The 249,714-nt window shown below is 51.8% G+C and overlaps 2 long non-coding RNA genes across 3 annotated transcripts; both read left to right on the top strand.

The window, feature by feature from the left end:
• The first annotated feature begins 10,134 nt into the window (after positions 1-10,134).
• Positions 10,135-172,162, top strand: LOC138992054 (uncharacterized). 2 transcript variants are annotated; one of them, XR_011467858.1, is made up of 4 exons: positions 10,135-10,648; positions 144,513-144,617; positions 145,476-145,574; positions 166,650-172,162. It is a non-coding gene; the product is annotated as an uncharacterized lncRNA (long non-coding RNA). The 2 variants fall into 2 exon arrangements; XR_011467857.1 differs by lacking the exon at positions 144,513-144,617.
• Positions 172,163-179,439: 7,277 nt separating this feature from the next.
• On the top strand, positions 179,440-190,647 carry LOC138983967 (uncharacterized). Its single transcript, XR_011461328.1, has 3 exons — positions 179,440-179,658; positions 187,438-187,545; positions 188,551-190,647. It is a non-coding gene; the product is annotated as an uncharacterized lncRNA (long non-coding RNA).
• The last annotated feature ends 59,067 nt before the right edge of the window (positions 190,648-249,714 follow it).

Genomic DNA, 249,714 nt, shown 5'->3' with positions numbered 1-249,714 from the left:
TGTGCCCGTGGCTGTTTATGACACAGTTGTGCTAATAACTGATTACTACGGGGGGATCCAAATGCAGGAAAGACTCACTTTCTAAAAGTCCATTCACCATCTGAAGCCCATTCTTCTTCTTCTTCTTCTTCTTTTTTTTTTTTTTTACTGATTTGTTGCTTACTTTTTGGCTGTTCTGGGTCCTTGTTTGCAGCGAGGGCTTTTCTCAATTGTGGCGAGTGGGGTCTACTCTTGGTTGCAAGGCCCAGCTTCTCACTGCGATGGCTGCTCTTGTTTCGAGCATGGGCTCTGGGCCGAGTGGGCTTCAGCAGTTACGGCTTCTGGGCTCTAGAGCGCAGGCTCGGTAGTTGTGGTGCCTGGGCTTAGCTGCTCTGTGGTGTGAGGGATCTTCCCAGATCAGGGATCGAACTCGTGTCTCCTGCATTGGCAGGTGAATTCCTTACCACTGAGCCACCAGGGGAGCCCCCAAGGCCCATCCTTAACCATCTTGTCTTGGACTGTTGTCCTGCAGGCCATGAAACATCCAAGAAATATTGACCTGGGTGCCCAAGGCCATTCCCTGGGTGCCCAGAAGTGCCCAGAGACCCTTTGTCCAACCTGGGTCCCATCTTATGATCCTTGTTGTAGAGAGCCTTCCACCTTACTGGAAGAAGAGAAGAACATAAAATAGCATGGACGATGCTCAGGAATGTTGAAGTGGAGAGAAACATAAACGGTGGAGAGAAAATACAAGAAAATAGGCTTGTCCCTTCTGGGTAGAGGGACTTGCCAGTGACATGGAACATGATACCATCTTTTTTTTAAATATCACTTTTTTTTTTTTTTTTGACTGTGTTGGGTCTTAGTTGCATCATGCAGGATCTTTAGTTGTGGCACAAGGACTCTAGTCATGGTTGCGGCTCAGTAGGTGTGGTACTCAGGCTTAGCTGCCCCTCAGCATGCGGGATCTGAATTCCTCAGCCTGGGGTGGAACCCACTTTCCCTGCATTGGAAGGCGGATTCTTAACCACTGGGCCACCAACAAAGTCCCAATACCATCTTGATGAGATTCAAAGGCAAAGCTAAGCAACGTATCTTTAGAGATCCATACACACGTAGTCAGATTGCGCTGAAAGGGAATAAGAAACAGAAGTCAGGCGTTTTCGTCCTTCTGGGGGGAGAGAGGGCAAAGAATGTCAGTGGTACCTGCCGCATTCCAGACCTTGAGGTGGGTGGTGGCCTCCAGGTCTCCTGTTCCCTGTAGGTAAGGGTGATGTTTACACAAGAAGCAGTGTACTGTAATGTGTAGGCGTGTGGACTCTGTCTGGGTCTGAATCCTGGTTGGCTACTCATTTAGGTCTTGGACAGGTGACTTCACCTCCTCGTCCCTTCGTATCTGGGCTGTAATCTCGAGACCAATGACGACAGTGTCAGCCTCAGAGACCTTCGGAAGAAGGGTTTCAGATAGTGCCTGTCCCCTAAGTGCAGTGAAGTGAAATGAAGTGAAGTCGCTCAGTTGTGTCCGACTCTTTGCGACCCCATGGACTGCAGCATCCCAGGCTCCTCCGTCCATGGGATTTTCCAGGCAAGAGTACTGGAGTGGGGTGCCATTGCCTTCTCCAGGGAATCTTCCTGACTCAGGCATTGAACCCGGGTCTCCTGCGTTGCAGGTGGATGCTTTACCCTCTAAGCCACCAGGGAAGCCCTAAGTGCAGTGAGTGATGGTTAAGTCGGTGAGTTAGAGATGCTGTTTTGTGCCTTTTGGTGATTACTCAGTATCCTGGGTTGAGTTGGAGAGGCTCCTCGTGTATCCCTTCATCAGTGCAACCCCAAGTAAGCATCTGCTCTCAGCCAAGCAAGCAGCTTATACAGCTCAGCAGAAATAAGCTGGTGAGTTATGCGGCCCAACACCATTTACTGATTTACAAAGAGTTTGCTTCAGCCTGTGTTATAAAGATGCTGCTGTTTCATGCAGGTATCAGGGGTGCTTCCCTGGTGGCTCAGACCTGGGTTCACTCCCTGAGTCAGGAAGATCCCCTGGAGGAGGGCATGGCTGCCCACTTCAGTGTCCTTGCCTGGAGAATCCCATGGACAGAGGAGCCTGGCGGGCTACAGTCCACAGGGTCACAAAAGAGCGACTCACACTCACTTTTTATCAGGGTTGCAAGTGTTGGGGCAGGCTTCCAGCAGGAAGAGAGTTTCTCTCGGCTACCCCGAATCCCTCTCTGGCAGTGGAACTAACCCGTGGTGACCGAGGATCCCGCCTCGCAGCCAGTGGGGGTGATTGTCAGGTGTTTGGGGAAGAGCTGTCTGTGAAGTTCAATAATTAATTTGCCACAGTTAAACCAGAGACTTGTGTCTCCAGCAGCAGATAAGCTAACATCAAGGCAGGGAGGGGCAGCTCTGACAAACCGGTTGTGAAGGGCAGGCGAGGCCGACTGAGTGTTGATAGTGGCCGTCATTGCTTTATTGTGGCAATAATGTTGCCGTCAGCATCTGGGGGACCGAGGGAGACAGGCGCCTGCTGCGGGCCTCGGTCGGGCGCCCCCCAGCTAGTCTTCCTTTGAGGTCTGCTGGGCCACCCGGGCGGACCTCAGGGTCCCCGAGGTGGAAGCTTGGTGACCCTATCACCGTGTCCCTTCCTGAGTGAGCTGGGTGGACTCGGAACAGCGGCAGTGGGCAGGTCTGACGTCTCCACCGAGAGGCAACAGAAGTCAACAGAGGATTCGTGGGCAGAGATGGCTTTCCGGGAAGCAGGGGTGGGAGTTGGCAGTGTGAGGTTAGACTCCAATAAGAACTTTCTCACGCAGGAGCATTAATCAGAGCTGCCAGCATCTGCTGAGTGCTTGCTGTGCGCCCAGCACTGGGTATTTGACGTGAATGTGCTCATTCCTAGAACCACGGGGTAGGCACTTTTATTATTCCGTTATATTGCTATTGTTCAGTCATGTCCCACTCTTTGTGACCCCATGGACTGCAGCCCTCCAGGCTCCTCTGTCCATGGAATTCTCCAGGCAAGAATACTGAAGTGGGTAGCCATTCTCTCTTTCGGGAGATCTTCCCGACCCAGGGATAGAACCTGGGTCTCCCACATTATGGGCAGATTCTTTACAGTCTGAGCCACCAGGGAAGCCCTTATCTCTTCAAAGAGCTCATTAAACTTTGCAGTGATCATGACATGGTGACTGGGGACCATCCCTGCCCACCCTGACTTTATTAAGTTGAGGTCCAGGGAGGGTGAAGGTTTAGCGTAGGACCATTCTGCTAGTGAGCCACAAACAGAGTGAGGAGAAAACAAAACCCAGAAACAACCTCCCAAACCCTCAACGTGTCAAGGCTGGCAGAGACCCTAAGACAAAGTGAAGGGTGCCCGCAACCTTGTTATGGAAATTACTTTGCCAGTCTGCTAACTGGGCTTCCCTGGTAGCTCAGCTGGTAAAGAATCAGCCTGCAATGCAGGAGACCCCTATTCAATTCCTGGGTTGGAAAGATCTCCTGGAGAAGGGATAAGCTACCCACTCCAGCATTCTGGCCTGGAGAATTCCATGGACAGAGGAGCCTGGTGGGCTACAGTCCATGGGGTCACAAAGAGTTGGACACCACTGAGAGACTTTCAACAAGGGCTATGGTTTTTCCAGTGGTCAGGTATGGATGTGAGAGTTGGACTATAAAGAAAGCTGAGCACTGAAGAATTGATGCTTTTGAACTGTGGCTTTGGAGAAGACTCTTGAGAATCCCTTGGACTGCAAGGAGATCTAACCAGTCCATCCTAAAGGAGATCAGTTCTGGGTGTTCACTGGAAGGACTGATGTTGAAGCTGAAACTCTAGTACTTTGGCCACCTGATGCGAAGAGCTGACTCATTTGAAAAACCCTGATGCTGGAAAAGATTGAGGGCAGGAGGGGAAGGGGATGACAGAGGATGAGATGGTTGGATGGCATCGGTGACTCCATGGACGTGAGTTTGAATGAACTCCGGGAGTTGGTGATGGACAGGGAGGCCTGGCGTGCTGCGGTTCATGGGGTCGCAAAGAGTCGGACACGACTGAGCGACTGAACTAAACTGAGCGACTTTTACTTTCAGTCTGCTGACTGGTCAGGCAGTGACTCAGAAACGCTGGTTTGACTGATACACGTCCTCTGTGGTTTCTGTCTCCAGAGTTAGTCAAAAGGAGACGGGTTACTGTCGCGCACGTGTGGGTGTGGGTCTAGGATTTCCCTCCCTCCCTCATCCTGGAAGGATGGGTGGGTTTCTGGAACTGTCACGGGTTAAGGGACTGATGGATGCCCTCTGCAGAAGGAGAGGGGACCTGGGCTGCGGATTCGGTTCTGAGACAGAGATCCAGGGCAGGATTTCCCAAGCTCCATGACCTCGGGGCTGGAGCATTCTGTGTCCTGGGGGCTGTCTTGGGCGTTGGAGTGTGTTTAGACAAATCCTGGCTTCTCACCACTAAATGCCGGTACCAGCCCCACCCTCCACTGTGACAATCAGAACTGTCTCTAGACATTGCCTGGTGTCCCCAGTGGGAGGGGACGGAGGTCACCTCTGGAAAGGAACCACTGGTATGGATATTTTTAAATCAGGGGTTAGGCCAGCTATCGCCCCGCCTCTAATCCCTCAGGCTTCTCTATCTGTCCACATACTCCCTACCTGTTCAGGGGGAGCTGTGACGACTGTGGACCAGACCATTTGCTGTAGGAGCCAGGAGGCAGGTAAAGCTCACACCTGGTCTCACCGCATCTGTCCTCCACCAGCAAATGGAGCGGCAGATGATCATTTCCAGAAGCAGGCCACGCCTGGGCGGGTGGGGGCCTGGGCGCTGGAGAGACGGGGCATTCCTGCCTGGCCTCTCAAAGTCCTCTTTCTCTGCGAATGGCCAGCTGAGACCCGAGTCCACTCTGCAGGCAGGGACGCGCCAGCAGCACAAACACCCCTCTGTGCTTCCTCCAAGGGGAGCGCGCCCTCCTCCGCCCCTCCCGCTCTGCTTCCCGAGGCGTTTTGTTTCCTCCTCCTCCTCCTCCTCCCTGAGTCCCCTTGCCCGGCCATCGCCCGCCCCTCCCGCCCTCCCCCGGGCCGGTACACCTGACTTATTTATTTATTTACGGCTCGAGTGTTTGAGCTGAGGGTTAGTTCGGGTCTATTAAGCTAGCTGCTTTTCCTGCCTGGGAGCCCGGGTAATGAGTAACCATAGCGTGCTACAGGCAGCTGTCTGGGACAAACCCAGAGCCTCCTCGGGAGCCGCATAAGGCCGCGTTTGTTCTGCCCCTTCTCAATAGCTCCTTGTGCAGGAGGCAGGGTGATGGGCGGGCGGGCGGGAGCCAGGGAGAGCGGCAGAAAGAGACGGGCACTGAATTCATGGCACTTTTGACAGTTCCTCTCCTCTTGGCTGCCTCCCGCCACCCCCCACCTATACCCACTTCAGACCCTCGGGCTCTTCTCCCTGACCCCATGCACCTGGGCACAGGCTCCCCCAAACCTCGTGGGATGCTTTTGGGTGGGCTGTGGACGACACGGGGCCCAAGGACGGCTGTTTCGCACGGGGGTGGCTCAGTTGTGCTCTGGGTCTCCCTGACTGTGCAGATGAACACAGCACCTCTTGTCTCGACTTCGCTTCATGATCCAATAACTCTCCAGCTATCTCTTCCCGATCTTGTGTGCCTGGCTGCGCTATAAAGCTGTGTGGAGAGTGCTTTCATAAAGCAGCCCCAAGTCTGTTATGGGCCTAGTCATCGGCTCCACCAGTAGCATGGGGCTCGTTAGGGCTACAGCTGATTTGCCTCATTAAGTAGAAAGAGAGACAGGCCCGGAAATGGATTGCCCACTTGCCCTTTGGAAAATCTCCCAAGCAATAGGCACATCCGTTCATTCTGTACACGGGTATTAAACACCTACATCAAACCGGCTGCTCAGCTAGTCCCGAGGGGCAACCACAGACTTGAACACGGTGTGATCTTCTGCCTCAAGTGTACAATGTAGAAGGGAAGAGGAAAGAGCCCCTTTCCTGGGTTTATGATTATATGAGGCAGATTGGGACAGACGCCCCAAGAGCGGTGGTGGTTCTTTAGCCGCTAAGTCGTGCCTGACTCCTTTGTGACCCCACGGGCTGTAGCCCACCAGGCTCCTCTGTCCATGGGATTCTTCAGGCAAGCACACTGGAGTGGGTGGCCATGCCCTTCTCCAGGGGATCTTCCCAACCCAGGGATTGAACCCAAGTCTCCCGCATTGGCAGGCGGATTCTTTACCACTGAGCCACCAGGCAAGCCCCTCCTAAGAGAGGTACAAGCAAAATATCTCGGAGGGTGAAGGGAAAGGTCAGAATCTTTGGGGAACATGAGGAAAGGCTGGACTTCAGGAAGTAAGGGTGGAGGGTGGTCCGTCCTCCAGGCAAAGGAAGAGTTTTAACAGAGAAATCGAGGTGGGCTAGCACAGAGCGCATGAGGGGATCAGGGAGGGGCTGGGTTGCTTAAGTCGTGGGCAGATGAATCAAGAGCTGAGGTATGTTTTAGATGAATCAGGCTATGCGGTGTCAGACGCATTTGAAGGTGAAGATGTTAGCCGTGTTGAAACCAGTTAGAGGAAGAGGCCAGTGGTCCAAGAGAGGAAAATGAGAAAAGGCCGGACAGGTGGGACGCTGAAGCCTAGGATACTGTAGGGCTTAGCAGCCGATGGAGAGAGCGGAGGGAAGTGGCCCCGCAGCGACCAGGAGGATGGAACTGGGGAGATGGACCGAGTCAGAGGGTCTAGGGAAGGACCACAGCTGAGGAGCAGGATAGGAGTGTGGTTCGGATGCTCTGAGTTGGAGTCTGTAACGGAAAGTGAGGTTCAACTGCTCACCACTCAAAGCCATTAAAGAGGCCAGGTGGGTAGAAAGGAAAGTTTGCTTTATTGTGGATGCTGGCTTCTGGGGAGAGCAGGTGGAAGCCTGTCCAAAGGCCGGTCCTCCCCACTGATGATCAGAGGACAGGAGCTTTTATGGTGGTAGGGAGCGATGGGGAGGGTGGCTACAGGCAGAAACAGCACAATCAGCTCAGACAGTCATCTTGAAATTGACCATCCATGGTCTGACAAGCTCCCTGACCAAGGATTGAACCCGCAGCCCCTGCAGTGGAAGGCGAAGTCTTAACCACTGGCCTACCAGGGAAGTCAGACCACTGGTTTTCAAAGTCACCTTGCAAAATAAGGAGGGACAGGAAAAATTTTCCCCATGTTTGAGATGGACTGAACAGGTCCAGGAAGGTTGAGTCACTTCTCCAAGATCACACAGCAGAATCGGTACTAGGCATTCAGACTTCAGCCTGGAGCAGTGAACATGACTGTTTAGTCAGAGGCACCTTCTGGGTGAGTGACGCAAACCCTCCCTGACACAACTCAGGAGTTTAAACGGTAAAGACACGGACTTCTTCACCTAGCAAGATATCTAGTGGTAAGACAGGCTCTGGGACCAGTGGGTTCAGTGGAGGATCAGTGATGTCACTGGGGACCTCTGTTCTTTCACTTCAGCTCTGCCGGCACCAGGGATGCCTTCATCCTGAGGCTGGTCACTGGCTTGGGTGCAAATGACTGCTACTGGCAGTCAAGGCTGCATGCTTCCTGGTGCACAAAGCGAAAGAGAAAAAACTCATCCCAGTGTGGTACATGTCTGTACCCCTCATGGCTCAGTGGCAAAGAATCCACCTGCCAGTGCAGGAGACATAGGTTCTATCCCTGGGTTGGGAAGATCCCCTGGAGAAGGAGATGGCAACCCACTTCCGTATTCTTGCCTGGAGAATCCCATGGACAGAGGAGCCTGGTGGGCTATAGTCTGTGGGGTCACAAAGAGTCAGACACAGTGTGCGCCTCCTGCTTCCTGGGGGGTGTGTAGGAGGAGTGGGTGAGGCCGAGACATTTTCCCAGCACAGTTTAATCAATCTCCCACTCATCTAACTTGCTCCCTGGAGTAGAAGATAGGACCGAAGGGAGGGCATCTCAGGTGAAGATCTGGACCAGGGCTTTGAAATGGTTTGCATCACAAAACTTCTTGCGAAATCAGGGTAGGGCTTCCTGCTAATCCTCGGAGTAGCCCAGGGCCAGTCCCAAGCTCTGATTTCCCCACCGCTCGCACGCTGGGATCCCTTTGAGCAATGCCGAATTTGATTTTGTGAGTTCTTTGAAAAAGAGAAAGGCATGTTCTTAGATGGGTCCCAAGCCTTGGGCTGTCGCACCTGGGTGTCTGGGGCTTTCTGAGGGCACTGCATTCTCAGGGAAAGATGTGGGCTCTGGGTCAAGCAGCTTCTTGCCCTCACAGGAGCTGAGCCGGCAGCTGCATCTTACCTGGAGATGCTGTCTCGCACCTGTGCTGATGTCCTCAAGCAGAAGAGTGTAGCTACGCTGCTTCCCTTCCTGGCCATCTCCCTTGCATGTGCCTATTTCCCACATCTTAGCCTTTGCCTTAGTCACTTCTATATCAGCCTCTATTTTTTATTTCCTTTTTTCTTAAAAAAAAAAATTCTTTTGGCTGTGCCCCCAGGGCATGTGGGATTTCATTTCCCAAACCAGGGATCGAACCCCTGGCCCCTGCATTGGAAGAACAGAGTCTTAACCACTAGACCACCAAGAAGTGTCTTTTTGTTTAGCTATTTCCTAACCATTCATTCCAGAATCAGCCCAGACACAGCCCTCTGGACCCCTTGGCTCCTCTATCCATGGGATTTTCCAGGCAGGAATACTGGGGTGGGTTGCCATTTCCTGCTCTAGGGGATCTTCCTGACCTAGGGATCCAGCCCGAGTCTCCTGCATCTCCTGCACTGGCATGAGGATTCTTTACCACTGTGCCACCTAGGAAGCCCTGCCATGGTCCATGCAGTCTCTTTAGCGTCCCTGCAGTTATCGGGATAGCTCTGGCCTCCTCTGCCTGACTCTTGCTTTCCTCCCCCCAGTATATGCAAGTGTTGAATGAAGGAGAGGCTACTGCAGAAATCGAAGCCTGAATAACGGGCAGTGGCAGCTCCAGAAGTTTATTCTAGGAGGGCCTCAGGGTGGCAAATGGTTTATCACTTAAGGTTACGGATGGGGAGATAAGCCTACCCCGTAGGGTCACCTCCCTCTGCAGCCCTATGAAAGGGAAAGTCGCTCAGTCGTCTCCGACTCTTTGCAAGCCCATGGACTGTAGCCTGCCAGGCTCCTCTGTCCTTGGAATTCTCCAGGCCAGAATACTGGAGTGGGTAGTCATTTTTTTCTCCAGGGACTCTTCCCAACCCAGGGATCGAACCCAGAAAGCAGATGTTAATATCCTCTGTCTGTGCCAGATGAGAAAGCTGAGGCAAACATACTAACTGCAGCCTGACAGTCACACAGCACCTTGCTGACGGCAAGCAGGGTGGCAACCAGCTAGGTTTGTCTGACTCCAGGGTTACCGGGGGGTGGAGGGTGGGGCTGGACGGGTTCACCCTGGGCAGAATTTAGCTTGGCATGTCCCACCTTATGGGCTTACTAGGAGGCTCAGTGGGAAAGAATCCGCCTTCCAATGTAGAAGACTCGGATTCAATCCCTGAGTCAACAAGATCCCCTGGAGGAGGAAATGGCAACCCGCTCCAGTATTCTTCCCTGGAGAATCTCATGGACAGAGGAGCCTGGCATGCTACAGCCCATAGCGTGGGAGGGAGTCACACATGACTAGGGGACTAAGCTTGCACACGGGTCCCACTTTATGCACATAGGCCGGCCTAGACCAGAGGGAGCTGACAATGGGGCTGGAATCTCAGCCTGGTCTTGGAAGTTAAGGCCCAGGGGAGGACTCCCATCATTCCTAAGGTACTCTGCGTTTGTTGGCTGGAAGTTCAGTTCAGTTCAGTCGCTCAGTCGTGTCTGACTCTTTGCGACCCCATGGACTGCAGCATGCCAGGCCTCCCTGTCCATCACCAACTCCCGGAGCTCGTTCAAACTCATGTCCATTGAGTCGGTGATGCCATCCAACCATTTTATCCTCTGTCGTCCCCTTCTCCTCCCGCCTGCAATCTTTCCCAGCATCTGGGGCTTTTAGACAGAACTCCATCTCCCGAGAAGCAGTTCGGCCCCGCCCCGCCCCCTTCGCGCGCTCCGCCCGCCCTGCCCCGGCCCCCGCCGCTATATAAGGGCCGGATGGTCTGGCCACTGGTAGAGCGCGCGGTGGCGCGGGCGCGGAACTGCGACTCTGAGAACCTGTACCCTGCAGCGGCGCTGCCTCGGCGCTTCTCACCTGCGTCTCTCTTGCCGGCCTGGCGCCCGCCCCACGCCGCCCGGCCCCGCGCACCTGTAGACCCGAGGCCCAGACTGCCTCTGACCCTGGTGCTTTTCCGGGCTTGGCGGAGGGGTTCCCGGCGGGGATTCCTGGGGTCGCGCTGGTGATAAGCAGGGAAGAAAGACTAGCTGCTGCGTCCAAGCTGGGTGCTCTCCGAGCGCAGGGAGGCAGGCTGCGATCGGCGGGGCGCAGCTGGGGAAGCCCGGGCCGGCGACCTGCGCGCGATCTCCGCGGGTCCTCGGCGCCGAGGCCAGGACGGCCGGCGCTTTGGCCTTGGATGGAAATGGGGACTGGTCCTCCGGGCCCTCTACCGTGGATTACTTGGTGCATCTCTGCCGGACTTGATGAACCACGACCTCGTCTCCATCCGTGGATTGGTGCGTGCTACCCAACAGTCGGGTCTTTTCCCTGGAGGTAAGTCTCCCCGCGATTCGGGGAGGAGGGGATAGGATATGACCCCCTGCGTCTTTTTATGAAGGTCTTGTGGTTCTGGGTTGAGATTTTTGTTCTTGTAATTGACATCTTCTCAGAGGCCGTTTTAGCCATCGTTTGCCTCCAGGCGGAGCGGATTCCCGGTGGTCATCGCCTATCTTGGGCGCCCTGGCTATCGCCCTTCCAATGCCGCCTAGCCACCGGCCGCCCCGCGGGACAGGGCCCCGGCCTGGGGTGAAGTCCGCGTCCTCCGGGTCCCCGCCCGACTCCCTGGCGCTTACTATCTTCTAAGCACGTCGCGCTGCGGGGCCCGTTACCTCGGTGAGCTCGCGACGTCTGCTTGCCTGCGACCCAGAGTGCGATCTAGGGGCAGCGCTTGGCTCCCCTCTCCCCGTGGGGGGTGGGGAATGTCTCCGGTCCCCGTCCTGGTCGCCGAAGAGCGGCTTTACTGCAAGGACCGCGCCACCCATCAGGGGGTTCACTGAACGGGTGAGAGGTGTCAGGAATTCCCTCCAATGCTACTAACCACCGCCTCCCCCATCAGTGCAGACTGTTAGTGGAAGAGGTCCCCCCCCACCCCACCGCCCCCTCCCCTCTCCGCGCCAGCCTCAGGAGGGGGGCTTCGTCTTGAGTCCTGAACTGAAAGCAAACTGCTTCTGCATCCACAGCTCCCCTCTCTCCTCCTCCTTTTGTGCGGGCGCCTGGGAGCAGCACCCTGCCTTGTCACCAAGTAGGCTCTGAGTACTTGTTTGTTGAGTGAATGACTGAGCCAGGCCACCTTGATGTACGGATTAACACAGGGCCTCCTTTCCCTTGTCCTTTGGCACTTGCCCTCAACTCTGGTGACTTGCCTCCTGAAGACTGTTTCCTGGGGATGCTTTCCCAGGTGGGAGATTCCTTCCCCTCCCTCCTCCAGCCCTGTCTGCAGTGTGTTTGTGATGGTCCACTTCCTGTCCAGTGGTCCCCCCTGCATAGAACACGTCTGGAAGCTGTCCAGGTCTCCCCTGGGCGCCAGGGCCTCCCGTGAGCATGTGCTTGGGAAGGTGGTAGAACCAGGCGCCACTGCAAGAAAAAAGATGATGTGTTGGTTCTGCTCCTCTCCCGGAGCCAGTGTTCTGGCCACACCCAGGTCCCTGGTACTGCCTGCGTGGTGCAGGGTGTACCCTATGGTCCTGCCCACCCTCTCAGGGAGAGGAGCTGTTGAAATTGTCCCACTGATGGCCTGGAAGCCCACCTTTGCATCCCTATCTGATTTTTAAAAGTAATCCGCTGTCCTTTCTGTGTCTTTTATAGAAAACTACAAAAAAAAAAAATTGCAAAATTCAGGAAACACCCAGTTCCCACAGTAATGCTGGCAATTTGACATGTTTTCTCACTGCTGAAACCCCTGCAATGTATACAACGTTGGTTCCTGCTCTATCCCCCGCCTCGCTTTTTTTTTGAACATTTCCCCACATAATGACTGTATTCGCTGCAGACACTGAATCATAGTTTGCGTGACAATTCTCCCATTGTTGGACACCGAGGTATTTCCAAATTTTTACCCTTTGAAGTCATGCATTGGTGAATGTCTTTTGTACATAAGGATTTGTCCACATTTTGAATTATTTCCTTTGGAAAATTCCCAGAAGTCACTCTTTGCTCTAAATCAGTCATGCCTAAAGTAAAAGGAGTGCCCTTCTTGGTGGACTTTCACCAGGTGGGCTTGGAGGAAGACTACAGCGCTTAGCCTGCGCATAATACTGCAACTGGGAGCCAGGATACAGTAGGAGCCCAGACAGTGCTCACTGGGTGAATGCCGTGTTTCGTTGCCTTTTGTTTTTCCTGAAGCAAAGAATTGATCAGCACTGGCTGTGAGAGTAATTTAAAATTTGCCTTCAGGGTTGGGATTGAAATTATTTTAGCAATGCCGGAGATTGAGATTTACGAGGAAGCTGGATTCAAAATGCTGTCCTTTTACAAATTATTACTGTTTAGAAAACCGGCTTATTTATATTTATCTGTGGCTGTGCTGGGTCTTCGTTGCTGGGCAGGCTTTTCTCTAGTTGCTGTGAGTGGGGGCTACCCTCTAGGTACGGTGCCTGGGGTTCTCACTGTGGAGCACAGGCTCTGGGCGTGTGGGCTCAGTGGTTGTGGCTCCTGAGCTCTAGGCACAGGCTCAGTAGTTGTGGCGCGTGGATTTAGTTTTGCCGACGAGTGTGGGATCCTCTTGGGATCAGGGATCGAACCCGTGTCCCCTGCATTGGCAGGCGGATTCATCATTGAGCCGCCAGGGAAGGTCTATTATCAACTTTCGATTTTGATAGAAGTCTAGATTTTTGGGAAAGTTGCAAAACTAATACATGGAGTTCCCTTATACCCTTCACCCAGCTTCCTTGTGTGTTAACATCTTATAGATCTACAGTGAGATGATCAGCGTGGGGATTAATAGTAATAGGATACTTTGAACCCATCTTTAGGCCTCATTCACATTTTCCCAATTGTCCCACTAATGTCTTTTTTTCTGGCCCATGATCCATTTCAGGATCCTGAGTGGCAGAAAGTGCTGTCATGTAAAAACGTGAATGTTGAGAGTGATTCAGCAGGCTGTCTTCTTTAAAAACGACTTACTTGAGGCATGATTGACATACAAAAACCCGTACGTGTTTCATGTCTGAAACTCGGTGAGTTTGGTCATATAAATACACTGTGAAACTGACACCACAATCCATGCCATAAACATACTCATCACCTCCAAAAGTTTCTTCCCCCCTCTTATTTACTATTTTATCATTTCTTGACAGCAAAAGCAGTTAACAGAAGAGCTACCCTCTTAGCAAATTTTCAAATGTCCAATGCCCACAAACTCAGTCACTCAGTTGTGTCTGCCTCTTTGCGACCCCATGGACTGTAGCCCGGCAGGCTCCTCAGTCCTCGGGATTTTTCAGGCAGGAATACTGGAGTGGGTTGCCATTTCCATCTCCAGGGGATCTTCCTGGCCCAGGGGTTGAACCTGCGGCTCCTGTGGCTCCTGCATTGCAGGTGGATTCTTTACCACTGAGCAGGGAGGCCCTCAAGTATCCAATACAGGATCATTGACCATAAGTGCTGTGCTTCATGGGCTAAAGCTGTGCATCTCGTCAGACCGTCTTTATTCTGGAGGTTTAAAATTGAGAAGTCTGTTCCATCTTCTCCCGCAGGTCAACTCACCCTCTCCTCCCTATTTATGGCCGGCAGGGCAGATGAGCCCCTTCAGGGTGTGGAGGGAAGAGGACTCTTGATCACGAGTGGTTGGTGCGTCCCCGTATACCCTCTCTTTCCTCTGTGGACCTTCCCTGGGAGAGAGAGGTTTCAGTAGAAATTGGGTTACAGCCTGATCTGTCCTGACCTGCCTTGCGGGGTTGGGAGGAGGTGGAGGATGTCATCTGGGTTGCGTGAGAGCCCGCCGCCAAGCCCAGAACCCCCCACCGTCGGGCAGTCCAGCGTGCACTGCCTGGGGGTGACTCACGCTGCCTGAGCAGCAGGTGTGTCTGCTGCTAAGTGTGCAAACCAACCCAGTGAGGCAGAGTCTCCCGGTGATCCGAGCAGGTTAAAGGAACACGGACTTCTGCTTGTTCCTCGGGGTGGACTGAGTGTTTCGTCTAGCTGTCTTGGGCTGCAGAGGGGTCCCCCTCTTCTTTCGGGGTGAGCAGAGCCAGCCTGGAGGGGTGTTTGGAAGCGACTGCTGTGAATGGAAGCTGGCCCAGCGTCTTTGCATAAGAGAGCCCTTGTGTGGAGTTGAGGAGCCCCATGAAAGAGTTCCTTCTCCCTGCATCAGAGACTGCCGCAGCCCAGAGCTTCCTCCAACAATACACACGCAAACCCGGGCTGTCCTCTCCAGCCCGGCTGGTTGCCTGCACGTAGAGTGGAGGTGATGTTTGCTTGGGATGAGGAAGTTCTGAGGTTACTTAACTCTCAACTAGACACGTTTCTGTCGTCCAGATGGAGTTTCTCGGTTACTGTCAGGGTCACCTAGACTTGATTTTTCTTATGCTCCCAGCCTTCCTATTATAGTTTGTAAACGGAAAGACGGTCATCCCCTCTCCCCCACCCCACCCCAGTGCCCTGGCGCAGACGTTTTCTCTCACCAGCCAGCTGCAGTGAAGATCATAACAGGAAGTCTCAGTGGGAGAGGGCTTCGGGATGCTGGAGCCGAACAGTCCTGGAATAGCCCTCTGTCTACACCCGCTTTCTTCCCCTGCTCCGTGACTCCTCGAGGGCCCTCCCTGCCAGCTCTTCCCAGACCAGCTGCTCCAAGGGATTGTCCCCTTGGCCTGCACCCTGTGGTTTGCATAAAAAATGAATTGCTTGGCGAATTTGGTTAAAAAAAAAAAAAGATTATTCTTAGCAACCATCCCACCCTCCCCCACCTTTAGAGGTTGTTTTGGTGTGTGGGGGGCGGGGACGGTGCTCCAGAGATGTGCGTTTTTAACAAGCTCCCTGGCCCTAGATGGACACTTGAAGAAACATGGAGTTGGTTGACTTCTTGGCCAGCTACAGCCAGAACTGAGCCTTTTCCCTCTCAAGGGTACCCAGCTGCAAAGCTTCTCTTCCTCCTCTTCCAAGAAGTCTCCCTGGCTTACCTCCACCTGGTGTGGTGCCCACATGTACTTAATTGGTTTTGCTGGGACAGGTTGTGACCTGGAAGTCTTGAAATCGGGTGCCCTTCATTCGTGGTTAAGGCAGAAGGGGCTGCGTTTGCGTGAAGGGTAAAGAACTGCAGTTCTGGGCTTCAGGAGTAAGACCTTCAGCCTCTCCTCTGCGGTTCGCGAGTTTCCCCAGGAGCCAGGAAGATGCCCTTGAAAAGGCAGCCCCCTCGGGGTATTTGTGAGCCTAGGTAGGCTACTCCTCTTCCTGAGCAGCATCGTCCTAGGCAGTGTCGGCCCTCGACACGGAACTGGTTGGGTCCCCACGCCGTCACGGGAGAGCTGCACTCGCCTCCTTTGACGGGAGGGGGTGGTCCTGGGTGAATTTCTTGTTCTTTGAACTGTGCCATTGGCGAAAGACGGTCTGTTGCAAACCCCCCGTACTCTACGGACTCGGTTTGAGCCTGGAAAAACGTCTATACACAACGAATCTCGGGTGATCACATGCTGTGCGAAGGGCCTGGAGGAAGTTTGTAAGCTCCAGGAATGCTGAAGTGGCAAGTTCCTGTCAAAGAACCCTTTCTGTGACGTGAATCATCACCTCCTCCCGTATTTGGTGTGTTCGTACAGGTTTCTGCACAGAAGGCCCGAAACCAGGTGCCTTCTGGAGTCGGTAAAAGCAGACGCGCCGCGTCCGGGCGAGTGACTAAGGGACTGCAGTCTGGGTCTCCTCAGGTCCGGGAGGCCCCCAGGTGCTTGGAAAGTGCTTCTTATAGGCTCTAATTCTAGTGGCTTTCAGACCCACTATATGTGTTCATATATCGATGGGCTCAGTTGTGTCCAATTCTTTGCCACCCTTTGGACTGTAGCCTGCCAGGCTCCTCTGTCCATGGGGTCTTTTGGGAATACTGGAGTGGGTGGCCATTTCCTCTTCCAGGGGATCTCCCTGACCCAGGGACGGACCCCGCGTCTCCTGCATCTCCTGCGTTGGAGGAGGGTTCTTTACTTGCTGAGCCCTTGGGGGCTTTTAGGGTCTGATTTTAATGGCTCTCGGACCCGCTGCCGTTGCCTGAGACATGGGCTGTCACTTGCACTGGAGTTTTTCAACTGCTTTTGTGCCACTGCCCTGTTGGGTACCGTCTTCAGCGTGGTGGCGTGTCACCCCCCTTTTCCAGAAGAAGGTATTAAAGCACAAATGAGGTGGATGCCCACCCGGGAGGACCAGCCCCTAACTCCCGTGACAAGGGAATATTCTGGAAGCGCTGGTGGCGGGGGATGGAGAGAGGATTCATGATTTGAGGGGACTTTGGGGTGAATCCTCTCTGTCCACGTGTCTCGCAGGATCAGATTTTATATATGAAGTTTGCCGTACGTAGGCTTTTTTGAAAATAGCAATGACTTTCGTGGACCCCTTTTCTGTATGGTCATGTGGCCTAGAAGTGCCCTTTCGCGGCCGGCGGTCAGACGCCAGGTCTCTGACCGCTGGCGACTCCAGTGGGGCTGGGGTCAGCACCCGGGTCCAGATGACCCCCTCTGGTCTGGAGTTTTCTCCCCGGAGCTGTGAGCGGGCCCTGAAAGCTCTGTCTGATCCTGTTTGTCATCAGACGTCCCAAACCACGTGTGTCCGGCCTCAAGGTAGGGTTGGGGGGGGGCACCGGTGCTGAGAGGCTTTATTGACCCCTGGGGTCCCCGCGTGTGTGACCCCCGGGTTTGGGCTCCTTTGTCTCTCCTGACCTCTGCACTTTCCCCTGTGTGCTGGGTGGAAAGCGACCTTATGTCTCTGGAGCCATCATGAACGTGGTTCTTTTTCATTTTTCTTTTTTTCATTGCAATTTAAAAATATTTTTTTTTCTTTAAATTAAACAGCAAGAAACAAAGCTGTTATTACTGTGGCTGGGGTGACAGAGCAGGGTTGTCCCCAGCCCGGGAGGAGGCTTTCTTTTCTTTGAGGGGAGGTGCCTTCCTGTGTGTGAGCTCAGTCGCTCAGTCGTGTCCGACTCTTTGCGACCCAATGGACTGCGGCCCACCAGACTCCTCTGTCCATGGGATTCTCCAGGCCAGGCCAGAATACTGGAGTGGATTGCCATGCCCTCCTCCAGGGGAACTTACCAACCCAGGGATCCAGCCCAGGTCTCCTGCATTGCAGGTGGACTGTTTCCCATCTGAGACCCCAGGGAAGCCCCTTTGGGTGACCCCCGCCCATGACCCTTGCCTGTGACCTTGCCTCCTCTGGCTTCTCATTAGATATCTGCCCACGGTCAGGCAGAGGGAGTTTCTCTGAGTTGAAGGGAGCCCGTGGCCACTGGCAAGCCAGTTGGGAAACGTAGAGGTTTGGGCATTTTAATTGAATTTCCTAAGTGGGCCCCAGGAGTGCGGTTAACCAGGGAGCTGAGCCGGCCCCGGCTTCGCGTTCCGCCCTGGCCACTGGGCTTTTCCGCCTTTCCTGGAACCGCTTTACTCATCGCTTCCCGCCGCTCTCTTTCATCCTGGCCCCTGCCCCGACCCCCTGCCCTGTGTATGAACCTGGATCCTTTCCTCTTTTCCAGATGTCTGTCTCTGCCCAGTCGCCCTGGGCATCTGTCTGTAGGATGCTGACTTGGGGACGCTGCTGGTGTGGCTGGGCTCACTGGCCAAACTGGTGTTGGATGTTGCCTGTTCCCTCTTCCCTCCACAGCCCCGTGTAAGGATGCAAAAAGTTCGAGCCACTGGCCAGCGCCGGCTGCTAGGGCCGTGGTGTTATGTTGGGAAGAGAGAGAAGCCAGCCTCAGGCAGGCAGGAGCAGGTGGTCTACAGCCCGTCTCCCTCGGTCCTGACAGCCCTGGATATGGGCACTCCCATCTCTGACATCTGGGCCTTAGAGAGTTGAAGGAGCGTCCTTACATCCCCAGAGCTTTACAGGATGAAGCCCTGGTTCCGAGACAGCTCGTGGCACGTGCCCAGTGCTGGGTTCCCGTCTCGCCCCCTCACCAGTGCCCGTGTGACCTTGTACACGTTGCTGAGACTCTCTGCATTCAGTTCCTCGCCTGTGGTTGTTGTTCAGTAAGCCCTGTCCAACTAAGCCCTGTCCAACTGGACTAAGCACTGTCCAACTCTTTGTGACCCCGTGGACTGCAGCACACCAGGCTCCCTGTCCTTCACTGTCTCCAGAGTTTGCTCGCATCATGTCTACTGAGTCGATGATGCGATCCAACCATTTCATCCTCTGTCACCCCCTCTCCTCTTGCCGTCAGTCTTTCGATCTTTCCCAGCATCAGGGTCGTTTGCAATGAATCAGCTCTTCACATTAGGTGGACAAAGTATTAGAGCTTCAGCTTCAGCATCAGTCCTTCCAGTGAATATTCAGGGTTGATTTCCTTTAGGATTGACTGTTTTGATCTCCTTGCAATCCAAGGGACTCTCAAGAGTCTTCTCCAGCACCACAGTTCGAAAGCCAATTCTTCAGAGTTCAGCCTTCTTTATGGTCCAACTCTCAGGTCACTACATGACTACTAGAAAGGAGCAGGTATCTTTTAATTTCCTCATCCATCAAAGAAGGGTATTTTTAGGTGGCTCGATTTTGGTTGCCAGCTGTAGAGAAACCAGCTCTAATTGGCTGAGACCATGGAGCTCGAGGGTGTCCACCTAACTGAGAAGTCTGGGTGTTGTGATTTTGGGGATCTCCTTGGCTGTGTGTTTTTCTCTAGTTCTTTTCATCTGTCGTGGAAGCGGGAAGAGCAGAAGCCTGGGCAGGCCCCCTGCCTCTGCGGACCCAGAGGAAGAAGGAAGATGCCCGAGGGACAGCCCCGGAAGTGCGCTCAGCCCTGGACCCGTCCCGTGGCCGGGAGGGGGAGCGCACCGATTGCCTCCTGTGCTCACCGCCCCGCACCTGCGTCTGTGGGTGGAGGCCCTTCCCTCCCCAGAGCCGCAGGGACTCTGCAAGGTGGGAGGATGCAGAGACACGGCCTCGGATGTTTACTGTGGACGGCTGGGCTCCTGGATGACGCAGCAGAGCGGTTTGTGGCGGGAGCAAGGAATTGGTCCTCTTCACCTTGGGCTACATAGGAGCTGCGAGAGTCCATGCCTGACCATTCATGGAGACTGATATAGGAATGAACCTCCGCAGTTCTCTCCTCTGAATTGCTGAACCCGAGAGTCTATTTTTTCATGGGAGATCATCTCCATCAGGGAGCCAGGAAGTCCAGCCTCACAGTGTCCACCGCTTGTTCCTGGAACAGCAGCCCGGTGCATGGAATGGCATCTCTCCCTGAGATTTCTTCAGAGCGAAGACAAGCTCCTTTCTTAACTCTGAGCATCTCCTGAGCAGTGGTGGCAGAGCGGTCCCTTGCTTGATATGAGAAGCCCTGCAATGGGAGCTGCAGACTTCTTGCCGGGCTCTTGTGTATGGCAACTCAGGCAGGAGATGGAGCTTTCTGTTTTAACCAAGTGAGGGGCTCACCCTAGGGCAGCTGCCCAAGTGAGTCAACTTAGACGGTTCCACTGTGTTTGCACATCCCTGGTCCGACTTGTATCCCAGCTTCTGGGGGCTGCTTGTAAGAGACACAGCTGTGCTTTTCAGGCTGTTGGGCTCAAGGTGTGTGTGTGTGTGTGTGTGTGTGTGTGCCCACGTACTCAGTCATGTCTGACTCTTTGCAGTCCCCTGGACTGTAACCCACCAGGCTTTTCTGTCTGTGGGATTATCCCAGGTGAGAATACTGGAGTGGACTGCCATCTCCTTCTCTGGGGATCTTGCCAACCCAAGGATCTAACCCATGTCTCTTGTGTCTCCTGCACTGGCCGGCGGATTCTTTACTGCTGAGCCACCAGGGAAGCCTGAGCTAAAGGTAGGGGACCCCGTTTTCCTTATACAGGTAGCCATTGTTTGAGGAGCTGTGACTCATGCTCACCAGTTGTAGAGCTCTTAAAGGAAACCCTCCCGCCCTGACAGCTGCTCCTAGCTGTCCTCATTCACTGTCGGTAGAAAAGCTCATTGTCACGGTGATAGATGGTTTCCTCTCAGCTGGGATATGGCCGGGCCTTTTCAGGGAGCGTGGAGAAGTGCAGGGCCGAGGGTGTGGGGAAGGCGATCCATGTCCCAGGAAGCTGCTAGCTATCGCCTCATTTAATAGACGAGGAAATGGAGGCTTCCAGGACTTAAGTTACTTGTCCGAAGTCACTTTGCTGGCCAGCGGCAGAGCTAGAAGCAATCTGCTTCCAGGCTGGCACGTGACTGTCCAGCTCGGAGTTGCAAGCTTGGCTTCCTGCTGCTTCTGGGAAATGCTTTGACATTGTCGTTCAGCCACTGAGTTGTGTCTGACTCTTTGACTGCAGCACGCCAGGCTCCCCTGTCTTTCACTGTTGCCTGGAGTTTGCTCAAATTCATGTCCATTGAATCAGCGATGCCATCCAGCTGTCTCATCCTCTGCCGTCCCCTTCTCCTTTTGCCCTCAGTCTTTCCCAGCATCAGGATCTTTTCCAATGAGACAGCTCTTTGCATCAGGTGGTCAGTGTTGGAGCTTCAGCTTCAGCGTCAGTCCTTCCAATGAATGTTGAGGAAACATTCGGGAAGGTGCTAGAAGTCACGAATCATAGTGTTTTGATAGCTTTTCTAGCGCTCTCATCACCCTTCATGTCTTCCTCCCCAGTAACCCACCAGTAAGTCTAAAACAGTGCTTCCTCCTCCTTCTCCTGTTGGAGGTGAGGCCAGAATCCTTTCAGGAGCAGAGGTGGAAATAGACTTTGCTGTCCTCTGCAGAGACGACAGTGAACTCCACGAAGAAGGTTAACACCAACAATTCACTGAGATGCATCTCATCTCCTGGAGTTTCCCTGATGAAGAATTCTCAGGAGCTGCTCCCCACGTTCTGGGTCGTTCCCCTAGTTCTAATTCATCTGCTTTGCCGTCCTCAAGTTCCTCTCTACAGATGTAATATCAGGTTTGGAGAGCTACAAGTCACCGCACACCCCAGTGGCCAGCACGGATCAGGATTCAGATGCTGGTCCGCTTGATTTTCAGACCAGCACGTTTTCGCATCGGATGGTCCTGACTCTGTTCGCTTAGGAGGTGTGCCTGTCCGGAGCAGGCATGGGCATCGTGCCCTTTGTTGCTGAAATCCCACGGAGGATGCCCAGGGCTTACTGAGTTGGGTTACCGCCATGTCTTCCATCTCCCACAATCGTAAGCACGTAGAATGGGGATTGTGCGGAGGGCCTGGCTCCTTGATGAAGAAGGCTTGGAAGGGTAGGTGCATGTGTTTGAGTGGGACTGGAGCGTCGTCAAGGCATTCGATGGAAACGTTGTGTTGAGGATGCTAGCTTTTATTTACTGGGACAGAGCTGTGTGCGCTTTACTCCGTGAGTGCAAAGCCTCGATGAGTTTTCAGAGCAGACTCACGGCCAGGCATGCCCTTCTGATGTTATACTTGGAAATGAGGTGAGCTCCCCAGTGTGATGGAAGCCCAGGTGGCCTCAGTGGTAAAGAATCTGCCTACCAACATAGGAGAAGTAAGAGACTCAGATTCAATCCTGGGTCGGGAAGATCCCCTGGAAAAGGGCATGGCAACCCACTCCAGTATTCTTGCCCGGAGAATCCTATGGACAGAGGAGCCTGGCGGGCTACAGTCCACGGGGTCGCAGAGTTGGGCACAACTGAACGACTGAGCGTGCACGCGCGATGCTGTGCCATCGTCACCATCAAATGTGATGAGGACCAGGCGGAACACTGCCCCGTCTAAGCTGCGCTCCGTCAGCCACCGTGTACTCTGTCCGTCGCACAAAGAACCTTTTAACCGGTGTGATTGGGAGGGTACAGGAATCCAATATTCTTGTCCAGTAATTGCCAGATTAGACTTCACACTCCCCCAGGCGCTGCTAACTCTGCTTTCGCAGTGTGGTCTTTTTCCTCCGATCCTTCCCTTCCCTGAACTTCTGTGGCTCCGACAGCCTGTAACATTACACGTTGATGCTGTTTAGCTGCTGAGTCGTGTTCGACTCTTTCATGACCCCGTGGCCTGTAGCCCACCAGACTCCTTTGTCCATGGGATGTTCCAGACGAGAATGTTGGAGGTTGCCGTTTCCTTCTCCAGGGGATCCTCCCAACCCAGGGATTGAACCTGGGTCTCCTGCATTGGCAGGCAGCTTCTTTACTGCTGAGCCACCAGGGTAGCCCCATGACACTGTATCCTGCCTGCTAGCAGTGTTTATTGTTTCGCATGCATGGATCTTTCTTCTTCAGTGACGTCAGATGTGTGTGCCGTCTGATCTCAGAGCACCTGGCCTGATGCCAACTCCGGTACAGACCACGTGTGCTCAGCAATCCAACTGGGCCGAGGCTCACGCAGCTCTCTCAGCTCGCTGCTCTGGGTGTGTGGGTGCTGGGTCCATGGACCCTGCCTAGGGGACCCCAACACTGTGTCTGTGGGTGCTGGGTCCTTGGACCCCATCTAGGGGACCCCATCACCATGTGTGTGGGTGGTAGGTCCTTGGACCCCGCATAGGGGACCCCAACACTGTGTCTGTGGGTGCTGGGTCCTTGGACCCCATCTAGGGGACCCCAACACCGTGTGTGTGGGTGTTGGGTCCATGGACCCCGTCTAGGTGACCCCAACACCGTGACTGTGGGTGCTGGGTCCTTGGACCCCGTCTAGGAGACCCCAACACCGTGACTGTGGGTGCTGGGTCCTTGGACCCCATCTAGGGGACCCCAACACCATGTGTGTGGGTGTTGGGTCCATGGACCCTGTCTAGGGGACCCCAACACCGTGACTGTGGGTGTTGGGTCCATGGACCCTGTCTAGGGGACCCCAACACCGTGTGTGTGGGTGCTGGGTCCTTGGACGCCGTCTAGAGGACCCTAGCACATTCTGTTGGAGAAACAGCTGCAGGCGTCTCGCTTTCAGACGGTATGCCTGGTCTTTGCTTGGTGTGGTCCTGAGCACTTTACTCCCTCTTTGTGCCACATAACAGTTGCTCGGCCGAGAGCCTTGGGCTCTGCCCGTCTCAGTCTCTTACTTGCCTATAGTTTGGGGACAACTTGTGTCACATCTGGGTCCTCAGTTTCCTCCCTTCGGACTTTAGACGTGGACTGAGCGGCTCCTTGATTACTTTCAGCCCAGAGGATGTTTGCCCTTGTTTCCCTCACTGTTGTGGGCGGATGACCTGAGCAAGGCAGGCAAGAAGAGACCCCCGGTCCTTGCCAGCCGTCACACCACCCCAGCTCGTGTGCAGCTTCGCTTGTTGGAGAAACCCTCAGTTCAGCTTAAACGAAATCAAAACACACAACAGGCTCATGGGGCCATCTTCTGAAACATCCTCGGTGACAGTTTGGGATGTCCTTGGAAGTCTGTTAGGGTGACCTTGTACCAAAATCAACAACTCGAAGAGTAAACGGGGGCATTCCCTGACAGTGCAGTGGTTTAGGCTCTGCGCTTCCACCGCAGGGGGTGAGGGTTCCGGCCCTGGTTGGGGATTTTAGACCCTGCATGCGACGCGGCCAAAAAAAAAAACCAGTAAAATATTATTTTCAAAAAACAAATGGCCCTCCTTACCCTGTGGATGGAGAGATTTTTGTTTCTCTAAGGGCCTTCGGGCACCCTTGCCTCCCCCTTTCCGGAGTGAATGTTTGGACTCAGTCTGCCTTCCAAGGACTGATGATGGAACAGACGCCCTTCACGTAGGGAAAAACAAGACGAGCTTTTTTTCTGCCGGCTGGTGGCTTCACATCCTGGGTTTGGGAGGCTCCCAGATGGGGAACCGGCAAAGCAAACAGGTTCGAGTAGAAGTCTGCTCGTGGGGCCCATGCTCTGCTGGCCTGTGCCCCGTTCTCAGGCTGAGATGTCTTCCTACAACCTGGATTGTTCTGGGGAGTGAGACGTCCACCCCACGCCCCCTCCCCTTCCCACCCTGACCTCCCTCCCTTCCTCTTAAGAAAAAAAAAAATCCTTCCCTCTTACAGCATCCGTGTCTTTAAGAATTCTGTCTATTGTCGCCCGGGACAGAGACCCTTCTGTGAGAGTCTGTTGGAGGCCTGTCCTCGGTGACACCCCGCCCCCCGTATTAAAAGACCATTGGAACAAGTTCCCCATTCTCCTCTGGAGAGGGTCCCCCTGTCCCGGGCCAAGCCACTCTTAAGGGAGCGTTTATCCTGGGACACTCGGTTTACAAAGCCCGCTGGAGTGTCAGATAAGCTCACTCAGACCCGCGAGGGGAGGAAGACAAAACTCCTTTTATTTCCAGCCCCCGGGGGAAGACTGGCAGAGACCTCGTGCTGGAGATGGGGGGTTGCTACTGAGGAGCCTGGGAGGGGGCTTGGGCAGGGCTGGTGCTGGAGGGTTAAGAATTGGCATCTTATCATTTTAATTTTGGGGGGAATCTCCGCGTGGGGCTCTAACTCCGCTGAAATCACCTCGTGTCTCCTCTCTAAATTGCTGAGATGCTCTTCGGCAAGTCTGTCTTGATCTGCCAGGGAGAAATTGCTGGTTTCTTTCGCTTACCTACTTGGATTAAAAATAAAAACACCTCACCCACGCGGGGGGCCAGGCCCCATCTGCGTGTGTTTGTTTAGAAGATGCCCGATACCAGGGACTCTGGGTGGCAGACGTCTGGGGTACATTTAGCCACCTGGCTGTGTGCGTGTGCACGCTCGCCCCATCTAGGAGTGTGTTTGTGTGTGTGTGGGTGTGGGTGTTTGCACTCGGTTGGCATGAATCCCGTCTGGGGGTGTGTCGGGGGTCGGCACCCACTGCCTCCTCAGGTGGCCATAGCTGCAACTCTCCGGTGCATAACTGCTCGGTGGCTCAGTATTGTCCGACTCTTTGCGACCCCGTGGACTGTAGCCCGCCAGGCCCCTCTGTCCTGGGGATTCTCCAGGCCAGAATCCTAGAGCGGGTTGTCATTTGCTTCTCCAGGGGATCTTCCCGATTGAACTCCGGTCTCCTGTGTTGCAGGCGGATTCTTTAGCGCGGAGCCACCAGGGAAGCCTTACTCTCTGGGGTAGCCTTTTTGCAGTACATGGTTTCGAGCTTTGCACTCGGTCCTGTGACCGAGACGTTTCCTCGGCGGGCTGTCCACACTGGACTGGCCTTTGTGCACCCGCACGCGTGTGGATGTCTTGGTCCTCACCGTATCCTCCAGACCCGGCACGCTCAGCTCAGAGAAGGAAAGCACCTCCCCCCCGCGTCGCCCAGCAGGGGCCTCCGGGCGCCTCTGGCCCTGCTGTGTCTGCTTCTGAAGTCTCTGTCTGCCCAAAGCTGGAGGCCGGGCGGAGGGTCCCGGGCGGGAGGAGGGCAGCTAGGGGAACCGAGGCCACTCCCGGCCCTTGCCTCCCTGCCCAGACTGTGCTTGTGGTCTTGTCCGCTCCCTCCCCGGCGGTGCTGGGACCCGCCGCAGGTGCCGGGGAGTGAAGCCGAGTGTCACCGCCTACCCTGTGTCCCTGGCACTGTGTGCCTAGGGGGGCGGTGCTCAGCACCCACGGGCACCAGCTCCAGGGGTCAAGCGGCAGACAGGCCAGAGCTGGTGCCCTTGGTCGGAGTTGGGAGGGAGGTGCCCGGGTGCGGTGGCAAACAAGTGGACTGGGGAGCCTCGTGGGAGCTGTGGCCGAGGAAGAGCCTTGGAGAGGGGAGCCCTGACCCAGCTCTCGGCCCCGGATCTGGGACCCCCCTCCTCTCGGGGCAGAGTGGCGGGCCCTGGGGTTGGACTTGCGTGTATGAGTCGGGAGCCCGAGGGCCTGTGTTCCACCCTGCAGTCCCCCCTTCTTCCCATCCGGGAGCGCACGGCCGGGAGGAGGTGGGCAGGGGTCTGGGGGCGGCAGGAATGCCCCCTCAGCCGAGCCTGAGGGTGCCCAGTGGCAGGAGGCACCTGGGTCCCTGTGCAGAGCCCTCTGGCTCATCCACCCTGCTGAGGGCGGACAGAGTCAGTGAAGCTCGGGAGTCAAGGTCCCCATGTCCTGGGTGGTAGATTTCTCCCGATGGGTGGTTGGTGAACCGGCTCACCGAGCATGGCGTCAGGGCTCCAGGAGGTTGGCTGCAGAGGTCTGAGGGGGGCTGTTGTCTCCTTTTTGCTTTCTTTTGCCCCCAATGAAAGCTGGGGGCTTCTCAGGCAGCTCAGTGGTAAAAATCCGCCTGCAACGAAGAGGATGCAGGAGGTCACTGGTTCCACCCCTGGGTTGGGAAGATGCCCTGAAGGACATGACAACCCACGCCAGGATTCTTGCCTGGAGGATCCCCAGGACAGAGGAGCCTGGTGGGCTGCAGTCCATGGGATTGCAAAGAGTCGGACACGGCTGAAGTGACTGAGCACGCATGCACAAAGGCTGGAGGCTCAGGGGACGGTTCTGTAGCCTCTGAAGCAGTCTGTTTGTAGGTCTGTGTGTGGACGGGGGGACGCGTGTCTTAGCCGTGTCCTCGGGCAAACCCCGCCTTCAAACAGCCAAGTCCTCCAGGCTGATGCTCACCTGTCTTTGGACCCCAGCAGCCCCTCTGATGGCACCTGACTGACCCCATCCCCTGGACCAGCGGGGAGGAAAATCTGTACTGGTTAATCCTTCCTGCCCCGTTCATCTTCGACTATGCCTTCCCGTGGATGAAAGGCGTGTTTTGGGGAAACCCACCGAGTAGCCTTCCGCCCCTCTGTCCGCTGCCTTCCCTTCGATTCCAGGCCTGAGCGGGAGGAAGGGAGGAAGGGCCTGGTTCACGGATGCTGCTGCGTCTGTCTGGACCGAATCCTCACCTGGTACCGCGCAGAGGGGGTGGCCCCACTAGACAGGCCTGTCTCTCTCTCCGCCTGACATAAGCCTCCTGTTCCCTGGCTGGGGGAGGGCGGCCCTTAGCACAAGGGAGACTTCAGACAGCACGGGGGGAGCCGGGCAGGCGAGCAGGGTTCGTGGCGGGAGGTGGGCAGCGTTGTCATTTATTAGGTCTGCTGAGACAACGCAGGGCTTGTCTCCAGGGTACGGAGATGCCTGCAGAGGGCGGCCAGGATGGGAGCCGGCAGAAGGAAAACAAGCACAGGTCTGCTGAAAGTGTGGGGACCCCGGGGCATGGAAGAAAGCATCTTTGTTTGGGGAGGTCAGGGCCCGCGAGGGCGGGGGCGCAGGGAGAGGGTGTGTCGGGGGGACTCGGGCACAGAGAGGAGCGAGGCTTCGTTCCCCGGAGCCTGACGGGGCTCGACGAGAAGGGGACCCTCGCTCGATTCAGGTGTCCGGGTGGCTGGTCCTGATGCCCCACCTTCGGGGGCGGATCTGGGGGGACTGCTTCCTTATCAGCCCTGCCCCCTGAGAAGAGACCTGGGCTTCAGGAGGGAGGGTAGAGAGAGGGGTCTGCCTTGATGCAGGGGTGCCCGGGACGCTGCAGTTTTACCTGCTACTCAGGCTGGCTGGAGAAGCCCCCAGGAGATGGGCGAGGCCCTGCGGGATGTGTGTGTGTGGGGTCCTCTGACCTCACGGTGCAGATGGAGACCTCGGTCTCGGGAGGCAGTGGGGAGACCCCCCCCCAAGCCCTCTGCTCTGAGCACCTCCCTGCTCCCCACGACTTCATCTCTCCACTGACACCTCTGCCGCCCCCGTGGACGTGTGTCCCCAAACCCGGTGGCTTGTCTTGGCTCCTAACCAGCGGTCATTTGGTTTTTAGCCCAACGGGCTTGCGGATCCGCGGGTGGTTTCCCACTGCCCTTTCTCTTTGGCAGAAGGGAGGTCCCTGCGGTCCGGGGAGAATTAATTTGCCCGTTTCATGTGATGAGTGCGTGGGGGGCCCCACAGGGCGTGGCTGGCCCAGGAGAAGGACAGAGGACCCTGTCCCTCTTCCCCCGGCTGCAGCCTGACCCACCGCGAGAAGTCCGTTCTCGTGAGCCTGGGCTGCCGGCCGCCGGCCTGTGGAGCTGGTGGGGACCCTGCGGCTGGTTCTGGACTCAGCTCTGGGCCTCCCAGGGGCCTGCTGCAGCCGCCGTCATGCTGCCGCTGCTGGGGGAGACGCGTGGTCAGAGATGGGAATCCTGCAGCGTTGAGTCTGACCTTGGCTGCCGCCGAGAGTTAGTGACAAGCACTCACGGTGTTAGCTAATGAGAGCTGCTATTCTGTGTTCCTCACATTCTACACACACGCCCATGCACAGACACAGACACGCAGGCATGTTTGCACACACACACACACACACACGTAGGCATGTTTGACACATGCATACATGCAGGTGTATTTGGATACATACACACAGGCATGTTTACACACGTGTAGGTGTGTTGGGACACACATGTAGCCATGTTCTCACACATGTAGATGTGTTCATGCAGACACACGCACACACATCTAGGCATGTTTGGACACATACATGTAGGCAGGTTCGGACACACATACATGCAGACATGTTCACACATGCAGACATGTTCACACACATGTAGGCATGCCCATACACGTAGGCATGTTTGGACACACACATGTAGGCATGTTCGGACACACACATGTGTAGACATGTTCAGACATGCAGACTTGTTCACACATGTGTAGGCATGCTCACAATACATGTAGGCATGTTTGGACACGTGCGTATAGACATGTTCACACATGCAGGTATGTTCACACACATGTAGGCATGCCCACACACATAGGCATGTTTGGACACACACCTGTAGGCATGTTCGGACACACATATGTGTAGACGTGTTCACACACGCAGGCATGTTCACACATGTGTAGGCATGCTCACACATACATGTAGGCATGTTTGGACACATACGTGTAGATGTGTTCACACATGCAGGCATGTTCACACGTGTGTAGGCATGCCCGCACACATGTAGGCATGTTTGGACACACACACACAGATAACACGTACACACTCATTTCTGCAGTGGCCTCGTGAAGCAGGCATACTGTCCCTGTTTTGCAGATGAGGACCCTGAGGCACAGAGAGGACACGTGACTTATGAAACTCATGCGGCTGGGAAGGGGCGCAGCTGAGACAGGTGCCGGGAGGGACCAGTCTCTCCCCGAAGGGAACGGCTGTGAGCTGTTCAGGGTCAGGGCCTCTTTCATGGTGCGTCAGGAGCCCAGGGCCAAAGAGGTGCTGCCCAGCCTGGCTTTGCATCTGAGCTGAGGGGTCGGGGGTTTCTGGGGAGGAAGGGAGGCTCTCGGAGGCCAGGTTCTGCCAGGCGGGTCCTTCACAGCTCGTCCACGGCCCGGCTTCACTCGCTGTGACTCGAGGGTTCTCCTGATGCTCACTGAGCCCCTGCTGTGTGCCCAGCCCCACAGCCTTCTTCACACGAGCTGCCTCGTTCCCCCTGCCATGAGCCTCGGAAGGGACTGCTGATGGGCTTGAGTGTCCGCCGGGCATCGCAGCTGGGAGGAGGCACAGCTGGATTGAATGCGACCTTAGGGCAGGAGGGACAGCCCTTCCTCTGCCCTCCTGCTTCAGGGTGTTCCTGCCAGCCCCCAGCTCCTCTGAGCATCCCCCCTCCAGACCACCCACCCCTCTACCCTTGGGCTCTTCAGCACTGACTTCTAGGATCCTGGTTATGAGGTTTTGTCCTCAGCTATCTTGAGTTGCTCTGTAAACGTCTCAAAAGGCGGTAAACAGGAAAATAGCCTTTCCCATTGCTTTTGTTTCCCTGAAGCTCCTGCCTCAGCGCCAGGCGTGCTGCATAGGTCTCTCTGTTGCTATTTAGTCGCTGAGTTCTGACTCTTTGGGACCGCATGGAGTGTAGCCCGCCAGGCTCCTCTGTCCATAGGTTTTCCCAGGCAAGAATTCTGGAGAGGGTTGCCATTCTTGTCTCCAGATCTGCCCAACCCAGGGATCGAACCCCTGTCTCTCCTGTCTCCTGCATTGGCTACTACCAGGGAGAACCTGTTAAATTAAAAGAAAAAAAATGCCAGAAGTGGCACTGCAGGGCCTGTGAGCTGTGCCTTCTGGTGACATTACACATAGGAGTGAATATTATAGCATCATTTTACAAGTGAACAAACCTTTCAGGGCTTGGAGAAGTTGGGGAGCGTGCCTGGGACCAAAGAGCTGGGAATGGGCTCAGCCTTTTAGACCTCGAAGCAGGAGTCCACCCGGCTGACCATCAGCTGGGACTGTGTCCCTGAGGTTAGGGGACAAGGGCCATCCTTGGTAAGGGCCACTCATGCCAGGTGGCAGCTTGGAGACTGATGGCCAGTTCTGTTCCCTCCAGCCTGCCTGCCTCTGTGAAGTGAAGTGTTAGTTGCTCAGTCATGCCTGACTGTTTGTGACCCCACGGACTGCAGCCCACTGGGCTCCTCTGTCCATGGGATTTTCCAGGTAAGGATACTGGAGTGGGTTGCCATTTCCTTCTCCAGGGGATCTTTCCAACCCAGGGATTGAACTGGGTTTCCTGCAGGCAAGATTCTTTACCGACTGAGCTACGAGGGAAGCCTGCCTCACCACCAGCTTTTCATTTGTAAGCTAGCTTTATCGAGATTTGCTTTACATACCTTAAAATCCATCTGTTGTAAATGTACAACGCAGTGACTTTGAGTAAACGCGCAGAGTTACGCAATCATCGCCACAATCCAGTTTAGAACACTTCCGTCAGCCTCCAGAGGTTTCCTCGATGCCTGTTTCCTGCCTTGGCAGGCGAGTTGTTTACCACTGGCGGCACCTAGGGAGCCCTGCTTCTTCTCGAACCCCCTAATCAAAGTGCTGAAGCAGTACTCCGCGGGCCCTGGATATGTGACGGAAGAGTGGACGTTAGGGCAGAAGCCAGAGAGAACGGGTGTTCGTGTGGTTTGCACGTGTCTCTGATTTTGCACATCCTGAGGCTTAGAAATGCCATTGCCCACTTCTCCACTATGCCCCCACTTCAGGGCAAACAGATGGGGAAACAGTGGAAACAGTGACAGGCTTTATTTTCTTGGGCTCCAAAATCACTGCAGATGGTGACTGCAGCCATGAAACTGAAAGACGCTTGCTCCTTGGAAGGAAAGCTGTGACCAACCTAGACAGCATATTTAAAAGCAGAGATGTTACTTTGCCAACAAAGATATGTCTAGTCAAAGCTATGGTTTTTCCAGCAGTCATGTATGGATGTGAGAGGTGGACTACATGAAAGCTGAGTGCCAAAAATTGATGCTTTTGAGCTGTGGTGTTGGAGAAGGCTCTTGAGAGTCCCTTGGACTGCAAGGAGATCCAACCAGTCCATCCTAAAGGAGATCAGTCCTGAATATTCATTGGAGGAACTGATGCTGAGGCTGAAGCTCCAATATTTGGTCACCTGATGTGAAGAACTGACTCATTGGAAAAGACCCTGATGCTGGGAAAGATTGAAGGCAGGAGGAGAAGGGGATGAAGAGGATGGGATGGCTGGATGGCATCACCGACTTGATGGACATGGGGTATGAGTAAGCTCCGGGAGTTGGTGATGGACAGGGAGGCCTGGCATGCTGTAGTCCATGGTGTTGCAAAGAGCTGGACACGACTGAGGGACTCACTGAACAACAACCTCTGTTTTTAAGACCCACACCTCTTACTGAGATGCGCGCTTGTCACTGAGCTTTGATAACATCTTAGAGGTTTCTGCTTTGCCTTCTGAGTGCTCTCCTGCCTATAAAGAGGAGGAGAAAAATGAGTTAGCATACAATGGAATGTTGTGCGGCCGTAGAAAGAATGAAGTACTTACTGGGAGAGGCTCCACCGATGGGTGGGCCCTGAAAACGTCTCAGTGAAGCCTGGAGACAGAAGGACGACACGCTGTGACCCCACTTCCGTGAAGCTGCAGGACGGGCCGGTGGACGCAGGCAGAGGGGAGATGAATGGTTGCCTGGGCTGGGGAGGCAGGCGCCAGGGCAGTGACTGCTTGGCGGGCGGGGGTTTCTTTTCGGATGGAAACGCTCTGGAAACCGAGGAGGCAAGATGTGATGCTCAGAGTGTGTCCGGCGCCTCTGAGTGGGACACTTGGAAATGCTTCACGTGGTGCAGTTTTCTGTCAGGTGAATATTCAAATAAAGAGGGCAGGGCAGCAAGTGGCCTGGCGTGGGGCTTGTCTCGGGGGAGGACGGCTCCGAGCTTCACCCCCTTGGCTTCCAGTGCCCGAGTCCGGCAGTGTCTCCTCGCACCTGGCATTCGTTCGTCCCCCGGCCCTGGGGTTGGATGGCGACCTTAGCCAAGTGGATCTCACTTGTGAAGAGCCTCCTGGAGACAGGCCGCTGTGGGGAGCAACATGGAGCCCGCAGTTCTGATGCGGGGGTTGCCTCCTGTCCTGCCCTCCGCCCTCAGGGCCGAGCGGGCGGCGTTCCTGGGCAGGACGGGGGCTTCCTTCCGTCCCCTTCCAAGGGGGCCGACGTTGGCCTGCTCGGGACCCCGCCCTCCCCAGGAGGCTTCACCCACCTTGCATGAGTCCCAAGCACTTTCCCTATGTGATTTTCCTCTTCTTAAAAAAAAATGAAATTTTACAACCCTGATGCTGGGAAAGATGGACAGCAAAAGGGGAAGGGGGCGGCAGAGGATGAGAGGGTTGGATGGCATCACCGACTCAATGGACATGAGTTTGAGTAAACTCCGGGAGTTGGTGATGGACAGGGAGGCCCCGTGTGCTGCAGTCCATGGGGTCGCAGAGTCAGGCATGACTGAGTGAATGAACAACAGCCATAGATGTTGGTATAAATACGAATGTATTAATATTACATATTAAAACATCTTCTCCAGCCTAAGTGTCTGTTCCTTTTTCTTCTGTGTTTAAAAGAAATGAGAGCACTTTGAGGGGCCTGCAAGAATACCGTGGACCCTGGCACTGCTTACCAGAGGTGAGCCCCTCACTCTGAGATGAAGGTCCCAGAAAGGGGCTCCAGGTCCCCCAGAAGCTCAGCACTGAGACCCCCCTCCATTCATCCTCTGTGTGGATGCCAATGTGCGTGGTAGCTGGGAAAAGGGCTCGCTCCCCTCTTCTCCCATCTCCAGCCCAGCTGAGTATATTTCAGAAATCAGATGGGGCTTCCCTTGTGGCTCAGCTGGTAAAGAATCCTCCCATAGTGCAGGAGACCTGGATTTGATCCCTGGGTTGGGAAGATCCCCTGGAGAAGGGAAAGGCTACCCATTCCAGTGTTCTGGCCTGGAGAATTCCACAGACTGTATAGTCCATGGGGTCGCAAAGACTCGGACATGACTGAGCGACTTTCACTCACTTACTCTCTGCCCAAAGCAACATTTATTGATAGATCCCTGGTGCCCAGCATTTTGATTCATGCATGGTGGGGACACAGGGCTGAGAGGGGCTTGCTGCTTCCCAGGAGTGACTGTCAGTGCGGACTGGCTTAGGCTGTGGACGTAGCCAAGAATTTCCAGGCAGCGTATACCCTGAGGACCACTGGTGTGGCCCAGTCAGGAATGCACAGTCACTCCCAGCTACAATAAGGAGGCATTCACAAAGGGGAGATGCGTCGTTTGGGGCTTAAGTGGGTTTCAGCAGATCCATCTTCTTGATGGGAAGACATGTTGTCATTCTTTGCCAGTAAACCATTTTAGGAGATTTTTTTTTAATTGAAGGATAATTGCTTTACAGAATTTTGTTATTGTCTGTCAAGCCTCAGCATGAATCAGCCATAGGTATACACATATATCCCCTCCCTTTCGAATTGTTTTTGACATGAAATATTTATTGTTATTTAGTCTCCAAGTCTTGCCCGACTCTTTGCAACCCCTCAGGCTGCAGCATGCCCAGCTTCTGTGTCCTCCACTGTCTCCTGGGGTTTGCTCAAACTCACGTACATTGAGGGGTGATGCCATCTAACCGTCTCATCCTCTGCCACCCCCTTCTGCTTTTGCCTTCAATCTTCCCCAGCATCAGGGTCTTTTCTGATGAAATTTTATTAGTGGATGATAAAGGGGAACAAGTCTAGAAAAATGGAGCCAGAGTATTAAAATTTAATCCACTTTTTGGATTCCTATGTGAAATAACTACAAGAAAGTGGGTGGCTGCCCCCGCAGTGCCCTTTTGCAAGGCAGTCCTGCCTGTTGGTCTGGCCATCAGAGGTGTCTGGGGAGTCGGGCCGGGTGGGAGGGCGGCCATCTGAGAAGCCACCGTGATCCCCGTTGGGCTGGAGCGCTGTCGGGGTGTCTTCTGGGCTCCGTGGAGGGTCCTCGTCTCTCTCTTGTGTTTTCCGAGTCTCTCTGGGGCCGGACATTGCTGGCTGGTGAATGAGAGAGGGCTGGGGTGGGGGTGGTAACAGGCAGGTCTGCCTTGCCCCGTGTGTCTCTGGGGGCCTGCCTTACTGTTAAGAGCGATGATGTGGCGGAAGATGTAATGTAATAACAGAGCAGGAGCTACGAGGGTTGCTGAGAGCTGAGGGGAGGCACGGGGCAGATAAAGGGGCTGCAGACTCCTGAGCAGCGACTTCTCCCCCGGCGTGGGTGGCGTTGCGCGAAGCTCCTGGGGACCCACCCTGAGCTTTGTCTGCAGCCATCACCCGGGTTTACTGAGGGCAGGACTCCTGAGAACAGGCTCATGTTTGCCTTTGGGGCGGTGCTGTGGGTAAGTGCAAACCGCCCGGGCTGAGTTAGACTTCCCCGAGCTGGGCCACCAGCCAGCCCAGACACCAGGTCTCCGAAAGTCGCTTTGAACGTTTGGAGCTCGCTTTGCTCATCTGCAGGGTGGGTCGCCGGAGCTGCTGTGCAGGGTATGACTTTGTGACGGGGTGGTGTGCAGGCGGGCGTCCGTGGGGAGGACATGGTCTGTACAGCAAGTGACGTGCTGTGCGTCACATCACTCAGGGGTCGGAGGCGTCACCTTTTTTTAAATCCTCATAGCACACAGAGAAGCTTACCCCAAATGCAGACCCAGTGGCCCGGGTTTGCAGCTCTCTTTTCCCCAAGGCTTCCCTGGTGGCGCTGGTGGTAAAGAACCCGTCTGCCAAAGTAGGAGATCTAAGAGACCCAGGTTCGACTCCTGGGTCAGGAAGATTCCCTGGAGGAGGAAATGGCAATCCACTCCTGTATTCTTGCCTGGAGAATTGCATGGACAGAGGAGCCTGGTGGGCTACAGTCCGTGGGGTCGCAGGAGTCAGACATGACTGAACGACTAACATTTCACACTTTCTCATGCCCCGACACCTACTTCCTGACTGCCCCGGGGGTTTGGAGGTGCGAGGCCGAAGAGGGTTAGCATCCGGCAGCTCAGACTGTTTTGGGGTCTGAAGAGGGTCTTTCTCTTCTCTCTTTGCGCCCTTGGAGCCTGCCCCGGGCCAGTGCTGGGCCAGCCAGACTTGTGGGCTGTGGTGCCCTCTGGTGTTCAGGTAACATTATTGCAGGGGCTTCTTCAAATTCACCGATTTCCAGATGAGGCTAAACCACCCCGCCCCAAAAAAATCCAGCCTACCTTTCCACCGCATTTGGACAGTGCTTTAAAAAAAGTCACTTGCCTTTGCAAAACGCTAAACATATTTAAACCTGGCTTTGTCGCCAAGAGGATTTAAAGCAGCTTATTTAAAATTTTGTTTTTATAAATTAAAAAAAGATAGGTAATAAAGGTAGAAAAAAAGATGAAGCCAGGATAAAAATATATTTTAAGATAAAATGTGTGGTCCCAACAGGGATATGGTCTGGAGGTTTCTAGATCGGTCTCATTAGACCCCCTTGTCTGTCTACCGTCACCAGGAGAGATTCCGGGGGGACTCTGGAACCCCCAGGGGCTTCCCTGGGTGGCTCAGACGGTAAAGAGACTGCCTGTGGTGCAGGAGACATGGGTTCAATCCCTGCCTTGAGAAGATCCCCTGAAGAAGGGAATGGCAACCCACCCCAGTATTCTTGGCTGGAAAATCCCACGGACAGGGGAGACTAGCAGGCTACAGTCCAGGGGCCGTATGGAGTCAGACACGGCTAAGCATGTCTGCACGCAATCGACATACATACTGACATTGTCTTGAGGGCTGGAGGGTTGAGGGGTGGGGCAGACATACTCCCTCAAGGGGGAGAAGCGACAAGAAAAACGGCAGACGTTTATTAAGCACTGATTTCAGCGACTTTCACCTGTTAATTTGTGTCGTTGTCACAGTGAATCTCGTGGGCTTGGTCGTGAGCCCATCGCCAGGGTTAGACCAGGAGGGTGAGGCTCAGCGCTAACCCGGGTGCCTGAGGTCACACATACAGTGAGCGGTGGAGCTGGTTGGCGCGATGGTGTGATTCAAGTCCAGGCAGTTGGGTTCTGGCGCTCTCGAGGTTTCAAAGACATGGACCAGCACCTAGGTCTGTGCTCCATGGTGGTGACTGTTACTGTGGTTGTCAAGAGTCCTGCTAACCTTGACTCTGAAGAGTGACTCTAAAAGTGCACTCTGGCTGTGTGTGTGTGTGTGTGTGTGTGCCACTATATAAGTAGCTCAGGGCTCCCCTGGTGGCTCAGACGGTAAAGAATCTGCCTGCAATGCAGGAGACCTGTGTTCTATCTCTGAGTCAGGAAGATCCCCTGCAGAAGGGAATGGTAACCCACTCCAATATCTTTGCCTGAGAAATCCCACGGACAGAAGAGCCTGGTGGCTACAGCCCACGGGGTCACAGAGTCAGACATGATGAGCAGCTAACACGCGCACACAGCTGTCTACCAGCTTCTTCCAAGGAAGAAATAAATCAGTCTTTGGTTATTTTTGCAGCTGGACCTCCAAAATTATACCAGTGGGTGAGGGCACCACTCCTTTCTACGCTTGTGCAAATCTTGGCAAGACAAAAATCCCTGAATGGCTTTCAACAAACGCTGGTGCTGGGAATCTTAGGCAGAGAGAGGTCTGAGCCGGGGGTGGTCCTTGGCGGGCATCGCTCCTTGACATCGCTGGGATCTGTCGCCACCTAGCGGTTCCTCTCTGTATCAGCTCTGAAAAGAGCATCTCATTCCAGCATCCTGGACTGAAAGGCATCTGATGGAGGACCCCCATGGCGGAGACCCAGGGCTCTGATCGGATGAGGTGGTGGTCTTCCGTGGGCCCAGTCTTGGAAGGGCCAGTGGGACTCGTGGAAGAAAACCCGTGCTTTGGGTTAGAATCAGTTGCATACCTGGATGCTGTGTGACTTTGTCAGGTTGCTTAAACTTCCCCCATCGCCAGTTACCCACGTGAAGGGAGGCGGTTGCTCCGGGTGGTTTGGGAATTAGAAGTAATCCAGCCCTGGTCCCCAGGGGCTTCCCTTGTGGCTCAGCTGGAAAAGAATCTGCCTGCAATGCGGGAGACCTGGCTTTGATCTCTGGGCTGGGAAGATCCCCTGGAGAAGGGAGAGGCTACCCACTCCAGTATTCTGGCCTGGAGAATTCCGTGGACTACACAGTCTGTGGGGTCGCAGAGAGTCGGACATGACTGAGTGACATTCACTTGACTCTCACTTTAAGCCCTGGCATACAGGGCTCCCTTCCGTGAGGGCTTGTGGACTGAAACTGCACACAGCTTTCTGACGTCATCCTGTTGTGTTGTTCCTGGGGGTGGGTGATGGTCTGGACCAGTTATCCACCTGCTATGTCAAGTACACTTTCCAAAACAAGCTCTTTATTTTGGGATCGTTCTGGATTTACCAATCAGTTTCAGAGTCAGTACAGAGGGTTCCTGCCCACCCTTGCCTGGTTTCTCCCACTGTTAACCCTCTGTAGACCTGTTGTCAAAACTCAGATGTTACCATGTTGCAATGCTGTGTATTGAACCACACGCTTTACTTGAGCATCACCAGGTTTTTCACTAATGACTGCTTCCTGTTGGGGGTCCAATTGGAAGCCCACATTCCATTTAGTCCTGTCTGGTCTTGACGATCTTGGAGAGTACTGGTTCTGTGTTTTGAAGAATGCCCTTCACTTTGGCTTTTTGTCTGATGTTTTCTCATAATAGCCTGGGGTTTGGGGAAGAACACCACAGAGGTGAAGCGGTCTCGTGGTGTCCTGTCAGGGGCCTGTGATATCAGCATGACGCTGACCTCGATCGCTTGGATGATGCGGTGGCTGCCAGGTTTCTCCACTGTAAATTTCTGCTCTTCTCGTTCCTCTGTTCCTTGGAAGAGTCACCAGGTACAGCCCGCGCTCAGCAGGAGGGGATCAGCTCATTTCCGAGTTTGTTGTTACAGTTTGGCCGATAAGTTGTGTCCGATTCTTTGCGACCCCATGGATGGCAGCACGCCAGGCTGTCTCCCAGAGTTTGCTCAAGTTCATGTCCATTGAGTTGGTGATGCCATCCCACCATCTCATCCTCTGCCGCCCCCTTCTCCGGTCCTCAATCTTTCCCAGCTTCGAGGTCTTTTCCAGTGAGTCGGCTCTTCGTATCAGGTGGCCAGTTTCCCAGGGGCGAAGTCCCTACATACAGTGTCTGGAGTTCTTCTGTAAGGAACTTTTGTTTCTTCTCTCCCATGGATTTATCTGTTCAACCCTGTATTTATATCAGCATGGGCTCACAGGTGCCTGTGAAAACCCATTTTCTTTGTCTTGATCATGGAATCGTTCCTTTCAAGCTTAGAGGGATTGTCTAGGTGTGGTTTGGGGTCTGAGTGCATAGTCCTCGATCATTTCTTTTAGCTTTAGGTTTTTTAAATTTTTTTTTTTCTTTATTATGGTGAGAGTCACACAATATAAACTTACTGTTGTAACCATATTTAACTGTACACTTCGTCCAGTTCCACCAAGTACATCCCCATCGTGTGCGACGCTCACCATCACCCGTCTCCCAGATTTTTCACCTTCCTGCACTGCAGCCGAAGAATTGATGCTTTTGAACTGTGGTGTTGGAGAGGACTCTTGAGAGTCCCTTGGACTGCAAGGAGATCCAACCAGTCCATTCTAAAGGAGATCAGCCCTGGGTGTTCTTTGGAAGGAATGATGCTAAAGCTGAAACTCCACTACTTTGGCCACCTCATGAGAAGAGTTGACTCATTGGAAAAGACTCTGATGCTGGGAGGGACTGGGGGCAAGAGGAGAAGGGGACGACAGAGGATGAGATGGCTGGATGGCATCACTGACTCGATGGACGTGAGTTTGAGTGAACTCCGGGAGTTGGTGATGGACAGGGAGGCCTGGCGTACTGCGATTCATGGGGTCGCAAAGAGTCGGACACGACTGAGCGACTGACCTGAACTGAACTGAACACTGCAGCTGGGTCCCCTTTACACACTCAGTCCCCATCGCCCTGCCCTCTCCTGCCCCTGGCAGCCACCAGTGTCCCCTCTGACTCACGAATCTGACTGTTCAGTTCTAGGTGTTTTTTTTAAGCCCACGATAACACGCAGGTCCAATTACTTGCTTGGATTAGGATTTGGGGGCTCTGTCAGTGGCAGGCCCTGGCGATGCCCCTTTGTGGTGGCTGGGGACTTCGGTGCCTCTTTGGGACAAGTAGCGGGCTCAGCGGCCTCCCCACCATCCTGCCTGGAAATCCTGGCCCTGCTCTTACTGCAATGCCTTTGGGAAGGTCAGGGCCCCCGTCCTGCCCGCATCCTGCACAAAGACAGAGGCGGGGATGGGAGAACGTGTCTGTCTCTGCAGCTACCAAAGCTCCTGCTGTTACTTAACGCTGAGGAAGACATCCATCCCAGCTTCCTATGGGACACCGATTTAACTTGTTTGACCTTCACGGGAAATCATTTTTCTTATTTGTTTCAACTTTTTGAGGAGCTGCTTCCTGGGACCCTTTATGGACCACTTGCACGGAGGTGTAACCCTCCCCTGCACACACACACACCCTTTTGTGTTTCTGTGGCTAAGATTTCACTGTACTGTGCTCGGTCGCTGAGTCGTGTCTGACTCTTTGCTAACCCCATGGACTGTAGCCCGCCAGGCTCCTCTGTCCATGGGATTCTCCAGGCAAGAATCCTGGAAGTGGGTTGCCATGCCCTCCTCCAGGGCATCTTCCCAACACAGGGATCGAACCCACATCTCCCAAGTCTCCTGCTTTGCTGGCGGGTGGATTCCTTACCCTGAACCACATGGGGAGCCCACGCCAGTCTTGACCAACAGGGTATTCTGGGTGCCTGCGTTCACGGAATGCTGCACAGCCAGCCCGGACATTGCATGCTCACCTTCTGTTTGTTTTAAAATAAGAACAATTCTCGCCTGCCACATGATAAAATGTGTTTGGGGCAGGATGTCCTCACTGAGTGACCTTGGGCAAAATATATGAGTCGTCGGTGAAATGGAAAGAATAACACCTGTGTCTTCAGGAGGAATTAATGAAAGCTCGGGCTTATGACGCTGCAGGGCTAAAACAATTTATGGTAGCTTATCACAGCCTCACCTATAAAGGCAATTAGAATAAACAGTACATAGGGTTAACCTTCAGGAACCATTTAACTCCCCTCCAGAGGGCTGTGCTCGGCCTTGGGAGGCAGAGATGAATAAAAACGGACTCCTCTGTCTCAGGTCAGCTCAAAAAGTTCAATGGATTCTTGGGTCCGACGGGTGCGGGTTGAGATTTGGCTCTGTTAGGAAAGCAGAGGGCAGAGAGCTGGGCAGGAGGGACCGTCCAGCCTCGCAGACCAGGGTGAACGTGCTGTTCTGAGAAGTCCCCATCCAGGGAGCTCTTGGGGTTCAGGGGTTTGTGCGATCAGAGCACCCCCCTCACCCCCAGGACTCAGCGTGGGGTTAGACTCACTGATACAGGACTGATTCCAGTGGAGGGAGAAAAAGCAAAATCAGGAAAGGGAAAAGGCAATGGGGTCTGGAGGATACTGGGCACACGCTTCCAGGAGTCCTTGTCTCTGGGGGGGGGAAGGGTCACCAGAACATGCTACCCCCCCATAGCGGCCAGGAGCCGCACGTGGCCTGGGGCAGGTCCGCTGCGGCTCATGTGAACCCACTTAGAGGTGCTCCCAGTGGGGCACGTGGGGCTTCCCTGGCGGCTCAGATGGTAAAGAGTCTTCTTGCAGTGTGGGAGACCCGGGTTTGATCCCTGGGTCGGGAAGACACCCCGGAGAAGGGCATGCATGGCAACCCACTCCAGTAGTCTTGCCTGGGAAACCCCATGGACAGAGGAGCCTGGTGGGCTACAGTCAATGGGGTCGTGAAGAGTTGGACACGACTGAGCGACTGATGCTTCTCCCACTTTTCAAGCAGAGCGTGCACACTGGGTGTCAAAGGCTTAGTGTGGAGAAAGCCACGGAGAAGTTGACGAGTAATTTTCTTCTTTTTTGGCTGCCCTGGGTCTTCGTTGCCATGCAGGGCTCTGTCTGTCTGTGGGGACGGGGCTGCTCTCGTCGCGGGGGCTTCCCTTGTTGCCGAGCTCGGGCTGCAGTAGCTGGGCTGCACGGGCTTCCTTGCTGCTCAGCTTGTGGCATCTTCCCAGACCAGGGATTGAACGCCCGTCCCCTGCATTGGCAGGCAGCTTCTTAACCACTGGATGACCAGGGAAGTCCGCTCATGAATAAGATTTTAAAATATTAATTTTATGTTGAAACAATGATATTTGAGATATGTTGGATTAAATAAACATGATTAAAATGAATTTCAGCTGTTTCTTTTTAGTTTTTCAACGCGATTTGAATGTGCTCACTCAGTTGTATCCAACTCTTTGGGACCCCATGGACTGTACCCTGCCAGGCTCCTCTGTCCATGGGATTTCTCAGGCAAGAATACTGGAGTGAGTTGCCATTTCTTTCTCCAGGGGATCTTCCCTACCCAAGGATCTTCCCTACCTGTGTCTCCTGCATCTCCTGCATTGCAGGCAGAGTCTTTACTGCTGAGCCACCGGGGAAGCCTCACCAGAATATTTAAGATTACATAGGAGCTGATGCTTTACTTCTCTTGGTCAGCATTTTCTTGTGTCGGGCACTGTTCTAAGCCTTTTCACCCCCTCCCCACCCCTCTAAGGGACATCCCATCCTTATCCCATGATCGAGACAAGAAAACGGAAACCTGAAGAAATGATGTAAGATCACTCAGCTGTGGTGACGGGATAAATAGAGCTAGATATGTGCCCAGGGTGTCGGTGTCCAGTTCCAAAACCCACCCTCTTGCCCAGTGCCCTCTGTTGTCTTTTAAGATGTTGGTGCTCTTAAAGAACTCACCACATAGCCTCTGAAACAGAAATAAATACTACTATTGTAGGGTTTGAATAGTGCCGTGATCCAGGTATATACAGGAGGCACAGATAATTGGTTCTGATCTTTGAAGGAGTCCTGGCAAGCTTCTAAAAGGAGGTGACATTTGAATGGGGTCTGAAGGTGGTTGGCAGAAAAAGGGATGGGCATTCGAGTAGTGGGCTCCTGTGTGCACAAGCACAGAGGGGAGAGGAAAAGCAGATGCTTTGGGATGTCTGAGAACATCCTTTAGGGGAGAAGCCTTCAGGGAGTTCAGGGGGAGACATGCGAACACGTGCCCGACAGGAGCCTGAGGATCCTGGGCTTAGTGGTTGGGTTGAACTTGATACTGATGGAAAAGGATTTTAAGTAGAGAAACAGCACCACCAGTGGGAGATGGTTTGAGGGTGCTCAGCCTTCTGGGAGGATGGCTTGCGGGCAGTGGGGAAGCCCCTCATTTAGGAGACTGGTCAGGGACCCAAGGGCGAGACCACGAGGACCTGGGCATGAGCGGGAGAGGAGGGTGTGGACTGAGTGGGTGCTGGGTGTGGATCCACAGAGATCGTTGGTGCGGCAGAGGGTGGATTCAAGACGGATCCTGGTGTCTTATCCATGCCGAATAGTCAATGGTGCCACCCAGAAACTGGCAGGAAGAAAGGGAGGGGGCGGGCTTGTGGGTGGTGGGGCGAGCGCTTTTAAACTTTTTAGTTTGTGTTGGGGTATAGGGGATGGACAACGCTGTGATAGTTTCAGGCACACGGCGAAGGGACTCAGCCGTACACACGCACGCATCCACTCTCCCCCAAACTCCCCTCCCATCCAGGCTGCCACACAACACTGAGCAGAGTTCCCTGTGCCGTACGGGAGGTCCTTGTTGGTTATCCGTTTAAAATCTGGCAGTGTGTCCATGTCGACCCCAAACTCCCTAACCATCCCTCCCCTGCCCAATCCTTTCCCTACCCTCAGTCACCATGAGCTTGCTCTGAAGTCTGGGAGTCTGTTTGCGTTTTGTAAATAAGTTCATTTGTATCATTTCTTTCTAGATTCTGCATATAAGAGATGTCAAATGCTATTTCTCCTTCTCTGTCTGACTTTCTGTCTGAGTTACTTCACTCAGCGTGACAACCTCCGGGTCCATCCCATGTTGCTGCACACGGCATTATTTTATTCTTTTTAACAGCTGAGTAATATTCCACTGCATACGTGTACCACATCTCCTTTATCCATTCCTCTGTTGTTGAACATTTTCGCTAGGGAGGAGTGCTTTTAGACAAGATGAGTTTCTGGGAGGGCCCCCTGGGTGAGCTGATTCTGTTAAGTGCTGGAAATAGTCACCTAGGGCTCAGGCCACAGAGGTGGTCAGCTCAGGGCTGACCATGGCTCTCAGTGATTAGGGAGCCCAAGGACGTAGCCTCCTAGTCAGCACACTGCGTATATTATCTCATTTAACCTTCTGAGTCACTTGTGGTGCAGAATCCTAACCATGCAGAAGAGTGAGCAAGAACTGATGCTTTTGAACTGTGGTGTTGGAGAAAGCTTTTGAGACTCCCTTGGACTGCAAGGAGATCCAACCAGTCCATCCTAAAGGAAATCAACCCTGAATATTCACTGGAAGGAATGATGCCGAAGGTGAAACTCCAGTATTTTGGTCATCTGATGCGAACAGCTGACTCATTGGAAAAGTCCCGGATACTGGGAAGGATTGAAGGCAAGAGGGGAAGGGGGCAACAGAGGACGAGATGGTTGGATGGCATCATCGACTCAATGGACGTGAGTTTGAGCAAACTCCGGGAGATAGCGAAGGACAGGGGAGCCTGGTGTGCTGTGGTCCATGGAACGCAAAGTGTCGGACATGACTGAGCGACTGAGCAATAACCGCGATGCAGAAGAGACCGTGAGCTCAGGGAGGGCCACTAGATGGCCGGTGGCCACACAGCTCTTAACCAGGGCCAGGGCTGGAACCTCAGGTTTCCCTCGTCTCTGGGTTTACCCTCGTTCCTCTGCCCATGCTCACCAGGACGTTTTGGAAACAGGACACAGAAGTTTCAGCAATGAGGGACAGAGAGAGTGTGGCTGGATGGCAGGAGAGACGCCGGGAGGCTGTAGCGAGCTCCAGGTTCCCGGGACGAGGAACGTCAGGGCTACAGAGGACTCTTTGTACTTAGCGCTTGGAGTGTCATAGGGTGATGTTTTTACTCGCTAGGTCGTGTCTGACTCTGCGACCCCATGGACTGTAGCCCACCAGGCTCCTCTGTCCATGGAATTTCCCAATCAAGAATACTGGAGTGGGTTGCCATTTCCTCCTCCGGGGGATCTGTCTGACCCAGGGAGTGAACCCCAGTCTCCTGCATTGGCAGGTGGTTCCCTACCACTGAGCCACCCGGGAAGCCCCCTGTCATTGGGTGACCTTGAGCCAAAGCAGTTTTGAGGATGCTGGGCATGGATGGCAGATGCAGAGGCTGGAGCAGTGGCCCGGAGGAGCGGATGCAGCGATTCAGGAAACGCAGCTGCTGGGGAGGTGGGGGAGCAGAGCTGGATCTACCCCGGAGGTAATGAAGCACCAGCCCCTCACTTCCACAGACCCTCCACGCCCTGCACCGGACTGTGTATTTAAACCCTCACGTGTATTTATAACCTCATTGTTTTTCTTAAAGAAGCTGTCCCTCCCTTCAGAAAAATGTCCAAGCTTCAGGCCCAGCAAAACCTGGATCCGTCCTTAGGAGGGGGAGCCGAGTTGAAAGATGGAATTGAGGAGGCAGTCAGCCCAGGAGACAGCTCCTGGCTCTGAGATCCAGGCCTGGCTTTGCCACTTGCCAGCTGCAGACCTGGGCAAGTTATTTAACCTCTGGGCACTTCCCTTTCCTTTTCTGTAAAACAGAAATCATAAAAGTGCCCATCTTCTAAGGTGGTTGAAAAGATTCAGGGGGATGATGTGTACGCAGTGATTTGCTCAGTGCCTTTGCTATGGTTTCCTGTTATATAATATTCTTATTAATATGTATATTCCTGCTGGTGTTCTAAGGATTTGTTTTGTTTTGTTTTCCTGTGGAATTCTCCAGGCAAGAATACTGGAGTGGGTAGCTATTCCCTTCTCCAGGGGGTTTTCCTGACCCAGGGATTGAACCCCCATCTCCTGCATTGGCAGGTGGATTCTTTACCCCTGAGCCACCAGGGAGGCTCATGTAATACTCTTATTAATATGTATATTCCCGCTGGTGTTCTGAGGACTTTTTTTCTCCTGTGTCAGTTTCCTTCAGTGGTCTACGATGGAGACCACGTGTTCTTCAGTTAGTGACCCCATAATCCCAACATTTGTCTCTTTTTATTATTGCCAATTCTAATTTTTATTGTGGGCAACAATAAAAAGGCAAAAGCAAAAAACCAAACCCCTAAAATCTACTGATTGGAGAACTCGGTGATGGACTAGGAGCGAGAGGTTCATGGAAGGACCACAGGCGGGTTTAGCTCTCAGTAAGAGAGTTCTCAGCTAGATGTCTCAGTCGAGTCGTAAAAGGACCCAACAACCCCTTTACTTTGCCTTCCCTGGGGGCTCAGATGGTAAAGAATCTGCCTATAGTGTGGGAGACCCGGGTTCAGTCCCTGGGTCGGGAAGATCCCCTGGCGAAGAGAATGGCTACCCACTCCAGTATGCTTGCCTGGAGAATCCCATGGACAGAGGAGCCTGGTGGGCTACAGCCCGTGGGGTCGCAAAGGGTCAGACACGACTGAGCCACTAACACTTCAATCCTACTATTGGGCGTATTCTCTGAAAAAACCATAATTCAAGAAGACACACGCCCACCCACGCTCACTGCAGCACTGTTTACCATAGCCAGGACATGGGAACAACCTAGATGCCCATCGACAGATAAAGGGATAAAGAAGACATCCTCCCCCACCCCCCCAACCCCCCCAACACAGTGGAACACCACCAGCACCTACAAGGAAGGAAATCGGGTCATCCCACCGTTTGTTTCTGAGGATGGGATCCTGTCCCGGAAGGCGCCTGGAGTCGAGGGCTGTGTTTCAGAAGTTCTAGGTCTGTAGACCATGCAGGGCTGAGGGCCGCGCCCCAAGCCCGGGATGACACGTGCCAGAGCCTGGCTCGCAGGTCTGAGGCTGAGTTCCTGACGCAAAAACCCGGAACGGCCGGAAGTCCGTCCATCTGATGGGCAGTCCTGCCCTTCCCTCGGGCCCCTCTCCTTTTGGAGAGCAGACCTTTCTCACGTGGAGTGAGACCCGAAGGAGGAGAAGGTGGGTCTGGTCCCCGATGGCAAGGGCAGCGCCGAGCATCCCTGGGCAGCCGGTTCCAGGCTGGACCGGGTTGTACTCGCAGGGACAGCTGGTCCGTCTGCGGGCTCCTGCCCCGGGCCCGGGAGCGACAGCTTGGCGGGCTCAGGCCAGGCTCTAGACCCTCCCGGGACCGCTGGAGGCGCGGAGCCCTGGACCGCTTCCCGGAGCGCGGCGCGGCTGTCCTCCGAGCGGCCGCGCGATGGAGCTGTGGCTCCGCCGGCGGCCGCGGCCCCCCGCCGCCCTGCCCGGGAACCGGCGCCCGGCGGCCCGCGCGGCCTAGGGCGGGGGCCCAGCGCCGCTCCCTCCGCGGCGGCCAGCTTCCCGGGCGCACAAAGCCGCCGCTCGGGGCCCAGGGCCTCCCCACGGACAGCCCCCGGCGGAAGAGGCTTGCGTCTTGGGCTCTGTTTTCCCCTCTTTGGCCTGGCCTTACAGAGCACCCTTGCTGCTCCTGATTTGATTCTTCTTAAAACATGTCTTTTTTTCAGCTGTTTATTTGCCTGCGCCGTGTTTGTGCGGCCTCATCAATAGCTGTTTACCAGGTCGGTTACCCCCGAGCCCCGGGGGCATCCTGAAGCCACGCAGTCTCATTCCATCTTTACTCTGATTTGCGTTTGGGAATTGAAGGGAGAAATGGGAGGGCTGGTCTGTTTCCTTTTTTCAAGCTTCTAACCTCTCTCCAAAAAAATCCCTCTTGGGGCTTGTGCTCCGGGAGAAAGGTGTTTGAACACCGAGTTCAAGCGAGCTGGCGGCGATGGAATGTAGGAGAAGAAAAAGAAAAAAGGAGGCTTTTCAAAGATGAACTTTTTTATCCGACTCCAAACCTGCCGCGGTGCGCTTTTATAAAATGCTGAGAAGCACAAAGAAGGAAATAAAAAGCAGTCATGATTTTTCACTTAGAAATGACTTGTATATTTTTGATATTTGGTTTCAAGATTTACTGTTGTTCACTGCACAGGTCTGACCCCACCCCAGCCCCACTCCCCACATAGGATCTGTTTATTCACTTGAGTGGATGTAGCTGAGCTTTTTAATTTAATATGCCGTGTACGTTTTTGCTTGGCCAGCCGGCTTCTGAACCAGTCGCACTGAAGTGGGTCCACTTCTGAAGTTCTGCATGCAGACGGCTGTCAGCTAGGCTTCTGTGTGCACACTTCTTGTGGAGGCCGTGATTCAGACCTCTGGAGGAGGGTGAAGGGCTTGGAGTTTCCAGGGAGGGCAGGATTGCGCAGACGAGACTCCTTGCAAAGACCAGGGTGGCCTGGTTTCCGTTTGCAAAGGGAGCACCCCTTTTCAGATCAACGGGGGACACACAGAGTGGGGTGTCCAAGCCTCTGAGCGCTGAGCTCCCTTCTGGCGCCTCCGGGCCTCTGAACGTAGGCAGGAGGTTTCCCAGGCTGCCTGGGGGCTGGGGGCTGAGAGGCGGGGCTCAGGGGTCACAGAATCAGGCCCCTGTGCCCTTGGAGGACCCCGGGATGAATGCGGAGGGAGTGGTGGGGGTCAGGCGGCTCCTCCCAGGCCCACTCCCCTCCCCTCCGGGGCGGACACGGGGGCGCAGCCGGAGCTGAGGTCTTCTGGCAGCTCCGGGGAGGCCAGGTCCCAGCGCAGGACTCGGCAAGCATGTGCCCACCTGGAGTGGCAGGGGGCAGGGGCAGAAAGAGGAGGGGGTGCTGCCCTCCCTTCTCCTTGGGGGCAGCGGGGTACCTCCCTGAGAGAAGGCAAGCGGTCTTTTCTTTTTCTTTTCTCTTTAAAAGTTTCCCTGCGTCTGCGGTCTCCTGCCACACTCCCTGGCGGCCTCCTAGAGGCACGAGGGGTCATGTGGTTTCTCAGGACTCTGGAAAGAAGCCGCAGGGGGATAGGGACAAAGGGAACAGAGCCCTGATGGGGCAGGGAAGGTGGCCCTTGGACAGGGCGGTGGGGACGGCCCTCCACGGGCACGCTGAGCAGCTCCCAGGCCGCTCTGTGCCCCTGGGCGAATCACAGTGGCTCTCAGCTTCGGTTTGCTCAGCCCTGGATGGAGCGAACGCCCAGCCATCCATCGGAGGGTGGAGGCAAAGCAAGTTGAGAGAGCGGATGGTCATGTCTTCAAAGCTGGTGATTATTCCCTGCTCCCTGTGAGCCAGACGTGGTGCTGAGTGCTCTGTGGAGATGGCGATGGTCCCCTGTTCATTCGCTGCAGACCCCAGAGCTGGCGTTGTCGTGGTCCCCTTGGTGGGGGATGAGGCCGAGAGAGGCCGTGGTCCCTGCCCGAGGTCATCCGGATGTCAGGCACTGCAGCAGAAGCCGGGACCTGGAGCGGGGCTCTGACCTGCTTGGCTGGGTGGTCGGTGCCCGCCTGCCCCCAGAGCACCCTTTCCCCCCGGCGACCCCGCCCGTGTGCCGGTCAGACGGCAGCTCCTCCTGCTTCTGGCCTAGAGCTTTGGGGATCTCTTCCTCTGTAAGTCATGGGACCCATTCTCTGCTTTAGAGACTGCACAGTAAACAACCCTGCCATTTAGAACAAAGGGGCAGCATGTCTGTGATGGCCGTGCTCAGCGTGGTCATGAGACACGGTAACCGTCTCGTCGTGTCTCGTTGCCACTAACAGAGAGGCGCCTCCAAGGATGTGTGTGTCGTGTGCATGAGTGTGTCATGTACACGAACGCGTGTGTGCATCACGTACACGTGTGCACGTGCATGTCACGTGCACGGGTGTCGTGTACCACCTGCATGCACGTGTCATGCAGTCTGTCACATGCATGTGTCATGTATGTGCGTGCACTGCATGTTGTGCACTGCATGTTACATGCATGTGTGTCGTGCGCACACATGTGCCACGTCCATGTGTGTATCGTGTCCACACATGTGTGCACTTGCATGTGTGTGGAGAATCTCACCCCTGGAGGTGGAAGGCACGCTGGTGTTAGAAGCTGTGGCACAGGCAGAGTGAAAGGTCCGCGTGACTTCCGGGACTCCCCAGGCCAGGGAACTCCTGCCCATCTCCTTGCTCCGCGCCTCCGAAGATTCCTTTAAAGAAGATCAAGTCCTTTCATCGGACACTCGGGGCGAGGCCGACAAGGCTATGCAAGGGGTGGCCCTTGGGTGTGGACGAGCTTCGGTTAGAGCAGGACCAGTCAGCAAGGGCTCAGCCATCCTCTTCAGACCATTTCCCCTGTGAGGCTGAGGGTGCCGTCTGATGGGTGATGAGGGGAAGGTGGACTCAGTGGACGAGGGGACCAGGCTCTGCCTTTTGTCTGCAGGTCCCAGAGGCCTTGCGCATCACTGGGGTGTGTTGTCAAGGGGTCATCCTGCTGACAGGAAGGGCATCATATTCCAAACAGCCCTATTTGCATCAGGCCTGTGCTGAGAACGCAGCTTCTTAGGAAACAGAGAAAGACTGCCCTCGGGGAGCTTGTAGTCAAACACTCAAGGGCATGACTATAATGTAAATAGTAGAAAGCTCGTGTTTGTTGACCACATTCTATGCCCAGATGGAGGCGTTCTGCAGAGGTTGTGTTGATACCTTCCACAGTTCCGGAAGGTAGGTATTACACGTTTTATGAGCGAAGAAGCATATTTAGAGAAAGGAAGCAACTTGCCTTAGGTCACACAGCTCACTGGGGGCAGAGTGGAGAATCTGACCCTCGCTGTCTCCCTAGCTACCCGCCGAGTGAGGTTGGCTGGGGCCCTGGGGTGTCCCGCACACACATAGGACTCAGAGGAGCCGGATTACTGCCTTGCTCTCTCCTCTGGAGGTCCTGCTCCAGGTCAGGCTCCCCAGTGGTTGACCCAGCTGGCTGTGGCCGCCTGAGTGGATGGGCCGGGGGCGGGGGTGGTGGATCGCCCTAGGGGCAGAGAGGACAGAGGTGCCTGTGCTTGGCTTCCGAGATTCAATCTCCTGTCTGGCGGTTGTCCAAGAACCAGCTGGACCATTGCGTGCTGCGGTTGGACCCCTCTGGGGTCCCCGCCTCCCCAGGAGGGTCTCCAGGAAACGTCTCCAACAAAGACCTCGCAGACACAAGCTGCTGACTGCATGGGGACAGCTGTGGCACACACCCGAAGGCCTCCGTCTCTGGACACAGCGGGCGCGGAGCACTCCCTATCCTGGCTTTGAACGTCCGCTGCGCTCCTACCAGCCCCGTGACTCGGTTCCAGGGGTGGTTTCCTGCGGGCAGTAGGTGGTTCTCCCACTCGAGATGCAGTTGAAGAAGTTCTTCTCCTTGGATTGATGGCGGAGAAGCAGGCTGACCTGCTGGGCTTACAACCTAAACCTTAGTTGAAAAAAAGTGAGGCCAGACCCTCCCACTGCTTCCTGAAATCCTTCAAGACACGTTCTGGGACTTCCCTGATGGTCCCGTGGTTAAGACGCCGAGCTCCCAATGCAGGGGGAGGCCTGGGTTCAATCCGTGGTCAGGGAACTAAACCCCGCATGCCGCAGCTGATACCAGGCGCAGCCAAGAAAACGTATAAGAAAATACTTGCTGAAAATTCTTAGTGAGAGAGAGCACAAAGCAAAGTAGTTGTTTGCTTGGACCAAATGGACGGTGGAGACATTTGCTTAAGTCAACTGCAGGCTGGACACGCTCTGCACAGACTGTCCTCGAGTGGAGGTGTGTCTTCCACCGGTAACCTGTACCTGGAAGGAGTCTTGATACATGCTTTTTTTTTTTTTTAATGAAATCGTCTTATCGGTCGATCTTCATGGGAGAAATGTATTCGTGTATTGCTCTATTCTACAAATATTTGTTAAGCTTGTACTGTTGGCCTGGCTCTGTGTGACCTACTGAGGAGACAAAGGTCCATTTAGATCAGTGCCCTTGAGGATGGTGCTCAGGTAATGAATAGACAAGGCTTGGGGACAAGTGATTACAGTGACCATGTGGTCAGTGGCTGGACAGGAGTCTGGACTTCTAGGAAAACGATGCTCGGGATAGAGGGAAGACTTCCCCAGGGACAGTCAGTGTCTCGTGACGGTTAAGAGGTGTTCACAGGATGTCTCAGGGAGGAGATGAGACTGGAAGGGCTTCTCAGGCAGAGGGAACAGCGTGTATGGAAGCACAGAGGCTTGATGGAGTTTCTCTAAGGAATGGTAATGTTGTTTAGTCGCTAACTCATGTCCGACTGTCTGTGACCCCATAGACTGTAGCCCGCCAGGCTCCTCCATCCATGAAATTCTCCAGGCAAGAATACTGGAGTGAGTTGCTGTTGCCTTCTCCAAGGAAGGAATGATAATTCTGGGAGGCAAAGGTTTTGAGAAAGAGAATGTGAGACAGTGCATGTAAAATGCATAGCTCTAGGGCCTTCTCTGAGCTTCCCTGGTGGCTCAGATGGTAAAGCATCTGCCTACAATGCGGAGACCCAGGTTCAATCCCTGGGTCCAGAAGATCTCCTGGAGAAGGAAATGGCAACCCACTCCAGTATTCTTGCCTGGAAAATCCCATGGACGGAGGAGCCTGGCGGGCTACAGTCCATGGGGTCGCAAAGAGTCAGACATGACCGAGCGACTTCACACACAAAGAGGCTTCCCTGGTGGTCCAGTGGTTAAGACTCTAGTCTTCCAATGCAGGGGACACAGGTTCAATCCCTGGTCAGGGAACTAAGATCCCACATGCCGCCTGGTGTGGCCAAAACACACAAAATGTTTTTTAAATTATTAATAAAGTATACATAGCTCCATGCCAGGAAATAGCCCTCGAAAAAACATTAGCTCTTATTATCTTTCTAATAAGTTAACTAAGGTCATTCCCCTTCCCCTCTTTGTCAGCGTTTTCTCTTCTTCTCTTGCATGCTTAGTGTATTTCTTGATAATGGGATGAGAAACCTTGGGATGGATAAGTTGCCAAAGGAAAATTTGACATAACTATTTCTCTTTGTGGAACTTTGGGTATTATTTTCAATGTATCCTTATCATATGTTGCTTTGAACTGGGCTGATATGTTTCCTTTCTAGAGTGATTAGAATTTAGCACAGATTGAATCGATGGCTGGAATTTGAGTTTTGGAGATGTGGAATTATGATGAAAAACCAATGTGACTGATGGTAGAAGTGAGTGTGTTTTTCAAATTGCTTTTTCACACCTCTGTTTTTATGTACTCTGTGTGTGTGTGTGTGTGCGCGCGTGCGAACACGTGTGCGTGCTCAGTTGCTCAGTTATGTCCAACTCTTTGAACCTAACTATAGTAACCCATGGATTATAGCCCAGCAGGCTCCTCTGTCCATGGAATTTTCCATGCAAGAATACTGGAGTGTGCCGTTTCCTACTCCAGGGGATATTCCTGACCCAGGGATCGAACCCGCACCTCTTGTGTCTCCTGCATTGGTGGATTCTTTAGCACTTTGCCACCTGGGAAGCCCTATGTACTTCTGAGTTTAGGCTGAAAACCCCTCGGAGGGTATCAGCCATGTATCTTGGCGTTGTGGGGGGGCTTTATTGGGAGGGTGCTGAGGGTTGGGGGAAGCCCAGAGTGGCAGATACAAGGAAGAGACTGAGGAGAGCGTATACAGCCAAGACGCAGAAGACATCCTCTTCCGTGAAATGCTTTTCAAGCTTTCATGTCCAAGCTCTTCTGGGAGATTATAGACACAGGCATGAACTGATACTTGTAGGAGGTCTAGGGTTTGGTCTTGGCAGCCCAGAAGTCTCTTAGAAGTCACCTTCATTGACCCCATCCCACCATGAGATGACACATTGCAGACGATAGTCAGTTTGGGTTTCCCACCGACTCTCATCCCAAACTCAGGCACAAGCTACTAAAGATGTTTGTCTCTGGCTCCTCCTCCCTGTTAAACTGTGGGTCCAGCACAAGTCATTCCAGCCAGAGGATATTATCCATTTCTTCCAGTTGGCTTCTGTGTGCTCAGCACAAATTTTCTCCCCATTTGGGGTAACCCGTGGGCTGCAACCTGCAACATTATTGCAGGCTGTGTTCCTGTATCGTGGGCTCACAGATAGCTCCAGCGGGAAGCTTTTTCATCAAGTGCCTTTACGAGTAGATAGGAGAGGACTTCTGATTCTTTTGTCAGATATGCATGGGAGTGGGCACGAAGGGACAGCCCAGGGAGCTGACGCGCTGGATGAGCATCAAAATGAAGAAAGAAACAAATGTGCAGAGAAAGAGAGAGTTACAGAAAGCCTCACGTCAGCGGCTGGATTCTTTCCTTTTTTTCTGTAAAGTTTCAGCGATTGGGGTGCTTATATTTTAAAGTTACAAGAAATAGGGACTTCCCTGGGGGTCCGGTGCTTAGGACACCACGCTTCCAACGCAGGGGGCGTGGATTCGATCCCTGGTTGGGGAACTAAGATTCCCACGTGGCATTTGGCACGGCCAAAGGATAAAAAAATAACTAATTAAAAAAATAAAGTGCCTTCTTTAAAAAAAAATAAATAAATAAAGTGCAAGGAATAATCTAGCCTGGGTCCTCTCCTGGCCCGTCCGTCCAGCTATCTGCTGGTTCACCGCAGTTGATGGGTCGCGTCGTTAGGACTATCTCCTCGGTCCTTAATGCCCACCCCAGTGAGATTATCTAAACGCGTTTCAGGACCTCTAAGTGGGTAAAGGGTCTCTGAGTGGATTGCTGCACTCTGTGGATTGCAGCAAAACTGCAAGCAGCTGGTTCCCGAGTCGCAGATGGAGGAGAGACGAAGGGAGATGGTTTCATGCTGTCTGAGACAGACCGCACTGGGGACCAGTTTTGGAGACCAGACAGTGTCCCTCCATTTTCCAAATTCTTAAATTAATGAAGAGCAACGGGACTTCCCTGGCGGTCCAGGGGTTAAGACTGTGCCTCCCAAGGCACAGGGTACAGGTTCCATCCCCAGTCGGGGAGCTAGGATCCCAGGTACCCATGGCCAAAAACCCACAGCATGAAGCAGAAGCAACATTGTGACAAATTCAATAGACTTTAAAAAATGGTCCACAAAAAAAAAAAAAAAGAACAAAGGGAGAGAACTTGCTGAAATTCCTACTCTGCTCTCTTCGGGGTGGTTGCGAGAGTTGATTAAAATGACAATGTTTAAAATGACAATGTTTATTTTTGCGGTTGTTTCTGGCATCTAAAGTGTGACGATTAATAGGTTCTCGGCTTCTAGAAGCAGCGAGCAGACTTATCTTTAACTGCGCTGTGCATATGTACAAATAAGTGTTGCTTTTTCTGGTGTGTGTGCGTGTGTGTGTGTGTACCTGGGCCCATGCTTCCTGGCTGGCATATGTATTTATGCACAAATATGTGCAGGACTATAAATAAAAACCACAAATGAATGCCTTAGAGGGAAGCATGAGGGCTGCCCTTTCTGCTTGCTGCTGTCAGCGAGGCAGGCGCCTCTGCTTAGGCAGTGGAATCAGGAAGAGCAGATGCGGGAGGGGCTGGCGGAGGCTGCTGGGGCTCTGGGGGCTTCTGTTGGCCCAGTGGGTGAGTCTTCCTGGTGCTGACTTTAAAGATGAACCCTGATTTTGAGGCTCCAAAGCCATACAGTATGGCCTCAAAGACAGACTCTGGTAATCCTCCACAGGTCTTCCTACGGACAGCGTTTGTCTGGGTCTAAGACCATGTGAAGACTTCCGGGAAGGTAGACTGGGAGGGACCCCTTGTGAGCAGAAACAGTAAGGAATGGAGGGGTCTAGGCCTTCGCGGTCCAGTGGTTACGACTCTGTGCTTCCAACGCAGGGGGCACGGGTTCGACCCCTGATCTGGGAACTAACATCACACATGCTGTGGGGTGCCGCTTGGAGAATTCCATGGACAGAGGAGCCCGGCGGGCTGCAGTCCACTGGGTTGGCAAAAAGTCAGACACGACTGATCGACTAACTAACACTTTCACTTTTCCTTTTGTGTGTGTGTGTGTGTGTGTGTATAACTGACTCGCTTTGCTGTACACCTGAAATTAACACAACATTGTAAATCAGCTATACTACAATTAAAGTTAATTAAAAACAAAAATAGTAAATCAACTCTACTCCAATAAATTTTTTTTAATTTAGCATAGAAAAAATAAAATAAGCAAATCTTAAATGTACACCTCAGTGAATTTTTCTGTATACCTCCATGGAACCACCATTCGAGTCAAGAAATGGAATATTTCCAGCCTTCTGGAAGGTACCGTCTTGTCACCTCTCAGTCAGTAATGCTCCCTCCCTCCTTCTCTTAGCCATTCTATGGTTAATCGTACTGTTAAGGTGGCAAAAGGCAAGGTTTACAGTCTCCCAGCTGAACGGCCCGCAGACAAACCAACAAAGAAAGAAAGGAATATTTTCTTGTGGAGATGTGGCTAGATTTGGTTGGAGTTAAAAATGAAGCTCGGTGGATCCTAAAACCTTTTTGTGGCTGAAATATTTAGACACTGTATTTTAAGAAAACTTTTTACTCATTTGTAGACTTTTATCTGGCCAGGTTTCCATCCTGAGGGTTTTCCTTTCTACTTATCTGACAAACCATAAATTTTCTTTCCTTTAAGGGCAAAACCAACCCTCGAGCACATTTATGGCCCAAGTTTTAAGAGCCGGCGGCCCTTTCTAGCTTGTATCTCTGGTTAAACATGTCTTCTTTTTCTTGGAGCGGTTTTTGCAGAAAGGAGGTGAAGATAATGAATTCCTCTAGGGAGAGCTCCTGCCCGCCCAGCGCGAGAGAGGATGGGGGGAAAGCCCCCTTCGTCAGCTGTGGCCGGCTAGTCACGCTCTGGAAGTCTTCCTCCTGGTTCCACAGAGGTCTTTCTTTATCTACCCTCAGTTGCTTTTTCCTTCTTGGCTTTTGATTCATTCTCCTCTGCATCCTTGAAAGAGTGTCAGATTTTTGGACTTCGAACAATTCGTGTGTAGCAATCCACGTTGATTTTTGTGAGTCTGTTTGTTTCCAGAACTGAAACCTGCTTTCTGATGAGCTGCCCAGCGATTGGTTAATTAGTTGACTTTAGCTTTCCCCCGAGACAAGGTCACAGAGTGTCGGGGGTTGGGGGAGACTTTATGCCCTTCGTGTTGCCTCATGTCTTGTGTTGGGGGTGTTAGCGGTGGGGGATTGGGCTCTGTGACTTGGAAAAGAAATCTACTGAAGTGATCTCCTTCCTGCTTCTTGTCCTGGTGGGGAGAAGATGGGTGAAAACTGTGGTTACCCCTGGAACACAGAGCTGTTTTTCCCATTATGAAGAGCTGACTTGTCGGAAAAGACCCTGATGCTGGGAAAGATTGATGGCAAGAGGAGAAGGGAATGACTGAGGATGAGATGGTTGGATGGCATCATCAATTCAATGGACATGAGTGAACAAACTCTGGGAGACAGTGAAGGACAGGGAAGCCTGGCGTGCTGTGGTCCATGAGGTCACAAAGAGTCAGACACGACTGAGCAACTGAACAACAATAGAATAATCTCATTTGGAGCGTAGAATTTTTTTTTTTTTAATTGAAGTATAGTTGATTTACAATAGTATGGGTTTCAGGTACATAGTAAAATGAGTCAGTCACATACACACACATGCACACACACATATTCTTTGTTTTCAGTTCTTTTCCATTATAGTTTATTACAAAATATTGCATATAGTTTCATGTGCTGTACAGTAAACCTTTTTGTTTACCTATTTGATATGTGTGGTTTTGTGCATCGGTTAATCCCATAATCCCAGTTTAATTCTTTCCCAACCCCTGAGCATAGAGCTTTAAATGCAGGTGATTGTGGACCCAGAGTCCTCCTAATTTCGCATATATTGCGCACCTACCGTGTTCCGGGTCAGACAGCGGGTGTACTGCCAGGGCATTTCTCGGTGTGGTTTTGGTGTTTTCTGGTTTCCAGCACTGCCTGCACAGGGAGCTTTGAGGTGTGGTCTGGTCCTTCCCTCTTTTGGCAAGCCACTTCTCGTTGATTTCCAGAAATGTGATTACAAGTGTTTTCCTGGGTGTAAAGGCCACACACGGTGATGTGGTTTAGGGACCAGCTGCTGGCAAGGCTGATGGGACGTGGGATCACTTCCCGGTCCCTTCGGTTAGGATCGTCTGCAGGCTTTGGATGGGACATGGGAGATGTATTTTTGGAGAGATATAAAGCTCTAAGTCACTTTGCTGACAAAATCTAGTCAAAGCTATGGTTTTTCCAATAGTCATGTACAGATGTGAGAGTTGGACCATAAAGAAAACTGAGTGCTGAAGAATTGGTGCTTTCGAACTGTGGTGCTGGAGAAGACTCTTGAGAGTCCCTTGGACTACAAGGAGAGCAAACCAGTCAGTCCTAAAGGAAATCAACCCTGAATGTTCATTGGAAGGACTGCTGCTGAAGCTCTAATACCTTGGCCACCTGATGCGAAGAGCCAACTCGTTGGAAAAGACTCTCATGCTGGGAAGGATTGAAGGCAGGAGGAGAAGGGGACGGCACAGAATAAGATGGTTGGATAGCATTATGGATACTCAGGGGACATGAATTTGAGGATCTCCAGGAGATGGTGAAGGACAGAGGAGCCTGCCTATGGGGTCACAAAGAGTCAGACACGACTGAGTGACTGAACAACAGTCATGTCCGACTCTCTGGCTCCAAAACACTATTTCAAGAAATCGAGTATACCAGGGCGGGTGGGTGAGCTGGGTGCTGGCCCCAGCTTTTCTGTTACTCGTGTTGAGACTCCGGTCAGGGGCGGGGGCGGGTCTTCATCATCTCTTTGCTTAGTTTTCTTTTCGGTCACATATGGAGAATAATCCTACCCTTCTTATATCACAGAGGTCTTTAGGAAAAAAGACGGTTCAAAGCCCAGAAACGTGTAAAACGTATTTCCCAGTGGTTTGAATGAAACTCCTGACCCCTCCTGAGTCCCGTGATCTTTGTAACAGAGTGTGTGCTCCTCTCTGTACACCCATTTATCCGTCTCATCGTCCTTGTTGTTCAGTCGCTAAGTCATGTCCGACTCTTCGCAACCCCATGGACTGCAGCTCACCAGGCTCCCCTCTACTCCACTATCTCCCTCGCGCCTGTTCCTAGGTCTCCAGGACACGCCTTGGGATCTGTTTCAAGAGAGTGTTTAATACACAACCCTGAAGCCTCTTACAAGCCTCTCTGGGTAACACTTACCTCATTGCACTTTTCAGAAATGAAAAAAAAAAAAGAGAAGAAAATGCCATTTAGCAGACTCATGGTCACCGGGGCTGACAGATGTCACTCAGAATTTTATTATTTAAAGGCACAATGATTTTCCAAATAACCTAAAAATATATAATCCAACCTCTAAATAGTGTCCTGTAACAGAGGCCAGGGAGCCCTGAAGGAAATGAAGTCAGCATCTTGGCAGCCCTTATGTGCTGGTTCAGTGACTTGGAGAACTTGTACTTTCTCTGAGAAACTCGGGCACATGGAACTGTATCAGCTTGCTGAGTGTGTCTGCCAAGGTCTCAGAGAGCGGGGCTGGCTTGGGTGTCTTCCTCTAGTACCTAAGCCAGGGTGACACCTCTTTTATTCACCATAAGGAACTTTGTCCCCATTCTTTTTAAAATTTTGTTGTTCAGTCGCTCCGTCATGTCTGACTCTGCGACCCCATGGACTGCAGCACGCCAGGCTTTCCTTCCTTCACTATCTCCCGGAGTTTGCTGAAACTCATGTCCATTGAGATGTCATCTGACCGTCTCATCCTCTGTCGCCCCCTTCTCCGTTTGCCCTCGATCTTTCCCAGCATCAGAGTCTTTCCCCATAACTCTATTTATTTTTGACCGTGCTGGGTCTTCATTGCTGAAGGGCTCTTCTCTGGCTGCAGTGAACAGGCTCTTCTCCAGCTGTGGTGCACGGGCGTCTCGTCATGGTGGGGTCTCTTGTTGCAGAGTCCGGGCTATAGGGCCCATGGGCTTCAGTAGCTGCAGCTCCCTGGCTCTGGAGCACAGGCTCAGGGGTTGTGGGGCACACGGGCTTAGCTGCTTCGAGGCATGAGGGATCTTCTTGGACCAGTGTCTCCTGCGGCAGCAGGCGGACTCTTCACCACTAAGCCACCGGGGACGCCTGTCTTCTCCCCGTTCTTTGGGAGCGTGGGTGGGGATAGAACGGCCTTCGTACCTTTTGAAAAATCAAGCACCTTCCAGTCTGTCACTTGTTCGGCTGTATTCGGAAGATCCCATCCCGAATCTGGGCAGGTGGGTGGGAGAGACAGTTGTCAAAGGAAAATGAAATGTCTTGAGCACCTACCATCACCCCGGCAGTGTGCTCCCCTCAACCCTCGTGTTATTTATTTATTCCCACTCATTATTTAAGTAGATATTCAACAGTATTGATTTAAACGTTTTAAAAAACATTTATTGATGTGCAGTTGATTTACAATTTTTTTTTTCCCCTCACTGCACCACACAGCTTGTGGGATCTTAGTTCCTCAACCAGGGATCGAATCTGCACCCCCTTGGAAGCATAGAATGAATCTTAACCACAGGACTGCTGCGGAAATCTCAATAGCGTTGATATTTATACCAATTACATGAACACATAATTAATCATAAGTAATCCATTTGTTGGGCTTCCCTGGGGACTTAGACAGTAAAGAATCTGCCTGCGAAGGCAGGAGACATGGGTTCAATCCCCTAGTGGGGAAGATCCCGTGGAGAAGAAAATAACTACCCACTCCAGTATTCTTGCCTGGGAAATCCCATGGGCAGAGGAGCCTGGGGTCTACAGTCCACAGAGTCGCAAAGAGCTACACATGACTTATAGACTAAAACCACCACCACCACCACCCATGGGTTAAACCACCTTGTGAGGATTATGGTCCCATTTTACAGATGAGGAAGTGGAGGCCTGGACATGTTCAGGAACCCACCCTGAGTGTTACAGAGATGGCAGAACCCGTGTTTGAGTCTAGGTGGATCGATTCAGATTTTGGCAATGGCACGAATCTCTTTGCTGTCTCTATATCCTGAACCAGGAGCCCTGGGGCCGCGGGTGGAACCGACAAGGCCGTCTTTCTAGGACTAGGATTTGCAGAACTGGCGTGCCTTGACATGGGGGGGGGGGTGGTATGTGTGGCATTTTCCCCTTGTCCGTGCCCCAGCCTTTCCAAGAAGCCGTCCCCAGGTGTCAGCTCCCGCACCACGTCCGTCCTGCTGGAGGCTCTCTCTCCGGGTCAGTCTCCAGGAAGCATCTCGGGGCGGCTTCCGAGCTGGGGGAGAGGCTGGCCCGGCGGCCAGCCTCTGACTGGCTGTTGTTTGGTTTTCTCTGACTGGATCTTTGTTTCCGTGAAGCCCTCAGCTGCCCAGGCTCTTGCGCCCGGCTTGATCGGGGCCACATGCAGCGCTAGCCTGGTTAAGTCAACACCGTTGGAATATTACCTGTCTGTTAACCTGTCAAGATTGCTTTACGGTCCCCTTTTATCTGCCCCCCCACGGAATTTCCCCTGGAGTTTTCTGCCTGCCTTCCTGCATCCTGCAAAGCTGCCCCTACCCCCGAGTCATTAAATATTGTCAGAGTTCCGCCACTTGCTGCCGCCCTGTTTGCCCACTGCAGATAAACTGGTGTTGGGTCTGTGATCTGGACCAAGGACACTGGGCTCCCGGCCCCAAGAAAGTCGCGGCGACGCCTGCCAGGTGGAGGCGGTGGGGGGCGGGCTGCGGGGTCTTGGGGCTGCCTGAGCCTGCAGTGGGCTGGGGAGGGGCTCCCCGGGCTGCAGCTCAGCCGGTCAGCTCTCTGGCTCTGGGGCCTGGCTGCCTTCCCTGCCTCTTCCTTCCCTCCCTGCCCACTCCACCCTCTCTCTAAACAGCAACTTCATAAACTGGAGGGTCTTTAGGGGAACGTCCAGTTCTAAACCTCGGAGAGCCTCAGACCTGGCTCCGTGCTTTTGGCCTCACACTTGATTGAGTTCAGCGGTTCTTTAGAGATTCACCCTTTTTCCCCCATAACGATGACAGAAGGCTTATAACATCAGATGCACCCTTGTGATCATTTTAAAGTGTACGGGTCAGTGGCCTTAAGGACGTTCACGATGTCGTGCGGCCGTCACCACCGTCTGTTCCAGAAGCTTCCGGAAGGACCGTGGAAGGAAGCCCCGCACCCGTTAGCAGTCACGACCCTCCCTCCCTGCGTCCTTCCTCGTGGACCCTGGCAACCTTGAATCTACTTCCCATCTCTCTGGATTCGCCAGGTCTGGATATTGTGTGCCAACGGTCGCGTGCTCCGTGGCCTTTTGCGTCCGGCTTCTTGTACTTAGCATGGTGGACGTGAGATTCCAGAATTCACTCTTGTTCTCTGCTCAGGGTGAGGACTCCTGCAAAGGACAATGGGGCAGCTGCTGGGGACATCTGGGCTAGGCTTAACCTGGTCCTCAAGTCTTGACCTGAGCTGATCTCCCCGTCACTGGCCTGCTGCTACGGAGACTTCCCGCTGCCTCCTAGGGGAGCTCGTTTGGATGTTCATGGACACCATCGGGCCTCCCTCCCTGCTGGGCTGGGCAGGAGCCACGGGAGCTTCAGGGTCTGGAGCTGCTGGGGTCTGGGGTGGCTGTGTGGGGAAGGGGCCCTCCTGGGCAGCCCTCCACCCCTCCGTGATCCTGCCAAGTGCTGTGGCCCTTCCATCCTTTGGGTCAGAAATGGAACAAGTCCTGGAGCCGATTCCTCGTCGGCCACCCGGGCTCCGCACACTGTGCAGCAGAGCCTCTCTGGATCAGAGAGTCCGTGTAATGTTAGGGCTGTGCGCTTCGAGTTAGCTGGCCCTCTAAATCTTCTCTCTGCCCTCACCTCGCTGCAAGCTCTCGGTTTTTCCTCCTGCAGAACAGGGATGACAGGAGTCCTTAGGTGAGGACTGTAAGAGCATTGGGTGTGCTGGTAACTGTAAAGCACCGTGTTGGGTCTGGCATTTAGCATGTGGACAGTAATGGGTCATTGTTAATAAGATCTGGGATTAAAAAAAATCAGTGCATTCTCCCTTCCACATCAACTTGGGCACCCTTCTAGAATTCTGGCAACTTCTAGAAAGTGCACAGGGCTTTACTGTATCATTTAATTAGATGCGTTTGCTGGCTTTCAATTTGAAAAGCTCCGAACTCAGATCACGGTTTGTTCTGCGACAAGGAGAAAACCTCGCTCCTCTCCGAGTCAGCTACCAGACAGAATGACTCCCGTTTCTGCTTTTTGTTTGTGTGTTTCGCCGTCATTTTGGGGATTTCTGACCTTCTGAGGCTGTTCCTCGCTCATTCCTGTTTCCATTCCAGTAGGCTGACCCTGGGAACGTTGGGGACACGGTGCTCATTAATCTCGAGTGACACGTGTGGGGTCTGGAGAGCATGAAAGAGTTAACATGCATCCTGAGGGCCCAGGCCTTTCGGCTTAGGGCGGACGTGGCTTTGTTTTATTTGCAGCAGGTTTAGTGAAATTCGGTGAAGTTTCCCGAATACCTACTATGTGAGTGTGTGAAGTAGGCTGTGAGAGGCTGGTGGGCCTCTGATGTTGGGTTCCGTTTAGGGCTGGTTTGGGTGGTGCGTGAGGTGTGAGGGACCGTTGCAGAGGGCAACAACAAGGTCCCGCTGCGTAGCGGAGGGGATGACATTCAGTATTCTGGGTAAAAGGGAATGGAGGAGAGAACGGCGAAAAGAACGTCTCTGTGCACACCTGAGCCCCTTGGCTGTGCGGCAGGGGTTGGTGGCGGTGGTGTGTGCTGTGTTTGTCACTCAGTCATGTCCATCTCTTTGTGACCCCAAGGACTGTAGCCCACCAGGCTCCTCTGTCCATGGACTACTCCAGGCAAGAAAATTGGAGTGGATATCCATTCCCTTCTCCAGGGGATCTTCCCAACCCAGGGACTGAACCCAGGTCTCTCACATTGCAGGTGGATTCTTTACTCTCTGAGCCACCAGAATTGGTACCACATTGTAAGTCAACTATACTTCAATATAAAAATAAATGGAAAGAGAAAGAGAATGTGTACAGATAGGTACAACTGAGTCATTTTGCTGTAGAGCAGAGATTAACACAACATTGTAAATCAACTAGCCCTGAGTGAAATGTGCTTTTTCACAAGGGAGGTGTGGGCGGCTCCCCACGCAGAGCCGGGTTCCCCACCTTGGCCAGTGTTCCATAAGCCTCTCAGGGCAGCTGGGCAGACCCAGGTCACGCCTTCCACATACAGGCTCCTTGGACGGTTGCGTCCATTGCTTTGCTTGGCCCTTGGAACTCAACTCACTTTTGTTTCTTACATGATGGAGCTTTTACTTTGAAGTAAAAAAAAAGACCCCACTTCAGTGGGGCAAAAGAGATGCTAGTTTCCTTCTGTTTCTCCCCTCTAACAGTGTGTGTGTGTGTGTGTGTGTGTGCGTGTGTGTGTGTTCTTTCTTTAGGGAGGATGAACCTGTAGATATTTTTCTAAAGTCAGGTTTGAAAATGAAAGTGGGCTTCCCTGGTGGCTCAGACGGTAGAAAATCCACCCGCTGATGCAGGAGACCCAGCTTTGGTCACCGGGTTGGGAAGATCACGGAAACGGCAACCCGTGGTAGTATTCTTACTAAGTCCTGGTTGACATACAGGAAAACCCACCCTTTTCTTGTGTTGAGTGGATCTTCATCTTCAGTGCAAGTCCCCCTTCCTGAACTCGCCCCGAGATTTCAGACTCTATCTGCCTGCAGACTTGAGCGCCCGGGGAGGTACATCTCATGGACTTAGCCCTTGAGGTGCCATCATTTCAAACATGGTCCTGGAGGGGATGGATAAAACAAGGGAAGGAATTTTTTTTTCTTTTTTTCTTTCACGGGAATCAAGTAACAGTTGCTAAGTCTTTGCCCAAATCTCTTAAGGAGGATGCTAAGGAGAGGAGTTCTGAACTGGAGGAGGTGGGTTGTCTGTTGGCAGGAAGGGCTCAGGCAGCCTTGTCCTGGCTCTCTGAGGCTGGCCAGGCTGGAAGTGGGTACACGGAAGACCCCAAGCGACGTGCAGTCAGGATCCAGACGGGGAGGGCGGGCCTGTGGAGCATCGCAGCGAGCTGGGTGACCTTGTCTTTCGCCTGCAAGAGACTGAACCTCCTTTCCTTCTCCAGCCCTGAAAGGAGTCCCCAGGGCCCTGGGCTCTGAGCAGAACTCCGCATCTGCTCGCCACTTATGCCCGAGCCCCCACTCGCTGTGATGCGGAGGGTGTGAGCGAGAGTGGTCCCGGCGCCTCCCAGTTTGCTGGCTCGGGGATCCCGTTCCAGGGGATTTTGTGTCATGTTGCTTGGAAACGAGTGGAAATAGGCCAGTTGCGAACCACGCGGGGCTCCCGGGGCTTCCTGGTTCCCTGACTGTGCCCGTGTTCCCATCAAGGAGGGACAGAGCAGAGTTCTCTACACTCAGATAAGCTGCCTTCAAGGAAGGAGAGGAGAGAGGAGGAGGCAGGAAGCCCCTCTGTCTTCTCCACCCCGGGGCTTGATTCCCCCTGGGGGGCAGGCAGGCGATGCTCTTGCCCTTCATGCCCTTCGGGGGATGCAGCCTCATTTCTGCGTGCACCTTGGTGAGGATGGTGGTATAGCTGGGCCGACGTGCACCTCGGTGGCGGCTGCTGGTGGGGGAACCAACAGGCTGGTCAGACAAAAGGGAGGGAGCTTCAGGAGGCCCCAGGGAACAGCTTTCTCTCCTCCCAGCAGCTCACAGGCTCAGAGCCACATCCTGGCTGAGCCATAGAGCCTCCAGCTTCTCTGGGGCCAAGGCTGAGTCACCACGAATCCCCCACAGTGCTGGCAGCGGCTGCTTAAAGAGACCCCGGACTGAAATCAAAGGTGGGGTTCTCCCCCTTCATGGATCACAGCCTTGTCGTGAAGCCAGAGCAGTCGACCCACTCCGATGGAGGAGGACAGAGGAGCCTGTTGGGCTGCAGTTCGTGGGGTCGCAGAGAGTCGGATACGACTGGGCCACCAGAGGAGGCTTTCCCTGGAATCGAGCTAGATCAGGGTGTGCGAAGGGTCAGAGTCTATGGGAAGAGCCCAGGCCTGTCTGCCGGGGAAGAGAGGAGGCTGGCCTCTGCCTGTGGCTTTGCTATGGGAGGGAGTGCTCAGAGAGAACTCTGTGGACTTAAGCCCTATCCCTTTATTTTAAGCAGTCCTCCTGATGAAACAGGTTATCACTTAGAGCTGTCATTCAATGAAGTCCCTAAAAATGCAGTTTCATACTTAAGCGTCCGAGGAGTCACAGGGAAATGGACCCATTGTACAGATGAGGAAGGGACGCGTTGGGTGGGGCTTCCCAGGTGGCTCAGTGGTAAAGTATCCGCCTGCCAATGCAGGAGACACAGGCAATGTGGGTTCCATCCCTGGGTTGGGCCGATCCTCTGGAGGAGAGCATGACAACCCACTCCAGTATCTTGCCTGGAGAATCCCATGGACAGAGGAGCCTGGCAGGCTGCAGTCCATGGGGTCACAAAGAGTCGGACACGACTGAGGGACTGAGCACAGCACACGAGCTTAGAAGGATGAACTCAACGCAAGTCAAGAGCCGATCAACAGTTGCGTCTTCGGGTTTCATCTCTACCCTTGCAGGACAAGTTCGTGTGTTAGCGAGGCTGGTCCACCTGGGTTCTCAACCCTCCCAGGGGCTCTTTTCAATTTGTAGCAGCAGATTCATTCCTCTGTCTGTCAGGTGAATGCTGGTCTCATCCACTGGCCTGGGGAGGTGGGTGGTTTCTGACCACATTCTGTCTCCAAAACCTGGCACAGAACAGGCTCTTTAATTGTTAAATGTGTGAATGGACAGATGATCCCAGGACTCCTGTGTCCACCTTTCAGCCATCTGGTAGACCCCAGCCTCCTGCCCCGGTTGGGTGCATGTGGAATAAGGCCCTCTGAACATGGGTGGCTGAGTCCAGCTCCATCCTGGAGATTGGCAGAGAGCTCAGCTGTGCCCTGCACAGCCCCCAGCCAGCCTATGCCATCTGTTTGCTGCAGCCTGAAGCCTTGGGTGGCGTCCAGTGATATTGTGGTTTCCCTTCCCCTTCCCTACCTCTTGCTGCCCATCTCTAGGTGGGCACAGTAAGGAGCACTGGTAAGAGGAACCCAGGGGTTAAACCAGTCCTATTCTGGGAGCCTGGAGTGGGTAGCGACAAACTAGTCCCAAACCAAAGGGACTGAAGCGCTCTCGAGTCCTTACCGGTGTTTGCTTACAGTACACGTAACGATGCTGCAGCATCCGCCCTGCGTCTCTGTTGCCGTTCAGTCGCTAGGTCCTGTCCGACTCTTTGCGACCCCATGGACTGCAGCACACCACACTTCCCTGTCCTCCACTGTCTCCCGGAGTTTGCCCAAACTCATGTCCACTGAGTCAGTGATGCTCTCCAACCATCTCATCCTCTGCTGCCCCCTTCTCCTCCTGCCTTCAATCTTGTCCAGCATCAGGGTCTTTTCCAGTAAATCATCTCTTCACCTCAGGTGGCCAAAGTATTAGAGCTTCAGCATCAGTCCTTCCAATGAATATTCAGGGTTGATTTCCTTTAGGACGGACTGGTTTGAAGTCCACCTGGCCTTGGCTGGAATCAGAACCCCTGAGAAAAGAGTCACATGGTTTGTTTATCCTGTGACACGGCCCGGGGTGGTGTCTGGATCCAGGCTCCCCGAGTTTGCGTCCTGGCTAAGGCGTGGGTGACCCAGCCTCTAGAGGGTCTTAAAGGAAGCTCTCTGCTTTCCTGGTCCCCTTCTCCCTCAGAGGTGGAGTCTGGGTCCCCCCTGTAAGAGCGTGCCTTTTGCGCATGCTGGAACACCGTGGTTATTCCTACATGTCAGGCTTCATTTGCTGCAAGTTTTATTTGAGCCCAGCAGCCTGTTTTATTTGGGCTTCCCTGGTGGCTCAGATGTTAAAGAACCCGACTGCCAATGCAGGAAGACCTGGGTTCAATTCCTGAGTCGGGAATATCCCCTGGAGAAGAGAATGGCAACTCACTCCAGTATTCTTGCCTGGGAAATCCATGGGGTCGCAAAGAATCAGATACAGCTGAGCGACTTACACACACACACACACAGCCTGTTTTGCTTACAGGATGAAGGTCTGTCCGTAGTTCTTCTCTCTGTTGAAGTGTGTGCTGCCCGAATACACATAAGTGTTCATGATGGAAACAGACACGACACTGAGGGAATACGGCTGAAAGCTCAGGGCTTTGGTCGAGCTTCATGGAAGTGTGGTCACTTTTACAGATTCCACGTCACAATCTAACACACGCTGACACCCTCACAAGATTCGAATCCTAAGGTCTGCTCTTATAATGGCTCAAGTTGTAATTTAAGCTTGATAGGTCGAATTGGCTACATGTCAGAGATCTCTCGGGTTTCCCTACTGGCTCAGAGGATAAAGAATCTGCTTGCAACGCAGGAGACCTGGGTTCGATTCCTGGGGCAGGAAGATTCCATGGAGAAGGAAATGGCAACCCATTCCAGTATTCTTGCCCGGAAAATTGCATGGACAGAGGAGCCTGGCAAGCTACAGGGGATCGCAAAGAGTTGGATACAACTGAGCGGCTAATACTTTGACTTTCAGAGATCTCTGATTTGGTTTACAAAGACTCTATTAGCAGAAATGGGCTGCTTCACCCTGGAAGATGCAGGCTGGAACAATGGTGCTTTGCATTTTAAAATTTCCTTAATTAAAAAAAAAATTTTGGCGGCACCTTGCAGCATGTGAGATCTAAGTTCCTTGACCGGGGACTGAACTTGCGCCCCCTGAATTTGAAGGCAGTGTCTTAACCACTGGACCGCCAGGGAAGTCCCAGTGCTTTGCTTTCTAAGGCTTTGTTCTCTGTGCAGTAACTCCTTCTTGAGTGACTACAGTACTTCATCAATAAACAGGAGAAAGTGTCTCCTTTGTTTTAAAGTCTGTTTTTTTGTTTGTTTGTTTTCCTTCCTTGGACTCATATTCTCTATGCTGTCCCCTGGCTGAAGTCTTCTCCTCCATAACGGCCAGGGGACCACCTGGCAGGAGGGGGACGGGAATGTCCTCTGGGCAGACCTTGTATCCTGTAACCAGTTAGACTTTTCTCTTCCCTGAGCAGAACCTCCTGAGGTTTCTGGGTGGAATTCAGAAGTGAAGTAGGTTCTCCCAGCCACTGGAGCAAACCACAGAGTCCCCAGGGAGATAAAAAAGTCCAAGTTCCTGGGCATTGTCCTCCTGGGAATGGACCTGGCACCCGTGGCCTCAGAGACTTGATCACTCCTGACCTGAAGCCGTGGCCTTCACCAGAATGACAATATCGAAAATATCAGGGCAAAGGAAACTTCTCACGGGGCAGCCCTTTCTCCTCCTCTTCTCAACTTCCTGTTGTTTTTTAATCAGCTGCCTTTAGAGAAGAGACTCTTACTTTAAAGCCGCGTTTCCCCCTCTAAGAGGTGGTGGTGTGTATTAATTCAAGCTGAGTTTGGCATGGAGGAGTGTTCCCTCTGACCAGTAGCTTGTTTTTTCTTTTGCTTTGCTTTTCTCTTTGCAACCCAGGATGGCACTTAAGAATTCCCCAGCATGGGGTAGGTCTCATTTTTCTAAATCTACCCTGCCTCCCTTTTTTTTTCCCTCCAGTCATCTCAAATATAGAGCATTTTCCTGCACACAGGAACAGGGTATTTTGCACTGAAGAACGGCGTCTCCAAATAAAATACAGACGTCTTTTGGAAGAGTGACCATGCCGTGGTTGTCATGCTGGGCAGGTTCCTGGTTCAAGCTCACTCTGAACCATTTCTAGACAGGCAAGCAGTTTTGTAGTCTCTCCCCCTCCCCCCGTTCCTTTCAGCACCAGAATTGAAAAAAAAAAAAAAAGAGGCATATAACTTTGCTGACTATTAAATCCTTTTGTCCTGCCTGGTACACGCGTTACTGCACAAGCCTGCTTGGAGCTTGCCCTTCCGGGAGTCTCAGGAGAGACTACAGAGAGACGAGAAGGAAACTGAACTCGGTGGGAGGAGTTGCCCCTGAACCCTGAAAGTCGTTCCTGAAACGCTGAAGCCTGAAGCTCTCACTGTGTGTCAGACCCAAAGAGTAGGGCCAGCGGGAATGGGAGAGAATGAAGGTCTGATCTGGGGGTGCCTCTTGAAGAGGATCAGTCTGGTTTTGAGATTGGGGGTGATTGTCTTGGAAGTCCAGTGACTTTTTTCCGCTGTCTCTCTAGAGTAGTAGTCCCCCACTTTTTGGCACAGGGACCACTTTCGTGGAAGACAGTTTTTCCACGGACTGTGTGGGGGATGGTTTGAGGATTCAAGTGCATTGCATTTGTTGGGCACTTTATGTCTTATTAGGTTATTATTACATCATAATACATTATATTTGTTATTATTACATCAGCTCCACCTCAGATCATCAGGCATTAGATCCCAGAGGTTGAGGACCCCTGCTCTAGAGTATGAAAGAGTTGGTTTACTGAGTCAGTCTTTTCTGGTCCCAAGTGAATCTAAGGTAAAATTATTCCTCTGTTGGGAGGAGGCTGGTGGGCTCAGGCTTTCAGGAGAGTATGGCCCAATGAATGGAGACTCTTCACCTGCTCGTGGTGCACTTCCAGAATTTATCCTGATGCTGTCTCAGACAGGTGCACACAACAATGACGTTTGTCCATCTGACACTTATGGAAATGCCCTTTGAATGGAGGGTCTCACTCACTGATCCCACCCAGCGCTAGGGAGCTGTTGAAAATGCTGTCGGAGACTTCTGTTGATAAAGAAATATTGTATGTCCATGATGTAGGGTTGAGTAAAAAGGATCTGTTTAAAAATTATACTGGTGTGCTACACGGTGGTACCCCAGACTGGGTCCTGGAACCGAAACAAAGACGTGGGCCAAAAAGCTAGGGTGATCCAGATAAAATCTGTGTTTAACAGAAAGGTACTGATGTTAATTTCTTAATTTTGACAAATAGCCATGGTTATGTAAAATGTTCATACCATTTTATCCTTCATGGGTCAAGGATAGACAGGAACTCTGTATGACCTCGGCAACTTTTCTGTTTATCTAAAAATATTCCAAAATAAAAAAGTTTTTTTTTTTTTTAAAGCATATGAAAACACTTAAAATTTTTGGAAGGATTTTTAGCGAAAGATTAACAGATTACCTCTGAGTGCTGTGATTATAAGTGATCTTAGTTTTCCAGTTTACAATGAGAGTTATTTTGGGTTAAAAAAAAATCGATAAAGTTCATTCCCTCTGGTGAAGGAGATTAGCATACAAATATAATTTGTTGTTATCATTGTTCTTATCCCCCGGCCTATCTCCCTCGCCATTATATTTCTTTTTTATTGGATTGAGTTTTATTTTTGGCTGTGCTGTCTTTGTTGCCATTCTGGCTTTTCTCTAGTTGCAGCGAGCAGGGGCTTCAGTGGCCTGGCGCCCGGGTGTAGTTGCTCTGTGCAAGTGGGATCTTCCTGGACTAGGGATCGAACCCGTGTTTCCTGCATTGGCAGGCGGATCCTTTATCCCTGAGCCACTGGGGAAGCCCTCTCCTTTAGATTTCCTGTAGATCCTTTAGGGTTTAAGTTCTCCCTTCTGGGCGCAGCCAGACAGGGAAGATCACCTATGATGACAAAGCATAGGATGAAGTCCCTCTGGAATCAGAGAGGCCTGTGTTTGAATTCATCTCTTACCAGCTGTGTGGTCTTGCTGAATTACTTGCTTTGTCTGTGGATCATTTTTTAAAACACCTGTACAATGGGTTTAATGACCCAGGTCTCACCAGTCCACTTTTAAGAGCTAATTGAAATGATACTGCGTGGCTCACAGTGGGTGCCTTGGTGGTCTCGGTCCCTAAGAGAATCTTCTGTTTGATGTTTCTTACCCCGAACACACCTTTTCTGAAAACTTGCACACTAAGCATTACTACTTCTGTGATAGAGGAGAGGGTGAATTATATTTATTTGTTAGTTCACTTAATAAGAATTTATGGGCTGTTACTCAAACATCGGGTGTTTGAGAATCATGATTTTGCTGTTCCCGTCTCATTCCCACTGTCCCGTGTTCCGTGCCTGGATAATCTTTGCGGGTTGCGTTTGTATATGTTGTGTCTAAATTAGGCTGGTTGGAAAAAATCCTTAATAGGTGTGATTTTTTTTTTTTCCCTCTCCCTCTCAGCCCAGATTCCCTCATAAAGGTGCATTGACTTCCAATGTCCTTGTCCCACCTTATTTCCAAGTGCTAATCTCTGCGGCTCCCTGGGGAGGGAGGCGTGGCCATTGTCCCTGGTGGTGACTGATTAAAGGTACTTCTGTAAACTTGCCTGTCCAGGCAGAGTGACCCCAGGATTCTCAACTTAAGAGTTGGAGCCTGTGGCTCTCCTGCAAAGAATCGAATGGTCTGCCCTTCTGGAAACCAGACCACTTACAGTCTGAGCCCAGCTGGGCCACCGCTGCCCTCTCTGGAAAGGTCACTAGAGCCTGTCCGAACTCCCCCTCCTTCGTAATAGCATAGGGGCTGCTGAATTTCCTGGGTCTGATGTTCTCTGATTCTGGAACATTTGGCAAGAAAAGATACCATCCTCGCTCACCTTCCAGAACACAAAACAAAAAATGCCAACATAAGAGGCTCAGAGGCTTTGAACATCCATTCAAGAAGATGTTTATTTAACATTGGCTAAAAATGTACTACTTTACCTTTGAAAAAAAAAATTAAATGACTTGGAGAACTTCAAAGCCTTTCCTCTCCCCTCTGCTTTCCAGGAGGAGAAATATTTTTCAAAGTCATTTGAATTTTAAAGAGGAGGGCCCCAGAAGCCCTTGGGATGGAGATCTGTGAGTCAGTCAATTATTTTTCAGAAAGTGGTTTTATGCACAGCTTGAAACGGAGACCCTTCCCCTGTCCCGTGTCGTTCCCCACTTCCTTTCCTATTTTTAATTTCTCACTTCAACCCTGTACATGTGCTGAGAAACTTAATCCATTTGTTTCTGATTCATTTACACTTAACTCATCAAAATGCTATTTAGGGAGAGTATTTCGAGTCCGGGAGGTGCCAAATCCTAGGAGCAGGAAATTGTGTCTTGTGCAGAGGAACTGACTGCAGACCCAGGCTGCTCTGACTCTGCTCCTGAGCCAGACCCCAGAGCGAATCTCTGTGTCCGGTGCCTCTGAACGCAGCCCAAGGGCCTCTTGTGCTTTGCCTTCTTCTTGACTCTCTCCAGCCTCCTAACTCTGCACACCGTGGGTTTGTGTGAATAGCTCTGAAAACTCACCACATCAATGTTCTTTTCATATGAAGCTGTTTGAGATGCACTTCATCCCCCTCCCAAATTTTATTATGGAACATTACAAATATGTGTAAAAATTGAAAGAATTATGCACCGAGCACCCACAGATACCCACTGCATCGATTCCATTACTGACTTGCTGGACTTGTGTTATTATATATCCGGCTTAATTTCCAGGCGTCTCTCTGTCTCATTTTTTTGGTGCTTTCAAAGTAAGTGACATGCATGGGTACACTTTCCTCCAAATACTACAGCATTCATCATTATTACTGTTCAGTTGCTAAATTGTGTCTGACTCCCACTGTCTGCAGCACACCAGGCTTCCCTGTCCTTCACTGTCTCCCAGAATTTGCTCAAACTCATGTCCATTGAGTCAATGATGCCATCCAACCATCTCACCCTCTGTCACCCCCTTCTCCTTTTGCCCTCAATCTTTCCCAGCATCAGGGTCTTTTCCAGTGATTTGGCTCTTCATATCAGGTGGCCAAATTATTGGAGTTTCAGCTTCAGCATCAGTCCATCCAATGAATATTTAGGACTAACTTCCTTTAGGATGGACTGGTTGAATCTCCTTGCAGTCCAAGGGACTCTCAAGAATCTTCTCCAGCACCACGGTTCAAAAGCATCAGTTCTTTGGCTCTCAGCCTTCTTTATGGTCCAACTCTCACAGAGTTGCCTTTTCCCCTCTTGGAAGTTTTTTAATCCATTTATTCAGAAACAGTGTCTTAAGGATCTGCTTTTCCCACAGTGCTAAGTGGGAGGCTGCGGGCAGTTTGGAAGTAGAAAAGACGTGGTTCCTGCCTTGGGGTACTCTGTCTGTTCGCGAAAGATGAATGAAAGCAGCTAAACTTGCAGGCAGGAGGTCAGGCTGGGAGAGATTTGAGGGAAGGAGTGCACACTGTCGCTTGTCACCTGCGTGACCCGGCCTTGACCCAGAGCCTCCACGTGTTCGTCTGTGCAGTGGGGTTGTGATGGGTCCACCTCACAAGGTGGTTGGTTGTGGGGATTCGAAAGCCTGCCCAGAAGGTCCTGAGCCTCATGCCTGTGCAGAGCGCTCACTCAAGAAGGGACAGCCTGCAGAATCATTGCGTTTGCAGGTCTGTTCAGTCTGGGACTCCAAAGCCATTAAACTCCATTGGGTAAGTTGGGTCTCTCCCAGAAAGGTATACATTCCTTAAAAGCTGGGATCATCTCGTCTGATTTTTCTGGGCCCCACCCTGAGGGTACTGCAGACCCAGTGGATGCTCCTTAATTGTGGAATTCAGGTGTAAGGGCTTAAAAAAAAAAAAACGAAAAGGAAACATAAACCCCACCATGGGTGTGGCATTGGCCCTGCCTGCAGACCTGGATAATCTCAGACAGGCTCTTCAGACCAGCGTTTTAAAATCTCAGCGGATGCTGAGATTTGATGATCCTCTTGGACTGTGCTTCCTGCCCAGCCCCAGGCGGCTGGGTCTCCCGCTCTGAGTCTGGCCTCTTCTTGGTAACGGCGACTGTAAATAATCAGCGCGAGATGCCTACAGGCAAGGAGCCTCGGTGAAGGATGGAGTCCCTGACCCCTTCTAAGAATGTGCGGAGGGAGATGGTGCGTGGGCGCAGTCGTCTTCGGCGCTCAGTTCACCACGGCGCAGCCTCGCAGGGCTCCGGACCTCAGGCCTCTGCCGCTGCTTCACCGCCTCCACGCCTGTCCCGCTGCCTCCTGTCTCCACCGCGCCTAAATTCTAACAGCTGGGCCGGGTGTCAGAGGCAGAGAACCGTCTGGACTCCCCTCCCGGCCTCCCGCTCCATCACTCCCTTTTGCTCCAAGATTGAGTAAGAGACCTTGGCGCGGAGCTGGGCAAGACAACTCAATTGTTTGAACTTGCAGAGAGGGGGTGGGGGGGGAGGTGGGTTCTCGTCTGCCAGTGACTCACGGACCCATTCCCCTTCCCGCCCACCCCCCCGCCCCACCCTGCCCTCCGAAAGTTCAAAAACCCCAATACACAACCAGCAACAAAACCACAAGAAAGTGGCCCCCTCGTCTGCTCACACGTGTGCCTGGAGTTCAGAAACCCCTGGAGAGAGCTTGCTTGGAGCGAGTCCCTCCTGCTCTCTGTTGGGCCCTGTTCTGTGGCCCCCGCACCCCGCCTTAGGGGCTTGCTGCTTGGAGACAGGGCGTGACTCCGCGGGCCAGGGGACCGGGTCCCCGCCCACCGGCCGTGCCCCCTGCCCACCCGGCCCCCCCAACCCCTCCACCGCGTCCGTCCTCTGGGGTCCCTTCTCGACGGAGCTTTGAGAACAGCTTCTCCTCTGTTTCCTGGCCTCCGCGGGCGGGAGCTGGAGCTGGGGCAGATCGTGTAACCCGTCCAGGCTTCATTCCTATGCAAGACAGGTAGGCTGCAGGCTCTAACAGGCCGCCAGCCAGGCTCCACCGGGCCTCGGCACCAGTGGAAATTTAAAAAAAAAAGAGTGAGCAGGAGGAGTGAGCAAGAGAGAGGGATTATTTTGTTTCAACGTGTTTGAAAGCGGGATCTGTGGCCAGTTGGTTTTTTTTTTTCTCCCCCCTCCTCCTTATTTACACAGTCTGTTCAGAGACACACCAAGGCGTGTTCGCATTGGGTGTTTGTTTCGGAGGCCAGCCAAGGATTCCAGCTCTGCGTGTTGGCACTGCCACCTCGGCGGCACCAGGAGGCCCGGCCGGTCACAAGACCTCACGGGGCCTCCTTGCTCTAGGCTTATCCTCTGTTCACCTCCCCTGCCCCCACTTCGTGGGTGCCCGGCAACCTCGGGGCCACAGAAAGTGGGGGTGCCCCTTGGGGGGACTTCATCTTCACAACGAGGGCTTTCGGAGGAGGCCTGGGCAGGGGTGCCGTGGGCGGGAGAGATGGAGAGAAAGGCCGGGGGTACAGACACGGGGGTCAGTGCTTTTCTAGAAGGGTCTGGATTCCCCGAGGGCCTCTGATGAAACTTGCAAGGGGTGGACTAGCTCCAGGTCTGGGGAGGTAAGCGGTGGCCCGAGCCCCCTGGAAATCTGTGTAAGGGATGTTCTCCTGGGGACGATGAGCTGGAATCAGACTTGTCTGGGGAGGTAGGAGCGAACGCAGAGCCTGCCAGCGCTGCAGTCCAGGCCCTGGCCAAGCCAAGTGGGATGCCGCGTCAGCACCCTCTGGGAGCTGGAAGTGCAGACTCGTGCCCCACCCAGACCTGCTGGATGGGAACCTGCATTTGAACCAGATGCCCAGGGTGTTCAGGGGTACCCAAAAGCAGAGCTCTGGGCCCACAGTTCCCCAGGGGAGTTCCCTGGCAGCTTCTTCATGTCTCAGGATGCCCGTCTCTCTGTCTTTCCTGGACACAGGGGTCCTTTGGAGAATGTCACAGAATGTACATTCTGCTCTCACGGTCCCCTAGCTTTGGAGATGCATAGATTTGCTGGGGGAAGTCTCAGAAGTTTTGGAGGAAATGAAAGTGTTGGTCGCTCAGTCGTGTCTGACTTGTTGCGGCCCCATGGACTGTAGCCCGTCAGGCGCCTCTGTCTGTGGAACTCTCCAGGCCAGAATACTGGAGTGGGTAGCCATTCCTTTCTCCAGGGGATCTTCCCGACTGAGAGATCAAAGCCGCATCTCCTGCATTGCAGGCAGATCCTTTACCGTTTGAGCCACCAGGGAAGCCTTACCTTTGTTGTAGGTAGGAGGAGAAACAGTTGTTACAACGTGAACTCAGGCTAAACACCTGGGTTTTGCTTGGGGCTCAGCGGCTTACTAGGGGTGTGACCTTTGCTGCTCTACAGCTGCTCTGTGCCTTGGTTTTGCTTTCTTTAAAATGGGAAGAGTGATAATTGCCAGATAGATTCGGGGTGAAGTTTGTATCATTTAATACTGATTTATGTGAGAACAGTGCCTGGAATGCAGAAACCCCTTAAGAAATATTGGCCAGCTAATAATTTTGAGTCTTATTTCCTTGGGGTCACTGTTTCCCCAGTCTTCTAGATGAATAATCCCAAACCCAGAGGTGCATCAAAATCACCCAAGTAGCCCTTTTAAAAACACAGTTTCCAGAGCCCCACACTGGACCTACTCAGTCAGTCTGTAGCAGAAAAGCCCGGTAATTTGCATTTTGTAAGTTCCTGGGGTTGATTCCAAGGCAGCAAGCCTTTTCTTAAGTGGCCGGGGAGCAGCCACTCTAGAGCTGGTTTTCTGTAGCCGAGTAAGGCCACCCCCAGGGGCCCACACTGGTGTAAGCCTACCACTTCTGTAGGGTGCGTGCAGTCCGCTCCAGGGCCTGCAGTTAGTGGAAGGACCTTTCCTCTGCCCCTCAGCTTCCTCACCTATCAAATGAGGGAACCAGGCTGTGTGGTCCTTGGATCAGCCATGTCAGCATCACTTGGGACTTGCTGGAAATGCAGACTCTCAGGCCCCACCCCAGACCTGCTGAATCAGAATCTGCATGTTAACAAGATCCTTGGGAGATTCTTGTTAAAACAACAAAAGCAGCACCTCTCCAGAAAAAGTTGAAAAAAAATCAAATTTGCTGGAGTCAAATGCCTTCTTTCTTTCAGTCTTTCTTTTTTTTGCAAATTGAAATCTTTTTATTTTTGCTATTAAATCTAATGGCAATTCATAATTTAAAAGATTTCTGTTTCTATTTGTTTTAATGAATTAGCAGTAAATGAGCTTTTAATAACTAGCATGAACCACTCATATTTTTTTTTAATTAACGAGAATATAATAAAAATGGTAGAAGAAAATAATTGGGGGAACTTACTATTTTCAAATGAATACATTCTACACCATTTTGTAGTCACATGGGATTCAAAAGCAATCTTTGAACCATCTCCCTCTCCTACCAAAATGGAACCTGTGCTCTAAATAAATGTCCCTCTTGTTGAAAGGAGAGCTGAGTGAAGCTGAGGAAGGTGGTATGTTGGTGAACACTGACTGAGTGACCGTCTGTTATCCATCCATCCTGGAAAGAAGAAATGGGCTTCAGGAGCCTTGGGAATTATGGTCGGATTCATGGGACCGTTGCCTGATGTTGAAGCTTGTGAGTTCCTGGGAAGGTTTGCAGGGATAAGTACCCTTTGGACAGGCTTTTCTGGAGTCTGTTAAGATCAGACTGATTGCTCTGCATTCATTTTGTAAATGCATATCTAGGTGCCAGCTCTGTGCTAAGTTCGGGTACCAGTAAGCTGAGCATCACTTGTAGGAGGCAGTGGTTCGGTACTGCTGCTGTGTGTATTCAGGTTTCTCATCACTAAGGAGAGGCATCCGTGCCTGCCTGCACACAGAGCTTTGCATGGACAGGAGGGGCACTCTGGCAAGCTGATGGCCTTGCAAAGGTGAATCAGTTACCAACAGCTATATAACAAACCACCTTTAAACGTAGTGGCTTAAAACAGCCACTGTTTTATTGTTTGTGTTTCTGGAATCTGGGCTGGGCTTGGCTGGGTGGTTCATCTGTTGGTCTGGATGGTAATTGCTTGGGGAGTTTCATTCAGCTGGAAGCTGGCCTCAGCGGGGTCCCAGGACACTGGGTCTCTCGCTTTTTTTTTTTTTTTTCCTGATCATTTCAAGGCTTCTTTTTCTCCACATGGTCTCTCTACATCATCCCTCTGATAGGGTAGTTCAGTTCAGGTGCTCAGCTGTGTCCGAAGCTTTGAGACCCTATGGACTGCAGAATGCCAGGCCTCCCTGTTCTTCACTATCCCCCAGAATTTGCTCAAATCCATGTCCATTGGGTCGGTGATGGCATCCAGCCATCTCATCCCCTGTCACCCCCTTCTCCTCCTGCCCTCAATCTTTCCCAGCATCAGAGTCTTTTCCAATGAGTCAGCTCTTCGCATCAGGTGGCCAAAGTATTGGAGCCTCAGCTTCAGCATCAGTCCTTCCAGTGGATATTCTGAGAGGTTAGCATGACTGCGTACACAGCTGCCCAATCTTCAGACTGAAGCCTGGAACTAGCACAGCATTGCTTCTGCTCCATTCTGTTGGCTAAAGCAAGTCCCTGGGCCGGCCTACATTCGCAGGCGGACTAAACAAGGGTGTGGGATCAGAAGCTGCGTTCTGTCAGGGGGTCACCGACCTGACATTAGCACAAGAGGCTGGGGCTGCTGGCCCTAGTGCTAGCCGATGGGAGAGTCTCGTCCAGTATGTGGCAAAGACCAGATTGTCTCTGAATGACACCCCTGACTCCCCCTTAGCTTTTCCCATCTCTTCTGTATTTCTAGCTTTGTGACTGAACTCCTCTTCCTCAGTATTTTTAGAAGCAGTTCTGCCATCATTTTTCTGGTCATCAGACTCTAAAAGATGAAGTGAAGTTCAACCCTTCCCCTTCTTTCATGTCCTTGACATGGTTTCCTATCCAGTTGAACACTAAAAAGCGTACTTAGGAAGAATTGACAGGGTTCGATAGCTATTTCTGTTTCTACTACCTCCTAGAGTAGGTTCCTGGAGGCACTTAGCCATGCCAGATTTATTGAGAGGACTTCTAACTGACCCCTGACCCCCTCCCATGCCTGTCCAGTCGTTGTTTCTGAAATGACCACTTTAATCATTCCTTCAGACAACGTGTGGTGGACTCCCACGTCCTATAAGATAGGTCAGAATCCCTTGGATATCGGTGGAGTCCATCCTCAATCCTGTGTAGGGTGACCCCTTTCTGCTCTGAAATAGAGTCTGTGATTCATCTGGTATGGTCTTCCCGCTGACCCTCAGCCCCAAAGCTGGTTCTCATGTCTGCTCACTGAATTGGCCTTCTTTCCTCCTCTCTCCTGGCTGGAATCAGTCCCATCTTCTGAAGCCCCACTGAAGTCCTGCTTTCTTCATGAAGGCTTGTCCGAACACCTCAGTCACAAAGAGTCCCCCATAGCACACAAATCTTGGGGCATGTATCATCTTTGAGGGAGAGGGTGGGATGATGTGGGAGAATGGCATTGAAACATGTATAATATCATATATGAAACGAGTCGCCAGTCCAGGTTCGATGCACGATACTGGATGCTTGGGGCTGGTGCACTGGGACGACCCAGAGGGATGGTATGGGGAGGGAGGAGGGAGGAGGGTTCAGGATGGGGAACACGTGTATACCTGTGGCGGATTCATGTTGATATATGGCAAAACCAATACAATATTGTAAATTTAAAAAATAAAATAAAAACCCCCAAAACTTTTTGGCTGCATCACCTGGCATGTGGGATCTTAGTTCCCTGACCAGGGGTCAAACCCCGCAGTCCCTGCGTTGGAAGTGCAGAGTCTCAGCCACTGGACCACGGGGAAGTTCATTTATCATCTTACTAGTCACTGGGGGGCTACTCATGGCCTGCTTTATTCTATTAATTCTCTCTCTTTTTGTGACATCGCGGCTGTTGAAGCAATGCATCTATCATTTAGTTCAGTCACTCAGTTGTGTTCGACTCTTTGTGACCCCAGGGACTGCAGCAGGCCAGGCCTCCTGGTCCATCACCAACTCCTGAAGCTTGCTCAGACTCTTCATGTCCATCCAGTCGGTGATGCCATCCACCCATCTCATCTTCTGTTGTCCCCTGCTCCTCCTGCCTTCCATCTGTCTTTACCAAGATAATAATAATAGTAATAATAAAGCATGTCCCCTGTTCTCTCCATGCTGAAGTTACTCTAAGATGTTGCCCAAAGGGTGCTCAGGAGTTCCACAAGGAAGCTGTCCACATGGCATTTAGAACATCTCTGAAATTGCAGGATGGGGAGTTAGGAAGAGAAAGTCTGGAGGCAACGTTGACTCAGTCCAGCTCCTGGCTCTACCACTGCTAAAAATAAGTAAATAAGTAAATTGTATCTCAGCTGAGATTCTGCCGGTGTTTAAGCAGGGGAATTCCTACAGGATGCAGATATTCAGCAGGGATGACGTCTGCCTCCCCATGCACTGACAAACCCGACGTCCTCACATCATGATTTCGCAAACCCCGACCTGAGAACCTCTGAGACTGGATGATGTCCTTGGGCAGTCTATTTATCCTCCAAAGACTCTCCAGTCAAACCTTGGAGGGTTGTTGCGAGGGTTGCATTAGTTCATGACGTGTAGCATCCGGTACGGAGCTAATATTCATTGAACACTCAGGTTGTTAATTTATTGACTAACCGTCATGGTTGCTGGATGACACGTGGCCACTCTGGGACAGGCACTTCCTCTCGCCTCTCTGGTTGCTCTTTGCCCAGGAGGCTGCAGCAGCCCCTCTGCCCTTCTCTTTTCTTGTCTGGGGGTCACACCTGCCCTCACCTGCCCACGGGGTGTAGCAGGATTACATATCCTTGGTAAGCCCGCCTGTCCGTCCGGAGCAGCCGTTGGCTTCTTTGCTCACTGCTCATATGAGACTTTGCAAATTTGCTTTGGGAGCTAAAGGACATTGGACAGGTGTTTATTGAGTGTCCACTAGGTGCTGGCTTAACGAGGGACTAGAAGGTGGGTGGTGAAGCCAGGAAAAAGCAAGTGCCGATTTATTTCTATCCATGTCTGTTGCTAGGTTGTTCCCACCTGTTCACTCTTAGAATTGCTGAATGCGTGTGTGTGTGTGTGTGTGTGTGTGTGTGCGCAAGCTGTGTTTTCTGAGGGCAGAGACAGGGAGATGGTTGTTGTTTAGTCACCAAGTCGTGTCTGACTCTTTGCGACCCCATAGACTGTAGCCCCAGAGAAGGCAATGGCACCCCACTCCAGTACTCTTGCTTGGAAAATCCCATGGATGGAGGAGCCTGGTGGGCTGCAGTCCACAGGGTCGCTAAGAGTCGGACACGACTGATCGACTTCACTTTCACTTTTCACTTTCCTGCATTGGAGAAGGAAATGGCAACCCACTCCAGTGTTCTTGCCTGGAGAATCCCAGGGATGGCGGAGCCTGGCGGGCTGCCGTCTATGGGGTCGCACAGAGTCGGACACAACTGAAGCGACTTAGCAGCAGCAGCAGCAGCAGACGGTAGCCCACCAGGCTACATGGGACTCTCCGTGCATGGGATTCTTCAGGCAAGAGTACTGGAGTGGGTTGCCATTTCCTTCTCCAGGGGATCTTCCTGACCCAGGGATAGAACCTGGGTCTTCTGCATCGGCAGGTGGATTCTTTACCACTGACCCAGGGGAGGTGGTAGTTGTGCTTAATAGTTGGAGAACCAGCAGAGCAAGAATGGTCACATGGCCCACTTGCTTCGTTGCAGTGGCAGCCAGCCTGGCTGGGCCAGGCCATGAAAGCACCTGGAAGGGGCTGAGTGGGAACTGGGTCTGGTTTGGTGAGGGGGGCTGTCCTCTCCTTCATGCGCTCATTCGTGGATGCCTTGCTTTTCAAGCTGTGCTTCATCTTATCCAGTGTGGTTGATGCGAAAGAATTCTTCCATATGAAACGAGGGCTGGGGGTGGAGGTAGCAACCCCCAATAATTACACGACACGTCGTCGCCAGATGTCGAGGAAAGAGCAGGAAGCACTGTTCGCCTTCAGCTGTGAGGCACCTTGTCCGCACTGTTCACGATGTTTAGGGCTTTAAGTGTAACACAGACTCGATCAGGGTGACGGCGAGGGTCACGTGTAAGGAGGGAGTCCGTCCATGTGATGGGAAGGAATTTACTTTCGTCTCTGCTCCCCTGACCTCACGGTCAGTCCGTTCTTTTCATTCAGGTCAGAGAAGGTCTCTTCTTGGGAGTGTACAGTCCTGAGTCCATCTGAATTGGAGATGGTCCACCCATGGGCCTTGGGCCCGGTCTGATATGTAGGTGTGTTTTGTTGGCGGACAGTGTTCATGTCTTTTTGCTTAATTTACTTTTATTGAAGTGTGGTTGATTTACAGTGTTTCCTGTTTACAGAAATGTGGTTCAGTTATACCTAGGTGTTTGTATATCTGTTCTGTCTTATTTTCTTTTCCGTGATAGGCTATTACACGTTATTGAATATAGTTCCCTGTGCTATACAGTAGGTCCTTGTGGTTTATCTATTTTATATATAGTGATGTGCATCTGTTAATTCCAAACTCTTTTATTTATCCCTCCATCTAACTTTCCCAGGTGGTACTGGTGGTAAAGAATCCACCTGCCATTGCAGGAGACGCAAGAGATGGTGGTTCTCTCCCTGGGCCGGGAAGATCCCCTGGAGTAGGAAGTGGCAACCCACTCCAGTATTCTTGCCTGGAAAATCCAATGGACAGAAGATCCTGGTGGGCTACAGTCCATGGGGTCGCCAAGAGTTGGACAGGACTGAGCACAGGCCTGAGCCAAGCTGCCTTTCCCCTCTGGCAACCCTAGGCTTGTCTTCTACATCTGTGAGTCTTCTGCTTTACAGATTTATATCGGATTTTAGATTCCACCTATAAGTGATATCCTACAGTACTTGTCTTTCTCTGTCTGACTTCCTGTGCTTTTGTGACCACCTCTAGGTCCCTCCGAGTTGCTGCGAGTAGCATTATTTCATTTTTTATGGGTTTCTTAAAGTTAGTCGCCGGTATTATCAGTTGCAATATCTCATTTAGAAATCCAGTTTTCCAGGTTCGCTGGATAAGTCAGGAAGTCTGCCAGCAGTGGCGTTTCTTCCTAGATGGCAAAAATCACTGAGCCAAGTAATCAGGTTCCCTTAAGACTGGACAGTGGCTCTCAGTGTATTCGACCCTCCACACATCCTGACCTGGTCCCTGTCACGCCTGGCCCTCCTGGCCTGCTTTAAATACCGCTGGCCCCATAGACTCTCATGCCCAGGATCCCAGTGCACACCCAGCCTTCTCTCAGATGCTGGCACAGTGGTGACGCTGTGAAGGCATGGGGGCTGGGCTGCCAGTGTTCTGGGACCCGTGGTGAGAGGAGGAATGTGTGATTCTCTGCTTCTGGGTCAAAAGGCTGCGAGTTCGTCGTCTTTATCCGTTCATCGATGGGCATTTAGGTTACGTCCATGTCTCGGCTGTCGTAAGTAGTGCATAGCAGCCCTTTTGGAAATAGCCCCAGATTAGAAAGCACCCAGATGCCTGTCCACAGTAGGATGAGTAAATAGCCTGTGGTCGATTCATGCGCTGGAGTACTATACAGCACTCAAGATGAGCGAGCTGCCGTCACACACTGCAACGTGGATGCATCTCCCCAGCATGGTGTTTGGTGAAAGATAAGCGGGAGCGATGCATCGGCCAGAGAAAGACCCTTCACTGTGTACTGTAGCTACACAAAGTTCAAAAGCGGGCAGAGCTAGTCTGTGCTCTTAGAAGTCAGGACAGCGGTTGCCCTCCATTGGTGGTGATGCCCAGAAAGCTCTGGGAGAAGTAATGATCTGTGTCCTGGGGTGAAGTACTGGTTACACGGATGTGTTTACTTCGTGAAAATTCAGTGAGCTGTGTGCTCTCATGACGTGTGTTTTTCTGTTGTATATTTTATCGCCATACAAAGTTAAAATTCATAAAGGCAAAAAACACAGTACCTCAGACTAAGAGATACAGTGTTATAACTCCCCAGTGCCCATGCCAGGATTTTTGCGCAGAATCCTGTATCTCTCAGAGTTCTTGTTTGCAAGTGACAGAAGTCTCCCCTGGCTAATTTAAGCTGAGAAGAGATTTATTAAAAAGCAGATTGCATTAGCTCAGCATCTCCATGAGGGTGTGGGAGCCAGATTTGGAGGCTCTGCAACCAGGAATGTGTTCCATTTGCTGCCAGATTGGTCCATTCTAACCACTGAGCACATCCGTCATAGCCGACACCCCTGATGCTGGATGCAGGAGGCTGCCCAGAGCCGCTGACCATCCTTCTTGCCACTGCTGCTGCCCCACCTCTCCGGAGTGGGTTTCTCAGGACATAGGCTGTTTTGTATTACTGCTTCAGGCTCCAAGTCAGGCTGGGTGGAACTGATTAGGGGTGCTTGTGTGCTCAGTCGTGTAACCCCATGGACTGGGGCCCACCAGACTCCTCTGTCCATGGGATTTCCCAGGCAAGAGTACTGGAGTGGATTGCCATTTCCTTCCCCAGGGGACCTTCCTGACGGAGGGATCGAACCCGCATCTCCTGTGCCTCCAGCACTGCAGGCAGATTCTTTACCGTCTGAGCCACCTGGGAAGCACAGATGACTGTTACATGAGTGGAATGATAAATGGGTTAATGAGCCATACCCTGGAGAGTCTGGAGATAGTAAAGCACAGGGCACTGCAGACAGTCAATAAATTGTAATAACAATAGCTGTTGTTGTTTACAGACCAAGAAGACATGCTCTGATCTTGGACACAGGGTGGGAGTGAAAGTCGCTCAGTCGTGTCCGACACTGTGTGACCCCATGGACTATACAGTCCATGGAATTCTCCAGGCCAGAACACTGGAGTGGGTAGCCTATCCCTTCTCCAGAGGATCTTCCTGACTCAGGAATTGAACCAGGGTCTCCTGCATCGCAGGCGAATTCTTTACCAACTGAGCTCTCAGGGAAGCCACAAGGTAGTTGGGTACTAGATGGGAAAGGCAGTCTTGACAGACTCAGCCCTCCCCGACTCTGAGGGCCTCCCTCTCCTGCCTTGATTCTCCTCTGAAGATTCATTGTACCAGTGAGGAAGCCCAGGTCTTAAACTCTATGGTCCTAGCACAGCACCTCAAATACGCGTTGCAGGATAAATGCATCCGCTGAGCCACGCTGGATGGGCCAGACAAGTGCCACCCACACCTCTGATCCCTGCAGAGCACGCCTTTGCAGGAGCGGCCTCTGCAAGCCTCACTGACCAGGGGAGCAGGAGACGGCCACTTCTGCCATTCAGTCTCAGTACACGCCTTTGCTTGAAGCTGATTTGAACCTCCATCATTTACGGTCCCACAGATGGCAACTTCCCGATACCCCTTTGGCTCTCTAGTAACTGTCCTGATGCTCACGCTTTGGGCAGAGTTGGGAGAGACATCTGGCCGGGTCCGCCATCTGCAGAACCAGCTCTGCCGGCTGGAAGGGTTATCCTGGCAGCTCGCTGATGGGCCCGCGGAGCTCAGGGCCGCAGCATAAACAGGATGGAAGGAAGGCAGGGTGCTCGGGGAAGTACCGCGTGTGGCCCTTCTTCCTCTCTTGGTCCCCTCCCTCGGTCATCTCCTGTCCCCTGCCTCACGCCACACCCTGGGCAGCCCGGTGGGAGAGGAGCCCCCCTGTTTGCAGGGAGAAAACAAATTCCAGGACAGGAAGACGCACCCTGGAAGACAAGGCTTTCCCAGCAGTCATGTCCACCTGAGCCCAGTGGGGAAAGCGCTGGGACTGCAAGAGGTTAAAACTTGCCCCTGTGTTTACTTTTGTTGGCTGCCACGCTGCATAATAACCTGTCAGCACATCAGGTGCGGATTTATTTGTGTATTAAAAATTGCCTCGGGCGGACGGGTGCAGACGCTCTACAGCACGCTGGAAAATATGCCTCCAGCGCAAAAACAGCCTCTCCAAATATTTCACTCTTTTAATAAGTGCATTTAATTAAAGTCATATAACTTTTTTATTATATTAAAAAAAAAAAAAAAAGCTCCCTTCGCTCGCTGAAGCTGAACATAAACTCCAGGGCACAAAGAGAAGGTGTGCTCCCCGGTCCCAGTGGTGGAAAACGGAAGACTCAGCAAGTGGTGCGTTCTCGTGCGCCTTTTCCAGGCTGCTTGGAGGAGGGCATGGCGATGACTTGGGTGCGGAGTTGGGTGACCGTGTGTCCCCTGGGGAGGGAACCGGTTGGCCCCAGGGCAGTTTCCAATCATGTTCTGATGTGTGTTTAATGTTACCGGTTAAATGTGTGACCATGGCCCTGCACTCACAGCCCCTGTACATCTGGAAAGAGGGTGGCCGTGGAATTGCCCTTTAGAGAGAGACGTTTCCCATTTATTTTGACGGTAGGACTCAGTGACCTCTTAAGACCTTACCTTCCGACAGTGGAAGCTGGGGTGCTGTGGGGGAAGAGGATGGGGTGGGGTGGGGAGCACCGGATCTCGGGCAGACACTCGTGTCCTTTCTGTTCTCTGTACTTTTCCCACGCCCATCAGAGCTTCGTCGCCAAATGGATTGAGACAGAGCTTGGCTCCCAGGTGGGGACCATGGTATGATGTCAAGCAGCTTTGCGTGTGCTCCCGGATGGGGGAGTGTTCTGGAGGGTGGCAGCCCTGGAGCTGCCCTGTGGGGACCCACCAAGGGCAAAGGGGAGGAAGGGCAGGGTTGTGTTGGGGGCGGCAGCAGGGAGGGGCTGGGGGCTGATCTTGGGCTGGGAACCACAGCATCCCGGCTTGGCGGCCTGAAGCCCGTGAGTTATGTGGCTCAAGGGAGCGGTGTGGGCCTGCCGGGGCCGCTGGAGAGGGGGCATGGGAAGCCCCAAAAGGGGTCTGTGCGCCTTGGGACAGATCGGGAAGTGGCCCCAGGGGCCGCGATGCTGGCGCTGCAGGAAGCAGCTCTGGATGCCCCGGCTGCTTACATGTCAACAGGGGTGGGTTTATACCTAGTCCCCTGGTGGGTCTCTGAGCAGGAGAGAAGGAGTCTGGGAGGACCTCCTCCTCTGAGCCAGGCCCAGACTCTGGAGCTCCTGAAATCCAGGGTGCCCATTTCAGTCTGCGAAACCAACCACCTTGGTCTTGTGAGCTCTGGTTCTCCTTGCTCCGTAGATGCCCATGGCCTTCTTTTCATGGCTGCAGAATCAAAAATCTCAGAGTTGGTTGCTCAGGGCCACTTAGGAAGAGCCAAGTGACCGATGACCAGGCAGGTTTGGTTTTTTTTTTCCCCAGTGATTCTTTTCTTAGCATCTTCCAGTGATATGGGAGCATCGCTATTTATGCTTATTTTCTCTGTTCGTGGAAGAAAACAAATCTGAGCTTCAATTCTCAACCTTCTTTTTGAAGTTGAAACTAAACCACACCTGGGTTTACTTTTATGACATTCCCACACACTCATAACTTTTTGCTTGCTTGCTTTCTTTTTTTTTATCCACGCCATGCGGCCTATGGGATCTTAATTCCCTCACCAGGGATCGAACCCATGCCCCCTGCATTGGGCGTGTAGAGTCTTAACCACTGGACCGCCAAGGAAGTCCCTCTCCCTTGGCATTTTTTTATAAAGTTTTAATTGAAAGGATCAACAACCACTGTTGTTTTGAGAATTTGATCATTCTGCAGTTTCCCAGAAGAAAATACATTTTGTTTTAGGAATTGTTGCTGCTGCTAAGTCACTTCAGTCATGTCCGACTCTGTGCGACCCCATAGACGGCAGCCCACGAGGCTCCCCCATACTTGGGATCTCCAGGCAAGAACACTGGAGTGGGTTGCCATTTCCTTCTCCAATGCATGAAAGTGAAAGTGAAGTCGCTCAGTCGGGTCTGACTCTTAGCGACCCCATGGACTGCAGCCCACCAGGCTCCTCCAATCCATGGGATTTACCTAAACCAGAGAGACTCTAACTAAGTATTGTTCTTTGCCTTGAAGAAAATAGTGTTAAATAGAGGAGTCAGTTAAATGCTACACTGGTGTATGAGGTATGCATATATGTATTTTTTATTTGTTTTTATTCAAAGTAAACAAACCTCCCTAAGACATGATAATTCTAAGCCAACTAATCATTGGCCTTGTGTGAAAAGCTCTTCCAGACCATTTGGAAGAACTACTAAGTGCCTACTGTGTACTAGACGCTGTCTAGAGCTTTACTAGTGAAAGCCAGAAGGGAAAAGACCTGAAATAATTTTTAAAACATTTGTCTACCGATTTACCTGTTGCTGAATCTGTAAGAATGTTAAATACAATATGCCCTGTGTATTCATAGAAAATTGGAAATAGGGAAAAACCCAAAGAAGAAAATAAAATCATAGATATTTACCACAATCTTTTACAACCTGTTTTTCTTCTATTTAGCAAAATTGTCAAGTGTTCTTACGTAGCGGTGTTTCTTAGTCGCAAGACTCTTTCATAGTCTTGGATTGTTCAGCAGTTTTTCACTTTGGTCTTGATTATGGTATTGACTGCGATAGCAATGGAAACTGAGAAATTCTTAGAAGTTATTTATTCAGAAATAATAATAAACCCACTGCATTTTAACCTTTAGTATATTTTATGAAATACAGTTGTGTTTTCCAAAACAAAAAGAATTGAGAAGAGTGGTGTTTTCCCCATTTTTGCTAAGCTCTACTTTGTCTGGCTTCATTGCAAGTGGCTGGATTCTCAGATCTGCTTCTGCATTCAGTCTATAGAGGAATGTATGTTTCTGTAAAGGGTATGAAGAAGATCCAGCTTCATCTGAATAGTCTTCTTTCGTATTTTACCAAAACTTGACGCGCAGTAGTTTTTAAAAGTTGTTGATAAGTGTCCATCAGCGGAGGAATGGATGAAGAAGACGTGGTCTATATATCACGTGCTTGCTCAGTCACTAAGTCAGGTTCGACTCTTTGTGACCCCACAGACTGTAGCCCGCCTCTGTCCGTGGGATTCTCCAGGCAAGAATACCGGAGTGGGTTGCCATTTCCTTCTCCAGGGGATCTTCCCAACCCAGGGATTGAATCCGAGTCTCCTGCTTGGCAGACAGATTATCACTGAGTCACCCCGGAAGCCCACAGTGGATATTACTCAGCCATAAAGAAGCATGAAGTAGTGGCATTTGCAGCAACATGGATGGATCTAGAGATGATCACACCAAGTGAAGTAAGTCAGATAAAGACAAATATCATATGATATCATTTATATGTGCAATCTAAAAGAAAGTGGTACAAGTGAAGTGACTTAACAGAAACAGACTCATAGACTCAGAAATAACATGTATGGTAACCAAAGGGGAAAGGTGGGGTAGGGTTAAATTAGGGGGTGGAGGGAACACATACACACGGCTATATATAAAACAGATGATCAACAAGGACCTACTGCATAGCCTGGGGAACTCTACTCAGTATTCTGTAGTAACCCACATGGGAGAAGAATCTGAAAAAGAATAGGTGCATGTGTCTGTATAACTGAATCACTTTGCTATCCACCTGAAACTTAACACAGTACTGTCAATCAACTATACTCCAGCATAAAATAAAAAAGAGAAACTGAAGAAGAAGTTGGTTGTGGTATAAATTTGAAGCCGTGTTCGTGAACTTTCAAATTCTGTTATGTTAGGATCGTTCTGTTCTTTTCTCTGCCTCTTGAGGTAGAGCTCCTTTCCCAACATGGTCCTTGGGCCAGGGACGCAATATGGTGAAGGACTGCTCTCAGTGGAGACTTATTAGGAGAAAGAGCCTCCGTCCTGACTAGTTTTGTAAGCATTCCAACTGAATGCAGACGAAGTGCAAATAATATTTTTGGCTTTCTCTGGAAGGTCAAAGGTTTTTAAAGCTTTAAAATTCTCCTTTACTCCAAGTTTTACTCGTATTAATGCCACCACCCCCCCAACACGCATCAAAACTCTGAAGACTTCTATTTACTTATTATCCTGCCTTTCAAAAAAAGCTCTGTGATGTTAGTAGCAGATCTAAAGCCTAGAAAGAGTGAATTTATGCCTTCCAGAGAGACTGGAGCTTTCTGCCTGCCGGTTACCTGGGTCTTGTTGCTCTCATCTGAGCTGAGCTCGAAATGCAGCTACCTACTGACCAAAGGGGCTTCTCTGCTGGCTCAGATGGTAAAGAATCCGCCTGCAGTGCAGGAGATGTGGGTTTGATCTCTGGGTGGAGAAGATCCCCTAGAGAAGGAAATGGCAACCCACTCTAGTATTCTTGCCTGGAAAATCCCATGGACGGAGGAGCCTGCGGGCTACAGTCCACGGGGTTGCAGAGTCAGACATGACTTAGTGACTAAACTGCAACAAATTGACCGAAGAGTTTAATTCTTTACGTGGAGGGTTCTTGGGTTCAGAGTCCTAAAGAGCAGGTCCAGGTGGATCTTCATTTTGTAACAACAGCATCGTGATGTCCTCAGATGTACGGGAACATTACAAGCAACCATCCACTCTGAGCCCTTGGCTGCCCAGGGGAGCTTCAGTCTGCTGATTGGAGTGACCTCCGTGTTTTGAGTCACCATCTCTTCCTTAATCATCACTCACTGTGCATCCCAACGCCTGTTTCTTAAAAGAAGTGTAGAAATGGGAGATGCAAAAAGCCGGTCATTTGCTAAAAATTTAGGGGCATTTTAGGCAATGTACTTCAGCCATCAGGAGCCCAGGAATTTCCCTTCAGAGAAAATTCCCATTTTTTCCAAAGACAAATCTTGATGTACTTGAAGCTACTGTTATATGTGCAAAAGACCTTGGGAACCCAAAGGGAGAGTGTAGGAATACATTTTTATTTGTAAAAATGCTCTATTAGAATTAGAAGATAGAATGTTCTGGACTCTCTACTTTTGAAGATAAGGATTATGACTCTATACATCCAGCCAAATATTTCTGAGAATGTCCTATGTGCTAAATATTCTCTTAATTGGACATTTAGCAGTAAATAAGCAGAACCTGCCCCTGCCCTTAAGGAGCATATATTCAAATGGTAGAGCCAGATGATATTCAAGCACACAAATAACTGTATAATGTTGAGAAGCAAAAAGGGGTAGGAAGAAAATGGAAGCAGATCTAGAGGCTACAGAGGTATTTGTGAAGCTGGAGTAAGGACCGTTTTTGATGGGGTTGTTATGGAAACACTCTAGGAGGTGACATTTGGGCAGAGTAGATGTCTAACAAAGGTGAATTAGGGAATTCCCTGGTGGTCCAGTTGTTAGGACACTGGGCTTTCACTGTAGGGGCACGGGTTTGATCCCTGGTTGGGGAACTAAGATCCTACAAACCAGGTGACATGGCCAAAAAAAAAAAAAAAAGTGACTTAATGAGTCTACAACTCAAGTCCGGAGTTCTGTAGTTTATGCTCATGCTACTTGCTCAGTCGTGCCTGATTATTTGCAACCCCGTGGACTGTAGCCCACCAGGATGCTCTGTGCATGGAATTCTCCAGGCAGGAATACTGGAATGGGTTGTCATTTCCTTCTCCAGGGGGTCTTCCTGACCTAGGGATTGAACCTGCATCTCCTGCATTGGCAGGTGGATTCTTTACCATCTGAGCCACCAGGGAAGCCCGGTTTGTACTAAAGGAGCTGTATACACGGGCAGTGTTGTTGCTGAGAGTGGGATTGAATGTGTGCGTATTAGTTTCCCTAGGGCTGCTGGAACTGGCCAAGTTGCCACCAAGTGGCCAAAAAAAGCAGGAGTTTATTCTCCCCCAGCTCTGGAGACCAGACGTCCAAAATCAAGGTGTCAGCAGGCTCTGGAGGCTCTGGAGAAGTGTCCTCCTTTGCCGCTTCCAGCCTCTGGTGGCTGTGAGCTGTCCTTGGCTTGGACAGAGCTGTCCCAGCCTCTGTCTCCATCTTCGTGTGGCCAGTTCCTCTGTGTGTTTCTCTTCTCTTCTGTCTCTTGTAAGGAAACCTGTGATTGGATTTGGTACCTTCCAGGGTAATCAGGAGGATGTCATCTTGAGATTCTTAATTTTATCGGCAGAGACCCTTTTGCCAAATAAGGACGTATTCAAAGATTCTGAGGGTTAGGTTGTGGACGTATCTTTGGGGGGCCACCATTCAACCCAGTGGGTTCCCAGGTGGTGCTGTGAGATGCGGGTTTGATCCCTGGGTGGGGAAGATCCCCTGGAGGAGGGCACGGCAACCCACTCCAGTATTCTTGCCTGGAGAGTCCCATGGACAGAGGAGCCTGGCGGGCTACAGTCCATGGGGTCGCAAAGAGTCGGACACAACTGAATCGACTTAGTACGCTGGCATTCAACCCAGTAAAGTGCGATCTGGGAGAATCACTTCGACAGCAGGTTTTATTTTTACTTATTTATTATGTATTTTATCTTATCTCAGTTTTTGGTTGTGCCACACTGTGTGTGGGATCTTAGTTCCTCTACCAGGGATTGAGCCCACACCTCCCTGAATTGGAAGAGCGGCATCTTAACCACTGGACCACCAGGGAAGCCCCTGACAGCAGGTTTTCAATCAAAATGGAATGTGGGCCCTGAGCGGAGTCCAGGGGCTCTTTGCCTGCATCCCCATGGTTATGACGCAGCTGCATTTCAATGGAGACAGGGGGAGCAGCTGTGGGCATTGTGCCAATGCGTGATGCAGGAGTGGCAGGGGCGTCTGGTGCTGAGTTGCTATACATCAGAGCCGCTGTGTGGCCTGAAGTTGTGTACTCAGCTCACCAATTTCTAGTTAGACCACGTTCCCCGGGCGGGACATCACAGCTGTAAGGCTGCCGGTCTTTGTGGGGGCGCCTCATAGAATATATAGCAGGTCTTCCAGATTGAGAAATTGAGAATACACAATTTGGCCCAGAGGAGCAGAGTCGGGAAGAGGTTCATCAGGCCAAGAGGTGGGCAGTCATATTCTATTTGGACACTTCCCAGGCAAGAGCCCAGCAGGAGTCATGGTGGCAGACTGGGTAAGTTGCAAAAGTCAGCAGCTTGGGAAGCTGGGACCTCAGCCCGTGAGGCGCGTTGACTGCGTTGAGTAATCTTCTGGGAACATCTTTGGTGGGGCTGCAGGTGCATCTGGGGTGGCGTGGCATGAAACCCTCCTCCAGAGGGCGGGCACTCTGCTGCTAAGACTTTACTGCCTAGTCTTTTCTCAGTTGGATCTTTTGCCAGAGGGAGGCAGGGAGGAGCAAGTCCATGTGCCCGGAGCCTGCCCAAGTTGGGGATGGTGTTTGCTCAACTCAGTGCAACACCAGCTGTTGCTCCAGGTGCTAAGTTAGACACTCGGTAATTAGCGGGGCTAATTTATTTAATCGTGTTTGTACTGTTTCTCTTCTCCCAGTTGTTCTTCTTGCCCTGATCCTTCAGGTTTTCCTGGACCCACGCCCAGGAGTGTTTGTTGGAAGGTGGTGTTGGGGGAAGATGGATGTTCGTTGATGCCAGAGATTAGAGCAAGCTGTGGCTTGGTGGCGGTGGTACGGGAGGCTGGTCTTGTCCATATTCCAGGTCAGAGTTTCTCAGCCTCAGTGCTTTGACTTTGGGGGGCCTTTTTTGTGGGGCACCGTCCTATGCGTTGTAAGATGTTTAGCGGTGTCTGTTGACCTCTACCCACTAGGTCCCAGTAATGTTCTCCAACCCCAGTTCTGAAAACCAAAAATGTCTTCAAATGTTACTGACTGCCACCTGGTAGAGTCCGTGGCTCAGTGGCAAAGAATCCGCCTGCCAAGCAGGAGACAGTAAAATCCCTGAGTCGGGGAGAGCTCTTGGAAAAGGAAATGGCAACCCACTCCAGTATTTGTGGCTGAGAAATCCCATGACAGCTGAGCCTGGTGGACTCCAGTCCATGGGGTTGCAAGGAGTCAGGCATGACTTAGCAGCTGAACACAAGCAGGGTCAAAGTTGCTTCCTCTTGAGAACTCCCGGTCTGGTGCTCTGATCACTGCTGCTCTTAGACCTTCTGGAGGAAAATGATCCTTTCAAGGCCATGCCGTCTGTTGGGATGATGAATGGCCTGTCTTAACTGTGTCCCTTTGCTCTCTTTTTGAACGTGCCCTGACAGGGAGGCCTGGCGTGCTGCGGTTCATGGGGTCGCAAAGAGTCGGACACGACTGAGCGACTGAACTGAACTGACCTGACCAACTGATGCCCTCGACAGGAGGATGGGAGAAGGGGCTGCCTTGGAGGACCAAACCTATCTCCCCAAACACAGGTTCCTCTATGGAAAGATGTACAACCCTTGTGTTATCCAGGGCAGGGGAAAAAGCAAGCTGTGATGTAAAGAGTGACAACAGGTGGCAGGATGAGTGTCACCAGGAAGCTAAGCAGAACCAGAAAAGCCACTTCTGTGTTGGAGGGGAAAGGCAAGCCTCACCAGCTGCTTGCATGGAATTGACCCAGCATGGCGGCTGGGCCGGGGAGGGGCACTCGTTCCTCGTTTCTGCGTTGGCAGAGCCCCTGGGGCCAGCTCAGGCCACCTCTAAAGCAAGGGCTGCGGGCTATGTCAGACTATCTCTGAATCATGCTGGGGTCCCCTTACATATGCGAACTTTGTTCTTTTAGGTGCAGAAGACCCCCTGACTGCTTTTGGCAAGTGAATGGAGAGGGATACACTGTTTATTTTTTAAGGCCATTTATTTATGGCTGCACTGGGTCTTCTTTGCTGTGCATGGGCTTTCTTAAGTTGCGGCGAGCGGGGGCTACTCTGCAGTTGCCGTGTGAGGGCTGCTCGGTGCAGTGGTGTCTCTTGTTGCGGTTCCTGGGCTGTAAAGCCTGGGCTTAATATCTGTGGCAGACAGACCTAGTTGCTCCACAGCATGTGGAATCTTCCCAGACCAGAGACTGAACCTGTGTCCTCTGCATTGGCAGGTGGACTCTTAACCACTAGACCACCAGGGGAGTCCTGATACACTCTTTAAGAGGATCCAGATAATCTGAGATAGATCTGCAAAGAAGAGCGGAGGGTAGGAGCAGAAGAAGAGACCAGCAACCCAGAATCATTAACCTGGAGCAGCACTATCCCATAGAAATAAAATCCAAGCTGCAGATGCCATTTTTTTGGAGTGTGTTCCAATAAAACTTTATTTATAAAAACAGGCAGCAGACTCGCTGGTCGGTAGAAGACTCTGGGCAGTGATTCAGATCCCCTGACTTCCAGACTAATGACCTTTCCCCTTTGCCATGCTGAGTTTATTTCCTAGGCACTGGCAAGTTTCTAAGTACATAGTAGAAGGGGTTTTTATTATTATTATTATTTTAAGTCCATTTAGGAAAATAAAAAACTTTAAAAACTGCTCCACAGCCCACATGTAATTTTATTTTATTTTTTAATTTACATGTATTTATTTTAATTGGAGGTTAATTACTTTACAGTATTGTACTGGTTTTGCCATACATCAACATAAATCCACCACAGGTATACACGTACTCCCCATCCTGAACCCCCCTCCCACCTCACTCCCTGCACCATCCCTCTGGGTCACCCCAGTGCACCAGCCCCAAGCATCCTGTATCCTGCATCGAACCTGGACTGGCGATTCGTTTCATATATGATAGTATACTTGTTTCAATGCCATTCTCCCAAATCATCTCCCCCTCTCCCTCTCTCATAGAGTCCAAAAGACTGTTCTATACATCTGTGTCTCTTTTGCTGTCTTGCATACAGGATTGTCATTACCATCTTTCTAAATTCCATATATATGCGTTAGTATACTGTATTGGTGTTTTTCTTTCTGGTTTACTTCACTCTGTATAATAGGCTCCAGTTTCATCCACCTCATTAGAACTGATTCAAATGTATTCTTTTTAATGGCTGAGTAACACTCCATTGTGTATATGTACCACAGCTTTCTTATCCATTCGTCTGCTGATGGACATCTAGGTGTCCACATGTAATTTTAAACTTTCTAGTAATTACATTAAAAAAAAAAGAGGAAGCAGATACAATCGGTTTTTACAATATATTTTATATAACTCAGTGTATCCCCAATCTTATTTCAACATGCAATTGATATAAGAAAATCTATTAGTGAGATAGTGAAAAGTGAAAGCGTTACTTGCTCAGTTATGTCCGACTCTTTGTGACCCGATGGACTGTAGCCCGCCAGGCTCCTCTCTCTGCCCATGGGATTCTCCAGGCAAGAGTACTGGAATGGGTAGGCATTCCCTTCTCCAGGAGATCTTCCTGACCCAGGGATTGAACTTGGATGTCCCTGCGTTGCAGGCGGATTCTTTACCATCTGAGCCACCAGGGAAGCCTCATTAGTGAGACTGCCTACTCTTTTTTTTATGTGAAATCTAGGAAACCCAGCGTTTATTTTCCTCTTGCAGCACACTTCAATTCGCTTGTCACATTTCCAGTGCTTCTGTGCTGGACAGTGTTGCCCTAGAGAGGAAGTTTAAGTGATTAAATTTGGGGGGAGGGAACTATTCATCGTAGACAGAAATAAAAAAAATGAGCTTAAGGACTTAGGTGGACAGATTTCATCAGCAAATGCCCTTGACTGGCTGTCAGCGCAGTGCTTCCATCTCCCCAGACAGGGCCTGTTCGCAGGAATCCATTGGCTGCTGGGCTCCCCTCCCCTGACCCCTTTGTCGTCCACTCTATTCGCTTTTGTTTCAACCGAATGAGCACACAAAAAAGCCTGCATTCCGCCGGGCAGTCTTATTCAAACGTGGCATGGCTGCGTTTTCTCAATTAATCAGGAGCCTGCCCCCCCACCCCCCTGCCCCTTTCTCCTCCACGTTTTTCTCTTCTCGGCATCTTAATCAGGGTCCAGCTGGACTCCAGCTTCCAGGAGAATTTCGAGGGCCCGACAGACACTTGCCCAGGTAAATAAAAACCAGCTTGGGTCCCTCTTTCCTCCTGCATGAATAAGATGTATCAGAAGACTTTTCCTTAGAAGAGACGAAGGGAGAGAGAAGCAGTCATGCTGGTGAACGACGTAGGGCTGAAAGCAGAACTTTGGAGAGACAGGCTGTGTCCTTTGGGTGAGACGGGGCAGGGAGAGGGAGTCCAGGAGGGAGGGGATATGTGCGTACACCTGGCTGATCCACTTGGTGATACAGTGGAAACAACGCAGCGTTGTAAAGCAGCTGTACTCCAGAAAACAAACCCAAAAGAGCAAAGCAAAATTTTAAACATGGTAAGGGCTTCCCAGGTGGTGCTGGTGGTAGAGAACCCGCCTGCCAGCGCAGGAGACATAAGAGACGCAGGTTCGATCCCTGGGTCTGGAAGATCCCCTGGAGGAGGGCATGGCAAGCCACTCCCAATATTCTTGCCTGGAGAAGCCCATAGACAGAGACCTGAACAGCTACAGACCATGGGTCACGAAGAGTCAGACACGACGTAGCCACCGAGCATGCTCGCGCGCGCACCCAACATCCTACAAGGCACAGGGCAGCGTCCTTCCGTAAAGAGTTATCCAGCCTAACAGGTCAGGACACCAAGGTTGAGAAACCCTGTGTTGGAGCATCTTTCCTTTGAATTTTAGAGACTTTTCACCTAAAAAGAACCTTCTTTTGACTTACAGAAGGCACTGGGAGGGGTTGGCTACACCTGTGCATATATATGACTGAATTACTACCGTGTTGATCCGTTCACACCTGCTGGGGCTTTGTGGGCAGCTAGTTGAGAATAAGACCTGGATCCAGGAGGTGTCTGGGCCGGGGACAAGCCAGGTGGGGATGAGAGCTGAGCGGCCACACAAACTAAATGTCACAACTTTTCTAGTTTTCTAAGAGAGTGGGTGCTTCCCTGGGCAAGGTCCCAGTTCTTTCTCACCAAAGCCTTCTGCTCTATGAGCAAAACCCCAGTCAAGTCCAGCTGGGGATCCATTAGCTGCATCTCTGAAGGTAGAATAATGGATCGGCTTTTCCTGACACTGTAAGTAGGATGCTTTGCATAGATTAGGCAAAGGTGAGCCCTCCACCTTCCCATTGCTCTTAGAAGGGCCAGAGGCAGCCAGAAACATTTGCATGGCAGTCCCTGTAGGGAAAGAGAACAAGGGAAAAAAGAGAAGAATGATCAACCTACTGGTCTGTCAAACCCATGGTATGACTTGACCTTCAGGTCTACTCATGTTGGCTGGACTCTTTTTGCCTGACCACCTGGTCTCAATTCTACCTTCCCATCCACCATCAGTGGAACTGTGAGAGTCTCACAGCTCACGTGGGGCTAGAGTCTTCAAAAATATGCATTTCGCTTCCAGCCAACTCTGTCAAGTGGCTCCAGGTGTCCGTCTGTCTACCAGGGTGGATATATCCTAAGTCCAGGTGTGGAAACACAAGGACTCTGTCCCCAGGGACCCTTCTTTCTGAGCATCTGGGGGAGTCTGGGGCCTAAAGACCACAGCCTAACCTTGACTTTGCTCTGGCCCCACCCAGAGAAAGCCCCTCGCAGAGGAGCCATCTGGGTTCCTGGGCCTCTCGGGAGCTTGCGCAGGTTTCCGACGGAGTTATGGGTGATCTGGAGTCCGTCAGGCCTGACAGTTCCTGCCCCGTGTTTCTCCTTGCAGAGCTGTGGTGAAGATTAAAAGGCGTTTGGGGCCTGAAGGGAAGAGAGAACACAGAATTCTGGGATGCCGAGGGGAGCAAAATCCTCTCCTGTTGTTGGAAAGAAAAAGGTGACTTTGCAGGAGACGTGCTTGGCTGTTCCTATCCCGGGGTCATCTGAGATGGCCCTCAGAGATCTGTTCTTTCAGCTGTTGATATTTGCACTGTTATATATGCGTGTGTTGCTGTTGCTCAGCCGCTCAGTAATGTCCGATGCTTCGCGACCCCAGGACGGCAGCACGCTGGGTTTCCCTCACCATCTCCCAGAGTTTTCTCAGATTCATGTCCGTTGAGTCAGTAGTGCTATCGAATCATCTCATCCTCTGCCGCTCCCTTCTCCTTTTTTTGCCCTCAGTTTTTCCCAGCATCAGAGTCTTTTCCAACGAGTCCGCTCTTTGCATCAGGTGGCCAAAGTATTGGAGCTTCAGCATCAGTCCTTCCCATGAGTATTCGGGTTAATTTCCTTTAGGATTGACTGGTGTGTGCATGTGTGTGTGTGTGTCTATATATACATATATGTTATATTGTCATTATATATATTGTATATTACAATATATAATATGTATTGTATGTATGTCTGCTCATTCAGATCAGTCGTTTCTGACTCTGCGACCCCATAGACCATAGCCTGCCAGGCTTCTCTGTCCATGGGATTCTCCAGGCAAGAATACTGGAGTGGGTTGCCATTTCCTCCAGGGGATCTTCCTGACCCAGGATGTGAACCTGTGTCTTCACAAATGGTTTCTTTATTACTAAGCCATTGGGGAAGCCCTGTAATATATATCATATTATGTATGTTTTTTGTGTACTTCCAAACAACTTTGGTCGGTGTATTTAAGTAGAAATAATTCTCAACCTGGACTAAGAAGGTCTGTCACCAGCCGGCTGTGTGACCTGGACAAGTCACCTAACCTCCCTGAGCCTCGGTTCCTCATTCACTGACCAAGGAGAGCAGCAGGAATCTAAGGAGCTAATGTCAAAGAAGGAACTTTGTGAAGTATGACAGTCAGGAGTCTCATTACTTGCACCAAGGGATTTTCTTCAGCTCTCCCCCAGAGCACATCTTCTCATAGCTCAAGGTAGGAATCTTCAGCAGGTATGTAATTTCTAAGACCTTCCTTCACTTCTTAACCTCTGGTCTCCAGGGTTCAGAGCCGCTGCTTCTTGGAAAAGACCAGTGGGTGGGAGCATGAGAGGGTAGGGATTTGGAGTAATTGTAGAGCTTGTATAATTACCGATTCTGGTCCCCATTAGTCCTGGAGCCGTGTTCAGGGACCGTAAATCATTCCTGTGCCGCTTCGGGGATTGACTCCCATCCCCTGCACCAAGGCCAGCTCTGCTACATTCCGATTTTCCACCTAAGGCTGGATTATTCACTTTAATAAGCTTCTTTCCCCAATAAAAGCCAGGTGGAGCCTCGGGGAGCCCACGTCTGCCAGGCCAGCGCCTGGAGCCTGAGGCCACTTTGTCTGCTTCTGCTGGTTCCTCGAGCCATTGTGTTTGGCCAGTGGCATGTTGCCACCTTGACCTTGACTGTCCCTTGGAAGAGGAGAGGGTGCGAAGGCAGGCCGGAGAGACAGCCGACCAGGAGAGGAAGAGACTAGAGGGAGCGGGGAGCCTGGCAGCCCATTAAAGGGAAATAAATTCTGCAGAGGGGAAGTGAGCGATCCCTCCCCGAGCCCCTGTAAATCATCGTGTTTTATGGGCGGGATGCGGAGGGAAGTGGGAGATGGGCTGGCCCTGATAACTGGGGTCGTTTCTCCTACTTAGGTCTGTCTGAATCTTCGGATCTTCCGTCAGGGAGCAGCCTCCAGCTGGAAACCGCCGGGGCTCCTTGCTTTAATTTATTGGCGTCGTTATTACTCTCAAATCAGAACCGCGGTTACTTAAGGAGAGCGTTTTCAGAGTTTTATTAGAAAGGGATGGCTGGTTTGTTTCTGCTGTCTGTTCTCCCCAGAACGCCTGAGCTGCCGTGCAGGCATGGCGGATACAAGGGTGGGATATTTGCTGCTGTTGTTCAGTTGCCAAGTTGCGTCGGACTCTTTGTGATCCCATGGACTGTAGCGCGCCAGGCTTCCTTGTCTTTCACTGTCTCTTGGGGTTTGCCCAAGTTCATGTTCACTAAATCAGTGATGCCATCCAACCATCTCATCCTCTGACGTCCCCTTCTCCTCCCACCCTCAATCTTTCCCAGCATCAGGGTCTTTTCTGATGAGTCGGCTCCTCACATCAGGTTGCCCAAGTATGGGATAGTTGTAGGTGGTTTGAAATGCCTCATTTTTAGAAGTTATATTTTATACCAGAAGGCTTCTTTCAGACCCAAACGTTCATTATAAACTCTGGATCCCAGACCTTGCTTCTCTTTGCCTTGTTAACTGATCTTTCAACCAGAAAGGCATTTTTCAGTGGTGGAGTTCACTAACGAAGGGCCCCAGAGACCTGCATATGGGTGTTTATTTTGTGCATAGACCTTTCGCGACAGTGGTTTAATTGCCAGTATTTAAATTGTGGGTCTTTCATATGATTCTGGGCTTCCCAATGGTTCAAGTGGCAAAGAATCCTCCTGCAATACAGGAGACCCGAGTTTGATTCCTCCTTTGGGAAGATCCCCTGGAGAAGGGAATGGCAACCCACTCCAGTATTCTTGCCTAGAGAATCCCATGGACAGAGGAGCCTGGAGGGCTTATAGTCCGTGGGGTCTCAAAGAGTCGGACACGACTGAGCGACTAACACTTTTTGCTGTTCACGTCACTGCCTCCTGATAGCTGTGTGATTCTGAGTAAGTGACCTCCCCTCTCTGGGCCTTACTCTACGATTGTTTAAGGTGAACTGGTTGGAGTACATTCAGTTCAGTTCATTTCAGTCGCTCAGTTGTGTCTGACTATTAGTGACCCCGTGGACTGCAGTGCGCCAGGCCTCCTTGTCCGTCACCAACTCCCAGAGTTTACTCAAACTCATGGAGTACATTAGTAATTTAAAAAGTTGTAGTCACTTATCCCTTGGTGTAAATAAAATCTTACATGAAGATCAAATACATGGAATGGGGGAATGCAGCAGCTGAAGGGGGTTGGAAAGCCTGGAAGGTGCGCCTCGGTTTCCTCCTGTTTCAAAAGGCCTCCACGGGCAGCCCTCTGGAAATTGAGTCTTCCCTGGTGGGAGCAGATGCGAACCTTGATGCCCCCTGGGTGTTCAGTCATCTAGGGCTCATCCCAGCCATCACTGCCTAAAAAGAAGGAAAAGGACGTCTATACATCCTCAAATGGCCTATGCTCTCCTGATGTATAAGCAGCTGCCTCGTGGGAAGTGTTTCTTCTGGGCCCAGAAGTGTACGACCCGGTGTCTGTCTTCGAGGGGAGGGAGATGGCGAAACACAAGGCAGAGTGTGCGAGCGCAGGCCCAGCACCCGGGCACTTTGGTGGAAGAATGTGCCAGGCAGCATGTCTGAGGAAGCTGGAGAAAGTTGTCGCTCAGGAGGCCTCGAAGGTCTTTCTTGGCAGAGCTGGGGTGAGGGAGGGAAGGTGGTCCTTTCCGGTGGAAGCATGCAGCGAGCCCTAGGGGGCCAGAGGCGGACCTGGGCAGGACCTCCCAGGACGGGGTGGGGCTGGAGGACTAGCGGAAGGGATGGTGGTGGTGGTTTAGTCGCTAAGTTGTGTCCAACTCTTGCAACCCCATGGACTGTAGCCCACTAGGCTCCTCTGTCCATGGAATTCTCCAGGCAAGAATACTGGAGTGGGTTGCCATTCCCTTCTCCAGGGGATCTTCCCGATCCAGGAATCAAACCTGGATCTCCTGCATTGCAGGCAGGTTCTTTACTAACTGAGCTATAAGGGGAAGTCCAAGGGATGATGGGTGGGGTCAAAACGAGGGCAGACCTGGGGGTCTGCAGAACTAGGACGGCTTTTGAGCTAGGGCTTGACTTGACCTTACTCCCCTGCCCCCTGGCAGCAGGTCAGGGAGGGAGAGATGGCAGGTGAGCAAGGAGTGGAAAGTGCGTGGGAGGTTCACCAGCAAGGTTGGCACAGGGCCTCGGCGGTGGCGGAGGGGAGGGGCGATGAAGCAGGCTACATTGGTGGGGTGGTGGGGGCGGGCGAAGTTGACAATGTGAGTACCCACAGTGCTTGTGGGATTAAGAGTGGGATGCAGCCAAGCTGATGTTACAAATATAAGCCCAAGCCTGAGCTAATAGGCGAGTCCCTACTTCCCTAATCATTTAATTTGCATCTCTTGGGAGTCTCCCTCATCCTAAGACCTGGGTGTATGTATAAGCCAAGATGGATAACAACAGGAGGAGTTACCTGAGTTTCTGGAATTGCTTGGGTGTTGTTCCTGGGAAGATGTCTACTTGACTCCTGGAGAGGGGAATTTGAAATTAGGAAGAGAGGCCAGAGGCTTTATTTACTTAAACATTGATTGGCTTCCTTCTCTGCATCGGATATCAGATCCTAGGGATAAATGTACGCATGGCCTCTAGTTTCCTTTGGAGTTGAGTGGATGCCTGATGGTGGGAAATAAGCACGTGAACCCAGAAAGCAGAGGGGTGGAGCAGAGCGTAGAGCGGGGCCTGGGAACCGTCAACTTCCCTGTGCTGGGGGGAGACTGGGGAATGTGCACCCACACCCAGGAAAGGTGTAGCCCTGGGAGATGCAAAGGAGAGGGGGTGAGGTGGGGACCCTGCAAACTATGCTGAGTAGAGGCAGATGAGTTGGGCCATAAAGGAGGCTGAGCACTGAAGATTGATACTTTTGAGTGTGGTGTTGGAGAAGGCTCTTGAGAGTCCCTTGGACTGCAAGGAGATCCAGTCAGTCAATCCTAAAGGAAATCAGTCCTGAATATTCATTGGAAGGACTGATGCTGATGCTGAAGCTCCAATACTTTGGCTACCTGATGCAAAGAGCTGACTCATTAGAAAAGACCCTGATGCGGGGAAAGATTGAAGGCGGGAGGAGAAGGGGATGACAGAGGATGAGATGGCTGGATGGCATCAATGACTCACTGGACATGAGTTTGAGCAAGCTCTGAGAAATAGTGGAGGACAGAAGAGCCCTATAGTTCATGAGGTCACAGAGAGTTGAACATGACTTAGTGACTGAACAACAGCAACAGAAAGGCAGGTGAGCTGGGGGACAAAGAGGAAGCCGAGAGCGTGCGGGTGGGAAGTGAAGGACTGGGTTTAGAATGGGGATGTTGTTATTTAGTCAAGAAGTCATGTCTAACTCTTTTGCGACCCCATGGACTGTAGCCCGCCAGATTCCTCTGTCCATGGGATTCTCCAGGCAAGAATACTGGGTGGGTTGCCATGCCCTCCTCCAGGGGATCTTCCCGACCCAGGAAGTGAACCCACATCTCTTTACGTCTCCTGCATAAAGAGACATATGGTTGGTGGGTTCTTTACCAGCTGACTCCAGGGACGACTGTTTCTTGCATTTTGGGCGCTCCAGTCTAAAACATCCCAGCCTGATCTGATCAGAGGCCATCAGCAGTGCTTCATATAGAATCAACACAAGCCACTGGTGCTTCTGGGGTTCTTGAACTCAGCTGCACCTCGCCTGCTCCCACCCGGCCTCCCCTGACCTGGCCACTCAAACGCTAATACAGGAAAGGAGACGCCGGGCGAGCGCAGTCCTGATGAGGTGCCGTCTGTTTGGTTAGAGGACCTCGGCCGCTGAGACAGGCCCCCTGTGATCCTGATCCTCCCTGCTGGAAAGCGCCTTGGTCTCCATGCCTTCGCTGGGAGCGGGATGAGGCAGAGAGGTGGAATTCTGCAGGTGTGGCCACCGGCCGGGGGTTTCGTGTGTTTCGCCGCTGGTTCACTGCTAAAGACAGGACAGCGGCAGGTATGAACACGATCCTGCCCTGGGGCTCACACATGTGTGGTTGGGCAAGAGACAATGGCAGATGTTCCTGGAATTCCCAAACCGGATGCAGAATTGCTAGCAAGATGCAGAGAAAGAGGAGGGAGCCAAGTGCTTTACATAACGAGACGTGCGCCTCCTGCCTGCTTGGCCTCTTGGAGCTCCAGGGCGGGTGGCTCTGGGCCTCCTTCTCCAGAAGCCCCAAAGAGATCAGGGAACCTGTGTGCATGTCTGCTGGGCAGAGCGCGGCTCCAGCAGAGGCTTTCTCTCGCCCTGGTCGGTTTGACATTCGGGATCCTTGGCTTTCCACCGGGTGTGGCGGGACCAGAGGCAGCCAAGGGATGTTCTTCTACCCAGCTGTGTCTTGGTGCCCGGAATGGAAAAGAAATCGGGCAGTGAGCCTAGAAGGAATGGAGAGCAGCCACCCCGCTCTCTTCCCTGCCCCTCTTCCGTCTGGGGGGCGGGTGGCAGAAACACCAGGGCCGTTTTTGCATCCAGTCTGGAAGGAGGAGGCCGGCCGTGGGAAGGGCTGGGGCTGGGAGAAATGTAGAAACAGGAGATTTGGGAGACCCGAGTGGCTGGAGGTAGAGGCTTCTCATGGGGAGAAGAGATTGTGAGTGGGCGGAACTCTGCTTCTTGGGAGCCCAGGGAGGAACCTCAGGGACCAGTGACTGGTTCACCCAGCAGAGCTGAAACTAAGGAGCTGAAGTTCAGTCTCTGCAAATTGCCCATCCATGTCCACGCCTCTTCTTTCTGTGACCCACAGTAGGAGGTGACACTTAACAGGCTGTAAAACGTACATCCTCCCGCCTCCAAGCTGGGCTCTTCTTGGAGTCCCTTCACGCTCTGTTTGACTTGAGAGAATGCTTGAGAAGGAGAGTGCAGGAAGGAGATGGTGGCCCCTCCTCAGTGGGGGCTGGGATGCATGGTTTTCCTGAACTGGTCACATGAAGCTGGATCAGGATGGTGACTGCTTCGCATCACCTCCTTCTCAATACACAGTGTGGTCCGAGGATGCTGAGCATGTGTGTCCTCTGTCTGTGTCTGCAGTCCCAGCTCTTGGGTTCGGATCCTTGCTGGGTGAATTTGATGTGTCTGGTTTCCTCATAACCCACAGTCTCCCCATCTATAAAAACAGGGATATCAGGGCTTCCCTGGTGGCTCAGTCAGTAAAGAATCCGCCTGCAATGCAGGAGACCCCGGTTCGATTCCTGGGTCAGGAAGATCTGCTGAAGAAAGGATAGGCTACCCACTCCAATATTCTTGGGCTTCCCTTGTGGCTCAGCTGGTAAAGAATCCACCTGCAATGTGGGAAACCTGGGCACGATCCCTGGGTTGGGATGATCCCCTGGAGAAGGGAAAGGCTACCCACTCCAGTATTCTGGCCTGGAGAATTCCAGACTATATAGGCCATGGGGTCGCAAAGAGTCGGACACGACTGAGCGACTTTCACTTTGACTTTGACTGACCTCATGTGTTATGATGAGAAGAAGAAGTTTTCCATGTTCAGTTCGTCCGTTTAGTAAGTGCTCCATAAATGTTGGCCTTCAGTTCAGTTCAGTTCAGTCACTCAGTTGTGTCCGACTCTTTGCGACCCCATGAATTGCAGCACGCCAGGCCTCCCTGTCCATCGCCAACTCCCGGAGTTTACCCAAACTCGTGTGCATCAAGTCGGTGATGCCATCCAGCCATCTCATCCTCTGTCGTCCCCTTCTCCTCCTGCCTGCAATCCCTCCCAGCATCAGTCTTTTCCAATGAGTCAACTCTTTGTATGAGGTGGCCAAAGTATTGGAGTTTCAGCCTCAACATCAGTCCTTCCAATGAACACCCAGGACTGATCTCCTTTAGGATGGATTGGTTGGATCTCCTTCAGTCCAAGGGACTCTCAAGAGTCTTCTCCAACACCACAGTTCAAAAGCATCAGTTCCTCGGCACTCAGCTTTCTTCACAGTCCAACTCTCACGTCCATACATGACTACTGGAAAAACCATAACCTTGACTAGACGGACCTTTGTTGGCAAAGTAATGTCTGTGCTTTTGAATATGCTGTCTAGGGTGGTCATAACTTCCCTTCCAAGGAATAAGCGTCTTTTAATTTCATGGCTGCAGTCACCATCTGCAGTGATTTTTGGGCACGACTGAGAGACTTCACTTTCACTTTTCACTTTCATGCATTGGAGAAGGAAATGGCAACCCACTCCAGTATTCTTACCTAGAGAGTCCCAGGGACAGAGGAGCCTAGTGGGCTGCCGTCTGTGGGGTCACACAGAGTCGGACACGACTGAAGCGACTTAGCAGCAGTAGCAGCAGCAGCAGTGATTTTGGAGCCCCCAAAAATAAAGTCTGACACTGTTTCCACTGTTTCCCCATCTATTTGCCATGAAGTGATGGGACCAGATGCCATGATCTTAGTTTTCTGAATGTTGAGCTTGAAGCCAACTTTTTCACTCTCCTCTTTCACTTTCATCAAGAGGCTTTTTAGTTCCTCTTCACTTTCTGCCATAAGGGTGGTGTCATCTGCATATCTGAGGTTATAGATATTTCTCCCAGCAATCTTGATTCCAGCTTGTGCTTCTTCCAGCCCAGCGTCTCTCATGATGTACTCTGCATATAATGTTATATATATGTTACTCTGCATATAATGTTAACCTTACTGTTCTTCTATTTCTTTTCAAAAGAAATAACTCACAGAGGGTTTCCCTTTAAATATTTGATTTTAGACCAGGGGTTAGCAAACTGCAGCCTTGGCCAAGACTGTTGGCCAACCTGCCACCTGTTCTGGTATAGCTCATGAGCTAAGAATTATTTTCACACTAAAAGTTGTTTGTTTTTTGTTTTTTGTTTTTTTTTTAAGTAACATTTTCTGACATGTGAAAACAACATGAATTTAAATTTCAGTGTTCATAAATAAAATTCTATTGCAACTTAGCTATGCCCGTTTGTCTGCAAATCACCGAAGGCTGACTTCACACTGCCAAGAGACAGTTAAGTCCTTGAGACAAAAGCCACACGGCCCACAGAGCTGAACATATTTACTATCTGGCCCTTCACGGACAATCTGCCAGTCCCTGCTCTAGATGACTAATTCTGAAGCAGGGAGGGCGAGTGTAGGCACCCAGAACCAAAATTATAGGCTTAAATGCTGATTAGAATAAAGCCCGCTCACAGTCAGAAAAGGCGATAGAGCAGTGATATTCTAAAATAAGAGAACAGGAAACAGGGTCTGAGTTTTGGAAATCCTCCACGTGATGTCCATGCCATTTTTTTCAGAAACAAATGCTGAGTTTCAAGACCCCAGGCTCCAAGTGTTTGCAGAGATGGTGTGTGCTGAAATCCCTTCAGGAGAGAACCCCCTGGGTTGGTGAATGGGTCGGTACCAGCTGGGGTGGGGTGGGGCAGGGGAGGCCCAGCAGAGCTGTCTGGAGGCCCAGCACCCCTCCGTCCCCTGTCCCTCCCCCTTTCTCCAAGTGGACCCCACTTGTGAAAACAGAGCCTTGCTTGGGGAGCTCATTTCATTTCACCTGTCACGTGTATTTGTTTGTTTACATTCTGCCTGGTTCCACCTTGTTATAGAAAGGATTTACGGTGGCCAGGACCCTTGAATGTGCAGAATCACAAACCCTAGAAAAAGCAAAACTTAGAGGCTGTGGTGAGCAGAGTAAGCTGAGTGAAGTGTCATTGGTGATTTAAACCGCAACAGAGCAGACGTAGAAACACACTTAGGTTTACCAGAGATGAAATGGGAGGGAGGGATAAATTAGGGATATAGGATTAAGAAATGCACACCGGTGGTGCTAGTGGTAAAGAACCCGCCTGCCGATGCAGGAGACACAAGAGACTTGGGTTTGATCCCTGGGTCGGGAAAATCCCCTGGAGTAGGGTATGGCAACCCACTCCAGTATTCTTGCCTGGAGAATCCCATGGACAGAGGAACCTGGTGGGCTACAGTCCATGGGGGTTGCAAAGAGTCAGACAGGACTGAAGTGACTTTGAACGCGTGTACCACTATATATAAAATAAACAGCAAGGATTTACTGTATAGCACAGGACAACTATATTCAGTATCTTTTAGGAAGAGAAGTGGAAAATATATTTGTATAACTGAATCAGTTTGCTATACACCTGAAACTAACACCATATTGTGAATCAACTATACTTAAGTAACACAAAAGCCCAGTGAAGTAAATCTTTATGTGCTGACCTGGAAGCTTCTTCAAGACATTCTGTTAAGTAATGAGGTCCAAAGCAGTATGATAACTTCAGTAATGATCATAACGATCAGACTGGGTATTAGGAATAAACGTGGGGAAACTTGTAAAAATTTAAAAAATAAAAGAGGTGATGGTGGAACTGAGCTTCGAATTTTTCAACTAAGGGAGCTTTTTCCCTCGCCTCGTTTGCTCTGCCTGCTGGGCCCTCCACCCCAGCTCCCAGCCCCTGCTGGTCACAGGCTGTGCTGTGCGGTTTGAGGATCCCGGGGTTTGGGGGCGGTGGGGGCTGGGAGTGAAGGCAGCCTGGGAGCAGCAGCCTCGGCTCCAGAGTCAGCCCCCCGGGATGGGCTCGGAGATGAGCCTGAGGAATGGACGGAAGCCGCGGGCCCACGGGTGACCTGGCTGGGACCATGGATTATGAATCACCCCAGCCTTTGCTCCTGGCTCTGGAGGAGTGGCTCACACATTCCCAAGGGAGCCAGTGTCTGGGAGACGTGACGTCGTCCCTGGGAGAGGAGTTTCAACCACATTGGCCTCACAGGGACTGGTTCCCATGGGTAACACCCAGCTCCTCAGCCTGAAAAATCCCAGGCTAAGGAGATGGGGCTCTGACTTTCTTGTGTGTGCGTATGTGTGGTGTGTGCGTGCGTGTGTGTGTTTGCATTTTAAAATACCTGTCTCACCTATTATGGGACCTCATCATTAGCTACTGACGACCCGAGTTCAATCCCTGGCTTGGGAAGATCCCCTGAAGGAGAGCATGACAGCCCACTCCAGTGTTCTTGCCTGGAGAACCCCATGGACTGCAGCCCACCAGGCTCCTCTGTCCACGGGGTTGCAAAGAGTCAGACACGACTGAGTGAACAGCCGCTGTGTCCGTGGAGGCTGGTGAGGACCCCCATCTTCAGGATCACAAGGAGGACTCGGCTCTGACAGAGAGCCCGCCTGTCTGTAGCCGTCCCAACATTTTTCTCAAAGACTCTCCCTCCGCAAAATCCTGCTCCAAACCCATGATTTGCAAGAAACATTCCCGATTTGACCATGGTGTCTCCTCATTGGCCCACATGCTCGAATCGTGTGGTTAGAGGGAACTGGCAAACTTTAATTGATTTCAGAAAGGACCGACCAGCCCTAGACAGCTGCTTATTTCTCCCAGCAACAGCCTTAGAGCCCTGGCACCTTCTAGATAAGTCAGTCCCTCAGGCCTTCTTCTGCATGGATGCTTCGTAAGAGAAGAAGCAGACATCACAGCAGCTTCTCTTTCCACCACCTTCTGTCTCTCTCTTCTGAAAAAACATTTATTTGGCTGAGCCAGGTCTTAGTTGCAGCATGTGGGATCTAGTTCCCTGACCAGGAACCGAACCCTGGTCCTCAGCATTGGGAGCACGGACCACCAGGGAAGTCCCATCCACTGCCTTTTCTCTTACAAACCTGACTCCCAAACAGTCAGACAGGAGATAGCCCTTCTCTTCACACTGGTACCGGTCATTGCTGAATTAACACTGTTTTATACTTTCATAAAATCTTTATTTCTGCTCACCTGTGATACCTTCCTGTTGAAAAGCCTGTAGCTTTCCCCAACCTTCCAGGGTAACAAGAACTGGAAACCTTTAAGGTAGAGCATCTCTTGAGGATATGTACATACTAAGTTGCTCTAGTCGTGTCCAACTCTGCAACGCCATGGACTGTAGCCCACCAGGCTCCTCTGTCCATGGGACTTTCTAGGCAAGAATACTGGAATGGGTGACCATGCCCTTCTCCAGGGGATCTTCCTGACCCAGGGATTAAATCCACATCTTTTATATCCCCTGCTTGACAAGCTGGTTCTTTACCGCTAGTGCCACCTGGAAAGGGAACCAAGAAGAGGGGGAATTCAGTGCATGCCTCCTTACGAATCCAGTGAAGACACAGCCCACAGTGCTGGGGTTTGCGTGGGGGTCAACCACGTGGCGTGTGAACTGGGGGCAAGACTTGGCTGGGGAAGCCAACTCATCCATGATGCTTGCGGGCTCACTGGTTTGCAGGCCTCACTAGTACACACTACGTATTTAAACCAAAGCAAAGCTTCCAGAAAGCAATAACTTGACCTTACAACTTCGTATTTAGAAACTCCTTGAGTCCAGCCGTTTCCTGTGTTATGTGCTGGTAGCCCACATGGGCGCCTATGGTGGTGCACCCCAGCCTGTGTGCATGTGTGTGTGTGTGTCTCTCAGTCGTGTCTGACTCTTTGCTATCTTGTGGACTGTAGCCCACCAGACTCCTCTGTCCATGGAATTCTCTAGCAAGAATACTGAAGTGGGGAACCATTCCCTTCTCCTGGGGATCTTCCTCACCCAGGGATTGAACCTGGGTCTCCTGCAGTGCAGGCAGATTCTTTACTGTCTGAGCCACCAGGGAAGCCCCCATCCCAGCCGAGTTGGTAGGAATTTCCAGGCAACACCCCTAACCCCCCACCATCTCCTCTTGTTCTTGATGAGCAGGTGTGCCTTGGGGGCCTGCAGTTCCTCAGAAGCAGCGAGAGGGTGTTTGTCCCTGGGATGCTGAGCTCACACCTAGGGGCAGGGTTGTGAGTTGTTTGTCTCGCCCCCTGGAGGGCAGAGGGGCAGAGAAGGGGGCACCCGGTGGGCACAGCCATCACGGAAACGACCAGCGCCCACACGCCGTGGCTATCCTTGGCTCGTGGAACATTCCCTGAAGCACTGGATTTCTTCCCCCTCGTCTCAGACTTTGTTTTCTGTTTCCTTTCTGCCACGCTCCTTCTGAAAACGAGAGTGTCGTGGAGCCAGGCTCCCCGTGGGGGGCAGTTTGCAGAGCGTCTGGAGTGTGGGAAGCAGAGGGCCGGGTTTCCTTTCAGGCCGTGGCTCAGCTGTTTTCTAGTTTATCCTGTCTTGGGTACCAAACCCTGGCCAAGTCTCTCATTTTCCAAGCTTGCTGCTTTCTGAACTGCTGTCAGGGATTAAGGCTTGAATACAGGTGGGTTTCTTCCCCCTCCGGTCCCTGTCACCTGGACATTACCATGGCGATAATCCTCCCCTGAAACAAAAATAAAAGGCAGAACCGGTTGGACAGAAAGTGCGGCCACAAACCTCCATTGAGACTGAGCCATCCGGAGCCTGGGGGCTGCCAGGAGCTCCTTCAGGACGGGTCCTGAGGAGCAGGAGGCAGAGGCTGGCTGGCACAGGGGAAGGGTCAGCCGGCCATCAGACTGCCCTGGAGGGAAGAGCTTCAGCTCGGTTCCTTCGTGGGTTTGGTGGGGTTACGTTGCTCTGCAGCCGGCAGTCCTGTCTGGCCTCCTCGCCGCCCCAGGGAGAAGCAGAGCCTCCCATCCTCAATGTGTCAGTGGAGATTAGCTGGGGTTTGAATCACGAGGGCTGGGGGAGGGCTGGGATTGTGATCCACTCTGCAGAGCCTTGTGGGCTTTGCCACGGTGGAGGTGTGGGGCTTCTTGAGAACCCCGGGGGTTTAGGAAGGCAGGTTTCACTATGTCAGCACTGAGAAACCGGTTTGGAGTCAGGAAGCAAGGACCCACAGTAACTAGATGGGTCGAGGCTGATTTAATTTTCTACAGAAAAAAGTGTATTTGCTCAGCCTCCCAAAGAGGACTTGGGGTTAGGGTTAGGCTTGGGGGCTGTAGGGTGGGCTCTGGGAGTTGCTTTTCCCCTTTTCTCGCTCTTAACATCCTCTGTGGAATGCTCTGAAGGTTTGGCAGATTCTAACAGAACATGCTGTAGGCTCTTGGGGCCTTCTCTGCAGTGGTTCAAAGCAGTGACCTGGGATTGGTACCAAGAAGCTTTTCGCTATCTGGTTTCTCTGGAGATTCTGGAAGAAGGAGGAGGGGTGGAAGAGATCTGGGTAGGGTGGTTTTGCACGCAGCCTCCCTGGGGTGCGGTGGTTGTCTGATAACCTGGCTGACCTTTTAGTCTTCTTCTGCCCTGAAGTATGAGCCACATGCATTGTTGGGTGACATGCAGAGATGGATGAGCCAGCGGCCAGTCATTCACCCCACAGATATTCAGTGGGCGCCTACTAAATGCCACGGGCTAGTTGTGAACACAGTGGAAAAGAATCTTTGCTCTCCGTCACTGGAGGGAAAGCAGATTATACGCAGAGATACAAATAGACCCAGGAGTGATAAATTCGAGGAGAAAAAAGAGAGAGAGAACAAGGGATGGAGTGATTGGGTGGCCAGGAGAGGTTTTCTTTGGAAGAATGTTTGAATAGAAACCAGGCAGGTAGCACTAGCGGTAAAGAATCCACCTCTCAACGCAGGAGACAGGGAGACGCGGGTTCCATCCCCAGGTCAGGAAGATCCCCTGGAGGAGGAAATGGCAACCCACTCCAGTATTCTTGCCTGGAGAATCCCATGGACAGAGGAGCCTGGCAGGCTACAGTCCATGGGTCACAGAGTCAGATAGGACTGAAGCGACTTAGCAGCAGCAGCAGCAGGAGGTATCTGGGGGAAGAATGTTCTAGGCTAGTGGTCAGCAGACAGTGGCTCTTGGGCCAAAGCTGGCTGCGTCTTGTTTTGTGAATAGAGTTTTATTGGGACTCAGCCCCGCCCATTCATTGTGTGGTCTATGGCTGCTTCCAACTTCGTTGAGTGGTTGTGACCGAGACCCCCTGGCCCTCTGAGACTGCACACTGTCTGGTCTTCAACAGAAAAAGTTTGGGAGCTCCTGGTCTAGGCAGGAGCAGAGGACCTGTGCTACCCTTTTTATTATTATTAATTTGTATTGGAGTATGGTTGCTTTTGGAGAAGGCAATGGCACCACACTCCAGTACTCTTGCCTGGAAAATCTCATGGACAGAGGAGCCTGGTAGGCTGCAGTCCATGGGGTCGCTAAGAGTTGGACATGACTGAGCGACTTCCCTTTCACTTTTCACTTCATGCATTGGAGAAGGAAATGGCAACCCACTCCAGTGTTCTTGCCTGGAGAATCCCAGGGACGGGGGAGCCTGGTGGGCTTTTGTCTATGGGGTCGCACAGAGTTGGACACGACTGAAGCGACTTAGCAGCAGCATGGTTGCTTTACAATGTTAAGTTTTAAGTGTTAAGTTTCTGCTGTACAGCAAAGTGAATCTGCCATGCATATACAAGATCCCCTCTTTTTAGGATTTCCTTCCCATTTAGGTGGGGGCTTCCCTGGTAGTTCAGACAGTAAAGAATCTGGCTGCAATCCAGGAGACCCAGAAAGATCCCCTGCAGAAGGGAATGGCTACTCACTCCAGTATTCTTGCCTGGAGAATTACATGGACAGAGAAGCCTGATGGGCTACAGTCCGTGGGGTCACAGAGAGTCAGACACAGCTCAGTAACTAGAGAGAAGGCACCTGGGTCCCATTTAGGTCACCACAGAGCACGGAGTAGAACTCCCTATGCTATACAGTGGGTTTTCATTAGTTACCTATTTTATATATAGCAGAGAAGACAGTGGCACCCCACTCCAGTGCTCTTGCCTGGAAAATCCCATAGATGGAGGAGCCTGGAAGGCTGCAGTCCATGGGGTCGCTGAGGGTCGGACACGACTGAGCGACTTCACTTTCACTTTTCACTTTCATACATTGGAGAAGGAAATGGCAACCCACTCCAGCGTTCTTGCCTGGAGAATCCCAGGGACGGGGGAGCCTGGTGGGCTGCCGTCTATGGGGTCGCACAGAGTCGGACACGACTGAAGCGACTTAGCAGCAGCAGTGTATATATGTCAAACCCAACCTCCCAATTCATGCTTTTTACCCTTGGTGTTCATATCTCAGTGTCTGAACCATTTTTCTGGATCCCACATGTATGTCACACAGTGCTCCTTCTCAGTCCATTCTTCTGGTGATGGACACCTGCGTTGTCCCCAGCCCTGGTGGCTCAGTGGTAAAGAACCTGCCTGCAAGGCAGGAGACTCGGGTTTGATCCCTGGGTCAGGAAGATCTGCTGGAGAAGGAAATGACAACCCACTCCAGGAGTCTTGCCTGGAGCATCCCATGGACAGAGGAGCCTGGTGGGCTACAGTCCATGGGGTCACAAAGAGTCAGACACAACTGAGGAACCAAATAACAACAACATCTGGCACAAAGGACAGCTCTTCAGTTAGCATCTTTCTCGCGTCACTGGGCTTAGCCGTGTGAGCCTCCAGGAAAGAAGTTATCTTTTATATTAGGATACGCAGGGGAGCGTAAAACTGCCGACAGGCAATCTTGATCAGATTACAGAACCTGCTTCGTCCCATCCTGCTGTGAACCTGCCACCAGGGCCGTTGATTCTCTTGGGGACATGTGTGGCTTATTTGGGCTTTGTTCGGAATCTATAATTGGACTTCCCTGGTGGCTCCCACAGTTAAGAAACTGCCTGCAACGCAGGAGACCCAGGTTCAATCCCTGGGTTGGGAAGATCCCCTGGAGAAGGGAATGGCTGAGCACTCCAGTACTCTTCCCTGGGAAATCCCATGGACAGAGGAGCCTGGTGGCTATAGTCCATGGGGTTGCAAAGAGTCGGATGGGACAGCATTCACGCACAATCCTACTTTGGTTTATTATCTCAGAAGACAGGGCTCGAGTGCTTTGAGAACATTCCGTCCTTGTGTCTCTTACCTCCTTTCTGCCGATGGTCCACAGTAGCCCCTTTTGTAATTTGGACTTTGTTTGAGATGCCCGGTGCTGGGCTTGTGAGATGGAGAAGTTTTTCTGGCAGAGCTGACAGCAAGTCTTCGACAGGAAGACTTTTTTTTTGGTCTGGTGTCTATTTAATTGACAGTTTCAACTCTGGATGAACCAGGAAGTTTGGCCACTTAGCTTCCTTGTGATCTCGGGAGAAGGAGGTGAGGAATGAACACGCTTGATAGGAGAGAGAGACGGAAGGAAGAGATCTCTTGGAAAGCCAGTGGTGGTGCTGAGGGGACGTGATCATGGCTCACTGCCGGCGCGTGGTGGGCGCTGGGCTGGAGGTGGTGATGGAGCGAGCTTTCTTCCTGCCCGTTGGGCGGCTGCCAGCACAGGTTTTCGTGATTTCATTTACATTGCACCGTAGCTGCTGAGTTTTGAACACTGAAAGCAGCCCATTAATAAGCCTTTGCCTCATACTTTGGGTGTGTGGGCAGTGACATTTTCTTTAACCTGCAAATTGCCCTGCCCAGTGCCATGTGGGAGCAAGTTAGTGCTGAAAGGGGTCCCTTTCTGTGGCAGAGGGACTCTGCCCTGGGAGGCATCACAGGGTCCTGCTCCCTGGAGCTCAGCTGCTGCGTTGGAAAAAAGACCTGAGGGGCCTCGTGAAGTCTTTCTGGGTCCTCACAACGTTTCTGAGTGGCTCGGCCCACGGTTCCCACTGACTGCCCCCGTCTCCTCCTGGCTCTGGCTTCTGGGTGGTCTTGACAGACGGGTGTGTGTGGAGTCTGGAGATCTGATAAGCGGGGCGTGACCCCCCCACCCCAACCCCTGGGGAAAGCCTGGAATGGACATGGTTTCTAAGCACTCCTGCCTGTGACTTTCAGAAATGGGTGGAACTTGCGTCCGTCTGTCAGCACGAATGAGGCCCCTGCCGTATCGGAGCCTTTGGGAATGACGCTCTTGGGTCCACGGCCTGCCTGCCCTCCGGCCTTAGACTGTGGTTCTGTTGCTGAAGCAGATGTGGCCCAGATGGACTGCTGCTCTGTTACCAGTTTTCCCAACCTGGAGCCATTTTAGTCCAACCCTTACTATTTAATTCTATTATTATTTTTTTAACTGACCATGTAAAAGCAACGGTTCTCTTTTTTTATGTCTTAAGTTATGAAAGTATGATGACACATTTATAGGAGACTTGGAAAATGCAGAACAAAGTTATATATAGTTCTCCCATGTATTAAAATAATTTTTAAGTAAATAAATTGAGATTTCTTTAGTTGGTGTTTTGATATCGTATTCTCAAGAATTAATTGAACATACAGAAAAGTAGAAGCATATAGTAGACCTGAAAAGCACTATGAACCAACTCAACATAATTAAGATTTATACAATTTTCACCCAGTTAAGACACAAATTTAAATAATTTATACAATTTTCACACCAGTAGGATACAAATTCAATTCAAGTTCCCATAGACTATAAACCAGAAGACACTGGAACATATCCAGGGACATAAAACAAGGTTAAAAGCAGTGGTTCTCTTTTTTAAAAAAATTTATGTAAGTATAGTTGATTTACAATATCATGTAAGTTTTAGGTATACAGCACAGCAATTCAGCTATATATGTGTGTGTGCGCGTGTATACATATATAAGGCTATGGTTTTCCAGTGGTCATGTATGGATGCGAGAGTTGGACTGTGAAGAAGAATTGATGCTTTTGAACTGTGGTGTTGGAGAAGACTCTTGAGAGTCCCTTGGACTGCAAGGAGATCCAACCAGTCCATTCTAAAGATCAGCCCTGGGTGTTCTTTGGAAGGAATGATGCTAATATTAAGCTGAAACTCCAGTACTTTGGCCACCTCATGCGAAGAGTGGACTCATCGCAAAGAGTCGGACACGACTGAGTGACTGAACTGAACTGATATGATGCATTTTCAGATTCTTTTCCTTTGTAGTTTATTACATAATACTGAGTATGGCTCCTTGTACACTACGGTAGATCCTTGCTGGTTATCTATTCTGTACATTGTAGTGTGCGTTTAAGGAGGGCATGGCAGCCCACTCCAGTATTCTCACCTGGAGAATCCCCATGGACAGAGGAGCCTGACCGCTGCAGTCCACGGGGTCGCAAGACAGACACCACGGAGCACAGCACAGCGCTGCACCGCGTATGCGCACTGATCCCAAGCTCCTGATTTATCCCTCTTCCCACCGCCCTTTCCCCTTTGACAGTCACTTATAAAATCATTTATAACTTAATAAATAAAAGCAGTAGGTCTCAGTGGAGGAGGGAGTTGTCCTCCGGGGACACTGAGCCCTGTCTGGAGGCATTTCTGTCTGTCCCACTTGCTGGGGGAGGTGCGGGGCTGGGCGGGGCCAGGCGCTCCCAACCTTGAACGGGCGGATGAGGCCAGAGGTGCTGCTCAGCATCCTGGCGGGCACAGAGCAGGCCCCACCGCAAAGAGCGATCCTGCCTGAGATGCCAGGAGGGCTGAGGTTGAGAGAATCTGGCTTAAGGAAACATTATTTTTAAGTGAAATTGAGTGAACCAGGATCCCTTCCCATACATCCAAAGTAAATATAAAAATAATGAGCACATTGAAATCAAAACCATGTTTATAGATTCCAGGTAGATGCTCTCGTCTGCCAGCCTCTGGTTCAGAGGTTATCGCTCTATTTATCACAAAGGGAAGTGTCACAGACATCTGAAGCAGAATGGGACGGAGCTCTTCTCCTCTCAGGTAATTGGTACGGTTAAAAGGAGACACAGGGACCTCCCCCATGCTCCCATGGTTAAGAATCCCCTTTGCAGGTTCGATCCCCGGTCGGGAAGCTGAGATCCCACATGCCCCAAGGCAGCTAAGCCGGGGAGCCATAGCTAGAGAGTCCACGTGCTGCAAGAAAACACCCCGTGTGGCCGTAACTCAGATCTGACCCAGCCGAATGAGTAAATACATATTTTTTAAAACCAGGAAAAAAAAGAGAAGGTAAAAGACTTCCCTGGGGGTCCAGTGATTTAAAACTCTGTGCTCGCCACCGAGGAAGCCAGAATCGAAAGAGACACGTGCATCCCAGTGCTCATCGCAGCACTGTTTACAGTAGCCAGGGCATGGAAGCAACCTAGATGCCCATCGGCAGACGAGTGGGTAAAAAGCTGTGGTACCTATACACAATGGAATATTACTCAGCCATTAAAAAGAATGCATTTGAATCAGTTCTAATGAGGTGGATGAAACTGGAGCCTATTATACAGAGTGAAGTAAGTCAGAAAAAAAACACCAATACAGTATATTAACATACATATATGGAATTTAGAAAGATGGCAATGATGACCCTGTATGCGAGAGAGCAAAAGAGACACAGAGATAAAGAACAGACTTTTGGACTCTGTGGGAGAAGGCAAGGGTGGGATGGTTTGAGAGAATAGCATTGAAACATGTATATTACCATATGTGAAATAGATGACCAGTCCAAATTTGATGCATGAGACAGGGCACTCAAAGCCGGTGCACTGGTACAACCCAGAGGGATGGGATGGGGAGGGAGTTGGGAGGGGGGTTCAGGATGGGGACACATGTACACCTGTGGCTGATTCATGTCAATGTATGGCCAAAACCACCACACTATTGTAAAGTAATTAGCCTCCAATTAAAATGAATAATTTTTAAAAAACCATGCTTGCAATGCAGGGGGCATGGGTTCCATCTGTGGTTGGGGAACTAAGATCCCACATACCCCACAGTGTGGCAAAAAATAATAATAATAATAATATTTTTTAATTACCAGAAATAGACATAAGAAGGTAAAGAGAGTGTCCCCCTCCTGCTGTGAGTTTATATTCTTTTGTGATGTCTGCCCATCACCTAAAACAAACCTGGGTACCCTCTTGTTCCTCATCTCAAGCTTAGGAGAACACTGTCTCCATGCCCTGCATATAAATAGAAGCAGCTGAGAGTTACTGTCTATGAGGATGGGTTTCCTGTAACTCGGGCGCTGCAGATGCCGGGAGCTGGTTGTTAGACCCCAAATCTTTTTCTCTTTTTTCACAGGTAGTTAAACTAATAGCAGCCTCCTTTAGGCATGGGCCCTTTTCATCTTCAAAGCCCTTTATGCATGTGAGCTAACCTCCCTGCTCCCCAGTGGAGTCAGGAGTCCTGAGTCTCACTGGACGGGCCACCAGCCCCAGCGAGATGAAGTGGGTCACAGCGTTCCGATTTAGGTGAGGTTCGGGTTGGGATTCAAGTTGGCGGCTGCCGGACTCCTGGACATGGCCTTGCCTGCACCACACCTTTCTCTTGGCCGGCCCCGCCTGCGTGTTGGAGCCAAACCTCAAATTCAGGCGGGTCTGGAGAGAGAGAGAGAGAGAGAGAGGAGGGTGACATTTCTTTTCCCTTCTCTCCGAGGGCTGCTCTTCCAGGGGCACTCAATGCTTTTCTTAAAAAAAAAAAGAAAAAATTAGTAATTCCCCTATGGCAGGTAATCCCTCCAAAACCAGGGAGTCACTTTAAGAAAATATTTTCCTTGCGGACCGTGTCTCCCAGGATGTCGGTAGGAGGGGGCCTGGAGCTGAAGTGCCCTTTCACGGGCCCCGTTTGAAGGCGTCTGTGGTTGGCAGGACCCACGTGTAAGGGCCGCGGGCGTCTGGCCGTGAGCCGTGACCGCACCGGCGAGGACCACCGGGGCGCGAGCAGGCTGTGGGTGCCTGTGGCCGCCGCGGCATTTCCTCCGCGCTCATCCCAGACATTTCTGGACCTGGCCGGGAGGGGAGCCGGGGAGGGGTCGGGGCAAAGGACCAGCAGGATGCGTTTGGGCGCAGAAGCACCAGGGTGGCACCAGCCATCTCATACCATTTCCCAAGGGTTAAAAAAAATAAAGGAGCAAAATCCTCAGGATTCCAGAGACGTGGAATCCTGCCGGTGGGTCCCCGTGGGTCTCTAGGTCCCTTCACTTCGGGGAGATGCTCCACTGGGCCCCACGTGGGGTCCTGTGATGCTGGCCCTCAAACCCTGCCCACCGCAGGCTCCAATAAATCAAGGCAGAAAATATCCTTCAGGTCGGAGCTGGAGGAAGGGGGTGAGAGTGTGTTTTTGTTTGTGTTGGTAATGCCACCAGGTGTGGGTTGGACCAACGTTTCGTGGCATGGAGATCTGCATGTGTACCCAGCGTAGGGCAGGGGGTATTCTGGGCTGCTTTAAGTCTTGTCTGTGGCAGAGTAGACGTCCCCAGCTCCATCCTGTGTTCATCTGAAGCCTTTGCCTTTTGTCTTTGTCCATTCTGGCTGCTCTAACAAAAGTTTATCACAGACCAGGGGCTTTGATGACAAACATCTATTTCTCAGGGTTCTGGAGGCTGAGAAGTCCAAGAGCAGAGTGCCAGCGCGATCAGGGTCTTGGTTTATAGACAGATGTCTTCTCGTTGCAGACTTGGGGGAGAGGAGGGACAGAGCGGGAGAGCAAGGGGGAGGGAGAAGCGAATTCCTGTCCGGAAGGTAGGAAGGCCTTTATTTTATCCTGGATTTATAGACTAGTTTTTGGTGAGTAATTCTTGTCTCTTTATAAGGGCCCCAGTCCCTTATGGTGCTTCCCAGGTGGCACAGTGTTAATGAACCCGCCTGCCAGTGTAGGAGATGCCAGAGGCACGGGCTCCATCCCGGGGTCAGGAAGATGCCCTGGAGGAGGAAACGGCAGCCCACTCCCGTGTCCTTGCCTGGAAGCGTCCATGGACAGGGGAGCCTAGTGGGCTACAGTCCATGGGGTCACAAAGAATTGGACATGACTTAACCCACATGTGTGCATGCGCACACACAGACACACACACACACACACACACACACTGCCATCATTAGGGCTCCACCCTCATGGAATAACTACCTTCCAAAGGACCCCACCTCCAAACACCATCAGATTGGGGATTGGAATTTCCGCATGTGAATTTGTGGGGAGGATACCGTGTTCAGTCCCTAGCACCGTTCTGGGTAATCTCAGAGTTACAGAGCCACAGGTGTGGATGGGGCAAAGGATGCAGAGCAAGGACCCAAGAGCAGCGTGAACTTGGGTCCCTTGCCGTTTGCCGGATGTGAAGGGGACCGTGAGAACAGGCTGGGGTTGCGGGGGAAGAGCTGGCGGGGGGAGAGGATGATCCCGGCACGGGGCTCAGCGTTGCCGGAGCTCCAGAGGAGGACACTGGGAACCCAGGCGCAGTTGATCCCCATCTGCTGCCTGGCCACAGCCAGCTGGGTTGTCCCACAAAGGTCGTATCCGGTTGTTGGAACCGTCAGCAGAGGCCCCCTTGTCACCTCGCCCTTTGCTGCTGAAGGATCCGGTTTCCCCGAAAACAGAAGTGTGGCCCCGTGTGGCATGGTGTCCTCCTCGCATTTCAGTCGTTTCTTCGGGCTTCCTGTTACCATGGTTTCTCCCCAAGCCAGGTGAATGCTCCTCGCGGAGAGAATGGGATGGAGACAGGAGAGAGGGCTCCCATCAGGATGCAGATGCCTGTCTCGGGGCCGTCTCCTGGCCTCCGCCTCGTCCTTCTCCACTGTCCAGCGGGTCTTCCTGCCTCCCCCCACCCCCAGGTCTGTGCTCATCCTCCCGCGTCCCCTGTAACCCCTTCCTTCCCCAGATCACAAATGTTGGGGAGCGTGCTCAGAAGCACAGCCTGTCAGATTTGTTCACGGATCATCCTTAACTTGCCCCATTCAGTTCTTTCTCTTTTAAGGCTGGTTTTGTTTCTTTTACTTGGTTGTATTTTCGGCCCTCCCGGGTCTTTGTTGCTGCGAGCTGGCTTTCTCTGGCTGTGAGAGGGGCTCTCCTTGTTGCTCTGGGACGCAGGCCCAGTAGTTGTGGCCCATGGGACCAGCTGTCCTGGACCCGAGATTGAGCCCGTGTCCCCTGCGTTGGCAGGTGAACTCTTAACCGCTGGACCGCCGAGGAAGTCCTCGGTTCCTTCTTGACACTGAAGCTGCAGCCTTCTCCCCGTCTGTTCCTCCCAAGGCTTTCTTCTCGCCCTAGATTATTGTTTTCTCCAGAGCTGAGAGCCCAAAGGATCATTACTGCAATGGAGAAAATGGACATAAATGATCACTCCCTCTTTTCTCTCTGATTGTGTCTCTGACCCACTCTACGGCCACGGAGAAAGCCCTTTCTGAGCCTAATGCTTTTCTCAGGCGTGCCCGCTGCATCGCCTCTTTGTTTGCACAGAGCGTTCGGGGTTGCTATGAGTTCTGCGTTTGATTTTAACCGCGTACCCATCCTTCCCGCTTGGAATCCCAGCTCCAGCTTTCGTACGTCTTCTGTGTGGGCACCTCCAGACCACTTCAGATCTGCTTGTCTCTTCGTAGTTTTGACCCCCTGTGTTCACTCCTGACTGCTGCACGCTGACCACCCACAGACGCCCTCTCATCCTGCCTTCTGTTCATGGATGAACTTCAGCCCTTGGTCTCTATAAATTCCAACCCACTGCCGTGGTTTTCGACACACCCTTTGTGTTAATAAAAGTGACTCCCAAACTTGCATTCTTGGCCCTGAGATTTCTCCCCATGTCAGCTCTTGGTGTCCTTTTTAGTGTCCACCTCCTCAAGTTCATTCCTGTGAAGGCCAGTGGCCTCTTGGCCCTAGATGTTGCTCTGCAGTGGGTATCCTCATTTTCATCAGGGTAAAATCATCTGTAAATTTGGGAGTAAAGTTTTAGGGTAAAATCATTATCTCTTTACCTGTTGACATTCATTTAGCTGCTTACTATGACTTAATGTCTACCTGTAATGCAGGCTTTTCAAAACCAAACACCCTGTTTTATTCCTTGGCACTTCTGGGGTGTACACCGCACTCTGCAGTCTTTAAGGGAATGTGTTATGATTGACATGGACACTTCTAAAGGATGCCATTCCCTCCTCCTCCACTGTTGAATGGAGAAGTCCTCATGTTGTGTTTGAGGTTTCCTTGTGATTGGATGGAGGTCACGTTCTCCGGGCTGGAATCCTGGCTTGGTGCTGCGGTATCTTTCTCATTGTGTCACCTCTGGAGGTACCCAGCGTCCACCCGGTCCCGACTGGTGATGCAAATGTCAATGGTTCATGTAAGGAATAGTCTGAGTTCTCCCGTGTGTGATGACTGTGTTCTTTCTCCCTCGTGACAAGTGAACAGTCTACTAGGGAGACTTTCAGGTCATGCAAAGATCCTCAATGACATTCCTGCTAGAATTAGCATCCGGTGGTGATTCTTGCCTGAACCGGCCTTTACCATGATGGTTGCCAGCGACCTTGCCACTCTGGTGCTTGCTCAGCATTTATCATTTGGTTCCTGGTGCTCTACTGCTGGCGAGAGACCTCCCTCCTCTCCATTTATATACCTGTCCATTCGCTGCAAATAGATGGGGAAATAGTGGCTGACTATTTTTCTGGGCTCCAAAATCACTGCAGACGGTGATTGCAGCCATGAAATTAAAAGACACTTACTCCTTGGAAGGAAAGTTATGACCAACCTAAACAGCATATTAAAAAGCAGAGACATTACTTTGCCAACAAAGGTCCATCTAGTCAAGGCCGTGGTTTTTCCAGTGGTCATGTATGGATGTGAGAGTTGGACTATTAAGAAAGCTGAGCACTGAAAAATTGATGCTTTTGAACTGTGGTGTTGGAAAAGACTCTTGAGAGCCCCTTGGACTGCAAGGAGATCCAACCAGTCCATCCTAAAGGAGATCAGTACTGAATGTTCATTGGAAGGACTGATGTTGAAGCTGAAACTCCAGTACTGTGGCCACCTGATGTGAAGAACTGACTCATTTGAAAAGACCCTGATGCTGGGAAAGATTGAGGGCAGGAGGAGAAGGGGACCACAGAGGATGAGATGGCTGGATGGCATCACCAACTCGATGGACTTGAGTCTGAGTAAACTCCGGGAGTTCAGATGGACAGTGAAGCCTGGTGTGCTGCAGTCCATGGGAGTCACAAAGAGTCAGACACGACTGAGCGACTGACCTGAACTGAACTGAATTCACTGAACTCACCAATTCCTGAATTCCTTAATAATTCAATGGTTTACTACTTTCTTTAATTATTTTGGTACCAAAATGTCCCTGATTTGCCAGTGGGAGCTCCTTCAAACTGGCTCCTCTGTCCTTACACAAATGCACACTTACTGGGTTTTAGGTCCCTCCAGAATACATTAATGCTATGATCTGTATGTGACAGTAACTTAAATGTGCAAGAAGAGAGAGATGCCTTATCTCTGTTGGATGCTTTCTTGGGTCCTTTCATGCTGCTGTCAAGTAAGTAGCAGCTTCCTGATTGGGCTTCCCTGATAATTCAGCTGGTAAAGAATCCGCCTGTGATACAGGAGACCCTGGTTTGATTCCTGGATCTGGAAGATCTGCTGGAGAAGGGATAGGCTACCCACTCCAGTATTCTTGGGCTTCCCTGTTGGCTCAGATGATAAAGAATCCATGTACAATGCGGGAGACCTGAGTTTGATCCCTGGGTTGGGAAGATCCCCTGGAGAAGGGAAAGGCTACCCACTCCAGTATTCTGGTCTGGAAAATTCCATGGACTGTATAGTCCATGGGATCACAAAGAGTCAGACGTGACTGAGCAACTTTCATTTTCACTATGAATATCTAACACATTTGCTCAAGTCATTTCGTGGTTAAGAACTTTGGAGTGTCACAGCACTGAAAGTTCTGCTGGCTCAAGCTGGGGAATCTATAAGTGACATTTAGCTGGTATTAAGTCCTCCCTTATTTTTGAATGTCTTTTTACCAAGCCATGTGACTCACATGTATGTAGAAGGGCTTCATGGATCAACATCCGTTGTTGACATTCACACGAGAAAGATTAAATAAAAACTGTATAGTGGAGATGATTTTTTACCAGGAATTATGAATTCAGATGCCTACAGGGTCCAGGAAGTTAACTCAAATGATTATGGCTTGTGCTTTGGCGTGGTGTGGATTGCAGTACACTGGGGAGCCCATGCCCTACCTTAAAGAGACAGCTTTTCAACTCTGACTACCTGTTCCTGTGTAGGAATATAGGTGTGAGGAAGACAGATCTTCTCACTTTTCAAGACCATCCAGAAATCTAGATATTTACGCATAACCTAAAAAAACTCCCATCATTACATCTTATCACCTATTTTTTTTTTAAGGTTAAAGCACGCATCAGGCTAAATAAAGCATCCTTCAGGTCTCTAAGGTCCTCCCCGGTGGCTCAGCAGTAAAGAATTGCCTGCAGTGCATGAGACACAGGAGATGCAGGTTTGATCCCTGGGTCTGGAAGATGCCCTGGAGGAGGAAATGGCAACCCACTCTTGTATTCTTGCCTGGAGAATCCAAGGGACTGAGGAGCCTGGTGGGCCACAGTCCATGGGGTCAGAAAGAGTCGGACATGGGTGAAGCGACTGAGCATGCACACACAGGTCTGTAAGCTGAGCCAACTAGCTCCATGCCTTTGGCCCCTGATTACCTTGAAGTATGGCCACAGAGAATTGATAATAAAGCCTTCATGAGTCTTCCCGAGGATATAATTTGATGGTCCTGTGATTTCTTATCCAGAGAAAACATTCTTTAAGGTTCATCTTCAGTACAGTTCAGTTGTTCAGTCATGTCTGACTCTTTGGGACCCCAAGGACTGTGGCACGCCACACCTGTCCATCACTAACTCCCGGAGTCTACTCAAACTCATGTCCATTGAGTCAGTGATGCCATCCAACCATCTCATCCTGTCATCCCTTTCTCCTCCCGCCTTCAATCTTTCCCAACATAATGGTCTTTTCCAATGAGTCAGTTCTTTGCATCACATGGCCAAAGTATTGGGGCTTCGGCTTCAGCAGCAGTCCTTCCAATGAATATTCAGGGCTGATTTCCTTTACGATGGGCTGGTTGGATCTCCTTGCAGGCCAAGGGATTCTCAAGTCATCTCCAACACCACAGTTCAAAAGCATCACTTCTTCGGTGCTCAGCTTTCTTTATAGTCCAACTCTCACATCCATACATGACTACTGGAAAAAACCATAGTTTTGACTAGTTGGGTCTTTGTTGGCAAAAAAAAAAAGGTTCATCTTAGAGTCCCAGTTAAATAAGAAAACAAGATATAAAATCCATTGCTGGAAAACCTGAATGAATTTCTTTTAGTGTATTGCTAATGACCTCTCCCTGAAGATTCAATTCCCAGTGGCTTCCTGGATCCAGTTTTCAGGCACATGTAATTCTGGTACTTGATGTTTGGAGGTCAGTTACTGGCCTTTACTCTGGAACAAAGAGGGGTTGTAACAACCATTGCCCACCCTGTTAATACATGCTGCAGCCTATCGTTCCCACCTTGCCAAGCTATTTCCAGAGGGGAGCATCTTTAGTAAAGTGCAGTTGGTCATGACTTCACAAATATTTCTACTGAATTGTTACCAAGAAAACTTTTGCCTTATGAATTTTTTTGTTTTATTACTCTGCTAAAACAAACACACTCCAAAAAGACATGTGGTCTTCCACTTCACTCAGATGCTATGCCTCAGGCCCCATCTCTCTGTCTCTTTTCTTCTAAAGAGAAAACATAAGAAATGCCAAGTTATAACACACGGCCTTTTCCAGGGGTGTATGGTATTTTCAGTCCTTCGTCTTACTCTGGTTAGGTTAGCTGGATTTCTGATTTGAAAAGCCTTCAAGTGCCCTCCCCTACCCCTTTTAAATTGGAGTGTAATTGCTTTATGATGTTGGGTTAGTTTCTGCTGCACAACACAGTGAATCAGCTGTAAAGATACATGGATCCCCCTCTCTTGGGTCTCCCCACCCCGTTCCCCTCATCTAGGTCATCACAGAGCACCGAGCTGAGCTCCCCCTGCTTGAAGCAGGTTCCCACTGGCTATCTGTTTTACACACCCTAGTGTGTGTGTGTACTTTGGCCACCTGATGCGAAGAACTGACTCATTTGAAAAGACCCTGATGCTGGGAAAGACCGAGGGCAGGAGGAGAAGGGGACGACAGAGGATGAGATGGTTGGAGGGCATCACTGACTCAGTGGACATGAGTTTGGGTAAACTCTGGGAGTTGGTGATGGACAGGGGGGCCTGAAGTACTGTGGTCCATGGGGTCGCAAAGAGTCGGACACGACTGAGCGACTGAACTGAACTGAACTGAATGTATACATGTCGGCCCTAATCTCCCAATTCGTCTCACCCTCCCCTTCCTCCCACCACCCCTCCAAGTTCTCATGTCCATTCCCCACATCTGTGTCTCTGTTCCTGCCCTGGGAATAGGTTCATCTGTACTGTTTTTCTAGATTCCCCGTGTATGTGTTAATACATGGTACTTGTTTTTCTCTTTCTGACTTAACGTCAGTCTGTATCAATCTGGTAGAAACTACTGGTTCCTGGTTGGAACGGACAGACTCGTCAGGTTGCACTCGACCCTTTGCGTCTTCTCTGAACACTCCCCTGTCTTCTGTTCTTCCTGGATAAATGGTGCTAGGAAGGAAGATCTCATGAAAGGCGTTATTTTCCAGTTCTTTCTCATCTGAAGACTTTCTTCCGACAGGTTTGTGTCCTGGCCCCAGGGAGGAATTCAGTTCTGAATGACTCTGAGTGGGCTTCCCTGGTGGCTCAGACAGTAGAGTCCGGCTGCAACGCAGGAGACCTGGGTTCAGTCCTTGGGTTGGGAAGATCCCCTGGACAAGGGAATGGCAACCCACTCCAGTACTCTTGCCTGGAGAATCCCATGGACAGAGGAGCCTGGCGGGCTACAGTCCATGGGGTCGCACAGACTTGAACACCACTGATCGACTAACACTTTGACTTTCACTGAATAGGGGTGCAAATCTCTGCACTCTAATCCTCACCCTAAAATTTTCCAATTTTCTAAAACTGATGTCTCTTTCCTGCTCTGAATAGCGTCCCTACCTTTCAGATATCCTGGTGTCTCGTTGAAAAGGGCAAACGAGTCTCTTTCAGGCCTGGTATTTTTTTGCAGACTCAGCTTCACCAGGCACAAACCTGAAACACAGCCGCTCACTCCCTGTGTTTACTTTTATTTCCAGCCACATCTGGAGGCCAAAATTCATAAATTTATCGCCAAGCCTGACAACAGTTTACTGAGTTAGTATGTTAAGGGAAGAGAGAGAGGAAAAAAAAACAAAAAAACACAACGATCTCCTGACTTGTCGGGTGTAAAATGGATGGAGAACCCGATGGGCGGACCGTAAACCCCAGCCGTGTTTATTAACATCTGCGGCCTGCCTGCAGACGGTGGAGGCGTGGGTCGGCCCTGTTTGGCTTGGAGATGGAGTCCAGAGCGTTCCACGGTGTACCCTCCATATATATATACGGCCAGGCGTCGTGTTAGCCCCGCGGAGGCCAAGGCGAGGGAACAAGGGCTGTTCAGAGGAGGGACCACAGATTCGATAGGGCGAGGGCGGGAAGGGGCCCCGGCCGTGTTTACAGTGGGGGCAGGACGGTGGGTGGGCCGATTCTCGTGACGTACTTGAGGCTTTAAAAAACGGTCATAAATCTGATGCCTGTCAAACAGGGCTGGCATTTTCTTTTCCTTTCACAACCAGGTTCTGTATGACCTCCCCCCAAAAAAAAAATTTTTTTTTAATAACAAAAATCCTCTAAACTCCCGTGAAGAATGTCTTTTTCTCCCACTAGGCGGGTAGAATGTTTCCAAGAGCACACTGGAGTGTTTCAAGGGGAGGCTGGAGTCTCCCCACCCCACCCCACTCCCCACTCCCTGTCCCTCTCAATCCCTGGGGAAGGGTGTTGCCATTGTTTTTTTTTTTGCAGTTTTACTGAAATGTTGGAGTGGGTACAGCGGCGCTGACGTGCAGCCCCGTTGGACAGCTTGGCTCTGCCCGGAGACCTGCCCGGCTCGCTCTGGGTCGGCCAGGAGCCCCCTACCTGAGCCAGCAGCATCTTTAGCTTTCTGCTCTCGGGGCGTAGAGGGAGCAGGGACTCAGGGAGCCATTCTGGAGGCCCCAGGATGCAGGGGTGGGGGGTGGAGGAGAAGGATGTGTTGTTGGTGGCTGCAGCCACAGACCCTCTGACTCGAAAGAAGCGTTCTGGGGATGTCCTTTTAGTAGGCGGTTTGGCTCTGGGGTACCTCACGTCTGAGGTGAGAGCCTGCCAAAGAAAAGGGCACTTTTTGTGGTCAGAGCCCAGGGGCTTGGACGAAACTCTTGGCTGGAGGGAATCTGTGCCTGGGGAGGGCGTGGCCCCCCAAGGAGGAGAAAGCCTCCCTGCTGCTGGCGAAGAGCTCGGGGCTGCCAGGTCGGGGAACACTGAGCAACTGTTGGGGAGCTCGGCCTGCCCGCCGAGCCCGGGCGCGACCCGGCCAGCCAGCTGTGTCGCCTTCCGAAGACAAGCCCGAGGGCCCTGGCGTCCCCCTCTGCCTGCCTGGTCAGAGCTTTCTGTCTCCCTGGGAAGCGCCTCTGTCAGGGTCGCCGTGCGTTCCTGGGGCACTTGACCATCTGCTGTTATTTTACGGGGCGTGGGAGCTTTTCCTCCCCTCCTCCACCCCCCCACTTCCCGCACCCCCGGGTCACCGTGTTCCTTGTCAGCGCTGGGCAGCGTCCCAGCCACGCTGCCAACGGTCGGAGCTGAAGTGCTCGCTGCTTTTCAAGGCATATTTCCTGGCTCCTGGCCCCGCTTGACTGCTTGGTTATTCGGGCAGGGTTGTTCGAGGGTGTGAAACCAGTTGGGCCAGAGAGGAAAGTTAGTGCTCAGTCCTGTGGGCTGGGGCTTCCCCACGGAGGAGGGCTGTTATAGGGGGCACAGACCTGGCCCCAGCAGGGACCCTGAAGAAACTCAGCCACGGACATGCCAGTACTTTTCCACTGATGGGTGGGGTGGAGGAGGGGAGAACTTTGAGCCCCGGTGAAGGAGCAGCACAGGGACTTCCCAGTCTTGCCTTGGATAGGTTAGCCCCACAGGAGGCAAGCCATCAGGAAGCCTGTATTTATTGATCTGTTAGTTTTAAGCACCTTTCGCTCCTGGTGAAAAGTTGAGTGGTCATGCCGGAGGCCCTCATCAATGCCTTCCCAGAACCCGGCGAACCAGAGACGGAGAGGCTCATCCTGCTGCCTCGGGCCTTCCCAGCCCATTGTGAACTCGGCTCAGCGGCAAGTGCTGCAAGGAGGCACTGCTTTTTCAAGGGCTCTCTGACTTTCTGCCCTCGCCTTGAGGTTGCGTCTGCAGTTCTGTGAAAACGAGGGCTCCCCTGACTTCTGTCCTCAGGGGCGTTGTGTTCTCGCAAGCCTAGCTGTTCTTTGTTTTCACCGCTCTCCCCAGCGCGGTCTTGGAGCTGGGGCCCACCCCGGGCAAGCCCAGTAGGCAGGCAGAGGTGACCGTGGCCTGCCTTCGCCCACGGGGTGAACTCAAGTCCTCCCCTCCAGGTGAACGGCTGGAGATCATTACCTGCGAGGGGCCTTCATGTCACTGTCTCCTGCATCCCACTCCCAGAGCATCCTTCCCTTTTTCTTCCTAGAAGCTTTATGATTTATCCATTTATCCAGTGTTTGTGTTTACTTGTGTTCATGTCCTGTGAACCTGCCTGGAATACAAGCCCGTGGGACAAGCAGAGGCTGGATTGATCTATCACGGACGAAACCCCAGCTCCCAGCAGGTCATCTGACGCCCTTTATGGACCATAATGAAGGCTGAGCGCCAAAGAACTGATGCTTTTGAACTGTAGTGTGGGAGAAGACTCTTGAGAGTCCCTTGGACTGCAAGGAGATCCAACGAGCCCATCCTAAAGGAGATCAGTCCTGAATGTTCATTGGAAGGACTGATGCTGAAGCTGAAACTCCAATATTTTGGCCATTTGATGTGAAGAACTGACTCATTGGAAAAGACCCTGATGCTGGTTAAGATTGAGGGCAGGAGGAGAAGGGGATGACAGAGGATAAGATGGTTGCAGTCCATGGGGTCACAAAGAGTCGGACACAACTGAGCAACTGAACAGCGACAGCAAGGTGCCCACGAGTATCTGAATTAACACCCCCACGATGGGCGCTGAGGACGGGTGCAAACGGCTGAGCACGTAGGGCTGCCGCCCAGCGCTGGTCCTCTCTGGCTTCCCGCATCTCTCTTGGCTCTTGTTTATACTTAGCTGCCTGCAGAGAAGAGGGGGGAAAAGGATTTTCTTTTAACATTCAAACCTGATTGTTGGTCTCTCAAACTTGCAGTTGTGATCAGAGATGGGGAATTATGGTATATTTATTTTAGATGGGGGAAAAAATGCCAGCAAGATCATGAGTTTCTTTGCCATTTTTAGCAGAGATGAATCATCACAGGGGCATTTTTTTCTTAACCAAAAAGATGGAATTGCAATGTCCTGGCTTCTTGGGAGGTTTCTAAAAGTCTGGGTTCTGAAGTGATGTTAGCATAAGGTCCATCTCTAGTTCCTTATACTCATGGCGGTGTGGGAGGTGGTCCTGGTCACCAGCAAAGCTGCTCATCTTGTGACCATGTCAGGTTGGCGCTTTCTGCAGAGGGGCTCAAAAGGGTGAAGGGTTTCATCAACCACCACAGCATGCGTTTGGATTGAGAGTCTGCATCTGGTCATGAATTCTCAGATGCCCACAAGTTGGGAATTTTGGAGACGTCTCCAGGCATCTTTGAATAACCAGAGCCTTCTGGTTGAAAGCCCCAGTTGATGTCAACGTCTGTGTGAGAGGCTCACGGCATTTTCTCCAGGAAGGGGAGTGAATCCTACAGGCTCTGAGGTCTAGCTGATGACACCTGCGCTGGGCCACCCACGTTCTAAGCCCGACTTTGCCTCCACCCAGGTCCTCCTTTTTATTCCAAGGCCGAGCCTCCATATTTCACCCTGGAGACTGGCTGAGGGTGGATAACCAGGGAAGAGAAAGCAGTGAGCAGACACCTAACTGTATGCAATTTGCAAAGATGCAACCATGGCAAACATATAAAAATGTGTATAAACACAGATGGTGTGGAGGGTTTTGTTTGTTTTTTGGGTATTTTTTTGTCATCTGTTCCCGTCTCTAGATGAACACAAATTCTTCTGCAAGTAAGCCTGTATTTCCTGCCCCATAAGGAGATTCAGGAATTCAAAACACAGTTGACAGACTAGCAAACTAACTTAAGAGGAGGTATGAGTTTGTGTATTAAAAAGCAGAGACTTTGCTGACAAAGGTCCATCTAGTCAAAGCTATGGTCTTTCCAGTAGTCATGTATGGATGTGAGAGCTGGATCATAGAGAAAGCTGAGCACTGAGGAACTGATGCTTTTGAACTGTGGTGTCAGAGAAGACTCTTGAGAGTCATGTACTGCAAGATCCAACCAGTCCATCCTAAAGGAGGTCAACCCTGAATAGTCATTGGAAGGACTGATGCTAAAGCTGAAGCTCCAATACTTTGGCCACCTGATGCAAAGAGTTGACTCATTGGAAAAGACCCTGATGCTGGGAAAGATTGAAGGCAGGAGGAAAAGGGGACGACAGAGGATGAGATGGTTGGATGGCATCACCGACTTAATGGACATGAATTTGAGCAAACTCTGGGACAGAGTGAAGGACAAGGAAGCCTGGTGTGCTTCAGTCCATGGCGTGGCAAGGAGTTGAACACAAGTTCATGACCGAACAGCAACAACAGCATCTGCAGCAACCTTACATCCAAGTGAGATCCTCTGTAAAACAGGCTCTAGTTTCATCCCCTTCATTAGAACTGACTCAAATGCTTTCCTTTTTATGGCTGAGTAACTGTGTACAAGTAGTACAGTTTCTTTATCCATCTGCTGGTGGACATTTAGCCTGTTCCCATGCCCTGGGTATTGTAAATAGTGCCGCGATGGACATTGGGGTTCACGTGTCTTTTTTAATTCTGATTCCCTTGGGTATATGCCTAGTACTGAGGTTGCCAGATTCCTATTTTTTTTTTTCGACAGTCCCTTGACCTTATGGTGCAAAATTTTGCCCGTTACTCATTGGAAATAACATGGAACGTGATGGTGGCAGAATCGTTCAGCCACAGATCTTCCTACCCATAAGGCAGTGGGAGTATCTTCGTCCCCATCCTCAGAGGAGGAGGTTTGGGGAAGCGGGATTTCTTAAGGTGGAACCGGAAGGTTTTACGTTAATCCCACAATGTGAAAAGATGAGTGGGGTGGACCAGGCCTTCAAGGGGCATCCACCCTCCTAGGGACAAGCTAATAGTACAGACGTAACTGGGAATTTACAAGAGCGTGAGAGAGCTGTGGGGTCTCTGAACAGGCAGGCGGAAGGACTGCAGTGTTTACCGAGTGTTTCTGGAAACCAGAGGTGCTGCAGTTTGTACTGACGCCTGTGCCGACGTAAATAGAAACTCCACCCACCTCTTCAGAAACGTCTAAGGCGATAGGCGCACCTAATCTCTGCCCCAGTTCTGGGCTTGACCCTTCAGCTCCGTAAGTTGATAAAACTTTGCTCACTCGTGTTCCGGTGTAAGGCATGGCTTGACAGCCTGTGTGTGTGTGTGTGCTTGCGTGCACACGTGCAAGCCTTGTGTGCAATGTGCAGTTGGGCTGGGTCTAGTTTCTGCATCAGACTGCAAGCCCCCGGGCAGTCAGTGCGTGCATGTTTGTGTGATAAGTCGCTTCAGTCGTGTCCGACTCTTTGCGACCCTAGAGGCTTTGGCCCACCAGGCTCCTCTATCCGTGGGATTCTCCAGGCAAGAATACTGGAGTGGATTGCCATTGCCTTCTCCAGGGATCTTCCCGACCCAGGGATCGAACCTGCGTCTCTTACGCTGCCTCCTGCACGGGCAGGCGGGTTCTTTACCACTGGTGCCACCTGGGAAGCCCCCCAGGTGTCAGACGTGTCTGCTCCGTGCTCCGTTACACACGTGCCCTTGGATGTGAATGTCTGCCCTCTCAGAGGACTGTTTAGCCCTTGTCTGGGGCTTTCTGAGTCCTACGGCAGGAGGCCTGGTCTTCTCTCGTTTTGTGCTCCGTCCCCCGCAGCTTTCCTCCTGGATCATCACATCCGTCCACAGCCGCCGGGTGTGGGGCCCAGGTCCCAACAAGTCCCTGGTCTCCTCGGAAGCCTGGAGAGTGAGACGGAGGTTCATCATCGTCTTACCTCTGACCTCCAGGTTTAAGAAACTGTCTAAAATCACACCTCAAACCCAGCCCAGGAGCCGGTGGTGTCAGACCACACACGGGGCCAGGCTGGGGGCCCACACCTCCAGGTCCCGAGAGGGGCCTGTCGCCCTGGGACCCGGAAAGCCAAGTTAATCAACCATCTGATCTGTCCGGCCCCGAGTCCGAGCTTGCAGCTTTGCCATCAGCCAAGCCTGGCAAAGGAGGTGTCATATTATGGGGCTTCAGGAATTCCGTTTGATATTTTAAAATATCTGCACATTCTTCTGCTGGTCTCGGTTAAGTAACCTCTCTTCTGTTAGGATTTTGTGATAAACCCCAAGAAACCCGCCCCTGTTGCCCACACATGCCTTCCACAAGGAAAATAATCATCTCTCCTGCTCACAACTTGCCTTTCTTCTGAAATGGCCCATCTCCAGCCCGCCCGCCCCAGCTCCCAGCTGGGTTCTCCTGTGTCCCCAGACATCCCGGAGAGACAGGAAGAGGATGCAGATTATCCTGATTTTGCTGATGGAAATAATACAGTGGCAGAAGCGCAGGGTCGGGGCTGGGCTGCCCCGGGCTCCCACGAGGGCCTCTGGCTTGCTCTTCTGGTTCTGGGCTCAGCCAAGCACCTCCCAGCGGCCTCATTCGAACGTTGCCTCTGCCACGCATTCTCGCCTTCTCTCCTTGGTGATTAATCGATCACCTTTTGCCTGCCTGCTTTGCAGGTGGCTCTGAACTACGCTCTCTTCACTGATGCTCAGAAAAGTGTTAAAGACCTCTTATGCCCCAGATGGTACAGCTAAAAAGTGGCAAAGTTGTAATTCACACCTGGAGAGGCCGAATGTCTTCGTTTCCACTAAGCCAGGTAAACTCTCTGGCAAGTGACACCGCAGCTGTTCTCTGCTCACCTGCCGGGTGACCTGCTTGCCACCAGGGAGGTGGAGCCGTGCTCTCACCTTGCACACGCTGGGCATATCATGTGCGTGCACAGACACCGGTATGTAACATTTGTTGTTGCTGTTCTTCGGTCACTAAATCGTGTCCTCCTCTTTGTGACCCCATGCCTGCACCGGACTTCCCTGGTGGCTCAGATGGTAAAGAGTCTTCCTGCAGTGTGGGAGACCTGGGTTTGATCCCTGGGTCGGGAAGATCCCCTGGAGAAGGAAATGGCAACCCACTCCAGTATTGTTGTCTGGGCAGAGGAGCCTGGCAGGCTACAGTCCACGGGGTCACAAAGAGTCGGACACGACCGAATTTTGAACTTTTTTTGGACTGTGGCGCTCCAGGTCTCCCTGTTTTTCAGTATCTCCCAGAGTTTGCTCAAACTCATGTCCATTGAGTTAGTGATGCTATCTAATCATCCCATCCTCTGTTGCTCCCTTCTCCTTTTGCCTTCAATCTTTCCTAGCCTCAGGGTCTTTTCTGAAGCCGACTTTTCCAGAGTCAGCTCTTTGCATCAGGTGGCAAAGTACTGGAACTTCAGCTTCAGCATCAGTCCTTCCAATGAATATTCAAGACTGATTTCCTTTAGGATTGGCTCATTTGATCTCCTTGTCGTCCAAGGGATGCTCATATGTTACATGTTACATATGTTATATGTAACATATAACACATATAATCTATAATATACACATAGAATATGTAACATATCCATGTATATAATGAGGGATTCCTTCATAGCTCACTTGGTAAAGAATCTGCCTGCAGTACAGGAGACCAGAGTTCGTTTGCTGGGTTGGGAAGATCCCCTGGAAAAGGAAACAGCAACCCTTTCCAGTATTCTTTTCTGGGAAATCCCATGGACAGAGGAGCCTGGTAGGCTACAGTCCATAGAATCGCAAAAGTCGGACACGACTTAGTAACTAAAACCACGTAATATGTATCACAAAATGCGAGCATCATCTGTTTCCAGTGTCTTATTTCTCCCTAGGCTTTCTGCTCTGGGAGCGGGGTCCTGTCTCTCCCGTTTGGCGTTGTTACCACCTAGTCTAAAAGCACAAGCACACAGTAGGTGCTTTGTCCACATCAGCCCGCCCTTGCAGTGTGCATAGTAGGTGCTTTGTCCACATCAGCCCGCCCTTGTGGTGTGCATAGTAGGTGCTTTGTCCACATCAGCCCACCCTTGGGTGTGCATAGTAGGTGCTCTGTCCATATCAGCCTGCCCTTGCAGTGTGCATAGTAGGTGTTTTGTCCACATCAGCCCGCCCTTGCGTGTGTGGTGACTTTAGATAAGGTGTGGCTGCTGTGTGCTGTGTGTTCTTGTTATAAGGTTGCAGGGAGGCTTTATGTGAGTTTCTTTTTTTGTGTGTTAAGAAAGCCTCTCCACAGCAAAAGAGACACAGATGTATAGCACAGTCTTCTGGACTCTGTGGGAGAGGGCGAGGGTGGGATGATTTGGGAGAATGGCATTGAAACATGTATGTTATCATATGTGAAATGAATCTCCAGTCCAGGTTCGATGCATGAGACAGGGTGCTCGGGGCTGGTGCACTGGTATGGCCCAGAGGGATGGGATGGGGAGGGAGGTGGGAAGAGGGTTCAGGATGGGGAACACATGTACACCCGTGATGGATTCATGTGAATGTATGGGACAAACCACCACAATATTGTAAAGTAATTAGCCTCCAATTAAATAAATTTATATTAAAAAGCCTCTCCTTCTCTGCAGGAGTGTGTGGTGGCTGCTATTGCTGTCCAGTGTCCACCAGGCTGGCTGGTCATGGCGTGGTCCTGAGGAAGGGCTGGGGGGTGAGGGTGCACCCTGTCTGTCGTCTGCCTGCCCGGGACCCGGCAGGGCCCCGGGGAGGGCCCTGCAGTGCTCAGTCCAGCCGTCGAGGGAGAGAGAACGCACTCCCTGACGGGGACAGGCTGCTGTGTGTCACGTGGGGGGACAAGCGCCTTCGGTTCCCAGAATGAGCCGTGTCCCCGGGGCCTGGCTGGGCCTTGGAAGGACCTCGGGCCCCCCCGAGAAGCAGGCGCTGGGTGACCCGGCCTCCCTGCTCCGGCCAGCCAGGACAGGTCCAGCTCTGCTTGTGCTTAACAAGGGGGCCCTGGATCCAAGTTTGTTCACAAGGAGCATTTAAACTATCACACGTAGTAACGCTTACTATGCTCCGGACGCTGTCAGAGGTGCTTAACCAACGTTAATTCATTTACCCTCCAACAGCCTTGGAGGGCGGTGCTGTTAATATTATTGTGCCGACTGCTGACAAGTGAGGAAACTGGGATCCAGACAAAGTCCAATTGTATGTGACAGAGGTGAGATTCAAACTCGCACGGTCCCAGCTGATGCTGGGAGCTGCTGCTTTAAGAAAGAATTTGGAGAGCCATGAAGGGTCTTCCCCGCGGCCCCCTGACTCTCAAGTTTACTGAAAAAGCAACAGAGGAAGCTGATGGCTGGGCGTTGGGGAGGGGACACAGAGAGAAAGCGAATCAGGTCCTTTGGCCACTTCCATCCTGACCAGCCCAGACACCAACTCTGGGAGGTGGGGGCTTCTTTGTCCCCCAGTCGCAAGGCATAGCTCTTAAGTTGGGATTTGCCCATCAGTAAATCAAGGTACCTGAAAAGTGAACCGGGGAACTGACTCTTTTCCCATTTTTTTTTTTTTTTTTTAATTAAAGCAAACAGCACCGTGAAATGTCAACCTGTCGGTCGTTTGGAAAGTTTGCGGCATGGAAAGGCAATTGCCCAAATGACTTTTTAAAAGTATGAGAATGTGCCTGGCTGAACGTTTTTTAATTAACGCCTCAAGTTAATGTTAATAACTATTCATAGCTCGGCGAGCTGGGTTTGGGGTGGTTGAAGGAAAATTTGGTATCTCTGGCAGAGGTGCAATGTTGACCTGGCTGGCAAGGGGGCTGTCAGCCGCTTTCGCAAACCTCAGGGACCTCGGGGCCTGTGTGGGCCCGTTTGCAGTCAGGGTGTGGGCTTACGGGGCGTCGCTGGACATTTCTCGTGAGTCTACGTGTTGCTGCCGCCGCCCAGGTGGTCTCTGGGACTCAGGTCTCCCCAGATACGTCCACCCCCAATCTGGTGAGCAATCCTCTCAAGGGGATTCTTTAAAAAAAATACGTTGCTTGGGGTCACACCATTTAAACTTACCTCCCTGCTTTTCTGTGACCTCATTTTTCCTTAAAATGTCTTTGGAAAAATGTTTTTGAGTTGAGCATTTTGTTTTCCATTCAGACATGGGGAAACTGACACACGGGGGCCAAGGCTGGCGGGAGGGTGGGGGGCCTCGCACGCCTCTGCGGGTCAGTCCTCAGCAGGCTGGGTGTGCGTGGGGCCGCGGCAGCTTCTTACTTCCTGCCCGAGGACGCTGCAGCTCCGTGTCACTGGTGGGAACACGCCATGTTCGGAAGGTGTCCCTCCAGGCAAAGATGCGATTTTTAAAAGAGAAAGCTGGAAACGCTTCCGGTTATTTTTTAAATATGTTTTAAATTGGAAGAGAGTTGCTTGACAGTGTTGTGCTGGTTTCTGCTGTATGACCATGTGAGCCAGCCGTAAGCACACGTATGTCCCTGCCCCCTGAGCCCCCCTCCCACCCCGCCCCCACACCACCCCCCAGGGTCATCGCAGCGCCGGGTTGAACGCCCTGTGCTGTGAGCAGCTTCCCACTAGCTCTCTGCTTCACATACAGTAACGCGTGCGTCCCAGTGCTCCTCTCTTTAATCGTACATTTTCCTTCCACCACTGTGTCGACAAGTCCGTTCTCTGTGTCTGCATCTGTAAGCCTGCCCTGCAAATAGATTCATCAGTCCCATTTTCCTAGGCTCTGTATATATGCGTTAATATATGATATTTGTTTTTCTTTGTCTGCCTTACTTCACTCTGTGTAACAGGCTCTGTGTTCATCCACCTCGCTTCAACTGACTCAAACTTTCTCCTCTTAATGGTCGAGTGGTATTCCCTTGTATGTATGTGCTACGACTTCTTTATTCATTCGTTTGTTGATGAACATCGAGGTTGCTTCCGTGTCCTGGCTGTTGTAGATGCGCTGCAGTGAACACTGGGGCACATGGGTCTTTTTGAATTATGGTTTTCTCAGGGTGTATGTGGGCTTCTCAGGCGGCACTAGTAGTAAAGAGCCCGCCTGCCAATGTGGGAGATGTAAGAGATGTGGGTTCGATCCCTGGGTCGGGAAGATCCCCTGGAGAAGGGCATGGCAATCCACTCCCGTATTCTTGCTTGGAGAATTCCATGGACAGAGGAAACTGGTGGGCTAGAGTCCATGGGGTCGCAGAGAGTCGGACAGGACTGAGGGGCTGATACACACACACTCAGGGGCATAGGCAGAAGTCCTGTGGCTCCAGTGTGAGCCGTCGCTGACACCTGGAAGGTCAGGTGAGACTTGGACTGGGCTTCTACAGAAGGTTCGGGGAGAGGCAGCGCAGCGGAGGTGTTGCAGGCGGGGCAGCGAAGATTAGCTAAGCTGCCTGCAGAGCAGTCCGGTAGCAAGGCTGGAGAGAGAAGAGGACCCGCATGCAGATGGCCTCCGATTCTAGGTCTCCGCGATAGAAAGAAGGCGTTAGAAACCACTGCCAGCAGCTGGGTGGAGTCTGACTGAGCTACCTGGCATTTTAGGATGATAAACCGGAGAGTTTTTAGAGTGGACTGGAAAAGGAAAGTCTGAAGTCAAGGCGCTCAGGTAGGGGTTATCGCAACTGTGGAAGGCAGAGTAACAGGTTGCTTTCTGCTTTCCCCTGGAGCCGGAGGAGCTTGGTACGAATGTTGACTCAGCTACTCATAGCCACCTGACCTTGGGCAAGTGTTAAGTCTTTCTGTACGTCAATTACCTTATCTTTCGTAGGGGGATACTAATATTCATTCATTTATTCAACCAAAAGATATGATAGCCGTATCGTACGTATCATACAGTGTGTGCCGTTCATACAATGGAGAACAAAACAGACAGGCTCTCCACACTCCAGGATCTAGTAGCAGGGGCACAACTAAAGTGAGATAAACAAACACAGTCATTTCCGATGAGGTTAAGTGTGCCGTGAAGGACGCAGCTGAGAGGTACTACTTGGGTGGCCGTGTCATAAGGCCGTCGTGGAGAATGTGCTCTTGGAGAATGTGCTGTCTGAGCGGCACAGACATAGGAAGTTAAGGGAAGTGGTTCCTCTAAGGAAACAGCAGGTGCAGAGACCCTGAGGCACCAAAGAGCTTGGAGCTTCCCAGCCCGGAAATAGAACCAGGGATAGTGAACGAGGTGAAGGGTAGTGAACAAGGTGAGAAGATATACCAGAGGAGGGAATACCACATGTGAAGGGCAGGGACACAATCGACCATAAATGACATTATTATTATGGAACATTTTGGACCTGAAGTTATCATGGCCATGGGGAGATAACAAAAGACGGACTGTGAACAACCTTAGCAGAAGAGCCGACTGGAGGTGGAGTGAGTAACTCAGCATTGGGGCAGGTAGCTCAGACGGTAAAGCATCTGCCTACAATGCGGGAAACCTGGGTTCAATCCCTGAGTCAGGAAGATCCCCTGGCGAAGGAAATGGCAATCCACTCCAGAACTCTTGCCTGGAAAATTCCATGGATGGAGGAGCTTGGTAGGCTATACTCCATGGGATCGCAAAGAGTCAGACACGACTGAGCAACTTCACTGGTTCAGGGCAGGGCTGCACATCTGGGTGATGGGGAGAGTTAAGCTGAATTCACTGAAGTGAGGAGCTCCCCAGGGGAGCCTGGCTGAGAGGATGGAAGAGGTCCCATTTCGTCCTCGAGAATTTGAGATGATTTGCCAATCGGTGAACAGCCTGCCCTGTAGGCAGCTGGCACACCGGGCTTAGGAGAAAAGGTTAGGTGCAGGGTTTCAGGGAATCTTTAAGGAGGAAGGGAAAGGGTGACAATTCAACTGGCTGGACCTGAGTGCCGACCGGGGTCCACGAGGATCCCAGGCCTCAGGCCCACATCCGCTCCCTTTTGTCCAGACGTGCGGAGGGAAGCAGGACTCTTGCTTCCGGATTGGCCCCTGCAAGCTGCATCATGGAGCCGGGGATCTGTTTGCAGCCTGGGGTCGGGTAGCAGGCTCCAGGCAGTGGTAGGTCCTGAACTGAAACGCCGATGCCGTCAGAGAGCCCTCTGTCTATGACAACGCAGGTATTCGGAAAATGCCACAAAGCCGGTCTGCTGAGCCCTGGGGCTGCAGCCTGTCAGCGGGCGAGGACTCCTGGTCAGGTACACGGGCCAGGCCAGCGCTGACCGTACCCTTCAGGGAAATCTCAGACTGCTTCTAAGATCACCCCGAGGTCCTGGCTGTCCAGGCCTGTCTGACTTCTGGGCTCACCCTGGCCGTGCGGGTCCCAAGGGTGCCCTTGCCGAATTGCACCTTGAGCCCCAAACTTTGGATCAAGCTGGCAGCCGCTGACCCCCAGTTTCCAATCCGTTTTTTATTTCACAGGCCATTCTGCAAACTCTGTCTTGACTTTTTTTTTGTTTTTAATGGCAGGGATAGTTTTATTTCTGATTCAAGACGATGAATATCCCTTGCACGTTTATTAGTTTTTAAACACCATGGCATTTTGTTTCTCTACCAAACAGAGCCTGTTCATTTTAGACCTGCAAACATGAAGACACAAATCACCCATCAACTTACTTACCTCGAGATGACAGCTGGTAACCTTTGCTTTCTTTTTCCAGATTTTTCTTTTCTTAACTTATGCAATTCTGTAATTTTTTTTTTTTTTTACAATAGTAGTAACAGCTACTGCTTACTACAGGCCAGGAAATAGGCTAGGCAATTGAACACATGGTTTAATTTAGTACCAATGAGCAGCCTGTGAAATGGAGACCAGCACAGTCCTATTTTACGCTCTCAAATAGAAATACCATAACGATGGTGTCTAAGAGGCTTACTAGGGGTGGCAGGCAGAGAAAGGACTTTCCACCACCCCCCTCCCCCTGCTCCACCGCCCTGCAGCAAGAAAATTAAAAGAAATAAATGAAAGTGAAAGTGTTAGTTACTCACTCGTGTCTGACTCTTTTGCGGCCCCATGGACTGTAGCCTGCCAGGCTCCTCTGTCCATGGGATTTCCCAGGCAGGAATACTGGAGTGGGCTGCCAATTCCTCCTCCAGGGGGTCTTGCCCACCTAAGAATCAAACCCGGGTCTCCTGCATTGCAGGTGGATTCTTTACCATCTGAGCCACCAGGGAAGACTAGCAAGAAAATTAAAAGAAATAAGTAAGGAAACTTTAATCCTAACCTGGAGACAAATCCCAGTAAAGATCTAGGTTGATTTTTCCTCTGTATCTAACCCTCAAATTCATGGTATGATATACCAGATCAGATGGTATAACTGTCTTCTCTGGGCCCAGGTGGGGTGGATGCTTGGTGCTTACACCCTAGGGGGCTGAGGGTGAGTGCTTGAACCTCAGAGGTGCCGCTCTGCCCTGCCAAGCGGCGTTGCTTCCACACGAGGAGGGGCGGAGGTGGCTACTGGGGCATCTCTCTGCTGAGAATCAAGCCCAGTGCACCTGGCGTGGGACCAGCCGAGTCGGGGGGCAAGTCCATGAGCAGCAGTTGGGGGAGAGTCCTCGGGCTGGGTTGGGGGTCCGGGGGGATTCAACAGAGGGTCTCAGGGAAACCTGGCAAGTTGACTGCCTGAAGCCAAACACAGCTGGACTTCTTAGTGTAGCAAAAAGTTCCATCTCCTTTGTTGTTGTTTTTGCTCTAAGTCTATTTGAGAGTAGGGTTCTGATGCTCGCCACAGAGTCAAAACTAGCAACTGACCCCTCAGTCGGAGAACTGGTTTAAATCTGGAGGAAAAAAAGACTGGCAGGTTGGGCAATTGGAAGGAAATAGGTAAATTCAGGGCTGAATTAAGATTCTTGTGACCTTAGGTACTTTTATCTTTGGGGGCTCCTTCCTACTTGTAAATGTCAATCAAATAATAATGATATTTTATGCCTTCATAAAAGGGTGACTGTAACCCAGGCTGGATTCATTGTTTTATAGGCATTAATATTATTGTTAAAACTCCTTCTGATTTTAAAAAGAAATTGTAACCCCCCAAAAAAAAAGTGTCATGAGACCTGAACTTGTGCCCAGTGGGTGTGTTGGCCTTAGGCAGATTCCTGGGAACTTCAAAATCCCTTTTTTAAAAATCCCAGTGCCAGGACCTTAATCTGGGCCCATCAGAACCACTGGGGATGGGACCCAGGTTGCAGTGTGATTTTCCAGCTGCCTGGGGTCGGGGAATGGTGATTTCAGTGAGCAGCCGTGTCTGGGGACCCTCAGTTCCCTCCTCACTTCACTGTAGGATTTCAAGAAGACCCCCTCCCCTAGGTTCCCCTTGCCCTCTTCCCCACTGTCTGCTCCTGGCTGGACTGAGATGTCGCGGGGGCAGGGTAAATTTGGATCCACTTGTGTGACATTTCTCATCTCCCCTGGAAGGCCAGCTGGATTCATTTCCACTCGCCCAGGTTTGGGCTTGATGGGTTTATCAAATGCTTTCCACCTAATCAGCTGAAAGCATCAGGGTGGCTTTGCATAAAGTAATAGCAGGAACAGGAGTCCATTCTGGACGCTGGGCTTGGAGTTGGAGGATCTTGCTGTCGTGTGCTTGTGCTAGTTGCTCAGTCGTGTCTGACTCTTTGGGACCCCATGAACGGTAGCCCACCAGGCTCCTCTGTCCATGGGCTTCTCCAGGCAAGAGTACTGGAGTGGGTTGCCATTTCCTCCTCCAGGGGATCTTCCTGACCCAGGGTTCAAACCCTCATCTCCTGTAGCTCCTGCATTGGAGGGGAATTCATTACCAGTGAGCCACCTTGGAAGCCCCATCTTGCTGTTTTGCTTGCTTCTTTTCAATGAGTTTTCTGGCATTTGTGAGTTGCAACCCCACTCACCATAGCCCACCAGGCTCCTCTGTCCACGAGGTTTTCAGGCAGGAATACTGGAGTGGGTTACCATTTGCGGGGTTACCATTTCCTTCTGCAAGGGATCTTCCGAACCCAAGGATCGAACTCACCTCTCTCGCGTCTCCTGCATTGGCAGGGAGGTTCTCTACCAATTGCACCGCCTGTGAAGTTGGTCCTGAGATGAGTTCCTGGGTGTGGAGACGAAGCCCACCCAACAAACATGTGTCCCTAGGATTGGGGAGGGGTGCTGGAACACTTAGGGACCCTGATCCGGTAGCTGCAGAGAACTGGCTCGGCCCTTGGGCTCGGAAACTCTAGGAACAAGTGAATGATCCAAGCCCCACTCTGATGTGTGTGCATCCAGCGAGGAACGAAACGCCACCCAAACAACGCTTTCTCTTGTGAGCAAAGGTTACAGGTTTTCTGTTTCAAATCTGATGGTATTGTTTCCCCCCTTTTTCTTTTTTCTCTCTGTTTTCATTTGCCAGCCTAAGGATCTCCAGTGATTTCTTTGAGCCTAATGATGGGGAAGCTGAGAATGGAGCTATTATTTTTAAACACCTTTTGAAATACTACTCTTCCTGGTTTCTGAAGTAAGTTGAACAGGGGTCGAATTTAAAGATTAAATATCTATTTTTTTTGCAGCAACAGCAACTACACTGAAAACTGTGCCCATTTGCTCAGGAATTCTGTGGATGGTGCGGAATAGCCTTGCTCTCTAGAAACCCACAAAGGAGTAAAATTAGTAAAAGCATAGCTAATATTGACTGAGTGCGCGTTAGGGGCCGAGGACAGGGCTAGGTGTTCCTTGCGTGTTATCTTATTCAATCAATCCAAACATACCCTAAGATGGGAACATGTGAAAATTCAGAAATAGCATCATAGGAATTTCTGAGCAAAAGGCTCCCCAACTCAGGACTGTGGCCACAGATTATCTTTGTAGAAAAGGTCAACTGTGGATTTAAAACCCGGTGCTCCATGACAGCCTGGAGGGGTGGGATGGGGGTGGTTTGAGGTATGAGGGAGGTTCAAGAGGGAGGGGACATATGTGTACCTGTGGATGGGTCATGTTGATGTGTGGCAGAAACCAACACAATAGTGTAAAGCAATGATCCTCTGATTAAGCATAAATAAGTTTAAATGAAAAAATAAATTTCATCGTAATTTGAAAACAGTTACTATTGTGTCACACCCATCGTGTCTCAGTTTATTCTCGGTCTGGTTTATCATGCTGATAACCTATATTTCTTTTGAAGGCTTTCTTCAGTTTGCCACATATATGATGGATTGGAAATGGATTTCTCCCTTTGTTCTGATTCCACACAGTTTTATTCTTTATTGAGTCCCTAGAAATCCCTGTGTCCCTGGGAGACTGCCTGGCATGCGTCTGAAGCTTGAAGTTGAGTGTCATGGTCCTGTTCCCTGGTGTAAATCTCCCCTTCTTTTTCCAGGTGAAATCAGAGGGCTGTGGCTGACCTGAATAGATGCATAGATGCTTTGAACCAAGAAAGCAGGACAAGTTGAAAGGCGAGCTGCACCCCAAAATCAAGGTACGGCCGCAGCCCCGAAGCCCCCCGGCTTTGGATTTCTTCTCCTTCCATGTCATATCTGGTTGCCTGGGTATCCCTACAGGCCTGGGTACCAGCCCCGAGTGGTGACTGGCAGGCAGGAGCCATCAGAGAAGGTCCCGAGACTCAGGCTGATAAATTCTAACAGTCATGATGAATTCAGGCCAGGCTCCACTGTCACGGCTTTTGCTGAGATGAACTCCCTCTCACCTCTTATAAGCCAAGCCGATCAGTCATGCTGTACCCCGCCTGCAGGGGAGGAAACTGAGACCCCGTCTTTGTGCCCAGGCTGCCCAGTTACTTAGCAGGGGAGCCAGGATTTGAAGCCAGAGCCAGCCCCTGTGCGCGGAGGTCTCTTCCTATTCCGAGTGACGGTGAATTGTCCCAGCCACCCGCTTCCCGGCTAGCCCTAGTGGTGAAGAACCCGACTACCAGTGCAGGAGATGTAAGAGACGTGTGTTCGATCCCTGGGTTGGGGAGATCCCCTGGAGGAGGGCCTGGCACCCTGCTCCAGGATTCTTGCCTGGAGAGTTCCATGGACAGAGGAGCCTGGCGGGCTACAGTCCATGGGGTTGAAAAGAGCTGGACGCAAATGAAGTGACTCAGCACGCACACGCACTCCAATTCTGAACTGTTGCCACCCCCCTCTGAGCTCCCCCACCCTCTCCCCAGATGCCTGTCTGTGTGCCTCGCCGTCTCCCATACCCCGCCCAGAGGACCCCGTGCCCGCGGAGGTCCCCACAGCTGGCGCATCGCCTTGCTTCCAGGACTTCACCGGGCCGCCCCGCCTCCCCCGCTGGGGCCTGGGGGGCTTGTTTGCGTGGACTCGGGTGTCTTTTGTATCCCACCCCCTTTGTGGCTGCTCGTGGTAGGATCTGCTCAGACGGGGTGCTCAGACCATGGTGTGGACTACCCGGCGGGAGGGTGGGCCTGGGAGGGAGAGTCCGTGGCTTAAACTGTGCTTTAGCTGCTGTCTGGGCTCAGGTGACTGGCAGCCTGTGTGTGGGTGGTGGGGGCAGGCAGCGTTAATGAGTGACTCCAGGGGATTTCCAGGTGAACTGTGGTCACGGCCTTTGAGAACAGAGCTCTCCGCCTGAGCCAGTCCTCTCCCTTACCTTCTCTGGGTGACTTGCCCCCCCACAGGCCTGAATGCCAGTTCATTCTATGAGAGGCACAGCCCTATTCTGATGGCAGTGATGCCCTCATTCATTCATTCATTCGTTCGTTCATTCACTCATTCATTCATCGAACATATCCTTGTTGGGTGTCTGCTGTGTGGTAGGGCTGTTCCAGGCAGAGAACGCCACCCCGCTCTCACAAAGCTTGCCTTCCAGTGCGGGGCAGGGGAGGGGCTATAATAAGCAGCAGGTGTAAAAGTAGATTATCTAGTACAGAAGAAGGTGATGGCATTGCGGGAAGAAACAGAAACAGGGACCGTTCGAGTGTGCTGCTGGGCGGGGAGGGGAAGGCAGGGCGAGGCCTTGAATAGGGCGGACGCCTCACTGAGAAGCTGATGTCTGAGCACACACTCGGGGGAACTGAGGCGGGAAGAGCTGTCTGCGAGCAGCAGCTCCATCAAGGCCAAAGCAGGGTTCGGCCTGGGGTCTGCGGACAGGAGTGCCACTGCAGGCGGGGCTGAGGGCCTGGGGCTGGGGCCCAGGCCGGGGGGAGCCTGGGGACGGGGGTGGCGATCCCCCCGAGGGCGCTGGGAGCCACGGCAGAAGCCGAAGCCCACCCCCAGGGGCTCAGTCTCAACAGCTGTGCCCGCCTCACTCAGCAGAGGCCCTCACGTTGGGGTTGGGACTTCGCGCGGGGGTCAAACCCCCCATCATCCCTGTGGGGGGGCCCCCGTGGGTCACTCGGGCAGGCCGCAGACTGGGCAGCAGAGACTAGTAGTGACGGAGGAGAAATAAAGGAAACGGAAGAAATCACAGGACTGGGATTGACCTCCGTCAGTACACACAGTACTGGTACTCTGGATAAGAGAGGTAACTAAGCAGAGCCTCCCGTGGAGCGCGGGGACCTGTGGTCCATGCTCTCTGGGGGCCTGAATGGGAAGGAAACCCAAAAACGCGGGTGTAGGACGTCTCTGGGGGCACAGTGGGTGTGCATCCACCTGCCAGTGCGGGCACACTGGCTTCCACCACTGTCCGGGGACATTCCCTGTGGCAGCTGAGCCCGTGGGCCACGGCTACTGAGCCCGCCCGGCGCAGCTGCTGTGCTGGGTCTCCTGGCTGTGCTGGGTCTTCCCTGCCGTGCGGGCTCTGCTCTAGCTGCCGTGAGCCGGGGCTCTGCTCTAGCTGCCACGCTGGGCCTTCTCATCCTGGTGGCTTCTCTTGCTGCAGAGCTCGGGTCTAGGGCTCCCGGACTTCAGTCCTGGAGGCCCGTGGGCTTAGTCGCTCTGCGGCATGCGGACTCTTCCCAGACCAGGGATCAAACCTTGTCCCTCTTCCTGCGCAGGCAGATTCTTAACCACTGGACCACCAGGGAAGTCCCTAGAGACACTTTCTCACCCATCACCTTGGACTCCTTTACTTCCAGACCCAGTGGCCCGGGGAGATGAAGGCAGATGGCCCAGTGGCCGGGTCCGTGGAGCAGTAGTCACAAACAGTAATATTAGAATATCACCCAGTCTCATGGATCTAGCAGACTTCCTCTCAGTGAGCAGTCTGCTCACCACCTCTGAGCCTTGGAGGCTCCTGCCTGAGATCATCAGGAGAAAGGCCTGTTTTTACAGATGAAAAAATCTGACGCCGCGGCGGGAGGACAGGCTGTTTGCCTGGGTCCATCCATCATGTGTGTGTGTGTGTGTGTGTGTGTGTGTGTGTGTGTGTGGCGGGTAGCGGAGAGGTGTGGATGCTAAAATGATAATTCCTGCTGTAACTGTGATTGAGAGGGAAGCCAGGCGCTCACAGAGAACCAAGCAAGTCCCAGTTCTGAGCGGCCCTGGGGATGACCTCACCCAGGGGGACAGGAGCCATCCAGAGGATGCAGCGATGGAACTTCCCCCGGGGGCCCCAGTCTGAGTCACTGTGGCTCTGGCCCCTGCCTTGGGCCACATCCCCCAGGCCTCCCACTTCACCCCAGGACATCGCGGTCACCGGCCAGGCCTCATGACTCATGCTGTCCCCCGAGCCAGCCGCCAGGGGTGGAGTCTGTCCCCTCCCCTCTGGCCTCGGTCCGCTCGGGGCCAGGGACACAGCTGCGATGTGCGGGACGTGTGTGTGGCGGGGAAAGCACCTCGCCCCCTTCAGGGGTCAAGCCAAAGCCATGGCGGCAACCAGCGGATCTCAAGATGCAGTTTGGAAAGTCCGGAGTGCTCCGTGGAGCGCAGACAGCGTGCAGCCCGAGCTCTCGGAGCCCTCGGGGCGTGATTCAGCTAACCATACCTGAGAGGTGAGGGGTAAACAAAACTCCCCAACAGGGAGCCCCACTTCGGGGGCCCCCCATCTAGACGAACGAGTTTACCCAGAAGGCCAGCGGTGCAGGGTGTCGGGTTCCCCCCACACCCAGGGCTCCTTGCTCCTCCTCCGTGCTTCTCATCTTCTAAGGATAGCAACGGTGTCATCTTTGCTCAATCTGTCAGTCTCACACCTGCGGACAGCCCCTGGCCGGGAGAGCCAGTCGCTGCCCAATTTGATGTCATCTCTGTTTACCGTCTGTTTTAGAAACCAGGTAGTGGGAGGGACTTTTTGAGAATGAAAAAAAAAAAAAAAAATGTAAATCCCCAAACTATTTCAGTGAGGTTTCTTTCTTTTCTTTTTTTAAAACTGTTGTGTTTTATTTTCATATTTTTCCTTTTCCCTCTTTAACTTTGTCTTTTTAATTACAAAAAAAAATTATTTTGTAGGAGAGACCATACATGAGTGGGGACAAAAAGATGACCCAGAGATGTATGAGTTTCTTTTCCCTGGGTGAGTGTTATCGGATGTCTTTCCGGGTGATTCTTCCTAAAAGGTTTACTCCAGAGCCAGCACAGGAGCCTCCAGAATCGTGGCCTCGGTGGCCAGTGCCGCCTCCCCCTTGACGTAGCAAGTAGGAAGCATGTCAACATCCCCGGGACTCGGTTTCACACCTTCAGTCCCTGTTACTCCCCAGAGGGAAGCTGACGTCGCCTCACGGTTTTGCCCTTTGGTTCATCAGTTCTGGAATTTTCCACTTCTAGTCTATCTCCAAAGAGGGTTGGGAAGGTCGCAGAGGGCTGTTAAAGGTCAAAGGTGGCGCCAGCTCACCCATCCTCGGGCCCGGATGCACACCTGTCGGGCTCTCCCTCCGGACTCCTGGTGGGTCGCGGTCTGGACTCACTGAGCTGTCCCGGGCGTGGGGCGGGGAGCGGGAGGGCTGGAGGCTAGGTACCAGGGACGCTGTCTGCCCTAAACCGTGAGGGCTGGCTGCAGGGGGCCCCGCAGTCCTGGGAAACAGGTGGTACAGAGAGACGGGCGTGCGTGTTCCTCGGCCGAGGTGGCGGAGCTGGTGCGAAGCTCCGCTGACTCACTCTGCCGGAGCCGACAGGGGGAAGTGAATCAGCTTGTGCTCTGAGCGAGCACTCCTAAGGCCAGGCCGCCAGCACCTGTCTGGGGCGCGGTTAGCTATTCACGCTGCCAGTCAGGGTGCCATGGGAACCTGCCGCGGGCCGCCTGACTGCTCATGGCTCCCACACTGTCTGCTCCCTGCTTCAGGCTCCTTGCCCGCCTCACCCCGTGTGCAGAAGAGGCCGTGGACCTCTTAGTCCTAGAGCTTCTCCTGAGGGGCCCCTCGGGGTACAGATTCCACGGAGGATGAGGCGGGGTGAGGGGAAACCACGGCCGGGAAACTGGCCCGAATCCGGGCATCCTGCGGGGCCCTCCCCGCCCCGCCTGCGGCTGCCACCTCCGGGGATCTGGTTGCCGGCTCAGCCAGGCCTGCTGGGCATGGCTGTGGGTGGTGTGGGCGATGTCATCCAGGGGCCCCATGGAGGAGGAGCTCTGCCACCTCCCGGGCGCCCCCTGATCTAGGGCCCGGCTGCCCTGTGACTAGAAGAGGGGGACTCTTCTTGCTGCGCTCTGCTCTGCAGCAGCCCACCCTGGCGGAGGCTGCTGGGCACAGCTTAGGGAAACAGAGGGTGCTTCCGGGGCCCGTGGGAGTGTCCTGGCTTGTGAGCCGAGCGAGGCAGTGAGGCGTTCAGATCAGCTCTGCTCTCGCCTCTCTCTCCTCCGTGCTCAGCAAAGTACACGGTGCACAGCTTCACCTCCCCGGTCCCGAGAGTGTGCGTCATGCTCCTAGGGGCAGCACTGCCTTGCCACAAGCCATGCCTGCCTCCCCCCACCGCCTCCAAAGGCAGTGCCCTTTTCCTCCCGCCCTCAAGCCGGAGGACAGAGGTTGATAGACTGGGAATAGGGGGGAACTTCAGGGAGTTGTGCTCCCAGCGTCCAAAAAAGCAGCAGTGCCCAGGCAGAGGAGCCATCCCCTTGCTGTCTGGTGCCACTCGTGTGAAGCCCTGGGCTTTCCAGGTGGTGGTGTGGTAAAGAACCCGCCTGCCCACGCAGTCCACACGGATTCCATCCCCGGGTCGGGAAGATCCCCTGGAGGAGAAAATGGCAACCCACTGCAGTGTTCTTGCCTGGAGAACCCCATGGACAGAGGAGCCTGGCGGGCTGCAGTCTATGGGTTTGCAGAGAGTCGGACACAACTGAGCGATTAAACAGCAGCAACTTTTAAAGCCCCAAAGTCCTGGTCGGCACACAGGGAGGCTGGGGTCACCGTCGCCCTGGGCTGTGGACGGAGCCCTGGGGCTTGTACTCCCTGGGTGGCCCTGAGCGAGTCATGCAGCAGCTCCAGCAGAGTTTCCCCGTCTGGAAAGTGGGGATCGTAACACCTGTCCCGCCTCCTTGACAGGGTTTGTGTGAGGCCGGCTGAGATCACCAAGCATGGGACAGGCTCCAGGGGTGCGATGGGTGGGGCGAGGGCCACCCAGCGTGGGGTTGAGACACTGGGGTGCTATCTGTGATTCGCGGTGAGGCAGGGCCTGAGGCCGGAGCCCCCCTGGGAGGGTGACTTGCAGGCACCCACCTGTGACTTAGGAGCCCCTGGGGCCTCTCCCACAGCCAATCATCAGTCAGCGCCCGGTGGACGCGCTTTGTCTGGGCTCCAGCCACAACAGCCAGCCTGCCCTTGGCTGCTGCAGAAGGCTCCCCCGCCTTCTCTGCCTTTCTCTGCTTAGGTTTTCCCCGAGGGACCTTCCGACTGCATGTTTAGAGAGTCTGGTTGCAGGCCACGTGGGCATTGGGGTGCTGATGTTTGGTGCCGTATGAGCTGTTCTGGTTTATCAGCAAAGAGGAGAGGCACACAGGATTATCAGACGCTGTTCAGTGAGCAAGCGGGGTGCTTGGCAAATAGCTGTTGAAGACGCAGATCATCTCGTTCTTAGTTTCGCTGCTTTGTGGTGTTTCATGCATTCACTGAAAGGACGACTGAGGATCGAGACTGCAGAGGGCACTCCTGATAGGGCAATCAGCATCATTTAGTGCCTTTGCTATACCCAGGTCAGTCGCTCAGTCGTGTCCGACTCTTTGCGACCTCATGGACTATAGCACGCCAGGCCTCCCTGTCCATCACCAACTCCCGGAGTTCACCCAAACTCATGTCCATTGAATGGGTGATGCCATCCAACCATCTCATCCTCTGTCGTCCCCTTCTCTTCCCGCCTTCAATCTTTCCCAGCATCAGAGCCTTTTTCAATGAGTCAGTTCTTCACATCAGGTGGCCAAAGTGTTGGAGTTTCAGCTTCAGTATCAGTCCTTCCAATGAATATTCAGGGTTGATTTCCTTTAGGATGGACTAGTCGGCTCTCCTTGCAGGCTAAGGGACTCTCAAGAGTCTTCTCCAACACCACAGTTCAAAAGCATCAATTCTTCAGCTCTCAGCTTTCTTCACAGTCCAACTCTCACATCCATACATGACCACAGGAAAAACCATAGCCTTGACTAGACGAACCTTTGTTGGCAAAGTAATGTCTCTGCTTTTCAATATGCTGTCTAGGTTGGTCATAACTTTCCTTCCAAGGAGCAAGCATCTTTTAATTTCATGGCTTCAGTCACCATCTGCAGTGATTTTGGAGCCCAGAAAAGTAAAATCTCTCACTGTTTCCCTTGTTTCCCCATCTATTTGCCATGATCTTAGTTTTCTGAAAAGTTGAGGTTTAAGCCAGCTTTTTCACTCTCCTCTTTCACTTTCATCAAGAGGGTCTTCAGTTCTTCTTCGCTTTCTGCCGTAAGGGTGGCGTCATCTGCATATCTGAGGTTATTGATATTTCTCCCGGCAATCTTGATTCCAGCTTGTGCTTCATCCAGCCCAGCGTTTCTCATGATGTACTCTGCACATAAGTTAAATAAGCAGGATGACAATATACAGCCTTGACGTACTCCTTTCCCGATTTGGAACCAGTCTGTTGTTCCATGTTCAGTTCTAACTGTTGCTTCCTGACCTGCATACAGATTCTCTGACTCTGTCTGATCTCTCTCTGCTAAACTGTCTCCAGTTCCTCCATCTTCATTCCTAGAAAGGGATCAAACCGCCCTTAGCCCTCATACAATCCTACAATCCTGGTAGCAAGAACTTTATTTATATCTGTACTAGTTTCCTGGGTCTGCTGTAATGAATTACCATCAACTTGGTGTTTGTTTGTTTTTTTAATACACACATTTATTCTCTTGCAGTTCTGGAGGCCAGAAGTCTGAAATGAGTCTTAGGATTCTTGGGTTGATGAGTCTTAAAATCTCGGGTTGTTGTCATCAAAGCTGGCTCCTTGAGGAGGCTCCGGGGGCAGGGAGGAGTTGGGGGTGGGGGGCAAGAATGGTCCCGGCCTCTCGCAGCTTTTGGAGGCTGTGGGCCCACCTGGAGCGGCAGCCACGTCACCCCACCCTTACCTCTGTGATCCTGTCGTGTCTTCCCATCGAGTCAAATGCTCCTCTGCTCCTCCCTCGTGAGGATACCTGTGATTGCATTTAGCACTCACCCGGGTAGTCCAAGGCCATGTCCCCTTTTTAACATCCTTAGCTTAATCCCGTTTGCAGAGGCTCCTTTGCCACATAAGGTAGCATTTATAGGTCCCAGAGATTCCAATATGTCTGTTTTTTGGGGGAGGTGGGCATATGCTGTGTCATTATTGACCTGTTACCATGTCCCTGGGGCTTCCCTGGTGGCTCAGATGGTAAAGAATCCGCCTGTAGTGCAGGAGACTCGGGTTCAATCCCTGGTTCTGGGAGATCCCCTGGAGGAGGGCATGGCAACCCACTCCAGTATTCTTGCCTGGAGAATCCCATGGACACAGGAGCCTGGCGGGCTACAGTCCTTGGTGTCACAAAGATTCGGACACGACTGAGCCGCTAACACAGCACAACGAAACTGTGTCCATGACTGTTATCTTTTTTTTTTTAAATAAGATTTTTGAAAGTGGGTCATTTTTAAAGTCTTTATTGAATTTGTCACAGTATCACTGTCGTTGCTTGATGTTGTCGTTTTCTGGCCGTGAGGCGTGTAGAATCCTAGTTCCCCCACCAGGGATTGAGCCGCACCCCCTGCATTGGGAAGGCCAAGTCTTCATTAACCACTGGACCCCCAGGGCAGTCCCTCCATGACCGTTTTCTTATAATAAATTCCTGTAAGTGGAAGTAAAGGTTGAAAGGGCAAAACTTAACATCGGATGAAATGTTTGGAGCAAAGCATTCAGAGTTAAATAGGTTGAACCGGTGTCTTTTGACTGCTGTCCCTTTAAGAGCCCTTCTAGAGCAGATCTGATGGGGAAGGGGAGCACTGAGTGGGGGGTCGGGTGGCGCGGCTGTGGATTGAAAGCCCCCGGTACAGGAATCATTTAAAGTTAGCCTCTAGGAAGCTCAGGGCTAATGAGATAATTCCCATTAGGGGAGGAAGGAAGTGAAGGTGGCCTGACATCCCTTCTGTCTCTAATTTATGTGATTCACAGAGCCCTCCCCCCTCCCGCCCAGACCGCCCCCCCTCCGGCCGGCTCCACTGTCCACCCTTGTTCTGCCAGCCGGGGCTCTGGATTCCGGCGAGTCGCACCGTGCCAAGGAAGCTGGGACCGTTGCCTTCCACCCAGACGAGGCGTTCGGGCTCTCTTCTGGGCAGTTAAGCCAGAGGACCTGGGCTTTGCCCATTTCTTCTCTTTCCCAGAGCCTCACCCAGCTCCCCCCACCTCCACCCCTGCGCAACTGACGGGGATGAGGACTGGTGTCTCTGGGAGCAAAGAAAAGAGAAGAGCTTCCAACAGAACGCAGGCCAGCTCCAGGGGCGCTTGGAGGCCAGGCTGCCAAGATCCTGTTTGCTCCCCTCCCCTGTGTCCCTGTACTTTTAGAGGGAAGACAGAGAAGGAGAACACGAAAGAGATCCTTCCTGTTTTGCTCCGCTGCCTACACTCGCGGTCAAAGCTCTCTCTGCAAACATGAAAATCCAGTTTGCATCTTTAATTAGAGAAGTGTGAAATAACTGAAGAAGGTTAGGGTTCTTTCAGGTTCCATCAAACCCTGGAAACACATCTGGGTTTTAGGAGAGGGAGGCCCCGGCTCATCGCAGGCCCAGTGCCCTCAGACTTGGAGCTGGGGGGACATGCCGCCCCCGCCCCCCTGCCCAGGAAGGGTCTCTGGTGCACAGAGGAAGATGGGGCTCTTCCTCGCCCCTGATTTCAGCCCTTCGTCCTCTCGGCCTCCCCGAGGGAGGCCACGTGGCAGACTGTTCCAAGGCAGGGCCAAGGGCCAGAGCGGGGCGGGGCCGTGTGGGTGGCCTGTCCTGTGAGCCTGCGGCTTGACCTCCCAGCCCCTCCTGGAGCCCAGCTGCAGGCTTGGGTGGCAGCCTCGGCCTGCCGTGGCCGTGGGGTGCCGAGACCCCGCTTCCTTATCCCCTCAGCACCCGCATCACACGCTGTGCAGGCTGGGCCGGGGCTGGGGCACGCTAGGCAGAGTCCGTGGACAGCCGTGCCACTTGGGTTGGCTCTCCAGGCTGTGGCGTCTCTAACGGGAATGAGGCAGGGGTTTGAGGAAGACGGCACACGCGTGAAAAGCCTGAGAAATGCAAGGAAAGAGGTGCAAGCTAAAGGCAGAGGGTGTCTGCACATTCATCCGTCCATGCGTGCGTGCCCAGTTATGTCCGACTCTCTGCGAGCCCATGGACTGTAGCCCGCCAGGCTTCTCTGTCCATGGGATTCTCCAGGCAAGAAACTTGGAGTGGGTTGCCATTTCCTTCTCCAGGGGATCTTCCCGACCCAGGGATCGATCGCAAGTCTCCTGTGTCTCCTGCTTTGCAGGCGGATTCTTTACCACCGAGCCATCAAGTGTCTGTACGTTTCACGATTAAACAATGACAACGCTGGGGTCCCCAGTGGCCTCAGCTGGGCTGGGATCAAGCGTGCAGCCCCTGGACTGTCTGTGGCCGTGTTCGCTGCGGGGCTCCCCTGGAAACAGCTCTTATCAGCAGCTCGTGACCCCTGGCTCGCTCGCCAACTCCCTGCACATGGAGTCCTCAGGCTTTTAGGGGCAAATGAGGGAATACGGAAAGAGGTAAGGGTTCCTCTTGATGCCAGAAACGACTTCATTGATTTAAAAAAGGAGGAGAAAAGCAGTGATGGGTGATCAAGCTGGCATTTCAGACGCCTCTCACGTCTGGTCCACACCAGGGGTGTAACCAAGGCACGTGCTGCTTCTTCCGCCTTTGAAAACGTGCTACCTGGATTTTTTTTTTTTTTGATATTTATTTCGCTGTGCCGAGTCTCCGTTGGGGCTGCAGAATCTGTAGTTGCCGCGTGTGGGATCTAGTTCCCCAACCAGGGATTGAACCCGGGCCCCCTGCGTTGGGACCACAGTCTTAGCCACTGGACCACCAGGGAGGTCCCCTAGATTCCTTCATAGAGACAATGCTCTAGGGAAATACGGTAATAAAGGCAAACACTACTTTTTGAGCCTCAGTCCTCATAGCACCCCCACCGGGGAGGCAGTCTGAGTGTAATTCCTGCTTTGCAGGTGGGTTACAGAGGATGCAGGTGGCGTGCCTGGGACTCTGAAAGTGAACCTCGATCTGACTCCATATCATTAAGTGAAGCATCTCCAGGGCTATGTGCTTCCTGGAGTCCTCTTTGTTGGTGGGACCGAGGCTTCCCACGTGACACCAGTGGTAAAGAACCCGCCTGCCGCCACAGGAGATGTAAGAGACGCAGCATTCAATCTCCGGGTTAGGAAGATCCCGTAGAGGAGGGCATGGCAACCCACTCCAGTGTTCTTGCCTGGAGAATCCCATGGACAGGGGAGCCTGGTGGGCTGCAGTTCACCGGGGGTGGCGAAACAGTCGGACGTGACTGAAGCGACTTAGCGCGCAGGCCTGCCACTGAGCAGCCCGCAGGCAGCTCACTTGTTGGTTCCCTCCTCTGTTCATCCGTGTACCTTGTCAGGGCTGCACACTGAGCTGGGTGCTGTGCATGGAAAGAAGAATAACCTGGCCGCCCGGGCAGCTGCCAGACCTGCGTGGAGCCGAGGCGGAGGGGAGGCACCCAGGCCGCCACACCTGCTGCCCTTAAGCACACGTGCTCTTCCTCTCCAGGCCGATGGGCGGTCCAGAACCAGACTGGCTCGGGGGTCCCTCTGGGTCCTCCCGCAGGTGGATCGTGGGCGCCTGAACATCAGGGTAGACGGTAGAGTCCAACCAGGGACTTTAGGGGCCAAGTGTGGGGAACTGTCCATCTAGGAACCGTCGGTCTCTCACTCTCGAGGAAAGAGTGTAGGAAACACCCTGCTCTCTGGAACACCCCCTCCCTGGTGTGATTCATGGAGAGATTGCCCCCCAAAGTAGGTGTCTCTCTGCCCCCAGGTCCCCAGCTTGCAGCAGGACCAGTCCCCTACTCTGTTGTTAAATGGGCCACCTGGAAAAGCGAGAGAGCAGAAGGCCCTTGTGATTGGCCGTTAGGCGGCCCCCGAGGGACATACTGGGTGACAGATAAGCAGAGGACAGAGGAGTCTGGGACTGGGGTCCCAGTTATCTTAAAGTCCATCTTGGGGAACAATCCCCTGTGGATAAACAAGAGATCCGGGTCGGCCGGTTCGGAAGGGTCTTTGATCCACCTAGAAGTTAATGCTTTTCCGTGGAGAACCACAGAGCGCCCCGCCCAGGGCCACGGAGATAACAGGCAGGCGCAATCGCCCACCAGCGGCCTCTTGATAATGCCCGGTTTTATTGAGGTCTGGTTTTTGCCCAATGGGAACACGTCCGGCGAGCATCAAAGGGACACCGCGTTACCTTGTGCAAAGAATCCCTCGGGGGTGTGCGTGTGGGGAAGGGTGTGTGCGTGGCTGTGTGTGTACAAGGCTGCCCGTTGGCAGTTAGCTTCCTAGAGATCAGAGGCCACCAGCACCGCGGGGGCCTTGACAGGTCACGAACGCCATTCCCTTGTTCTTCTGGCCGGTCCGGCTCCTAAGACGTCTCTGCTGGTGTTGACTTAGCATCTCACGTGGAAGAGCCGCCCCGTGTTGTTGGGTCCCGGGCTCCGTTACAGGGGCTGTCCAGTGAGAGTTTTAAGGGAGAGGTGCGGTGGATGCTCACAGAGGACAAAGCTTACTCGTTTGGGAGTTGCGGACTTGCTTCTCTGTTGTCGCTCGGAGGTGTTCGCACAGCATGAATCATACTCCAGGGATGCAGGGCTCACCGGGGAGAGTGAAAGAAATGGGGCGTGGGGTGGTGCAAGAACACACGGGGTGTAGGAGGTCGTGTCTTTGCAAGGGTGGAGCGGATGAACACGGTGGTTGAGTGTGGTCCTGCAGGAAATGGCGTCTCCCCGCCCACCCCCGGGCGGTGCCTCTTGGCCCTCAGATTTCACCTGGGCAGGCAGGCTACTGGGCCTTGTGAGTGGACCCCTGGCGACAGAGGCAGAGAAATACCGCCCTGCAAGCGGAACATCTGGAAGCTTCCTAAAGCTTATTTCTCAACGAGTTTGCAAGAGTCGGGACATTAGTACACGAGGTTTATAGGCTGGAGGGAACCCAGAGGTTCTAGTTAAGTTCAGTTCAGTTGCTCTAGTTAAGAGTGAGATGCATTCCGACTCTGTGGGGAAGGGCAGGATGTAGGAAGGGAATGTGGGAGCCTTGGAAATGGCCAAGGGAGCCCCAAAGCCCTAGATTCTTTGCCCAGGAATCTGTTCAGTGTCTCTGGGGACAGACCAGGCCCCTGAGCTCCTTTCCTCTTTGATAGCCCTGGTGCAGGGCGACTGGATTTCTCCGCTTTGTTCCAAGCAGGTGCATGAAGTGGACTGGAAGAATCCCGGGGAAGGGAAGAGCAGGAGCTGGGAGGCTCCATCCCCCTGAGCCTTCGCCTCTTAAAGACCCACAGGGAGTTCGCCTCTCCTATAGGACAGTGGTTTTGGCATCAGGGGCCGGTTTCTCCACGGACCCAGGTTGGGTGGGTGGATGGTTTGGGGATGATTCAGGCACGTTGCAGTTATTGTGCACTTTATTTCTCTTTTTGTTGCATCAGCTCCACCTCAGACCATCAGGCATTCGATCCTGCAGGTTGGGGGCCCCTGCTAAGAGAGCCCGACGCATACCTGTCACCCATCTTCCCATCCGGGGGGCCCGGTGGGGCTGACACGGGTGGGACCTATTCATCCTGTAGCTGTGAGCCTCTCTTGTCCCCTGCTCCTCTGTCCTCCACTCCTCTCTCTTTTCCCACCTCACCTCCTTCCCATCCTCCTTTTTAAATTTTTTCCTTCCTCTTCCTCCTCCCCTCTGCTTCCCCCAGTGACATCCTGGACTTTGCGATTTTGGCCAAAGGAAATAAGGAAATGCTTGGCTCAGCCTTTCGGCCAGGCAGGCTGGGGATGAAATAATGAAGGAAAAAGACGGTCCCAGCAGGAGAGAGAACTTACACGTGACCGCATCCTTCTTTGCAAGAAGTCAGAGCATCAACCTGTTCAGCTCTGTCTCTTGCTCAGCAGCTGGTTTCTCATTAGATTCTCTCCTCCCTTTCCTCTCTGACCCGGGTGGAGACTGCCAGCCAAGCTTATTATCAGGACAGCTTTCGAGACGTGAAGTCTCCAGAGTGCATCCCTGTGGGAGGATTCTGGTCTCGGTGCCTGGGGAGTTTACCAATTGGATGCAGAATGGAGGCTCCCCGCTCCTAAACCGGCCCCAGGCAGGATCACCGTTTTTACCAAGACGGTGCTTCTTGTCCCGTGAGTTCATGTTTATAGCGTTGGGTGGGAGCCGGCTCATTTTGTGCTGGCTTCATGAGCGGAGGAGGCTGAGGCTTTGTGTGGTTATTCCTGGGAGACACCTTCTTGCAAGGCGTCCACCCTGTTCCGATGGGAAACAAGGTGACACAGCCACCAGGAATTCCATGCCAGCCAGTCACCCGTCTGGCAGCTGGGATGTGCGTTCCCAGGTCTGCCCTGGTGAGCCTGTGCGGTTTCTGCCTCGGGGCGTCTTGTGTCCTGGCTGTCGCTGGGACTCAGGTGTATCGCTACCTTCTTCTTCTTCTCTCCTCTGGGCTCTCTGGCCCTTTGCAACATGCAGCGGTTCTCAACACCCGCCACCCATCGGAATCAGCAGCACGGCTCTAACTGCTGCCTTGTCCCGCCCTAAGCGATGCCAGCTTCCCCAGGCTGGGCCGAGCCCCAGGCATGGGAGTTTTGAAAAGCTTGCCAGGTGATTCTCAGGTGCAGCCGAAGTCAAGAAAGGGCTGCACCTCAGGGGCAGTGATTGTCTGTGGGAGGGATTCTGCCGTTCCCCATCCCCCACCTCCCAATGCCAGACACACGCCAGTGTCTGAGATGTTTTCAGTGGTCACACTGAGTGGGGCTGCTCCTGGCTTCTCGAGGCTGGAGGCCAGGGGTGTAGTTGAGCATCCTCCAGTGCCTTGGACTTCATCCCAGTGCCAGCCCCCCAACCCCAACCAAGAGCAGCCAGCAACCCTCTTCTCTAGGTCTGTGGGGAAGCAGACGGTGCATGCCCTGATTGACAAGCTCAGTTTCCTATATGGTGCAAGAAGGTCATCATGGACGCAGTGGCTTGAAACCACACTCCCTTCTCCCACAGTCTCTTTCATCGGCCACTTTCACTGGGTGGAAGTCAAGGTGTCGGCAGGGCTGTTTTCCTTCGGGAAGCTCTCGGGAAGGGTTCATTTCCTGGCCTTTCTAGCCTCTGGAGACCTCCTGCTTCCCTTGCCTCCTGCTTCCTGCCTTGAAACACTCCCTCCAGCTTCCCGCTTCTGTCGTGACACGTCCTGGTCCTTCTTCTGTGTCACACCCCCCTCCGCTCCCCTCTTATTAGGACACTTGTGAGTATACGTGTCCCCTCTCCCCCAGTCATCCAAGACAATCTCTGCCTCTCAAGATCCTTGACTTGCTCACACCTGCGCAGTCTCTTTGGCTATAGAAGGTAACAACATTCACAGGTTGCAGGGGTATTAAGACGTATCTCTGGGGGCTGATAGTCAGCACGTCAGGCTTCCCAGGGGGCACAGTGGTAAAGAACCTGTTGGCTGCCAACGGAGGAGAAGCAAGAGATGTGGGTTCCATCCCTGGGTCGGGAAGATCCCCTGGAGGAGGGCATGGCGACCCGCTCCAGTGTTCTTGCCTGGAGAGTCCCAAGGACAGAGGAGCCTGGAGGGCTACAGTCCATGGGGTGGCAGAGAGTCAGACACAACTTGAGCTTGCATGCACACGCGTTCAGCCTTTCACAGGGGCCCTCTTCTTCCTTTCCCAGTCCCCAGTTTTTCTCCAGGGGTTTTTCCACCTGTAGACTCTTAACATGCTTTCTCCTTCTGTCCTGGGTGTTTTCAGAGAGGCAGGGTCTGAAGGGCAAGGCGGCGTGTTGGAGTCCTGTCTAACCAGCTCCTAGTGGCCATAGCAACGGGCAGGAAAACATTCGAATGGGAAAAGCCCGGGTCGGTGGCGGGGGTTGGGGAGCGGGGTGGAGGCAGGTGGGGAGGGGACCCGACCCTGGAGTTAGCAGCTGCCTTAACCTGGAGAATGATGCTGGGGGGAGAGGCAGGGAAGCCGAACAGGCGTCTCGACCACTGTCAGCTTCCTAACCCCCCCACCCCGCCCCCGCATCTGGGTTTCTAAGTGATCTTTCAGATCTCCAGGTGCCCGCTAATCTGCTGGCCCAGTGCCTTTCTCTAGGCTAACAGAGGTGTGTCTTTGGCCAAATACGAACGCTCGACCCAGAAGGGTTTGGTGTGGGGCGAGGGTGTGTCCGGCTCTGCTGAGCTGGTCCTAACCTCGTTCTCCTCCCCTGGGTGGAGGCTCTCATTTCCACCCTCCCGTCCCCAGCCCTCGGCCCCCTCGGCTGGGTCTGTGGGGTTAGGATGAGTCGGGCGGTGGGGGCGCCGTGGTGTGTTTGGCTTTTTGTTTTGTTTTGCGCATGCCTCCCTACGTTCCCCTCTGTGTTTAATGTCCCGGTGCGAGTGCGTGCGGTTGCCCGGAGACGAGAAGGAAGTCCCTGAGTGATTCACCGGCAGCTGCCAATTCATTTGCTCGCCCTGTGCGTCTCCCTGGGGAAAGGCCTTCTCCCTGGTCCTCTCCGGTTCAGCTCAGACAGCTGCTGGTGTCTGAGGAGGGGAAATGTGGAAATCAGAAAGTTTAGCAGGACTTTGGGGCTGTTGGGGGCGTTTCGGGGTCCCAGGGAGTGTCGGAAGGGAGAGACTTCCGGTCTCCCTCTTGGCCGCCTGGAGCCCCAGGGTGCCTCTGTGAAGGCTGCTGCGCTGGCTTTTGGGGAGCTGACTCCTGCCTGCACACTCTCTCCTTCCACAGTGCTCCTGCAGGCAAACGTCTTGAAGCATCTTCTCCCTCCCCCAGGCACTTATGGGAACGTCTTGCCATCTCTGACCATCAGCACCCCTCTCTCTGGCTTCATCGCAGCCCACACATCCCCACCTGGTGTTTAGCCCAAGCACCCAGGAAGGAGAGCTCCCTCGCGCCAGGCTGAGCCGTGACCTCACAGGACCATGGAGGGGCAGAGGGGCCGGTTGGTCCTCCTGCACCCAGAGTCCATGCATGTCCCTCTGATGCTGAGGTCCTTCCGGCCTCAGCTGTGTCAGTTGTTGCCTCTCTGCTGTGGCCCACAGGAGCGGAGCGTGCCTGTCTGGTTTCTGTCTGCCTTCTCAGCATCTCATCCCACATGGTGCTTGTGAACGAGCAGATTTGCAGGTGATTTCTCACGGGCTGGCGGTGATGGAGTCAGAGATGGGGGAGCCCAGATTCATCTGCATTCGTAACTGTGTGTGGGCTTAGACTCTTAGTCATGTCCGACTCTGTGCGACCCCATGGACTGTAGCCCCCCAGGCTCTTCTGTCCAGGGGGATTCTCCATGGAAGAACACTACAGTGGGTTGCCATTCCCTCCTCCAGGGGATCTTCCCGACCCAGGGATTGAACTCGCATCTCCTGTGTTGGCAGACGGACTCTTTGCTGCTGAGCCACCTAGGAAGCCCAATGCTGCTTCTAAAAGCAGTATTTTAGTTAAGGGGGAGAAAAGGCCTGTTTATACTGTTCAAGTTTCCCTGGTGGCTCAGATGGTTAAACAAAAAATCCCCCTGCCAATGCTGGACACCCAGGTTTGATCCTGGAAAGATCCCTTCCCAACCCAGGGATCCAACCCAGGTCTCCCACATTGCAGGCGGATCCATTATCAGCTGAGCCACGAGGAAAGCCCATGAATACTGGAATGGGTGGCCTATCCCTTCTCCAGAGGAACTTCCCGACCCAGGAATTGAAAGGGGGGTCTCCTGCATTGCGGGTGGATTCTTTACCAGCTGAGCCACCAGGGAGGGTCTCGGCAATTTTAAGATGAGGAAGTCCCCTGAGGGCATTTCGTGGTACTCAGTGTATTTGTGGCTCAGAAACGGGGAGTTAGGTGGGGGAGTGGGAAGCGAGGAAAGCGTAAGTCCAAGTCCATCTTCACACATTTACAGTCTGCAGTGCAGAAGGGAAATGCGTTACATCGTATTTTTCCACTTCCTCCCCTATGCACTCTGGATCATCTCCTAATTTATTGTTGAGGGTCTCTTGAGAAGCGGGTGACAGAGGATGAGATGGTGGGTTGGCATCATGGACTCAATAGACACGAGTTTGAGAAAACTCTGAGAGACAGTGAAGGACAGGGAAGCCTGGTGTGCTGCAGTCCATGGGGTTGCAGAGAGTCAGAGACCTGAGCGACTGAACAGCAACCTGTGAAAGCAGGGGGAACTTCCAGCTGAAGTGACCCTCAGGCTTAAGGACCAGGTGCCTGTCATCCTGTACGGAGCAGCGTGGTCCCTCTGTGCCTCAGTTTCTTCATCTGTAAAAACTGGGTGATCTGACCCCTCCATGCTCCTGCCCCCATGGCTCACAAGCTGAAAAACAGAACTGTCCAGAACTGTTCTTCTGAGCTGTATTTGGTTTTTAAAATCAGCCATGGTGTAGTGGTAAGGCTTGTGTGAGGGTTCCCAGCAATGATTCAGTGTACAGATTGGTCGCTCTGTCATGTCCGACACTTTGCGACCCCATGAATTGCAGCACGCCAGGCCTCCCTGTCCATCACCAACTCCCGGAGTTTACCCAGACTCACGTCCATCGAGTCAGTGATGCCATCCAGCCATCTCATCCTCTGTCGTCCCCTTCTCCTCCTGCCCCCAATCCCTCCCAGCATCAGGGTCTTTTCCAATGAGTCAACTCTTCGCATGAGGTAGCCAAAGTACTGGAGTTTCAGCCTCAGCCTCAGTCCTTCCAGTGAACACCCAGGACTGGTATCCTTCAGAATGGACTGGTTGGATCTCCTTGCAGTCCAAGGGACTCTCAAGAGTCTTCTCCAACACCACAGTTCAAAAGCATCAATTCTTCAGCATTCAGCTTTCTTCACAGTCCAACTCTCACATCCATACATGACTACTGGAAAAACCATAGCCTTGCCTAGACGGACCTTTGTTGGCAAAGTAATGTCTCTGCTTTTGAATATGCTATCTAGATTGGTCATAACTTTCCTTCCAAGGAGTAAGCGTCTTTTAATTTCATGGCTGCAGTCACCATCTGCGGTGATTTTGGAGCCCAGAAAAATAAAGTCTGACACTATTTCCACTGTTTCCCCATCCATTTGCCATGAAGTGATGGAACCAGATGCCATGATCTTCGTTTTCTAAATGTTGAGCTTTAAGCCAACTTTTTCACTCTCCTCTTTCACTTTCATCAAGAGGCTCTTCAGTTCTTCTTCTCTTTCTGCCGTAAGGGTGGCATCATCTGCATATCTGAGGTTATTGATATTTCTCCTGGCAATCTTGATTCCAGCTTGTGCTTCTTCCACTCCAGCGGTTCTCATGATGTACTCTGCATATAAGTTAAATAAGCAGGGTGACAATATACAGCCTTGACGTACTCCTTTTCCTATTTGGAAGCAGTCTGTTGTTCCATGTCCAGTTCTAACTGGTGCTTCCTGACCTGCATATAGGTTTCTCAAGAGGCAGGTTAGGTGGTCTGGTATTCCCATCTCTTTCAGAATTTTCCACAGGTTATTGTGATCCACACAGTCAAAGGCTTTGGCATAGTCAATAAAGCAGAAATAGATGTTTTTCTGGAACTCTCTTGCTATTTCCATGATCCAGCGGATGTTGGCAATCTGATCTCTGGTTCCTCTGCCTTTTCTAAAACCAGCTTGAACATCAGGAAGTTCACTGTACACGTATTGCTGAAGCCTGGCTTGGAGAATTTTGAGCATTACTTTACTAGCGTGTGAGATGAGTGCAATAGTGCAGTAGTTTGAGCATTCTTTGGCATTGCCTTTCTTTGGGATTGGAATGAACACTGACCTTTTCCAGTCCTGTGGCCACTGCTGAGTTTTCCATATTTGCTGGCATATTGAGTGCAGCACTTTCACAGCATCATCTTTCAGGATTTGAAAGAGCTCAACTGGAATTCCATCACCTCCACTAGCTTTGTTTGTAGTGATGCTTTCTAAGGCCTACTTGACTTCACATTCCAGGATGTCTGGCTCTAGGTCAGTGATCACACCATCGTGATTATCTGGGTCATGAAGATCTTTTTTGTACAGTTCTTCTGTGTATTCTTGCCACCTCTTCTTAATATCTTCTGCTTCTGTTAGGTCCATACCATTTCTGTCCTTTATCGAGCCCATCTTTGCATGAAATGTTCCCTTGGTATCTCTAATTTTCTTGAAGAGGTCTCTAGTCTTTCCCATTCTGTTGTTTTCCTCTATTTCTTTGCATTGTTCGCTGAGGAAGGCTTTCTTATCTCTTCTTGCTATTCTTTGGAACTCTGCATTCAGATGCTTATATCTTTCCTTTTCTCCTTTGCTTTTTGCTTCTCTTCTTTTCACAGCTATTTGTAAGGCCTCCCCAGACAGCCATTTTGCTTTTTTGCATTCCTTTTCCATGGGGATGGTCTTGATCCCTGTACACTGGAGACAGGGATTCAGTGTACAGAGTTCCTTGAACAGTATGTGTTAGTCACTTAGTCATGTCCGACTGTTTCTGACTCCATGGACTATAGCCTGCCAGGCTCCATTCTCCATGGAATTCTCCAGGCAAGAATACTGGAGTGGTTTGCCATTTCCTTCTCCAGGACATCTTCCCAACCCAGGGATCAATCCCGGATCTTCTGCATTGGCAGGTGGATTTTTTACCATCTGAGCTGCAAAGGAAACTTGAACAGTATAAACAGGCCTTTTCCCTGCCTTAGCTAAAATACTGCTTGAAGGAACGTTGGGCCACCCAGGTGGCTCAGCAGTAAAGAATCTGCCTGCCAGCGCAGGAGATGTGAGTTCGATCCCTGGGTTGGGAAGATACCCTTGGAGAAGGAGATGCAACCCACTCCATTATTCTTGCCTGGGAAATGCTATGGACAGAGGAGCCTGGCAGGCTACAGTTGTTGGGGTCACAAAGAGCCGGACACGACCGAGCAACTGAAGAACAACAACAGTGTTCTATTCAGTAGCTAGAACATTCTGGATTAAAGGCAGTAAGGTGATGTTCGTTGTTCAAATTCCTCCATTGAAAGGACAGAATGCAGAGTCTCACTGTGTTGCTGTTTTTTTGTCCACAGGCCTGGGAGGCAGGACAGGTGGAGAACTGTTCCTCTCGCCCACAGTCCCCACCAGGAACCTCAGTGTAACCATGAAGACCCCAAGGAGCTAAGATGGGACCTTCTCTTAAGAGGCAAGTGCTCTGGATTGGAATGAGAAGTCTTATTTTGGAGAATGGACTTCCCTGGTGGCTCAGTTGGTAAAGAATCTGCCTGCAACATAGGAGACCCAGGTTTGATCCCTGGGTCAGGAAGATACCGTGGAGAAGGAAATGGCTACCCACTCCAGAATTCTTGTCCCATGGACAGAGGAGCTCGGCAGGTTACAGGTCCATGGGGTTGCAAAGAATTGGACGCAACTGAGTGACTAACACACACATGCTTTCTGGAGGCTAAAGGAGCTTCTGGATTTAAGAAGATGTTTGAGAGAAGGCAAAGAACCTCGGCCTGAGGAATCCTGTGTGTGTTGACCTGTGTGAACAGGAGGCCACCTCCAGCTGAAGGGGAAGCCATGACCGTGGACCTTATAACTTCTTCTGCTGGTGCCTGGTCTTCAGACCATCCCCCACCAGTCCTTGGAAACCAGAGGGTTTTCTCCTGCATTCTTTTATTCTCGCCACCTCCCACGTCTGCTGAGCCTTCGGACTCAGCAGTTCTCTTACTCCATCACTTCTCAGCTGGATATAGAGCAAAAAGTTCACTACACGTAAGTCTACTGATCTTACATTTTGCTCCTTCTGAAAAAGCTGGTGTTTGCATGTTGCTGTACAAGCAGCCTTGGAAGAGCATCCCTCCTCATTGTATGTGTGTGGGGTCTGGCCCCACAGGCTCCAACATGATGCAGGTCTGTGCAGAAATTCTTCAGGCTGTAAAGATGCTAGGGCGTTGGAGGGGCCCTCGCAGGGAGCTGGATCCTGAAGGCTGGCGTCACCCACGTTCACCTTCTCGGTTTGGATTGCACACAGGTGCACGTCTGGAGGAGCAGAACACGGACACGTCTTCTGTTGACACAGATGCGTGATCAGCTCCCAGAGGGGCAGTCGGAGTCCACGTCAGAACACCGTGCTTCGTTACAGACTATCCAGCGGCCAGAGTTGATGGTGTTTCTAGAGGACCCCTTCTTTCCAGTGTGTCCGGACCATAGATGGGGCCCCACAAAACCCAAGTCCTGTTGATGAAGTGAACCTTTTCTGTTGAGAACAAAACAGCTCATGATGAAACAAAAATAATACAGCCACTGGAAACAATGGAAAATAGACTGTGGGATGTGTGTGTGTGTGTGTGTGTGTGTCACACGTTTGTATAAAATAAGAGCCAAGAAGAAAATTTCTGCATCTTAGCTAGACAGACTAAGAGCTAAAAACTCTTGGGGTGGTGTTGTCTGGAGAGTGAAGGAGTTGGCTGGAAGACTTCCTGAAATTCCTTTGACCTCTAGGGTCCCGTAAAATATCAGGGGCGTGTAAACTGGGCCGAAGTGTGTGCTTTCTGTCTGAAGTCTCCTGGATAACCTTCGAGGTCAGCTCAGATGCTGTTGACTCGGAACTCCCCTCCCCCAATTCCCTTCCCTTTCCAGACACGGGCTTTATCTGGGATAAGGCAGCGGAACTTGGTAGTGGTAGTGGGGGAGAGAGAAGGAGGTTGCGCCAGCCACAGTTTGGGGGTGCTCTCGACAAGTGGGAACAACCAGAAGGCAAATTACAGGTTCTTCCCAGGTGAGTGAAAGCCAGGCTTTCGGGAGCGCATGCCATCCTGAAGTTGTTGCTTCTTGTCAGAGGATCAAGGCTTTATCTCTTCTGCTGAAAGACAGGCTTAAGCATCTCATCTAACCCTGCTCATCTTGTTTGGTGGCCCCGGTGGGGGGCAGGGGTGTACGGAGGTCATCACCTACTAGGGTAGAGATGAGCACGCAAGCATCTAGAAAAGACTCTGTCACTGCACACCTGTCGAGATAAAGACCCAACCTCCTGCACGTGTGTCTTTCCCTCTGTCCTGAATTTCCGTGCCTTCACTGCTGTTGAAGGAACACTGGCCAGCTCCTGGGGTGTCATTGTTCTTTTTTTTTTTAAAAAGGACTCATTTCAGATGTTTCCCTCATTTTTATACCCCACATGTGGTCATTGGTTCCAGAAGAAGTCCCACTGTGGTGCCAAAAGCAGAAGTTTCCTCTTTTCCCCTCTTTTCTTCTCTTCTCATCCACGTCGAATCCCAGATCCCCAGAGCCTGAAGTGGTCTAGAGATCTAGATCTACCCTCGACTAGTGCAGGAATCCCGTTTCCAGCATCGGATGCGGGATGGGCAGGCCGTGGGGGAGGCAGCCTTTCTGGCAGCTTGAGAGAGACCTGGGAGAGAAGGTTGGATGATGTTCAGCCTTAGGGGGGACAGCAGAATTCCAAGGAGTACTTCATCCACGTGTGTCAATTTCTTCATCCGATAGTGAGCCAAAGGCATCTCATTTCTGGGTCCGGCTGTGTGTCTTACGCTGATAAAAAAGCAGAGAGGAGGGAGACAAGGAGACCTGAGTTTTTGTCCCAGGAAGTCCCACTTCTCAGCTCTTTCCATGTAAAATGAGGGAGTCACATCACACGTTCCCCAAAACCCCTTCTAGCCATGTCATCCACAGTTGCCATATGGAAGGATAGAGTTCATGACTTAAAAATTTTGCTATTTTTTTTTCTCTCTGGCTCAAGTCCTAGCCTTAATTTCCTTTTCCCTTAAGTTTTTAAAAAGTATCCAGCAGTTGTTTGTCTATCTGATGATTTATTTTTTGGTTGCGTCTCATGGCGTGTGGGATCTTTGTTCCTTGACCAGGGATTGAACTCTCACCTCTTGCAATGGAAGCAAAGAGTTTTAATGACTGGACCTCCAGGGCAGTCCCCAGGTTGATTTCAGCTTGCTCCAAGCTCATGTATAAGTCACTCAAGCCTTTTTCTCCAGGTCTCAGTTTTTCCCATCAATAAAATGGGAGAGGAAGGGGGTGGTCTTAATGGTCCTCCAAGTTCTCCTCCTGTGTGTCCCGTTCTAAGCCTTGTCTGACGCAGCCCATGGCTGACGGGTAACTCTTGCTTTGCCTTCGGCCACACCAGCCAGAGACAGGGCTGTCTTAGAAAGTCCATTACCAACGACTCCTTCAAAGCCGTTTGTACTTGTCAGTGCACCGAGCAAGAGTTTGTCGAAGGAGAAGGCAAATAGACATACAGACTGATGACAGGCCAGGGGGAGGGGGCCCGCTGTTTGCCCGGGGTGACTGGGAGGCAGAGAAAAAACCTGCCTGCCGTCTTGACCAATAAATAAAAACTGGGAGCTCTGCGTGGCTAAAACTATAGGGGATTTATTAGCTTGCTCAGGGAAAGGCAAATATTGAGCCTTACGTTGGCCCGGCCTGGGACTTGCCTTTTGGCATTTGTATGCTGTCCGGCACCCATCACCGTGTACTCCAGGTTATCGGGTTCTGTCGAAGGGTTTTTTTAAAAGGATTTTTTCCGTCTCCTTCTTCTTTCCTTCCTCCTTGCCTGCCCCCTCGCCCCCACCCCCCAGCTCCCACCTTCTCCGATAGCTCAGCCCTGGGCTTCAGCGAGGTGGGGAAAACACCATGGAAGCCTTGTTGTCCTGGGTGTGAGGCGCCTGTGTTCAGGGCTCCAGCTGCCCAGGGGGTTTACCGTGGCCATGGCTTGGGGCTGCAAACCCGCCAGGTGGTCCTTGGGGGGTCTCCTCCCTCCTCCGCCCTGAGCGCTTCAGAAGTCAGGTCCCAGGCAGTTGGGCGAAGCTCGTGCCTCTCATTAAAATAAGCATCACCACCACCACTGGAAAAAAAGACACAGACCTCCTGGTTTCTAAGTTTTTCACAGTGAACATGTGATTTCGGCCTGAAATGCCCAACGGTGAACTGACCGGGCTTGTCACTCTCCACGTGAGGCTGGCTGGGACCTGGGACACTGCTGTACCTAGACAGCATCTCCTCCAGCAACAAAAGACAGAGAGACGGTAAGGACTAGACATGACTGTGATGTGCAGCTGGGGCAAATGCTGGACAGTAACATAACAGAAAGGCTCAAAAGCCAACTGCCACTTCTGAGGCATCTGGAGCAAAAGCAGGGTGTGGAGAGCAAACGCAGGGTCCTGCACGTGTCCCCTGCACACAGCACCTCCCAGGTTTGCCCACCCAGGCCCCGCTCTGCCTGACCCCTGGACCTGCCTCCTGCCCTCGCCCCATGGAAGGAGCCAGCTCCCTCCACTTGGGGAACAAGCAAGGGGCCTGTTACTTGTTTTCATTGCCCACTGCTGTAGCAGGAGCCCGAATAAAGCTTGCCTGAATTTCTTGTCTGGTCTGTCATCAATTGCTGTTGATCGGGTAAGGCCAAGAACCCGTGGAGATATCCAGTCCCCAGGGGATGGACAGACACCCAGTCTCTCCAGTTTCCAAGAATGAGCCTCAGCGGAACCAAACTAGCTGGCATGTTCTTTACCCTATGCTGGAAACATCTTCAGTCTGAAGCGCTGCAGCTCCAGGTACCCAGGCAGAGATCCACATGCCCAGGCAGAGAGCCAGGTGCCCAGGTAGAGATCCAGGTGCCCAGGCAGAGATCCAGGCACTCAGGTACAGATCCAGGTGCCCAGGTAGAGATCCAGGTGCCCAGATCGAGATTCAGGTACTCAGGTAGAGATCCAGATATCCAGATCAAGATCCAGGTACTCAGGTAGAGATCCAGGTACTCAGGTCTCCTTGATGGTGGTCCCTGATACCCACCCGCTGTGGGGTACAGCATACCAATGCACATTGCTCCATGTCAGACGCCCAAGGCCCTTTTCTAGGCCACCCTGCTAGCCATCCGTGGAGAAGACTTGGTCCCAGCCCACCCGGATATAGCAGTTCCCCACTACTACTCATGCGGTCAAGAGCTGGGAAATGTTCTGGAATTGCTTAATTAGGAAAGCTCCTTTCACACTCCAGTGGTGATTTTTGATTGAACTCAGCATGAGTTTTAATCCTCTGGCAGTTCTTCCTGGATGAGTCTATGTTGGGCAGCCAGGCTACTGAAATCCTGTGCATCCTTAAAGGTCGTTTCAAATGCTGCCTGCTCTAGGAAGCCTTCCTGGGTTTATTATTCCCTCTCAATCGGTTGTGACCTCCCACTCTGTCACATTCTCTTAAAGCATCTGGCATTGGCTAGGGACCCCAAAAAGAATAAGTTTGAAAGTGTAAGAGGTGACCCAGTTTCTGCTTTTATGAGAGAAACAGAGTATTGAGAGAAAAAAAGTTTAAAACAAGTTCAGAATAAGCACAGTAAATGACACAAAAAATGGTATGGTAAGGAAAGGGCGATCAGCATTTTGGGGTCCCTGGCCAAAGCCAAGGTCACTGGAGACCTGCAGTTCAGAAGTCTTGAGTCGTAGCCTCATGGCTTTTACCCGGTAGGTATACAAGGAAGATGTGGAGTTGATTTTCCGTATTCATGATCTGTTACTGTATGTCCCACTAAACTTGCCTGGTGTTTTTTTGTTTTTTTGACTGCCTATTAATCAATAAAGTGTTTCCTGAACAGCAGAAAAACTGTGCTTGTTCCTTGATTGGTTGGTTTTTCTGCAGAATCTCTTCTTGAAATAGAATATGCCTGCTTTTTGCCAGTTATCTGAGAGCTAGGGCCATTTTTAGGGGCTTCCCAGGTGGCACTGTTGGTAAAGAACCCTGCTGCCAATGCAGGAGACATAAGAGACACAGGTTTGATCCCCGGGTCAGGAAGATCTCCTGGAGGAGGGCATGGCAACCCACTCCAATATTCTTGCCTGGAGAATTCCATGGACAGAGGAGCCTGGTGGGCTACAGCCCATAGGATCACAGAGAGTCAGACACGACCACAGCAACTTAGCATGCATGCAGAGTGATTTTTAAGATAGGAAAGAAAAAATTTAAATCAGAAGTTTAGATCAGAATTTCTAAAGAATTTCTCTGTGTCTAATAGGGAGAGAAATGGAAGAAAAGCACAAGACACGTGGGGTGTCCTTTGCCTTTAGGATCTTACAGTCTGGTTGGACAAGAACCGCACATATAAAACCATCAATTGCATTCGCCAAATAAACTCACGGTTAGTACTCCTGGAGAATCTGGGTGGATGGTGCTGCCTGCCTGCTCTCCATCCCATCATGAATGTTTCCAGCAACAGAGAAGTTGGACAATGGTGACCAGATTCCCTGCTAAAGGGGATGGACTTCCTAGGTCCAAGGGCACACACTCCTGAGGAATGGTCCTTCCTAGGTCCAAGGGCTTAACATTGGAGGACAGAAAGCAGAGAAAGAGACATCACTCTAGAGCAAGCAGACCCAAGGAGAGAAGACACTGCTCCCGTTTGTCATCTGATTAACCAGCCTTTCTGTGGGGCGGGGAGCAGAAAGAGAGGCAGAAGTTTCTGTTTTGGGGAAGAGAAGAACTCAAAGACCACCCCCTCTTCTTCACACAGATGAGTAAAGTTAGAATTTGGATGAAGTGGGTGTCATCTGTGGGCTCTGGTCACCAGGACCAATATCAAACGTTCAAGAAATGATAAGACACTTGGCCAAGCAAAACCAAGCAGTTCAGAAAATAATGCACGCAGACGCAGAGAACAGACAGGTGGGCCCAGGGAGGGAAGGGGGAGGGCGGGGTGAATTGAGGGAGTAGCGTTGACATAAACACTGCCATGTGTAACAGAGAGAGCTAGTGGGAAGCTGCTGTATAGCCCAGGGAGCTCACCTGGGTGATGACCTTGCAGGGTGGGTGGGAGGGAGGCTCAGGAGGGAGGGGAGAACACACACATATAGCTGATTCACTGTTCATTGTACATCAGAAACTAACACAACAGAGTAAAGCAATTATACTCCAAAAAAGAAAAGAATACAGCCCAATGTCTTACAGGGCGATAGGGTTTGAAAGCTCTTGGCAATGCTTCTCACGTGAATCTCACAGCAACGCTGTGAGATGGTATTAAGACCTTGTTGTCATGGGTGATGAGAGTTAGGTGAGGGAGATTGAATGACTTGCCCTAAAGCACATCCTGTAAGGTCCCTGCCCTAAGGACAGTGTCACAGTTTCTCTGTGCAAACTGTATCAGTCACGGCAGGCTGCTGTGACAAAACAGCCCGGAATCTCCGTTGCTTTGTCTAAGGCATCTTCCCTGTTCATTTCTCAGGAGGATGTGCGCTGGCAGTTGTGGAAGCAGGATGCTCTTTTTATGCACATATTCAGAAACCCAGCTTCCTGCCTTACGGCACCACCTGAGCTCTAGCAGTGACACTTCTGGGGGGTATCTTAGCCTCATCTTTGAGCGGCTTCGTAGGGTTTAGATGAGTTATTCCAGGTGTGGCAAAAGAATGACGCCAGGGACACAGCGTTCAATAAACATGGGCTTTTAGCTCTATGCTGGGACCTGTCTGCCACGACTCTGGGCTCACGAGATCTCTGCATCTGTGTGGGAAAAGACTTCAGCTGCGAGCTCCACCGCAACGTCTGCGTTTCCCCAACGTGAACAATCTCCCCAGCTCTGGCAAGCTCTTTCAGCTACATGGTTTGTTTTAACGGTCTAGAACTGAGTTCCAGCGAAGAACACAGATGATAATCCCGGGATACTGGCCCTCGGACAGTGATTCCACTTCCTGGGGCCCCTCAAGACCACGTGAGCTTCATGTGACCCTAATACTGGTCAAGATTTTTCTCCCCAAGGCCAAGTTCTCTCCCAAACCTGCTGAGTGCCTCTACAAACCAAGGAAGCTCTGCAGGATACTCTATCAGACGGACATATCGGGTTCACGGAAACTTTCTGTTGCTTTCTCCCCCCAGGGAGAGGAAAGTTCTGATCTCACAATCCAGGCAGCCTTTCTCCATTTTCACACCTAGATTTCAAATCACACCCTTCTCCTCCACTGCCGCCCAACAAGCTCCCCTCTCAGCTCTCCCCTCCTGCTGGGCGTGGGTTCTTGTAGCTACGAGACCTCCGTTGCCCAAGATTTCTGGCACCGGCTCATGTGTTCCATCTTCAGCTCTGCTGGCACCGCCGGAGAATGGAAAGGCTGGTCTGTTTACAGGACGCGGGGCCAGAGCAGCATTAGAAACTAAGGAGCAAATAAAATGTTGTAAACACATTTCCTTTCCAGTAAGGAGTGTTCCTTGCCGGGTCCTTCAACAGGAACCATTTTTCTCATGTGTTTGGATTAACGCTCATGCTGAGCAATTACCCTGCCCAGGGAGGGGCTCCCTGTTTCCGTTGGCTATTTATTTTGATTTTGGGCACCTCTCCCCGCTTTGAGCATCACACACCTAATAGTAAAGAAACTGGGCTCCATCTCGGGGCCCAGGGAGCAGCCCCTCCCCAGCCTTCCTCTGTCGTCTCTTCCATCACTCTTTCGGCTCCAAACAAGGTGAAGGCCTGGGCTGTGGGGGGAGTTTTGCCCTGGGATGGAAGCCATTCTCCATGGAGAAGGAGGGAAGGAGGTGAAGCAGAGGAGAGAAATGGCTCCAGATAAAAGCTGGAACGTGCACAAAGGGTTGTGTGCGGGTGACTGTCTCTCTGTAAAGGCTCTTCAGCAGAGCCTTCGTGTGAGTTTTCTGCCGGAGCCGAAAGCCATTGATCTCAGGTTTCCTGACTCCAGCAGGTAGCTTATTGTAAAACAGTTCATCCAGAGGGGAAAAAAACACCTTGTTTCAGCATTTTGATTTTTTTTTTTTTTTTCAGTGCTCTGAACCAGACTTGTAAGAAAGGATATAGAGAACACTCCTTCCCCTGCCCACCCCCAGCTCTGAAATAGATTTCACTGGGGGGGAAAAAGAACCAAACAACTTCCAACAATGATTAATCTTGTTTACAAATGCGTTGTGTTATGAAGGGCCCCTGTTTGCTGATTTTTTTAAAAAGAATTTTTATTTAAATATTTTTGGCTGTGCTGGGTCTCTGTGGCCGCGCCGGCTTTTCTGCAGTTGCGGTGGGTGGAGGCTTCTGTCACGTTGCAATGGTGTTTGGGCCTCTCCTCGAGGAGGCTTCTCTTGTCGGAGGCCCCGACTAGGCCTGTGGGCTTCAGGAGCTGCACCTCCCAGGCTCTAGGGCACAGGCTCCATCGTTATGGCGTACGGGCTCAGCTCCTCTGCAGCACGTGGGATCTTCCCGCACCAGGATCGAACCCGTGTCTACCCCCGAGCCACCAGGGGAGCCCCCTATTTACAGATTGCAACCCCCCTCCCCTTCCTCCTTCCCCTCTGCCCCCTGTTTTCCTTCTGTGCAGGGATGGAGGAGGGGAGGCCCGCCCAGTGCTGACCGTGGTCAGTGTGGGGAATCCTCACTTTTAAGTTCATGTCATTTCCCAAATTCCTTGCCTTTGCCGGGTTGCTGCTGTGAACTGATGTTCTTGGAGGTGCTGAATTCAGAGTGGCGGTGAAGAGTGAGCCAAGTGGTGCTGACTCACAGACAAATCATGGGATGACTCTGACTTCGGAGTCCTTAAGGTTGGACTCAGTGGAGGCATCAGGAAGAGGCTGGAGATGGACGGTGAGGTCTGCCGCCCCCCCGCCACAGCTTCTCCATGAACCCCCCAGACTGCAAACGGCCTTCCTGACGGCCACCCCTACACCTCCTCCCAAAGACATCCCAGACGGGTCACCAGGTCACCTGCCCTGGGCTTTACCTGGGTCATGAGTTGGTGACAAAGTGAAGGGCAAAGCGAGACCCTTTCCCCTCTGACGGTTGTGGACTTTCTCACACCTTGTCTTCCGAGGGCGAAAGGCTTCTTCTTCCAGGGGGTGTGAGACCCTCATCAATGAAACCCGGTCGGCACTGGAATGATCCTGGACACGCGTGATAATGAGTGAAAAGTGCAGAACCACGTGCTGAGCCTGGATCCCAAGTGTGCTGCCGGCCCTGTGCCTGGTGGAGGCGAGCCTCGAGTAGGCTTTTCCAGAATCAAGGAGGAGGAACGTCTGAAGATCCACCCCCAAGCTGGTGCCCAGGTCCCCTCAAGAGCAATGGGAGAGTCTCACTTAAAAAAAAAAAAAGATTAGTATTCGGCAATCTGACCCAGTGAGAGACTGTGGTCCTTGTTCATGGACTTTGGTCTGGGGACCTCCGAGGTTCTGGTGGGTCAATTAAGCCACCCAACCTCCCTCGGCAAGTTGGTGGTGAGCAGTGATGGATCAGGCCTCTGGTCTCCACCTGAAACGGGCTTCCCTAGAGAGTACCTCAGGGAGAGGAGGCCCGAGAAGGTGTCTGGGGAACAGGAGGAGGGCTCCAGTGCAGGCAAAATGCTGCAGAAGCAGAATGCATTCATGGTAGCGCTGTGCCTGCCGTCAGGGGTGGGCGCGCGTGCTCCGGGGTCAAGAATGCTTTGAATAAGAGGCGCTGAGGGCGGACCAGCCCTCCACGGGGCCTGCTGGGCTCTCCAGGGATGGGAAGACTTCATCCGGGCTGCAGCCCATCCTCAGTTCTGCTCTATTTAGAACACTTTTCTCTTTTTTTTTTGGTGGAAAGCAGATTGCAGAGGAGGAAAGCACCCAGCCAGGCGGGGAGGAGTCTGGTTCTGCCCTGGCTTCCAGAACTGGGGGTGGAGGGAGGGAGAGGTCAAGGCTGAGACTCAGGGCAGGAGGCACCAGCCACAGCCCGCCCCTGCCCCCCATCTCCTCCTCATCGGCACCTTTTCCCTCCAGCCTGGCAGGCAGCCCTTCTCTGGGCAGAGCTTACAGAGGCAAGGTCACAGAGGGAGACCATTTCCACTCTTACAAGGTGAGATAGGCACGCAACATTTTATTTTATTTTTTTTCCCACAATATTTGAATGTATGTCATAGATTGTCCCATGCATTGTAACAAGACAATCACATCTTGTTACAAAAACCAAAGTCCAAAGGCAAAGAGAAAACCCTTCATGTTGTGCTTTTTTTAAGCATAAGCATTAACTTCCAAGAAGCACCGCCCAAAAGATTATTGATCAGAGTGTCTAAACTACACTCTGAGCAACATCCCAGAATTTTCTGATTGAATTTATTATTTTTTAAATTAATTAATTTATTTTAATTGGAGGCTAATTACAATACTGTGGTGGTTTTTGCCATACATTGACATGAATCAGTCATGGGTATACATGTGTTCCCCATCCTGAACCCCCATTCCACCTCCCTTCCCATCCCATCCGTCAGGGTCATCCCAGTGCACCAGCCCTGAGCACCCTGTCTTATGCATCGAACCTAGGCACTCGACATTTTAAATCCCAGAGTCCCTTTGACAGAAAGCCCCACTGCGGCAAAGACCCGCTTGGGTGAGGAATGCTGCCTGGTGGACTCCGTCCCCCGCCCCCTGCCGTGGAGCCCAGCAACGCAGGAGGCTCTGCCCACTGGGCTCCAGTTGGCATCTCCGACTTCCCTTCTCTGCTGGATTCTTTTGCACGAGGGGCCAGAGTCACTCACCTTCTGGGTCAAGGCAGCTGTGAGATGAACGGCAGCTGTTCCTGGAGAACTTTGAAGCAGCAGTGTTCTGTACCTGATTGTGCATGCGTGTGTGTGTGTGTGCGTGTGTGTGCGTGAGTCGCTTCAGTTGTGTCTGACTCTGCGATCCTATGGACTGTAGCCCACCGGGCTCCTCTGTCCATGAGATTCTCCAGGCAAGAATACTGGAGTGGGTTGCCGTGCCCATCTCCAGAGCATCTTCCCAACCCGGGGATTGAACCCACAGTTCAAGTCTCTTAAGTCTCCTGCATTGGCAGGTGGATTCTTTACTATGAGTGCCACCTGAGAAGCCCTTTATAAGGATTATCCAGCCCCAAATGTCTATAGTGTCAAGATCGAGAAACTTTTTTTTTTAAACCTCCGCTGCCAGATTGAAGGGCTTCCCTGGTAGCTAGCTGGTAAAGAATCCGCCGTCAATGCAGGAGACCGTGGTTTGATTCCTGGGTCAGAAAGATCCCCAGGAGAAGGGAAAGGCTACCCACTCCAGGATTCTGGCCTGGAGAATTCAGTCCACGGGGACTATACAGTCCATGCGGTCGCAAAGAGTCGGACACGACTGAGAGACGTTCTGCCAGGTTGAAACAAACGTGAACCCTCACCTCCCGGCTCTGCATCGCTTTATTTATCAAAGGAGAAAAAGAAATCTGTTATTTTTTCCAAGTGCATTTCCCCCTGTATCTTATCAAGAACCACCAAGTTCAGCACACCCTTGATTAGTCACTTCCATTAACAGTGTTTATTTTGGGGTTTGTGTTTATTTTTTAACGTGGTTGCCCTCATCCCCCTCTCTTCCTTATGCTCTTGTGGTGCCGGCCAGCTTTCCAGCACAATCTTGTCCACCGGGGTCCCCAGTCCCCGAACCCACTGGGCCAGCTCCTGAGGTGGGAGGGCAACCTCTCCGCCCACCCTCCCTCCTTTGGGGGGCTGGGGCTTCCACTCCTGGAGTTTCTCTTAAAGCCGCAATCGGGCAGTTGTCCTCATCCCTCTGATTTCTCGGATACGCTTGAAAATCCTTTTCATTACCGACTCCGCGGACCAGCCGACCCGTGACAGCGCCAAGCCTTTATTCCCGTTCCCGGCCGTCCGCATTCCGTGAAACCAAGGACGCTCAGTGGTTTCCTCCCCTGAGTCAGAGCAGGGAGATTTCTGACTTGTGGGTCTCTGCTGGGTCTCCGCACCCCTCCCCTCCTCACTGCTGGCGGGTCTCTGGGTTCTATTTAAGTGTTTCTGAGTCATGGAGAGCTGATCCCTGCCCCTCCCAAATGGCAGAGAGATTTTGGGGCTTATGACTGAGTACCCAGAGCTCCAGGGAGTCTCTGAACAGCTTTGGCGGTGGTGGTGGGGGTGCTTCCTCTTTGACTGAGCAGCCCTCCCACCATCCCTGGTGCTCCTCCCCAGTTTCAGCAACCACCACGTTCCCCAGGAGGTGACTGACAGAGCCCCCTTCAGCCCAAGGAGTCCCTCCCCAATTTGGGAGGGTCTCATTGCTAGAGTTGGACCTAAGCACTGACCCAAAGTTTGCAGAGAAAACCATGGCACAAGGATGCTTCCTGGCAGGCGAGCTGCTCAGAAGGCCCAGGTACCTTCCCCCTCCCCCAAACTTCTTCCTGGGACGTTTATTTGAATCCCACCAGGGAGGTGGCTACTTTGGGGTATTTATTTGTTTAAACATGGGTGGCTCCTCCAGAGGAAGGTGTCAGGTTTCAAGGTTGGAGAAAGGGTTGCAAACAGAAAGTGGGTGGTCTGGAGGAGAAGCAGGCCAGGGTGGGGGTCCCAGAGCCCAGCCTTTCTAGGTTTGTAGGTGAAACTGCTGAGCTGCTGTGGCCTCTTTCCAGCCCCAGTGATCTTCATCTGTAAGACTTGGGGAGGGGCATGTGTTCTGACTCGGGGACAGCCTTTTTGTAGATTGTTGAAAAGAGCATTTGGAAATCATGATGATTTAGGGGCAGTCCCTCCTATTAATTTATCCTGAGGGTTTTGATGACTTATCTGAGTGCCTGGGGAGGAGCGGGAGGCTGCAGGCTGAACTGGTTCTAACTGCAGCCCCACCTCCAGGATTCTGAAAGATTCGAAAGAACCAGGGCACTTGTGGAACGGCAGATGTTATGTTGTTATGTGCTCAGTTGCTCAGTCGAGTCTGACTCTTTGTGACCCCATGGACAGCAGCCCGACAGGCTCCTCTGTCCATGGGGATTCTCCAGGCAAGGACACTGGAGTGGGTTGCCATGCCCTCCTCTAGGGGATCTTCCCAACTCAGGGATCGAACCCGCATCTCCTGTGCCTCCTGCATTGCAGGCAGATTCTTTACCCGCTGAGCCAACAAGGGGAATGGCAGAGCCTCTTGCCTAAAATCTCTTGAGTTTGACCAGAATGACCAGCCCTGCTTTGTGTCCCAGGGCCAGCCTCCCTTTCGGATTAAACTGGCAGAAACGTATCTCTGATGAGTTTGGGGGGTTCCTATCAGCCCTGAACAACAGAGTTTGGAGTTTTGTATTCTGCAAGTAACAGTCAAAGAAAACAAAGCCGAGATGGAAGGAAACCCAGAGGTGCGTGAGATCGCTGCTCTCCGGTCCACGGCTCTCCCAAACCTGGAAGTGACACGAGGTAGCGTCTTATCTCTGAGCCTCTCCCACAGCTTCTCTGCTAGGAACTGCAAAGCGCAGGAGAAGCCCGCTGCCACTATGCACAAACTCACTGCAGAAAAGAGGTGGGGTTTCGCCTGGGGGGAAGCACCGGTGAGGTTTTGGAGACACAGGTCTGTCCAGTGAATGACATGGTTACATACAAGAGATCCAGTAGAGATAATAGAGAGTGGCTGCCTTCTGCTGTTCTAACAAGGGGAAGAGGAGACGGAATTCACAGGGCCATGCGGAATTATGGCTTCCCCGGTGGCTCAGACGGAAAAGAATCTGCCTGCAGTGCCGGAGACCCAGGCTCAATTCCTGGGTTGGGGAGATCTCCTGGAGAAGGGAATGGCAACCCACTCTAGTGTTCTTGCCTGCTGCAAAGAGGGAGGATTTTGCCTGGTGGGGAAAGCACCAGGGAATCCCATGGACAGAGGAGCCTGGCGGGCTACAGTCCATGCGCTTAGGTCAAACAACAGAAATTATCTCTAATACTGCAAGTGATGGCACCCAAAGAGGCTGAAACATCCCCTTTTTTTTAACATTTGAAGGGATAAAAATGCTATTTACCAAGTCTTTCTGAACAGAGAAAAAGACTGTCCCTAGATGAATAGCCTTATTAAGGAAACCTTGTTTGGAATTAGTGATATAATGTGCATTCTGAAATATTTAAGGCTGAAGGGGCCTGAGGCCTGCATTTTACCTTGTTGTTCAGTCGCTTCACTCGTGTCCGACTCTTTGCAACCCCATGGACTGTAGCCCACCAGGCTCCTATGTCTATGGGATTCTCCCAGGCAAGAATACTGGAGCAGGTAGTCACTTCCTCCTCCAGGGATCTTCCTGACCCAAGGATTGAGCACAGGTGTCCTGTATTGGCAGGCGGGTTCTTTACCAGTGAACCACCAGGGAAGCCCATTTTACCTTGACATGTGTTTAAAAGATAAGATGGGTTGATGGATGGATAAATGCATAGATATGTGATGAAACATAGTGGAACCCTGACAATCACAGTGTCTAGGTGGGTATGTGGAAGACTTTCAAGTAAAATATTGGGGGAAAGCACCAAACCCTGGGCCACCCATGGTGATGCAGACTCAGTGAGTTGCCGATGAGGTCTAGGAATGTTTTGAGCTTTTCGAGAGATTCTGACAATGAGCCAGGTTTGTTGGGGCCCCCATGGAAGGGATTGGTTTTCCTCAAACTTGGATGCACGCCAGAATCCCCTGGAGATTCTGCCAAAATGCCGAGTCTGATCCAGCAGGTCTGGGGGTGGGGGCCTAAGCATCTGCATTTCTTACGGGCTCCCAGGTGATGCTGATTCTGGCCGTGCGTGGACCACATCTGGGCAGAAAGGACGAGCAGGCTCACCCGGGATCTTTGCTTCTGAGTAGTCTGGTGGGGCTCAGCATGGGCTTCACTCTGGAGTCGTCTGGGGAGCTTTAACATAAACTGATGCCTGGGTGCGGAGTCTCACGCCCAGAGATTCTGGTTTAGTTGGCTGGGCAGCAGCATGGGCAGTGACATGTAAAGGCTCCTTAGATGATTCTAATGTGCAGCCGCTGGTTTCACGTCACGAAGGGACGCCATGGAATATTAAATTTCAGGAAATGAACTTTTGCACAGAAGGATGCTGTGATGACACCCACGTGTGCAGAGGTTTTTCCAACCGTGAAAGACTTCGAACCCAGCCATCCCCTTTCCATCATAATGAGAATGACTGACAGCCAGCGGTGAGCATCGGGTGATTTTTGCTGTTCATGTCATCATCACAGTACCAACGAGGCAGGCATTGATATCCTACTTTATTTACTTAATTTTTTAAAAGAATTTTTTTAATGTGGACTATTTTCAAAGTCTTTATTGAATTCGTGACAGTGTTGCTTCTGTTTCTTTTTTTTTAATGTTTTGGTTTTATTGACCCCAAGGCATGTGAAATTTTAGCTCCCCAACCAGGGATCGATGGAGAAGGCAATGGCACCCCACTCCAGTTCTCTTGCCTGGAAAATCCCATGGACGGAAGAGCCAGGTAGGCTGCAGTTTATGGGATCGCTCAGAGTCGGACACGACTGAGCGACTTCACTTTCACTTTTCACTTTCATGCATTGGAGAAGGAAATGGCAACCCACTCCAGTGTTCTTGCCTGGAGAATCCAAGGGACAGGGAAGCCTGGTGGGCTGCCGTCTATGGGTCGCACAGAGTCAGACACGACTGAAGCTACTTAGCAGCAGCAGCAGATCAGGGATCAAATCTGCAGTCTCCTGTATTGGAAGGCAAAGTGTCAACTACTGGACCCCTAGGGAAGTCCCGGTATCCTATTTTACAGATGGGGATATCAAGTTTGATTGAGTTCAGTGACTGGCCCAAGGTAGCTCAGCTAATACGGTAAGTCTTGGGCAGACATATGAACCAGGTCTGCCTGACTTCAAAGGTCATACTCCTCAACAGTCATGTCACTCTGTGGTCCTCGTGATCTGTGCCAAGAAGCTGGTAAGCTGTAGCCCATGGGTGTGCCACATCTGGCCAGCTGCCTGTCTTTATAAATAAAGTTTTATTGGAAAACAGCCCTGCGCCTTCATCTGTGGATCGTCTGCATCGGCTTTTACACTGTCACGGCGGAGTTCAGCGTTTGCAGCAGAGACCCTGAGGCCTACAGAGCCGAAACTGTTTACTCTCCCGTCCTTGACAAGGAAGAGTTGAATGACCTTCGATGGATTGATGAGGCAGCTAGCACAGAGCTGGGACACAGTCCTGGCTGTGATCTGAGCAGAAGGACTAGCCCATGGAGGATGAACTTCAACTCATGGTCCCTGTAGCTCCCTTTCTCTGCTTTTTTTTTTTTTTAATGTCTTTATTTATTTTTGGTTGCACTGGGTCTTTGTTGCTGTGCTTTCTCTGCTTGTGGTGGGGGGTCTTCTCTTCATTGCGGTGCATGGGCGTCTTGTTGCAATGACCTCTTGTTTCGAAGCATGGGCCCTAGGGTGCTTGGACTTCAGTGGCTACAGTGCATAGACTCAGTCACTGCGACTCGTGGGCTCTCGAGCACAGGCTCTAAGGGTTGTGGTGCCCGGGCTTAGTTATTCTGCAAAATGTGGGATCCTCCTGGATCAGGGATCGAACCCGTGTCTCCTTCATTGACAGGCGGATTCTTTACCACTGAGCCACCGGGGAGGGCCCCTGCATTTACTGCACGACCTGCATTTTACTGCAAGGGTTACAACTTGCTTCCTTGGAGCAGATTTTGATGCCAAAATTTCTGATCTGCTTTCTTCAGAGCGGGCGGTTTTACTCCCAAAGCTACGGCTGTCACAGGGCTCTCTGCAGGCAGAGTGGGGCGAGGGAGGCCAGCCGGCAGCTACCTTCCCCTGCAACACCCTGGGAGGCTTTCGTGGAAAAGCCCAGAGCCCCCTTGCTCCTGAGGGCCAGAGGAGGCTTCAGTCCCATCCTGCCAGCCAGCCATCCACCCAGAAGCCCTTTCAAGCAGCGAGGAAGGAAGAGAAGGGAAATGCCAATCAATCCATCAAAACCCCTCCCTCCAGTGGCTTCCAGGCCTGAGCATCCTTGACCCCGGGGGCCCAGGGCCAGGCAAGCAGGGGAAGTGCATTTGGTAATGATTCTAGATTTCCTGTTTGGTTCCTGTCGGGGGCTGAGATATGCATGCTCCTAGCATATATGTAATCACAAGCATTCTTTCTTTTCTCCCAGGTTTTTTTTTTCTCTTTACTATTTTTCTTCCTCTGGCGCTCCTTTGCATTTTTTTCATTGTTCATTGGTATAAGGAGGGCCTCCTTTGGGAAAATTGGTGGAAAAGGAGAGGTGAGGGGCAGGAAGAGGGCAGGATACCCTGCCTGGATTCCTGGGGGCGTTGGCCTGGGTACCGTATACACTGTGTCTGCCCTGGGACAGACACAGTGGGAAAGCTGAAAAGAATCTGTTGAGGTTTGCAAACGTTTTGTGGTGGTAGTTTAGTTGCTAAGTCATGTCCGACTCTTGCGACTCCATGGACCGTAGCCGGCCAGGCTTCTCTGTCCATGGGATTCTCCAGGCAAGAATACTGGAGCGGGTTGCCATTTCCTCCTCCAGGGGATCTTCCCAACCCAGGGATTGAACCCAGGTCTGCGTTGCAAGCAGATTCTTCACCACCTGAGCTACAAGGGAAGCCCTACACAAACATTTATTTAGTGCTCGTTGTTGTACATGGGACTGGGGCTTCCTTGTTGGCTCAGCCGGTGACGAATCCGCCTGCCAATGCAGGAGACACAGGAGACACGGGTTCAATCCCTGGATCAGGAAGATCCCTTGGAAGAAGTGGCAACCCACTCCAGTATTTCTGCCTCAGAAATCTCAAGGACAGAGGAGCCTGGCAGGCTACAGTCCATGAAGTCACAAAGAGTCGGACATAATTGAGCGACTAAGCAGTTTGGTGTGCATGGGATCCTAAGACACACAGAGAAGTCGCCTCTTATCCTGTAAGAGCTCAGAGATGAGAAGGAGAGGGAGGAAAGGGAGAGTTCAAAGCGGTTTGATGATCAGGATGGCAGTATGTAGGACGGGGACTTCCCTGGTGTCCGGTGGTTAAGACTCCAGCTTCCAGTGCAGGAGACGCAGGTTTGATCCCTGGTCTGGGAGCTGATAATCCCTTGTGTCTCGAGGCCAAAAAAGTCAAAAACAGAAACAATACTGTGGCAAATTCAATAAAGACTTTAAAAATGGTCCACATCAAGGAAATCTTGAAACAGAGGTAGGGTGGAGATGGTGCTGTATGGGGAGGGGTCGTGGATCCTTCAGCTCAATTCTCTTTTCCAAACAAGACTGAGCCTTAGTCTCAGAGATGGGGGCACGATGTGCCTCTCACCAGATACCAGTCAGAACTAATAGAACCCAGCATCATTGCCGAGCCCTTGGCACCACTGCTGGGTGTTACAGGGCAGGTGGACGATTTGCTGCTCCCCCGTGTACCAGCCTTAGTCCACGGGGCTGGGGGGCTAGAATCATGGGGAGAACGGGGCTCTGGGGACCTCAGAGGTGATCGCCCTTCTTTCCATTAAATCAGGACTCTGGTCGCTCCATCAGGGGGAAAGGCGAGTTCTCCCTTTCCAGCACCTCCTGACGTCCTCCCTGCTGGCAGTCCCGGCCCTGGCTTTGGCCTCACCTTGAAGGGGACAGGATGTGTTTTCAGCTGGGCCCCTTTTCCTCCGCATCTTGGCCGGACGTGAGTGCAGCTCAGGAGCACAGTTGTGGCCACAGGGCTTCGGGGGCCCCTGAGCGCACCAGGCGGACAGAGAGGAGGCGGGGATGAGGGGTCCTCGGTGCTGCCCGAGTGGCCCAGTTGGCCCCTGCCGCTGGAGCGCTGGGCCGGGTGCTGGTTTTGGTGGCCCCGGGAGTGGCCGGCAGCCAGGACTGCAGCATGGCCTGCCCTGCAGGAACCCCCGCCCCTTCTGCAAACCCCTCACAGGGCTGAGCTGCCGGTACTAGTGAGCCGGGCCTCTGGGTTGTCAAGGTGGGCGTGGGCAGGGAGGGGATCGGGACCCCTGTGTCCTCTTCCCTCACCCACCGTTTCCCTTCTTCCCCCTCTTCCCCATTGTTCCAAGAGCTAAGTGGCAAAAAAAAAAAAAAAAAAAAAAAACCCGCGGGCAGTATGGCCTGATATGGGCGCTTTCGATTTGCGTGGGAACTCCCCACCTGGTGTCCTTGTGGAGTTGCTAAAACCTGGGCATCCTCTGAACTCCCTGAACTGAGGGGAGGGCAGAAAAATAAACAGAGCGCTCTCGAGATGAAACACTAGCGCCAGCTAAGAACTCCCACCCGCTGGAGAGGGCTCCCGGGAGCCTTTTGAACACCCATCTCCCCGGGATCCTGACAGCACTTTCCCAGACGAAGGGCTGGCGGCTGTCAGTGCACAAGGAGCCCGGTACAGCTGTGCCCAGCTTCGCCCTAGCAAGAGGGCAGCGATGCTGGCTGCAAAAGAATCTTCCAGAAGTGCCAGGGGTTCTCCCAGAGATAGAAGCCTCTCAGCAAGTAAGCGGACTGCTCATCGCTTTCTAATCCACCAGTTTAGTCTCTCTGAATTTTCCATCTAGAGTCCTCTTCCCGGCCCCAACCCTGCAGAGAGAGGAATGCTGCCTTTTATCATTTTGCCAGGTGAACATTCCTTTCGAAATATAATAATTACCTCCTAATGCATCTCCTTGGAAAATGCATATGCATATATGTACATATACATTTGTGGATGTGCATATACATACTTTTGTGTTCATATAAACAGTGTATAAAGAATTTTAAACCGAGCGAAGACCCAACATACAAATAGTACCAGGGCCCCTAAGACACACGCCTTGTGCATGGAAGGGTGAATAGTCCTCCAGTTTGCTGGGGACTGTCTTGATTTTAAAATGGAAAATTCTGTGTCCCCAGAGGCCCCTGTTGTTGCTGCTCAGTCGCTCAGTTGTGTCCGGCTCTTTGCGACCCCATGGACTGTAGCCCACCAGGCTCCTCTGTCCATGGGATTCTCCAGGCAAGAATACTGGAGTGGGTTGCCATTTCCTTCTCCAGGGGATCTTCCTGACCCAGGGATCGAACTCTCGGATTCTTTTCCGCTAAGCCACTTGGGAAGCCCCTCCACAGATCCCCCAAGAGTGGGGCAAATTGGGAAGGCTGATTGTGACAGAGCCAGGCATTCGGAGTCCATTATTGCAAATCCTCATGAAGACACCGTCAATTAGATATTGTTTTTGCAGAGAAGGAGAGTGAGCTGGAGATGCTGATGGAATTGCCAAGTTCACGCCCCAAGTCTCTGGCTGAGGTCAACGCTGTGCCGTGCGTTTTATGCAGGAGCGTCATGGATGGTATGGATACAAACGTGAGGATGGGAGTGATGGTCAGGGTCTCCTTCGCGAGGGAAGGAGGGGCCGGGGAGGACTGTGCTCTGAGAGGGGGTCTCCTGCCTGTTGCTTCGGCAGCTTGAGAGTCTCCGGCCTAAGTGCCTGAGGAGGACGAGCACCGACCTGGAGCAGGTCACCCTTCAAGATGGAAGGGTACCACCTCCCTGCGCCCGAAGCCCCTCTGCCTGGACTAGTGTTGTTAGCCGTTTCCCTGTGGCCCGAGTCCACCTGGAGAGCATCACAGGAAGGAGGCCAGAGAGGATGAGGATTTGCTGACTCTGTCCCCATCACCCCACCACCCCATCTCCCCATCTCCCCATCACCCCATCATCCCATCTCCCCATCTCCCCACCACCCCATCACCCCGTCTCCCCATCATCCCATCTCCCCATCTTCCCATCACCCCACCTCCCCATCACCCCGTCTCCCCATCTCCCCATCATCCCATCTCCCCATCTCCCCACCACCCCATCACCCCATCTCCCCACCACCCCATCATCCCACCTCCCCACCACCCGGTCTTCCCGCCACCCCATCACCCCATCTCCCCACCACCCCATCACCCCGTCTCCCCATCACCCCGTCTCCCCATCTCCCCATCACCCCATCACCCCACCTCCCCATCACCCCGTCTCCCCACCTCCCCATCACCCCGTCTCCCCACCACCCCATCATCCCACCTCCCATCACCCCGTCTCCCCATCACCCCATCTCCCCACCACCCCATCACCCCACCTCCCCATCACCCCGTCTCTCCATCTCCCCATCTTCCCATCTCCCCATCTCCCCACCACCCATCACCCCATCTCCCCATCACCGCATCTCCCCACCTCCCCATCACCCCGTCTCCCCATCTCCCCAGCCCAGCCTTCCTCTTCTCTCCCTCAGAGGTGTCCATGCAGCCTCTCCTTCCTGTGGGCCTCCCCCAGGAGACCAGCGGAGAGCTAATTACTGTTTTCTCTTCTCCAGGCCCTGTGGCTCTGCCAGACGAGGCTCCCCTTCTGTCAGGCCCACGATCCTCCGCGGGGACCTGGAGGTGGCCCAGGCACGTATCTCCGTCTCCCTAGTTACCGCGGGCCCCCATCCAGGACACTCCCACCCGCCTCGTCGCTCCAATGCCTCCGCTGCTCACCTGTGCTTCCGGTTTCAGGTTCGAGAGCAAGGGGGGCGGGTTTTCCACGGCACTCCTAATCGCCGGCTTTGAGCTGATAGGGACCCAGGCCAGGTCATTCCGCCACCCACAGGGCCCTGAGAGCCGGGGGCAACTCTTGGGAGTTTCCTGGTTTCGAAAGAAATCAGATTGAGGCCCCGGGCGTGGACTTCCTGGAGAACGGTGGTCCAGGCGATAAGCGGCGGTTCCAGAGAACAGGAAAGGCCGCAGAAGTCAGCCTGGGGATAATTTCCGGGGGCTGGGGCATCGCATTCTGAGGGGAAGCGTAGAGCCGGCCCGCGCAGCTGGGTAGGGCTCCCCGGCACCCCTGCCCCAGCCGTCTCTCCCGGCATCGCGTTCCCATTGAAATAATCACAGGGTAGGCCCGGCGGGCTGCGTCGCCATGGCAACCGCTCTAATTTCTTTTAATCCCAGTGTTCCTTCCTAAAGGGACCTCCCCCAGCCCCTACTCCCGCCCCCCCCCCCCCCCGCAACGTGTTTTAATTGTAATAACTCCTGGGTTTTCGGGAGGTAATGACCGTGTGTGGGGGAGCCAGCCTTGGCGGGGCTCCATGCACAGCGCTGCCCGCCCAGCGGCGCCAGGCGGCCCTCCGCCTCCCAGCAGGAGTCCTGCAGGAGCCCAGGGCAGGCTTGGGCAGGGTCTGCCAAGGGGGTCTGTGGCCTCCGCGCTAATGAACACGAGCCAGGGAGCCTCGGCCCTGCGGGGTTGGGTCCTGAGGACGTTCTAGGCCAACGCCTCCCCTCACCCCACACCTGCACACTCCGATCACACCTGGAAGGAAATCCACAGACCCTGTCTCCATCCCGGGCCCAGTCAGCCACGCTGCTTCTGGGATGTGACCTTGAATGTGTGTTCAAAACCCCTGTGGTCTCGTTATGGCGCAGTTTCCAATCCAAGTCTTGGGGAAGCCAGAAGTCTCATGTCTCCAGCTGCCTCCCAGGGGGGACACCCACGCCGCCCACACTTTGAATAGCAGGAGTCCGGGACACCCCTGTCCAGCAGAACTGCAGAGATGGAAATACCCTGTATTTACACTGCCCAGGATATTAACGAGCCGTTATCCACAGGAGGTCGTGGAGTAGTTGAAAGGCGGCTATGTGACTGAGGAAGGGAATTTTAAATTTTATCCAAAGTTCCTTGGATTCAATGTAAACCACCGCATGGAGGCTGGGGGACACGAGATAAGATTGGAGTCCGCAGAGTGTTCTGCTGGTCATTGAGAGTCCAGACCCCGGGGCAGCCTCCTGGCCCTCCCACAGCCGGAGTCTTTCCATCCGAAGCCAGGTGCACAGTCCAGATCTATGCGTTTCCCTTCAGGATGGGACACAGCAGCCCAGGAAATTCTCCTGAGACTGATTCCTGCCGGCTTCCCTGTTCTCTGGAATGACTGCTCATCCCGTGCTGGGGACCATCTCCTTTGTCTTCTCCAGGCCGTGTTCCTTGCTCAAGATGGATTGCTGGCTGGAAAATGAGCAGATCTGATGGCAGGGCTTAGAAATAAGAACCCAAGTTCCGCCCAAAGCCTAAGACATCTATCTGCACACGCCCAGCTTCTCTGGGAAGCCAGTTATGTATCGGCACAAGGCTGAGGTGCCCGGGGCCACTGTGGACTCTCCGATGCTGTCTGCAACTGGTCTCTCCATCCTAATCACAGGGAAGACAGTTTAGGAGGTGACGCAATACTGCTGTAGCAGCCCTTGGACAACTTGCCTTCTTCCAAAACCCTCCTGGGCCAAGCTTTCCCGTTCGCACGCTGAAATATTAGATGTTCAGCTGGGAGTCCAACAGCAAAATATTTCTGAAATTGTGCGTGTGTGTGTGTGTTTCTTTCTTTCTTTTTTTTTCTTCTAATTTAATGTGCCAGACAAGCCTCCTGGTAATTAAAACCAGAAACAAGGACCAGACTTAGACAGAGATTTGAAGGCTGTAAAATTCTAGGACAGGTTTATGTAAAGCAATTAAAAAGGGAGTTAAAAATTGTTAAAAAATTAAACACTAATTACTTTTTTTTCTCCTCTCATTTCTGCTGAGCTGTTTTGGCCGTGGAGCTCGAAGAAAGATATAAAAAGGAGAAAGTTTTGCCTCGTTGCTGTAAATCATGTTCAGCAAATGCGCCTCTGCAGTTTGCAGCCGAACCCATCTGCTGTCAATTAACCTAAATCATGCCTTTTCAATTAAACTGGCTTAGGGAAGTCTGGTAGCAAAACGGGTGTGTGTGTGTGTGTGTGTGTGTGTGTGGTGGTGGTGGTGGAGGATGGGAGAAAGGTGATGTCTGATTTCAGACTGCGAGGTGGAAACATCTTTTAAAAGGTGTGATCCCGTTTTAGTGTTTTCCATATAAAATGAGGTATTATTTGCAGTGCTGTGGAGGGTGTCGTGAGAGGGGGAGGTGGAAGGGAGGGGGTGAGTCTTGAGAGTTGGAAATAAATGAATTCTTGCAAGCCCCAGAGCCAGGGCCAAGCAGACTAGAGGTGAAAATAGCTCGGGGACCACGGCGTCTGAGGCCGGTAAGCAGGAGCAGGGAAACTGTGGCCCTTGGGTGCCCAGAGGAAGGCTTCCTCCGGTATGCATGCGTGCTCGCTCGCTCAGTGATGTCCGACTCTTTGGGACCCCATGGACTGCAGCCCGCCAGGCTCCTCTGTCCATGGGATTCTCCAGGCAAGAGAACTGGAGCAGGTTGCCATTTCCTCCTCCAGGGGATCTTCCCGACTCAGAGATTGAACCTGAGTCTCCTGTGTTGGCAGGAGGATTCTTTACCACTGAGCCACCTGGGAAGCTTGGCATGACAGTCAGTTAAATACTGGATGGGGTGGTCACAGCAGCGCAATCTGGCAGAAGCCCACCAGAAGGAGGAAGGAGAAGAAGCTCTTGTCTTTCAAAAGAAAATGGACTTCCACCACCTGAAAGGGTCTGTGGTCCTGGGGGTGGGTGAAGGAGGTCACGTCTCTAAGGACCCTAGGAAGGAATCTGTGTCTGGGCTTCTGTTCCTTTTAGGGTCCCCCAAGCCCAGTGGCTCTGTGTCTTGTGTCCCGAAGGGAAGGTTGAGTAGGCCTGTGGCTCCCCCAAAGTCAAGGCCCGTGAGTGAAGGAGTGTTTGTGCATCTGTGCGTGTGGGACCCCCTCTGTGGGCTTATGAGCCCACCCTTAATCTCCTAACTGGTTGTTATTTAGTCACTCAGTCGTGTCTGACTCTTTGCGACTCCAGGGACTGCAGCACACCAGGCTTCCCTGTCCTTTACTATCTCCCTGTGCTTTCGGAAACTCATGTTTATTGAGTCGGTTATGCCATCCAACCATCTCATCCTGTCGCCCTCTTCTCCTCCTGCCCTCACTCTTTCCCAGCATCGGGATGATACCCAAACCTCCCAGCTCCCGGCTGCTCCCCACATTTGTACCAGGTGGAGCCGCACCCAGGAGACTACGTGACGCTCAGGGTGATGGTCTGGGGACGCTCACCTTCAGAGTCATGTGGCCTCCTCTCTCTTAAAGGAGAGAAACATGCTAGCCTTGACTCAACTGGGATGAGGAATCTGCATGCTTTCCTCCTGCCCTGTTCCCAGTGGGAGGGGTGGAGGTGAAGTGTGTGGTCTGCTGATATGTGTTTATTTTCAGTCACCCAGCCCTCCCCTCCTGCTCCACTCAGCTGCCTCTCCGGGACTGCCCTGAGCAGTCAGCAACCTGCCAGAAAGCCTGCTTCTTGGTTGAGGCTTAGACAGGGGATGTGATGAAGGAAGGGCTGATGACAGGAACTGGGTCTTTGAGATTTGGGTTGATACTGATATTAACAACAACAACAACAATAATAGCTACAATTTATTGAACACTTACAATGTTAAAGATTTCCCCTCATCATGGTGAAGCTCCAAGGGTAGATCCTGCATTGTGCTATTCTGCAAATGAAGAAATTAAGCCACAGAGAAGTTAAGACACTTACCTGAAGTTGCACGGCTTGTACGTGCAAAGCCAGGGTTTGAACTTGGGCTGTATGCTCTTGACCCTTTACTACCCTGCCTCTCAGAGGGAGGTGGCCTGAGGGGGTTTCTGTGTTGTCTGCTCTTTTGCTCCTGGGTTGGGGCTTAGGGGATGGTGTCTGGAGGCCACCACCAGATAGATCAGTGTATTGATAGCCTCAGGTGTGAAGGATGGAGTTGGACTTTGGGTTATGGCTCAAGTGGTAAAGGATCTGCCTGCAATGTAGGAGACTCAGGAGACTCGAGTTGGATCCCTGGGTGGGGAAGATCCCCTGGAGGAGGAAATGGCAACCCACTGCAGTATTCTTGCTGGAGAATCCCCATGGACAGAGGAGCCCGGTGGGCTACAGTCCATGGCATCGCAGAGTCGGACACGACTGAAGCGACTTAGCATGCATCTGCGAAAGGAGTCAAGGCCGAACTCCCCAGAAGGGTGACATTTCACACTTGTAGAGAGTGCCCGGCGTGGAGAAGACACTCCCCAAACCCTGGCTCTTGGCCTTCCTTCCTGGTGGCCTGAATCCATGAAGCTTGACCTGGTTTCTTCCTGGCTTTTGGCCTGTGATTTCCGGCAGGATACAGTTTCAGGTCTCTTTCCAAGTGATTCACTCTAAACAAGCCCGGGGTGGGACGCTGTCCGCAGAGCAGGCCAACACCCCTGCAGGCTGGGCTGGGGTGCCTGTCCCAGGGACTCTGGCCACGCTGAGCCGCCCTCCCTCCGGGAAAGGCCACCTCCGGTCCCTGAGGGGCCCTGCCCTTTGTGGCGGCCGGAAGGAAAGGTCGAGGCTGACTTCACTCCAGTTCTCTGTCTGTAGCTCCTTGGGGCCGCCTGGCGCCCCCGCGGCCGGGGCTGAGCCGGGAAGGGCGGCTGGCCGGGTTCCAGAGCAGGGCGGCAGGCCGGACCAGGCAGGCTGGCCTCGCTCTGAGCCCCTGTAATCCCGGGGCTGAGGGCAGTGATCCGTGACCAGGGCTTGCAGGGGCCTCCCGAGCCAGGCACCAGAGTTCCCACCCACCTCCGAGGGTGGTGGAGAGGTTGCCGCCTGGCTTCGCAGGCTGGCAAGACTTGGCAGAGGGAACCCGGGGCCAGGGGCTCCAGGTGGACGCCCCCGGGTCCCCTGGGAGGTCCCTCTGGGTTCCAAGCCAACGGTGGGGAAGAGAGCCTGGCGAACAGGATGCTGCGTCCGTCCTGGGTTCCCCCCACCCCTAGCCCACCCCACCCTGCACAAGCTTCCCCAGCTCAGCCAAAATGATTGCCTCGTTGAGCCCGACTCTTGAACCCCCGCGACCCGTCCTTCTCCTCCCCGCTGACCTCAGGGCAATTTGAAAAGCTTTATCATCTGAAAGAGGGCCAGTGGCTTAGACGGGGTGCTGTTCTGGCAAGATCGTGCAGGTTGAGAGCAGAGGTGTCGGAGTCGGATGAACCAGGCTCCAACCTCTGCACACCATCACCTGAGCTGGCTGACCGCAAGCAGATTGCTTGGCCTCCGAGCCTCAGTTTCCCCTGGCACATGTAACAGGCAAGGAAGAGATTGTTCTAAAATGTCCTTCCTCCTGCCCACAAGCAGTTCTGTGGTTTGCACCCACACACCCACCCCCATGTGGTTATCCCAGACCCTCTGGGTCCAGATCCCATCCCATGGGACCCGCGGGAGCCCTGAGACCAGGCTGCATCTGCCCCTCCCGTGGGAGGAGCCGGGTGGGCCTGCATTTAGTCTCAGAACGGGGCAGGCTTCCAGCTTGGAGCTGCTGGTCACTCGTTCCTGGCCGCTGGCTGGGGGGTGGCTCTCATCCCTGTGCTCAGACGCAGCTGAGCTTCCCGTGATTGTGGAGAGAAACCCGTTGTCTGGAGTAACACGGCCACCGCTGAGGTCTCTGCCGTGGTCTCTGCCATCACCGGGGAAGGTTGCCGAGCCAAATCGGAATCCTCCTCCCCAGGGATCTGGCAGCTTACCTGTGCACCCTCGTCTCCCACCACCACGGGTTCTGAGCAACCCACTTCTGAAGGGTCATCCTTCGGGCCACCCCACTGCCTTCATGAGGAAGCCGCTCAGCAAAACAGGCCTTGCTGCCCGGCTTCCAGGTCCTAGAGAAATCTTGCCAGCAACTGGGGAGAAAGGACAGACCACCTATTGCCTGGGGGCGGGGTCCCTGGAGACCCTGGTGGTATTCCCAGGAGATTGTGTATGTGGAAGAGAGTTTCTGCTGGTTGGGCTGGCCCAAAATGACCCAGCAGAGCTCTATTTGAAACAGAATCTGATCTAGGTTTTATGATTCTCTACTGTAGTATCAGGGTCTTCCCTGGTGGCTCAGATGGTAAAGAATCCGCCTACCAATGCAGGAGATGCGGATTCGATCCCTGGGTCAGGGGGCTCCCCTGGAGAAAGAAATGGCAACTCACTCCAGGAGTCTTGCCTGGAAAATCCCTTGGACAGGGGAGCCTGGTGGGCTACAGTCCATGGGGTCGCAAAGATTCGGACAGACTTAGTGACTAAACGGCAACAACTCCAGCATCACCTCCTCCAGGGAGCCTTCCCTGAATTACATATGTTTAAACAACTTTTCCCCTGGGTCCAAACTGTATCCCAGGTGAGTAACCCAGGCCTTGGCTCTCCAGAGGAGCTCAACAAATGCCCCTGTGTGCGTGTGTGCATGCGTGCATGTGTGTGTGTATGTGTGTGCACACGTGTGTGTGTGCACAGGCACACGCACTAAGTCGTTTCCATTGTGTTCAACTCTTTTGTGATGCCGTGGACTGTAGCCCACAAGGCTCCCCTGTCCATGGGATTCTCCAGAGTACTGGAGTGGGCTGCCATGCCCTCCTTCAGGGAATCTTCCCAACCCAGGGGTTGAACCTGCATCTCTTACATCTCCTGCGTTGGTAGGTGGGTTCTTTACCACTAGCGCCACCTGGGAAACCCAACAAATGCCTATGTAGTGATAAATGGGAGAGGTCAGGGGGAGAGGTCACCGTGACGGACAGGACAGGGGTTTCAGAGATAAACTAGGTACCCAGGTTGTCCCCAAGAAGTTCACCTCCTTCCTAGTGGGCAGAGTCATGTGCTGGGCTGCCTGGGTGTCGGTATCTGGGAGACTTCTTACCTGTGCGGGAAGCCTCACAGGTGGGCAGAGCACGCAGCAGTCTTGCTCTAAGAGATGCTGCCAAGAGCAGCTGACGTAGCAGCGGAAAGCATGTGGCAGGCCAGATGCCTGGTCTCGAAAGCGTGGACAGAATGGGTTTAGTCTACCCGGAAGGCGGCTGCGCTCACAGGCCCAGCAGAATCGAAACGCAGTGGGTGGGAGCGGGAGGGGCGGACAGGCTGTGTGGGGAGACCACCCCTTCCAGGACGGCCGGCCTCCTCCTCCCAAGGGCCAAAGCGAGACGCCTAGTTTCAGCTATCGGGTCTTAGACGCACGAACACCATTTTGGAATCAAAAGCTGGGGTAATCTGAGGCCCTTGGCCAGCAGGCCTGAGTCTCCAGGTTTTGTTCCTGCTTCTGGGTTTTCTGTATCCTGTCCTGGACGATTGGCTCTGTCTCTTAGGAGACTCAGAGCATGCGCGGTAGCCATTGACTGTAGCCCCCAGAACACGACCCTTGGGTCCAGGGGCCCCGCCTCGCTGGGTGGCTTTGGGGGAGTGGCGTCAGTGATCTGAACCTCACCTGTCGGTTGCAGTGAAAGCATTCTGCCTCGTAGCTTCCCGCGCTGGCACGGCAGCTATGTCAGAGGATAGACGTTCACAAGTATCTTCCAAAGAAAACACTCAAAAGAGTGCCAGGCGTTCCTGCTGTTTGTTCCGAGCAGAGGTTGGCCAGGCTCATGAGAGCTCAGCCCTGACACCACCCCCTTACTTCCCCCACCATCACCTCTACCTGGGGTCTCCGGAACCTTCTGTAAATCAAGAAGTTGGTTTTGCAGGTTTGTCTTGGCTCCTGATGGAGACAAAAGCCTCGTGAGAGGCAGAGTCTCCCGGCAGCCTGACCAATGCCTCGGACGTCTGGCCTGGATGCTGCCTCCAGAAAGTTGGGGCTCTTGTGATTTCTCTGCAGAAAATGGGTGGATGTGGAATTTGGCAAGCTTTCTGTGCCGTCAACCCTCCCGGCTCCCCCGCTCTGGAAAAAGCTTGGTCCATGTGCCCAGGTGCAAAGTGGTCCCTTTGACTGGGGCCAGGTTACTGCTGAACGAGTTGACTTAGCTCATTTCCCAGACTGTTCTTCGCTTGCCCCCATCATCCTGAAATATCACTTAATCCAACTCTCTCCCCAGGGCCCTCCAACTTAGCCCAAATCCTTAATTTTCCAGTACTTTAAATCCTTAATTTAGACTATTTTATAAAGAAATATCATTTTATACATTCGACTTGATGGTACCCTATAAGCCAAGCTATTGAAGAAGTGGATGAGTGAATGAGTGTTGAAATGAACAGTGACAACCGGCTTATGCCTCATCAGGGACTGCGGGGCATGAACTTGGACACGAAATGTAGTGTAGCAATGGGATTATAAGGCAAGACTCTCAAATCCACAGACGGTGTCAGATCTCAGCAGTCCCTAAGCTCTCTTACTTGTGGAGACTCCACCCTACATCTTACCAAGAGAGTTAAAAATGCACCCACACATTACGTTAAATTTTACGGGAATAAAAAGAATGAGGAGAGCTTATGATTTTTTTTAACTTAGAGATTTCAGAAAATAAGATTCATTCTTGTGATTTAAACTTTATTGTATTCATTAATAACTATTTGAGAATTGAGTTAAATCACCATTGGGCAGTTAACAATGTGATTTTGTAGACACTTAACTATAAACATTTGGAAAAGATAAGTTTTGTAGTTTTTTATATTCTGAAGCCAGTGTTTTGTTTTTTTTCCTTACTCCTTTCTTTCAGATATTTTCATGGCCCCATGAAAAGCCTGGAGGCTTTAGTCACTGTGCCTGTTGTTCTTGTTAAGTCGCCAAGTCGTGTCCAACTCTGCAACCCCACCGACTGCAGCACACCAGGCTCCCTTGTCCCCCACTGTCTCCCGGAATTTGCTCAAATTCATGTCTGTTGCGTCTGTGACGCTCTCTAACCATCTCATCCTCTGCCACCCGCTTTTCCCTTTGCCTTCAATCTTTGCCAGCATCAGGGTCTTTTCCAATGAGTTGGCTATTCACGTAAGGTAGCCAAAGTATTAGAGCTTCAGCATCAGTCCTTCCAATGAGTATTCAGGGTTGATTTCCTTTAGGATTGACTGGTTTGTTCTCCTTGCAGTCCAAGGGAGTCTCAAGAGTTTTCTCCACAGTACCACAATTTGAAAGCATCAGTTCTTCTGTGCTCAGCCTTCTTTATTGCTTTAAAAAAGGGGAGTCTTGTCGGAGTCAGAGCTTAAGTTTGATTCCTGGCTAAGTGTCACTCTCTGTGTGACCGACCCAAGCCTCACTAGCTCCATCTGTTAATGGGGTTAATTTGCTTTCAATGTTTCATATGATGGTTTTGACAAGATAAACTAAGATAATAAACGGAAGCACACAGCCTAGTGCCTGACTCCTACATAGGAAGCTGCCTAATTAAATACGAGCATTAAAACAAATCAACAAAAGGTACATGATTCTAGAGTTTAAAAAACAAACAAAAAAACCCCTAGGGTTTCCCTTGCCATCCAGGGGTTAGGATTCTATGATTCCATTGCAGGAGGCTTGGGTTCAATCCCTGGTCAGGGAACTAAGATCCCACATACTGTGCATAGCTCAGCTGCCCACCCCCAAATTAATTTGGGTAAACTTCTCCTATTCTCCAGAAAGATCTTGCAAACTGATTTTTTTAAAGTAATTATCAGGGATTTCATTCATAAGAATGCAGAATAGTTGCATCATGTTTTAGATTTACTTTTAAACTTTCTATGATAAAAAGTTGAGTCCAGGGAATTCATGATTCCAACAACAGTTGATGGAGAGGGGGCAGTTTTCGGTCTAGTTGAGGAAATGAGCTTTCCAAGCCCTTGGAAACAGCTGCTTGGAAACAGTGTGTTAATTAGGGAGGGTTCTTATCAGATTCCTTAGAAACTCTTCTTGGCTCTTCCTTTCCTGGACCATGGGCTCTAGCTGGAAATAATACCAGCATCCCTGTCTCGGTTGACTTCCCGAAACTGAAGGTTTTCTCCCATTCAGACCAGCCTTCCTCCCCAAGTCTGATCTTGGAAGGTGGCCCTTGATGGGCAGGGTTGTGGGAGACCCCGCCAAACCCTCCTCCAAGCGTGTGAGGAGCGCTCTCGTGATGTGAGTCACACATGAACGACTCCAGGTGGTTTATTCAAGCATAGTTGGCAGTCACGGTTCTTGTCTTTTTGATTGGACGGGCAGAGAGTTGTACTGATGGATGGGAAGCTGCAGGCTGGAAAGTATGTGGGCATTTCGGAGGCTGTACTCGCGGGCACTTGGCACCACGTTAGCTGGACTGGTTTCTGTTTCAAGGCCACGTGCCTGGGTTGTCTCTTGGTATCCTGGGTGGACACGATATTCCTGACGATGTAGGAAGCCGTGGGATTCGGGACACCTAACTTCCAGCTTGAATTCTGTTTTTATAAAGAGATAAGTTCACGATGACTGTGAATTAGCTAGAGTTTATAGCATATTGAAGTCAATAAGAATGATATATGGGGGGAAATTAGATACTTTCCAAGGGCAAGCTCTAAATAAATGAGGTTTCATCTGACTTCACTGTTTGGTTAAAAGAGTAAACGTGAGCTGGGTAACAGTCTTGTTCAGCAGATTCCCAGATGGTTCAACAGCCACACCCCAAGTACCTACTGGCTCGTTTCAAATTGTAGTCATGCTTGGTCTCCATCCGAGTCTAAATTTCTATCAGCGACCTGACCAAAGGCCAGGAAAGTCCTGCAATGACACTCGGAGTGAGGCCAATACGGTGGACGCCAGGTTTAAGGCCCCTGACACGCTCCACAGACCCACATCCTCAGCCAAACCCAACAAGATGGAAGACTTTCAAGTGTTACTGTTCAATTTCATGTGGTTTCAAAATTCAGAAGCACAAGCACCAGATTAGAGAGCCCTCCGCTGGCAGCAGTTCACTTGAAAGAGATCTGGGGGTTTCAGTCGACCACAAGCCTAATTTGATCCAACAGTGGGTCTGTTGCTAAAAATGTTAAAAATCCTGGTGGGCTGCCTTCAAGGACATGTGGTGTCCAGACCCACGAAGGTGAGGCTACAGGGTCTCCTGGCCTGAGCAGGCCATGCCCAGAGGAGTATGTTTAATCCTGAGCATCACATTTGAAGAGAAAAAGAGTGATCACTGGGCATGTGCAGTGGGGGCATAGTTGAAGACGTTGACCTGGAATATGGCAGAGACGACTGTTGTTCTCTAGGTGCTCAGTCGTGTCCGACTCTTTGCGACCCCAGGGGCTGTAGCCCACCAGGCTCCTAGGTCCATGGGGTTTCCCAGGCAAGAATACTGGAGTGGGTTGCCATGCCATCTTTCAGGGGATCTTTCTGACCCAGGGGTAAAACCTGTGTTTCTTCCAGCTCCTGCATTGGCAGGTGGGTTCTTTATCACTAGAGACAACCTGGGAAGCCCTTCTCTTCTTTAGGTATCACTTTTCTCGCCTCTCATATGGGGCTGACCATCTCTGCTCTGTCATCCCAAGAAGTAGAGGATGTTAAGTGAGACTATGGTAAACTCTCCTGTGGGTCACGAAGTCTCTAGTTATTTTAGCTACAAAGGGATCTCCTAACCGCTTGACTTGGACTTGAGCTGTTTCAGGAGGCAAGAGGCCCTTGGGAACCAGAAGTGATGAGCAGGAGGCCATGGATGCAGGAGAAATGGTTCTTACAAGAGCACAGATGGACTCAGACAGGCTCCAGGGTCCTGTCCAGCCTGAGTGCTCTGCTTGGGGCATGTTTTCCAGGCACCAGCTCTCAGAGGGGCTGCAGCCACCAGGCAGGTTCCAGCCTGCTTTGACAACACCCCGCTGCCCTGGTGTTCTTGGTCTTTCCCAGGCTTAACCTGAAAGCGGGGCCCTGGTGCCTGCACCCCCGGACCAGCAGGGTGGGCAGGTGGGCGGGCGGGGGACGCCAGGCAAGAGGCAGGCGCAGGCGCCTGGGTGTCTCACGTAATAACTCAGGGCTGCCTACAGCCTGGAGAGGTGTTTCACGCGCCTCAGAGGCAGATAATGGAGCATTCTTCCAAAATGAGAGAATGCGCCTGTTCTCAACTCCTGCCCCCCCATGTTTCCCAATGAAATAATTAAACTGGGATTTCTGGAGGGCCCTAGCGGATTCTTCGGGGAGCCGGGGAGGGGGGCTGAATGGTGAGGGGAGGAGAGCGGCCGAGCTGGGAAGGGGTTCGGCTGGTGAGATGGGGTGAGCAGGCCCGCAGAGAAGGGCGTCAGGGTCTCCGAGGGCACTGGGGAGGGGCCGCTGATTTCTCAGCAGCCCCGATGACATATGACTTCGCACGTCTCCAGGTCTCCAGGGCTGCAGCCGGCTGTGTACATTCAACATGTGTTTGGTATTATCGGTGTTTTTATAATAATAACTGTGGTCTTGAAAGGGACCAAAATTAATTAAAACACAGCACTCTGCCACATTTCACGTTATTATTATCATAGGAATGCTTGCCTGCAAAGGACCTCCCTTGGGAGGGTCATCTCACCCATCCCCCCCACCTCCCGTCTGTACCCACCCCCCCAACCCCCACCCCGGTTGGCCCTCCCAGCCAAGCTTAGGAGATGGCCGGCAAGTGGATGGGGGAGTGGGACCCGCAATTCCTTCCTGGTACTTGAATTACGATAAGTAGGACAGTGCAAGCCTTTGGGGGTCATGCTTACAGAGTCACATGACCCCAAGGAAGCCCCATTGGCTGTGCCCATCAGACAGCCGGAAGCTCTCATCTCAAGGCACCTGCGTGAAAGCACCTCTCGGTTCGGAGAGGCACAGTTCGGCTCTAGGTTAGGGCAGCGTTCCTCCACCTTCACTTGGTGTGTTGGCGTGTGGAGCTGGACCGTTCTCTGCGGTGGGGGCATCCTGCGTGTTGTCAGATGTTTCGCAGTATCTCTGGCCTCCACCCGCCGGCTGCTGTGAGCACCACAAATGTGTCCCGACACCGTCACGTGTCACCCAGGAAGAAGGCAGAAGCGCTTCCAGCTTTATTGGCTCTAATTTCGGGACCCCCATGGGGAAGGTGGTGAGGTGACCTTTTCCAGACCTACACTGCCAATTCCTTAACGGGATCTTGCCTGAGGCTCATTCTGCAGTCATGGAAAGAAGGAACCAGCTGGGGCATCAGACAGTTCAGAAGAACTGGGGTGGGGCCCAGGGATTTGCCTTCCTAAGGTTTCCAGGTAAATCCCAAGCTGCTGCTCTGGGAATGAGCCCTGGAGAACCCCTCTTGGAGGTAGGCGTCCTCACTCACCACACTATGGGCATCTGGGATCAGATTACCCTGTGTGTGTGTTGGGGGGATCCTTTGCCACAATGCTTGCTCCTGGATATGCCTCTCCTATACACTGGAGCATGGTGGGCAGCATCCCCGGCTTCTAACAGCCATGAAATTAAAAGATGCTTACTCCTTGGATGGAAGGCTGTGATAAATCTCAACAGCATATTACAAAGCAGAGACATCACTTTGCTGATGAACGTCTGTATAGTCAAAGCTATGGTTTTTCTAGTAGCCACGTATGGATGTGAGAGTTGGACCATCAAGAAGGCTGAGCACTGAAGAACTGATGCTTTCCAACTGTGGTGTTGGAGAAGACTCCTGAGAGTCCCTTGGACAGCAAGGAGATCCAACCAGTGCATCCTAATAGAAATCAACCCTGAATATTCACTGGAAGGCCTGATGCTGAAGCTGAAGCTCACTTTGGCCACCTGATACCAAGAGCCGACTCATTGGAAAAAACCCTGATGCTGGGAAAGATTGGCAAAAGGAGAAGGGGGTGGCAGAGAATGAGATGGTTAGATAGCATCGCTGACTCAATGGACAAGAATTTGAGCAAACTCCGGGAGATAGTGGAGGACAGAAGAGCCTGGCCTGCTGCAGTCCATGGGGTGGCAAAGAGACGGACATGACATAGCAGCTGAATAACAGCAGCGGGCTCCTACCTGCTAGACGCCAGTCCTATGCCCCCCAAATTGTAAATACCAAAATACCCCCAGACAGGGCCAGAGACAAAACCGCCTCTAGCTGAGAACCACTGGCTCGGGGGCAGGCTGTCTGGAGTCCCAGATATACAGGTTGGGGGGGGCCTTCCACGTCTCAAGAAATCCCACCCCTCCCCGCCATCCCCACTCGGCTCCAGGGAAGCCACCCTCATTCAGGGAGGAGTGACGTACCAGTGAGTCATCCTCACATCTGAGGAGGGGAGCGAGTGACTTGGGGTGAATAACATCCTGAGGTTTCTGAGTGATTCACTTCTGAAAACAAATTCGAGAGGATACTTGCAGGGCGACACGGCCCTCACTCTCTTGCCTCCCACTAGGGTTTTCTGAGTGGCCGGAACTGGTCCTTCTCCGCCCCCCCAGCCCCAACCCAGCTCATTTTGGGCACAGCCCAGACTGGGGAGGCAGCTCTTGCTAATACATCCCAAGTTCTGTTTCGGTTACAATTTATTGCCGTGTTTTGTGGCTTCATTGCATCTGGGTTTGCCCAGGGGACCACGCCACACACAGGGCTGCCATCCTCTGAGTCAGCTTAGGAGAGGGGCACAGGGTGCCATCGGCCCGCCCCCTCCTGAGACAGGCTCAGCCTGGGACCTTTTGCTGCAGCGCTTGCACCTGGACACAGCTCTCCTCGAGCAACAAAGCAGTAACACACAGAAACTGCACAGAACTAAAGCTGACTGCGTGCACGCGCAGGCTGTCAAGGTCTGGATCCAGAAGGCAAAGGAGACCAAAAACACCCAATGGCACTTGTGAGGAGCCCGGAGCAAAAGCAGGGGGTCGGGAGCGAAAGCAAGTTACCGTGCATGCGTGCCCCCTGCACACAGCACCACTGAGAGGTAGGCAACCGCCTAAACCCCCCTGCAAGCCGACCCCTGGACACTGCCCTGCCCTCACCCCCTGTAAGGCACCAGCTCACCCCGACCTCAGAGAGCGAGTGAGGGAACCTGCTACTTGTTCTCCTTCCCTCCTGCCGCAGCAGGGGCCCCGGAGAGCCTTGCCTGAATTTCTTGTCTGGCCTCTGATCTATTCCTGTTAGTTGTGGAGGGGCAAGAATGCTTGCGGGTGAGACTGTGCTCCCCCGTCCTTCACTCGTGTGCTCCCCGCGCACCCCTGTGCTCCAGCCACGTCCCCGCTTTCTCTCCCTCTGACACGCTTCTTCCTCCCACACTGCCTGGCCTCCGTTCCCTGACCCCCTGAGCGTGGCTGGCTGCTCCCTGTCTCATCTCTACCATCACCTCCTCAGAGAAGGTGGTGCTCCTGACACGGCACCCGCCTTGTCCTGTGCTCCAGCCCGGCTCTGTCCACGGCACAGGTCCTGACCTGCAATCGCCCTGATTTGCATGTCCCTCAAGTAGGAGACTGGAGAAGGCAATGGCACCCCACTCCAGTACTCTTGCCTGGAAAATCCCGTCGACGGAGGAGCCTGGTAGGCTGCAGTCCATGGGGTTGCAACTTCATTTTCACTTTTCACTTTCATGCATTGGAGAAGGAAATGGCAACCCACTCCAGTGTTCTTGCCTGGAGAATCCCAGGGACGGGCGAGCCTGGTGGGCTGCCACCTATAGGGTCGCACAGAGTTGGACACGACTGAAGTGACTTAGCAGCAGCAGCAAGTAGGAGACAGGTTCTCTAGGAAGCAGATGCTGCGATGAGGGTAACCCCGAGAGAAGGAAGTGGAGGAAGCAGGCTTGGGCAGGAGGGATCACCGGTGCGTGAGGGTCTAAGAAGTCTCTGCAGTCCGTGTGAGGCTCCTGAGCAGAGGCTGCCCGTTGGAGGAACCCTGGGGGTGGCTGCTGTTTGGTCCTTGCCCATCACCCTGCTCAGCCATTGACCAGGGCTGCCCCAGGAAGAGCGTGATCTCAGCTTGAAATCTGAAGAGGCCCTTCGAGACTCTAGTGGCTAAGGCTGCCCTTTTGGCCAGGCAGAGTCCTTCCTCAAAGGGGGACCAGGGCGGCTTGTCTCTGGGTTTGCCCTACGGGGTGGGCCACCATGCACTTTCCCCAGGAGCAAGGGTCTCGTAGATCTTCTTGCTGCCAGGTCCCGTTTCCTAACAGGGAGTCATGGGTGCTCAGACAGTATCAGGGAAAGACAAATGTATGATTCCGGGAAGGAGAACGTGAAAGGCGCTCAGTCGTGTCTCACCCTTTGGGGCCCCATGGACTGTAACCTGCCAGGCTCCTCTGTCCATGGGATTCTCCAGCAAGAACACTGGCTGAGCTGCCATTCCCTTTTCGAGGGGATCCTCTCAACCCAGGGATCGAACCCGGGTGCCCCACATTGCAGGCAGATTCTTTACTGTCCGAACCACCAGGGAATCTAAAATCTCCCTGGGGAAGGAGAGGTGGAGAACTCTTGTCCAAAATGTCTCAAACAATTTTTCACCCTGTGGTACTTTCAAGGTTTTTGTTTTTTTTTTAATTTATTTTATCGCTTCAGTCCTGTCCGACTCTTTCCCACCCCATGAACTGTAGCCCTCCAGGCTCATTAGTCCAAGGGATTCTCCAGGCAAGAATACTGGGGTAGGTTGCCATGCCCTCCTTCAGGGGATCTTCCTGACCCAGGGATCGAACCCCCGTCTCCTGTGTCTCCCGCATTGCAGGCAGATTCTTTATCTCCTGGTCACGGGGGAAGCCCCATTTATTTTATAGTTTGTTTTTTTTTTAAGGCCACCCCTGTGGAATGTAGGATCTTAGTTCCCTGACCAGGGATTGAACCCACAGCCCATGCGTTGGGTGCATGGAGTGTTAACCACTGGGCTGCCAGAGAAGTCTCGCTTCCAAGATTTTAAAAGCTGAAAACATCCCCATGGTGGGGTGTCCTGTCACTGGCTCTTGTGGGTTGGCTGGGTGACAACTCTGGAGCCTGCTGTGTCAGATGGAGGAGTGGGGCAGGCAGGCTGATGAGGGGAAAACAGCAGTCCAGGGGATCTTGGAGGAAAAGGGAAACAGAGCTACCAGGTGGGCCAAAGGCACATTCCAGGGGGCCGTGGGTGCCTGTCAGACTGGAATGGTTATCGGGTCTGGCAGAGCCCAGCACCTTGGGTGGCCGAACAAACTCAGATGCGGTGTTCCCAGAGCCCGGGTGGGTGGCGGGGAGTGTACTTTCCTGGTTGAGCCTCCCTCCTGCTGCGGCATTTTCCTCTGCTAGGGATTCGGGCTGGGATGGGCTCGTCCTGGGAGCTGCTGTCCATCTATGGGGTGTCTGGAAGCCCAAGATTCCCAGGGAGCCGGCCCCACAGGGCAGCCCCCTGTCCAGATGCAGCACGCATGCACGCGAGGGAATCTTCCTGGGTGGCAGAGATGCCCACGGGGCAGATGCCTGGAGGCTTTTGGAACAAGGAGGGCACGGTGTGAGCTCTGTGTGCTGAGAGGAGAGAGAGGGCAGGGTCTGCCCTGGGGGATGCCTGGCAGGTGTGACTCTCCTTTTACAAGCTCAGGAATCCCAGAACTCCAGCTCGGTTCTCTTATAACTCCACCAGGGCATCTCAAGGTCCCCCAGCCCTTACCCTTTGGAGTCACATCAGATTTCAGAGGATGGGGCAGGGGGCCTTGGGGCTGGGAGGTGTTTCTGTATCATTTGTCTATACCAGATTCCCCGGAGACCTCCAACAACAATACACCGGGAGGTTCCTGGTTGTCCATCCACCCTGGTCACTGTGTCTCTGGTTCCCACCCAGGGACCCTCCAGGGCCACACGCTTCCAGCTCCTGCTCCGAGACTCCTGGCAGCCCTCCTGACTTGTTCCCAGGACCCTGCCTCTCTGCTTGGCGTCTGCTCCCTCGGCTCTCCCAGCACAGGGAAGACTCTCTCCCAGTGGGGAGCACCTGTTGTATTTGCTGTACCTTTCCAAAGCCTTCTTTGAAACTCAAGAACAAGAATTGATTACTTGCTGAATTGTTGCCGTATTGCCCGTTCTCTAATGCAGTGGATTCAACAAAAATGAAGTGTTAGTCGCTCAGTCGTGTCCGACTCTTTGCAACCCTCTGGACTGTAGCCAGGCCTTCCTCTGAGGGATCCTCCCAACCCAGGGATCGAACCCAGGTCTCCTGCATTGCAGGAAGATTCTTTACCATCTGAGCCACCAGGGAAGCCCATGATCAACTACTGTATGTTCCTTTTTTTTTTTCCCCTAGGAAGTCCGTGGATAAGAGGGCTGTTCTCATCACTGCAGTCCTAGATATTTAATGCTGAGAATACACAGGACATTCAAACAACACCTGAAAACAAAAATCAAGTCAACACAGGGGAAGAATTCCTCAAACCATTTTACCTATTCTTTCTCAGCTCTAATACCTGGGAAGATGGGTGACTGAGCACCTCATCTTGGCTCCCACCTAACACAGTGTGACTCAATCTCCAGCTATGCCCTGCATTGCTGGAGACTTATTTCATACCTGAGAGCCTCTCTCCGGCAGGACGTGTTTCCTTTTTCAGTATCAATTTCTTCAGCTGATTGGCTCCGCTCCATGTCTCATTGTTCTGGGTGTCTACCCAGTAGAAGTGTAACACTTAAGAAGGAAATGCACGATAAAAAGCTTGCCTTTAAGTGAACTCACCATGTACTGAAACTGAAAGTCTGTAGGAAAGAGAGTGGGGAGGGATTTTTTTTAAGCCATTGTGATCACAGGTACAGCTTCTTCGGAACTTAAAGCGGGGTTGTGTGTCCTTCTGAAGTTAGATGATGTCTCAGCTTCTGTGGACTCTTGGTTCAGAGTGTTAGTCTTTTAGTCACTCAGTCGTGTCCAACTCTTTGCACCCCTGTGAACTGTAGCCCACCAGGCTCCTCTGTCCATGGAATTCTCCAGGCAAGAATACCGAAGTGGGTAGCCATTTCCTTCTCCAGGGGATCTTTCCGACCCAGGGATCAAACCCAGGTCTCCTGCATTGCAGGCAGATTCTTTACTGTCTGAGCCACCAGGGAAGCCCAAGGTCACTGCCAAGAGCCTTGTATGTTCTGGAGACAAAGGAGACGCTGGAATTTCAAAGGAATGTCTGTCTTTGTGAGAGCGGAGGGCTCAGAACCTTAAGCCCGGAAAGGCAGGACCAAACCACAGTGGGGTCACTTGTATATGAACTCATCCTCCTGTTTCGATGGCATCCGGGGGACAGATTAATGTACACCGCATATTGCATTCCTTGTACATGCGTCTGTGGTTGAGAAATGAGGATTCTTAGCAACCTTCCTTGGAATCGAACTGTCTTTATTTTGACTCAGAGGGTTGGGGGCTGATCAGGGCGTAGAGCCGAAAGGGGGCATTGAACTAGGTGAAGATCTCCATCGCCTGTTTCTGCCTTTACCGGGTGACCTGCCTCTTGTCTGGAAGTGATGAATCAGTAATACCAGCTGTGGATCAGCAGTCTGGCTTTCGCCTCCTGTCGCTGGGCCGCTCCGGTGGGGAGCACGGGCAGGGAGGGCTCTGGGTTGGTCTACTTTGGCAAAGCTGTTTCACCTTCTCTGTCCCAAGTAGAAGAGAAGGTTGTTGTTGTTTAATCACTAAGCCCCGCTCTGTTGTGACCCCATGGACTGTAGCCGAACATGTTCCACTGTCCATGGGATTTCCCAGGCAAGAATACTAGAGCGGGTTTTCATTTCCTTCTCCAGAGAATTTTCTTGACCAGGGATTCAACTTGTGTCTCCTGCACTGGCAGGCAGATCCTTTACCACTGAGCCTCCTGGGCTGCCCCGGAAGAGGCAACAGTTTCCTGGAGATCCACACGGACGCACGGCCTACCCTAGTTCATCCGCGTGGGCTGTTTCCTTACTGCCAGTGAGCTGAGAGTTGTCCCTAATAGTTACGAGCCATAAGAAGGGAATCAAGGCTCAGACGGAAGTCTAGACTCACAGTCATGGAAGTAGTTGTGGAAGTCAGAGCTAGAAGGCACCTCAGAAATAATTAGGTCCCCACTTTCATCTGACAGCCCAAGAAATTAGGGGGCCCAGACTGGGGTGTGGGGGGTGCCCAATGGCACAGAACCAGTTAGTGATAGAGCAGAAAGGAAAGGAAAGACTAATTGATAATCTTCATCCAAACGGACGTGTGATGCCCAAGGTAAAAATCTAATTGGGATTTTCTGAGTCTTCCCTCATTAGAATAGACAACCACGCCTGTGGGTTTCTCCTGTTCGCCCCCTCCCCGCCTTCCCCACTTGTGCCCCAGGACTAACCGTACTAACACATACCAACCTGTATTTGTTGCCGTTGTTCAGTCACTCAGTCGTGTCCAGCTCTTTGTGACCCATGGACTGCAGCACACCAGGCTTCCCCGTCCTTCACCATCTCCTGGAGCTTGCTCAAACTCATGTTCGTTGAGTCAGTCATGCCATCCAACCATCTCATCCTCTGCCACCCCCTTCTCCTCCTGCCCTCAATCTTTCCCAGCATCAGGGTCTTTTCCAATGTTGACTCCTCTCATCGGGTGGCCAAAGTATTGGAGCTTCAGCTTCAGCATCAGTCCTTCCAGTGAATATCCAGGACTGATTTCCTTTAGGATGGACTGGGTTGATCTCTTTGCAGCCCGAGGGACTCTCTAGTCTTCTCCAATACCACAGTTCAGTGTCTAAACTGCATTAACACTCTCTCTGCCCCTCTGCCTCCCAGGTGGCTCTGGACCACGGTGGGTTTTGGTGCAAGACAGGCAAGAGGAAGCGGGGTGGAGCTGGGGTGGTCTCAGCCCCTCCCGACTCCGTCCCCCTGTCTCCACTGACAGCCGCTGGGCCCCTCTGGATGGTGCTCCCCCAGCGCTTCCTGCACCTGCCCACACCTTGTAAACTGATCCCTTTACTAACTTGCCTTCAGTTACCTAATCTGAGTGTGTCGGTGCATTTCCTGCCGAGAACCCGAGTGACACAATAACTGAAGGCTAAAGGGAAGAATTTAAATATTGCAACGGCATTCACCGAACTCTGCTTCCACATTCCTTAGGCGTAAGCTAAACCGGAGAATCTGGGGAGCAGAGAAGATGGACAAGTGAAAGGGGAAGGTCCAAAGTTTAAAACCCGTGGGTGGCAAATCCCCTCTTATCTGTTTATATACTTTTACTTTCTACTTGATATACTTAATTATAGAGTCTCTCTATCTCTCTATCGATCATCCATCTACTTCTTGAATTTGCTGATGTGCAGCAGTAGCAGCTGCCATGGTTTCGGAGCACATCTACCCCTGTCCTCAAGGACCTGCAGAGGGCAATCATTGATGGGGGTTGAAGAGCATTCTGTTCAATGTGTTTGCATCTTATTAAGATGAAGAGAGTTAAAAATGACCTGCCTGCAGGGCCACCACCAACTGATGGTAAAATTAGAACTTGAACCCAGTTCTTCTGATTCTCAGGTCCGTGATTTTTTTGCAGCACTCATTTCAATTCAGTCCAACTCAAGAGGCATTGATGGGCACTTCCTCACACTAGCCCCTGCTAAGCGGGCTGGTGATTTAGAGGTGAATATGGTACCCTTCTTCCCTGCCGCCAACAAGCTGCCACTTGAAGGTAGACCTTTGTGTTCCCATACGGGATGATGGCAGAGCCTGCAAAATGGCTTTAGAGCTTCTCAGGGGTGACCTTGTGATGGTAACTTTTCCGTGTCACTTTGACCAGGCTCTTGGATTTAATCAAACACCAACCTGGATGTTGCTCCAAATGTATTTTGCGGATGTGGTGAACGCTGACCGTCATTTGACCGTAAGGAAAGCAGATCAGTCTTGACAGTGTGGGTGGGCTCGAATCCCACCAGCTAAGGGCCTTCCGAGCAAAAACAGGTTTCTCAGAGAAGAAATTCAGTCTCAGGACCAAAGCCTCAACCCCTGCTTGATGTCTAGGCTGCTTGTCTGACCTGTGGGTTTTAGACTTGTCAGCTCCTATGGAAATTGCATGAGCCAATTCCTTAAGACAGATCTCATTTTAATATCTGTGTATCTATGTATGAATGTATGTATCTATCAATGTATCTATTGTTGTATCTATACATGCATGCATCTATCTATGTATCTATGAATGTATATATGTCTATTTCTATTTATCTGTCGATGTATCTATCACCTATGTATCTATCTCTCCTATCGCTTCTGTTTCTCTGGAGAAGCTGACTGATTCAGGGATCGTGTTTAGATTTTAAGAACAGGAGCCTGAAAGACTCAGAGGCTGTTGAGGTTGCAGCTTAGAAAGCCAGGAGGCTGGTCTGGACTGCATTCTGCCGGCTGTTTCCAGTGTCACCGCCCGCTCTCATTCCTACACTTGCCACATCCCGCCCCCAGGGCTCCTAGCTGGCTCATCCCTGGATCTTCTCCGTGAGCGAAAGAGCTCTCCTCCGCTCCTTTCTGGAATCACGGAATTCCATCCTAATGACCAGTTGCTCTCGCCGTTTCGCAATCCCTGTCATCTGCAGGAAAGCCTACCTCCACCTGACAACTCTGATTTCTTCCAGGTCATCCGTCCTGGGAGTCTGCCCGGCTGTTTCGATTGGGTCAGCTGCAGGCATTCCCCTCGGGGGACAACATCTCCTCGAAGGTGCTTGTGGCAGGTGAGGTCTGCAGAGGTTGGAAGTGGAGCTACATGAGAGGAAAGGGGGTGGCCATCGGCCATCCTTATTCCCCCACCGACTCTTCAGAACAGACACAGCTGCTTCTCAGTGCAACCAAGTGAGACAGAGGAAAAAAGTATCTTGGAAGAGATTTGCTGCATTAAAAAAAAAAGTCATAAAAGGAAAGCCTCTGAGGCCATGTAGCTTTAGGGTAAGGAAGAGGTGGAGACCTCGGCAGGGCCGGCCGCTGAAGCTTCCTGTTTTCTGGCAAGCGGGAAGCAGACTGCAAACATCCTTCTTCATTTATGGTCTTTGTTCTTGCTCAGCCAGTGTGCTGTTCAACAGGGTGGCCTTTCAGACGCATGCTCCCCTCTGCATTATCTGCTTCAGATCAAAAGGGAAAATGCATGAGAATGTGCTCCGAAGGCCTGGTTACCGCACACACGCCAGTTACAATCATAATCATAAATGCTGGGGCTGGGACCTTGTGGGGAATCTAGGCTTGTGTCTCTTAGCTGAGATCTGCCTTCTCCCTGGAGGTCAGGCCGGCCAACACGCACTGCATGTTAATGTGCCAGGCGCTGCCCTGGGCGTGGGGGTGCAGGACTCATTCCCTGGGGAGACCCTGAATGAATCAAGTTAGAGAAGCGGTGTTTCCATTTCTCCCCGAGAACACGGTGACCAAAGCATTCATTCATTTAGCCCCTTCGACATCTGCTTTTTAATTTTTTTTTTCCTAAAGAAAATAAAATGTATTTATTTGGTTGTGTCTTAGCTGCATCATGCAGAATCTTTTCATGTGGCATGCGGGCTCAGGAGTTGAGCTCAAGGCTCAGTTGCCCTACGACATGTGGGATCTTAGACCAGGGATTGAACCTGCATACCCTGCATTGCAAGGTGGGTTCTTAACCACTGGATCACCAGGGAAGTCCCAGCATCCGCTTCTCAGATTCTGTTTGACAAGCTCCCTTCGCTCCCCTCTCCTCCAAGATCTAGAACATCCGTAACCATACTCCCCATCTGCCCAAGACAGTTCCAATTTAACCTGGTCTTCCCAGCATAGTTCCTAATAAGAGCTCACATCCACTATTCAAGAGTGTTCCAGTCTGAACCATCAGTCCCATGGTCTCATTCATCCATCATCCTTCTGGGCAGCCATGAAGACGTCAAGGGCATTTTCTGGGAGCCAGTCACAGCTGGACAAAGAGAAGGGCCCTCAAAAATGCTGATTATTGAACAAATTGGTTTCTTTATCTTGGGAATTTGAGGCAGGGGTCTGGGAACCCACGTTAGGTCTCCCAGACAGCCTTCCAGTGACCAAATGTGCAGAAAGAGTCAATGTCTAGCGGTGCCTGACACCGTGAAACATGACCCTTGAGTTTCAAACCCTATCAGGGAGATGCTCAATTCAAGTCAAGGTCTCCATGGAAGAAGCTGGTTTTCAGGAATGGCAGAACTGACCAAAAATACCAAGAGCAGTCTCTGAGCCTATTTGTGGCAATATGTTACTGGTACGTCCTGTGGACTGGATAATTAGGAATATGTGTCATTTGTTTAGAATTTGGAAGCGTATTTGCATGTGTTCTGAATCAGGGCTCCTAGCAATGGATAGGTATTGTCATCCTCACTTTTTTTTTTAATGACGAGGAAACTTCCCAAGTTCACAGCTGAGTGGTGATGGGATCCAGGGTCTCCATGAGCCCTCCCCGAGCCCACTGCTCTTTTCAGGTGGTTGTCCTGGAGTTGGGATGGGAAGACTGGCTGAAGCACTCTGCATTCCAATAACAGGTGCTTTGAGGCTCTCTGCAGGGTGGGCGAGCTCCAAGGAACGAGGTCAGGGTCCAGGGATTGCAGTTGGTACAGGCACCCATGGATGAGAGGTGTGCCCATGAACTGAGAAGAGGTGACAAATCTGCTTTCACAAAAGTGCCAGTCTGAGGGGATCAAGACCAGTGACTTCCATTCACAGCTCTCTGGCCCAGAGGAGAGATGGAGAGTGGGAGCCCTGTGTGCAGGGGGCAGAGGACGGTCGCCAGTGATGCCCACGATGCGACGTGATCCGGGCCATGTGAAGCCAGAGTGACTGAACTGCGAGTGACCCCGCAGAGCAGGGAGGCTAATTAGAGCTTGTCTTCCCCCCGCTTCAGTCACAAGCCCCTCCTGCCCTTCCTCCTGATGGTGCGGCTGATAAGGACGGATTGAATTTATGAAAAGCCATGAAGATGTTTGGATAAGCCTCGGGACCCAGGCAAGCCAGCCAGACGAGTCAGGGCCTGACGGAGGCAGTGGGGCTGTCTGAGAGCTTCCGAGGGAGCAGGCCAGGCGAGGCCGGGAGGAAGGGGGAGCGCTGAACTTGAAGGTGACACCTGAGGGCGTGGCCTCCGGGACTGCTTGCCCAGACATCCAGGTGGAAATGGGCCTGCTGAGAGCCAGCTCTGGGGGCAGATTCTCAGCTTGCCCGGGGGCCACCCAGCAGCTGGCAGCTCCTGCCACCCGTCCTGTCCCCCGGTCCCAGAGGGATCTGGTGTAGGCAGAGGAAACCCAGCTCAGGAAGCCGCCGAGGGCGGAAGGTCGGCACCCAGGAAAGAGCACCTCCCTTCCAGAGGTGACATTCAGACCACCCAGTGGGAAGGATAAGGAAGATGAAATGTTTGTCCAGCATTTACTACTTGCCAGGCTCTTGGCAACCCACTCCAGGATTCTTGCCTGGGAAATCCCAAGGACAGAGGAGCCTGGCGGGCTACAGACCACGGGGTCGCAAAGAGTCGGACACGACTGAGCCAGTGAGGCTCACAGGCACGGTGCAGGGGGCGTTATATGGACCATCACGTTACCCTTCGGTGTGAGTGGTGTCATTGTTAATCACGCCCATGGCACTGACGTACTTAAGTGAGGCTCAGAAAGGGTAAATGACTTGCCCAAGGCCACACAGCTAATACGTGACAGATCTTATTAACAAAACCATGTCGCGAATTAAAAATCAAGCATGGAGAATCTTGAGCCTTAGTCCTAAAGGAGGTGGCTCCACACAGACTGGAGGGACAATGGTGGGTGGGGGCAGGAGTGTCTACAAGGCCTGGAGAGTGAGCGCCCTCTTCCATCCCGGGCTGCCTCCGCTCATTCCGTGGCTGGGTGGCTTCTTACCTGTCCCCTGGCATTCGTCCCCCTGGTCTTCGGCAGGTGGTTACAAGAAGATGCTATGTGCCCACCCGGCTCTCAGCTGCCCACCCTGCGTCCTCAGCTCTGGCTATGGAAGCACCAGCTTCTCGGGTTTTCAGAAGGATATGCCCAACAGCGGCCTAAACCCAAGGGCGCATACTGTCTGTCACTGAGGGGCCTCCGGGTCCCGCGGCCACCCGGGATGCTGGTCTGGCCCTCGTGTGCCCTGCCTGAGAACCACGGCCACCTCCGTCAGCTCTGTTTCTCCTGGCGGCTGCCCACCCACACCGAGCCTGTGACTCACGGGGAGATGATGGAGGCTGATGACTGGCTTGGGTGTGCAGAATGGGCTGTGTCCCTGAGGCCAGGGGTGGGGCCGGGAGAAAGGGAGGCTGGCTGGCAGGAGAGTGGTGTTCTGTGGGATGAATGTGTCACTTGCTTCTAAATTAAGGGAGAACTCCAACCCCAGGATGTTCGGGGAGAAGGAAGGGCAGAAGCGGGCAACCATCCTTGGCAGCGTTTCCCCAACTCGCTTCTGGATTCTGACTTTCTCCTGCCTCCCAGAGGCCAGCCTCAAAAAAGTAAGATGGGGAAGTAACACCTGATGAGTCAGACCCCCCCTCCCAAAATGGGCTCCCACCCCTACACATTTATTTTTAATCATAACAAAGACTCAAGCTGATTTTTAATTTAATTTTTATTTGACACTGGGGTATAGCTGACTTACAATGTGCTGGTTTCGGGTGAAGAGCACAGTGAATCAGTTATACATAAACATATATCTGCTCTTTTTCAGATTCTATTCCCACATAGGTCATTACAGAGTAATTAGTAGGGTTCCCTTTGCTATATGTTGACGACCTATTTTATATATAGCAGTGAGTAACTTGTGCCCAACTCTTGCGACCCCATGGATTGTAGCCCACCAGGCTCCTTTGTCCGTGGGATTTCCCAGGCAAGAATACTGGAGTGGGTAGCCATGTTCTCCTCCAGGGATTCTTCCCGACCCAGGGATTGAACCTGAGTGTCTTGCATCTCCTGCATTGGCAGGCAGATTCTTTTACCACTGAGCCACCTGGGAAGCCCATGTGTATGGTAGCTATGTGTGTGTTAATCCCAAACTGCTAATGTATCCCTCCCCATTCCATAGCCTGCTCATCACAGCAGATTCCAGACATACATGTGTGGCATGCTTTTCGACTCTAGATTTTCCCCTCCATTGGGAATCCCTTGTCAACAAGAAGGCAAAACCGTGATGCCAGTAATTAAGGCTGGGACCTTTCAGTGTGATCTGGTTGGATCCAGTTGGGGCAGGGAGGTATAATAAAGAAATAATAAAGCCACAGTGGAAGAAATGTCTGTGCATTTTGATATAAAATACCTTCCTTCCTGGTTAAATGCAAAGCACGATGTATAATTCAGCCTGGGCCATTTAAATTAACAGTTCAGGCTGGGTTTTAATATTGGTCATGGTGCCCGAGACTCATTTCATTCGTGTCAGTTTAACAGTTGGATACATGGGCCAGGGGTAATATTAATGATTACTTGTTAGTTAAGTGGACACGGAGCTTTTACACAAAAGGCCAGTGGTGCAGAGCCCTTTCCAAAAGCCAGCTGGGCCAGGTGCCTCTCTGTGTGCGCTGTGCTGGCCAAGGGTCTGGGAGACCTGGAGCTCCGAGGTGGACAGCTTAGAAGGATGCTCTGAGCCTACCTGGACCTCTTCCCAGGGGGCCCTGGAGAGGTGAGCTGTGCCTCTTTGGGGCTGAGTCACTGAGTGAGAGCCCTCTCTGCTGAGCCCAGGAACAGCCCAGCAGCCAGTTCCCCCAGGGCCCGGGAGAAACGGAGGCAGCGCCCCTGGGTCCTTCTCTCGGGCAAGAAGCCACCTCTGCAGCTCGTGATGGCTGAGATGGGAATGCCCACCAGTGATGTACGCTGATGTTTATAGAAAGCACACAGTTTTGCTCATTCATAGAATGGAAAGACAGTGTGTGATTCGGGCCCTGGCAGGGCTCTGCTGCAGCGCTCAGGCTGGTGTGGCTGATTGTAATCATTTCCGGAAAGGCCCTGGATAGCCTGCAGGGAGAAGGCCAAGGGTGCATGGGAACAGGCCGCCTGTGGAGCCCAAGAGCAGGCCGCCTGCCCTGTGCATGGAGCCGAAACCAACTGCCAGGAAGGGTCCCCTCCGGGCCCTCTGCGCCAACGCCTCCTCCTCCCAGATACTCTCCGAAAGCTTCCTGGTTGGGAGACTGCGGCTGGGACCACGAGACGCAAGGACACGCGGGTGGCCTTCTGAGAACACTGGAGAAAGGGGATTCTCCCTGGCCCCGTCCGATCAGTCTGTCCGATCAGTCTGTCCGGGGGTGCTGTGGACCCTGATATGACTTTTGTTTTTTAAGCGGATGTTTATTAACATTTAAACTCTCTTCATACAAAACCATATAAAAAAATTAGTCAGGCATACAAAGGAATGGGGCTTCCCTGGTAGTTCAGCTGGTAAAGAATCTGTCTGCAATGCACGAGACCCCGGTTCCATTCTTGGGTCGGGATGATCCCCTGGAGAAGGGGCAGGCTACCCACTCCAGGATTCTTGAGCTTTCCTGGTGGCTTAGATGACAAAGAATCTGCCTGCAATACGTGAGACCTGGGTTCGATCCCTGGGTTGAGAAGATGCCCTGGAGGAGGGCATGGCAACCCACTCTACTATTCTTGCCTGGAGAATCCCATGGACAGAGAAGGCTGGTGGGCTACAGTCCATGGGGCCGCACAGACTCGGACAAGACTGGGCGACTAATAAGCACATACGAAAGAATCAGATAATGCCCCTTGCAGTGGTGTGGGTGGGCCTAAAGATTGTCATAATGAGCACAGTGAGCCAGAGAAAGATGAATATTGTATGATAGTGGTTCTCTGTGGAAACTTAAAAAAAGGGTGTAAATGAACCTATTTACAAAAACAGAGAGTCCCAGATGTAGAAAACAAGCTCATGGTTACCAAGGGGAAAGGGTGGAGAGTGATAAATCAGGAGGTTGGGATTGATGTATACACACTACTATACATAAAATAAACAGCAGGGACCTAGTGTATGGCACAGGGAGCTATGTCCATTGTCGTGCAATAACTTAGGACGGCAAAGGATCTGAAAAAGAATACATGTATATATATATCTCCCGGAGCCTAGCACTGAGGCCCAGATGTCATATATATATGTATTTATACACACACACACATATATACACACACACTCCTGCTAAGTTGCTTCAGTCGTGTCCAATTCTTTCCCACCCTCTGCTCTACAACCTGCCAGGCTCCTCTGTCCATGGGATTCTCCAGGCAAGAATACTGCAGTGGGTTGCCATTTCCCTCTCCAGGGGATCTTCCCCACCCAGGGATAGAACTTGGACTATCTAGAGTCAGACACGACTGAGCGACTCAGCACAGCACAGCAGTGTACATGTAAACTGGACCTCTGCACTGTATAAATATATAACTGGACCTCTTTTTTGTACGCCAGAAACTAACACGGCATCGTAAATCAGCTACACCTCAATAAAAAATAAAGAAAGTGGTGAACAGGTGATGCTGAAATTGCAGACTTTCCATCTTCAAATGCTGCGTGTGTGTCGCAGGCTTGCGACTAAGAATGGGGGTTGGCAGGGTGGAGCCCCAGACCTACTGCTGACTCTGTTGGCCAGTGGGCTCGCCCTTCCCTCCACTCAGCCTTGATGTCCACACCTGTACAGTGGGGGCAGGAGTGGGCACGAGGTCTTTGCTTCTACTTCCTCAAAGCGGATATAGGTGAGTCCACGTGGGACAAGTCCAGAAAGACTCTGGAAAGACCGTGCTGGGGAGCCTGCCCTTTTGCATGAACCCCTGCACACAGCGTCCTGTGGCCTGGTCTCCTGGGGACACTTTGGGGAAACAGCGCTGTTTCCCAGGCCCAAGGGAAAAGTCTGGCAGGAGGGAGCCGGGCACGCTCGCCCCCTCCCCGCCCAGTGGTGCCGATGCTTTGGTGGGCACACAAACAAACCTGCCCTCTCCCTACAGCTGCAGCTTGTTGCTTCTCCCCAGAGCTTGGCACCGAGGCCCAGACGCCATCGCGGTCTGGGGATAGATGCCTCCCTCGCCCCAGTGCCTTCAGCAGCCAGTGCCACTTGGCTGGGCCGCTCTACCCAGAACCAGGCTCCCGGCCTGCAGCACACAGCCCACCACCCCAGCCCTGGGGCCTCGGACGTTCCCCGTGTACGCCCCGAGCGTCCCCTGTGAGCGACTGCCCCTCGTCTCTCTGCTCGGAAAGTTCTCAGGCTGGCTTGGTGGGAGCCGGCCTGCAGACACTTCATTCACAACTTGTTGTTGGTTGGTTTTTCTCTTCCAAGGGAGGCGGGGGTGTGGCTGCAAAATAAATCTTTGGCTTTTTTTTTTCCTTCTCCCCCAAAGAAATCATTGTGTTGTCATGCAGGGAGGGCCCAAGCCGATGACATTTTTATGGGGCTGCCTCGAGTGAAGGCTAGTGTCTGGTAGGGCCATCCAGAGGGTTGCTCTCCAGCCCCTACCGTGGCCACCCCACCCCCTTTCTCTCACAGCAATACAACTTCAGTTCAATGCTTGTCTAGAATTCTCAGTGGGGCTACCTAGGCTCAAAGGGGGTGGGGGTGGGGGTGACATCACATCCCCGGGTCCCGATTGGCTGTGTCCAGGCTTCAGGAATGATATCATCTCTGCTTCTGCCTGCCCACCCCCTTTTCCTTCCAAGCCTTTCCTGGCTGGGCCAGCCCCCACCCCCGTCCTCCCCCAGCACCCCACCCCAGGATACCCCGTTGCCTTGGAGACCACAAGTTTTCAACCTCCTTGTCTGAAGGAATGGTAATTCGTTATATGTCTGACACGGGGGTGAAGGGTGCGGAGAGGGAGACCCGGGCCGGACGGTCGCAAGGGGAGGTGGTGGACAACCAAATAACGAACAAAAATATGTTTCACGCATGAGAAGCCATCAAAGGTGGTAGCGAGGAAAAAGGTCATTGCAGATGGCATTTATGAAATCGAAAAACAGAGGCGGAATTTTCAAAAGCAAGCGGCTGCCAAAATATGGCTGAGCATCACCACCCCTCCCCCAGACAGCTCATTAGGAGGGTTTTGGAGAGAGCGTCAACAGCGGTCTGGGGCGGCTGTGTTATCTTCAGAGGAGGGGCGGTCCCCTTGTCCCCAGGAGGGGGTACACCAGGAGGTCTCCGTCCCACGGGTTCTGCTCAGAGCCAGCAGTTTCTGAAAACGTGGACCAGATAAGGACCCACCCACACCCCTGGTGTTCCTGGGGTGATGTGCCTGTCCCTTAGTGTCAATCCCCGGGAGCCTAAGGCAGGAAGGAAGGATCTCTAGATGAGATTGAGTGCTTATGTGTGTATACGTGTGTTTATGTATGTCTGTGCTTGTGTGTATTTGCGTATGTGTGTTTGTGTATGTGTGTGCTTGTGTTTGTGTATACATGTACATGCTTGTGTATGTCTATGTATGTGTGTGTTTGTGTCTGTCGTGTGTGCTTATGTGTGTTTGTGTGTCTGTGTCTGTGTTATGTGTATGTGTGTGTGTGTGGGTCTGTGTATGGTTGTGTGTGTTTGTGTATGTGTGTGCTTGTGTTTGTGTATGCATGTGTGCTTATGTGTATTTGGATATGTGTGTGCTTGTGTATGTTGTGTGTGCTCATGTGTCTGTGTATGTGCTATGTACGTGTGTGTTTGTGTGTGTCTGTGTGTGTTTCAATTATCTGTACATTCCGTGTCTATGTTGATGATAGTCACTAGGGACTATTCCAACCCCTGACTCCGTGGGACAGTTTAAGGACAACATGCAGATTCCCCAGGGCTCACCATCTCCTCTGCCTTCTAGACTCTATGCTATGCTATGCTAAGTTGCTTCAGTCGTGTCCGACTCTTAGCAGCCCCATGGATTGCAGCCTACCAGGCTCCTCCATCCATGGGACTTTCCAGGCAAGAGTGCTGGAGTGGGGTGCCATGGCCTTCTCCAGTTTTACTCCAGAGTATTTCTCCTCTCTCCACGGGCTGTTAACATGCGGCTATTTGCAGTCTTCCCTTATGTTTTTTCGATGTCAGTTTTCTTGTCGGAGGCATCCTTTGAGTCGGGAACTCCAGATTTGCATTTTGGAATATTGGTGAGTTACTTGCTTCTTGAGGTCCTTACTTTTCACGCCTGGCCCCTGTAGCTGGTTCTTCTCAGCCCTCACAGGTTGCCTCTTAGTCCCTGACAAGTGTCTGAATCTATAGTCATACGGTTACAAGGAAAATAAGCAAATGATGAAAAGAGGTGCTATAAAGACATACCTGCTGGGCAAGAAGGGGAGAGTCTAGAGACTCGTTTCAGGAAGAGATTCCTCTAGATGTGCCTGTGTGATGAGACGGGCGGATGTTTTTCCTGTAAGTCTGGAATACCCTAGCACTTCAATAAAAGCTGGCTAATGTTGTCTTCTTGTTTATTTGTACAGACTTTTCTGGGCTGACAATGTATTTTAAATATTTTGTAATAACCTATATGGGAAGAGAATCTGAGAAAGAATGGGCATATATATGTGTGTCTGATTCACTTTGCTACACACTCAAAACTAACACATTGTAAATCAACTATACCCCAATACAAATTCTTGCAAAAATTTAAAAGTGTATTTCAAAATACCCATCTAGAAATGGGTGAAAACTGTTACTATTAATATATATACACACACAGCCACATAGATGTGTGGGTCGCTGAGTGTCTATGTGTGATTGCATTTCCTTATTTCTGTTTTTGAAAAAGTTTCCAAGTGTTCTGCAGTGGGTAGTTACTACAAATGTAATCAGGGGGGAAAAAGCTATTTAAAAAAATCGGTCATTGGGCAGGATGTTCTAAAGGGCAGATGAATGTAGCTTCCAAGATGAAGTAACCGGATACCTGTCAACTCCGCGTAGCAGAGAAACAGGGGCCACGTGTGTCACCAGCGGGGCGGTGACGTGACTCCCCCTGGGGTCCTGCGGCTTCTCTTCCTTTCTGCTTGGGCCCAATTTCTCAGGCTCGGAGGGAGATGATGGTGATCTTGGACCACCTCTGGTCCACCCTCTTTCCCTCTAAACCGGACACTTAATTGCTCTTGAAAAGTGAGCACTAATCCAAGATTTACACAAGCTGTCACCTCAGCATCTGCGCGCCCAAAACCCAAGTCATACTTTCCCCAAACTGTTTCCTTCCAACCAGAAAGCTTCTCTGTCTGCCCCCAGAACCACTATTTTTATCCAAGCTAGAAACTTCACAGTCATTTTTGATTAATCCCTGTACGTCAGTCTCCAAGAGAGTCACCGAAAACAGCTTATTGTTCATGCCAAGTCTGCCGCTGTGTTCATCCTTCCCAACTTCCTGCTGCCCCGAAGAAGCTGTTTCCTTCAAGAGCTGTTTGAAATGCCACCTCCTCCAGGCAGATTTCCTGAATCCCTCCTGTGGTTCCTGATAAACATCTAACTTGAATTCCATCAGGATGAACAGACTTGAGGGGCACCATCCACCCTGGATCCAGGTTTGAAGGAATAGACTTGGCTTTCCTTCTAGACTGCGTGGCCCAAGAGCGCGAGCCCGGCTGCTTAATAAGGTCAGATTGCATGAGCTCAGCATAATTTATTGATTAAACAAAAGGAAACCACTTCCTCTCTTGACAAACCACACTGGTATTTCACCCTCTTTCCTTTACAGGTATTTTCCCAAACATCTGACCTGAACACCTACTTTTTAACTGAAGCAAACTTTTCTCTCTTGCATTTCCATTTAGTATAATTTCTCACGCGTTCCTGTCTTTGAAGATATTGATTAAACTCCGTCTCTATATTTTAATTATTATCATAATAAATAGTCTCAAATTATTATTATTATTTTTTTAATTTAAAAGGCAGGACAGTCTATAATGTTGAAGTCTGAATTTTGGAGCCAGACTGCCTAAAACATGGTAGCCACTAGCCACATCTGACGGTTTATTTACATATATTTTAAGCATACTTATTTATTTATTTGACCATGCCAGGCCTTAGCTGCTCCGTATATGGTCTTCAGTTTTCATAGAGGCAAGCAGGATCCTTGGTTGTGGTGTGAGGACTCTTTTAACTGCGGTATGTTAGACCTAGCTCCCTGACCAGGGATCGAACCTGGGCCCCCTGCAATGGGAGAGCAGAGTTGTAGCTATGGGACCACCAGGGAATCTAAACATAAATTTAAATATATTATGGTTTTAAAAAATGAAAGATTCAATTCCTCCATCATATTGAGGTTTTCAAGTCCTCAAATAGCAACATGTAGCAAGTGGCTACCTTACTGAAAAGTAGAGATACGAGACATGGCTGTCGTCACAGAAAATTCTGTTGGCTACCTCGGGCTGGATTCACATCCTGGCTCTGCCACTCACCATTTCTGTGAGTTTAAGCAAAATACTTGACTCTGGGGGCCAATCTCCTTCTAATAGCTACCTCTTCGAGTTGCTTGAGCTTTAAATGAGTTAATACACGTTAAGCACATGGAAGAATGTCTAGAGTGTAGCAGCCGGTAGTTGCGGGATCAGGGCTTCCAGGGGGCGCTGGTGGTAAAGAACCCACCTGCCAACGCAGGAGACGAAAGAGATGCAGGTTTGATCCCCGGGTTGGGAAGATCCCTTGGAGGAGGACATGGCAACCCACTCCAGTATTCTTGCTGGAGAATCCCCATGGACAGAGGAGCCTGGCAGGCTACAGTTCATAGGGTCACAGAGTCAGACATGACTGAAGCGACTTAGCCCTCACGCACCCTCAGTTAGCCATTATGGTCTACACTGGTCTCCGGTTCCAACTCTTGACTCATCTCCATGACCCAATTTAATCTATGAGTCCATATCACATTTTTGGTAACAGCATTCTTACTAACTCCTGCCAAGAATTCTCTTTGATGCCCCTTAAAGGAGACAGCATTCTCTGGCCAGAAACAGCTCATAGAAGCCACCTTCTTGCTCATTGACATACAAAGTATCAACCATAAACAACCCTGGGAAGGAAGAATCATTTATGTTGGACTTTCAAGGACTTTAAGCTGGTCACCACCAGGCCAGAGAAAGTCTTTTTCCCTCTTGGATCTGGGGTAGCAAGTGTGGGGAAAATCAAATGATGTTTAATCAGGCCGAGCATTCTTCACTGGTGACCTAATGAAGGGGCATGACTAAATGACCATTAGGCGGGATGTTTGTGTGAACTGCAATAGAGAAGTTCCTCTAAACTTTCTGAAGAGGAAGATAATATATCTAAATAACTTCCTGTCTCTTTGCTGCCAAGCAGCAGCAGAAGGAAAATAGCTTCTCCAGCAGGGAAATATTTAGCACGTTGGGTGCGCGCTGCTCCTCCCTGTTGGGACGAATGAATGGAAAGTGAGCAGGAAAGTGAGGGAGCCTTCTGGGCGCTCCCAGATGCCCTGACGTTTGGCACGTTGTTTCAGAGCTGTGGGTCTGGAAGAAAGGGAGGGTGGCTGGAGGGTAAGAAGGCATGAGAGACACAGATGGGTTGTATTTGGGGGCTTCTGTCGCTCACGGTGATTAGGGCCTGAACCGATCTCTGCCTGGGTTCATAGAAGCTCCAGTTCACATCTTAGCAGAAAAGGGAAGAGCTGATTTTTTCGTGCTTGCCGGATGACTGCCTCTAAGCCGTTAGGTGCGAGATTCTGGAAGGTCTTTCCATGGCTGTGAAAAACGCATCTGGGAGCTTGACTTTAAGTGGAAACTGCTATTCACTGAAGCCAAACCACAATACGGAAGCCAGAAAAGCCCCTCTTCCATTTGCTGTGGCTTTAGGGCGAGCGAGGCAGAGCTCTCCCGGAAGTCCACAGTGAGTGCCCCTCCCTGGGGGCTCAGATGGTAAAGAAAGTGTCAGTCGCTTAGTTGGGTCCGTAGCCCACCAGGCTCCTCTGTCTGTGGGATTCTCCAGGCCAGGTGGGTTTTTTTATCACTGCTGCCAGCTGGTTATCCAGATGGTACAGAATCTGCCTGCAATGTGGGAGACCCGGGTTCGATCCCTGGGTCAGGAAGATCCCCTGGAGAAGGGAATGGCAACCCACTCCAGTATATTCTTGCCTGGAGAATCGCATGGACAGAGGAGCCTGGCGGGGTACAGTCCATGGGGTCGCAGAGTCAGATATCACTGAGTGAGTGAGCACGCATGCACACCCGCCAAGGAAGCCTCAGTCTGACTTTTTTTTCTGCCGCTCCAACTCCCACTTGTCTTCACAGGCAGTGGGGTCAGTCAGAGAGGTCAGAGGAAGCCCAGGCCTGACTGCGTCCTAGGGATCAGCTCCTGCCGATCGACCCAGCGACCTGGGCCCAGCTCTGTTGGAGACGCCAAGTGTGAGATTCGGGCCCCTCCCTCAGCCCCTCTCCCTGGCAGCCTTTCTCCTTTTCTCTGAGGGACACACTCAGCCGCATCAGCGGCTCTTGTTGGGATCTACACCTGAGGTCAGCAAACTTTTTCTTAAAGGGCCCGAATGTGACACCTCCCGGTTTTGCGGGTCAGGAGCAAAAGGAGGATCTTATGTAGGTCATTCTATGACCATTTAAAATTTAACTGAAGGTTAAACAAAAACAGCACCCTACCTAGCTTGCTGTTGTTCAGTCTCTAAGTCACGTCCTACCCTGCGGCCTCACGGACTGCAGCACGCCAGGCCCCTCTGTCCTCCGCTGTCTCTTGGAGTTTGTTCAAATTCATGTCCATTGAGTTGGTGATGCCATCCAACCAACTCATCCTCTGTAGCCCCCTTCACCTCCTGCCTTCAGTCTTTCCCAGCATCAGGGTCTTTTCCAGCTCTTCACATTAGGTGGCCAAAGTATTGGAGCTTCAGCTTCAGCATCAGTCCTTCAGTGAATATTCAGGGTTGATTTCCTTTAGGATGGACTGGTTGGATCTCCTTGCAGTTCAAGGGACTCTTAAGAGTCTTCTCCAACACCACACTTCAAAAGCGTCAATTCATGCAGGTAATAGGCTGAAATTGCCCTTTGGGCTGTAATTTGCTGACCCCTGATGCAGTATGCAAACTGTGATGAATAATTGCTGTTTCCTGCCTGACAAATACTTACAGAGACGGGATTGTGTGCCTGACACCATCCTAGATGGTTGGGGCACCACTGTCAAGCAAACAAAACAAAGTCAAACACAGATTGTGGTACTTCCCTGGTAGTCTAGTGGTTAAGACTTCACCTTCCAATGCAGGGGATATGAGTTTGAACCCTGATCGAGGAACTAAGATCCCACATGCCTCTTGGCTAAAAAAACCAGAATACAAAAAAACAACAGAAGCATTATTGGAACAAATTCAATAAAGACTAAAAATGGTCCACATCAAAAAAGAAAAAAAGCCTAAAACCAGACTATGTCCTTAGGGATTCACTTTCCAGTGGGGATGATAGATTTATAAAAAGATCACTGGAAGAGAAGATCCTGGGTAAGTGCAGAGGAGCAGACGTTCACAGAGACAGTTGCAAATGGCATTCAGACCAGCTACGGGATGTCTGGAGGATGTGTGTGTGCGCGCGCGCATGCAAATGCAAAGGAGAGAGAGAGCATGCCATATGTGACCATTTCAGCTTCAATTAATGAAATGCCAGTTCATTTTCCATTTCAACCAATTAAAGTTACATGCAATTAAACAACAAAATTAGTTGATAATTAAAATTTAAAAATACAAATTCCATTGCTCATTTGTACTAGCCAAAGTTCCAAGACAATGAACGGCCACCTGCAGCTCGTGGCCGCCATATTGCAGAGAGGCGGAGGGAGAGGACAGGCAGGGGCAAGAGGGGAGAGGGGAAAACCTTCCAGTGCAGAGGACGGCCAGGCTGAGTCTGTAGGGCCTTATGGCTGAAGCTGACGCAGGGGAGCAGAGAGAGCAGGGTGAGGGGAAATGTGGGCAAGGACGTGGAGGCGGGGAAGAGCATGGGTTCCAAGAGCAGCCATGCAAGCCAAGTAGAGCAGTCGCAGAGCGGGCCATGCCTTCTGGACTCCTGGTGGAAGGGCTCACCAAGGGGCCCACCCATGTGCCAGGGACTTGGGGTCCGGGACCAAACACGGCCTGAGGTGCGCAGGTGTGCGTGCATCATTACGGGAGAGTTCCGTGATGCCCAAGGCCACAGACAGAGAAGATGGGCCTCCATTCAAATGGAAGCAGGTGTGTTCATGACCCCAAAGCATCCTGTTTGTCACTGATGACACGGAGCCACCCAGACGCCACGGCTGTCCCTCCAGTGGGTCTGCTGGGGCTATGTCAGGACCGGTGGTGCCCCAGGCCCTGAGCCACATGGGGCCATTTCAAGCTGCGGCGAATAATGTCCGGTGACATTTAACTTGCTACTCTCCTCTTTCACCTTCACAAAGAGGCTCTTTAGGATATTCACTGGAAGGACTGATACTGAAGATGAAGCTCCCACATTTTGGCCACCTGATGCAAAGACCCTACTCACTGGAAAAGACCCTGATACTGGGAAGAATTGAAGGCAGGAGGAGAAGGGGATGACAGAGGATGAGATGGTTGGATGGCATCACCGACTCAATGGACATGAGTTTGAGCAAACTCCAGGAGATTGTGAAGGACAGGGAAGCCTGGCGGGCTGCAGTCCACAGGGTTGCAGAGTCCGACACGACTGAGCGACTGAATGACAACAGCAGCAACATTTAACTTCCAGTTGCCCGATGTCACGAGCACCATTTCAAGTGCCCAAAGTCTCCACGTGATCCATGGCAAACCATGTTGGATGGCACAGATGTAGAACCACCCCTTTGTTGCAGAAAGTCCTACCGGGCCAGACTGACCTAGAGGACATAATCTTTGTTCCTAGCTTGGCTTGGGAAAGCATTTAGACCCCCCCCACAAAAAAAAAAAAAAAGAAATAAAGAAAACCCAGCTCTTCTTTACAAACAGGCCGTCCCTCGCAATGTGGGAATGTCAGGGCCTCTCGGTGAAGTGAGCAAGAGAGAAGAGAAACAAGATGCAGCTGAGGTGGGGACGCTGTGTTTTCTCCGATATTACTAAGCAACCGTGTCCTAAAATCTCCGGAGCCAGCGACAGAACTTTGTTTACCAGGAAGAAAGCACTTGAAAAGGAGAATATTTGGCGGAAATGCGCTTTGGGATTAGCAGGTTTTTTTCTTTTTTCTTTCTTTCTTTCTTTTTTTTTCTTTTAATGCTGTTTTGTTTCTCTTCTGGGTTGTTCAAGGTACTGACCTAGCACTCAGCGCTCTTTGCCAAGAAACTCTTTCCCTGCCTAATTAGCCTGCAGTATTGTTCGGGGGTTCTGGGAAGGGTGGGGAGGGGGCGAGGCGGCGGGAGGGAGGCAGGACCAATGAGGAGCTGCAGGGAGCCAGCGGGGAGGCGGGGAGGCCCGGCTGGTCATTAGATGCCAAGGTCTTGAAAATCCCTCTGTAATTAATTTTCTCCTGCATTAATTAGAGAAATGTTGGAACGGTCGGGAGAGGGAGGGATTTGTTGCCCCTGGGCTTCTTTTCAGGGCGACTTAAGGGAAAGATGGTAATCTGTTGGAGAGCTGGCCGTGTCCAGGGTTTTCAGGAGACTCTGTTGCCTGTGGGAGGAGAAACCACTTTAAATCAGGGGTTGCGGGGAGGCTCGGGCTTGATGTTAACTTGGGCTGGAGAATGGGACACACCTCTTCAGAAGCCGGGAGCCTGTGTGTGTACGCATACTCACGCCACTGCTTCTCAAACATTCGCCCACGGATTCTGAATGCTCGCAAACTCAGCAGAACTCTCCAGAAAGAACTGCATTGCCCCTCTCGCTCCCTCACCCCCAGCCTCACAACTGGTCCCACTCACGTAGGAATTAGAGCATCGGTGGCTTATTGTTGTCCTTCAGTCGCTCAGTCGTACCCAAATCTTTTGTGACTCCATGGACCGTGCCCAGCAGGCTCCTCCGTCCAGGGGATTCTCCAGGCAAGAATACTGGAGTGGGCTGCCATGCCCTCCTCCAGGGGATCTTCCCGACCCAGGGATTGAACCTGAGTCTCCTGCATTGGCAGGCAGGTCCTTTACCACTGAGCCACCTGGGAAGCCCCTCCCTGGTTTGCAGCCCCTCAAATGATTCATTTTTGGCCTGAACATAAGACACGGGGCTGGGATAGGTGGGAGGGCCAAGAGGCAGGGGATATATGCTTTTGTGCCCCGAAACTAACACGACATTGTAAAACAATCATACTCCAATTAAAAAATATAGAAAAAGGGAGGGGCTATATGTCTATGTGTGACTGATCCAATTTGCTGTACAGCAGAAACTAACGCAGCATTGTAAAGCAACTATACTCCCATGAAAATGAAGCTAAAAACCAACAGAAAAGGAAAATGGTCATTTTCCCTGTGCTTTTTCTCTATGTTTAAGCATCAAATGCCATGACTCTTGCTAGGCGAGTTTCTGGCCCCGCGGAAGAGAGAGCCTTGAGAAGGTTCTCATTACAGCCCCTGGAGTCTCGCGGTCCACAGCTTTGCTATCCCGAGTCCCGATGTGTTGAAAATGACATTCGAGGCAGGAGGCCAGTGCGCTCCTAAAATGGGACGCCAACTCTCTGGTTTTGCGGGCAGCTTTTATGGAAATTTGAACAGAGCCCAGCTTCTTCTAGACTCTGGTCCCGTATGGATTTTATTAATTCAACCAATGGCTTAATAGCTCTGTTGGAGCTTGTGGGTCACATCCAGCAAGGAGTAAGCCCGTGTCCTCAGGCGCGTCCCTGAGGCCAACACTTTTGGTTAATAATTCGATGGCCATCCCCCAAATAGGGAGGCCAGTGAGTTTCAGTCTGCTGCTATTTTCAAAGCGGTCGGATCGGTGAATCAAAGGTCAAGATTTAGGTTCTGGGCTCCAGTGAAGGAGCTTGCCTTGTTGTGTTAGTTGCTCAGTGGTGTCTGACTCTGTGACCCAGTGGACTGTAGCCCGTCAGACTTCTCTGTCCATGAGATTTTCCAGGCAAGAGTACTGGAGTGGGTAGCTCTTCCCTTCTCTGGGGGATTTTTCTGACCCAGGGATCGAACTTGCATCTCCTGCATTGGCAGGCAGATTCTTTACCATCTGAGCCACCAGGAAGTCTCCCCCCTCAAAAACAAAACAAAACAACAAAAACCTGATTGCTAAATAAACGTAGTAGGTCTCTGGTAGAGAGACGTGGTATGGGCTGAATGCGCCAACAAATGGGATAGAAGCTGGTGGCCCACCAGGAGGGTGGTTGGGCCAGTTGGTCTGTGACTCAGCTCCACGGGCTGGATCTAAGCGACCGGACCACGCCACCCAAACCTTCCATGTGCAACCATTATCGCCCACTGTATGCACTGCTTCCTTAGACCTTTCAGACTGGGAGTTTCTGTTAACACGAAACCTCTGAGAGCTCCCTTCCCAGCGCCATTCCATGGCCATCACCCCCAGTCCTCCAGCAGTGGGAAGTGTCCTCGCCCCTTTCTCCTCGAGCCGTGTGACTCATCGCTCTTGAGGCAGGGACTGGAGGACCAGAACAACGAGAGGAGTGAGCAGAGTGTGCGAGGTGGGGGGTGGTTCTTGGCAGGAAATGGGCTTGGGAATTCAGGCGGTCAGAGCCGGATGGAATCTCCCGGAAGCTGTCGGCACCCCTGGGAGGCGGCTGTGCCCTCTCTCTTCCCTGGCCCATCCCTACGCATTCTTCACAGCAGCTGTTTCAACTCTCCTCCCCGCTCAGGCCTCCAAGTCCACCCCCCATCATTCGTAGAAGATGACTTCACCTCCCGCTCTGCTGCGAGGACCAAGCCACTGGTCTACACTGACTCCAAGTGGCCTGGGAGCCTGGCTGCGCCATCAGGAATCACGCGCGTGTGTGTGTGTATGTGCATGCATCAGGAATCACGCGTGTGTGTGTGTGTGTGTGTGTGTGTGTGTGCATGCACACTCCGTCGTGTCCTATTCTTTGTGACCCTATGGACTGTAGCCCGCCAGGCTCCTCCATCCACGGCATTCTCCAGGTAAGAATACTGGAGTGGGTTGCCGTTTCCTTCTCCAGGGGATCTTCCCGACTGAAAGGCAGAACCTACATCTCTTGCATCTCCTGCATTGGCAGGTGGGTTCTTCACCACTAATGCCATCCGGGAGGACCTGAGTTTAAATCTGAACTCTGCCACTATTATGGTGGATGGTGGGCCATTTACTGAACCCCTTTCTGGCTCTGTTACCTCCCGTGTAAAATGGGGTTGTCGCTGGAGTTACGTAAACAAAGGCAGGGAACTTCTGTGTTGACAGAAGAGTAATGATCATGACTAACAGTTGGGAATAATGAAACCAGCACAACTATTTCTACCACGACCGCCAACACCATCAGGGTCATTCCCTCTGTCCTCTTATCATCCACCCACATCAAGAGCTTCCTGTGGTCCAGCCCCACTTCCTTCCAGCCTCCGCAAAGGTGGGCAGTCCTGCCTCTGTTCTATGGCTGGCCCCTCCACTCACGTGCACGCCATCTGCTCCCGACTTATTCCAAACGATTACCCCTGGACTCTCCCAACTCCTTTCTCTCCAGCATCTTCTTCTTGGTATTCACACACGTTCAGGTTCCACTTAACTCCCCCATGTGCTTCCTTCTCTGGACTCTGCCCTCAAACCACAGTCTTTTCATGGACGGAACTGTCCCAAGACTCATCGACGCCTCCTGACCCCGCTTTCTGACTCGCCCCTCCCTCCCAGACCACTGCAATTTGTCTTCTGCCCCCAGTGCTCTGCTGAAGTGGAGCCTTCAGAAGTCTTCCTAATTGCCCTCCTCCATGCAACTCAGTCCTTCGGAAGCGTCTGGTGCTGTTGGTCCAAAGGTTCATCCTCCACTCCCTTCTTCCCGGGCATTCCTGAGTCTGCTCCTGCCCCAGTTCACATCTTTTGCTCCTGAGTCACGATCTTTAGGCCGCAGGGCCTCGTGTGCCCTCAGGGACGTCAGCTCTGCCCTCCCCCTGGGTGGTCTCACACATGCCCTCCGCAGCCAGGATTTTCCCCGGAGTCTGCCAAGTCCCCGTCTCCACCTCTGGCCTCTCCTCAGCCCCAGATCCTCACATTCGGCCCCTGTTCTTCCTTTACCCCACCCATTTAGCATATCTAGTACTCAGATATCAGTCATTCTGTACGCCTTTTTTAAAAAAAATATTGCTTCTTTATTTACATGTATTTTCTTTTCATTGGAGTATAATTACTTTACCATGTTGCTAGCTTCTGCTGTATAACAAAGTGAATCAGCCATATGTACACATATACCCCCTCCCTCTAGGAGCTCCCTCACACCCTCCCATCCCACCCCCTAGGTCATCTCAGAGCACCGAGCTGAGCTCCCCCTGCTAAACAGCGGCTTCCCACTAGCTGTTTATTTACACGTGACAGTGTATCTATGTCAGTCCTAATCCCCCAGTTGATCCCACTCTCCTCTTCCCCCCTCCATCAGTTCTCTACGTCTGCATCTCTAGTCCTGCCCTGGAACTAGGTTCATCTTCATCATTTTCCTGGATTCCACATATATGCGTTAATATATGATATTTGTTTTTCTCTTTTGACTTACTTCACTCTGTATGGTAGACTCTAGATCCATCCACATCTCTACAGATGACCAATCCCCATCCTCTGTAGGGCTGAGTAGTGCTCCATTGTGTATATATGTAGCCCACCTTCTTCATCCATTCATCTGTCTACGAACACTTAGGTTGCTTCCACGTTCTGGCTGTTGTAGATGACCCTGCATTGAACACTGGGGTGTCACCTCACATCAGTCAGAACGGCCATCATCAAAAACTCTACAATCAATCAATGCTGCAGAGAGTGTGGGGAAAACGGGGCCTTCATGCACTGCTGATGGGACTGTAAATTGCAACTGCCAGTATGGACATCAGCACAGAGCTTCTTAGAAAGCTAAAATAGAGCTACCGTATGATCCAGAGACCCCATGCCTAGGGATATCCCTGGAGAATACCGAATTCTCCTTATTTCTCATTCCTTCTCTGCTCCATCAAACCATGTCTTACTGAATCTGCCTTCAAAGTGGGTCTTTGATCCGTTTCTTTCTATCCATTCCCACAAGCTCTCTGTCTTCGGAAATTCTTATTAACTACTCAGATACTTGGAGTGGTGGCTTTTGAACTGGTCTGTCTGGGTCTAGCCTGTTTTTGTTCCACTTTCTGTCTCCCACTGACAGCAAGATGATAGAAACGTGGGGTGGCCATGTAATTTAGTGTCCAAACGGGAACACTCTAGGGCATGAAAAGGCGCTCTAGGAATAATTGCAGGACAGAACTGTCCCGGGCAGACTGAGACGCAGGGTCACGCTGTGAAGATGACTTTCTGAGGATGTCACTTCCCGGTTTCAGAATCTCAGGGCCGCCGATGGTAATCACGGGTACCCTTCTCAGCACAGCGGATGGCGGATCACCATGAGCCAGCCTCCTTGGTATTTTAGTCTTGACTTTGCTCTGGGTTCTTAGGCGCCTGAGTGTTGAGCCATCGGGAACGCTTCATCGTTTCCTGAGGAGTTCTGTCCCTCCCTGTCTGTTGCCTGAGCTCTAATGTTTCTCCCTCCCAGACGCCTCTCCTGCACCACCATCCTGTCCATAAGGCTCAAATGTCACATCCTCCCGGAAGCCCTCACTAATGCTAGTGGTTAGAAAGAATTTCCCCCTCTTCTCTGTTCCAACAGCATGTCGCGTGATCATTCACAGATGCCCAAGGCTGCAGTCATCTGTGTCCATAACCTGAAGACTGGGCACCTGGTGGGGGGCGGGCCAGGAAACCATATCCTTCCCTGCGTCCCCAGAGCTGGTAGCACCGTTTCTCGTCTAAAGAGTGAAGAGGGAATGAGGTGTTCTGAGCACCTGTGCTGTGCCAGGCGTTCCCATGTGGCCCCTTGTTCTGACTTTACACCTCTGTCGATGGATCCGATTATGGCTCCCACCCCCACCCTTTCTTTTCAGAGCGCTGGGAGTGGGGAGGAACACTGACTGCACCTCGTGAGGACTGTGTGCATACAGGTGAGTGATGGAGGGCTCCAATCCCAAGAGAGGAGGGGACTCTTCAAAGCTTCCAATCACCATTCTGCATTTACGTACGGGTGCCCAGCTCAGGGTCAGATTGGTCTCTCTGTAAAATTGAGCCCATTAAACAGCATCTCTTTGCCGGCCATTGAGCATCGTCTGGGACACAGCAAACTCAGTGAATCTTCTGTCTCTCTTGTCCTTGCAGCCACAAGGAGGGTAGAGGAATGGAATCTCAAACTTGTTTCCAGCTCCGTCAAGTCCCCAGTCCATTTCCTGCCATCGCGAGGACTTCTCACTTTCTTTACGCCCCGCCCTAACCTCTGCTTGTCGTTCAGTTGCTTAGTCAGCCCCATGGACTGCGGCACACCAGGCTTCCCCGTCCTTCACTATCTCCCGGAGTTTGGTCAGACTCAAGTCCGTTGGGTCGGTGATGCCATTCAACCATCTCATGCTCTGTCGGCCCCTTCTCCTCCTTCCCTCTGCATGAAGGGCTAAAGTGAATGGTGCAGAAAGACCAGCATGGGAGGGGACCAAGTGATGCAGAAGAGGGGTCGCCCGTCCGCAGTGGATAAACAGGCCCCTGAAGTGTGACCCCTAGCTGAATGCTTCTGAATAAAAGTTTCAGGACCACTTGATCGGCTAATGTGGGATGGGGATGCAGAAATGCTTTCCCTGGTCCTCCAGGTGGCTCAGCTGTAAGGAATCCACCTGTGGCGCAGGAGCTGCAGGAGACGTGGGTTTGATCCCTGGATCAGGAAGATCTCCTGGAGGAGGAAATGGCAGCCCAGTCCAGTATTTTGGCCTGGGAAATCCCATGGACAAAAAAGCCTGGCAGGCTACAGTCCATCAGGTTGGACAAGACTGAAGAGACTCAGCACGTGTACACCCTTCTAGAAGTCTCCCCAGCCACGTTTGCTTGAAACTATAGATTTTTGGAGTCTGGTAGAAAATTAGGCCATCTCGTCTGAGCGTCATCACAGTAAGGCCAAGGGCTAAAATGGACGCCCGGCCTAATTTATAAATAAAGATTTATTGGAACACAGGCGTGCTCACTCATTGTCCTATGGTCTATGGCTGCTTCTGCTGTGCGAGGGCAGAGGTGAGTGTGTGCCAGCAGAGACTGTACGGCCCGTGAAGTGTATGTGTTCAGTATCTGGCCCTTTTAAGGAGAACTCTGCAGCCCTTGACAGTTTATTGTTTGGATTCCAGACAATATGCCACGGCACGCTGGGACCACGCTGAACTGAACTCCTTAGCAAACAAGTACGAGGCCATGAGAGTTCTTACCCAACTTTTTTTGATTGTAAAATTATAAAGAAGAAAATAAAAGGCACCCATAATTCTATCACCTTCTAATAAGAACTGTTAATATTTTGCTGCGTTTGCATCTGGTCTTTTTCTATTTACATATAAAAATATATGTAATTTTGTCATTAAAAGCCCACTGTTTTTAGGTTTTCTATCCGATTGTACGTGCTTGCGTTTCCTGTTTTATGGTGATCACCTTGCTTGTCCTTGAATGGTTCTCATGGACATGACCTTGCTTAGCTTTTTAGTAGGTGTCTCAGCACCAATGAACTAACTTCTAGGCAGTTTCTAGTTGTTCATAAATCAAAATATTGTGCCCTGGAGCAAATTCCACTGAGCAGAAAGCTTTGTCTGGGTCTTGATGATTTCCTTGAGATAGATTCCCAGAAGTGGAATTGCTGGGTTAAAGGGTAAGGACAATTTTCAGGGTCTTGATAACATATTGCCAAATTGCTTTCCAGAAAGATTGTACCAATTTATGCTCCCACCAGCAAAGTACGAAATTGCCCCCTTACCCTCCTCTCACCAGCATTGAGTACTATCATTAAAAAGAGTTACCAAATTGATAGGCAAAAATTGCATTTTGTTGTTTTGATTTGGATCCCTTTGATTACTGGTGAGGTTAAACATTTTTTTCATATGTTAAACACTTCTTCATATGTTTATGGCCAAGGGGAATCTTAATAATGGTCTTCAAGTGTGCAAAGGGGTTATTTAGTAGATTGGGACCAGCTGTTCTAGGGAAGAAATGAGAAATGTTGAAACTTCAGCAGGAAAGCACTCGGTTGAAGGTCTTCAGATGGAGAATGATGCTAAGAGTGGTCAGAGGCCGCTTGGAGCCCCTTTCCTCAGGGTGCAAGGAGAGCAGGGCAGTGAGGGAGACAGGGACACAGAGAACAGACTCAGTGGACTCGGTGGGGGAAGGAGAGGGTGGTGCTAATGGAGAGAGGAGCATGGAAAAATATACATCGCCATACGTAAAATAAATAGCCAGTGGGGATTTGCTGTATGATGCGGGGAGCTCAAACCCTGTGCTCTGTGATAAACTAGAGGGGTGGGATGGGGAGGAAGGTGGGAGGGAGGTTCGAGAGGGACAGGACGTGTGTGTGTCTGTGGCTGATTTGTGTTGGTATATGGCAGAAACTAACACGATATTGTAAAGTAATTATATTCCAATTAAAAATTTTTTTAAAATTTACAAAGGAAAATGGCTACAAGTTGTTGGGTGTTTGTAAGTGCTGAAAACACTGCTGATGTTGGCAGATGTTTGCGTTTAGATGTTCACAAAAGCTCTGTGAGAACCACGGGGCTTAAATGTAATTTACTATTAATTTTCCCAGTAGGATTGAAACCCTCACCCTAAAATCCTGGTTTCATACCCACTCTGCTACACCGCCTCTAAGAGAAGAGAGTCAATGAATTTTTATGGCTTAAAGGGTTTTGCAAATTCTTCCTGAGCAAAATGAAGGCAGGGTGGACCTCAGCTCCTGGAATCCGTCAGTAAGACCTATTTTCTCTAGAACGAACCAGGCATAGTTTGCTGTCAAGAACCCGTTCTCTACTCTGATGTTTGTGCTTTTTAATTCTTGCTGAATGCCTGAGCTTGCATAGATGGGCTTGTTTCCTTTTCCCCTCATTTTGGTCTTCTGTCTCCACCCTGCTCGGGAGGAACCACAGATATCAACTGCATGCCTCTCTCCAAATTGTCCTTCTCAGCAACACGTTGGCCAGGTAAGGCTAGGCTTTCTTCCCCCAGCGTCCTCCCCTGGCCTTGGGGATGATGACCAGGGTAATGGAAATCCTCTCCGCACTCTCGCTCTCCTTGCCCAGATCGCCTCTCCGCCGCTCGGTCAATGGGAGCTTTGTCTCTGCAAAGAGCAAACCTGAAACCCGTGGGCCACAGCCATTGTTGTCCGCTGGCTCCCAAGCCATTTGGATTCTGACTCTGTTAGAGATCTTGTAATTTAAACTCCAACCTGCTTATTAGAAATTCAAGGAAATCATCCAATAATATTTAAAAGCGAAGGAAAAGCAGACAAAGCCTTCTGTCCCCCCACCTCCCCTTCTGCATCAGTCTCATACCTTCCCGCATTTTTAGATCTGAGTTCCAAACTCTGTATTGGGGATGTGCCCCTCTTAAAGAATACAAGGAGTTGTTCAGGTGAGCAATCTCCAGGGTTAGGAAGACAAGGTGGCTGGAGCTTTTTGTTTGTGAGGACGAAGCAAAGGCATCCACTCTAGTTCTCCTGTCCCTCAGCTTTTCAGTCGAGAATTTCAGCAGTCTCATCTTCTAGGTGCTTGATGGTCTTGATCCTGAATGGTCAAACACAAAGGATTGCTCTGACAAGCGTTGCTGTAAAAACCAGCTCTTTCATCCTGCCCACCACCTTCCCATTTTCTGCCCTCTGTCTCTCTGGGGTGCTGGCCCCTGTGAAGTCCTGGGCGTGTGTGTCCAGAGCTGGCGGACGAGATCAATGTTGCTCTGTTCATTTCCTTTTGAGATAACAATTCAAATACTGTCACTCCCATGATGGGCTTGATTTTGCCCTTATCACCTCTGAACGGAGGGGTCTGTGCTGTCTTGAACAAGAAAGACTAGATTTGCTATTATGGAAGATCCAGAAGGTTTGATGAAAGCAGTCAGTGCTAAAGGAAATCAACTCTGAATGTTCATCATAGGAAGGACTGATGCTAAAGCTGAAGCTCTGATATTTGGGCCACCTGATGGGAAGAGCTGACTCATTGGAAAAGACTCTGATGTTGGGAAAGATTGAAGGCAAAGAAGAAGGAGGTGGCAGAGGATGAGATGGTTAGATAGCATCAACCACTCAATGGCTTTGAGCTTGAGCAAACTCTGGGAGAGACTGTAGGACAGGGAAGCCTGGAGAGCTGCAGTCCTCGGGGCCGCCAAGAGTCGGACCCAGCTGAGTGACTGAACAACAGCAAGACCGCTCCAGCAGGGCCTGAATCCCCTCCAGCCACAGGAGGACAGAGGATGCCGTCCCCCAGCTTTTCCTGCAGGTGATGAAACCGAAGGGGACTCAGGTGTGTCCCTTGCTAACCTCTGAGACTGAGCGGAGGCTTGATTTCCTGATATGATCTCCTTGCAGACCAGGGGGACTCTCAGGCTGAGAGTCTCTAAATAAACCTAGGCTCTTTAATAGTATTTTTTTTTTTTCTGGAAAAATGGGCTTCTCTCTGTTCTGGGATGTGGCAGCAGGATTATTTGGATTCAGGGAAATGGCTGCCTGTGAGTGAGAATGCAATTAAATCACCAGATGGAGGTTTTCAGTTGAGCCACACAATTAACCAGTAAGGGACAGTTAATAGTAATTATTATTCCTCTGACATGTATTATCTCAGAAACCACAAGGCATGGCTGAGTTGAAAGGAATTTAGGTGCAGAGAAAAGGCACAGTCTATGACCCCGGGGTCAGGCTCAGTGTGGAGGTGTTCCGACTGCTGTTTTCCGGCAGTCAAGGGAGAGGTGCTGGTCACGTTGCTTCCTTCATTCGCAGTGAAGCCTGACCCTTAACACGGTTATCAGACGTTTGTCTGCAGCCATCTTAGTACTGAGCACTGCTAAAAACACAACAAAGAAAAAATGTCAGAGAAATTCTCATAAAGCTAAACGTAGTCTGACCCTGCATGCCTGCTAAGTTGCTTCAGTCCTGACTGATTCTATGCGACTATGGATTGTAGCCGGCCAGACGCCTCTGTCCATGCGATTAACCAGGCAGGAATACTGTAGTGGGTTGCCGTGCCCTCCTCCAGGAGATCTTCCTGACCCAGGGATCGAACCCAGGTCTCTTACATCTGCCTGCGTTAGCAGGTGGGTTCTTTAGCACTAGCACCAGCTGGGAAGCCCCCATCTTTCCCTGTAACCCAGCGGTCACATGCCTGGATATTGACCAAACTGATGTGAAAACTTCCGCCCTGCACATGAATGTTAATGGTAGCTTTAGTTATGATCCCCTCAAACTGAAAGCAGCTTTGATGGCCTTCAGAGGCGAATGGATCAGGAAAATTTGATGCTATAGACGATGGGAAATTGCATGGGTGTGCATATGCTCAATCCTTTGTGACCCCATGGGCTGCAGCCCACCAGGCTCCTCTGTCCATGGCATTTCCCAGGCAAGAGTACTGGAGCGGGTTGCCATTTCCTTCTCTCGGGGATCTTCCTGACCCAGGGATTAGTCCCGAGTTTCCTGCATTGGCAGGCAGGTGCTTTAGCACTGAGACACCTGGGAAGCCCCAGAGTGGAATACTGCTAAGTCACTTCAGTCGTGTCCGACTCTGTGCGACCCCATAGACGGCAGCCCACCAGGCTCCCCCGTCCTTGGGATTCTCCAGGCAAGAACACTGGAGTGGGTTGCCATTTCCTTCTCCAATGCATGAAAGTGAAAAGTGAAAGTGAACTCGCTCAGTCGTATCCGACTCTTAGCGACCCCATGGACTGCAGCCTACTAGGCTCCTCCATCCATGAGATTTTCCAGGCAGGAGTACTGGAGTGGGGTGCCATTGCCTTCTCCAGTGGGGTGCTGTTGCCTTCTACTATAGAGTGGAATACTATCCCATGACAAAAAGGGAACGAACTAGCGAGCTACACGAAGATGCAGATGAATCTTAAATGAAGTTTGCTGAGCAAAAGGGATTATTCTGGAAAATGAAAACTGCATGATCTCATTTTATAATATTCTGGAAAAGGCAAAAATATGAGTGGCACAGAAGAATCAGAGGTTCTTCTCAGAAAGAGAGGAGAGTTGAATGTGTGAAGCCCAGGGAACGTCTGAGGGCGAGGAAAGGGTTGTGTCTGATACTGTAGTGGTGTAGACATGTGCCAGAAGCATAGAACTTTACAGCACAAAGGCAAACCTTCACGTAGGCACTTTTTTAAAAGCTATTTAGGAAACTGGGGGAATCCCAGGATGGAATGCAGGATGTGACCGAAGAATCTAACTGGATTACAAACATAGGAAACAACATCCTGGAGGGCCCGGGAGGAAAAGGTGTGCCCCCGAGTAACTTTGGAAATGAGTCTCTGAGACTAAACGCAGTGGGAAAGTAGACATAATTGTACTCCGTTTCCCGTGGGGGGATGGGTTAGCGGTCCTGATGCTTCAGGACTCGGCCACTGGAAATGAGCAGTAAGTACATGGATGAGGGGGTGGTGGGGGGTGACTGGGTTCTCACTGTTGGAAGGACGTTTACAGATAAGCAATAGAAGCATCCATGGGATAGTGGATTCCAGCTGGAAATAGTGGGAACTCATGTTCAGCTTAATCTGGATGTGAATGGCTACATATAGGAGCATTTATAAATGTGTGCACGTGTGTGTATCGGGGACTAGCACATGGGTACAGATTTCCTCGTCTGTCAGCTGAGCCAGCTTAGAAGGAAGCGCCCCAGTCCAACGTGCACGGCTGATGCCCAAGCCTCTGTGTCTCAGACTGCTACTGCTGCTGCTGCTGCTGCGTCGCTACAGTCGTGTCCGACTCTGTGCAACCCCATAGGCGGCAGCCCACCAGGCTCTGCCATCCCTGGGGCTCTCCAGGCAAGAACACTGGAGTGGGTTGCAATTTCCTTCTCCAATACATGAAAATGAAAAGTGAAAGCGTAGTCGTTCAGTCGTGTTCAACTCTTCGCGACCCCATGGACTGCAGCCCACCAGGCTTCCCTGTCCATGGGATTTTCCAGGCAAGAGTACTGGAGTGGGTGCCATCGCCTTCTCCAGTGTCTTATACTATCCTCCAGTAAAAAAAACCCCAGGGCCTCTTGCAGAAAGGGCTGGCTTTAGCACCAGGGCATGGAATACTCAGAGTGATCTTGGAGCACAGAAAATAAGGAAATAATACAAACAACTAAAAGAAAAACCGGGCTTCCCTGGTGGCTCAGATGGTGAAAGCATCTGCCTGAAATGCTGGAGACCAGAATACGATTCCTGAGTCGGGAAGATCCACTACAGTAGAGCGAGGCAACCCACTGCAGTCTTCTTGCCTGGAGAATCCCATGGACAGAGGAACCTGGCGGGCCACAGTCCATGGGGTCACAAAGAGAAGGACACGACTGAGCGACTGAACAACAAAAAGAGAAAAGTCAAAATTAAAAGATACATACATAAGCATGGGGTTAGCGTGGGGAGCATGGGAACCCAATGAAAGAGCTCTCCAAGGCCGAAGCTGAAACAATGCGGCCAAATGTAAATAGTGTGGAGCTGGATTATACACGTAAATATTCAGGAGTCCGTACCGATGCAAGTGAGTGAGTGCATAGATAACGAAAAGGAGGAGGATGACAATCCTCAGTGCGGAAGAATTTCAAATAATTTATGTAGATACTTTGCCCTTTAAGGGACAGGACTTAGTGATTTCTCTCCCAAGAGCACAGTAAGGAAAGGAGGGGAAAGAGAGACAAAGCGGTGGGGACGCCTGAGGGCACGACCTCAGCGAGGGTCAAGGGCAGCATCCCTCGTGAGATGCTGGGGAGAGGGGGGCCTGGGCTCTAGACAGGATGTGGTGGGAGTGGAACTTTGCCTGTGTGGTCTTCTTCTTTTTTGATGTGAATCTTTTTTTCTTAAGTCTTTATTGAATTTGTTATAATATTATTTCTGTGTTATGTTTCATTTTTTCGGTCCAGAGAGGCATTTGGGATTTTAGGTCCCCGGCCAGGGACTGAACCTGGACTCCTTGCATTGGAAGGTGGAGGTTTAACCACTGGACCACCAGTAAATCCCTTACCACCGTGGTCTTCTTTCCCCAAACTGGCAAGCCCAGTACAATCATGACAAAAACGTCAGACACGTCAAAATTGAGGGACATTCTCTGACGCTCCCAACCAGCACCCTTCAAAACCATCAAGGTTGTGAGAAGCAGGGCAAGTCTGAGAGCCGCCACAGCCGAGAAGAGCATAAGGAGACAGGAGCACCACGTGTAATGTGGTGTCCTGACTGGGACCCTGGAACGGAAAAGGGACAAAGGAAACTGGAGAAATTTAGGGCTTTTCTTTAATAACAAGGGCTTCCCAGGTGGCTCAGTGGGTGAAGAATCTGCCTGCAGTGCAGGAGATGCAGGACACGCAGGTTTGATTTCCGGTTCGGGAAGATCCCCTGCAGGAGGGCATGGCAACCCATCCAGTGTTCTTGCTTGGAGAATTCCGTGGACAGAGGAGCCTGGAGGGCTGCTGCTGCTGCTAAGTCGCTTCAGTCGTGTCGTGTCTGACTCTGTGCGACCCCATAGATGGCAGCCCACCAGGCTCCTCCATCCCTGGGATTCTCCAGGCAAGAACACTGGAGTGGGTTGCCATTTCCTTCTCCAATGCATGAAAGTGAAACGTGAAAGTGAAGTCGCTCAGTCGTGTCCGACTCTTAGCGACCTCATGAACTGCAGCCTACCAGGCTCCCCCGTCCCTGGGATTTTCCAGGCAAGAACACTGGAGTGGGGTGCCATTTCCTTCTCCAATGCATGAAAGTGAAAAGTGAAAGTGAAGTCACCCAGTCGTGTCTGGGCTACAGTCCCATTTAATAGCAAGGTCTTGGTATTGGTTCATAAATTGTGGCAAGTGTTCCATGGGGGTGTAAGAAGCTCCCAAGAGGGGAAACTGGAGTGGGGTGTATGGCAACTCGTGATACCAATGTCACAACGTTTCTGTAAATTGAAAATTCTTTGAAAATAAAAAGTCATTAAAAGAGACCAGAGAAGATTCTCGCCCTTGAGATGAAAGTCAAGATCAAGGACGTTGATATGAAGTCATAATAAAATACCGAGATCAGATATGATATTGAACTGTCTGAATGAAAGAAAGTAATGAAATGAATACCACATATCTTATGTCCAAGTAAGTCCATCAGCTCATGTAAGCTCTGTTGGTTTGGCTGCTGTGTTCCCGGCGGGTGATGGGGATGGGGGTCCTGGGAGTGGTGAAGGAGCTGCCACATTAAATATAATTCCATATTTTCTCAGCCGTCTATCACAAGTGTCATATAGCAATGGAAACCCTTCTTTCCTCTTCTATTAAATGGGGTGGGCGGACAGGACCATCCATCATCCCTGTGAGGATAAAATGAGATGATCCATGTAGAGCCTTTGTATGTTACCTAAGACAAGGTGAGCAGTGAAAATCCAGGTTGGGGGAGGGTGTGTCCACAGGCCTGGATGCAGAATATGAGCCGAACCCAGTATCCTTCAAAACCACACAGTGGTTATTCCATGAACATCCTCCACGGGGCGTCAGGGAGGGCTCGGGCCCAAGGAAACCTATCAATTCCCAGAGACCTGTCACGGAGTAAAAGCTACTGATGTTGGTGTTAGCTCCCTGGGGCTATCACCACAAACCACCCACTGGGGGCTTAAAGCAGTGGTCCCCAAACCTTTTTGGCACTAGGGACTTTCACGGAAGACCATTTTTCCATGGACCTGGGGAAAGGGGATGATTCAAGCTCCTTACATTCATTGGGCACTTTGTTTCTGTTATTATGGCATCGGCTCCACCCAAGACTGTCAGGCAACGATCCCAGAGGTTGGGGACCCCGGTTTAAATAAGAGAAACGCACTGTCCCAGGGCTCCAGAGGCTGGAAACTGAAGTGGAGGTGCCCACGGGGTTGTCTCCTCCCGAGGCCAGCGGATCAGAACTCACCGCCCTTCTCTGCCAACCCAGGTCCTCGGGCTGAGACACTCGCTGAAGGTCCACAGGGAAGGCCAGTACTGCCCAGCCTCAAATCTGGCCCATCTGTGGCCAGGCACAGAGACCCGAGCAAAACAGCATTGCTGGCTGTCACCGTGGAAAGGAGACCCTTCCAGGAGAGAAACCTCGAGCACAGAAACCAGAACCACGTGGATCTATACTCACCGCCGCCTTTGAACCTCACGCAGGGAACTCTGGCTTTTGGTTTGAGGCTGGTCCCGCGAACAGCTTTGCCTTTGAGTTATGTGCTCGCCACGTGCAGTGGCAGCATGCAAATAGTTTTGCATTGAGTGTTCGCATTTGGTTAAGTCTCTTCTTGGTCCAGATTAGTTCCCTTTTGCTCTCCTGGCTTGCCTCTAACCCGTATCACTTCCTGCTTTGGGACGCCTTGGCTGTGGTACCTCCTGGCTTCTGAATGACCGCTGTTATCTCATGCAAATAAGTGGGGAGGGCTGGGGGAGGGGTAACCTGGTGACAGATGGTGACATCTCGGCAAACTTCCCCTCTTCTGGTCTCTGGGCTCAGCAGTTGGTATACAGATAGTGTGTTAGTTGCTCAGTCGTGTCTGACTCTTTGTGGCCCCATGGACTGTAGCCCACCACATCCCTCTGTTCATGGGATTCTCCAGGCAAGAATACTAGAGTGGGCTGCTATTTCCTCCTCAGGGGATCTTCCCGAACCAGGGATCAAACCCAGATCTACCGCATTGCAGGCAGATTCTTTACCATCTGAACCACCAAGGAAGCCCACCATGCAGATTAAACATAAAAAAATAAAGACAGCCGGGTCCTGTCTATGAAGCTCTGGTTCCTGCTCCCACTTCCACCGCACCATCTTGACTTTTTATTTTCTCTTTTGCTTTATTGCTAAAGCACTCGCATAAGAGTTTTCTGAAACTCTGCAGCCAATATTTCAGAAAATCACCATATTGTATGTTTACATGATTTGGAACAGTTGTCTGAGATTTCATTGTATGTCGCTGTAAACTTCTCTTTTCCAGGGAAAGGCATCTCCAGTTCTTGCAATAAATGTCATCCAGGAAATAAGATTTGATGCTTAAAACTGCATAGAGGAAACTTTCCAGGAAAGGGTGATGCTTCAAGTGGAATATCCCTATGGTAGACTGGGAGTGGTTTGGATAGATGATGCTAGATTCTGATTTTATGATAGCATTTATTTATTCACTTATTCAATAAATATCTGTTGCATGCTTATTATATGCTAGGCATGGAACATTTAGCAGGGAACGAAAGAAACCTGAGATCTGCTTTTAGTGAGGGAGACGGATAATAAATGAATTTGTACTATTCAAGGCATACATGATACGTGCCATAGAAGAAAACTAAAGCAGGGAAGAGAGTAGGTGGAGAAGCCACAGGACTGTTTCAGGTAGAATGGCCAGAGGAGCCTCCCTGGAGGGTCACAGGAGAGCAAATAGAAAGAAATACAGGAGCACGCCATTGACACGTCTGCAGGAAGAACCTTCCAGACAAAGGGAACAGAAAATGCCAGGTCTCTGAAGCAGAAACATGCTTAGCATGTTCAAGAAACATCGAGAAGGCCAGTGTAGCTGGCGTAGAGTAAATGAGGCAAAAGCAATATGATGTGTTCAGAAAAATCGGTGGCTGTCAGATGATAGAAGGCCTTAACAGTCCAAAAAAGGAGGTTGACTTTTATTGTCATTAAAAAATATACCTTTTATCTGTTGTCCTTATGGACTCTGAATTTCTAGGATGAAGATAACACGGCTTCTTTGTTTTTGCATTTTGGATATCTAGCATCATCTGGGGACAGAGTGGGTACTTGGAATATTATGTATTGAAGTATAATGTATATGCTTCATTGCTTCTTAGCAATGCTTTTGAACTGTGGTGCTAGAGAAGACTCTTGAGAGTCCCTTGGACAGTAAGGAGATCAAACCAGTCAGTCCTAAAGGAAAACAAGCCTGAATACTCATTGGAAGGACTAATGTTGAAGCTGAAGCTCCAATACTTTGGCCACCTGATGTGAAGAGCCGACTCACTGGAAAAGACCCTGATGCTGGGAAAGATTGAGGGCAGAAGGAGAAGGGGATGATAGAGGATGAGACGGTTGGATGGCATCATTGACTCAATGGACGTGAGTTTGAGCAAACTCTGGGAGATAGTGAAGGACAGGGAAGCCGTCCATGGGGTTGCACAAAGTCAGACACGACTGAGTGACTGAACGACAAGCGCAACGTGGGAATGACTTCTCTCCTCCATCTGCTCCTATTGGCCTGTGAGCTCTGAGGAAGGGTGGGGTGGCTGTTAACAGAAGAATCCAGAAAGTCTTCAGGGTGCGGTTTGTACAGCAGAATCCCATATCACAGATGCCACCCTTTCACTATCGTTTCCTTAGAACTCCAGCAATAAATGCAAACAGCTTCCTGAATATCCTCAACATGCTCTGTTGCTCTGGGTGTGTGTCTGGGGACTCGGGGGAGGGAGTCTGGTTGATTCGAAGGGGAATTATAACAGTCCCATTTTGCATAGGTCAAAAGGTTTTAAAGGAACTCTCACCAACTCAGTGGATCCCAATGGCTAGTGTGCGTTTGTGTGTGCTTGTAAGGGGATGTTGTTGCTGTTGTTCAGTCCCTGAGTTGTGTCCAACTATTTGTGACCCCATGGACTGCAGCACACCAGGCTGCCCTGTCTTCCACCATCTCCCAGAGTTTGCTCAAACTCATGTCCGTTGAGTCAGTGATGCCATCCAACCATCTCATCCTCTGTCACCCCCTTCTCCTCCTGCCCTCAATCTTTCCCAGCATCAGGGTCTTTTCCAATGAGTCAGTCCTTCACATCAGGTGGTCACAGTACTGGAATTTCAACATCAGTCCTTCCAGTGAGTATTCAGGGTTGATTTCCTTTAGGATTGACTAGTTTGATCTCCTTGCAGCCCAAGGGACTCTGAAGAGTTGGACCATGAAGAAGACTGACTGCCAAAGAACTGATACTTTCAAGTTGCAGCAAGGGGATGAGCAGAACTGAAACACAGGAAAGAAACTTGCACGAAGACTGTAATGTGGAGGAACCCCACGCCCCACCCCAGGGTGACGACTGAGAAACCACAGTCAGCGTAAAGCATTTGCTTCTTGATTCCTTGAAGGCCCTCTGAGCGCCGGGCGGATGGAGCATGGAGATGACCATTTCCCTGGCGGGGCAGGGTGGAGATGGAGGCTCAGGCCACAGACGGTGGATGTCTCTCCTGAATGACTCCGAGAGCCAGCGAGTCTCAGCCTCTGACCAGAAACTGAGATTTATGTCTCGCTGGCTACAAGAGAGAACTGTTTCAAAATCTTCTTCCTCTGTTACAAAACGCCCCCTGGGATAGTGGTTGGCCGGAGCTGCCACGATCTCGGTTTCTCTTTCTTGCATCTCGAGTTACATGTGGAAGATGAGGCTGTGGGCTCTGGAGGGGTGGGCTTGGGGTCCCGGCCGCCACCCCTGTAGCTGAGAGCTGGCTGCCTCTTCTGCTGGTGCCGGAAGCCCCCGCCTCCCTGTAGAGCATGCAGATAAATATTCATCTCAGCAGAGAAGCCAGAAAAAAAAAACAGACCTCTGGCAGAAGTGTGGGGTTTTGTTTGTTTGTTTGTTTTTATGTTTTTATTTTATTTTTGTTTTGTGTTGCATAACTTCCTTGATAGAATGCTCAATTTTTTTTAACCACAAATAACTATATTGGAGTCCCAGGAAGTTAGAGAATCTTGGCTTGAAGCAGCCTCACCATCCCCTAGAGGGGTCATTGCCATCGCCTGCATGCTTTTTTGAGTTATACCCAATCTTCACGTCCCTGTGTTAGGGTGATGTCTGGCACTGTTTATTGCTCTTTGATAGCTTGTATTATCATCTGAAGATATTATATGTTTACTTGTTTTTTTTTTTTTTGGTGGGGGGACTGTTTTCCTCCCTATCCCTTTTTAGAACACATTTTCCATGAAGACAGAGATTACAACTCTTTTTTAATGTTTTATTTCTAGGAAAACCCCATGGACGGAGGAGCTTGGTGGGCTGCAGTCCATGGGGTCACTAAGAGTTGGACACGACTGAGTGACTTCACTTTCACTTTTCAGTTTCATGCATTGGAGAAGGAAATGGCAACCCACTCCAGTGTTCTTGCTTGGAGAATCCCACGGACGGGGGAGCCTGGTGGGCTGCGGTCTATGGGGTCACACAGAGTCGGACACGACTGAAGCGACTTAGCAGCAGCAGCAGTACCTATAACAGGACCTGTCTAGAGCAAGTTCTTATCACGTTATTTTGTGAAAAGATGAACAAATGAGCATTAGCTAATATCCGGGCTGAGGGCCAGGTTTGGCTCCTGGGCTGTAGTTTACTAATCCCTATTTGAGACTACCCTAGCAATGGCACCCCACTCCATTACTCTTGCCTGGAAAATCCCACAGACAGAGGAGCCTGGTAGGCTGCAGTCCATGGGGTTGCTAAGAGTCGGGCACGACTGAGTGACTTCACTTTCACTTTTCACTTTCATGCATTGGAGAAGGAAATGGCAACCCACTCCAGTGTTCTTGCCTGGAGAATCCCAGGGACGGGGGAGCCTGGTGGGCTGCCATCTATGGGGTCGCACAGAGTCGGACACGACTGAAGCGACTTAGCAGCAGCAGCAGCAGCCTTCTAAAGCATGGACTCAGAATTTCCTGTTGTTGTAGGTTAGTCGCTAAGTCATGTCCATCTGTTTTGTGATTCCCGTGGACTGTAGCCTGCCAGGTTCCCCTGTCCATGGGATTTCCCAGGCTAGAATACCTGTGTGTGGTACCGTTTCCTTCTCCGGGGATATTCCCGACCTAGGGATCGAACCCATGTGTCCTGTGTTGGCAGATGGATTCTTTAGACCTGAAGCACCATGGTGGCCCCCAAATCTCTTGCAGGATGTTTTAAAATGCTAATTTCCTGGCCCCCATAGGAGGTCTTTTCCTAAATCCAGGCGAGCGCCCAGGAATTTGTTTTTTTCCCCAAGCATCCCAGAATGGGGGGCTATTCTGATGTTGGGAACCAGAGAGCCACACATTTAGGAACACCCAACAGTCACCTGGCTCATCCACCAAGACCGTAAGCCTTCCCCAGGAGCCCCAGCTCCAGAGATTTGCCAGACTGTCTGGTCCCTTTCGGAGAAGGCAATGGCAACCCACTCCAGTACTCTTGCCTGGAAAATCCCATGGACAGAGGAGCCTGGTGGGCTGCTGTCTATGGGGTCACACAGAGTCAGACACGACTGGCACGACTTAGCAGCAGCAGCAGCTGCAGCTGGTCCCTTTCATCTTCCTCTCTCAGCTCTTCCTATCCTCTCTCTCTCCTTTTTGGCCACACCACGTGGCATGTGGGATCTTAGTTCCCCAAGCAGGGATCGAACCTGTGCCCCCTGCAGCGGAAGCGCAGAGTCTTAACCATTGGACCGCCCGGAACGTCTGTCCCTCTGTATTCTCTTATCGTCTCTTTAAATCCTTCTCAGACTTTGGTTACTAACTCACACCAGCTTGTGGGGAGTTGCTGGCAGGCCTTTTGGCCGAGAAGATGGAGAGGAGACGGAGCGGCCGGCAGGGCCTTTTTGGTGCCCTGGGGACCGTGGGGGCCTGCCTCTCCTGGAGACTGTTTGGGGAGCAACGTGTGCAGCTTCTGCGGCCCCGCTACCCACAGGCGGGGCCCCGGCTCCCGCGAAGCCCACGCTTTGCGCCTGCGTGCTTGCGGCATCCAGGCTTGTTTTCACAGGTGAGGCTCAGGGAGGCTCCTCCAGCTTTCTGCATCACGACGAGATGTTTATCTCCTCGCTCTTCTCCCTGCTCCCGGGTGATGGCCCTGCAGAGGACCATCTTAATTAACAACATCTCTCTTCTTCCTAATTAAATTTGAGGTCAACTTGAGCGAGAGGGCTTGGGGAGTTCGGCGGGCTGTGGGCCAGGGGTCTGAGCCATCCCCGGGAATGGAGGCACCTCCCAGGGCCTGATCCCCGGGACACGTGTGCGGATTACAGAGAAATCCCTCTGCACGAGGCTGGGCTAACTCTTCACTCTTGAGTGTGGGGTTTCCAAAGTCCCCACTGGTCAGGCGCAGAGGGCCTGGCTTCGCTTGCTTAAGACGTGGAGCTCGGGGTTGCGTGGGGCC

The sequence above is a fragment of the Bos mutus genome, chromosome 19 (genome assembly GCF_027580195.1).
Source record: "Bos mutus isolate GX-2022 chromosome 19, NWIPB_WYAK_1.1, whole genome shotgun sequence".
In the NCBI taxonomy this organism is placed as follows: Eukaryota; Metazoa; Chordata; class Mammalia; order Artiodactyla; family Bovidae; genus Bos; species Bos mutus.
Note: the sequence above shows the minus strand (reverse complement) of the source record. Positions and strands in the feature narration are given on the sequence as shown.